Consider the following 251,481-nt stretch of genomic DNA (forward strand, 5'->3'; position numbering starts at 1 on the left):
ACTCTGACACCGGTCATACAGGGACCTGACAGCCCGTATCAAAGGGCCCGGTACCCCATACTCCCGGAGAACCCCCCACAGGGCTCCCCGAGGGACACGGTCGAACGCCTTCTCCAGGTCCACAAAACACATGTAGACTGGTTGGGCGAACTCCCATGCACCCTCCAGGACCCTGCCGAGGGTGTAGAGCTGGTCCAGCGTTCCACGACCAGGACGAAAACCACACTGCTCTTCCTGAATCCGAGGTTCGACTATCCGACGGACCCTCCTCTCCAGGACCCCTGAATAGACCTTGCCAGGGAGGCTTAAGAGTGTGACCCCTCTATAATTGGAGCACACCCTCCGGTCCCCCTTTTTGAACAGGGGGACCACCACCCCAGTCTGCCAATCCAGGGGAACTGCCCCCGATGTCCATGCGACATTGCAGAGTCGCGTCAACCAACACAACCCTACAACATCCAGAGCCTTAAGGAACTCCGGGCGGATCTCATCCACCCCCGGGGCCCTGCCACCGAGGAGCTTTTTAACCACCTCGGCGACCTCGTCCCCAGAGATTGGAGAGCCCAACCCAGAGTCCCCAGGCTCCGCTTCCTCAGTGGAAGGCATGTTGGTGGGATTGAGGAGGTCTTCGAAGTACTCTGCCCACCGGCCCACAACGTCCCGAGTAGAGGTCAGCAGCACACCATCCCCACTATAAACAGTGTTGGTGCTGCACCGCTTCCCCCCCCTGAGACGCCGGATGGTGGACCAGAATCGCCTCGAAGCCGTACGGAAGTCTTTCTCCATGGCCTCTCCAAACTCCTCCCACGCCCGGGTTTTTGCCTCAGCAACCGCCCGAGCCGCATGCCGCTTCGCCCGCCGGTACCCATCAGCTGCTTCCGGAGTCCCACAGGCCAAAAAGGCCCGATAGGACTCCTTCTTCAGCCTGACGGCATCCCTCACCGAAGGTGTCCACCAGCGGGTTCGAGGGTTGCCGCCGCGACAGGCACCGACAACCTTGCGGCCACAGCTCCGATCGGCCGCCTCGACAATGGAGGCACGGAACACGGTCCACTCAGACTCCATGTCCCCCACCTCCCCCGGGACGTGTTCGAAGTTTTGCCGGAGATGGGAGTTAAAGCTCCGTCTCACAGGGGATTCCGCCAGACGTTCCCAGCAGACCCTCACAACACGTTTGGGCCTGCCAGGTCTGACCGGCTTTCGCCCCCACCACCGGAGCCAACTCACCACCAGGTAGTGGTCAGTGGACAGCTCCGCACCTCTCTTCACCCGAGTGTCCAAGACATACGGCCGCAGATCCGATGAAACGATGACAAAGTCGATCATCGAACTGCGGCCTAGGGTGTCCTGGTGCCAAGTGCACATATGGACACCCTTATGCTTGAACATGGTGTTCGTTATGGACAATCCATGGCGAGCACAGAAGTCCAGCAACAGAACACCGCTCGAGTTCAGGTCGGGCGGGCCGTTCCTCCCAACCACGCCCCTCCAGGTCTCACTGTCATTGCCCACGTGAGCGTTGAAGTCCCCCAGCAGAACAAGGGAGTCCCCAGGAGGAGCACTCTCCAGTACCCCCTCTAAGGACTCCAAAAAGGGTGGGTAATCTGAACTGTCGTTCGGCCCGTAAGCACAAACGACAGTCAGAACCCGTCCCCCCACCCGTAGGCGGAGGGATGCTACCCTCTCGTTCACCGGGGTAAACCCCAACGTACAGGCGCCGAGATGGGGAGCAACAAGTATGCCCACTCCTGCCCGACGCCTCTCACCTTGGGCAACTCCAGAGTGGAAGTATGTCCAGCCCCTCTCAAGGAGACTGGTTCCAGAACCAGAGCCGTGCGTCGAGGTGAGACCGACTATTTCTAGCCGGAACCTCTCGACCTCACGCACTAGCTCCGGCTCCTTCCCCACCAGAGAGGTGACATTCCACGTCCCAAGAGCCAGTTTCTGCAACCGAGGATCGGACCGCCAGGGTCCCCTCCCTCTGCTGCCACCCATCCCACACTGCACCCGACCCCTTTGGCCCCTCCCACGGGTGGTGGGCCCATGGGAGGGGGGGCCCATGTTTCCTCTTCGGGCTGAGCCCGGCCGGGCTCCATGGGTAAAAGCCCGGCCACCAGACGCTCGCCATCGTGCCCCCCCTCCAGGCCTGGCTCCAGAGTGGGGCCCCGGTGACCCGCGTCCGGGCGAGGGAACACCAAGTCCAAAGTTTTCCTTCATCATTGGGGTCTTTGGGCTGCTCTTTGTCTGGTCCCTCACCTAGGACCTGTCTGCCTTGGGTGACCCTACCAGGGGCATGAAGCCCCAGACAGCATAGCTCCTAGGATCATTGGGACACTCAAACCCCTCCACCACGATAAGGTGGCAGCCCATGGAGGAGTTGCTTCTTTATTATGTGTAAAAATTATTACATTTAAGGAAATTGAACTGAACTGAATTGAGAATAAATTTTTATATTTGTTCTCTGAAATATATTATTTTAGAACATTAATCTATATGGAAACTTTCATTAATATAATTTTTAGAAAATATTCTAAGAACATAAAAGGTCAGTTTGCTGACACTCTAAAAGTCAGAACATTTTATTATTTTTCATTTATTAATTAATGCGGCTGGGTTAAAATAACGGGACAGACAGTTGGTGCAATGCGAGGATTCGACCGCTAGAGGTCAGTGTTGGATATCTGCCGCTGCCGCTATTTGTTTTCATTTGTTTGCTTCTTTCTTTTCTTTTTTCCTCTCTTTCCCTCCGTTTTTTTCATTTTTCTTTCTTATTTTATTCTTAATTTCTATTTGTTTGTTTCTTCTCTTCTCCCTTTCTTTCTTTTATTTCTTTATTTAATGATGTATAAAGAAATCGCGGTAGATGAGATCTAAAGTGATTTTTAAAATTTAGATTTTTATTTTAAGAGACAATAACACAAATTAGAAACATTTCTGTTTGATCTCATTAATAAGCACACGGTGTTTCTGGCTGTATTGTTTTGCTTTAGTCAGCGGACAGAGAGACAGACAGACAGACACAGTGTCTCTGCCATCATCATCATCCTCCTCATCATCATCGTCTTCCTCCTCCAGCAGATTGAGCCAGAACAAACTTCCAGCCTAATCTCTGAAATTGAAACATGAACACGTTGTTCTGCTCCGCTCTGTTTTTAAAATGAATCATTCTGAGATTGTTCTTCCCTCGGTTACAAACTTTAAATAAATATTCAGTTCAGTTTTTCTTCTTCATCTCCATGTTTCACCTCGGCTGGTTTCCTATCAGCTCTGGACTCGCTAAAATGTTTTTTTTGTTTCCAATCGGCTCCTGCAGCAGGAGAGCAGGCCAAAAGGAGGAGGCTGCTACTTTATCAGCAACATCTGTTTCTCTGTTGGTTCTGAATCAGTTTCCACACAATCATGACTCTTATTCAGCTGCTATAATAATTTAAAAAAAAACAGTTGTGAAGTCACACAAAGTGTTGGACCAAATAAAGGAGGGGTAAATTTCCGCCAAAACAATTCAGAAATTTTAAGATTAATCTGAAAATGTTTCTAGAAGCAACTTGGAAATTTCTGCATTTCAAAAGTTTAAATTTGTGACAAAAATCTCAGATAATCTCAAAAATTTTCTAGAAAAAATGGGAGATTTTTACAAAAGTCAAAAATTTCCAAGAAAAAAATCTGAAATTTTGGACTTGATCTCAAATACTTTATAGAAAAAACAAGAAAACAAGGAAATATATGAGTTTCAGAAATCAAAAATTTGGTTTGAAAAAACAAATTTTATATTTTGAGTTAAGTGTCAGAAATTTTATAGTAAACACAGAAAAATCTGAGCTTGAAAAGAAGAAAATTTGTGAGGAAAAAAAATGAATGAATGAATTCAATAATTAATAAATCTCAGAAATGTTCTCACAAAACTTTGAAATTTCTGAGTTTCAAAAGTTTTCTAGAATAAACTCAGAAATTTTTAGGTTAATAGATTTGCTGAGTTTCAAAGTTCAACATTTGTGAGAAAAATCTCTGGAATTTTTAGATTAATCTCAGAAATTTTCTAGAAAAAAAGGAAGTTTTTGAGCTCAAAAAGTAAAAAAAAAAACACTTTGGTTTTATTTTTTAGAGAAAAAACTCTTTTTTTAGATTAATTTCAGAAATTTATCAGAAAAATATCAAAGTCTAACCGTTTTGAGCCACAGATTCTGTCATAGGAACTGTCATAGGAAAAACTAAATACACAAACAACAAAAAATATGTGGATATTAGCAGCTTAGTTGTGTGTAACAAGTAAGTAAACATTATATTACATAAAATAATTAGGAAATTCAAGATCTAGCCTGTCTGCTTTGGCTTTGTTTGTTGTAATTATGTCAAACAAATGAACACACACACACACACCCCCACACACACACACACACACCCACACACACACCCACACACACACACACACACACACACACACACACACCCACACACACGCACACACACACACACACACACACATTTGTTGGTGGTTTGACCTTTATGATCAAAACAAATGATGATTTCATATAAATCACAACACTAAAACTCATCAAAATAAACCTTCATAAGCGAATCAATACGTTAGAGATGAAAAGGTTAAGACGACACCAACTGCATGAATATTCAGGCAGGACCGACCGACGCGCCTCCGTTTCCATGGTGACGCTCGGCCCCAGTTTCCCGGATGTACTCTTTTCCCTGTTCAACATGGCGCTGGGAAAGTAAGAGACTTCTGCTAATGTCAGACAGTTTTCCCAAACTTATCCCGCTCATGCTCCACTAGGCCCGGGAAAGTTTACAGAGTCCCCTCCGAGGCAGCGGAAAGAGTTTCTCCGTGTCTTTCTGGGTGAGTAAGCGGCTTCGGGTTTAATAAAAGTATTTAAAGGTTATTTTGCTGCTCCGCTCCGCGTTCAGGAGCTAACAGGAGCTAACGTTAGCCGCTCTCAGAGCTCTCCAGGCTGCCTCCGAGGAAAGCAGAGCAGCCTCTTCTCTCTGATTTAATGAAAACTCGCTCACAGCTTGATGGGAAGTTTACAGTTTGATATTAATGACCTACAATAAACGTCTTAAATTGCTTATGAATGTAACTCCAGCAGATATGACCGCTTATTCTGGTTTTAGGATCTGTTTCTGCATTACTGTAACGTCGCTGCGCTGCTCATCCAGAGCTACGATGGATTTGGTAAAATGTAAATTATTTTTGCCCGAATTAGATTTCTGACAGTCTCATCAGTCATTTAAAAGTTTAACGATTTGCTAAACTTTTGTTTCCTCTTACACGATGTTCACGTTGTATTTTTATGCAAGGATTACGAGATTTAAAGCGATTGCCCAAAGGCGTGTTTTTTTTGTACTAACAAAAATACAATGACGAGAAAAACAGCTGAGTACTGAAGTACTGTTTTCAACTAAAGGATTAAAAATAATACGATTTTAAAAACCCTGTTGGAAAAACACCAAACTACTTCTGCTCTGTCAGTATTTAGGTCGATGACATCACAATAGGTACAACAATTGAGCTGTGATTCCTGGATCTCAATTTGTTTTTGTTTTTGTTTTAACAAGTTTGAATTTTTCTGAATTTTAAAGTTGTTTTAAAGAAAATAATTTACAAACACCAGAGCATTATTTGTTTTTATGTTACAAGTTCATCCATTTTATAGGAAACATAACCTATATTTATAGAGAATAAATTTTATAAATTAGAGATTATAATTGTTTTTTTTTTTTTTTTACAAAACTAAAGGCATTAGAGGTGCTTCATTATGCAGAAAGAAAGGGATTTTTTTTCATACTTGCTGCTGTAATGGCAATTTTGTTGGATATTGCAGTGATGACAGCAGTTCCAATAAGTCTTTCTTTAGCATTTTAACTTGTGAAACTATTTAACTCCAGCAAAAAGTGAATTGATTGTTTTGGTTTTCTTATTTTTACAACAAGGCTGACATTTTCATTCCATTTAAGATGGTTGAGCAATGGTTGAAAATTTAATAATGTTCAATCATTGTTTACATCCAGATTTACTACATTTGGCTTCGTCTTGTTCAGAATTATGATGCATGTCTCATGTCAATGACGTGAAAGTCGGATAAAACGTAACATAACTGTTTCAGGCTGCGGACACTTTGAAAACAATCGGATACAGATTGTAATTGGACCATTCAGGTTGCTGTGAAAAAGCCAGAAATTCCTCAGATTTTGGAAAAAATGCCGGGTTTGGGTTGCATTTGTCTGCTGTGTGAACGTAGCCGTTGATTGTTGGGGAAAATCCTTAGCTATTACACGGAATTTACAACTTCAACAATATTGCATGTGTTGCTGTGAATTCAAAGTTACACTGATTTGTGTCAATGCTTCACTAGTCTGCTGCACAGCTGACTAACATTTTCTTGTGTTAATCTGAACCGGAGTAGAATGGAGAGTTGTGGGGGTTAGAACAGAGCATTCTGGGTTTAAAACAGAGAATCGTGTTCTTTCGACATACCAAATCTTGTTACTGGACTGTTGGCGTACGTGAAGCTAATATTTAAATGTAAATTGTTAGCTTATGTCGACTGAGAGGTTAACTCCTTTACTGACCTTTTAAGTTGCTCTCAAACATCATTAGCTGCATTTCAGTTGACTATATAATTGGAAAATCTTATATTTCGAAAATAAATTTGCTTAATGGAGTAATGGCAATTTTGAAAAAATTTCTTGTCAAAAAAATATTTTGGTGCGATGATGGAGTGTTGTTTTTTTTTTTTTTTGATTGAATCAAAATTGGTTTATTTTGCAAAACTGCAATGGAAACACTTTTTTCGCATCACACGAGTCACATGATCAACAACAGGATGTTACTACTGCCAGAAACCACAAAGAAGACAACAGGAAGTGGTAGGAGGCGCAGCCTGTTTTTAATAACTTATTGCTTGTTCACGATTAAAATCACGTGATTTTAATCGAGTTTCTTTTGCGCACACTTGCAATGAAAAAGAGCATTAACTTGTAGCGTTCCTCTGTTGTTTTAGTGTTTTTTTGTTCTGGATCAACTACAGAATCTTTCCTGCTCTGTGTTCATGTTGAGCCTGTGATCGTTTATGTCTGCGGTGAGTGGAGGGAGTTCAGTAAAGTTGTCCGTTTGGTGCTGGGTTCATACAGCACATTCCTTGGATACCAGAGGTGCATGCAGGGGTCACTGTTCTCTCACATTATACATCACACCTCAACAGCAGCACCGTCTTCATGCCCTGCAGAGCACCTGGTGCAGAGTTAAGCTGATAAACATTCAGTCAGCGAAAAGAACGATCATCTTACATTTAAAAAACACTTGATTGACTCTAAATTAGTGTAATTATTAGCCATAATCAGCAATAGCTAAAATATGAGTTGGTCATCTTATCTTTATTTATAACAAAACATTGGAGTTGTGATGATAAAATACAAGCTGACACTTTTAAACTAAAAGTGTACTTCACAAAGCTAACCTTTGTGTGGAAGAACAGGAAGTAGCATTAAGCCTGTCACAATAAGCAATAAATCAATTAATCACATGACAAATTAAAACAAGCTCCATTTCCATTTCCATGGTTTGTTTCTCTCTTTCTACCAAAAACTGGATGATAAAAGTCTTCAGTCTGGTGCTTTAGTCTCAACAAACCCGTATTTTGGCAGTTTTGGTTAAAAAGACTTCATAATTCATTTTATTTGTTGTTTCTGTTGTTTTATTTGTTTTGGATACTTAAAATGTCTTCCAGTTCCAGTGTTGAAGTTTATTTCTTTTTATTTGGTTGTTTGATTTCTATAGTTGTTATTCGCTCTATTATTTGGTTAATTTTTTTTGTAGATCAATACCTGTTTTGTGTTTTTTTCTCACTCTGTTTGTTGTATAAACACCTGCTGGTGAATAATAAACATGTTTATAAAAAAAAAGATTTTTATTCTGAAGTATTTTTATTTTTAGCTGTAAGGATCCAGTTGGACCAGTATGGATTCCGTTCTGACTCGGTTTAATTCTCTGTCTGCAGTCTCTGCTGCTGGTGGTGGACTGACTGTCAGTTTTTAGAAACGATAAAGTTGATAAGAGCAAAGTGACGGAGTATGTGGTGGGTGTTAATGTAAATTTGATTTCAACCATTAATTCAGCCACAAAGAGGAAACATGATCAGTATTTTCAGATGTGCAGCAGAGAAAAGTCTCTCAGTTCAGCAGCTGATAGACGGACAGGAGATGTTGGTTCTGGTTCTGGTCGTTGTGCTTCAGCTTGAAAGAACCACAGATAGGGATAATGTTGTTGTAACAGTCCTACATCATTTCCCTCATGCTCCAGTGTTACTTGGTTTTACCACAGAGATGAAAATACTCAGCAGGGTTGGAACGAAGCAGCTGTTCAGAGTTCACATCGATCTTCCAGGTTAGATGTGGACAGTAACTGCTCTCTGATCATCGAAGACATTGATCCTGATTATGCTGGATTGTAAACCTGATTCAGGAACCTCCTAAGATGGCCAGGTGTATCTGAATGTTTTGCTCATTGATCTACCTCAACAAAATGTATTTTCAACAAAGGATGATTTGACATTACTCTGCTCTCTGGTGAGATACGGTGGGTTGGTTGGATCCTTGTCCAGAGAACAGTTTCCGCTGGTTGGATGAGACAGGAACTGAACTGACTGAAGGGAATTAGAAACGAGGAAAAACAAGAGGCGGTCTGTGTTTCCTCTCTAACTGAAGCGTCAGAGCGACACCAACAGAAAATTCACCTGCCAGTTTGTTGAAGGAAACAGAATGAAGGTTGACGCTCACTACCCACATTGGTTTGACGCAGTTAACAGAAGAAAACCAGTCCATATCTACCACAGAGATGGAGATGTTGCCGTTTTACCCTGTAACTGACCTTCATCATCCGACTCATGCTCGTCTGTTAACTGGATTTATGAGAAAAATGAAAACATGAATAATCAGCAGAAAGTTCAGAGAGGAATCGTTCAGAGTTCACCTCGTGCTGCCAGGCTGGGTTTGGACAGAAACTGTTCTCTGATCATCAACAACATCATGGCTGAGGATGCTGGACGTTAACGCTGCCAGCCTCAAGATGAAAGCAGGTCTGACATAGATGTGTATCTAAATCTGCTGATCATCTCTTCATTGCCACCAGCTGTTGATCCAACAAAGAATGGAGAAATCACATTATTCTGTTCTCTGGTGAAACACAGCTGGTCGGATTCCTGTCCGGGTAAAAGTCTCCTCTGGTTGGATGAGACAGAAACTGAACCGACTGGTGAAGATGATGATATACGTCTGGAGGACAGACTGGTTGTGTTTCCTATCTGACTGTGAATCTTCAGAGCAGCAGAAGATTCACCTGCCAGTTTGTTGAAGGAAACACAGTGAAGACAGAAGCTCAGTACCAAGCTGAAGTCCCGCCCGCCTCGTCTCCTCTGAGCTTCATCATGTTGACTCTGAAGATCACAGGACTGATCCTGATGGTTGGAATCATTGTTGGTATCATCAGAACCAGAGGAAGAAAAAAGCCCCAGAAAGACATCAATGTTTGTTTTGCTGCTGATGGCGACACAGTGAATTATGAAAATGATGGAGAACGTTCTGCTGCCGTCACACTCCACTGAGATTCATTAAAAAAAGATTCATTTTCATTGTATGCCAGTCCCTAAGGATATTTTGCATTGAGTTAACTTCATATGAGTAGTAATTTTTAATTGTGTAAAATTAAGTGTGTTTAATGTGTTAGAATTATAAAAAGTTAAAAAGTTGCTTGTTTGAGAAAAGAAGCTTTAAATCTGTAAATATGTTGTTTGCTTCCTTTTTAGTGCAAATAAAAGCTTTAATGCAAAAAAAAAAAAGTTTATTGATCTTTGAGAATGTGTTCTTGCATTATTATTATGCCGTTTCAATCATAACACTAGAAAATGGCCTGAAAACAACAATATTATTGGTTATCGCAATAACTTCTGGGACAATTTATTGTCCAGCAAATGTGTGTGCATAATAATTTTTTATTTTGGGGGATACATTGATTTACAGAGCCATTCTTACAAAATGTCTAACTACTTTGATTACTTTAATTATTGTATGGGTTAGGGTTTTGTAAAATTAGATTTTTAGTTTAAGATATATTTTTTGGGCAATATATCTTCTGACTTGACAATTTTTAACTTGTGTTACGAAAAGTTTGGACACTGAGAGTCTACAGGATCGAAGTGGGCCTGTTTGCACAAGTCCTGGTTGGGAAACAGAAAGAAATTGAGAAAATGAAGAAATAATACTTTTTTTAAAAAAAATGTTGCTAAAGAACTGGACTTGGAGAACAGAGGAAAATCCTCTGAGGAATGACTGAACCGGCCAACTCCAACATGGGCCTGGAGGCGCTCAGAATCAGAAACAACAGCGACTGAACTAAAAGATATTCCTGTTACTGGAGCAGCAGATCCATTTCTGACACCGTCAATCAGCTGCATTTGTTTGGTTCAAACCCGCAATTATGGCATCTTGTAAATGTTTGCTGCAGGGCTTCATCTATGAAACAAGGCCTGAAGAATCTATTCGATTTAAAATAAAACCATGCAAAGAATGCTGGAGATTCCTGCAGCAGATTTAGACTAAATCTAATGCGTTCAGGTAAAGTCGACACAGAATTGCTGCAGGACGGGTCGCCTGTCGTCTTCTCCTGCCTGACTGACACGAGCATCAGACTGTTTGCTTTTATTATCTCTTCCGCTTCTGCAAGCACAAGCAAACTTAACGAGGAGTTTTAGAGCGAGAGAAAAACGCAACAAGGTTGTTATTGTTGGTATGGAGTGAAACTTCAGGCCTGATAAGGTGAAGGACAAGTTTCCCTTTGTTGCTGCTGCAGCAGATAAGATGTGAAGGAGCTGTTTACTCACTGCTAAATGATACAGAGCGAAGCAAATAAGAAAATTATGCAACAGTTATTTTAATAATCAATTATTCTATCAATTATTCGGCCGATTAATCAGATAGAAAATTGGCACGTTAGCAGATTTTTTATTTAACCACTTATGCCTTTTTGATGTTACATTAGAAATACATTAAAAGATGCAAATAATTCAGTTCCTTTCTTCATAAATAAAAAAAAAATACCTGAAGTGCAATAACATATCATTCCTTTTGTGAACACTTGATAATTTGTAGATTGACAAATTTTTTCATAGTTTTTTTTTATACCTTTAATGCAAAATTAACATATTTTTGTACAGTTTTGGTTTAATTACTGCTCTGAGTATGTTTTTTTTCCAACACATTGCCTTTTTTGAGTCTGTACTCCAGTTAACAATGAATTGACTTCTAAATAAGTTGACGACTACTTCAGTAATCGATTCGTCACAATTAATCGTTTCAGCCCAGAAATTATGCTTACATTTCTGCATCTTCATCGGTGTGAGATGTTGGTTCATGTTGTGACATTGCCGCCGGTATGCAAGAACAGATTTATTCTTTTCAGATATGATAAATGTTTGAATTGGATCAGACAAAATCAGATTAGTGGCGTATTTCCCTTGTAAATATGGATATCGGCAGTAGAGGAGGAAGCAAAATGTGAGCTTTATTGTAAATGAACAATAACCTGACCTACTTTCCTCCAGTAGTTTGTGTTTTATTTTAAGTCGTTTTTCTCTTTTTGAAAGGCCGATGCTTTCTTTGTCCCTATTTTGGCTTCAGTAAATGTTTGTTCTGCAGTCGTTTCCCGTTCTGGCTGTGAAATCATGCTGAGGCTTGTGTGCTCCCAGTGTTACGGAGGATTAACAGAAACAATACAGAGAGACTTCTGGATGGTGGCGGCGTGTCACCTCTGTTCCGGTCGGGTTTCAGAGGAGGAAACGAAAGCTTTTGCTAGTCTGGATGAGATGGACAGGACTCAACCCGTTCCTAGATTATTTCTCAGGATCCTGCCTTTTGTAGGACTCTTGAAAGAACCTTTTTGTTCATCTTCACATAATATTTTCAAATTGTGAGTAATCTTCACACAGCTTTACTTGATCCCTTCCACCACAGCGGCAGCTTCCCAGCAGGTTCACGGGTCACATGATGTCTGCCGCGTCTGATTAAAGAGCAGCACTTTTCAGGACTGTCTTTAAATCTGAGATCACATGACGTCTGTGTTTTCCTAGTGAGAGAAGTGATGATCGCACCCTCATTGCTTCTGTTTACGACATGACATCATTATGTAATGACAACGCCACCATGACTCACATATTTACTGGACGCCACTCGAGATTATGGCCAGTTTGGTCACAAATTCAGCCTGATTTCTCAATAGATTAGTTTCATAATTGAGTCATTTGGAGAGTAATCAAAAAATTGTCCTGTTCTGTAGTGGCTGCTTAAGATAGTAAAAGAAACGTATGAAGAAGATGCTACTAAATAATAATTCAGTTCATTTTTTAAAAGAGAAAAGATTTTATTTCTTAAAATGTTGCATGATTTAAACAAAAAAAAGAAGTTTAAGCCTGAACTGGGGATGTCGATATGGCATGAAGTTCATATCACAATATATATTGTAATGGGTGGTGGTAATAATATATACCACAATATGATTTGTGTAAAACTTACAGTAGAAATGAAAAAAATCAGACACTAATTGATTGTAATGTAAATATTTGTATGTGTTTAACACTTGTCGCTGTCTGACCGTGACATCTGCCGCGCTCCTCCTGAGCGTCGCCGGAGGTTAAACCTGAACCCGGTCCAGATAACTGATGTTTTTTGCACATACTTTTTTAACGAGTTCTTCCTTTGCTCTCTCCTCCACGCTGCTCTGTTTTGATGCCTGCCGGTTACGTCATCAACCAGCTTTACCGCAGTTATCTTATTTCTTGTATTTACAAACAATAAATCTAATCTATTTTTAAGCACGAGTTAGCAAGTATCGGGCCTTGGCAGATTCTTGTCCGTCTTGTTTCTTCCTTCCCTCTCAGAGTCGGTATTTGTTTCCTGCTGAAACAGAAATCGTTTCTGGATCTGTTATTGCTGCTAAGTGGATATTCCTGTTGTCTGGAAATTCATACGACATTTTCAGTCGCTCATGACTCACCGAAGTTTGCTTTCACTGAAGGACACGTAGTATTTTCATCTATGATCCGAAGCATTTTTCTGTTAATCTTTTGACTAATTCACATATTCTTCTGTTGACAATGAGAGGTGTGTTTCATGCAACATTTATTACTTATACATTGTACAGTATATCCTTCACTTTACGCATATTTCAAATAGTTTCTGCAGTGTAGTTTGGTCTAAATGGGTTTCAACAGGACATCACAAGACATGAAGGTGAAACTTTTATTAAATTGGTAGAATTGTTTTTGTGCTAGATTAAGGATAAAGTGTTTGGTTGCTAATAGTTGGTTCTTTTTTTCCTGTTATTTTAAAATAATTTGGAAGTGGACTGAACTGTAATTGTCAATTTCTCATGCTTGTTTTGTTGCATTTATTGTCATAGGGTTAGGGTTAGGGTTAGTTGTATATATTGTTATTATTATTATTGTGTGTTTGCTTATTTATACTGTATATATTTGACCTTTTGCACGGGAGCTGCAATGGAAATTTCGTTGAATTCTGTTCAATGACAATAAATGCTATCTATCTATCTATCTATCTATCTATCTATCTATCTATCTATCTATCTATCTATCTATCTATCTATCTATCTATCTATCTATCTATCTATCTATCTATCCATCTATCTATCTATCTATCAATCATAATGTCCTCCAATTAGGCTTCAGTTAAGTTAAGTCTCGGGGCCCAAAATTGGCCAAAACTGGGTTTTTTTGATGATCAATGTCTACATCAGATTAAAGGTTATTTCTATTTATTTATTTTTGAAAATATTGTCTATTTTTGGTCATTCTCCTTCAAAAATGTTAGGATTTATGAGCAAAACAGGCATAAAAATGTAGAAAATGCTTAATAAATACATGAAAAATGTCTGGATAGGTCTGAAGTCATGGAAAATATTTAATGCAGTAGATGTAAATTTTTAGTATCGTTTTATAAGCTGTCACTATAAAAACTTTTGCTGGACACTGAATAGTCCCAGAAATGATCAATATAAACGATAATATAATCATTTTCAGACTATTTACAACAAATATAATAAAGACATAATAATGCAAGTACATCAGTAAACTTTACTTTCCAAATAACATTTAACATGAAAACTTGAAGACATTTTAAAAATCCAAAATAAAACAGAAAATAAAACTATGAAGTCTCAACAAAACAAAATTTCCCTTCAAAACATAATAATCAGCAGTTACTCCTGTCACAGTGACAAATTTTACTGGATGATAAATTTCCCCAGAAGTTATTGCGATAAACATTTTCCGGTAATGCAATGACATAAGAACACAAGAACACATTCTCAAAGAACAATTAACTTTAAGAACATTTGACACTGGAACTGGAAGACATTTTAAATATCCAAAATAAATAAACAAAACAAGAGAAACAAATAAAATGAATTATGAAGTATCTGTTAACAAAATTATCCTTCAAAAAATGGCTAGTTGAGACTAAAACACCAGACTGAAGACTTTTATCACCCAGTTTTTGGTAGAAAGAGAAAACGATAAATCACACAAATGGAAATTATTGCACTTGTTTCAATTTATCATGCAATTAATTGATTTATTGCTTATTGTGACCGGTTTAAATGTACCATTTTGCAACCTAAAGGTAAGTTTATAACCAATTTAAAGGTGCCTCAGAGTTTATTAAAAGTATTTCTTTGTTGTTGAACATGTAGAAACCTGGAAATGGTTCCTTCAGGCGCATTCAGAAAGTCTGTGTGGAAATGTGTGGAAGTCAGCTTGTGTACTCATTTACCCTACTTTCTCTGCTTGTCTTTATCATTGACCTTTCCACATTCCACAACCTGCGCCTGAAAGTCGGCTCTCATTGGCTGCAACACTGCCAGCTTTGTTTGAACTTGGCCTCTGGATTGGCAGCTTTGTGCGTCTCTGCCGTTGATACGTCGGCTGAACCAGTTTCTGCTGTATTTTTACTCAGGAATGTCAACAGGCTTCCTCCTCGCTCAGGTATTAGATACATTCCTGATCGGCACCTCAAAATAAATTCACCAGTTTTCTTTACTAAACAACCAAACCTTTCATTCAGTTAATTTTGTTCTTTGTAAACTATTTTGTTTTTTGCTTAACTGACGGCATCCACACTCAAGCAAATCAAATAATCCTTGGAGGGGTTTGACTGGATTTCTGACGTCATGTTCTGTAGTTTGGCCTTGGCTGTGTCTGTGTTTGTGCACTGTTGGGTGATGAATGTGCTTATATTAACAGGCAGACTTGGTATTTCACAGCAGCATGCTCTGATTAGATAAACAGGCTAATTTGAGGCAGACTGTCACCGCTTGTTGTGTGAGAGGGAGTCATTATCTAATGGCAAAATACACATTTGCGGGGCTGAAAGTTGAATATATTCTTGTTTTTAAGGTTTTCTGGTACGTCTTCTTACTGAAAACATCCAGAACAGCCTCGTTGGTCTGGCATACCGAACGATTACCCCGTTTGTTTTGTACCTGAACATGTGCAGAACAAACGCAACGATAAAAAGTGAAACCAAAACAAAACAAAGAGGGTTCCCAGATATCACTAAGCATTTTTTGAGAAAGCATTTTAAGGTCCAACACCTGATCTACACTTAACTTACTCACCTGAAGCACTAGCTGCGTTTCCATTGACCTTATAATTGACATTTCAAAAATAAATTTGCTTAATGGAAATAAATTTGAAAACACGCCGAGGTGCATTTTTGGCCGTATCAAAATTGGTTTATTTCGCAAAACTGCAATGGAAATTTTTTTTTTCGCATCACGAGTCACATGATTAACAACCAGATGTTACCACCAGAGGAAACAACAAAGAAGACGACAACAGGAAGTAGTTGTAAGGTTGATTATTACAAACTTGATCCATGTAAAACTATAGGAATAGGTTGTTTTCTAATTTTCCCACTGTCAGTTTTGGTCCTTGAACACATCACAGTTTGGTTTAGTTGTGAATTACTCATGTAAGCTTAAAAGAGTACTTCATAAAATATGCTTAAGTACTGAGTTACTGAGCAGATTGTCTGATTTATATTTAAAAATGACACCAGACGTGCTAATTCTGGTAGTTTAAAGACTAAAATAAAAAAAGCAAATAAATAAAGGACAAACACTTCTCAATCTATTTTTTCAATTAAATTAATACAGTAAGTCATCCGTCTATCTAGCCTCAAAACATAATGAATTTTAGTCAAAAGTAGCAAAATGTACAGCGTAGTAAAAGTACTCAAGTAGATGTATCTCGTTACTACCCACTTCTAGTTCCACCACTGTTGACTATTAGAAACTTGATCTATGTAAAACTACATGAACAGGTTGTTTTCTCATTTTCCCACCGTCAGTTTTGGTCCTTGAACGCATCACGGTTTGTTTTGAATATGCTTTCTGTAAGAAGTTACTCAGGTGAGATTAACTGAGTATTCCATGAAAGCTAATCAAGTACTGAGTTACTGATCAGATTATCTGATTTATAGTTAATGACATCAGACAGACAAAAATAAACTTTTATATGCAAATTCTGGTAGTTTAAAGACTAAAATGAATAAATGCAAATAAAGGAGAGACACTTTGCCTCTAGTTCCACCACTGTTAACTAATTCAACCTTGATCCATGTAAAAAAAAATTTAAAAAGTACAGCAATAGGTTGTTTTCTAATTTTCCCACCGTCAGTTTTGGTCCTTGAACACATCACTGTTTGTTTGACACGTTTTGTAAATGTCCGCTGCCCACCGGTTTATTATTTACTGTGGGGAAAAAACCGAAACAAAACCAAACCTGGAAATGAACCTCCCAACAGGAAGTGTAAAAAGTCAAATGTGCGTCACGTGACCGTGCAGGTAAAACACCTGCAGGTCCGTTTGTGAGGCGAGGGACGCAGAGCAGGAAGGAGGCGTTGCTGTCTGTGATTTCTAACCCGTGTTTGGCTGCTGACAGAGCCGCGCTAATCTCCCTCCCTCCCCCCGTTGACCGGCTGTCTCACCCGGTAACGTCACGACACTGAAACCAAAGGAATGCGACACGCTTCGTGTTTCCGAGCCCACGGCCGCTCCACTCGGTTCCGCCGCTTCCACGGTTAATGTCGCGGCTTCCCAGCTGGATTCCTCCGCGGAAACGGATCCGGTGCTGGTTCGCTGGACTCGGTTCTGGTTCGGGTTCATAGTGAGTATTGCTGATCACAGCTGAGTTTCACCACGACAGAAGGAAAGTTTGATTTCTCCCAAAGTCGTCTTGAAATCTCTCGGTCGGTTTTGGGATATAAAAAGCAGAATAAGTTTTATTTTTTTGTTATTTCTCTCCCAGTGTTCCCATTCAGACCTGTTGCTGACTGTGGAGACAGCTGTTGGACTCCACCGTCACAGTCATCTGTCTTTATTTGCACAAGTGTTAGTGACACATGGAGCTGAGCAGAGAGGGGGAGGATGGCGATGTTTGCACTTTTAACCGGAGTTTTAATGAATAAAAGGGGAAAATGTAGATAAATTAAAGTTTCAGGCATTTACAGATAAGATAGAGCTGCTGCTGCCTTTTTGTTTTTGTGCTTTCAGTTGTAACCTGGAGGAATAAATTCTATTTTTAATCAGCATTAATAAAGTAATTAACGTCTGTTAAACACAGTACCACTCACTGCTTGTTACCAGCTTAAAAAATAAAAAAGTTTAATCATTTAAAATGTGGCATTTTAAATGATTAAACAGTTATCAGGTTAATTATTATTTACAGTTATTAAAGTTAGTTCATAATAGGGGTGGGAATTAATCGTATTGTTTATAATTTATTGTGATAAAATTCTTATCAAGATAATATTTTGATTTGTTGTCATAAATTCCAATTACTGTTTAAAGAAACCTCAAATTGTCAAGATTTTTACTATTTTTCTCCATTTTGTTCAATAAAGGTGCATCGGTACATTTGAAAATATGACTAAATGCACTGAATTTGTGCATTTTAGTGTCATAAATCACACCTTCTTATGTGACTGGAGGCCATACAAATATAAATGTTTTTAAAGAGCAGTATTTGTGTTTGTGAAGCTATAATTGATGTGACACACAGTCACAGCTTTACAGTTTCCTAAAAACATAGTTATAAATAGTTCTTATTGTCACCTTCATAGTTGTCACAATAGTACTACACAATAATGCAATAAAATTTTAAGTCCATATCGCTCACCTCTAGTTTTTATAACGTCAACTCACAGCAGATTTCGTCAGATTAATTGTATAAAGAGTTTTGTGAACTGTAAGTCTTTGCAGGCCTTTATAAATCTGGAAATCCTGCGTCTGCTGCAGTGAGGGAACAACCTATGAATTATCAGCAGCAGTGAGCTAATATTAGAGCATCGCAACAATAAGGGCAGCCTGAATGCAGCCTTATGGTGAATAACTGTAAAGCCAAAATGGTCCTGTCCTGTTAAAGAGCTGCTACCTCGAGCTAAAACGTGAGAAATTGTTGATTTTTGGCTGGTGGGTTTATAGATTCTGCCACTTTCTGTGGCAGGTTCCCAGTCATTCAGAGGAAGTTGATTATCTCAATTCTGTGGTCTGCTGTCATTATGGTCAGTATGTAAAAAGCTATTTTATTAAATTTCAAATGTTTGACATGCAAAACGGTATTTGCATTGGATTAAACTCATTAAAGTTGGGATTCAGGTTGTATTTACTAACTTCAGCACCATTATCTATGATAAATGGATTATTTTGCTTCAACACAGAGATTATGGCATAGATTTCGATAATTTTGTGAGTTGTGTGAGGCCTCATGGTTGCACCGTTTACCTCACTTCCTGTTCCAGCTCGTGCCTCATTTTAATTAATTTAGAACCACAATTCCTGTGGTTTTAAGAGTTTTTAACTATATGGTCAGAAGGAGAGACATTTGACTTTAAATAAGCCCTCCTGCTTGTTTGTAGCAAGGTGAGCTGACAGCCAGCTGTGCATCAGTTCAGGTATCAGTACCTTATTAGGCTGTTTTCACACATAATAATCCGGTACACTCGGTTCGTTTGGGGATCAAAGTGGCAACATTTTCAGTTTTTTTTACCAACCAAACCCGTTTGAAACTGTTCTCCTCCTCACCTGTGGGGGCGCTGCACCAAGAACCACTGAACAAAACATGACAACCTCTGAAGAAGACTTTAGCTATGTGTCCATTCACCACATAATTGCGCAGTTTGACATTTTGAAAATAAATTTGCTTTATTTTGTAAAAATCATTTTTTGATAGTTTTGTTGCTAGGATAAGTCTGGTTATTTTTAGTTGTATTAAAATTGGTATGTTTTGCAAAACAGCAACGGAAACACTTTTTTCGCATCACACGAGTCACATGATCAAACACCAGATGTTGCCACTGGAAGAAACCATGAGGAACAAAACAGGAAGTGGTAGGAGGACGATGGCGCAGAGTGTTTTTTTTTATGACTTAACGCGTGAACAAACTTACCGACGTGTGATTTTAATTACGTTTTTTATTTAATGGAAACACAGCATTTGTGAAATTGTGATTTTTCAACATATTGACAAAGTTTTGCCCACATTTGTAATGGAAACAGCTGCTGACCGCAATACAATTTTTCACAAAATGGAAACGAAAATGGAGTTGCATCAGATTTTAGGGGTTTCTCTTTTGTCTTTGACTAAAGACATCAAGCCATTTCTGCTGCTAGCTTTAGCTTAATTCATTTGTTTTGGTTGTATTTACCCAGAATGCCCTGCTCTGTAGTTCACTTCCTGTTTTGGGAACGGTATCTGGTGTGTTTGGTGTTCATATATGCATTCAAACTGCACCAAAGTTCACTTGTACCGAACCGGCACCAAGGTTTGTAGGTGGACCAGTATTCATTTATTTTGGTCTGTATCATACAAACAGACTGGAGTTTCTAGACAAACGGACCGGAGTTGGATTAAAGCGGATTAACCATGTTTGGTGGGAATAACTCCGTATTTTCCTGTGTGGGCGTTTGATAGAAGATGTGTTTTTATTTTCTGTTTCTGTCTGCGTTGGTGTGGACGCCTGGTGTTTGTGGGTCCACATGTGGTGCCACAGCAATAATCTGTCCCGGTGAAACGAGGCCTGGTGTGGAAACAGTCGTCTTATCTTGGATGTGAACAAAACAAGGGAGATGATTTTAGATTTCAAGAGAAGCAGGGTTCATCAGGTCAAACACTATTTTATTTGTTGGAGAAGAACTGGTGGTGGAAAATTGTATGAGTTACATTTAGTTTCCCTCTGCGATTAATAAAGTATTTTTGAATTAAGGCTGCAACTAATATTTATTCTGGTGATTAATTAAATAATTGGCACATTCTGCAGATTTTTCATTTAACCATGTGAGCATTTTGTCAATTCCAGAAACGCATAAAACCATACAAGTAAAGAATTCAGTTCCTTTTCTAAATAAGAAATCAAGATTTTATTGCCTTAAATGCAATAAAAGCATTTCTTTAGTGAATGCAAAGGATGTATCCACAGCTAAAAATATACTTCATGTGAAAAGCTCTGCCTTTTCTGCTGGACTTGGCATCACTGCAGTCTAGGACTGATCTGTTATTATTTTTGGATTAACCAGTTAATAATTGAATGACAAAAGGTGCTTAACAGATTTCTTTATTTTTAACAGATTTTGAATCAGGTGGAGCTAAAACTGCCACTTGAGCTGTGGGTGAAATACATTTACAGTCTTGTATGCAAAATGCATATATTTTATGTACAGTTTTGGCTTAATTACTGCTCTGATTGTGAAGTTTTTTCAGTGATTGGACTTTTTTCCCCAAATCTCTATACTCAGTTAATCGATTATTAAATTAGTTCACTATAAATTTAATCATCAATTCATTGCAGTTAATCCGATTAATCCTTTCAGCCTTATCCTGAATCGAACTGGATTGTGACCAAAATGTTTTGTTATACAAGATAAACAATGCATTGAATCAGTTATTTTTGAGTCTAGTAATTTAATGCGTTTTTGGGTGAAGGACCTTTAGTGAAGCTTGAAAATGTCAATATAAACAGATCAAATCTGAGCTGAATGACTCTACATTCAACACAGGCTTAACGCAGAGTTTGATCTGTGAAACCTTGATTTTGTTGATGAAAATACACAAACCTATTTTTCCTAAGAATTGCTCTATGGCTACAACTAACCATTATTTTAGCAATTGATTATTCCGTCAGTTTTTCTGACAATTACTCAATTGTTCAAAGACAAATCACACATCCTACATATTTTTCATTTAACCGCGTAAGCCACTTTTATACAATAATAGCAATATTTTTAAATGAATATAAACAAAATTCAATTCCTTTTTAAACATTTTATGGCTTAAAAGGCAATAACAGCATTCCTTGAACCAGGTGAAGCTAAAACTGAGGAGTTTTAGCTTAAAATATATTCACAGAGGTGTTTTATTTTAAATGCAAAATGTGTGGCTTGATAATTCCTCCAAATATGTTGTTATAGAAACTAGACGTGTTTTTTTTTACTCTGTATATTTCAGTTAATGATTAATCAATTACTAAATTAGTTGATGATTATTTCATCAATCGATTAATCATGATTAACAGTTTCAACCCTAAATTATTCTCTGTTCCTCTGAATCCAATAATATGCATCATCTCGTCTGTTTAAACTGAATATATTATTACTCTCTTGCCAACTTTATGAAGAAAAAGAAATCCGCAGCATATTTTGTCCATATGCTTACAGTCTAAATCTCTTCATATAGTCGCAGCTGGCTTCAGTTCAACTTGTATCATTATTCACTCAAACTGGCATCTTTTACAGTGCAGACCACCCACTCACAATACTAGAATCAGGCCAGAAGACAGCGGCTCTGTCCAGAACTCATCAGTCCGGTTCGGTCCACAGAGCAGACAGGCTTTCTCACTGTTCAGCCAGGCATGGACGGACAGACTGCGAGGGACCGGTTCGCTCTGGGAGGAGGGCGGGAAACCAACACAGGAATGGGAAAACTCAGAAAATGACAGAGGAATGCAACGGGTGGATATGTACAAGGTTTTATATTTTTACTATTATTGGTTTTTAGAGAAAAGTATGACGCCATATTAAGGCCATTCTAGATACAAAAACAAAAGTTTCCCAAAAATAGCACTAAAAATTTTGAGATTAATCCCAGAAAAATTCTAGGAAAAACTTGGAGTTTTAAGTCAAAAATGCAACTCAGAAAATTTACAAAAGTGAAAAACTTCTAAGATTTTATTTAATAAAATTTTTTTCTTGAAAACTTTCAACTGAAAAGAAGCCGGTATGTGAGCTTTAAACTGTACCTGCTGTCCATGCTTTACTGTGAAAGGGGCTTCAACTCTCCATTAGCTGCACGCCCTCCTTCATAATGCCACCCTGGGCAACTGCCCATATGGGACATATCAAAAACCGACTCTGAATGCTGCCTTAAATAAGTTTGAGTCACTTCAGAAAAAAATAAACACAACTTGCCTCACAATTCTCTCACTGCTAAGCTAGCTGCTACATTAGGGACACTGCCTGCTGGAAATGTCAAAATAAAAGCACTTCCTGTTCCGTTGCCTCATAAATTCAGCACTTCTTACTTGCTACGCTGTGACTAACTCATTGTGTTGTAATTTATACCTTATTCTGAACACATGATGAGAAATTTTTGATATTATATAAACCAGAATTTAGTAGCTTGTACATGTTTATGAAAATTAAAAGATAATACTTTTTTATTGTTTTTGTAATGACATAGACCCAAGATGTTTGGATTCCTAATCCAAAGCGATGCTGGGTTAAGGTGGAGCTAGATTATCAGAAAATGTTTGTTTACTTAACTTGGACTTGGAAGAAATGACTTGTGAACAAAGATGAAGTGATTTTTCAATAGTAGATCGCCACCACAGTTTTCAGTTAAAAGAAAAAATTCCTGAAACATTTTCAGGTGTATTCATTGTTAGAAAATGTTGACGAATTTCAATCTAAATATTTTATTTTCTTGTTTTGGATTCTAAATATTCATCAACAGCCTGCTTGGTTTCCATTAATCAGAATCAGCCCATAAAAAGCTGCTTCATTGAACCGCTGCGCTGTGATCTGCTTCCTGTCTGTCATTTTTCTCGCCTTGCATCACATCTTATGATTTCTTGGCTCCTCAGGGCTGCAGTAAAACCTTGTTTTTCGCCCACAGTGATTTGGAACCAGATGAAGGATAAAACTCAGAGTTTCAGAGCCAAATGTTCTTTTACTCCCAGCCTGTAAATATGAAAATGTCAGAATGATTCATGAGCGTCAGAAACTTTCCCTGATGTTATGGATGAAGCAGCGCTTTACTTTAAGAAGTATTTCATAATTATCTGGTGTTTTTATTCTAGATATTTCAGTTAATGATTAATTATTACCATTAGTTGACTATTATTTCAATCCGATTAATTGTTTGAGCCCTAAATGTCAGCAATGGAGACGCTTTTACATAGTCAACAGTAGGTAAATATATATATTGAAATGACTGGCACAATGACAATTATTGCTAGATGATAAATTGTCCCAGTAATTTTTGCGATAAACGATAATATTGTTTTCAAACCGTTTGTAAAAAACAGATAACATGACAGCCCAAACAATAAGTAAAAGAAATAAAAAAAACACTTATAATCGAAACAACAAGTATAAGGAATTAAATATCTGTAAACATGTTTTAACCAAAAGTTCACCACACACAGCTGTAGTTTCTGTTAGTTTTAGAAGTTTTTTATTGAAAGAAACTGATTTTAGAAAAATTTTTTTGCCTGATTTTATTTATTGTATGAATTATTGTCATTTTGGTTGTTAAAATACCAAAAAATCCTCTTAACTTTCTATTTTTGTCCATTCCATGATGTAATTTTTAAACATTACATGATTGATAATTTGATCACTTACTCAAAACTTGAGTTGATTTTTTTAATTTATTTTTTTACCAAATACTTTTTCACTCTTGAGTAAAGATGTGCTACTTGAGACAAATTTTTGGGTAATCTACCAACCGCTGATCGTGACAGGCCTGGCTGTAAACACATTTTTATTTCTTAAATGCCACAAAATATTAAGTTTACATTGACTAACTCTAATTTAGACTCCATACATAGACGGCTCTCTGGTAAATATTTCCAGTATCTTGTCTCGCTCTGCTGTTTGAAATGCTGGGATGTTGCTGCGGCTCCAGTGCTACATTGGTAGCGACTGAGTCGTTTTTTTTTTTCATTTCTGTTTCTGTTTCTGGGTGGGTCTCTCTTCACATCAAACATCCCTGCTGTGAAGGTCTGTCGTAACTCTGCAGACTGCCTGGGCCAGCAGCATGACTCACAGCCTCTGGCTTATGATCCACCCTAATCGCCCGAGTCGGCGCTCCCACCCAGCTCTCCCTCATTCTGTCCCACAATCCCTGCATCTTTTTTTTCTTCTTCTTGTCTGTTTTTATTATTTAAGCAGCGCTTGAAGGTTCGGCGCTGTTTATTTGTTTATAACAGAAAAATTTGCTGGATGAAAATGAAAAATCCCCCTTAGCGGTTTAGCATGCTGCTAACCAGCAGGACTCTGTTTTATTACTGGGAGTGTTTTCTCTTCAACCTGCAGGTTTTCATGTAGTCAAACCACAACAGCCTCTGGTTTTCAGGGGATGTCCGATGTCCCACACTGCAAAAACACAAAATCTTACCAAGTATTTTTGTCCAGTTAGAACAAATATCTTAGACAAAGACAAGTAACTTTTCAGCAAGAAATAGGAGTTTGTTCTAAGTCAATAATACCTTAAAACTCCTGAAAAAGTTCCTGTTCCATTTGCAGAATATTTCACTTACAACATATGACAATGTCTTGTTTTAATTAAAATAATCTGCCAGTAGAATAAATACTTTTTAAAATCAATATTAAGGCTTTATTGGCTTAAATCAAGCTCTTATAGCTTTCTAAAACGTTACTTGTAAGTTAAGATATTTGCACTAGAAACTAGACCAACACTACTTAGTAAGAGTTTGCGTTTTTGCAGTGCACTTGTCCTTGTAGATGTTTCTCAGTAGTAGGAGATTACTGCTGCTCAGCAGGCAAAAAAAAAATATTAGGTCAGCAACGATTAATCAGCTGGTGACCCAATTTCACCAGCTAGCAAACACACATTTAAAAACCTAATTATTCTTCTGGCCTTTCTATCAACAACTTGCGCTTGATTTTCATGCTAGAACTGAGTTTGAGCTTTTTTTGTTGTCTGTCATTTAATGCTGAAAAATGTGTCAAAATATAAGCTTTTGATTTCACTCTATCCATACTTATTGTATTATATTTAAGTAATCAAAATGCTGCTAAACTGTTGACATGATCTTTCCTCTTTTATCCACAATTTCCTCTTCAGTTGCGCTGATATTCTCCTTCCACTCCACCCAGATCTATTTTTATTTTTAGACAGTTATGAGGCTCGTAGGTGAAAACACGAAGCTGCTCCCACATATTCAGGTGTATGTTATGATTCTGTGTGTGGTTTCATAGAGGAACGTACTGATTTCCAACATTTATCATGTCAAATTCCTTCATTTCCCAAAATCCAAATGGATAGTAACCAATTTAATGAGCTAGCTGGTAGCCTAGCATCTGTTTCTTCTCTACCAATAACACTATTTTGTAGTATATTTAAAACAAAAACCATTCCATTCTGGATATTGACTGATATGAAATGCTCACATTGTGATCATTTTTCAGCCATATATAAAGCCTTAATTTTTTCTTTCATTATTCTGGCATTTAGCAAAATTACCGCAAGTTATTTTGGTGTTTCTAATGGACCTAAAATAAGAGAACTTTGATCTTATTTAACTGTAGATGGTGAAGAAAATGTCTATGTAAACTTCTGGTTCTGACTGTATCATTATCGCAACATTAATCAAATGATAATATTGTTGTTTTGAGACCATTTTCAAGCAATATCATGTAATAATAATAATGCAAGAACACATTCTCAAAGATAAACTGTAGATTTAAAGCAGAAACAGCAAACAAAATGAATTATAAAGTCTCTGGAAACAAAACTGTCCTTCAATGCCCTCTGGATGCTGGCTGCTTTTCCCCTCATTTTCACTCAGCTTGCAGTTCATTGTTTTCATTTTCTGTTTTGTTCTTTGTTGCTTTCATTTCTCTGTCTCTTGTATGGCTTGACTTGTGATGCTGGTACAGCTCTCAGCTGAAACGTGTTAACTTTCTCCTCTGGGTTATAAAAGCTGCTGTTAATGTTCAGGAAGTGACCTTTTAAAGATGAGTCTCCGTCTCCTCAAACTGTTCTCCCCTTCAGGAAATGCTTGGAGCTTATGTCTTGTCATCAATATTGGGTTCAAGTTTTGTTTGTGCCTGATGATGACCTTTAGCTAAAGGTCAGAGCTAGATAAATGCCACCATCCGGCCTATTAGTCCTTGGGTTGAAATGTGCAAGCATATGAGATATTAATGCAATAAAATGTGTGGATTGCAGTTTTATTGTGCTGGTGCACTAAGGTTTTTCTTTTGTATTTATTTGCTAATCACATTGCCGCCTTCTCTTCTTCCTCTCTGCAGATCTGATGCTAGCTTGCAGCCGTTGCCACCATGTTTGCCAAAAAGAAGAAGTCTCGAATCCAGATCTCTGCTCCGTCCAACTTTGAGCATCGTGTCCACACGGACTTTGACGAGCAGGAGCAGAAGTTCGTGGGGTTGCCGCGCCAATGGCAGTCCCTCATCGAAGACACGGCCAAGAGGCCAAAGCCTTTCATCGATGTGACGGTCATCACTACCGTAGAACCGCGAAAGGTGAGAGGAAACACCCGTTTTCTGTCGTGTCTCGAAGATGTTTCACTCAAAAGGCTTCTTCCCTTCCAGTGTGGAGGAATATTTTTGGTCGAAATCTTCAACGAAATGAAGAACTTGAGTAGCTTCCAACTGCTGGAAGGTTTCTTAAAGCTCCTAAAGTAGCATCAGTCAAATAAAGAACTATGTCGTCTGCATAAAGGTTAACTTTTAACTGTAATTTTACTCATTTCAGTGTTTAAATGTGAATCTTGGTGGAGTTTTGATCACTTTTGAAGACGGAGTTCATACAGGTGCTTGAAATGTTTGAAAATTCTTGAATTTCATTAGGTGATTTCAAGGTTTGAAACGTGCTTGATATTCAAACTGGACAGTTTTGTAATAAAGTGCAAACTAACATTTGAGTGAAATCCTAGATTTGAAAACGTTACTTACAATTGAAACTAGATATTTACAGATAATTAAAAGACATAAAAAAAAATTTCTGTCTGAAGTTAAATAAAACCAATGTTTGTAGATTTTATTTTAGTTGGAATAACCCAAATTATTTATATTTGCTAAATGCCAGAACGCTCAGCATGAACATTTTTAGAGAATTTTTTGTAACTTTTTCAGACCAGTCTGGTCAACATTTACTTAACTTTTGTTATATTATTGTTTACGTTGTCCCTGCTATAGAATGCAGAATACTATCACAATATATTGTGATAATATAATAAATGACATCATATAATGGGGACTTGAAACTGTCTTTTTTTTTAGTGTTATTGATTTAACTCCAAAGTGTGATGTTTTTAAAAGTTACCTTGAAAATGCTTGAAATGTGCTTGAATTTTACCATGGGAAAACTCAGTGAAGAATATATTGCCCAAGCATTTATTTAAATTTAAAGAGTGCCTAACTATGCAGGATAGCAGCGCTCTGATTTTATGGAGAGAAGACTTTGAAAATGACTGGATCCTTTCCATGCTTTAGATTTAAAAAATGCACTTTTCTGTCCTGTAAACGCCAGACGATCGTACGAGGCACGAAGGTGGGAGCAGACGGCTCTTTAACGTGGCTGCTGGACGAGTTCGACACCATGTCCGTAACTCGATCGAACTCCCTGCGGCGAGGCAGCCCCCCCACTCAGCCCCGCAGGGATTCCAGCTCCGCAGGTGGAGAGCAGGAGAACGGCGACCCCCGACACAGGCACCACCCAGACAGGTAGGAAAAGTAACTTTCTTTTCTAAAACACAAAATACAAACAGAAAATAAAAACATTTTCAAAAAGTGGCTTTTATCTCAATCAGCCTTTCTAACAACCAGGATGAGAGTTTTTGTAAGTCTGTCTATGACATTTACTCAATTAGATTTGAGTAACTTTTTTGAAAAAAGTTTACTTTTAGGAGTATTTTTACCATGCTGTACTTTGAGTAAATTTATTATGAAGTGTCTCTACTCTTAATTCAGTAAAATTTCTGGATTTTCTACCAAAACATGTTTTAACCAGAAATCCACCAGACTCAGACACACACCTGCAGTTTCTGTTCAAGTTTCATAAGTTTTTTACTGAAAGGAACTGATTTGGGAAAAATTATTTTGCCTGATTTTGTTATTTTTTTGCTATTTATATAAATTATTATCATTTTGGTTCTTAAAATGCCAAAATTCCCACTTTATATTTTGGTCCATCTGATGATGTAATTTTTAAATATTAAATGATTGATAATTTGATCAGTCACTCAGTACTTCAGTAGACTTTTTACCAAGTACTTTTTTACTCTTGCGTAATTTCTTGCTATTTTTTACTTGAGTAAAAACATGTTGAAGTAGTTTTGCTTGTGCTGCAGCACAGTTTTTGGATACTAGAGTTGACTTGAATTCAGAGTTCAAATAAATAGAAGCTGTCAAACAAAATGGCCGCCCTGAACGAGGTGCCATCACTCTGCACTATGGAAACTCACAAAGTGTGTTGGTGGGAAAACCAAAAATTAGATGAATTGATTAGAAAATAACTGATTAATTGGTGTTGCTAACTGCATGTTTGCGGCTCTCAGGGACAGACTGAGGCAGGACTACCCGGGCGGAGGGGACCCGCAGCACGGGCAGCGTGGCGTCCAGCCCAGGGACGAGGGCGGGCAGGGCCGGCCCCAGCAGCAGCCGAGGGGCCAGGAGCCCAGCAGGGCCTACAGGGAGCGGTCCGGCTCGGGACAGCAGCCTCGCAGAGACCCCCGGGACCGGGACCAGGTACCAACCAAGACCCAAATGATTCACTCACTTTTAAAGTAAAACTTACAGTACAGTTTTTGGATTCTCTGCCAACCTCTGCAGCCGGTTAAATTCTGATCAGTGCATCTCAGCTTTTGAATCTGCAGATTTTTCTTCCTTTATATACAATTAAATGTAGCTAAGAACCAGCCTGTTGTATTTTTATCAACCTCTCCGTTTTTCAGGAGCAGGTGATCCGCCGGGACCAAGCCAGCGACCACCGGCCCAAGTCCAGCTATGCGGCGCGTGACGGCAGCCCCACGTCTCCGAGGGACAAGAGGCCGCTGTCGGGACCCAACATCCGAACGCCCAACCTGCCGGTGACCGAAGGCGTGATGAAGACGGCCCAGCAGAACACGCGGCCGTTCAACACGTACCCGAGAACGGACAGCGACGGAGGACGCAGTCCGACGGGACAGGTAGGAGTCGACCGAGTTTATCGAAGCTACTGCTGGATAGTTCAGTGAAGTATTTCCTCCTCTAGATCCGGTATTTATCAGAATCCGGTATTTACCGCAGTTTTTTTGTGTGGCTGCTTGACATCCTGGAAAATGCTTGAATTTCAATTAGATGTTTTCAAGGTCTGGAAAGTTTTTGATTTCTGTATAAAGTCCTTTAAAGTTCTTCATATTCAAACTGCACAGTTTGGTATTAAAGTTCAAGCTAATGTTTGATTAAAGGCATAAATTTGGAAAACGTTATTTACAATTGAAACCAGATATTTTCATACACCTCGTAAAAAGTCAGACATTTTTTTCTGGCTGTCTAAAGTTAAATCAGACTAAACTTTTCTTGTTACATCTAGTTTTGAATCAGTTTGGTTAGAATCACCAACATTATTTCTATTTACTAAATGCAAAAAAAACTGATAATTTTTCGAGAATTTTTTTGTAACATTCTTTGTATTTTGTGTTTAATTTGAACAGAAAGATAATTTACCTCAGCATGTTTTAATTGTTTCAATGTACACAATATTTTTTATTCCTAATGGCTCAAGGACCTATTGATCTGTGTATTTTAAATAAAGTTTGGATTATAATTTATACTTTATACAATGTTATTGAAATTATGGAAGTTTTTGTTAAATTAGTGTTTTGTTTTCGCGGTAGAATTGCTCAAACAAAACATGGAGATGAAGATATTATTAATTCAGTGCAAAGGGAAAAATAACGCAGAAAAATCTTTGAGGAACAACTAAAACCAGTTTTTTTTTTTCTCGCTGTTTGTGTCATCTACACTACACACAGATTAGTTGCCATAGCAACTGACAAAAACTTTCAGGATTCAACACCAGAAAACACTCAAACATTTCCCACTACATTCAGTCTTTTACAGTTTTATGTTTTTAGGATTGATGTTTATTTTGCGATTATTAATAAGTGATTGTTGTGGTAGATTAGCTACTGCTACTATTAGCTAAGCTAACTCAGCAGTGGCTCATTAGCTAATTTAAACACCTGCCCTACCGATGATCTGTCAGAGTTGGTGTTTATGTCACCTTTTCATTTTGTAAATTTGGGATTTTCTGCTGTTTTTCGTCTCTACTGTCCAGGTGGTGCGTCACCATGAGTCTTCCCCCCAGAACGGGCCCACCAGCAGCTCCGCCCGGGATTCCTCCAAGCCCCCAGTCAGCCTCCCTCATTCCCACCACGCATCCCACCCCATCCTGACCCCGGACTCCTCCCAGCTGCCGCACACTCCCCACCCCAACGTGCCGGCCCCGCGGCCCCCCGTGCCCGCGGCGGCCCCGGGGTCGGGCGCGGCGCCGCAGGGCCGCTCCCCTCAGCGGGAGCCACAGAGGGTTTCCCATGAGCAGTTCAGAGCGGCACTGCAGCTGGTGGTGGACCCCGGCGACCCGCGGACCTACCTGGACCACTACATCAAGATCGGCGAGGGATCCACGGGAATCGTGTGCATCGCAACGGTGAAGACGACGGGGAAGCTGGTGGCCGTGAAGAAGATGGACCTGAGGAAGCAGCAGCGCAGGGAACTTCTCTTCAACGAGGTACTGCTTTAACTGCCGGCCGCTTTGACCTCTGACCCCTCCTGGACGTGGACTGTGGCTGAAACAGAGCGTTTTCAGAAAAGCTGTAAACATTCCAACAAAGTCTGCTGCAAAACCAAAACAAGTCAACAGTTTCACAGTTTAGGAAAATTAATCCACACTGCAAAACACAAAATCTGGCAAAGTATTTTTGTCTAGTTTCTAGTTTAAATATCTTAGTACACTTGAAATAAGACAAAATTAACTAAAAAGTAACTTTTTTGCAAGATATAGGAGCTTGTTTTAAGTCAATAATTTCTTAATATTGATGAAAAAGTTCTAGTTCTGCTGGGAGATTATTTCACTTATGAGATTTTTTTCCATGCTATAGTGAAACTAGTACTGTTTTAAATGTTAGTACTTTTTACACTTGGCAAAATGTAAGGTTTCAATTGTTGATGACTTTGTATTTTTTTGTTTTTATGATGCAAAGCACTTTGAACTGCCTTGTTGGTGAAATGTGTTGTACAAATAAACTTCATTGATTGAATCAATATTAAGGAATTATTAACTATTGACAAGCTTCTGCATCTTGCTGAAAAGTTACTTGTAAGTGAGTTTTGTCTTATTTCAAGTGTACTAAGGTGTTTGCACTAGAAACTAGACCAAAAATACTTGGTAAGATTTTGTGTTTTTGCAGTGTGGATTCATTTTCCTAAACTGTGAAACTGTTGACTTGTTTTGGTTTTGCAGCAGACTTTGCTGGAATGTTTACAGCTTTTCTGAAATGAAAGCATTTCTTTGCTGCTCACTCCAGATGCCAAAAATATTTAATTTAGATATAAAATAAATCATGTTTTCATCCCATTGTTGTCTAAATTTTGAGTGAAATTTTAAAATGTTGCAAACATGGAAATAAATGGAAAATGCGAATTAGGCGAGAATTTACAGGTTTAGAGCAAATCAACCAGGCAGATGTTGTCAAATGTTGCCGTCACGCATGGCTGTAATAAACAAGATCTAGAGGTTGTAAACTATCATGAACCACACATCTGAGAGAACCAAATTATCCAATCTCAGCCGAAGGTTTGAACTTTGCCTCTGGTAAGGCACAGACCCACTAATGAAGGGGGAAGTTCGCTACGTCAGAACTTATTTAGCTGCGTCAGAACCTATGTGTTTCCATTAACGTTTTAAAAAAATGTTATGGAAAAGCCAAAAACCATCCCAAACAAGCATAGAAATCTTTTTGCAAAATTGAGAAAGTTATTTTGAATTTTGCTGTTTTCATCAACTTTCTCTAATGCGATGCATCAAAATGCAGATAAAAAAATAGTTGATGGAAACTTGGTTGTTGATTAGATAAAAAAAGAAGCATGCAAAAATACAGGCAACAAGGTCGGTAAAGAATTAGAAACTATGCAGAACATCATCCATATATCTATATAAACTATAACACAAAATTCAATGTTTTAGAAAATTATAATATTGTGAAAAAGTTTAAGCTTATTCCTAGAAAGTTGAGTGGAAGGAAAAGGTGCACCAGATGCAGACAGTAGCTAGAGTGAATTGTAGTCCATGTTGAGAAAAAAATATTTACCTTTTTTTTTTAAATTACTTCTATGGACAACAGAGCAAAAAACTCTATTTTATACTACCATCAAGTAGGAATGTACTCTCATGAGTCTCAGCTATGTGATAATAATTCCTGGTCGTCGGTTTTGTTTTTCCCGGTGACGGCAGGTGGTGATCATGCGGGACTATCACCATGACAACGTGGTGGAGATGTACAACAGCTACCTGGTGGGCGACGAACTCTGGGTGGTCATGGAGTTCCTGGAGGGAGGAGCTCTCACCGACATCGTGACGCACACCAGGTGACGGCTGAACCCGTCGTCATGGCGACGCAGCTGTTTGTTTTTGGTTTTTTTTCCTTAACAGAAACTGCAGGTCTTTGCCAGATTTCTTGGATTATAAATTGGAAGTTGAGTTTAATTTTTGAGGTTTAGCCTTTGCACATTTCTGGTACACCCCTAAATCTGATGCATAAGCAACTATAAGTAATAAAAATTTTGTTGTTGAGTTCATATGTCTATTTACTCAATACTTTAGCGGCAAAAAGCAGTTATTGAATTAAAATTGATATTTATTTTCTGTTTTTTTTTTTTGCTTTCGATTATCTAATTATCCACCCTGTAATTAATTTGATTAAATATTTTAATCGAGTCCCATCAGTAATTTTATTCTGAAATTTGGTGAAATGTTACAAAATGTTGAAAAATGTGGAACTAGAAATGTGTGAAAACTCACTACAGCTTATTTATCAGAAACTTTCCACCTTCTGATGAAGACATCTCTTTGAAACAACTAAAAAATAGAATGGAATAGAAACAGTTTTTTATTTTCCAACAAAGGAGAAAATAAGTACTTAAAGTGTAAAAAAACAATGTATAAAATACTAAAAATAAATGTTTTCATTAAACTGATCTGAAATCAGCAGAAATATTTCTGTCCAGTAGGGGGCAGCATTGCACAAAGTGATGGAGAATCTGTGCTGTGATCTGGTATTTTTCCACAGTAGCAGCTTTTTAATGTCGCCAGTGTCTCTGCTGCTTTTCTTGGTGCCAAATTCAAATCAGTCGCCCATGAAATTCAGTGAAACTCTAAAATTCAGTAAAACTAAATCCTGGATGACTTTGGTTTCTGTTTGACTCTGCAGGATGAACGAGGAGCAGATCGCCACCGTGTGTCTGTCGGTGCTGAAGGCGCTGTCTGTCCTGCACACTCAAGGCGTGATCCACAGAGACATCAAGAGCGACTCCATCCTGCTGACTCATGATGGCCGGGTACGTAGCCGCCGTACGGCAAAAACACACAACGCCCTCCAAGTTCGAGAAGCTTCAAAATAAACTGAGCTGTTCAGAAATATTGGCATCTTTACCGTCTACCTCCACACAGAAAAAGGGATGTTTGTCCATTTTCTGTTTGCAGAGGCTCCACAGTTCTGGTTCTATCACTTATCTTTCTTTTCTTCATCTCCGTCTTCAGATTTTCTCTTGAATTTTGGTTATTAATTGAGTTAATTTGGTGGGGGGTTTTTTTAATCATCCCTTATGTTTACGTTTCAGGTATTTTAAAGAGCTCTGACACGTTTTACTGGGCCCACAGCATCACACATTTACCACCTTACTCAACAGTGACGTTCATTTGAAGTTTTTCATGCACAAATTTTAATCTAAGGGTGTTTTCCCACCTGGTGGAAACTAAAGTTGCAACATTGGTTGAAAGAAAGAGAACCAGCTGCTGTGGTTCTCTTTCTCTCTGCTCTGAGTCAAACCAACCAAACCCTTTGAGCAACCTGTTCCCCTCCTCACCTGTGGGGGCGCTGCACCAAGAACCACTGAAGAAAACGACACAAAAACTTCTAAAGACACTGAGCGTAACTCTAGTCTTCATGAAATGTAAACAAAAATGGAGTAGTGTCAGATTTTAGCGGTTGGAGGATTTCTCTTTAGTCTTTGATAAAGAGCCACAAGCCATTTCTCCAGCTAGCGCTAAGCTAGTGAGTTTGTTTTGGTTGTATTTACCCAGAATGCCCTGCCCTGCAGTCCACTTCCTGCTTTTAGAGCGGTCTCCGGTCTGCTTGGCGTTTATGTATTCAAACCGCACTATAGTAGCGCTGCACGGAGGGTGATTGATGGTGCAAAGACCCGCCTCCTGGCTCTGATTGGTTGTTTCTAGTTAGCGCTGGGAGAGAAGCTCAGTTTTGGTGTTTTTTTTTGTTTTTTTTACAAACCCCAAAAAACATTACATATTTTACATATTTTAGAAATATGTATTATAAAAGTTACATACTGCAGCTGTAAGGCCTTTTACACATATTTAGTTATTTATTCATATTAGAACCAATCCTCAGCTCTTTCTTTACTTTTTTTTCTTATTCTAGTTTCTATTGCAGTTAAAAGCAATAAGTTTTCCACTTCTTTAAAGAAAAGGAACTTGGATTGAGATGTAAATAAAAACAGTCTGGTGTTAAGAGTGGCCTAATTTCTAGTTTCTAGTTTTTCGGTATTGTTGCTGAGCTGCAGCAGATACCAGATCACTTCCTGCGTGGTGACAAGCAGGTTTCTGCTTTCTGCAGAAAATGAAACCAGCCTGGTTGCATAGCAACTCCGAAGTGAGAAGCGCCTCAGTTTGCTTGGTGTCACAGTCAGCAGAACAGTTTATTACACTAATGTTGGCGATGCAGTGTTAGCTCAGGTGAGTAATAAACAGAAAAAGAACATTACTGTCACTCTGTGTGTTACATTACTTGCAGATTATTATGGCCGTCTGGCTTTCATTGGGTAAAACACAAGCTTTGCCATCTGTATGCATCATAACAATTAAATTAAAGCTTATACGTAACTGTAATATACTAGTTTTTGTATTTTTTATAAAACCAAATTAACTATTTAATTGTTTCTGTCAGGTTTTTGATCATATCTCTAACATTGCATTGGTAACAGCAATGCATCAGAAACATTTCTTATTACTGATATCAGCGATTTATTTATCGCAATTTCCAGACTATATGTTGTTACTTTTTTCAAATGAGTTGAACACTGTGGCAACAATTATGTGGCTAATATAGACACATTGCAGCGTGATGTCATGCATGCAAGATCCCACCTCCCATTTATCCACTGGAGGGCAAAAAACTGCTAGCATTATTTTAGCTGTTAAGTTATCAACATAAGTCTAAGCTAAGTCTTAAATGTACCTATCATATATAAAAGAAGAAGGGATGCAATGCTTTGATGCTAATTGTCTACAACAACTAGATAAAAAGGCCAGGAAAAAGTTTTAAGAAAAAAATAGTGTCGAAGAGCTTGACTTTGACATCCTTAACGTGTAGATGTGCTGCAGAATTGTTGTTTCGGTTGAGTTTAAAAAAAAAAGCAACAAACACACCAACTGTGGCAGATCATCAGTAGAGCACTCTACCACTGCTGTGTTAGCTTAGCTAATAGCAGCAGTAGCTAATTTACCACAGTGATTACTTATTAATAATCGCAAAATAAACACGAAGCCTGAAAACATAAAACTGTAACAGTCTGAATGTTCATGCGCAAAATTTCCAGATGGAAACATTAACATGCAACGCGTCAAACGGATGTTTACCTTGAGAGTGACTGAAGAAGTACCATGTTTTCCTGACTATACATCGCATTAGTCAAAGCATTTGGAAGAGGAAAAACGTATAGAAAGTTGCACTATTGTATAAGTCACATTTATTTAGAAAGTGTTAAACCTGAGCATCAATTAATTTTTATGGAGAAATAATCACCTGATCACTGGATTGATGTTGAGTCTAGAAAGGGTTGAGCTTTTCATATCTTAAGATGTGGTGTTTGCTACAAATGATCAGGCGTTAACTAAAGTTAAAAAAAAAATCTGCAGAATTTTACCATTTTAATGCAATTAATTGTCAGAATAATCAATTAATAAAATAGGCATTAGCTGCAGTCTTAGCATGGATAAACTTGCTTTATTTATCCACAAAGCGCTGCCTCTCTCTCTTCTTTTTCAGTTGCACCAAAACAAAACAAAGTTTATTAACTTGCTAGTTTCGAGTTGAACCTGACCCTCTTTTGCTTATCACGATCAGCAATGTACAAAGTCACACATTTTGAGTTTAGATGAGCCAACATGTAAACCACAGTGGAAGCTGACTTTTGTCTGTGGTTTGGCGTCTTCGCTTGTTTCACCCAGAGTTCTGGACTCCAGCTGCTGCAGCAGGCGTCGCTTTGTCTCATTGGTTTCAAGCCAGAAGATAAAACAAACACAGTTACCCACAATCTGTTTCATCGTCTGCTGCTAATAATTCAGAGCTCATACTGATAACCCAGGGTTTGACTCTCTGCTTTAACCTCTGGAGGATAAGAGGTTTGTTTGTGTCGTAGAAAATGTTTCGCACACCCGAGACGTTGAAATGTGTGTCATCTTCTAGTAGTTAACAGACTGAGGTCAATAAAAACGTGACAACTTTCAAAAATGAAAGAGCGCTCCAGTTGTAGTGGGATGTTTTACGAGAAAATGGCTTTACAGATTTATGAAGGTAAACCAACCAGGACGTGCTTAGGCCTGAAACGATTAATCACAGTTAATCGATTATAGAAATAATTAACTAATTTAGCATCTTAACATTACAATGTCACAATAACCAATAAATCAGTTAATTGCATGATAAATTAAAACAAACTCAATAATTTCCATTTATTGGTTCTCGCTTCTCTTTCTTTTCTAACTGGATGATAAAAGTTTCAGTCTGGTGTTTTGGTCTCAACTTTCTCTTTTTTTGAAGGACAGTTTTGCTTATAGAGACTTTGCTATCACTTTTATTTATTTGTTTTGGATAATTTAAATGTCTTCCAGTTCCAGTGTTAAATGTTCATCAGAGTTTAAAGCTTATTGATCTTTGAGAATGCGTTGATTCTAGCATTCAAGTACATGAAAAGGGTCTCAAACCAACAATATTATCGTTTATCGCAATAACTTCTGGAACAATTTATCGTCCAACAAAATTGATCACGACAGGCTTAATTTCACTTTTTATTTTAAAAGTGAAATATGTCCTGTATCGTTTCTCTTGACTTGACGAACTCAGCAGCTGTGCGGCTCCAGCTCGGTTCTCTGTATTCTCACACTTTCAGCCTTTATTTTTGGACATGTGCAAAATGTTTGGATGCAAATGTCACTTTTTTTCTCTTTTTTTTTTTACCAAATAGAGATAATTTGCTTGCAGGCATTCATGGTTTTGGTTTGCAATTCTCAGAGCAGGCTGCAGAGTTTTGGTGTTTGGGTGTGAGGGACTTTGTGGTTTGACCTTGCAGGGGAAGCAGACCCAATCAACCCTGAAGCGTTTCTCGGCAGAAGGATGGGCGTGTGTTTGACCTTCCTCATGAACCTGCTTGCTGTGTTTTTTTCTTTTTATTCTCATCATTATCTGGTCCTAAATTACTGTACTGTTCAGTTGAATATAATTATATCAGGTGTTGTGTGGCATCCACTGAGGTCATGTAGCACATTTGTTGAATGAATGTGTTTGTGTAAATGAGAGTCACTTCTCTGAACCAGCCTGTTTCATTTCCCTCTCGGGGTTTGAGCGCTGCAGCCGGCCTTGTGGTCGGCGTCACAATCTGCTTCTCAACATTACTCAGCCAGGCGCAAACTTTCTGAGAAAGAGAAAGGTGGGTTCTCAGCTGTCCACAGCAGGAGGCTGCAAAGTTATGTCCCAGATATTCAAACAGCTCTAACAAAAGTACCACTTTGTTTTGGATTAAAACGCCTAATAAAGCAGAAAATTAGTTTTCTAACCTGTAGGTTGCTTTCACACCCGAAAGCCAACAGTAGGCTCAATTTGATTTGGGACCAAAGTTGCAACACACTGCAAAAAACACAAAACCTTACAAGGTATTTTAAGTCTAGTTTATAGTCTTGGCATAAGATACAACTAATTTACAGTTCTAGCTCCACTGACTGATTGTTTTACTTATGGGAAAATGTAAGTGTATTTTTTCATCATTATTAAGGAATTATTAACCTAAAACAAACTCTTGTATCTTGCTGAAATGTTAGTTCTAAGTTAGTTTTGTCTTATTTCAAGTATGCTAAGATATTTGCACTAAAAACTGGACCAAAATTATTTAGTAAGGTTTTGTTGTATTTGTTACACTTTCAGCTGCTGTGGTTTTGTCATACTGCACTGTGTCAAACATACCAAACATTTTGGAAAACCTGTTCCCCTCCTGAACTGTGGGGGCGTTGCACCAAGAACGACTGAAGAAAACAACACAAAAACCTCTAAAGAAGAGACGGTGTGACTTCCTTCTTCACCAAATGTAAACAAAAGTGGAGTAGCATCAGATTTTAGCAGTTGATGGAGTCATTTTTTTGTCTTTGGTTAAAGATGACAAGCCATTTCTCCCGCTAATGCTAAACCAGGGGTCAGGGGTCCCTGACCTCAAGTCAAGAATGATGAAGAATTTGGACAACAAAGCAGAAAACAACTGATAATCCAAACGATTTGGAAACTGTTTTTCTTTTATTTTTACGTTTTTTGTTTAATAACTTTTTGTGGCCTACCAGAAATGGAAATTTTTATCTTTTGGCCTCTGCGTTTGTTTTGGTTGTATTTACCCAGAATGCCCTGTGTTGTAGTCCACTTCCTGCTTTTAGAGCGGTCTCTGGTCCGCTTGGCGTTCACATATGGATTCAGAGCCTGGCGCAATAAGCAATTAATTAACAGGGCTGGTGTGAATGCTGCCTATATTTCTTGTCATAAACCATCTTAACATCACTGCGTTTGTATTTCCGTCTGTTTGTCTCCAGGTGAAGCTGTCAGACTTCGGTTTCTGCGCTCAGGTTTCTAAGGAAGTCCAGCGGAGGAAGTCTCTGGTTGGAACGCCGTACTGGATGGCACCAGAGCTCATATCCAGGCTGCCGTACGGACCAGAGGTGAAAATTACTGATAAATTATTATGTTTTCACAAAGTTAATGTACATGAAACATGCAGGTGAAAACAAACTAACTTCTTCTCTTTCTGTGACCTTTTATTCGTCTTTTTTGATGTTTTTCTGCTGGGCGTTTGCAGGTAGACATCTGGTCTCTGGGCATCATGGTAATAGAGATGGTGGACGGCGAGCCGCCATACTTCAACGAGCCGCCGCTCAAAGCCATGAAGATGATTCGAGACAACCAGCCGCCCAAACTGAAGAACCTGCACAAGGTGAAACTGCTGAAGCAGACCAATCAAAACCAGGATGTGAAATCTTTGTTTCTTTGTGAGGAATGTGAAACGTGGTTGTTTCCCCATGTCGTCTTCAAGGCCAAAATGTTCCTTTACAATGTTGAAAGAGTTGAGACACAAGATGGGAATAGAATTGAGTAATCTGAACTTTTATGCACTCTCACTGCTGCTTTCATAATTACAGAATAAATCAGAATGAAGCAGAAATCTTTGGAACAGAACATAAAATCTGTTTCGTTACAGCGATCAGTCCAAATGTTTCTTTAAGTTTAGCTTTGGGTCATCAGGATCAAGATGTCTATAATTGTATTTCTACTGTGAAATGTATCAGATATATTTAGTGAAAACGAAACTGACACCTTCTGTCCAGCTGACGGGTTTATCATCTACAGTATGTGGTCCAGGTTCTTATCAGCTTCGTCATTTTCCCATTTCCATTCATTTCTACTGAGCTGTGAAACGGCACGAAAACAGCTGGTTGGGAAATATAGCAGAGCAGGACATTTCAAATAGAGCTGCAGGTAGCAATTAATCTTACATTTATTCTGACAATTAAACAGTCATTCTGACGATTAATCGATTATTCAGACAATAACATGATTATTCTAACAATTGTTCTGATGATTAATCAATTTTTCTAGTTATTACACAAACGATTAATTATTCTGTTAATTGGGCTGCCGATTACTTGATTATTCTGACGATTAATCGGATAAGAAAATTGGCACGTTCTGCATATTTTTCATTAAACCATTTAAGCCTATTTATGTAATATCAAAAATCCATTAACATCTATATTTTTAAACAAAATAAACATTTTACAAACACACTCAGAATCCAGAACTGTACAAAAGAATATTCATTTTGCATTTAAGATGAAAAAAACATTTGTCTTAAAAAAAAAAAATCTCCTGTTAAGCACCTTTTCCTATCCAGTTATTAATCGATTAATCCCAAAAATAATCCCCAGATCCGCCCGACACTGTAACAGAAAGGTTTCAGCTTCTCACATGTTGATGGTAAAGTATTTTATTAGATTCCAGAAACGATCACGCATCCATCAAAGGAATAATATTTTATTTTAGGCAATAAAATGTTTATTTTCTTGTTTAAAAGTGGAATTAAATTATTTATTTGCATCTTTAATGTATTCTTAATAATGTATAAAAAAGGCTTTAGTGGTTGAATGAATTTTTTTAAATCCGATTAATCAATAAAATAATTGATTAGTGAACTAATTAATTGCAGCCCTAGTTTAAGCTCTGTCCAAGTGGAGAAGAGGATGGATCCTAATACCGAGCCTTGAGGTTCTGAAATGACACCAGTGTGATCTGTTTAGCTGGAACGATGAAATGTTCAGGATTTTCTTTTACCTTTAAGTGTCTATTTATTGCATAAAATAGACTTAGACTTATTTTATTGTGGTTAAGACGCGACAGTGAAATTGGGAATGAAATGTCATAGCTTGTAAATAATGTAAAAAATTTTAAAAACCACAGAAAAATCACAATTGTACATAAATATACAAGTAATAATGTATTGCTGAATATTGTATATAACTTAGCATTTTCAGACAGTCTGAAACTAAATACATAATTATCGTCCTAAGAAGTAAATAAATGCCGTGTATGTTTCCCTGCAGGTGTCCCCTCTCCTCAAAGGCTTCCTGGACCGGATGTTGGTGCGTGAGCCGGCTCAGAGGGCGACGGCCAGCGAGCTCCTGAAGCACCAGTTCCTGTCCAAGGCCGGCCCGCCGTCCTGCATCGTCCCCCTGATGCGGCAGAACAGGATGAGATGAAGCGCGGCGCTCGACACCTCCGGTGCTGTGAAGGCGACTCAGGTGGATCAGAATACTCCCGCACTGGGAGCCCAGGCTGTGCGGGAGTATTCTCCTTATCCGGTGTGAGTCACTGAACTGTGGGGAGCGCGCTCCCCGAATCAGAGGCAATAACGACGAATGCGTGGGTGAATGAGTGTGATATCGTGTGTTTCCGGACGCAGTAAAAGGCTCTTTTTCTTTCTTTTTTTTTTGGTGTACAGCCGGGTTCGAAGGAGTCGGGGACGGTTGGAGTAACTTTTTAAATCTCACTTACCGACAATCTGCAAACGTTTCCACTACAGACACTGATCCCGACCTCTGGACCCCTGAATTTACTACTGACAGCGGCGACCTTTGGACTCGGACTGTATTTTGTAGCCATAATTATCCTAGCTTCCTGTTGTAAACGAGCAAAAACACACTAAGTGAACATGTAAACACTGGAGTCATGGTAGCAGAGGACTTTTGTTTTTCTTCCACTTATTTCCTAATATTCCTGTGTAAAAACGGTGAACTTAGAGAAAGCGTTGATAATTTACCGTCTCTGTTTTTGTGATTGTTGTATTTTGTTTGTTACGATGCAAAAGCACAAAATCTTACCAAATATTTTTGCATAGTTTGAAGTGGAAATATTTAAATACATTTGAAATAAGACAAACTAACTCAAAAATAACTTTTCAGCAAAATAAAGGAGCTTGTCTTATGTAAATAAAATTGATTAAAAGCTGGACTAGTTAAACTGTCAGATTACTTAATTTATAACAAGACATTTTTGTAAATGAAATAATTTCCCAGTAGAATTGGTACTTTTTTTAATCAATATTAAGGAATTATTTACTTACATAAAACTCCTATGCCACTTTACAATATGACTTCCCTTACAGATGGCCAGTAATTCATAGCTATGTCATTAATTCATCTTTAAGCACTTTATAAATCACTAATAACTGTTAATTATGCATTAATTATTGTCTAGAGTTGTTGTACTGAATATTTCAGACTACCTTGTAAGAACAACAATCATTTGCAAATGTATTTTTGGCATAAAATCTCCTTCTCATTCTTAATACAACAGTTATTGATGATTTATTAAGTGCTTATAGATAAATGAATAACATATCTATGAACTATTTATTAGCCATCTATAAAGGGAGCCTTATGGTGAAGTGATGCACAAGCTCCTGTATTTTGCTGTAAAGTTGCTTATAAGTTATTTTCTCTTATTTCAAGTGTAATAACATATTTGCACTAGAAACTACCCAGAAAGACTTGGTGAGATTTTGAGTTTTTGCAGTGTACAGAGTGAAACGTATCGAGCACTGGTGATGAGATGCACAGGAGCTGCACTCGCAGTTCGTTCCTGCAACACTAAACCCTTTAGAAGAGACGCTACGGGAGCATTAACCAATCAGCACACAGTCCCATAACACCAGGTCAAATTTAACTCATTCCTTCTTTATTTTTTAATAACTGTAGCATTTTTTTTAGAACGATAGGCTTTACTTTATGTTTGATTTTTTTTAAAATATATATTTAATTTTTTCACTGTAGAACAGGAACTAAAAAACTCAAACTTTTTGATCTCTTGTGATGTATTTTTTTTTACGTCTCCTGCTACTAACTGTTTTTACAGTAAACGACGGATGAAATTGACCCGTTCTGTTTCTGAATGACACTTTTTCTCCATTAAATGCCACACTGGGGTATTCCTGAACCAGCAGCCGGGGTGTCAGGCGTCCTCAGAGGAGGTCTGCAGGTTTATCTGTTTGATTTGGCGCCTGAACTGTAAATAAAATAAACTGTTTGGTTTTCCACATCCAGAGGACCAGCTTACCACCACGTAAAATCAATCTGTTGTATTGATCAAGTGATTCCTGTGTTTGTAGTAAACACAAACAGCTGTTCTATGGATCCGTTGCAGAGTGATGCCACAAGCACAGGAGGGCAGAAAGCTGCTACATGACTAGCATTGGTTTTAACTTGTAATAGTTAAAACCAATAACACTAAGCAATATAACTCGCAGAACCTTAAATGTACGCCTGATGTATAAAAGAAAAACTGTCAAGATTAGCACAACTAAATAACAAGGTCAGGAAAAGTTTTAATTTAAAAAATGGCGAGGAAGTAGGTCAGTTATGCTAGCTTGACTTTGACAACCATAACATGTAGATGCGATGTGGAATTTGGTGTTTCTATTCAGTTAAAACAAAAAAGGCAACCTAAACTCCAACTCTGACATGTGATCAGTAGAGCAGGTGTTTAGCTAATTTAATCAGCTAACCGCTGTGTTAGCTTAGCTAATAGCAGCGGTAGCTAATCTGTCTCAACTTAATAATCGCAAAATAAACATCAAACCTAAAAACGTACAACTGTAACCAGCTGGATGTTCTCTTTTTTTGAGTGGGAAATGTTTGAGTGTTTTTTGCTGTTGAATCCTGAAACATTAAGTGGCGTTGTTGTCGGTCGCCATGGCAACGAGTCTGCGCGTAGCCAACACAGGGAGCGAGAAAAAAGTGATTTTGAGTTGTTATTTTTCCTTTGCTGTGGCGCACTGCGATAAATAAATCCCTCATCTCCAGGTCTCATTTAGTTAAAGGTTCTACCGCGGCCGTTACGGATGGCGAGTGAAAGAATCGCCTTTTTGCCCTCCAGCGAGAAATTTCCGGATGTAAACAATAACAGCGAGGGGTCCATAATCAAATATAACAGCAGTTGGTGTTTTTGGCTACTTTCACACAGCAGGCGATTGCAATCTGTATCCAACTGCCATGACGTTTACAAAGTCATGACTCATTTCTATCGCAGAGCAACCGCCTGGCGGAGGGTTTTACACCTGGGACCAAATGTTTCTGGTATTAAGACACATTTTCTCACTGCCTGATATTCAGTAAGACTGTTTCCTGTGTTTCAGGGTTAATACATTTTTTAAAAAGAATTTTTCAATCTTGCAAGTCTGTGACGGTTTCATTAGTTTTAGTTAAACTCCGTTAAATCTGGCTCATTCCTCCTGACGGAACCGGTGTAATTGGGTCAGGGTTCTAGATCGTCTTGATCACACACAACTTTTTAACTCTGTCTACAATTTTTTAATAAAACTAACAGGGTTTTGTGATGAACACTTAAAAACCTTGACTTTGTTCACACTTTAACTTCCTGGTTGTCGCTCCGATATTTCCACAGAATATTTTCTTAAACGATGCAATCGCTTTTGTGAAGTGCACCAGTTCCACCAGTTCCAGCTTAAATATGTTTCACAAAAGAATCTAAATAAATTAAAAATAATCTGGGATATATTTATTGGTCTGGAGTTTGGTGGCAATATCTGCAAAAGTTAAATAAAGAAGTGAAACTACAAAAGTTTGAAGTGGTAAAAGTGTGAAATAACCATCAGCCATCATACAAAGAGACTCAACAGTGTTTATAAACTTAACAGAAAAACGATGCAAAAATTAAAAGAAATTCAATCATTTTTTTATTTACGTTTTTTATAACAATCTATTTTTCAATAGTTGCTGTAATATAAAACTTAAGATGACATTAAAATATTTTTTGTGATGCTCATCTTTCTGATTTATGAAGCCGCCTAGCTCCTAAAACTAGCATAGCGTAGCTAACTTAGTATAGCATAGCAGCGCGAAATGGAAAAGTTTGATAAAAAAAAACCCTGGCCTACTAAAATCAGAAGGTCTGAAGCAGCATTTATGCTAAACGGATGTAATAATTATTGAATGGTGAATAAAAATGAGGAAGAAACATTCTGAAAGTCGGCGTTTCTTTGCATATTTTGTAGCATTGTCTGTGAGACTACAAACACGAGTCCCCGCTCAGAAGCTAATGCAGATTTTTGATTGATCTGCCTCATGTGAACCTGTAAAAAAGCAGAACTGGCTTTACGTTTAAAGTCTTCATTGTCTCCTCTACCAGAAACGGAACTAAATTATGCTAAATAACCACTGGAACAATAAAACGGAACCATTTTAGACACAAAACAAATGCTTACAAGGCACGAGATGCTCTTATCAGCTGGTAGCATTTGTGTTTTAAATCGTCCCTTCAAAGCGTAAATGAGGGTTTTGTCATTAAATTCAAGTTTTCTTTAGTAAATATTCACATTTCCACATGAAAGTCAGTTAATTTAGCAACAGTAAATGTGCTAAAAGACACAAAGAAAACTTCAAAATGTACAAAAATATACATATATTTTCCTTCAGGCTGGAAGTGAAGAGTCTGCAGAAGTTAAAGTTGAGATTCCTTTGAGATGATTCTTTGTTTACAACATGCAGATGGATTCCTCTCACTCGGATGTGGCCGTCGTTTCGATTCCTAATTCGGCTTCCTTGTTCCTTCAAACAAACCAAGTTTTTCTGCATTTATCTGCAGACAGAAATGCATCACAAAACGCATTTCGTAGCTTTATGTTGACTCTTAAATCTAGTAAAGTACTTTTTTTTAATAGTTGATGTTGGAAACAACCAGTCTTTGTGGTTTATTTTAAATGATTTATAAAAGCTGCAGAAACTTTGAAGAAGTCTTTTGTGTACGCTGGTGGTTTCTCTAACGTCATTAATCAGTTTTTAGGAAGCAGAGCAGCTTTGTTTAGGAAAAATCATTTTTGCTCTGGGGAGAAATTTTCTGAAAATGTGGTTTTCCACCTGTGGTTGCAGTGACGTTGCCGTCAATTAGCTGCTTCCTTTACGGCGTCTCTTCAGTCGTGCAAATGTCTCAGATGAAATCTTCAACCTAAGACGCTGCCTGTTGATCAGTTCAATTTGTTTTTCAGCAACTGACCAATCAGCGGCCACAGTTTGTTCAAAATTAAACGCCTCTCACCTGGAGGAGCCAAACCTCAGAGTGCTGAGGTTTACCGTGAAGAATTCGCTGCAAAATGTGAAAAATAATCAGAAAAAATAAATACATTCATTATGATTTCACACCAATAAAACCATTTCTGAGATAAAAGTTGAATTTCTGTCTTTCAAGTTTATTTGTGTAGCAACCAGGTGGTTTACAGTGCTTCCATCATAAAAAGCAGAAATAAAATCATCATATTTTATTGATGGAGAAACCAGTAACAATGGAGAAACCAGTTACAAACATTACGATTTGCTGAATGCCATCATCCAAATCAACACACCTCAAATATTTTGGTCAATATTCCATTTATTGTGAATCAAATTAACTTTGAAACATTTTGTTTTTAGTCTTGATTTAAAGGAACTCAGTGTTTCGGTTGTTTTGCAGTTTTCTGGAAGTTTGTTCCAGATTTGTGGTGCATAGAAGCTGAATTTTTGTCAGTTTTATTGTTGTAAAAACATAAATTCACATTAAGAGTTTTGGCAAATGCTGTGTTCTGTTCACATCAAGAAATAAATTAGGTTGTTTAAAGAAACAACCTAAACTACTGGAGGGAGTTTAGATATTTTTCCCTCTCCGTTGCAGAATGTTATCAAATTATTGAGGGTTCAGGTGTCAAAACTTTTGACCAAATCTGCCAAGTTTAAGCATTAAATTCAACCCTGAATGTTTTCGTGGAACAACCAACAGTCGGGTATTTTATCAACCTGAGTGGGTCAGGAAGTCATCTTTTCTTCAGATTTGCAAACTTTAATGAATGGATCTGTCTTTACTTCTCTTAATGTTGCTGAATGTTTGTAGTGCAACTTTGCCACAGAAGGGGAACAAAAATTAGATTTGCGCTGATTATAGGAGAAAACTTTGTGCTGCACCAACATTTTCCATTTGAAGACGATTTTGAAATATTTCTCTGGATGACAAATAGTGTCCAGAATGCTTGTGTTGGAGGCCTACACTTGAATGGAGGTCGCACAATCTCTTCTGAAGGTCACAAATGGGCCCTGGGCCGCACTTTGGACATCCCTGGTTTAGGGAATCTGGTGCCTGAAGAGGAAGTGATGACACAGAACCAGGAAGTCTGGAGGAAAACGTTCAGTTTCATTGGCATTAAATCATGAGACCAGTGGATCCAGTTCATGGCTTTAAAGACACGGCTGCTGTTGAAAACTTAGGAAATTCGTTAATTTTGGGAAATAATGTGTTAATGTTGAGTTTTAAATGTTTTATTAGAGCAGATTATGTTTGTGCTACTCTGCAACCTGCTGACTGTTTGAATTACTTCAGTCACTTTAAACAGGGGAATAAGTCACTTATTTTATGTCACATATTTTCATTTATTTGTCATTGTTTTGTAGAAATCAGTCTTCACTTTATTTAGTCAGAAAAGCAAAATTTTTATCAAACACGATTAAGGCTGAAACGATTAATCGTTTATTGAAATAATCGTCAGCTAATTTAGTGCTCAGCCATTTTATAAAACAGGTAATTTGCATAAAGAACATTCAGTTCAGTAATTAAGCCAGAACTGTAAAAAACATTTTTTTATTTTATATTGAAGAAAGAAAAACTTTTATGTCTGTAAATATGCTTTATCCAGAACTCCTGCAGCTTCACCTGGTTCACATTCTGCAAAAAATACAAAATTACAACTTTAGAAATTTTTTATTGCATTTTCAGCAATAAAATGTTTTTCTTATTTAAAACAGAATTTAGTTTTCATTTGCATCTTTTAGTGCATTTCTAGTATTGTATAAAATAAGCTTAACTGCATGGTTAAATGGAAATTTTGCAGAATGTGACAATTTTTAATCGATTAATCGTCAGAATATTTGATTACTAGAATAATCGTTAGCTGCAGCCCTGATCAGAATTGATTTGTAAAAGTAATAAAGGTAAAAGCACCAAGGGAGTGAAGACTTTTACAGGCTGTGTTTGTATTTGAGTCCTTTCCAAACGTGCAAAAGCAGAATTTTCCAAAGTTTGACCTTCAAAACTTTAATCAAAAGTTTATTTTAAAACGTTTAGCGTGTTTGAAAAGGATTTTCTGAAATGTTTTTTTTTTCTTTCATGCTAAAAGGTTCATTAAAACATTAATTAAAAGTCGGGGTTGCTTTATTGCTTTATTTCTCCTGAGGATTGGAGACGTTCTCTCCTGCTCCGGGGTCGCCGCCGTACCTGTTGGTTTCTCACCTGCTTTCTGACGCAACCTTCAGTGGAAACCCAGAAAAAATATCTGTTTCCACGCCGCCTTACGGGCAACAGGCAGAGTCAGCACAGGTTTGTATTTTTAGCACTTCCGCCTTCTGGGTGGAAGCTGCTGCTGCTGCTGCTGGTGCTGCTGCTGCTGCTGCTGCAGGCGGACAGAACGGAGCGTCCCCTTTAATGAGAAGATGTGCCGTTATTTACCGCAGAACAGCTGGGAGTTTGTGGAAACCAGAAGATCCAAATCAAACGTCAAGCTTGTTTGCTGCAGCTACAAAGCAGAATGTAAAATGTTCTGGTTCCGGTCCGTTTCTGGGTTAACCCACCTGATTGTAATGAATTTATTTTGGTTTAATGTGAGAATTTGACACAGCAAAATGTTGAAACTAAAGGATGAACCAACCTGAGCGAGAGGCCAGGCTTACGGCCAGTACACTGCAAAAACTCTAAATCAAACCAAGTAGTTTTGGACTAGTTTGTAGTGCAAATTTATGAACCTGTTCAGTCAGGAATGTGTTCAGTCAGGAACCTGTTCATCCATGAATCAGTTCAGGAACCTGTTCATCTATGAATCTGTTTGTCAGGAATCTGTTCATTCATGGATCTGTTTAGTAAATAAGTCCTTTTGTGAATCTCGTGAATCAGTTCAGTCGGGAATCTGTTCATTCATGAAACAGTTCATGAATGTGAAGGCTAATTTTTCAGCTTTAGCTCACTGAATCTCAAGATTTTGTTTTGTTTTTTGCAGTTTTGAACAAATACCCTTCAGGTTGTATGCACCAGTTCTTTGAACATCCTCTCAGTTCAGCCTCTGGGAGTTTGTTTTTAATCCTTCCGGGTAAAAGTCAGCAGCAGAAAGTTTGGCTTTTATAACTAAGCAGCCCTGAGATGACTGTACTACCTTCCGGGTAGTCTCAACTTATATATGTATTTTTAAATGCGTTATCTGGCCACAGTTCCTCTTTTCTTTCATATGTGGGTCTGCTTGTGGTGTAAAGAAGGGACGGCGCTTCCAGAATGTAACGGCGCTGCGCCGGCGGGCGGGGCTTAGCCGCCAGCAGCCAATGAGAGGCCGGGATGCCGCTGCGAAGCCCAGCTGATAAATGAGTCAAAGCGAGGGGGAGCAGCCGAAAAGGTCTCACTTGTTGCTGAGCAGGAGCAGAGATCGTCAGCTGACCGCGGAGCTCCGAACCGCCTCGTCCCCATTCAGAGCCTGGAACCGAACCGGGAGTCCGCCTGCCAGCCCCGCCGCGCTGCCGCCCCACAGGTGAGGCGTTTTCACCGTCTACTTGGCCTTTACAGGACATGTTCAGACACGAAACACCTTTTTTATTAAATGAGCGACGGAGGGATTTGTGTTTATTCTACATGTATTTCTAGAAAACCAGCGGAGCTGAACGCCTCTGCTCTCCTGTTGTAACCATTTCAGTTTATCCGATCATTTATTTACAGTAACCAAACGAGCCTTAAAAAAAAGATCCAGTTCCACTTTTCCATGTTTCCAGTTATCCTCGGTGAAACTGGTTAAAGGGTCAATTCAAAGCGAGTCTGGTCTGGTTTTACTGTGCCTGGGTGTTGATTAGGAGTCCTGTTTTATTGATTATTGAGTAAATATAGTTGGACTTGGAAGAGGAACAAAAACTAACGGATTAATGTACTGGAGCGTGAAGCCAGCTGATGAGATGATGGGTCTGTGCAGGGCCGTTCAGTAGGATGCGGTTTGGTGCCCAACCCACACGGTTTGTTTTTTTTTACCCCAGATAGGCGCCGATGTGAAACTTTGGCCTGATAACCTATATTTATACTCCTTTAAAGACTGAAAACCATTATTTTATGACATTATATACATTTTTCTACCCTTTTGACACTGAAACAACAAAAAATCACACGACTATCAAAATGATAGAAAAACCATTGGGTTGTTTTGTTCATTGGACTTATACAACGACTGAAATAGACCGATATATGTTCACTCCGATATTTTGCATGTCCATATTTTATAAATGCTAATTATAATTTATTTTTAAGCTAGGCGGACATTTGAATGGGTTAGCCCTTTAGCATGCTAAAGGATGTTTTAGAGTTTACCACCATAATATTGGCAACTTATGATGGGATTTACATTTTTTGTTGTTGTTTTGGAGAAATACATTTCTAGAAATTTTAAAGGATAAATTCAGAAAAACTGGTAAAAACTGGTTTCATGTACATGTGATGTTTCTGCTATGTGGAAATTTTAATGAATTGTTGCAAATAAGTAAACTTTAAATTAATTGAGGGTGTTTTTCAAATTTTATCATTCTCTAATGCTTCAAAATGTGCTTTAAAAACAACAACAAAAGATGATTAATTTAAAATTATTTTCCAACAAAATATAACCTTGTATGTTTTGGGCACCAAACTGGCTTCAGCCCAGGGGCCCAGATCCTCCTGAATCCGGCCCTGCTTGCATTATTTAAATAGAAAATGTGTTTGTACACCAGAAACATGCGCTATTGCAAGCTGAAAGCAAAATTCATAATGGTTAAAACGAAACTTTAGGAGCAGAAGTGAAACTCTGATGTTGCAGAAGCGTTTTTTTGGATAAAAGTGCCGAGTTTTCATGTTTTCTGGTGACTCCCTCCATGACCGAGGGGTGCATAGTTCAGGAAAAAATCGGTTTGGATTCGGCTTCCACCCAAAACAAAGCAGTTTTAAGCGTCACCTGCTTGTGTTCTGAAGTTATTTTGCTGTAATCGCTCTGATCCGATCTGTGTCAGAGAGCAGAGATGTGGTGAAAGCCCATCCCGTTATGCACTGTCAGCATTGTCTCTGTGTGCAGAAGCATGCTGAATGGCTTCTCTCACAGCTGACTGCACATGTGAGCGCAAAAACAAAGCATCCTGCATCCCAGAGAGCTGAATGTAGAGCCGTGGGGCTCCATCACGCATCGCTGTGGGGTTTTATCATCTCGGCGGGGCGAGCCGGTGTAAACACATCCAGCGTCCCGCTGCAGCTACTGATCAACCAGATTGTAGCATCTTCATTACAAATACATGCAAATCTGTGTCTATTTTCTGCAGACTTCTAAAAACCAACGACTAAGCAATTGCCGTGTTGCTATTTAATCAGAAATGAAGTTAAAATCACACGTGAATGAGCTATAAGTCGCGGTAAGTCATTAAAAATCATGACGGCAACGGATCTAAACGGTTTATTAGTTATTCAGCTGATCAATTTCAAGGTAATCTGTGAACCAACCAATCAGAGCTATGAGGCGGGTTATAGTGCTGTCAATCACAATCTAGTATGGTGCTGCTCAACCTCCAGATTCCCCTTGCTCTTTGCTACGCTGCAGCTAGCATAGCATGTCGTCAGTGCTTAGCATAGCCACTGTTGACGGCGGAATAAATCGTTTTCTTTAAAATACAAGTTGTTTCTCCACCATTAGGACATTTTTCAAAGAGTACATCAGGTTGATTGACAGCGCTAAGCCCCTCCTCCTGCCTCTGATTGGTGGTTTTTGGTACATTTCTTCAGGCAACAGCATCTCAGGGAGGGGGTGTAGGAGATCTGTCTTTTCACAGATTATCTGACTCATATAATACTGTCACAACATGGTGACAGATTTAACAAATATGCAATGAAAAAATATATATATATATTTATAGATGTTACAAACTGCAGGTTTAATTTAAACGCAGTTTGTTAGATGTGAGCCGGCTTGGCTCTGCCGTCCGTCCTGCAGCTTCTTCCTGCTCAGGGTTTTCCCCTCCTAACTCCTCTTCTTGTCTGCAGCAGCATCGCTCGCGCTGCGTCTCGTCTTCCTGTGTTTGTTCCAAACGAGTCGAATGTTGTGGCTGGAAACAAAGCGCATCACTTCCTGTGTCCCGGAAGTTGTTGTTTTTTTTTCCTAGAAAAGGCCATCAAAGCTGCAAATGATGCTCCTCATCCAGCCTGATGACGTGTGTCGCATGTTTCCTTAACCAGAGCGGCCGGAGCGAAAACCCTGCAGGAGGAAATATCAGTGTGCTGAAAACTTTTAATGCGAGAGAAATCAGTAAAACGTTATGCAGATCCTGTTTTAACCTTTGTATTTTTCACTTATTCTCTAGATAAGACCTTACAGATGAAAGAAAATTAGGGTTGAAATGATTAATTGGTTATTCAAATAATCGTCAACTAATTTAGTAATTGATTATCTGGAGTACAGACTCTAAAAAAGGGCATTTTCTTAAAGAACACAGTCAGTCAATAAAGCCAAACTTTACAAAAAATAAAAACAATTTGCATTTAAGATGAGAAAAATCTTCTTTGTCTGTTAATATGTTCTACGCAGAACTTCTCTGGTTGCAGTTTTACCTTCATCTGGTTCAAACTCAGTAAAAAAACCCAACTCATATTAATCACCTTTTACTATCCAATTATTATTATTCTTTGAAAATCAACAGATTAGTAAACATTATTATTATTTTAGTGTCAGATGCATCCTTTGCTCCAAATGATCATCGTTCACTAAACAAATGCTGCTGTTACATTTTAGGCAATAAAATGTTTTTAAAATTAGCTTATTTGGATATTTTAATATAATTTTATTTAAAAAATAAGCTTTCGTTGTTAAATGAAAAATCTGCAGAATGAACCTTTTTTCTTCCAATTAATCGATAGAATAATTAATTGATAGAATAATCGATTAATCGTCAGAGTAATTGATTACTAAGCCAGCTGAGTTGCAGCTCTACTGGAAACGTGAATCGTCGCAGCAGAGGCTGATGCAGCACAACTTGCATGAACAGCAGCAGCGTCTTGTTCGTGGCTGAGTGTCGCTGATGTCTGCAGGAAATCTGACATTTATGACTCCACGCAGATTATGTTGTTCTTTATTCTGAATTTGAGACGAAGGAAATCATTTTCTCCTACAGTCGAAACAAATTTGATGCTAATTTTCTCATTTTTAATGTTTGATCAGTGGCTTAAATTCTGCAGCCTGCCTGGTTCTGACAGCAGGAGGCCTAATATCAGCGCTGAGTAAGACGCGGCGCGCCCACGCAGGTCGCGGTCGCATCAGACGGAGGTGTTAGCGTATTCGTGCTGCGGTGGCGCCTGGCCCTCCCCGCCGCTGCTCTTGGGATGACTGGCATCCCTGTTGATATGAAAGCTCCCAACACACACACCGAAGGCGGCGAAAACACTCCCACACACCCACATTTTCACACACTGTGGCATTTGGTTTTACGCTGGCAGAGGTCTGGCGCTTCACAGGCCGTGTTTGTCTGGGAATGAAGGAGAGAGGGGCAGAAACCCATCACCTCAGAAGCCCTGCGTGTTTTCCAGATGAGTGTCGGTCAATATGGGCTCTGTCGAAACTGTAAACACTCTCAGGTGAGGGGTTTCACTTTGAGTCGGCTGAAAGGTTGCAGCGAGACTGGGTTTCACGTTGAAGTGGAGTAGATGTCAAAGTTTTACTGCAGAAGCTTAAAGTAGTTCTTCGGAATCATTTTCCATCCATTTAATTGAAATAAAAAGGGAAATTTATCAGGGTTGATTTTCTCTGTGCTGCAGAAACATTTCAGGGGCTGAAATCTGTTTGTTTCATTTTTTTATTTGTTGATTTTGAACGTAACTCGGATCCAGTGAACGGCCTGATGAGGTGCAAAGGTCAGCAGTAAATGCACAAATACAAAAAAAAAAGAGAGAAAATGTTGATCTGGAAACAGTAGTGTTGAAATAATAAATCTTTTTCCCATTGCAGATTGGATTTCCGATTTGAATAATTTTTTCTCTTGTTTCTTTTGTAGAGAAATTACAAATGACAAAATTAGGGCTGAAACAATTAATTCAAATAATCGTCAATTAATCAGTTAATTGTTAATTGGGGTATACAGACTCAAAAAGAGGCACTCTGCTTAAATAACACTAATTAAGTCAAAACTGTACAAGAAAAATACATTGTGCATTTTAAATAAAACTTCTTGCATATGTTCTACTTGGAGAAACACAAGAGAATAAACATTTTATTTTATATATATATTTATTTTTTGGTATTCTCACACTCGTGTTCCCAAATGTTATTATTTCGATATTTTTACCATGAAATGCTCTGTTTAGTGCGTTTCTGCTAAACCATGCAGCCAGGAGAGTATAAAGACGGTTAGCTTTACTTTGAAATCAATAACCTGCCGCAGGCCTCAGATAAAACACTATAAACATCACAGACCTTCAGATGTGGGACCAGCAGAACCGCCTGCCTCTCGTGGGTAAAATATGTCATGATGAGGTTTGCGGTTGGAGCTCAGTGACCGTTAAAGCTTAGACTCTCGTTTGCTTGCATGCTAGGAAGGCTTTAGCCCCTCCCCCTTTTTTATGTGACTCCCAGGATGCTTGTGGAAAAGTGTAGATGTTTTTCTAATTTCACATCTAAAATATTCGAAAGAAAAAACAGCTTGGGAAGCCAGAATAACTATGCATAATGCTAGTTGACGCATTATTGGCTAGCATTTGAAAGCGGTCAATCCTGGAGTATTTGTTTTCCTTGGCACTGATTGGCTGAACCCCCAAGAGCAAAGATTCAAATTCAGTTCAAATTAAAAACTACTTTGTTGATCCCAAAGGGAAATTAAAATTTGTTGTAACTCATTAATTCAAGTTCTTTAAAGATTTAATGTCGATGAAGACTGTAGATGTTAGCTTCTGCGGTAGCTAGCACAGTGCTTTTGCCTGTGTGTTTCTGTTAGTCTGTTCAGAGTTCTTGTGAAATAACCTCAGAACCTCCTGCTCTGGTTTTATGTGTTTTCTGCTACTCTAGTGTTTCAGCTGCCCAGAAACAAGAGTCTCTGTTGAGACACCAGAAACCAACATGTCCTCTTTGGTCTTAGATTTTTAGATTTAAAAATATCCTAAGATGCGCGTTGATTCTCTGAATAACTTGGTGTGAAAATATTAAGTATGTCGGGGATTTTTCTCTAACTCTACAGGAAGTTTCATGTCGGCGCCAGTCCAGTATTCATGGCCGATCGGACGCATCTGTCTCGTCTGTGGACTCTTCCTGGTCTCCTCCCCGCTCCTCTCTGCAGGTACTTTCTACACAGCTGGTGTGCAACCTTTGACCTTTTTATTGCTTGATTCTGACTCATTCTGAAGACTCTTTCTGATCATGACTGAATGTGAAACTTTGTCTTTTTTTCTACTCTCGCTAAACGTGTTTGTGTTTTGGAGGTTTGAAACCTGCCGTCTGGTTTATCTTATCGTAAATGTTTTTTTCCCTCTGAACCTGGTTTATTTCATAATTACCTTCATTTCTGGGGCTCAGGAGCCTGCAGACATGATGGAAACTGTTATTTTAAAAGGTTTTTCTGACTCGCCTTGGGGCCATAACGTACGTTTTTATGTAACGGCCGAAAGTCCCAACTCTTTAAAGAACTTTTCACTTACATGTGTCAGCTTTTGACCGATCGATCAGTTCTGATTCTCTTTATTTTGATTTTGATTTATCAGTTGAAACGTAGGAATTTCTTGACCAAATACTGAAGATAATCGTTAGCTATGCACAGATAAATCAATAAATTTTGGAATATATCAAACCGATCTTACTTTTTTTCCCTCTGCGAAGGTTTAAAAAAATCTTCCTCGTTTGCTTTGCCATGTTTGTTTGATGATCAATGATTTTGATTTAAAAAATGGAAAATTGAAGGTTTATAATGACTTTATAGTGACAGTGTTTGTTATAAAAATAAAGAAAATTGGTCAAAAGTGGAATCGGCAGGTCAGGCGTTTTAAAGATCGGAGATCGGCCAGAAAACTCCAGAACTCGCTCACCTGTCTGTCAACTTGTTTCTGACCTCTGCAGGCCGGCTGAACTGCTCTCACCCTCTGGTACCAGAACATGGAGGTTTCCGCTGCGACCCGTCTCCATGCCGCGGGTTTGCTTATAAAACCGTCCTCCGGATCTTCTGCGAGAACGGATACCACCTGGGCAACAAGAAGCCCAGCTCCAGGTGTCACCGGGGGAAGTGGGCGCCGCCCATCCCCTCCTGCATCCCCATGAAAGGTACGAATTTATTCAGAAATACAGAAGATAATCATGATGAATATGATGATGTCTGAATGGTTGGAAGTGTGAAAAGTTTCTGCAGCTTCCAGTGAAAACGTCCAATTCAAATGTTACGAAAGAATCTTTTGGATATTGTTTTCTTAATTCCTGTTTACGATCATTTCAGTGAATGAATAAAAGGGCTTCTTCTTAGTGACCTTTAGAAGCGGAACAAAACAGGTTTTGCTGATGAATGCTTTTACTGCAGCTCTGAATAAAATGGGGAAGAACCGTGTCAGGTTCCTCTGCGTTTTGTGCAAAACGCAGAGGAACCTTCACTCAGCTCTGACTTGATGCATATTTTACAGAAATAATTTGCAGGACTCTGTTTTGCAGCCTGAGTTCTGGTGCAGAGGTTATTGGGCAACTCTAAACATTTCCCTTAGCGCTGACCGAGTGCGGCGTTTCTCAGTTTATGATCTACTGACTCACGGGCGCTTCTGACCCAGATACTCTAAACAGCGGTTAGTCATTTTATGAGGGTTTGCTGTTTTTTCCAACATTTAAAATTTGGATTGCACAACTTTACTCCCCTTACTTGCTCACAATCTCTATTCTTCCTAAAATAAACAAAAAGACTTTAGTTTCTTTGTCTGTAAAAATCAAGAGAATAATTTCTGTATTTTAATAGTTTTGCTGTGCATCTGGTCCGGATTTAGCCCCAAAACTCATTAAACCCTCCACGGTTTGCTCCTTTTGGCAACACGCAGCAACTTTGCCACCGTTATCGTTTGACCTATTTACCAGATCTGCTCAGAGACTTTCTGACTCGCTGCAGAGGAAGTAGATGCTCCACCGTCCTCAAACTGTTCCAACTTCCTCTGTCGCCATTCAGTCGAACGCGAAGCAACAGGAAGTCAGAGCGCACAAAGAGGAAGCGGGCAAAGCCACTATAAATGAACCGAGATAGGTTTCCTTCAAGCTGTCAAAATGACAGAAAAAATGCAGAGAAAAAATAACATCTTGTAGCTGATGAATGGGTTACGTTCAATTTTTTACAGAAATATGATGAAATGCATGAACAATTAAACAGAAGCTGCAAATTCCTGTCTCTGCAGTGGATGATAATGACTGGAGGTCCCTGAATGACACATGACTGCTCTGTGTTGTAATAATCTGAGAAATTAGTGGATTATTTGAACCAAATGGGCTCCAGTTTTATTATGAGGTAACGGGATCCAAGCACTCAGCCTTGTGGAACCCCCATTTCCTTGCTTTCTGTGAAAGCAGGCATTACTGGCAACAAAACACCAAAAACAGCTGGAGTGGCACTCAACGAGAAGTACATTACTCCTTTAAAAACCCAATCTCTGTGTTTTTATATAATCTCCTTTAACTTAGAATGTTTTGCTAGTTTTTATTTTTAAAGTTTTGTTCAGAAGAGTTAAATTCAGAAATACTTTATTTATCCCAAATGTTTTTGTTACTCGTAGCTTCACTGGAAGTTGTGAACATTTAGCAGCAGAGACGATATTCCACAATAACATGTCCTTGATGACACAAATCACTTGTTAGCAAACTCTGCTATTCCTCCTCCTTTGCTTTTGCTGCTCCTCTTTCGGAAAAGATGGTTTGAACTTGCTTTCTCTCTGCATCCATGATTCGTCCTTTTCAACTCCTCGGGGGTTTGGGGTCGTAGTTCAGATATTACTTGAGCTTCTGAGATGCTAATCAGGTGCTTCTGGTTGTAAAAGCAATACCTTGTTGCCACGGTTACACATCATAACTGTCCAAAAAAAACCATCCGAACCAGAGGAAATAATTGATTTACTCCTTTTTTCTTTCTTAGCTGAACTATTCAACCATTCAGTTTGTGTTTTGCAGAGTTTCTTCCACCTGTGATTGTTGTAATTTATTTATTTTTGGTAACGTTTTTGCGTCTCTGCCCTCCTCCACAGACGGGCCCAGCATGAAGCCCGACGGCGACATGCCCAGCATGGCCACCACCGCGGTGGGCGTGTCCATCTTCCTGCTCACCACCACCGCCTGCCTGATCGTCAAGTCCCGCCTCTACCCCTGCCGATCGCACAGGTAAGGAGAAGAAAACCAATCAGTTAAATCCATTATCTGATCGACAGAAACTGTTTTAAAATCCAAACTGGGTTGAATTGAATGAGGATTGGATCAGAATCTGGCTTTGTGGTCCAGTAATTGGTTCTGTATAAATGAAATCAGTTGAGCTACGTTCACACATCAGGCAAAATGACCCAAATCCGACATTTTCATGTCGATCTGAACCGCCCACTTCCGATCATTTCACCAAAAAAAACTCATTTGTGCCACTTCCACATGGCCCAAGTCATCGAAGGAAAGTGACGATATGTGGAACTAAACCGGATCTACATGTGATTGTTTTCAAAGCTGAACAGTCATGTCCGACTTACGTCATTGACGTGAAACATGCGTCATAATTCTGCGCCAGAAGAAGCCAGATAGCGTAAATTTGGATGTAAACAACAGTTGTTTACATAATATCATGAGTACAATTTTCAATCAGTAGCTGTGTTTCCATTCTGCTAATGATGGAAAAAACGCCATTTCGCAATTGGGGTGTTTCCAGTAAATAAGAAATACTATTAAAATCACACATGAATATGTTAATATATTATAAAAAACACAAATGCCATCATCCTCCAACCACTTCCTGTCGTCTTCTTTGTCGTTTCCGCCAGTAGTAATAAACGGTTGTTGATCATGTGACTCATGTGATACGAGAAAAGTTTCCGTTGCAGTTTTGCAAAGTCCACTAATTTTGATACGGCTGAAAAATCACTTCATCCTATTACTCAATAACTTAAAAATTGACCCATAAACGGCGGCGGCCATTACTACTTCTGTAACCAGAGCGCTGCTGTGACATCAACACTGTTCTTCTGCGCATTCGGGTCACTTTGGGGTCGCAAACCGTTCAGCCAGAAGTCTGATTGCGGTCGCGTTTTATTTATTATTATAATTTTTTTTGTCATCGTCTGCAGCTTCTGTAGAGAAGTCCGTTTGGAGCCAGCATTGGCATGAATCAGTTGTTTTGGTGAACAGATCAGAACCTACTACGTTACCTTAGATTCTGATTAGAAACTAATTTCCTGAGCGTTAAGTAATGTGAGGTTCCTCTTCCTGTCTCCCGGCAGCCGTCGCTCCTCGGACCAGCTGGACCTGATGGTGGACGGCCTTTCCGTCTCTCTCCCGTCCTACGAAGAGGCGGTGTACGGCAGCTGGGGGCAGCGCATCCCTCCCTGCTCCGCCCCGGGACCGACCCAGCTCCTGCTGGCCCAGGAGGAACCCGGCTTCTGCCCGTCGCCTCCAACCGACCAGCCGGACGGCAGCCACCAGCCCCTGCTGTCCATCCAAAGCCCGGAGAATCCCCCTCCGCCCTACGAAGAGGTCCAGTCGTCCCGTTCCAGAGAGCTGCAGAACGACGGGAACATCTGCCATCTATCGGACGATAAGGACACTTGATCGCTGAGGAGCTCCTATGGAGACGTGATTGTGACAGCTGGTAATCTTCAGTGTCTCATCTGACGAAGATGAAGGAGGAGCAGCTGATTCCTCCACCACCTGCACTTTTCCTGATTGGCTGCAGCTGCGCGGCATCAGAACAGAAATGATTTTTATACAAAGCTGACAAAATCTGATCGGCGAGCCGTCGGCGCACAGAACGCCGGACTCGTGTATTTTGAGGTGCATGAGTCAATAACATGCTTGACTATACATCACTTACACATGTTCAAAAAATGCTGACTTGAAAAAAAAAATCCCCGCTGTTGTTTGGCGCCCCTAGAGCGGCGCCCAGTGCGTCGACGGAGCTGGCTGAGGACTGAAGAGTTTTTCTAAATTAAACGTTGATTGTATTGAGTGTGTGTGTTATGAATGTAAGCCTCCTGGCCGGTTTCTAAGCTGTTAAACATTAATTTATGTAAATGTTTTTTGAGGTTTTGCCGTGTTTTCAGTTCTGGAGACGTCGTTTTTTCCCTCCCCTCAGTGACGGGGCTGTGTTACAGGAACGTTTCCCGTTTCCATGGCGATCGACTCTACGCCATTCCTGTCTGAGACCTTTGCACGTCTTCAGGCGCAACCTGACGGTGGCGCACAGAGTTATTAAAGTAATTTAAGCGTTTTATTAATTGTACATAAAATAAATATATTTGATGGGATGAGAACAATCAAATTGGTTTCTGTTGTAATCAGTGGAGAGCGGAATGTAAATATCTATATTTTTAATATAACATTTAAATCTACTACCTAAGATTAATTTTCTTTAAATCAAACAGACTAATGGACGTTTTTTGTTTTGCTCTTTATTTCTTAACCTGCAAAAAAAAAAAAAAAAAAAAAAAATCTTTAAATGACCTAAAAGCTTCGGACACTTTCCTGTTTTTATTTCTGCAGGGATGCCTTCACAGACCTTGAATGTATTTAATGTTTGATTTGGTGTACTTGTTAAAAGGATTGTAATACTTGCAGATGACTATTTGTACATTGTGTTATTGCACAGAATTCTAATGTAATAAATAAATGGTTCAGGTGTTTATGTTGGTCTGATTTGTGACGTAATTAGTTTCAGCTGTGATGGACGGAAACGCAGCGAGGCTCGTTTCTCTTTAATATCTGCAAATATAAGTGACGAATTTTGCTTTCTCCTGCTGAAGGTTAGTCGAAACTCCCATTTTGCGTCGTGTCGCTGGTTTCTTATAGCAGTTGCACCATTTCAGTTCTCTTTCAAGACTTTTAAAAAGATTTATTGCAGGAAATGTGACTGTTTCAGAGGCTGACCACATCCAACAGTCAGAGGGAACCGGAGTTCAGAGAATCAGATGTTTAATGCAGGAGTCAAGCTAACAGTTACTCAAATCTGGACTTTTTTCTCTTGGAAAGAGAAAATTTTGGTTTCACATGTCCAGAAACGTAAAAGTTGGGCGGGTTTCTGCTTTATTTTTAAGTTGGTGAGATGTTGAAATTTCAAGTTACCAAACCAATTGTTTCAGCAGAACAGCACTTAGTGGGCTAATTGTTTTTGTTTTTTTTTACATTTGTTTTATTTACTTGATTTGTAAATGGTTCAGATCGATCTAATCTTAATATTTAAAGATAATCTGAGTAAATCCAAAGATAAATGTTAAAATGATTTTTAAAAGCGAAAATACATCCATAAAGCACAGGGCTGTAAAATGTAAAATTACGACAGAAGTGTAATCGGTCTCTATTTTTCGCAATACGCAGCACATGATGTCCCAATCAGAGGAGGGGCTAGTAACTAAAAATATACACGAAAGTAGCATTACTTCAATATATTTTTATTATAGTAAAACTAAAAAAGTAACTGTCCGAGTAAAAAATATTGATGAACAGGACGAGTAACTGATCATAACATGCTTTAATCATTAAAACGCCAATAAGTTATGCGCACCTCTGGGCTGGGACTTTAACAGTCGATGTCGATTAATATTTGACATTGATTTTAATGCGTTAAAAATTTTAACACCTACCGGAACCTTTGTATTTGCGCATTTCTGGAAGTCCCGTAAATCTGACGCACAAATGGCATCCGCTAAAGACAAAAAGCGACGCTGGACAAGACAATCATTGTGTTTAGGTTTTGCTAAAAGGAGTTAGCATATCAGCAAAGCTATTAATGCCTGAAATAGCATCTCATTGCTAAAAGTTGCTAATGTCAACATCCACAGCCCACATTTCTAAAGAAAGATTTGTTTAAATTTACTAAAACACTGGAAAGGTGAATGGATAGAACAGGAATTAGTTTCAATCTGATGGTTGAATAACCTAAATAACAAACCAAAAAATATAAATAGCTTTGATGAAAATGTTACACACACTGAAATTAACTTTTAAGCTAATTTAAGTCTCACCATATGGATAAAGTGCTTCCAGTGATTGTATGTATAGTTTCCATATATGTTCACCTGACCTCCAAATGGCCAACAGACTCACCAGATAGTTAACAACAGAATGACAAAGCTGGTATATAAACAAGAGGTCTCACTTCAACATAAACTGTCCATTTGTTTTTGGTTGAAACATGTTTACGCTTCATTCCCAGAAGTTACTGTGTCTGTTAATGTTACTGAAGTAAGCGTAGCAATTCTTCATAATATTACCCAAACATAAAACTACTCCTTAAAGTACTTCCCCCACAAAAAAAAAAAAAATTAAGTAAATGTAACTATTTTGTGGTTTTCCAGACAAATAAATAATGGAACCTCTAGGATTAAGATTGTTAGACATTTTTGGTCTGATTATCCTCCTATGTGTTGGAGGCTGTTTGGTTGTTTAATCCGAAGGTAAACGAAATATAACAATTCGCCGTTGGTGGCGCTCTTGCTGTGCACAAGAGAGGTGAGCTGGAACCTGTGAAGAAGAAGAAGAAGAACAGCAGTTACCCGTTGAAATTAAATGTTGCCATCTGCTACTTCCGGTTATCTGCTTGAACATCATTTTATTTGACCTGGTGTATCAAACACAACATATTTACTTTCCAACTCTTGGCCCAAATCTACAGACGAAGATGGGTCAGAGGTCATGATTCAGCAATCAGGAGATCCAGTCTCAGATTTACCAAAAACATCTTAATGATCCTGAAGATTTCAGGAAAGTGAAGTTTTTGGCAGAATAGAGCAGAAATGTCCATTATTGTGATATAAACTGAATAATAAGAGACTGGACAGCTAACGCTAACTTGGCATGTGACGGTAGTAACCGGGGTTAGAGTCCCACTTCCTGCTTCGGTTTGAATCCTCGGAGTTCCGACCACAAAAAGCGGAAGTGGATCGATGACTCGGGAAGGGAGGCGGCGGTCCGGTCCGGCTTACTGTAGGCTCGGTTCGATGAACGATCCTGACCAACACGTCCTTCTCCCACGTGGGACCGTGGGGCAATTTTTGTTTTTATGTAAGAGAGGAGTTTAAAAATTACGCCAGCGTTTGTTTTGCAACGGCTGCGGGCGCGTCTGCCCGCGATGACGTCACGTCCTGGCAGCTCAGAGAAGTGGATGAAGAAACGGAGCTGAAAAGGCGAAATCTCCCTCTTTTAGTCACAAAATGTTTCTGGATGAGCGAACAGGAGGTGAATCAGAGGCCGGAGCAGCAAAAGGGGGGAAAATACCAGAACCCCCCAGGAGCAATTCTGACGTCACCATGGTCCGTTTGGGCCCTTAGCACTGAAGTTAAACCAGAACCAAACTTATCTTATTTCAGGTCGGTTAGATTCACCAAATTTAAGACTCAATAATGTACGGCGGCGTATTAGGACCAAAACTTGAACATTTCTGTTTCAAAAGTTGAAAATTTGCAAGGAAAAAACAGAAATTTTTGACAGTTATCTCAGAAATGTCCAAGATTTTCTGGAAATTTTTTTGAGTTTCAAAAGTTGAGTATTTTGACTTTTTAAACTCAGTCCAGAGTAGAAAATTTGCCAGAAAAAAAATAAAAATAAATTAGCGTTTTGAGATCTCAGAAATTTTCTAGAAAAAAACTTGGAAGTTTGATTTCGAAAAGTCAAAAATTAGCAAGAAAAAAAAATTATACATTTTTACATTAATCTCAGAAATGTCCAGTTTTTTTCTGAACAATTCGAGTTTGAAAAGTCAAATATTTGCTAAAAAGGTCTCTAAAATTTTCAGAATTATTTTAGAAATAATGTGGAAATTTCTGAGCTTCAAAAATCAAATATTTTTTTACTTTTGAAACTACGAGTAAAGTTGACAATTTGCAAGAAGAGAAAATCTGAAATTGAGGTTAGTCCCAGAAATTTTCTAGAAAAAACTTTAGACATTTCTGTTTGAAAAGTTTAAAATTTTCCAAAGTGGAACAGTTTTGACTTTTGAAATTTTTAGATTTATTTCAAATTTGAGAAAGAACTTAGAAATTTCAGAGATTTATTATAGCACATTTTTAACTTTTCAAACACTGAAATTACCAAGTTTTTTCTAGAAAATTTGTGAGATTAGTCTCAAAATTTTGTTTTGGTGTAAATTTCCTCCTTTATTTCTATCTACAATGGCCATAATACACTGGTAATAATGAGATAATCTGTCAGATTAATTTATTAGCATCTTCAGTATCAGAAGTTTACATACAGTAAACAGTGGAGGGTAAGAGAAGCACTTCAACATATTTTTATTTATGTAAAAGTAAAAAGTATCCATCCAAGAAATTGTTCATAAGCAAAAAAGTATTTGGTAGAAAGTCAATTCAAGTACTGAGTAACTGATCAAATTATCAATCATTTCATCATGAATGTGATATCAGGAGGATTATGGGTAAAAATCCCAGAAGGTTTGACTCAAGTCATTCAGTTTAAAAGGTAATTATCTCTGATTCTGACCTAATGTATGTAAACCTCAGAATTAGAAGCCAGTTAAAAAAAAATCTTAAAGTTGCTACATTTTCTGGTTTTAGCAAATATAAACAATTTTAATATTTCTGACTGAAAATAAAACATGTGTGTATTTAAACTCCTGGTTTCAACTGAATCTCTGAATAAATATATGACTGAATAATTAAGTATTTTAATCTTTTCTCCCTTTTAAAGTCCGAAGTTCTGCCGTTTCCATGAATCCACCACAACAAAACAAGAACTCCAGAATCAGGTAAGGATTTACAATAAATCATTAACCTGCTGACTTATTGTCATGAGTTGATCAGATTAGCTGCAGCTCATGTGAGGCTGCATGTGGCTAGCAGCAGAAAACCCCACAGAAAAAAACGCTAAAATGTGATTCTGGTTAATTTATGACCAGCTAACAGAGTCTGGAGGAAGTACGACCAAACCGACAACAGGTTCAGGTTTACTGTAATCAGAATCTACAACCGCCGACGAAACCTCAGTAACGTCTCAATGACAGTGGCGTGCTGGGGTCGTTGTAAACGGAGGGAAAGAGGAGGAAATTTCCATCAACACAATAAATACGAGATTATTCTGAGAACATTTCTAGAGGAAACGTGGAAGTTTCTGAGTTTCAAAAGTTAAAAGTATTTGACTTTTCACATTCAGAAATGTACAATTTCTTTTCTGGATAATTTGAGATTAATCTCATAATTTGAGTTTCTTCTAGCAATTTTTTTAATTTTAGTTCTTTTTGTGGAATATTTCTGAAAATGTCCCTCAAAAAAGTCATATAAAATTTTTCTCTTAAAACTCAAATTTCCACATTTTTTTCTAAAACTCATAATCTATTTTTTTTCTCCAGAAAATTTCTGAAAATATTTTAAAAATTCTATAAATTTTTGAAATATGTTTTCACTTTTCAAACTCAAATTCCCTACTTTTTTCTAGAATATTTCTGAAATTAACCTTTTACATTTTAACTAAAATTGACTGATTTCTACCTACAAAGACTAATACGCTGCATTAGCTGCTCACTATAAAATTAGTTTTAGTATTTTTAGTCGACTTGAAATGAGACAAAACGTAGAAGTAACTTTTCAGCAACACATGAACTTGTTTCAAGACAATAATTCCTTAATATTGATTTTAAAAAGTACTAGTTTCACTGGCAGATTGACATTTTTTCCAAGTGAAATATTCTGGAACTGGAACTTTTTCATAAATTTTAATGAATTATTGACTTAAAACCAGACAATTCCTGACCAAACATCTCTGATAGATCAGACAAACTCACAGCAGTTTTAGTTTTAAACAGTTTTATTTACTTCAAGAGTACGTACAGGATAAACAGTAAAAGGTTCCAGAAAACAGTATTTATTTATCTATTGGCCCCTCGGCAGAGAAGCAGCTTTAGAGCAGAATCAGTGTGAAGGTAACAGTCTGGCTGAAGGTTTTACTGCGTGGTGAGAAGGCACAGAGCTCTGTGTGAGAAACAACCTGGCAGTTTTTATTCAAAGTTTGTTTGTTTGTCTCCTGAAAGCGACACGTTGAATGTTTCACATCGATTTAATTCATCAAAACTGTTTCAGTTCAGCGATTTGAGGTATAATTTGTTACAAGATTCAAACTTAAAGGAAGAAAATAAAACACTAGTGTTTAATCACAAGCATAGACATGCTAACTCTACTTTTACTCAGCTAGTAATGGCTTTATTAAAGCGGTTAGTAAAATACATGATTTCCATTTAAAAACTGGAGAAAATCTGTTCCAGTTTTCCAGCCGGGTCAGTCACTGGGAAGTCTGGGAGTCAATTCCTAAAACGTTTCTTTTGATTGATCGCTTCGCATTGGTTTACAGGGAGTGTCGGATGAACCCCGCCCGCCTGGGACGCCGGGAAGATCAGAACGAGCGCCGCCAGAGTGGTTCGGCAGGCAGGCGGCTCGTATTTAACACGGTAAATAAACTCAAACTACAGTTAATGCATCGTTAAAAACAAAAAGTAGAAAAAGTTGTAAAAATTGCCACTGAGATTCGCTTTATTTTGTTGCTGTTTTTAAAAGGTTTTTGGTGTAATTATGAAAATAAAAACGGCAGATTATTGTAGAAGTGCTTCACAAGCGAAAGATTTTCTCTCTTTTCCTTTTTTTTGCAAGCTGTTCATCTTTAAAACAACAGAAACGATTAAAAACGTGATACATCTGATTTTTAGCTGCACTAAGAAATCTGTTTTTCCGAACGCTCCAGATGGAGAAAGCCGGCACCGCCTGCCGTTTCCTTGGAAACCGGCGCCGCCTCGGTTCACAGCGGAGGAAAGCGTCCCGGTCGGTTGTGTCGCTCAGCCCTCAGCGGGCGGCGAGGCGCGTGCGAGGCGACCATCTTGTGCGTAAAGGTTTGTGGTTTTGTTTAGATGTGTGCGCTTAAGTTGCTGTGTTGCTGCTGCAGGCGGACTCGGCGCCGACCTCTCTCTCTCTCTAAGTTGCTCGCCCTGATGGCGGCGGCGGCGGCGGAGGTCGCGCCGACCCCGGAGCTGCCTCAGGTCATGGGCGAGAGCGGCGGCGACAGATCAGCCGGGCGAGGGACGAAGATGTCCCTCATCAGAGCTGCAGAGACACAGAGACGATTCTGCTTTAAATATGAGGGGCAAAAAAAAACTTTAAAATGTTTTATTGCAGAAACAAAGTGATTAAAAATCCCCAGTTTTAATTTAAATTGCTTAGAGCGTCTATGAACTTTTAATCTCTGAAGAAACAAAACAACATGGTCTTCAAACTAGGGTTCGTGGGCCAAATTTGGCCTGCCAGTACACAGCACATGCACCACCAAGACTACAAGTCCCAGAATGCTTAGCTGGTGAAATTTATTCAAAATTTTAAATGTGTCTATAATATTGAGCTTGTTTCAGAGTCAGTTTGTTTTCAAATAAAAAATTTTATTACCTGAAGAGAAGAAAAAACTTTTTCTGTTAATGTGAAGAACTACTAGGAGAAAAAAGAACTATTAAGGAAATGAATCTCAAACTACGAGAAGTAGAAGTAGTTCTTTTTCTACTATGGAGAGGAAAGCTTGAACCAGAAGAAGAACTACAACTAGAAGAACTACTATAGTAAAGAACTAATAGAACAATAACTAAAACAACAAATAACTGATAGTTTGTTTTCTCCTTTCCAATAGTTTCATGTTAATAATAAATCAGAGTCTGCGCCTGTACTGTGTGGGGTTGCTGTGGGTGCGCTTGTTTTTACCTGCAGTGTCGCACAGTTCTGACAGAACCGGGTCTCTGTCTGTGAGTAGCTGACTGCGTCCGGAGTCCAGAATCAGATCCGGCTGGTCGCCGTCTTCCAGCGAACCCTGGGAAAAAAAAACAACAACACAAAGAAAAAGATCAGAGAGGCTTTCAAGCATTAAATTAATGCACCTATGGGGCTCAGATTAGCCTTCATTAGTTACCATGCAATATGTTAGCATTAGCATTAGCTTTAAATGGCACCTAGAACTTTCTACCAACTAAACTATCAGGACATTTCATTCAAAAACAACTAGAAAGGAATCTGAAAGTTTTTAGTTTGAACCTGAAGTGGATCCGATTGAAAGCGAATGTTCAGAGTTAAATGCTAACGCCAGTTAGCATCCTGCAGGCCTCACCAGCAGCCTGTTGCTGAGCAGCAGCTCCTCCTCTATGGAGGACGGGTCCGGCTTGTGTCTCTTGTCCTGGATCATCAGCAGAGGCGGCGGCTCTTTGTCCAAGTCGTGAGTCCTGAACGAGAAACAGACGAACCGGTGAAACCAGGCAGCAAAAATCTGATTAAAACAATAAAAAAACATGTTCAAAAGCTAAAACCTCAGTTTGTTTTTTATTTATTTATCAAGACCAAATCAATTTTTAATTTAAATATTTATCAGAAGAAAAAGGTGATTCTTTTTTAGAACAAATTAACATTTAATCAAACATTGTAGTTGTAAATATGTAGTTTCTGCTGTTGTAGACATTCAAACAATAATTAAATGCTCCGTCATTTTAAATGTAATAATAATTTAAAAAAGGAAGACTACATGGAAAAGTGTTCATCCTCATTAAATGTAGTGGAGACACTGGTTTCAGTGTTTAAGCTCCCAGTTTCACTGGAAGCAGAGGAGAAAAATGTTTCCTCTGGCGCCCTCTTCAGGACAAACTATATTTTCTCTAAAACGTGCAAAAAAATAAAGTTTTTGAAAACAGAAAATCTCAAATTATGTCACTTAAAAACAGAGTTGATTGACACCAAATTTGTTAGATCTTTTAAAATTAAATTGTGGAGGATGGGGCAAGTTGACCTTTCATGACCTCAGGAAACTATTACTGACATCTTTAAAGTGATAGCACAAATGTTTGACACCAATTTGGTTCAAATTGATTAATAAACTTCTCTCAGGACTTGAACCAGGATCATCCCGACAGGAAGTGATGTCACTCACCTCTTCCTGCTGACTGTGACGGCAGGAATCCCATCGGCGCCCTGGAACAGCAGCGACGCGGGTTTGTTGGCTTCCTGCGGCAGACTGCTGAGGAAGGTGAGCTGGAAGTCGTCGTCCATGGAGATGTACGGCGCGTACATCTCCAGCTCCTTCCCCTCCACGTCCTGAAACAAGATGGACGACAGCTGGGATTAAAATCCGACTCAATCCATCAACAGGATTCTGATCCGTTACAACAACGGCTTATTACGGCCAATCGACGTAGAAAAAAAGGAGCAAATTTCTGCTGAAAAACTCAGAAATTTTCTAGAAAAACGAAGTTTAAAATATTTTACTTTTGAAACTCAGAAATCAAGAGTTTTTTTCTTGCGAATGTTTGACTTTTGGAGCTCAGAAACTTTTTTTTCTAGAAATTTCTCAGTTTCAAAAGTGAAAACTTATCAGATTTTGATTCGCAGAATTTTTTTTAACCTTTTTAAAAGAACTTTTCTAAGATTAATTTCAAAATTTCTTAAGTTCTTATAGAAACTTTTCGACTATTCAAACTCAGAAATTTCCCCATTTTTTTCTAGAAATTTCTGAATTTCAAAAGTGGAAAATTATCAACTTTTGAAACGTAAGAATCTTCCAAGGTTTTTTTTTTTAGAGAAAATTTCTGAAATTAATCTCAAAATATCCGTTTTTTTCTTGCAATTTTATATTTTTGGAGGTCAGATATTTCCAAGTTTTTTAAATAAAATTTCTAGCATCATTATCTAAATTTCTGAGTGTTTTGGCTGAAATTCTCTCCCTTTCTTCCCGTCTAAACCGGCTCCGATGCGGCGCCGTAGTTTCCTGCCTCCCACCTCAATCGCTTGTTCCTTGAGCTGCGTTTCCTCCGGGCAGATGGTGAAGAAGCGCTCCACCTCGCTGGTGTCCATCACCTCCTCCTCACAGGGGCTCTGGGACCGAACGGAGACCAGCAGTTAGACCAGAACCAGAACCAGAACCATTTGCTGGTTAAAAGAGGAGGTTTGTTTACCAGGTCCGGCTCAGAGGAGGCGGCCGGGGACGAGGACGGATTCAGGCCGTCAAAGATGGGCGACAGCAGCTGCCGCAGCTGAGGGCTGCACAGGTCCTTAGGATGGTCCGGAACCACGTCTGGACTGGGAGGACTGGCGAACGACAGCTCCACCCGACCTGACGGGAAAAACCAGGTGCTGGTTGGAAACAGGGCTGGAACGACTAATTGAATTAATTGTTATTAATTATTAACCCAATTTTTTAAAGAATCGTCAACTAGTTCAATAATCGATTAATCTCAGTACCGACTCAAAAACAGGTCATTTGGTGGGAAAACAACAAACAAGAGCAGAAATTAAACCAAAACTGTACAAGAAATAAAAATATTTAAGTATTTATTTAGTATTTGTTTAGCTGCAGGTGCTACAAATGATTAAACTATCACTAAAGGTTTTTTGTAATTGCATTTCAGGCAATAAAAGATTTATTTTCTAATTTTAAAAAACTAATTGAATTATTTGTTCATTTGCATTTTTACGTATAAAACAATCTTTAGTGGTCAAATGAAAAATCTGCAGAATGTGCCTATTTTTAAATTTTTGGTCAATTAACCGTCATAATAATCCATAACTAAACTCATCATTAGCTGCAGCCCTAAATAATTACTTTTAAATTTGCAGGATATGCCATTTTTGTACGATTAATCACCAGAATAAGTGATTAATCGTCCAAATAATTGGACTATTAATAATAATAATAATAAATTATTTCAATAATTGATTATTCAACTAATTGTTAGCTGCAGCCGTAGTTTGAAACCGATCATACTGGCTAACGGGTCAGAACGGCCGGCTCACCTGCCGTCAGCGCCGGCGCCACGCCGTCCCCGCCGTCCGGCAGCTGCAGCAGCTCCTCCGGTTTCTCCGTCAGCTTCAGGAGGAGCTTCGCCGAGCTGCCGGCGTCCTCGCCGTCCGAGTCGCAGGTGTCGGAGATGCCGCTGTCCTCGGCGGCGCGCTCCGGGGAGGAGGGCTCGGTTTTAGGCAGGAGGCTGCAGCGGGTCTGCTCGACGGAGAACACCACGTCCGGCTGCTCCACCGCGCTGCAGGAGGACACAACCAGGAGGAAGGTTAGAGCTGCTGCTGCTTCATCGCTCCTCCTCCTCCTCTTCTGGAAGGAAAGGCTCGCTCTCCGCCGGTCGGAGCACCTGAGGATGAAGTTGAGGCAGACGATGGCTTCGGGCTGCGACGTCTTGCTGTAGAGGACGGTGGCTTGAGTCTCGGCCCACACGAAGCCGCCGCAGTTGGCCAGGAAGCGGTAGGGGGAAGAGTTCACCTGGCCTTTGGAGAGAACTGTAGCCACAGGAAGAGGAACTTTGATTCACTTACACTTATTCAAACGTTCAACGCCGCCGAGCGTAATCCTGTCATATTCAGCAATAACTCAATTAATAGCACGATGTTCATGTTCATTATAATTTAAAGTTTATTGATCATTGAAAATGTGTTCTTGCTTTATTATTGCATTACTATTAATGGCCTCAAAACAACAATATTATTACAAACTTTAAATTTGTAAAGAACATTTAACTCTGGAACTGGAAAACATTTTAAATATCCAAAATGAAAACAATCACCAAAAACAACTAAATAAAAATATCGCACAACTGAAACCATAAATAAAATTATAAATTTTTTAATATTTTAATTTATTACACTTATTAATAACACTGCATTTTTTTCTATTTAAAACTTGACATTTTAAAAAAATATTTTGAGTCATTTTTTATAACTTTGTATGCATTCACAACATCCAGATTTGTATATGTTGGGTATATATTTCTACCTATTAATGGTATTACAAGTTAAGCTAAGCTCTTTTCTGGAAGTAGAAATATATTTAATATAATTAATTGTTAATATGATTAATAATGTTTGACTTGAAGGAGTGGATTAAATACGTTTGAACTTCTTTCCATCCTTCTTTCAGGTATTTGATTTCATGTTATTCTTTGCTTCTTATGTTTACATATTTTGTGTTAATATTTATATTGCTATACAATAGTAAAAAATGGATCTGAATATTGAGAATAATAATTATTAAACTCACGTGTTAGCAGGCTCTTCTTGATGCGATCCGAGTCGAGCGCGTGATAAAACTCGTAGGCCGAGCGTCCAATCAGGTCCTCCGGTTTGTAGCCCACCAGCTCCGTTACCCTGACGACAGAAACCGGCAGAGTAAAACCCGAGTCCGGTGTTTCTGTGGGCGGAGGGCGAGGCGAGCGACCCACCTGCCCTCGCAGTGGGTGAAGTGCAGGTCCATGGTGTGGCGGGTGAGGAAGGTGCAGCTGTCCAGAGGGAACTCCACGCTGGACGGGTGGGGGATCGGCTCGCACAGCAGCGTCATCACTCTGGCAGCAGGGGGCGACGCTGAGCCAAAGGGGCGGATGTGGCCCGTGCAGTGGAGAACCTGAGGGAAGGGCGAGAGGAAAACTGTCGTTACCATCCTGACAGTAGGGATGAAAATAAATAAAAGCTAAAATTTTTTCATACAAGATTAATAAAAAAGAAATTACAAATGACAGAAAAGTGAATTTTGTTTAAATCCTCCTTTATGTGAGCTGTACCAGAGCCAGGCTATGAGGAGTGTTTAAAAATAAGAATCAAGTCATAATACTAGAATAAAGACGCAATTCTACCAGAAGGACGTCTTAAAAAAAGTTTTTTTAATGAGAAAAAAGCTTGGATATTTTCTTTTGTTATTTTTTGTGTTGCTATAATCCACTAATGTTAACACTTTATTCTCGTACGATTTCGACCTTAGTATCAATTAAAAAAAGAAGAAAAAAGAACCAGCCTGGCCTTATTGTTCCATTGTAGAGTTGACCTGAATTCAAAAATAAACAGTAAAACACGGCTGTCAAACAAGATGGCCGCTCTGACATCACGCTGAACCACAGAAACCAGAGGAGTGATTGGGTAAAAAAAAAAAATTCTGATTTTCCAAAAATGTAATCTTCAGTAGAGATGCAGCGATCAAATATTAATAACTGTATCCCAACAATTAAAACAAAAGTGTTCTGGGGTTTTGCATGACATTTTGTTTTCATATAAAACAATATTAAATGTCAAAGTTCCCCTGCAGCCCGTTGGGTCTGAGCGGTACCATCTGTTGGAGCGCGTCTGGACTATAAATGACAGGTCCGGTGCTCTGCAGAACCGAGCCGGGCGCGCTCCGAGTTCCTGGGATCGCTGGCAGAGGCGTTGACGCGACCTTGGCTTGTCTCCACGGAAACACTCAGCGCCTCGTATCGCTTTCATCCTGGACTCACATGAGGGACAAATTTAACCTCAACGCCACGCAGTAACTTCACCCTCCGCTGCACGCTGGGAACGCATCACGACCGCATCAGAAGTACTGCCTTACTGTAATCCGATTACTTTTGCCACCCCCCCACCCCCAAGTATCGGGTAAAGTAACCGCAAATAAAAGTAACAATACGTTTGAGTTACTGCGTTATGAAATCGTGACTTTGTTTCTGAGTGTCTCACGACAATCCCAGATAAGCGTGCGTTGCCATGGTAACAGGCATCCTGCTACACAGATGAAAACTGATTTTTAAAAAAAAAAAATCATTATTACTCCTCCCTGCACTTTAACTTTTAAAAGATGTAAATTTTATTAATTTGTTGCACAGGAAAGATTTATTTAAATGATTTTATCATCTATTTGAACAAAGGCGTGTAAAAACCAAAATAACTTTATGGTGGAATAGTCAGAAACACCTGATTTACAGAGAACAGGTTTAAATATTCAACAAAGTCCTTTAAGTCAGAAACTGTTGGAGTTCATGACTTTAAAAGAGCAAAACAAAAGTTTTAAAAAGAGCCGTTTTTATTTGATTAAATGTTATAAGATGGAATACGCAAAAAGAATAGAATTAGGCTGAAAAGTAAATTGTTTAAAGTGTATTCAGGTTGTGAATTGTTTTTTTAATGTAACTAAGTATTAAATTAATTACTTTAGAAAAGAAGTAAACAGTAAATAACCAGATTTCTCTCTCTTTACCTTCCAGGTGGCAGATTTGATGTTGACGGTGCGCCCCCTGCTGGTCAGGGTGCTCTTCATTCGCAGGAAGAAGTTTCTCTCGCTCGGTTGCTCCGCCATCAGCTTCTTACTCAGACCTGAAGACACGGAAGCAAAAGTCACTCAAAATCTAACAAAAATAAAAACATGTCTCATGTTTTGTTGCGCTCTTTTTTTGAGTATTTGAAAAATTTCTTCTCATGGCACATATAAGATTTTACGTCTTTCTGCTCCTTTTCATTCATGAATTATTTTAGTTGTTACATAAACCATTCATATTTACTGAGTTCGTTCTGATCCATAAAAACGGCGTTCTGCAGTTCTGACCTGGACGCGGAGTCAGGAGGTCTCGCAGCTCCTCCTGATCGCAGGGATGAATGAAGTCGTAGACGCTCTGGCCGAGCAGCTCCAGCTGTGGGACAGAAAACAAGCCGGTCAGACGGAGGGGGAATCCGGCCGGGATCGGAACCGGAGGAGGAACCGGGCAGAACCTGCGTGATGCCGATGTGCTTGTTGACGTTCTCCGTCAGGAACACCATGTCCCCCTCCTCGGTCATCACCATGACGAAGCCTGCCAAGGCCTGGGGAAAGAAAGCGTCCATCGGATCTTCATCCTCCTCCTCCTCTTTCTTCACACTCTCTTCTGTTAGAATAAAAAAAAACAACATCAGAGTTTCTGCAGGTTTCAGAAAGTAAAGCTTTTTAATGCCAACCACAGCTGGGTAGATTATATACTCAGCTAAAAGTAGCGTAACTGCAACATATTAAACTCAAGTAAAAGTAAAACGTATTAAACCAAGAAATTACTCAAGAGTGAAAAAGTATTTGGTAAAAAGTTTACTCAAGTACTGGGTAACTGATCAAATTATCATTCATTTTATATTTAAAAAATAAAATTTAGGCAGACCAAAATATAAAGTTAAGTGGAAATTTTGATATTTTAAGAACCAAACTGACAATGATTCACAGAAGTAACAAACAATAACAATAAAAAACTTATAAAACTTTAACAGAAACTGCAGGTGTGTGTCTGTGTCTATTTTTGGTTAAAACATTTTTGTTTTTCATTTAGTGGGTAAAAACAAATCCAGATATTTTACTCAAGTAAAAGTAGTAATACTTTATAATAAAATTACTCAAAGTACAGTGTAGTAAAAATACTCGTAAAAGAGATTTTTTCAAAAAAGTTACTGAAATAAATGTAACTAGTTTCTACTACTAAATTAAATTACTTCTGTATTAAATTACAGAATATAAGACAGTAATTTAAAACATTATGGACACAGAAAAAAAGCTAGCTAGCTAGAAAGAGCACATTAGCTGCTGGTTAGCTTTAGCTTTGAGTCACAAGACCTAATGAAAACGTCTGAATGCAACTCAAACTTTTGCCTGACAAAAAGTCCAGCACGAAATAAGACTATATATACAATTGAACGACAAAATTTTAGACCTATAATTAGCAATTTACTTTTAAAAACTGAATTTAAGACATTTTAAGGACGTGCAGGCACCCTGAATGTTAGAGTTTTATTTTTTTTAGTGGATCCAAACACGGAGAATTAAATCTAAATTATGTGACGTTTGTGGCATTAAATGTTGTAAAGATAAACAATGATGTTAGCCAAGTTAGGGGTGTTCAAAGAGTGGCTCAGGGGCCATTTGAGGTTCTTGGATTGAGTTTTGCGGCCCCCATCTGCAACTCAAGATAGATACAAATTTTACCTGGAGATGCAGATGGAGGCGTTTAATTTTTAATCTGGATAAAATTATTACCGACATAATTAAAAAATTTAAGTATAACACAAAGTTTTTTTTTATAAACAAGCTTTTATCTACATCGAAACCAGAGGATTTCCGTCTCACCGGGTTGCAGGAGCTGCTGCATCCGCAGGAAGCTGAGCGTCACCCTCATGATGCCGGCCTTGTCCAGGTGGGTGCAGACTCGGCGCGGCAGCGGCAGGGTCCGGGCCAGTTCGTAGAACACCTCGGTCTCCTGGCTGCGCCGGCAGCGGGCCGCATCGCGAGAGCGGAGCTTCCTCTGCTCCGAGCTGCTCCTGCAGGAGGAAGAGGAGGAGCATGAAGCAGATTGTCATTTTTTACATAGCCCCGTTCTGGTTCTGCTGGAGGTTTCTTCCTGTTAAACAGGAGTTTTTACTCTCCACTGTCGCCACATGCATGCTTAATTTGAGAGATTGCGGTGAAGTCAACGACACAATGCAAGTATGGGAGCACCGATTTATCGACCAGCCTATTTATCTGGGCCAATTTCCTTAATTTTGGGAGATTGGTGATCAGCTGATACTTAAAAGTGAAGCTGATCTCATCTGCAAATATCTAAAAATCAGCCGCTGTCCTCTTCTGCCCTGCAGTTAGAGGTTTCACTGACAGACCGGACATCAGGTCATGCAGTTATCCATAAACACCCCCCTGCTGCCAACTCAGCACCTTCCTTGCTATATTTAGAAGCACCAAACAGTTGCTGAAATACAGTTTAGATTGAATTAAAACAAAAATTTGTTTGTATTTATCTATAGGTTTTAGGAAGAAAAAATCAGAAAGAGTCCAACTCAGCAGATGACCTCAAAGAAAACCAGAAATCGGCGCTGGCAGGTAAAAACCAGATTTGTGCTTCTCTAATCTGAATGGTTTCTGTTTCTCAGGTTGTAAAATCCGTCCAGATCGACCGATTCCTGTCACCTGCTGTAAAATACATCAAAAAGCTGCAGCTGTTTGGATCCTAACAGAAGTGAAAATGTTAAACTTGCTGCAGCTTGAGCTAATCAGAGTAAAATCAGAGACACAGCCAGTCCACCCAAACATGGATGTCCCACACCCACTTCACAAGGCTAGCAAAACAATCTCAAGTGGAAAAATACCAGCAGGATCTGTAACTTGTGACATGGAGCACAGCCTGGAGCCGGCCCCTTCCTCCTCCTCCTCCTCCTCCTCCTTCTGCAGGAAACCTAGTGAACTCTGCAGCTTTTGAGCCTCGGTTTGGACCGGACCGGACCAGAGAACACACACAGACACTCCCACCATGTGTGGGGAGAAAATAAAATGTTTATCCTGCTTCACGTTGCCTCTGTGGATCAAACCAGACCCAAACATGGCGCCTCAGTGCTGGAGGAAACGGCGACGTCCATCTGAGAAGGAAACAAAATGTTTCTCCTGTTTTCGTTCCTCTGAGACGTTTATCCATCCTTCCTGACTCCTGTTGGAATCTAAATCACTTCCTTTTTACTTCTTCTGGGGGATTCCAACTCTGGCTGCAACTAACAATTATTTTACTAATCAATTAATTGATTATTCTGACGATTAATAAATTAATCATATAAAAAAAATCTTGGCAAATTCAGCAGATTTTTGTTTAACGACAGTCTTTTTTAGTTTAACATAAAAATTATTATATTAAAGGATGCAAGTAAACAAATTTTTCAAGAAATGTTTTAAATGCAAAAAAACATTTTATTGCCTAAAACGCAATAACAGCATTCCTTTAGTGAACGCTTAATCATTTGTGTCCAACGTCAACATGTGATCTGATTATTTATAGATTAATAATTGCGCAGCAATTCTCTGGTTAACAATTAATCACTAACTAAATTAGTTGATTAATTGAATAATCGATTAATCACAATGAATGATTCCAGACTTGGTTTTCTGCCAGAACACCCCAGTTCCCACCAGCGGCTCCGACTTTTGATGTAAACAGAGCAGCTCCCGGCGACACCTCAGCGTCCATGCAGCCGACACGTGGCGCGCCGCCTCTGCTCACGTGAACCACGCTGTGGGTTGTTGTGAAAGTTTCTGCAGGGGGAGGAGGGAGCCGCAGAGGGCCTCTTTATCCCCTCTGGTAGGCACGCTGACCTCAGAAACCCCACAGACCCTCATGTGTACTGTGTGTTTCAACCGTGTAGATGAGATTCAGCAAGGGGTCAAATGTCAAATACCTGCAGCAGATTACGGTGAGATAAAACCTGGGAGGAGGCCGGAGGAACGCTGCAGGCAGCGATTCACCTGAAACCGGCAGGACCAGAGCGGAGAGGCGCTGAGTCCAAAATAACTGCAGCTTAAGCACAGAACAAAACACCCAAACTCGTCACACTGACTCATCGGTTTTAAATCTGTTTACTGTCATTTCTTCTTCTTCTGATGTTGAGATCAGATAGTAAACAGTTCTGTTCAGTCCGCTTTAATCCAACTCCAGTCCATTTCACTAGAAAGTCCGGTTCGTTTGGGGAGGTGTGAATGCTAATCGAACCAAAAAGTGAACTCTGGTCCTCCTACAAACCTCGGTCTGTGTTCGTTCGAAGTGAACTCTGATTCGGTTTGAATGCATATTTAAACGCTAAGCAGACCGGAGACCGCTCCAAAACCAGGACGTGGACGACAGCGCAGGGGATTCTGGGTAAATACAACCAAAACAAACGCATTAGCCAAGCGCTAGCAGGGGAAGTAGTTAGTGGTCTCTACCCAAAGACAAAATAGAAATCCTACAACCACTAAAATCTGACGCCACTCTATTTTTGTTTACATTTGGTGAAGAAGGAAGTTGTGCTCAGTGTCTTCAAAGGTTTTTGTGTCGTTTCCTTCAGTGGTTCCTGGTGCAGCGTCTCTACAGGCGAGGAGGGGAACAGGTTGCTCAAAGGGCAAAAGGTAAATGTACAACAACATCCAGGGCTTTATAGAGCAAGGGCTGCACCGATAATACAAAGATTTGAACCAATAGATATCCAATATCAATATGGACGACACCGATCACCAATATTTATTAGAATTATATGCATTTCCCCAGAGAAGTTTAACTGAAGTTTCTCTGCTTCACCCACAATCCTGCCTGGGGCTGGAAAATACGGTTAACAAATACATCACTATGGAAGAATTTCATATCAGTTGATATTAAGGCTGCAACCAGTGATTATTTTAGTTAATGATTAATCGATTACTAAGACAATTAATCAATTAATTGGACTAAAATTATATACATATTTTGCATTCAAGATGAATTTTGTAAATCTATCCTGCCCAAGACTCCAGTGGCATAGTTTTAGCTTTCTATATATATCTTTTGCTATCCAATTATTCATTTTTTAATTAAAAAAAAATAAAATCACCAGGTCAGTCCTACACTGTATTGATACCAAGTCGAGCAGAAACTGCTGAGCTTCTTGTGTTGATGTTAAAAGGGTTTTGTAGCAAAAGATGAATCCTTTGCTACAAATGATCAAAAGTTCACTAAAAGAATGCTGTTAGTGCGATTTAGGCCACAAATTGTTTATTTTCTTATTTTAAAAAGGAATTGAATGATTTGTTTATTTGCATTGTTTTATGCATTTCTAATATCTTATAAAATAAGCTTCAGTGGTCAATAAAAAAACCCGGCAGAATGTCAGTTTCTTTATCCAATTAATCGTCAAAATAAATCGATTAATCGTCAAAAATAAATCGATTAATCGTCAGAATGATAAATTCTTTCATTCTTTTCATTCAAAATAGATGTTAGCTGCAGCCCTAAAGAGTTGCTCAGGTCAAATGCAAAAAACAAAAGAGGTTACTTATTGGTATGGAGCAAAACAACGTGTCCAGAAAAATTAGATTGCATATCACCATAGTGAAGCATGGTGGTGGGAGCATAATGCTGAGGGAATGCTTTTCTTCGGCAGGGTGAGAAAAGCTTTATAGATGTAAATTCTGGAGGTGTAAATCCTGTTAAAGGCTGCAGAATTTATTACAGAAGCTCTCAATGTGACGCAGTTGGAACGATTTCAAACGGTAAATCTTCAGTTTGTTGCCAAGTAAAGCTGGTAGCAACTTGCAATGAAATGCATTTCTTCAAAACTTCAGGTTGCTTTCCCATTTAAAACTGGTAAAACTGTGCAGCTGCTGCATAACTCCAAGTTGCTGCAAGCATCGTGATGCAAACAGAGGCTGGAATTTCACTCAGGATCGACTCTGATATAAACGTCCAGCTTCCGTTCATCAGAGTTAAACTTGAGCGAGTGAAAGGAAAAAAACAAAACCTCAGACTGATGATTGCAACACGTTTTAGATCATTTGGGTTGTTCTCGTTTACTGTTCAACTAGTTTACAGCTAATAAAACACGGCGACCTTTTCCTGGCTGGCTGGTTTGTCTGAGCCAACTGTGACGTCCTCAAACTGAAGAACTCTGTGTACTAAGAACAGGAAGTACAGTCTACAGAACAAAAACACGCCGAGTAAACAGACATGACACATTTCAGTTTGATCACGCTGCATCAGCAACCAGATCCAGATTAAGGTTAAAAGCCGCCGCCGTGTGTAGGCGGCTGAGCATGCCAAGTCATGCCCACTTCCACAGCTGTCCTGAAACTTCACCGCGACTCCAGAGGAATGAGAAACTCCACACACCAGCTCTGCAGAGGACTGTAAGGGAGGAAGAACCAGGAGGAATGCGTTTCTGCTTTCAGGGGTCGCCACATGAGACAAGGGGTCAAGAATGGCAAAGAAAATATTAAAAAATATTCCACAGGACGCCTCAGGGTGTTTTAAGGCTAATTTACACAAAATAATTTGAATCAGTGGAGGCAGTAGAGTGAAGCTAACAGAATAGATGTAAAGCTGCTGTTTAGGGCTGAAACAGTTAATCATGATTAATTGATTATTCAAATAATGTTTAACCAATTCAGCAACTGTTTAATCAAAAAATAACTCTGCAACAACTGTGCAAAAACTATGTACATTTTCCAGTTAAGATAAAAAAACATTGTTTGTAAATACTTTCTATGCAGAATTACTCAAGTGGCAATTTTAGCTTCATTTGGGTCAAATTTTGTAAAAAAAAAAACAGATCAGCGTTCATACTATGTGCAGAAACTTTTCACGTTAGAAGTATTTTTAGATGCAGATGAATCCGTTGCTGCAAAAGACCAAATGCTATTATTGCATTTTAGGCAAGAAAATGTTTATCGTCTTATTTTAAAAAGAAACTAAATTATTTATTTATTTGTATCTTTAAATGTATTCTAATACTGTATAAAAAGGCTTGAGTGGTTTGATGAAAAGTCTACAAAATGTGCCAATTTTTTTATCCGATTATTTGATTAATCATCAAAATAAATCGATAGATGAATCGACTGCTAAAATAATCGTTAATTGCAGCCAAACTGCAGTTAAATCCCTGTGAAGCGAAGCTTTAAGCGGTTTACTCTCTGACAGAGGAGTTCCTGAAAGGCCTGATCTGCTGCGGGGAAGTTTCACAAGTCAGCTCAGTCTGAAACAAACATCTGTATTTCTGAGGAGTTGAGGAGTTGAGGAGTTGAGGCCTTTCAGCGATAACATTCCTCAGCAAACATTTACTGAATGTCCCGTCAACGAGGCGGAGACTGACGTAAAGAAACATGAGAAAACAACAACATGGCTGAGATAATAAAACTCTGGGAGTGGAGTTAAACTGGAGGGAGCCTTGAACCATTTTCATCATTTTGTTTGTTTATTTATTGATTATATACAAAAATACAGCAAAAAGCATGATGTCAAAACCATTGTTTTACATGTTCAAAGGAGTGGGTGGGAGAATAAATGTATCAAAATTTTCACCTCTTAACTACCTACAAAAATTTACAATTATTACATGTATAGTCCACATATATAACAACTAGCACCAAAAACAAAAATTGACTAATAATATTATATAATGTATCCATCAATAATCATATGTTTATATGATAATTTGAACGATTAATTATTGCATAAATACATTGAACCAAAGTGTTTTTATTTTTGTATAAAAGATGTTGGATTTGGTCTAGGGCTGCAACTAACGATTATCTCAGTAATCGATTAATCAATTATTCTGATGATTAATTGGCTAATAAAAATTTAGATTTTCATTTAACCCCTTAAGCTTATTTTATACAATATAATAAATATATTTAAAAATGACAAATAAAACAAATCAATTCCTTTTTTTTTAAATAAGAAAACATTTTATAGCCTGAATGGGTTCTTTCAGCAAATTGCCTTTTCTTAGAGTCTGTATACTACAGTTAATGATTCGTCGGTTACTAAATTAGTTGATGATAATCAATTAATCCAAATTAACCATTTCAGCCCTCATTTAGTCCCTTTAAAAAAGTAAAATTTCTATCCAATGAATCCATTATTCATTTTCTCTGCCTTGTCATTTTGCCACAGTTCAGTCGTTTTAACAAGATGCAGCTGAAGGGAAAACCGTAACCTTTCACTATATAGGATTGTGGCAGTGAAAGACAACAGCTCTGCTGGTTATGAAGGAACTTTCCCTCCCTCTTCACACCTACCTGCCAACTCGGCTCTCTGACTGCCTCACCTAAGCCCCCATTAAGTCATCTCTGTAATTTTAGGACAGAATCGGGGTGTAAATCATCTGATGCGGACATACGGCTTGTCCTGTCACAATAAATCAATTAATCACATGACAAATTAAAACAAACGCAATAATTTCCATTTGCATGATTTATCGTTTTTCTCTTTTTCTACTGGATGGCTAAACTCCTTTTTGTGTAGGACAGTTTTGTTTAGAGAGACTTCATATTTAATTTATCGTCCAATAAAATCTGTTATTGTGACAGACCTGCGTGACAATCAACTTTCATCCGAATCATTTCCAAGGAACTTGGTGACGTATGCCAGGATTTTCACCATTCAGGAAACAACAACTGCTCCCCTGAGGGCATCCACCATTATGGTTTTGAAACAGACAATCAAGCTGTGGAACAGCGTTCACATCGAACTCTGTTGCATGCAACACCAGGCTGATGATGTTGAGTTGATGGACCAGTTGCAATAAGGACTGCCGCTCTGTGCCGCACTGACTGTGGGGAACAAACGGAGCTAGGCGCCCAACTAGCTCATCGAACTCGCTAGAATCCATTTGGATGGTGGGAAATGACCAAATTTATCATGAGAGATCAGTAGACTTGACTATAAAATCTCAGCTGACAGTGTTTCTGGAGTCTGCACAGTGCGCCCGAGTATGTAGGACCCTCAAGCAAACATTTGTTTCATTTAAACTTAAAATTCAAAACTTCCAAACTCCCAATCAACCAAATATAAATAGGACACCCCACTAAGGTCAGAATGCTTAGAATAAAGTCTAAACCCAAAATGGACATCCTGCCTGCATGCAAAAGATTCGGTTGTCAGTGCAGTAAGCTGGAGTTTGTCATCTCTCGTTTTGTACCCAAGCGGTATTTTATGGTCCAGGTTATTCAGGAAAGTGTTTTCACTGCTAGTTGGACTCTCACCGGACAGGCAGCATTAAGCCCAAACTCCTAACATGACGTCAAGCTAACGCAAGAACAAACTATTATGTCTTGTATTTGTTTCAACCAGTGCCGTTTTTCTATCCTGAAATCAATGGACGCCAGTAACGCCACCCTAATCAAACCAAACCGTTGTACCATGGGCCCAGAACTGAAGCGGGCCCAGGAATGGTGTGGCACGAGTCGGTTGTAGCGTACCATACCAACCCGTACCACTCAGTAGAAACAAGGCAATATGGAGTCAGATTTTTGTAGTTCAAAGAAGGAAAAATCAACTTGAATTCTGATACATGAATAATCTTTTCCTTTATATCTAAAATGGCAGCTACATCACCCAAAGCTATTGATAGATGCAGAATTAAACTATTTACACTTTTGTAAACAGACTATCCACCCTCTGTTATAATTATAGGCTTGGATTACTTGGAGTAGTTAGCATAGAGACTGATCACAGCAATTAGCAGTATTCACCTGAGGCCAGGTGAGTTCAACATTCCACAATAAAACAGGCCATTGGTTCAGCAACAGGCATTAAATGAACAACTTGGCTGGCTTCTGAATTCAAAACAAACAAAACAGAAGAAACACAGCTCTGCCCCACACCTGTCAAACTGAAAGTGACTAAAAGTGTTTAAAAATGTGCAAAAAACAACAGGAAGAAAGCTAGACTTCAGGAACTAAGACCTCTGCAGTCAAGATCCGACAAAAATTCACAAGAAGAGAAAAACATTTGGCAAGAGGGCGGAGTTTAAGAGAACAAACTGTCCTAGATCAGAGGACAAACTGTGGTCATTATCTGTTTAAATGGCAGTGTGTGTTTATGTCCTCTGGAGTCCGAAACTGACTGAGAACATAATCTGGATTGTGGCCATGTGTGTGAACTATATTTACTAAGTAATGGAGGATTACAGCAGGAGCTTTATTACTGTCCTGTAGCAGGGAGAGGGACACAAATACAAACACTGGAGTTATTCATCAAATAATGGAATAAGAACAGAGATTATTTCAAATGATTTTTCTAATCCCCTTAATTCAAATTAGATTTATATAAATAACTTTGACTTTTGCATAAACAAAAATTAAACACTTTTACCCTGAATGTCACCAGAACAGAGGAACTATCTGACCTACTCCTGCAGATCATTTTTACAGAAAACACTGTAAAAACAAGCATCAAATAAACACAAACTCTCAGCAGACATTTCTGATCAATGCAACAACGTGAAATTAAAAGTAAGGCTGAATCCACGCAGAACGCCTCCATCTGTGACCGTGGCGTAAACAATGGCGCAGAAACAAGAAGCAGGGGGCCTCCAGAGCCCATCCACACGACACATTTTCACCAAAAGCGACACATTTTGCCAAGCAAAACGGGGAAATTAGCTTAACATGTAGCAGCGGATTTAGCTCATTTAATCACAACACTAGAAAGATGCGGCTGTTTGTTCTCGCAGCCGAACTCGCTTCGGGAAATTTCGAGCAAATTCTCTCACATCAGAATCATGTAAACCCAATTTTCGTTAAAAACAAAATAGTAATAAATAAATGGATCTCACCGTTTAACCGCCACGACCCCGTCTTCCTTCTCCATGTTTCATCAGAACACTAAAGCAAAGTCTCTCTGTTTCCTTACGACGTTCACTGTAGCTCAGAAAAGCGACGAATAAACAGATATCACTGCGCGGGGATAAAGATACTAACGGCTAGCACAGTCCACTTCCGCTCACCCTTTCAGAATAAAAGTCTCATACAAACTCAGCGCCGAAAAGCAATGAAGGTTAATATAAATCAGTGAAGTGAATAAATTACAACTTGCTCAGTTCTTGTTTTACTTTAAAAAATCTCCTAAGTTCTCCAGAATTTAGGGTAATATTTTTATCATGTTTCTATAATCAGTCTAAAATATTTCAACAGTAAGTATTAATTTTTAATACATACATCAACCTTTGTTTGTTGAAAATGAGAATATTATTAAGTTTCACTCAAAGGTTTTGGCACAAATAAATTAAAATATTTTTTAAATAGCTTTAAATCGATATATTGGTTTGTGCCTCCCAAAAATTTCCTGCCACCCCTATAAAACTTTTCTGAGAATAATTGTCCAAATATGAAACAATTCGACCAAAGAATTATGAACAACAGTATATAAAACAACAAATAATAATTAACAGAACAACTCCATATGCTGCCATGACGCAACTCTGGAATGAATAAAATAATAATAGATTAATTTGAAATAACGGAATAAATCCCTATATGTACTGTGTCCATATATTGCACGAGTTACACTTTTTAAATTTAAATTACTAAAATAAGTCAGCTTTTCAACATCAATGGCGAGCGTTCTATCTTGTGGTGCGTTTACTTTAGCTGGGAATTTAGACTATCAAAATGACGTCACACTCAGTGTTACTTTTCTGGGCAGCGTCCAGGCTAACAATTGTTAGCAAAACATTGTATTTATTTGCGTTTTGTTAATTAAAACCCCTAACATGTCACTGACTAGTGTTAAAAGCTGAGTGGATCGCAGTTCTAAGGAGATGCACACAGTCCACGCTACAAGGAAGCAGTCCATCGCTATAGCCTTTTTGGAAATTTAGTGTCGGGATTTTGGAAGTATTTCTCCAAATACACCTTTTCGGATCGGTGATTTGAATTTTAGGAAAGTTCAAATTGTCTTTTTTTGGCCTTGAAGTTAGAAATTCTTCCTTCCCCGGTGGGACTAGAACGCACCATGAAAGTAGGTCAACTAAGCGAAGACGGCTTTTATTTTCTATCTTTCTGGTTTCGCCGTTGCTACGTTTCCAGCTTGACTCTTTGGACGCTGCCGCGTCCCCTACACACCCACCCTACGTCACGTTACGTCCTGTTTATGTCTTTTCATAGGCTTTGAAGAGGGGCGGGTGTCTTGAGGGAAGCTATAGCTATTTCGTTTCAGTACACGAAGTATTACATAACCACATTTCCACCAGCAGAGAACTGAAAATTGAAATCATACACGGTCAAAGCTTATATGAAACGTCTTCTTTGCGGGTGGAGGAGACGGAGACGGCACTATTTTGTTCCACAAAAGCGAAATCACTGTGCATGGGGGCAGTTTTGGAGGCAAATATGGACAAAAAAAAAATGAAATTTGATACCTGGAAACGTTTCTTTTATAATAAAACAATATATTTGGCAGAAAATATGGCAATACTACAAAATAAAACAAATGATTGTACATTTTAATTTTTAATTTTAGTACCTATAGATGCAAATTCCTCGAAACGGTAAGACAATTTCCAGATGTTTATGAAGTTTATACATATAGTTATTCTGAAAACTGCATCATGTACCGTGTATTTGACGATTTCTCAGGTAAATGTTTTTAATTCTATATTTTTGTTTGACCAGTTTGTCCCCCTTTCTCGTGTTATTTATTTTTATTATTGTTCATTATGTTGTATTTTATGTGAAACAGTTTTAGAAATGGCCATGATAGCTGCAGAATGAGCTTCTTCACACGTAATTCCGCCCTCTACTGGCCAACTAAGGTCACTTTTTAAGGTAATGTGCAGTAATCAGGTGCATCCTGTTTTACTTGCTAAAGCTTCAATTTTCCAAAAGAAATACATTATATATATATATATATATATATATATATATATATATATATATATATATATAATCTAATTCACATTTTATTTTCTGTCCAAAATGATACACTAATTACAGTCTCAATCTGAGGGATTATATAATATTTATCAGACTGTGTAGCTGTTTGTAATTACAGGTAATCCTCCACTCTAATTTACTTTGGTGGTCCACAGTGTTCTGCTCTCGGTCCTTTCTTATTTCTCTCTGTTCGGTTCATCTTGAGCAGCTTAAAGGATTTTTATATTTTAAATAGTCAACACAGATTATGTCCTTTTAAGCGAGTTCCTCTCTATTAACTGCAGACATGCACCATTCAGTAAGAAACACCCAATCAGAGCCAGGAGGAAGAACTTAGCGCTGTGAATCACTCTCGTGCTCACCCCTCCCCTACATAATCTATAATGGATGCTAAGGCTAGTTAGCATAGCCACACAGACTGAGATATTTCCTGATTCTGATTGGTTGATGTTGGTGCATTTCTTCAGACAGCAATAGTAGCTCAGGCAGGAGGTGGATAATCTCAATCTTTTCACAGATTATTTGTCTCATATTATACTGACATTATGAGAGTTTTATTTTCCTTTTGGGATAAGCATTTTTTAATTGAATAAGCTATTGAGAACCAAGGAAGCGATGAAACCGCAGAGAGACGAGATAATCCAGTTTATTCTGACAGTGTTTGTGTTTTAAAAGAAAAACTGCACAGACAGCAGAAACCCACGGATGCTGTTTGCCTTCAATGATGTGAGAAGGCGTTGATTCGAAACTCACTCCAGAACCACGATCCAGTCCTAAGCCGAGCTCGGAGGACATGCTTTGACAATAAACATGAAAAACGCACAAATTAACCCAGAATCACAAATTAACCCAAGAATCCGACTGTTTTGTGGGCTGCTGTTTGTAAAGTTACACAGTAAAAAAACAAAAAACAGCAATAATTTGGTTTATTTAGGCTGTCATAGAGAAAAAAAGGGGTGTTTGTTTTTTAAAATCATATTTTCACCATTTTAGAAATTTCTTTTTTTTTTCTCAAAACTTTCTGAGCTAAATCTCAGATTTTTCTAGAAATCAAAACTTTTTCCAATTCTGAAATTTTCAAGCTTTTCCCAGAAAATTTCTGAAGTTAATCTAAAAACCCAGAAATTTCCAAGATTTTTTCCAAGCAAATTTTCACGTTTTCAAACTTAAAAACTTTCAAGTTCTTTCTCAAAATTTCAGAGTTTTTTTTCTAGAACCTTTTTGATTTTCGGAGATCAGAAAGTTCCTTGTTTTTTCTGCAAAATGTTTGCAAGAATGTACAACTTTTTTTCCATTTACTATGGCCCTAATACATCGTTGTAGAACTGGCTGTTCAGACTGCTGTGAAAAACATCTGACTTGTGTCTTTCTTGCCTGCTGTCTGAACATAAATCTCTGTAATGTCTGCTTGGTTGTTTGACATGAGCTGTAATACGATGGGACTAAACATGTTTGATAAATAACTAACATTTCACATAAACCAGCCTTAGAAGGGGACAACTTAATTTTCCAGGGTTCGTGTTTGTTCTTCTATGTACAAGCGGAAAATGTAAAACTAAAAGATTTGTTTAGTTTATTTGCAGACGGCGGCAACGTTCACTAAATCTGATCCCGGCTCAGACACAAGCAGCAGAAACTTCAAATCTGGTGCATTTAATCAGAATTTAAAATAATATTCAACTTTCAATCTGATGATTTATTTTCTTTGAACGTTTAAATAGATCTTTTACATTTTATAACTGAAAAAAAGTATGATTTATTATATTTAAAGTGACTAATTTGATAATATCTGGGCTTCTTTTAAATTCTACACAAATCTTTGACTCTGATCCATTTCCTGCTTTGTGACTTTATTTGTTACATAATGGCACCAAGGAAAGGAAGGAAGGACAAAAGGAAACAAGGAATGGAGGAAAGAAGAAAGGACATAAGGAAGGAAGAAAAAAGAGAGAAGAAATGAAATGAGGGAAGACGTAAAGGAGGGATGGATTGAGGAAAGGCGAAAGGAGGAGGGAGAGGGATTTAAAGGAATAAAAGTCTGAAAATTTAAATATATCTGCAAATTCCTGTTTTATTTTCTCAAATTTATCCAAACCTGGAAAATACCGGAATCAAATTCCAGAGTTTCCCAGAGTTCCTATGGGAACCCTGATTCAAGTGCTCCTGATTGCCCCCTGGTGGTCAAACACTGCAATAACACAAAATCTTACCAAGTATTTGTTGTAGTTTTTACAGTGAACGTCTTCCTTCAGTAGAAAAAAGACAAAGCTAACTTACAAGTAGCTTTTCAGCAAATAGGAGCTTGTTTTAAGTCAACAATCCCTTAATACTGTAAGCAATATTTTACCTATAACCTGAGGAAAAATGTATGAAAGTATTTTTGGTGCCAAAGTAATTGTGCCTTGTAACTGAGAAGTTGAAGTGGCAGAGAAAAAAAAATCAAATATAAGTTTTGTAATTGTAGATTCTTTCAGTCTTTCACAAAAACAAAGCATCTGTTATGCCTCTTCAAATACTTCAATACAAGATGCTAGTTGTATTTTTTAAGTTACACTTTTAAAAAAATATTACACTTCCTTTTACACCAAATGATCCAAAACAAATCTGTAATTGTTGTTTTGTATTTGTGATACACTAGGAAAAAATATACAATTACAAAATACCTAGAAAATTTTTCTCTGCAACTTTAACTTCATAAATACTTTTGCACCTAAAATACCTCCATACATTTTTTCCCCATGTTATAAATCTTTGTGTCCAAACTCTTGGGGCCAAAACTGTCAAATTTAAACTGCTGGCGGGTCACAAAATTCACTAAATTTAAAACACATAAATTAGTTCACTGTAATTTATTTATTTAATTTTGCCTGCTCAACAATAAACTTTAATATTTTCATCAATATTAAAGCTGCAGTGTGTAACTTTTACAAAAATTAAATATTTTTTACATATTTGCTAAAACTGTCACCATATCGTAACAGGTTATCAGACAATCTGTGAAAAGGTCTATACCTCCACCTCCTCCGAGATGCTATTGGGGTCTGAAGAAAACCACCAAAAACAACCAATCAGAGCCAGCAGGAGGGTCCTAACGCTGTCAATCAACCTCATGTACTCATTGCCAAATGTGCTAACGGCAGAGAAACAACGTATCACTACAGGAAAACTATTTATCTGGTGTCATCAGTGGCTATACTAACTAGCATTAGCATTGACAACACAATCTGCTAGCTCAGGGTAGCAGAGACGCACACAAGCATGACTGACAGCGCTAAGACCCGCCTCCTGACTCTGATTGGTTGTTTCTAGCAAGCACTGGGCGAAGGCAGAGGAGCTTGATTTTTTTCACATATTATTTATCTCATAAACCGACATGTTGAAAGTTTCAACAAAAATGTGAAAATCAAAACATTTTTAAAGTAGAAGTTACATATTGCAAGTAATAATTGACTACTATATGTTCCTGAAACGTTACTTGTAAGTTTTGTCTTATTTAAAATATTTGCACTAGAAACTACATCAAAAATAGTTGGAAATATTTTGTGTTTCTTCAGTGTGGAGCTGCTAAGCTGTGGCATATTATGCTTATGACTCTGGCCGGCTCCCTTTAAGGCTTCTAAACTGCAGAAGTGATTCGGATTTAAAAGTTTCTTTTTTTCTTCTTCAAAGCAACGTCCCCCCCCCCCCCCAACGCTCGCAGCTGTGCACTGTGGATTTATTGGATGTGCAAAATGTTGCAAGAGGCAGTTCAGGTGACAGTGATGCTACACCGTAACGTGTGTGTTGTGTGTGTGTTGTGTGTGTGTGTGTGTGCGCGCGTGCAGGATGAACCCGGACCGCTCCGACAAAAACACCAAATAAAAACACTGTGACATTTTCAGGCTCCCTAAACAGCAGACAGTTTATGTACAATAGAAGCTTCTTCATATATTAATAATCTTTGCTTTTTTTTTCTCCTCCGTCGCTGCAGTCATTCTCTCCCGTTTGATTTTATAGAGCTTTTAATATTTACAGTATAAATTACTACGCAGTCCTGTGTATAAATAAATAAACGAAACGACCGTGGCTCTGTTGCATGATGAAGCCGAGGCTTTGCTGAGGAAGAGGAGCGGGAAGAAGGCGGAGAACTCGTCCTGAACGCTGCAGCATTTAAATCCAGCTCAACCAAAACGAGAAACGCTCAATTAGAAACAAAGATGGAGGAGAAAAATATAAAAACCCAGAAAAAAAATGATCCGAAACTGTTTCTCATTGAAAGCATGAAGAAAAAAGAAAGTACACCCTCTTTTAAATCTCCAGATTTTTGTTTTGTTTGTGGAGAGGAAGGCGGAGTTCCCAGAGAGAACGCTCGGTTGCACCGGGAGAACATCCAAACTTAAGCAGAGAGCAAACTAAAATAGAAAAACTGTGTGTGGAAAAACTAAGTACACCCCTTGACCTAACTTCATCCGATCACAGTGGAGAAACTTTGAGATTTGTTTCAGCAGAACTGGAGCCCAGAGCACCACTCCTCCACCACCATGCTTCATATTCAGCATTATTCCGTTGAACTTCAGCTGAAACCAACAATTATTTTAAAAAACAATTATTTTGACGATTCATCGATTAATAAGATTTTAAAAAATTGGCACATTCTGTAGATTTTTTATGAACCACCAAAGATTATTTTATACAATATCAGAAATACATTAAAATGCAAATCAGAAAATAAAAATTTTGGTGCCTAAATTGCAATAGCAGAATCTTTAAAATGTTATTTTTAACAAAGGATGAATCTGCAGCTAAAAAAAACTCTTGAAAAAAATCTGTTCAATATTTTTTGGATGTTTTTTTAATTTTTTTATCTTAGATCCAAAATGCTTTTACTTTCTGTACAGTTTTGACTTATTTAATGCTCTGACTGTGTTGTTCTTTCAGTAAATTGCTTTTTTGTAAAAGTCGTTATTCCAGAAATCTTTTGGTTCAGTCAGATGCAGTTTGGCAAACTTAACTCATTCTGAGATTTCGTTTCAGGGACAAGAGACTCTAGAGCCATCCAGTTATGAACTTTGACCTTTAGCATGCTAACTGCAGCCCGTAGGGGTTGAGTTGGAGATTTGGGGTTTCTGTGCGTTGTGGGGTTTGAATTTGAAGTGACATTACAGCTGATTAAAATGTTTTCCTCTGCTCCATTGCTTCTCTGGACTTGATTAGCAGCACCAGGCTGAAACCCCGGTAAACGAAGGGTGTACTTACTTTTTCATCACACGGATTGTATATTTAGGATTCGCCTTTGTGTAATAAAGAATGACAGTGTTGAACCTGATGTGTTTCTCCCCTCCTGAGGTTGGATTTAAATAGTTAAAGAGGGCGTACTTTCTTTTTCTGCCGTCTGTGTTAGCAGTCAGTATCTAACCTGCAGTATGCAGCAGTCAGGGTGATCAGTGTTTGGACAATCAGGGGAAATCTCATCTGGAAGATGCTCTCTGCATACTTGGTAATAACAAACGGCTTCCTCCAGGAATAAAACTTGAAATAAAACTTTACGTCTGAAAGGTTGCAGACTTCTACAGATCAAACTTAAAGTAAAAAGTTAAAGTTTTAAGCACATTTTAAACATAAATTTAGGCCTTTTAAAGGATTTCAGTCAGAATTCCTAGATGGTTCCTGTTCTCAGAGTTTCATCTGAAATCTTTCTGACTCCCGTCTGCTGCAGGTAAGATACTAGCAGCTCAAAACTATTCTGCATAACCCCGTTTCTCTAACACCGACTCTTAAGTTTTGCATAAAACGGAAATAAATATGAGATTTTCCTCCAGAGAAAGTCCAGGAGTCAGGGTCAGAGTTTCGGGCTTAATTTCCGCCTCAGAGTTTCAGCGATCAGAGACGCTGAGGGTTTGGTTCTGGTCGTTGGCCCCAAAAGAAGGTTTAGGAAGAGGAAGGTGGCGTCGAACAGGAAACTGAAGAGGAGGGATGAGAGCAAAGCTTCTCCTCCAGCTATACCACCGTTCCACTCGGAGAGTTTCCGTTCTGTGCTGTCAGGTTCTGAACAAGAGAGAAAAACAGAATCAGCTGCAGATCTGACTTAAATAAAGTTCTAAACCTTTTATTCTTCTTCTTTAATTCCAGCAGGTTGCTGCCATTTTATACAAAGACATTTTATAGAAAACACTTTGAGATATCTTGAGTTTGAAAAGTCAAAACATTTCTAGTAAAAAATATTAATTTTCTTTAAATTAATTAAAATTGTCTACAAAAAAAAAAAACAAGAAAAAGTTTTAAAAGTCAAAAATTTGCTAGAAAAGAAGATTAATCCCAGAAACTTTTAGAAAAATTTCAATTTCTGAGTTTGGAAAGTCTAAAAAAATGCAAGTAGAAAAAAAATCTGAAATTTGTTGGTGTTATTATACATTTTCTAGAAAAAACATAGATATTTCTGAGATGGAAAAGTCGAAAATTTGCTAGAAAAAAAATAAAAAACAGATCAATCTCAGAAATATTTGAGAAAAAATAAGGAAATATCTAAGTTTGAAAAGTGAACATTTTCTTTAAAAAAAAAAACTAAAATTTTTTGATTAATCTAAAACATTTTTTGAGTTTCAAAAATTGAAAAGTTTTTACTTGTTTTTTTCTATAAAATTTCTAATTCAATCTCAAAATTTCTGATGTTTCTAGCAGTTTTATTGACTTTTGAAGCTCAGAAACATCCAAGTTTTTTCTAGAAAATTTTGGAGTATTATCTCAAGATTGCTGAGTTTTTTGATGGAAATTTACTCCAGCTTTTTTTTTGATCTACCGCAGCTCTAATGCTCTGATATAATCTCCATTCCTAAAGGGAACATTTTCAGCTGTTGACCTCTGAAGTTTAACGCCACAGCTCAGCAGAAACCTTAAACTGGAAGCACGTTTGGTTGCAGTATTTGGTTGTGAAGACTTGGTGGAAACGTACCGCCTTCCCCGGCCGCGCCCAGGTGCAGATCAGGCCCTCCTGGCAGGCCGTGATGATGCAGTCGTCCATGAACACCAGGACGGTCAGCCTCTCGTGTGCGATCTTCTTGCAGACCAGCGGCTCCAGCAGCGGTACTTCGTGCATGCGGGGGCAAAGCGTCGTGCCCAGCACCTTGGCGCCGTCCAGCCGGTTGCTGCGGGGGGCAACGTTGATCTTGTCGTTGCTCTTGCTGATGTTGCCCAAGCTGTGGTAGCGCTTGTGCTCCTTCTCCACGCTGCCGCTCCCGGACTTGTCCGACTTGCGCTCCTGCAGGGACAACGTGGCGAAGCGGCCGATGCTGAAGGGGGCGATGTTGCCCCCGCCGCCACTGCCCCCACCTCCGCCTCCGCCTCCGCCGCCCTCGGAGGCGCCCGGACCCTTGGAGGCATTTGCCACCGCCGGGTGGGGCAGGGAGTTGGAGCGGGACAGGGAGCGGGGCAGCGGCAGGGGAAGCGTTGGCGGGTTGGCGCTAGCGGTGTTGGCGCCCGGCGGGTGATGGTGCCCCTCCACGCCTCCGATCCCGCCGCCGCCGCCAGAGCTGCTGTTGACCCCGCCGCTGCCAGAGTTGGGCAGCGAAGGGCCGAAGGTGTTGGTGAAGGCGCGGGACAGGGGCAGGCGGGGGTACAGCACGTCGTCTGTCAAGTCCCACAGACAGAACTGCGTGTCCTGACCCACCGAGCCGAACCGGTACGTGACGGACGGCGAGCCGCCGCCTTTCGAGCTGTGCCGCGAGAGCCGCGACAGCGTGCTGCTCGTCCGCACCCTGCCGAAGTGCGTGGAGTTATTCTGCGCCCCCTGGTGGAGGTCTTCCTCGCTGCCGCTGAGCTCCATCGGCTCGTCGTCCTCCAGCGAAGTGGTGAAGGGGTCGAACGCCACCACGTTGACCCATGACTTGTGGCCGTGGCCGCGCGCCACCACCCGGCTCTCGGCGAACGACCAGACGGTCACCAGGTCGTCCTCGCCGCCGGTGGCCAGGTACTTCCCGTCGGGGCTCCAGGAAACGCAGAGCAGCCCGCCGAAGTAGCTCTTCATCACACCCTGCAGCTCCATCGAGTCGAAGTGGAAGACGCGCAGGCAGCCGTCCTGACCCACGCACGCCACGTGAATGCCGTCCGGCGAGAAGGCGAACTCGTTCAGGCCGCCCTCGCCCACGGCCCACCGCAGCAGGGGGTTGCGCGGCGTCTTGCTCTTGCAGGCGTAGACGGCGAAGCCCTCGCCCTGCCGCAGCAGCGAGTACTGCGGAGCTGTGGTTCCGCACGGATGGTCCACGTTGTACAGGTAGAGGTGACCGCTGGCGTGGGAGGCCAGGAACAGGTTCTCCGACTTGGGCAGCCATTTTAGGCACGTCACCTTGGATTTGTCGATCAGCCTCTGGAATTCGGGAAGGAAATACCATAAAGTTTGTATGTTATGACAATTAAAAATACACACAGAATAAAGAATGAAAAATAGGTAACTGTTATTTCACAAATGTTTTCGGTAACCCTTTATTTGAAGGGGTGTGAATATAAGATTTGACACTGTAATGAACAGGAAGTCTTCAGAAATGTTGTCATGAAGTGTCATCCAGTAAATGAAAAAGTTTTAGTTCTACTGGAATATTATTTCACTTAAGAAAATGTCATGTTATAAATGAAATAATCAGCCAATGGAACAAGTAGCTTTTAGCTTTTAATTAAGGAATTATTGACTTAAAACAAGCTCATACTTCATGCTGAAAAGTTACTTTTAAGTTAATATTTGCACTAGAAATTAGACCAAAACTACTTGGTCAGATTTTGTGTTTTTGCAGTGCAGACTCTTAAAGGGAATTTTGACCTTGATCTTTCAGTCGCTGGTCTGAAAAAAAAAAAAAAAGCTTCACACTGTAGAAGATTTCACAAACTATTACAAATCTATTAGAAGAACTAGATTTCCCCTGAAACGGGATAAATGCGACAGAAGTCGTACCTCCTCATTGAAGAGCTTACTGGTTTCCTTCTTGATGGGGTCGAGGTACTGGACCTGGCCGGCGGAGAAGCCCACGATGAGCGCCACGCTCTCCGCCGTGGCCGAGTACTGGTTGAAGTCGTGACACGTCGGCTGGGTCCCCTTGTAGATCCTCTTGTCTATGGGTTTACTGAGGTCCACGGCCTGCAGGGCAGAAAGGTCACTGAGGAGAAACTCCTGGTCCACAACAGCTGCAAAGCCAGTGACCACAGAACTGTGGAAAATAAATTAGCTTAACGGAAACAAGATAATTTTGAAAAAACTCATGTTTTTTAAAGTTTTTGCTCTAGGATGAGTAGACCTGGTATAGTAATTAATACATCAATTAATCACATGATAAATAAAAATGAGCTCAATCATTTCAATTTGCATGACTAATCGTTTTCCTCTTCCTACCAAACACTGGATGATTAAAATCTTCTGCTTTGGACTCAACTAACCTTTACTTTACTGAGACTTCATAATTCATTTTATTTGTTGTTTTCTTTATTTATTTTAGATATTTAAAATGTCTTCCAGTTCCAGTGTTAAATGTTCATTAAAAATTGTAAGCTTATTGGTCAGTAAGAATATGTTCTTCCATTATTACCATTATATTAATTGAAAATGGTCTCAAAATAACAATATTATCACTTATTGCAACAACTTCTGGGACAATTTGTCATCCAGCAGCATTTGTTATCATGACAGGCCTAAGGATGAGGGGATTTTTCTGACATATCAAAATAGATGTATCTTACAAAACTGCAGTGGAAATACTTATTTCAACAGCCGGATGTTACCACTGGCAGAAATGACAAATAAGAAGACAGGAAGTGGTAGGAAGATGATGGTTTGTTTCCTCAAAACATAGCATGCCTAGCCGCTCCCAAGTAGGCGGGGCTTGTTGCTTCCACACTTAAATAAACATCGAGGTCTCCTTTGATTGGTTGATAGATTATGAGTGCCATGGTTGAACTATAGATTTATCTCCTACCACTTCCTGTCATCTTCTTCATTGTTTTCGCCAGTAGTAACATCTGGCTGTTGATCGCATGACTCATCTGATGTGGAAAAAATAGTTTCTATTGCACTTTTGCAAAATAAGTCTATTCCAAAATGGCCTTAAAAGCATTAAAAGTTTTTAATCAAAAAACATAAGTTTTGTTTTTAAATTGCAGTGTTTCAATTTAGCAAATTAATTTTCTTCATATAAATCTGCTCAATTTTACGGTTAATGGACACGCAGTTTGTGAGAGCTCTGGCGGAACTAGCTGCACATGGTCTGAAAAAAACAAATGCAAACCATTGTCCTCCTACTACTTCCTGTCGTCTTCTTTGTCGTTTCCGCCAGTAGTAAGATCCGGATGTTGATCACATGACTTGTGTCGTGCTAAAAGTGTTTCCATTACAGTTTTCCAAAATACAAAGACAGATAGATGTAATTCAATACGGCCGAAATAACCACCTCATCCTACAGCACAAAAACCTTTAGGAGTTTTTCCAAAATTTGCGTGTTTCCATTAAGAAATTAACATTTTCTATGTTCTGTTATAGTTGTTATCACGCGGCCAGTGAGTGAGTTTGCGGGGACTATTTCAGCTGGATGCTCGCTTCTTGCTCCTCCAGCATCACCGGGGCCCTCCTGCAGGTTCCTCGGACTCTGCATCCATTTTGGCCGCCCCTCATCCAGGAGGCCCCGCGTTGAAAACCGGCTGAAACTCGGCGCCCAGCAGGTTAGCAGGCTGGGCTAAAGCGGCGCACCGGAGGCTCACCTTCTTGATGTTGGTGTAGGTGTAGAAATACAGCTCCCTGCCGATGTTGAAGCACACCCGCTCCGACTCCTCGCTCGGGTCTTCGGGCTGCAGCTTCACCATGGAGACCCGGACAGGCGGCAGGAAGCCCGCCGGGGAGGAGTTGGCCGCCGCATTGGAGGAGGACGAGGCTGCGGCGGCCCCGGGCCCCTGCAGCAGCCCGACCCCTGCGCCGGGGATCGGTCCGGGTCCTGCGCCGGGCCCCAGCGTGGCTCCGGCGGTCGGGCCCCGCGGCAGGCCGCCCCGCTGCTGCGAGTCGGAGAGGGTGAGCAGCTTGTAGAAGCCCTCTCTGGTCCGGAACTGGGATTTAATCTCATTGATATCCTTCAGAGCGCCGCCATCTCCGGCCATTTTCAGTGCAAACGACCGCACAGGAAACACTGGTTCTGACCTGGAAATAAAAACACTGCGATGGGAGTAAAAAATAAAATAAAAATAAAATAACCGAATCAGGACTGGTGGTGATGGAGGAGAGCAGCAGCCGAGCTCAGCCTGGCCCGCTCCGGCACACCCGGTCCGGTCCGGTGCATCCTACAGCCGCGCCGCCGCCGCCTGCAGCCGAACCCCGCGGAGGAAGCTTCTCTGAGCCGCTGCGAGCAGCAGCATCCTCCCGCTGGCTTCCAGTGTGCGTGGAGTGCGTGAGGCGCGGTGCGTCTGCTGCTGCTGGTCGGGCCTGGCACTGCGTCGGTGGTCCGAGGGAGGGCGGGAAGAGACAAGACATCCGGGCTGGGTCACCCAGTGGCACCGAACCGGACCAGCTGGGAAACCCGCGGTCCAATTAAAACACATGGAAAACAATAAAACAACAAAAACCACGGGGCACCAGGGATGTTGACAGAAAAAAAGAGTAAACTTCAGCCAAAAAAATCTAAAGTTTTCTAGTAAAGTGAACATTTGAAAAGTTCAAAATTTGACAGAAAAAAAATAACATTAATAATTTGAAAGAAAATAAAAACCCGGAAATTTTGAGTTTGAAAAGCAAAAAAATTGCTAGAAAAGAAAATCTGAAATTTTGAGATTTATCTCAGGAATTTTGGAGAAAAAAAACTTGGAAATTTCTGAGTTTGAAAAGTCAAACATTTGGTGAAATTTTATTGATTGTCTGAGAAGTTTTCTAGAAAGACGTGGACATTTCTGAGTTGCAAAGGTTGAAAATTTGCTGGAAAAAACTTGGAAATTTTGAAATTAATTTCCAAAAATTTCTACAAAAAACTTTGAAATTTGTGAGATTCAACAGTCTAAAAATGTGCTAGAAAAAAACTTCATTTTTCATTTCAAATTTCATTTTGTTACTCTGAAAAAAATTGAAAGTGAAGAGTTTTTAAACTGAAAAAAGATTTGAAACTAAAAACATTGAAACTGAAAAAAGTTCAAAACTACTTTTCAGATTCACGGTTTTTTAAAGTTGTTTTTTTTTTTTAAAACAAACTTTGTGTCCCCAATTTAGCTCCATACAGCTCCTCTCCCATCCCTTACAATGACACTCAGCCAGCCTCTTGTTGTGTTATTTACCTTTATTAGAGTGTAACGGGAGTAACACACACACATAATGCAACACTGACACACAAGCTCAGGTCACACAACGCAGCACAGCAGCTTGTTTGGGGAAACGTACGGAAGCCATTTTGTCAGTCCCTGCAGGCTGTGATCAATAACACTGTGCAGGAAGAAGGCTGCAGTGGGACCTTCCTTCACTCGTTTTCAGGGTTTTCTCAGTACTCTGGCGTCTCCAGAGTGGAAAAGAGCATAAATAAAGAGCAGGCTCCCTCTGACCGAGGGAGAAGAGCTGCAAACCACCTCCTTGTGTCGTCACTTCCTCCTCTGCCTCAAGATAAGATAGTAGGAGAGTCGCAGCAAATGTTCAACAAATGTTCTGCCTGCTGTTTTTTTTGTCTGTTTTTCATTTCCAGCTGATTTCTGGGAAACAGGAAGTCATCGCAGCAGAGCGTCAGGGCAGCAGGACGTAGTTCTCAGCGACTTCCAGGAGGTAAAGGTTGGAGAGTCCGAGCTGGTCCTCGACCTGACGCGTCTCCAGCACCACCATCCTGCAGGACAAAAGAAATTTCAATAATTCAACTAACTAAAACTAATTAACACGGCTCATTCCGCAAAATTCAAACACTTTCCAAGGTGCGTTTTCAAACTCTAGAGATAAAAACAACAAAATGATGTTAAAAAAAACACAGTTTCAACTCACTGATATCATTTATTATTAACAGTCTTGTGAAAGTATTCTGGGTAAACTAAAATATAACTAAATTTATATATTTTGAAATGCCAATTTCAATAATGTTGCTAAACATATGAAATGGAAGACAACCTTTATTTCAAGAGCAAAGAAACACAAAATACAAAAAGTCACAAAACAACAAAAAAAAAAAAATAGTTCTTGCAAAATTTTGTAATTCCAACCGTCCTAAAATAAGAAAAGTTTATTTTGATTCAACTTCAGACGGTGAGAAAAAAAGTCTATTCATTAGTGCATGAAAATATTTGGTTTCAACCAAGTAGTTTTATCCAAATTTAGGCTTTTAGTCAATTATTAGAGTTGCACTTTATTACAAAAGCTGAGCAGTTTGAAAATCAGGAACTTTCAAGGACTTTATACAGAAATCAAGCACTTTCCAAACCCTGAAAACACAATTTTCAAGGAATCAAGCACCAATATGAACACTGAACTTAAAATATAAAGACACCCGAGAATATCTTGTGTTTTTCTTTTTCATCAATAAATATTTAATATCGAATGAGAACAATACTGAAAAAAATAATTAAACAAACAGATGAAATGTTCTTTGTAGGGGAGATATTATGTGTTTCCAGGCACACAGAGTCATTTTATAGCACAACCGAGTAACTGTGTCACCTTCAGTTATTATAAAAATGCTCAGTGGCTACAGAAAGTATTCAGAACCCTTTAAATTGAGCTAAAATTAAAAAAGTTCAAATTATTTCCCATGAACGAACACTCAGCGTCTTGACAGAAAAACACAGAAATGTAGAACTGAATGCAAATTTATCAGAAAAGAAAACTAGACCATTATTGACATAAACAGAAACCAACATGGCTGCCGTCCCTCACCGACTATAATTTGAGAGCAGCAGCAGCAGGTGAGCGGCCTACCTGTCTGACTTCACTATCCTGTAGATCTTCCTGTGATCCGTCATTTCGTCCAGAACCTCAGTGAAACTTTTTGTTCTCCTCTGCCAGCCGTGACGCCAAACAGCCAAAAGTGTGTCTTCAAAATACACTGGAGAAAAAAAATGTACTTTTAATATGCTTACTTATTCATAATGGATGAGTTTAGAACATCTGCATGGGTCTAACAGGAAGTATTTTGGTCTTTCAAAGAGAAAAACAATAGTTAATTGTTCAGTTGTGATCAGTATTTATCAGCTGATTGATGGTTTTTCTCACCTATAGATTCAACGTCATGAGAGAAAATAGTTTCCTGATGTGAATGTCGGTTAGTCTTCAGTTCTCCTTCCAGGCTGACGACTTGAACCGACCCTGCAGAAAAAACAAGAGTTAAAACAACACAGAGGCGGGAAACGGAGGATCTACCCACCAGAGTTCAGACCAAAGAGAGAGAAGAAGAATGAAAACGAACAGAAAAAATTATAAAGTGGAAAAAAAAAATATAGAAAATAAAAAATATAAAGAAAAAAGAAGAGAAAAAAGAAAAATTATTTAAAAAAATAAGAAAAAGTAAAACAAAAAATAAATTAAAGGAAAAATTAAAATTAAAAAATAGAAAAAAGGTAAAAGAAAAATAGAAAAACAGGAAAAAACTGAATAAATACAGAAAAGAAAATAAAGTAAAAAAGGAGAAGAAAGAAAAAAATAATTTTTGTAAAACAAGAAAAAAAGAAAACAAAAAAATAGAAACATTTGAGAAAAAACTATTAAAGAAAAATATCTGACAATACAAACAAAAAATAAAAAAATAATAAAACAAAAAGGGAGAAAGAATCAAAGAAAATGAAGAAAAAAGGAACAAAGAAGAAAATGCTGAGAAAGGTTAGCTAAAATCCAAGATGGCCGACTTCATATTTGTTGTAGAGTGTAGGCACAAGAGACTTTAACTAGACCTTGGGAAGTTCTATCAAATTTAATGCCTTTACCATAAATTTAACTGTATCAGGAGAGTAAATTTAATTTCATGCACAACTTATTGCAAAATTTGCTGAGTGTTTGTTTATATTTAAACTCAAAAAAAGCCAATTTATTTAACAGAAGGACAATAATAATGATAAACAGAAAAATCATTTAGATATAATGCATCAGGTCTGGCTGCTTCAGTTAATTTTAATTACTTTTTACAGTGTGCTTGCTAGTTTTTATTAGTTAATATTAGTTAAATATTCTGTTTAGTTTCAGTTTTTTTATACTTTGGTTAAATTTTCGGTGCAGAATTGAAAAAGGTTAAAGTATTGTGATCATGTATATATAGTTTGGGTAATGAAAACTAAACAGATGACAGTATTTTCAATAAATATAATTAATTACTGTTGAAAGGCAGCTGACTCTGGAGTTTTATCCCAATGTTTGCTGCCGCCATTTTGAGGACTAAGCAGTACGGAGTGCCGTAAATTGACGTAAGCTGGTTGTGTGGGTAAAAAAAACCGCTAATAAACAGATTCATAGACACAAAAACGAAGGATATTACATCAATAATTGCATAATGTTAGTTATAGTTTTTCCCCATTAATTACCGTTTTTATTCATTCCGGTTTTTGTTATGTCGTTAGTGTTACTACTTAGTGGGACTTACTCTCCATGAGCACCAGCAGCGAGTTTCCGTCCAGCTGGTTGACCTGGACGACTTCGGGACAAGGCTTCTCTGTGGGGACAGAAACGCCGTCAGCGTCTCGACGCAATGGCTGCTGGGAAACGTCCTGAGGGGAACGGCAGCTCACCCATGCCGGAGTTGAAGAACCAGGACGTGTTGGAGTTCAGGTTGATGTATTCCACGCTGACCGGTGTGCTGGGGTTGCAGCTGCGCGACACGCCGATGCACACCATGGGGTACTCCTGCAGCGGCGGCACCACCATCTCAAACACCCGCAGGGGGCTGGGCAGCGGGAAGTCGAAATGCTGCAAGGCAGGGAGACAGCGTTCACTCAGACCTCCCCACTGGGAAACATTCAAACGATTAATCGATTATTCAAATAATCTTCAACTAGTTTACGATTGATTAATCGTCACATTGCGAAAACACAAAGTCTTACCAAGTATTTTTTTTGCCGATTTTCACTTGAAATGAGACAAAATTGACTTACAAGTAGGCCTTTCACATAATTAGCATACATGAACAGGATTTACTACTTCTAAAATTATACTGCTTATTAATAATATATACTGAATTTCTCATTTCCATTCCTCAGTTGCCTGCTGTCGCTAAAAAGCTTAAAAAATAAAACATCTGTCTGTAAGTATTTTCTACCCAGAACTTATCAAGTAGCAGTTTCAGCTTCACCTGGTTCAAATTCTGTAAAAATCTCCTACGAAGCATCAAATTATTGACCAAATTACAGATTAGCTCTATGCTGTCAGCCCGATAAAAAAGGCTGAACTTTTCACATGCTAGTATTTTTTAACTGCAGATGCATCCTTTGCTACAAATGATCAACTGATCACTGAACGGTTGTTATTTTATTGGGTTTTAGGCAATAAAATGTTTATTTTCCTATTTGAAAAAATATTTTACTACATTTCTAATATTGTATAAAAAGGTGAAGTGGTTCAATAAAAAATCTGCAGAATGTGGCAAATTTTTTACCTAATTTTAAAAAATCAATTCATTGTCAGAATAACCGATTAATCATCAGAATAATCAATTAATCATTAGAATAACCGATTAATCATCAGAATAATCAATTAATCATTAGAATTACTGATTAATCATCAGAATAATCAATTAATCATTAGAATAACCGATTAATCATCAGAATAATCAATTAATCATTAGAATAACAGATTAATCATCAGAATAATCAATTAATCATTAGAATAATAGATTAAAATAATTGTTAGTTGCCGTCTAATAATTGTTAGAAAACTTTTTTAAAAGTCAGATTTTTCCCTCCTCTGAGTTCATGAGGTTTGTCTGAACGGCGGTGTTTAAATGCGCGTACCTTGATTAGCATGAACTTGTGCATCGGCTCGTACCACTGCAGCAGAACCACGCTGGAGTCCAGAGCGCAGCAGAGGAACAGGTTTCCCCCTGGAAAAACAAAAACAGCACAGACGCTCTGGAGTTTTAATCTGAAACATATCAAAAATCCGTCTTTACAGATACTCATAAATTAAAATTAAATCCAGATCTCCATGCAGTGACGCGGGTTTTCCTGCTCACCGACTGCGCAGGTCTTGCAGCCCTTGGTATCCGGTATTTTGCTCGTCACCGCACATTTTCTAAACAAAACACAGTTTTAGCCAGGCGAATTCTTCCATCTTTTCACTGGGAAATGAAAAGGCGGATGAAATAAAGCCCTTCGTTACCTTGACAACAGCCTGTGAGTCGGTAAGGGAACCATCCGCTGGTCTTTCCTGGCCTGTTCGTATAATTCTTTTAGTGAGTGTGAGTGAAGCTGTGACGATTTACCTGGAAAAAAAAATCAGTTTTATTCAGTTTTCTCACAGTTTTAGAGACATTTTCCTTTAACAAAATCCACAAAGTTCAGCTGAAAGGAGCCAGCTGCAGCTTGAGGTTGCAGGTTTGATGGTTAACCCCTTAAAGGATGATTTTATTTATCTAAATTCTACAAACAATGTTATTATTTATGTATTTGCTGTAAATTAATTAGAGATTAGAAATGGGAACATTTCACCCACCATCAGTGTAAATGTAGTTATGATGCTAATTAGACACACCAGGCACTTAAGGAATGAAACGCTTTTAAATCCCGGTTTATTAATTATTTTATAGATGCTGCTTTTGCTCAAACAAAATGCTGAAATAGAGTCAAATTCTATAAAAATATTTATTACAGGGTTTTAAATGCAGTGTCTGCATAGTTCCATTAGGTCCTGGGCTGACTTTTGCAATATGAAATGTGCTTTGATTTAAGGCTTCATAATCAAAATATTTGATTTGATTTTGAATTGACTATTTCTACAATTATATTGATTCTTAATATTATATACTGTATTTCTTATTTCCATTCCTCAGTTGCCCAGAGTTCCTAAAAAGCTTCAAACTCAAAATTAGAATAAATTTAGAATTATTAATTTTTTCTCTCCCTCTTTTAAAGCATCTTTAAGTGTCCTAAACAGCTCTATATACATTTGATATATTATTATTATTCATATAAATAACTGGTCATTTTGGTTACATGTTGTCTATTTTAATATATCATAAATTGAGAACATGAGTAAGTCTAAATATAAATATTTTTTCCCAATTTAGCTTACTTTAGTAAATAAAATTAACCCTTTCTCGGCCGTTGTGAACTTCCATGAACCGCATGCAGTTCACACTTTGACCACCAGATGGAAGCAAAGCGCTTCCGACAGAATGAGCGATAATGTATCAACAACATATGAACGTTTGTTTAAATGGGGAGTTTTTTATTTTGTGTGTGTGTGTGTGTGTATTGGGGAGGGGGGTTCCCGCCATTTTGTTTTAACAAATTTGTCCTCTGTGTTGTGGCCAGCTGGGAAATTTAGGAATTGTAATTTTTATTTTATTTCAGGTAAAATTTTCACTTCGTTTTCCATTCAGAAGGGCTACATTTTTGTTTATTTTAGGCTTGGAAACCCTGAAATATTTGCTTTCTGTTTGTAAACATCTGTGGAAAAATGAATGATTGAGATGCTAAGTTGATTATTTTATTCATTGGCTTCACGTTTAATTTAAAATGTATTACTCTAAGGGGGGGGAAAGGTTTAATAAAAACTGCAATCAATTCTTCGAATCATAATAATGATGACAATGAATAAGTTGGTGGAAATAGAGAGATTAGTTAAATCTTTTGAGCTTTTAAATAAACAAAAAATTGAGAAATATTCATATTGATGTCTATTATGTTTATTATCTATCACTGTAAAAATGTATCTAATGTATTACAGAAAAAGAGAATACAATTTTTACTAATCAAACAAAATATATCAGTAAATATGTGTCGTCTAGCAATGGAAAAGCTTAAAAACTTATTGCTTATTTTTATAGTTCAAACACCAAATATAACTTAATGTGCTTAAATACGCACTTTAAACTCCACAAACAGAAAAAAAACAAACTAATTTGATGAATAAACTGAGTGTAATGCACTGCTTCTTAAAACTGTATTTTTCATTTCCATTCCTCAGATGCCTAGTGTCGCTAAAAAGCATCAAACTCAAAATTAGAATTATTTTATTTTTTTGTCTTGTAAAGTATCTTTGAATGTCTTAAAAATCACTAGATAAATTTGAAGTATTATTATTAGAAATAACTTTGTTACCTGTTGTAGAAAACATTAGTAATGTCGCATGATTGAATTTAAATTATATTTTTTTGTCGACACGTGTTGTGAATTCTTGCTGCATAAATAAACCAAACTGATTTACCTGACACAGACATGAGGACGTTATTAATGGTGTAAACCCAGGAGCATTTCCCAGGATACAACTGGAAGAGAGGAAACAAACACCACGTTAAAACACTTATTTCAGTTTAAGTGTTTAGAGAGTTTAAGGCGGACCGTACCAGCTCCATGGTCGCCTCGGAGCCGTTCAGGTTCAGGGTGTAGATCCCCTCCTCGGCCCCCAGGATCAGGTGCTGCTCTGCAGGACGAAGAGCAGGAAGGTAAACATGTCAACTCATTTTTATTTTGGTACATATAAAAATCACCTACGTTCTTAAAGGGCCAGAATGTTTTTCTGAAACCCATTAAACTGGTAGAATAAAATAAATAGCTGTGTCTGCATTCAGTGAGGACTTATTAAAATTAAATAACATCTGTTTACATTGGAGAGTCCATCTTTGATTCCATAACTGTTTTCAATCAAAAGAATATTGTATTAGTACTTATTTAATAACCATTCATCATTATTTATATATTATTTTCAAAATACATTCAATGAATTTTCTATTTCCACAGAAACACTGATTTTAATGCTATATACTGTATTTCTCATTTCCATTCCTCTGTTGCCGAGTCGCTTCAAAAAAAGCTTCAAACTCAAAATTAGAACAAATTTATAATTATTTAATTTTTTTCTCTTATAAAGCTTCTTATAGTGTCTAACAGCTCTATGCGATTTGATGTATTATTATTATTATTATGACATGTTGTCTATTTTAATATATGTGGAAAACTTTAGTAAGTCTAAATATATATATGTTACTTAGCATACTTAACATACTTAGCTATATGAAAAGCTAAGTATGTTAGCTTTTAACATACTTAACTTTTTATTTTTTTAAATTTAATTTTTTACTTTCATTTTTTTAATTAAAATTTAAAAAATGTTTTTTTATTTTTTTATTTAAAAAATTTAATAAAATTATTTAATTTAATAAATTAAATTAAACAAATAATTTAATTTATTTACATAAATTAAGTTATCTTAATCTTTAATTAAGATATAATTTAATCTTAATTTAATTATCTTAATTAAATGATCTTTTGTGATTTATTGTAATCAAAATCACAGATTATCTGGCGCTAATTTAAAACTATGTGCAAGAAATTTTGCTCATATTTTACTTCTGTGTGACGATAAATGTGATTCTTTGTTCCTGGCCGTATTGAACATAACCTTCACCTGGACATTAACTGAGGCTCAGGCAGCAGTGGAGCAAAAGAAATACTGCCACCTGCAGGTGGGAGTTAGCATCACTTAGACCCGGGCATTAGTGTGATTAAATAAAAGATTTATTTTATTTTTTTACTTTTATCTACTTTGGGATCAGTAAAGTTTTTCTGAATGTTGAATTGAATTTGAATTTCTGTGAGTCACATAAACTGGAGGGACTGATTGATGTAATTTGGCGTTTGGAGTCAAAGGGCCACATAAAAAGCTCTGGCAGGCCAGATTTGGCCCCCGGGCCTTAAGTTTGACGCATGCGATTTAGAGTTTAGAGAAAACGTGAAACAGCCGGCGGTTCGGGACAGGAAGGAACCTTTGGACGTCGGGTTTTCCCAGGTTGTGGAGCAGTTTATTTTCAGAGGGCAGCCGTGAAAAATCTTTTTAAAATAGACCTGAAGACAGAAAGAGAGAAGGCGATTCAGATTAATACAAATTAAAACGAGTTTATGAAACGAGGAGGAGGAACTCACAGGAGGTTTCTTCAATAAGGGGCTGGGGCATTCTGGGAGATCCTGAGGAACAAAGACGAAGAAAAAACTTTTACAAATCTGACGGGATGAACTGGGAAGCAGGAGACGATTAAATCTATGACTAATATTTCATAATCTAGATTAGGAGTCTGCAACCTGAGGTTCGTTGGACCTTCATAACATTGGCTAATAAAACAACAAATCATTTTAAAAACAGATGTAATAACAACATGCAGATTTTGTACTTGTGAAAAATGCTATTTTACTTCCCGTTGTTTTCAAGTGGATGTTCTTTTTAAAAATTAAACTTTTATTTTTTCACATCATTTTCCACAAACATTTTTTTTTGCAAACCTCTCAGACGGTACCTGAAGAAGAGGATCAGGCCCACAGAAAAAAAAAAGAAAATTAAATTAAAATCATAATTCAGAGTTTAAAGTTGGAATCTTTTCCTTGTGGCTCTAATCTTCCTCCTTCGTTCCTGCAGGTTTCAGTAAGTCAAATTTAAGACTTTTTAAGACCTCTTTTAATGCAGGCAGGAATGAAACTTAAGAGAGAAACACTATAAACACAGGCGATGCTATGATAATAAAGATCTTAAAATGACATTTTAAAATTTATAAGACGTCTTAAAATGTTTAAGATTTTATTTTAGATTAATAAATTTAAGGATGTTTAATGATGCGCAGACACCCTGCCTTATGTTTTATTAACATCTTATTGTTTTAATGAACCTAAAAATCATTAATAAGATGTTTGCCTTTTCAAAATCCCCATTGAGTTTCATCAGAAGAGAGTTTGTCTTTTTTCAGGTGGTAATTTAACTTTTATAAAGTTTTTTTTTTTTTAGCTCTTTAGACTTTAAAGGTTGCAGATCCCTGATCTAAAAACAAATTTGATTTTCCTGAAAACTTCGTCTTCTCTCCCACCTTTGGTTTCCGTCTCCGGAAATCTTTAGGAGGGAGTTCTGGAGGAATCGGGTCCTGCTGGGATGTTTTGGGTCGGTAAGGACGGAGGGTCTAGATTCACAAAAACAGAAAAGAACACAAAAACAAACATTTTTAATAAATCTGAAATGGAGATAAATTTACATATCGGCGCTAAGATCAATATCAGGACATTTTTAAACATATTGGTATCGGTCCGATAAAACCGATATTTTTTCCCTTCTTGTTCTCTCTTTCCTTTATCGCCTTCCTTCTTTCATTTTCTTTTCCTTCAACCTTTTTTCCTTCTCTTTCTTTCCCTCCTTCCTTTGACTTTCTCTCCCTCCCTTCCTTTCTTGAGTCCCTTTTTTTCTCTCTTTCCTTATTTTTACCTTCTTTCCTTCCTTCTTTTATTTCCTTCCTTCTCTCCCCTCTCAGTTTTTTCAATTTCTTTCTTTAATTTTTCCTTCCTTCTTCTTCCCATCTTTCTTTACTTCCTTCTTTTCTCTCCTTCCTTCCCTTGTTTCCTTCTTTTCTTCCTTTCTTTTTATTTTCTTCCTCTCTTTTTCTTATATCTTTCTCTTTCCTCCCTCTCCATCCCTCCATCCGCCTGTTGGATGTTTGCTCCTCTCTGATTGGCTCGGCTCACCTGAGTGTCGTGACGCCCGTGGGTGCGGTGTGGGCCGGACGTGCGTCCCGCTGGAGGTCCGTATGAGCGGGGTGGGGGGACACAGGGATCCGTGTTTCCTTGACCGGTCGTCCTCCGACGCCATGCTCTCCTCCGAGCTGGTCCGGGCTTTGGGCTAAACAAAAACAACGACTCATGAAAACGGATCGACAGAAACAACGTAAAGTCCCGTAACGGAACGAACAATCCTGAAGGCTTTAACGGAGAAAACAAAACGATAAATGCTTTGAGGTTTTTACTGGTTTCAACCTCAAATATTCAGAAACATTGAATATTTGAGGTTTCAGGATGATGTTTGGGCAATGATGACGCCCAAACATCATCATTTCACAAGCCTGATATTCTCCTTCAAGAGGGTTTCATGCTGCTTCAACTGTTTTCTGATCGTTTTGAGCTAACAGGCTAACAGGCTAACAGGCTAACGAAGGCTGGTGGAGTCAGAGGAGTTTAAGCTAGCTGTTTTTTCTTAAATTCGATCAAAAAGGGTGTATTTAGTTTCTCCATGTACATCTTTACCAGCTGAGAGAAGTTTGTCCTTCCCAACTTCTTCAAATTTAAACTCATTGGTGTCAAACGTTTGTGCTGTAAAACTGTTTTGTTTGTGCCGCTATCATTTAAAAGATAAAAAAGTTTCCAGAGGTCATGAAAGGTCATCGTCAATATCTTGAAAACAACAGCAGCACAAATGAACATTTTTTGCTTCACTTTTGTCAACAATATTGTTTGATTTCAGTAATGTGGGGCAACTGGTTGACCTTTAAACTTTCATAAACGTCTTCAAAGCAAAAGCAGCACAAACATTTTTTTGTCGAGTTGCTTGACGCCAATTGTGTCTGATTTGAAGAAGGTCGGGACGCTGGTTGACCTTTCGTGACCTCTAGAAACTTTTATTAATATCTTTAAAATGAGAGCGGCACAAACAAAATGTTTTGCAGCACAAACATTTGACACAAATTTTGTTAAATTCATGTATTTAAACAAATCTTCGGTAATGAAACTGAAAAATGTGACGTTTTTGTACGTTAGAGGTCAGAGCTAACGTAGAGATCAGGTTTATTTTTACTGACACTAAAACCCCGGGGTGTTTCTTTCTTTTTCTGCTCAGAGAAAATGTTTTCGGCGTTTGGGTCGGTTTTCACCTTTGGAGGAAGAGGAGGAGGAGTTTCATCTTCTGGCATTATGAGACTGTCGGAGAGAGAAAGCTGGGTCATTAGTTGCCTTGGAAACAAGCCGGAGGTGTTACGATTTATCGCAAATATATCGCAACATCAGCGTAAAAAATCCACAACGCAAAAAACCGCTGGAGCGCAGCAAGTGAGGGCTAATATATCAACTTTTATTTTTCATGTTAATGTAATATTCAGTCAGCTGGACGGAGTCTCACTCTGGACAGAAACGATGTTGACCAAAAGGTTAAAGGTCACAGAGTGAAGGAAGAAACAGGCAGAGGCCCAAACTCATCGTTATATGACAAGTGAAAAATATAGTAGAATTAAAGTTAAAATATTATCAGAAAAAAAGACAAAATTAGACAATAAAGTCGTAATATTACCAGAATAAGATTAAATTATAAAAAGAATAAAGTTGTAACAGCCACAGAAAAGTCATAAAATTACAAGAATAAAAACAAAAATAATAAGAGAATAAAGTTGTAATAATGAGACAAAAGTAGCTTTTTTATGAAAACTTATTTTTATATATAAATGAGGAATGTTGAGCATCTTGTTAACTTACATATAAGGAAAATCTTAACCTTTTATCACATTATCATAAAATTAAAATCAAAAGCAGGATACTGAGACTTTTCTCTATTGACTCTAGTGAAGCTTAAATGAACTTTTTTTTTTTTTTACCCCTCCAGGGGGTCTTTTGTGGGCTCTAGTGTCCCTTATATGATAGTGGGCTGACAGGAAACAGGGAAGGAGAGGGAGGAAGACATGTGGCAAATGTCGCCGGGTCCGGGAGTCGAACGCGCGACGGCCACGTCGAGGACTGAAGGCCTCCAAATATGGGTCGCGCTAACCACTACGCCACCACGGGAAGCCCAAATGCAACTTTTTAAAATTTTCCTGACTTTCCTTTGGTCGTACTGAGTCTTTATTATCATAAAAATACGACTTTATTCTCGAATGAAAGAATGAAAGAAATACTCTGTTGTTCAGGTTTTCTAACATCAGGCAGAAATAAAACAAACATAAAGAAAAGTTTGTTCATCTCACCATGAGGGCTGCATCGTTGGTCTGAAGCGACAAAGAGAAAAAGAAAATATAAATTTAATGATTTTACAGCCAAAAACATATAATTAAAGACCCAAAAATAAACGTAGTGCTAAAAAACAAGATCGCTGTTATTATTTTCTTATTTCCTCACATGTCCACATCATCGTAGTCGTCCGAGTCCGAGTCCTGATCCCTGAGAGGTGAGAGGTTAATCAGTTTATTGCAGATAAATTGCTTGGATTTGGGATTTAATCGGATTAAACCGTTACCTCGGCGGGCTGTTGATGCTGCCTGATGATCCTGATGACGGCCTTAACTGTGACAACCAAAGAAAACCCAACATGTCTCAGTTTTATATAAAACATATCAAATGTTTCTGGGCTACCTGATGAATGTAAAACTTTTCCTCCAATTATCATTAACTTAAAGTGGACATTTAATGAAAAATGACATTTTTATCCCTTAAATAGATTTTGTCGTGTATTTGGAGTCTCTTAAAGTGTGAAAAATTGTAATTTATTCTCCCCCAGTGCTGCGTTAATATCTTCTGTTTCAGTTTTTTTGATTCTCTGACATGTTTTTTGAACTTTTACATCACAGTATTTGCTTCAGAACTGCTAAACAAAGTCACAGCTGTCCAGTCAACCAACGTCTATGTTTTGATTTCTGGCAGCGATTTTGTTGTCCAACTTCAAGGACGCAGAAGATGCAAGTTGTAAAGCCAAAATGGTTGTTGGATGTATTAACACACACAAGTCATAACACCATCCTCCAGCATTAAAATGAATTAAAATTAAGTTACATTTTTGTTGGAAATGTTCCTATTTTAGTGGAGAAAGTCCTTTTTGTAACATAAAAGTCATCATTTGATGCTCTGAACCAGATTACAGTGTAAGGTAGTTTGGATCTGCAGTCCTTTGGGAAAATAAAATAAAACAAAATAAAAAATAATTTAATTTTCCTAACCCTGTTTTCCTTTCATGTCTTGAGGAACACATGATCCAAATGCATTCAGTAACATTTAATCGCCAGTGCTAGCTAACTAGCTAGCTAGCCTTGTGTTCATTCATACTGTTGTAGCATTAAGATTTTGAAAGGTATATTAAAGATTTTTTAAAAAATAAACTGAAGAGAAAGGTATCTGACACACTGCAAAAACACAAAATCTTACCAAGTATTTTTATCTAGATTATAGTGCAAACATCAAACTTATTTTAAGTCAAAATTAAAAGTAAGTTTTGACTTAAAACTTATTTTTTTTAAAGTTTTAAGCTTCTGTATCTTTCCGTTCTGAAAGATACAGAAGCTTGTTTTATGTCAATAATTGCTTAAAATACTAGTTTTATTGGAAGATTGTTTGGTAACATTTTATTTGACGGGTTGTGAATAAGACTGTCATAACACCGTCATAAACATGACATAACCTGTCATGAACATGAGTAAGTCTTCATGAATATTTATGACTATTGTCATAAAGTGTCATTCGGTAAATCATGACACTTTTAATACAAAGTTGACATTATTCAAAATGTCTTTGTTATGACAACTTGACATTAACCAAGAACTCATGATCTGACATGAATCTGTTATAAAAGTATCACTAATTAAACTTTAAAAATTATGTAGCTTTATGTTATTAAAGCTAAAGTCTTATTCACAACCCGTCAAATAAAGTGTTACCAATTATTTCAATAGTAAAATGGGAAAAAAGTGAAATAATCTGCCAATGGAACAAGTGCATTTCTATCCATATTCAGGAATTATTTACTTAAAACAAGCTTCTATATCTTGCTAAAAAGTTACTTGTAATTTAGTCTTGTCTTATTTAAATTGTCATAAGATATTTGCATTAGAAACTAAACAAAAAAACTTGCCAAGATTTTCAGACACAAATATTGCAAAATTTAAATCAGAAATTTTGTTTGCAAAAATCACAAAAGCAATCGCAAAATTCTGGAGGCACTGATCAATGTGAAAACATGATCAATATTATTTAATTATAAAGAAACACATTGCTTACAGAGACAGCTATTTACTAATACTTTACCAGTTTTGATTGATATATTCTGGCACAACCGGCCCTTTAAGAACACTCAGAACAAGACCAGATGAGGAGAAACAAAGAAACTGGAACTGAAATCGTACCGTTACGTTTGGTGATTCGGTCTTCACCGGCCTCTGGGTGTAAATCTGTTCGACTGATCAGACAAAGATCGTTTTAAATGTGTCCAGATAGGCTTCCAGTGAAACTAAAAGACAAAAACGGAGAGGGTTTCTTACAGCTGATGTCGGAGTTGGTCCTCTCGGCCCGGTTGTGTTTGTTGATAGACTGGATTCTTCTTAACGACGCAGGAGGCGCCACCTTAACTCACAAAGAAATGAAACAAAAAAGGCTGGAAACACACAGAGTTTCAGAGGAGGGAGCTAATCAGCTAATCTGAGACCGGTTTATTTAATCCCTGAGCGTCTGGTCCAGACCTCCATGTCGTCGTCCTCCGTCGACACGCAGCTCTTGTGTTTCTCAGGATTCTTGAACTTGTCCAGCAGATCCAGAGTCAGTTCCTGTTTCAGACACTGCTGGGTCAGAAATTGATGCTGCACAAAAAACAGAAAAAACAAACATCAGGGGAGCTGAGGAAACAAAAGCTGCAGGTTAGCAGTAAATTAGGGGTGTTCAAAGTGTGGCTTGGGGGCCTATTGTGACCCCTGGGGTGATTTCATGTGGCCTACAACTGCGATTCAAGAATTACACCGTGTTATAAATTATTATGCACAGCAGATTTTCTAAACATTTTATGGATTATAAAGAACTGCAAACGATCATTCTTTGAATGTGCAGCATTAAGTGGTCACATGTACTAACATCAAAAGCTACTTCAATCAAAAACATCTTAACAGACTGAGTTACATGTTAACATGGGACCTTCTTTGATATCACAGCACAATTCTTGCATCCATTGAACTTGTGAGTTTGTGGAAAGTTTCTGCTTGAATTTCTTTGCAGGATGTCAGAAAACCTTCCCAGAGCTGCTGTTTTGATATGAACTGCATTTCACCCTCAAATCTTCTGCTTGAGGAAACTCCAAAGGTTCTTAATAGGGTTGAGGTCAGAGGTCAGAGGAGGATGGTGACCACACCATGAGTTTCTCCCCTTTTATGCCCACAGCAGCCAATGACACAGTGGTATTCCTTGCAGCATTCATTGTCAAGCATGAAGATGATTTTGCTATGGAAGGTACGGCTTTTCTTTTTGAACCATGAAAGAAAGTGATAACTTTTAACTTTAAACATGAAGAAAATGTCTGGTTATAAATTAATCTGCCAGTTGATTTAGTATTTTTTCATCAGTATTACTAAATTATTCACTTAAAACAAACTCATATTTCTTGCTGAGAAGATATTTGTAAGTCGGTTTTGTCTTAATTCAAGTGTTTTGAGATATTTGCATGAGAAACTAGACTAAAAGTACTTGGTCATATTTTGTGTTTTTGCAGTGCAGGTGAATGCGATGCAGTCAGATGACTCTGATGAATGAATGAATGAATGAATGAATGAATGAATCTGAACTCACTGAGAGCATCTTGGCGGCGCTGGGTCTCTTCTTGGGATTCCTCACCAACATGGCTTTCACAAAGTTGTAGAAGTTGGACGACCTGTGGGCAGGAAGCAAGTCGTGAGATGAGGGACCAACTGATCCTTAAAAAGCACAAACAGATCAAATTTATCAGCTACGGCTGATGTTTAAAATAAAAAAGAACAACACTAAGGCTGTTTACACATCTAATAGTCCAGCGGACTCGGTTCTATTTGGAACCAAAATTGCAACATTGGTTCCATCTCCAGCTGCTGTGGTTCTTTCTCACTGCACTCAGTCAAACCAACCAAACCCTTTGAAAAACCTGTTCCCCTCCTCACCTGTGGGGGCGCTGCGACTAAAGGAAACAACAGGAAAACCTCACACAACTTCACAAAACAAACAAAAATGGAATGGCGTCAGATTCTAGTGGTTGGAGCAGCCATTTCTCCTGCTAGCGCAAGGCTAACATGTTTCTTTTGGTTAGATTTACCCAGAATGCCCTGCGCTGTAGTCTGCTTCCTGTTTTTGGAGCGGTCTCTGGTCCGCTTGAAGTTCACATATGCATTCAACCCAAACCAGAGTTCACTTCAGCCGAACCCAGACCGAGGTTTGTAGGACCAGAGTTAGCTTAGCGTTCACGCCTCACTAAACGAAGGCGAGTTGTAAATTTCAACAGGAGTTATTTACTACAAACAAACTACTGTTTGTTAAAAAGTTATTTGTAAGTGAGTTTTGTCTTATTTCAATCGAAATAAGACAGTTGCACTAGAAACTAGACAAAATACTTGATAAGATATTGTGTTTTTGCAGGGTGCCCGTTATTGTGCTGCCTTTGTTTTTTATCTGGTTAAATAAATGTTTAATTAAATAAATAATATGTTTACCATTTGGATTTGTCCTTCAGTTTCGGGGGCTGGTATCCGCTCTTGGACATGAGGAACAGAACGCTGCAGGAGGGACAAAAACAGATCCATGAGACACGAACCAGCAGAAACTTAATGCTCTTCAGCAAATTATCTACAGCTTATTTTGCTTCTGGCAGATAAAAATGGGAAAATTATGTTAATGAGCCGCAGTGGTACAGTTGGTGCACAAGACGCTACATTTTTATGGCTAATTGTTTGTGCACAAAGGAGAAACAAAGGAAGTGTTATCTTTAAATAAACTGTGAGTGTGACTCTGATGGTAGGTGGATATATTTATGCTCCTTTTTATAGTTTTCCTCTAATAATTCTGCTCCTTCGTTGACTGTAAACGTGTTTATTTTTATCATTCTTATAATGCTTTTAGCATTACCCAACAGATAAGTAGTAAATAATTCTTTAATATAGATTTTTTTTTTAAATGCTACTTCCACTGGAAGATTATTTTACTTAAAACATTTTTCACTAGTTAAAAGTGAAATAATCTGCCAATAGAAGTAGAACGTTTTCATCAATATTAAGGAATTAGATTTAAAATAAGCTCTTACGTCTTGTTGGAAAGTTACTTGTAAGTTAGTTTGTTTTATTTCAAGTGTACAAAGTATTTACACTAGAAACTAGATAAAAAAAAAATACAGGTAAGATTTTATGTTTTTGCAGTATTGTTGGTTTAACTTACAAAAAACCTTTTAGGAAGACATAGGATCCTATTTTAAATAAATAATCCATTAATATTCATGAAAAAGTTCTAGTTTGAGTCATAACACGACATTTTTCCATGTCATAAGTGAAAAAATCTGCCAGTGGAGAACTTGGTTGCTAGGTGACGGCCTGGGCTTGGCAGGGGTTGCTAGGTAACGGCGCAAAGTCCGTTGATTACCAAGTAATCTGCCAGTGGAATTTGCACTTTTCCATCAACAATAATGAATTATTTATTTAAAATAAGTTCCTGTATATTAGCTGAAAAGTTACTTGTGAGTTAATTGGTCTTAATTCAGTGCTGACATATTTTCACTAGAAACGAGAGAAAAATACATGAGAAGAAACTTAAAAACCATAGAAATGGAAGCGCATGCGTATTTGCCAGACATGCTAGTGCACGTCAAAGCCCAGCAGAGGGCGCCATCGCAGGCTCATCCAGGGGCTCCAGCCTCCTGCTGTGAATCATTCAGCTGTTTGCTCTCTGCTGCTGTGAGTGTGAGCGTTTATTCACCGCAGCGGGTGAACGTCGAACAGGGGCGGCTGCAGCTCTGCCAGCTCGATGGCGGTGATTCCCACTGACCAGACGTCACACAGCTCGTTGTAGCCGCCTTTAATCTCCACAGCTGCTACCTCTGGCGCCATCCTGAGGACAGGAGGGAGAAGACGAAAAGTTAGCCGGAACATTTTGAAAAACACAAAATCTCCATTATTTTTTTTTTGGATTCTTGTAAAAAATATCTCAATACACTTGAATTAAGACAACATTAACTCATCTTTTCAGCAAATGGCAGCTTGTTTCAAGTCAATTATTCCTTAATATTGATGGCAAAGTTCCAGTTCATTGGCAGATTATTTCACTAACAACATGTGACAATGTCTTGTTAGTGAAATAATCTGCCAATTGAACTGGTAGTTTTTCATCAAGAGGAATTATTAACTAAAAAAGCTTCTAATGGAAAGAAGCAAAAACAGAAAACTATAAAACAATTAAAGTTCATTTAAAAATGACTCTGTGGCTGTTTGGAAGCAAAGTGAACATACTCTAATAACTAAAATATCTTGTCTTAAGTCAATAATCCCTTAATATCGATATCAAAAAAGTTATAATTTCACTGGCAGATTATTCAACTTATAACAAAACATTTTTCCCATGTTGCACGTGAAATAATCTGTCAGTGGAACCAAAACTACTTTACAAAAATTAACAATAAGGAATTATTTACTTAAAACAAACTTCTATTTCCTCAAAATAGACTTGTAAGTTCATTTTGTCTTATTTAAACCAAGACACTACAAAGACATCTGCATTAGAAACTAAACTGAAAAGCTGAAAGATTTTGTGTTCTTGCAGTGTAAATTTACATTTTTTACAAAAAGTTACTCATGTAAATGTAACTAGTTACTATCGGCGTCTGATTGTAAATTAGTTTTGTCTTTTTTCAAGATTTTTGCAATATAAACTAGACAAAAAATACCATGTAAGATTTTGTTTTTTCTTTCTAATCACTGTAAAAGCCATGAAAGCCACCAGGTTGGCGTCTTCATTTGAGGTTAGATTTGCATAATCATTGTTTTGTTTAGCAATGAACTGTGGCTACAGTTAGCAACACGCTACGTTCATTCTGGTTTGAGCTGCGAGCTGCAGAGAAACGGCGGAGCGTCTCACCAGTACGGCGTCCCGATGAAGGACATCCTCCGAGCCAGAGTGGCTGTGATCTGAGCCGAGATCCCAAAGTCAGCTGCAATTAAACAGAAATAAGAAGAAGACATTTAAAATCTAAAATATGCTACTTATTTAGCATCTCTTGCTGCCGAGGTCTGGAGCGTTGGCTCAAGCGGTGTGGATTGAGTGAAAATAAGCAGTAAATGTTGTAAATGTTTGTGTTTTTGAAGTAATGCCACAGTTTTACGAGGCTGCAGAGGTGTTGTGATGAGATCTGCCACCTTGGAGGTGAGTGACTCACGCTAACCACACCGCGACACTGCAGACGCTGCAAACTTCCACCTACCCAGTTTGACCTCGCCCTGATCATTCAGGAGGATGTTGGCACCCTGCAAGGAAAAAAAACGCAACATGAGAGCAGCTGCACCACAGAAACCTTTTTATTCTTCACAGCTTCTCCCTCTATCTGCCCGGCGATCTGTCAGCAAAGCCGCACAGGATGGAGAGCGAAAATACACGGCTGACAGCTGGAAACTGATTAGCTGGAGCTCAGACACCTGACGGTTTACCAGGAATGTTATTTCTGGACATCAGAACAGAAACTGTCATCAGTCTAGTTCTGCAAAAGCAGAAAAAGTGTTTTCCTGGAAAATGTGGCTTTTGATTATTCAGTAGAAAGTTCTGCACTGCAAAAACACAAATCTGACCAAATATTTTAGTCTAAATAATTTTTAATTATTTAAGTAAATAAATAATTAGGAATTATTTAGACTAGCCGAAATATCCTATAACACTTGAAATATGAGAAAACTAATCTTTCAGCAAAATACAGGAGCTTGTTTTGAGTCAATAATTATTGAATATTGATTAAGAAACATCTAGTTCAAGTGTACTAAGATATTTGCGCTAAACTAAACCAAAGATACTTTGTTAGATTTGGTGTTTTTGCAGTGCAGGAGTCTGCATGTTTTATCTGAATGTTTTATCTTAAGAAAACAAACACAGAGTTCACAAAATCAGGTTTTGTCTCGGTTTCGACCGGCTGACCTTGATATCTCTGTGGATTTTCTTCTGTGCGTGCAGATAGTCCAGGCCCTGCTCACACAAACACAGGAGACTTTTACTTTGAAGGTCCTTAAAAATATGCAAAGAAACCTGGAAAACAGAGCGCTTACCTGCAGCATCTCCCTGCAGATGTAGGCGATCTGTGGCTCAGACAGAGAGCCAGTCACTGCAGGACAACATTCATGTTTAATCATTACAACGAAACGCAGCCATTATGGCTTTCAAAATAAAATACATGAAGAAGGTGAATCAGTGGATCAAAGATGAACATGATGCTTTTTGTTGCAATGAAGCTGGTTTATATACAATCTAAAACGGTAAAACAATCTGCAAACACGAGTGATAGAAACTCTAAAACCCACAAAACAAAATATAAAGTTTGTGGCCACTTAATTCTACACTGAAGTCATTTAAAACTTGACCATTAAAGCAAAAATGTGCTGCAGGTTTCAAACAAAAAAATTACAACTGAACTAAACTAAAAAAAAAACGGTGCATTAAAGTTTGTTGACGCGTTTATAGACTGAAAAAAATTCAAGTGTTCAGTTTTAGTGAAAAACAATAAAAATATTGGCAGACTCTTTCTGACCACCTGGATAAAGATCAATATTAATATTAGTAGAAAAAAACTGATGTTAATAATAAAAAATATGAAAAACTACAATGTGTATTAGGCAAACTGTAGATAGAAAAAAACCAGTAAATATCCACCCAGAAACTCTGATATTTTTGAGAATAATCTCAGACACTTTCAGAAAAATCTTGGAAATTTCTGAGTTTGAAAAGTCAAAGATTTTCTGGGGGAAAAAAAATCTGAAATTTTGAGATTAAGCTCAGAAATTTTCTAGAAACAAGCTTGGAAAAGTTGAAAAATTGCTAAAAAAAAACACAAAACTTTCAGAAATTCTGAGATTAATTTTCCAGAAAATAATTAGCAAATTTCTGAGTTTTAAAGCTGGAAAATTTCAACTTTTCAATTTTCAGATGTTTTTTTATAAGATTTCTGAGTTTTTAGAGGGAAATTTACTCCTTCTCCTTTTTGTCCCATCTACAATGTCCTTAGAGCAACACGGTACAAAATAAATGCTACAACAAAATGTTCTAATGCCCAGAATATGTTCATTTAAATTTGTTTAAAAATTCAATTAATTACGTTTTTGTTGCAATTTTTTAAAGTTGTAATTACCGGATCTAAAATTTTCCTCCATGTATAATATCGCCAATAACTAGTAATACTAAAATTCTTTAAAATAAAAATCTATTCTTTATTTATTTAGAAAGAAATGTGTTTGAAGACTTAATGGAGGATTTTAAATCAATATTTTTACAAAGACGGGAGTAAATAAAGAAAATGTCTGAAACAAACAGACCGTGGTAGATATCCTGGAGGGAACCTCCGCCACAGAACTCCATGCAGATCCAGAGTTTATTGGCTCTGCAGGAAGACAGAAAGCTCAGGGTTAGCGACTGCGTTCACAATAAATAAGCATCCAGAGAAACGGAGGCGGCCAACCGTATGTAGCTGCCGTAATACGCCACGATGTTGGGATGCTTGCAGCTCTTAACGATGACGATTTCCTGCTGGATGATGGAGAAATCGTCTTCTGTGGAGACAGACACAGCCGCTTTCAAAATAAAACGCATACAGACTTTTTTTTTCTCGTTTTCTCTTTGTCCGCTTGGCAACAGGTGAGTCATTCTGATGGGGTTACAACTTGTTTACGATGAATCACGTTCTGCTTAGGGCTCGGATGTTTTTCTGATGTTTAACGCGGGTGGAAGGTTTTTTTTTCCAACCACAGTTCCTCTTGTTTACTGATTACAACATCCAGGCCTGGGGGGAAAGTAAGTGCACCCTCTTTCCATTATACATTGCAAAAACACAAAATATTACCAAGAGTTTTCGTCGAGTGAAAATAACATCCTCTGTTTTGCTGAAAAGTTATTTATTAGTTTTCTCACATTTCAAGTGTAGTAAGATATTTGCACTATAAACTAAAGAAAACCTTAATATTGATTCAAAAATAAAAGTTCCACTGGCAGATGATTTCACTTATTATTATTATTATATTATATTATATTATAAAGATGTTATAAGGTATAACAAGATATTTTCCCATCTTAAAAGTGAAATAATCTGCCAATGAAATAAGTATTTGTTCATCAATATTAATAAATTATTTACTTAAAACAAGCTCTTATATCTGGCTGGAAAGTTACTTATAAGTTAGTTTTGTATTAATTCAAGTGTAGTAAGATATTTACACTATAAACTAGACAAAAATACTTGATAATATTTTGTGTTTTTTGCAGTGTAAAGTTTTTAAAGTTTGAAGATGCAACAAAAATGATTTATTTCACCAAGTTCTATAGATATTTAAATATAACTTATGGTTCCATCCTGTCATTTTCTGCTAAACAGAGAAAACAATAAAACAAAAGATGCAAAGTTTACAGATCCAACAGAGGAGTTATGACAATAAAAAGATGAAAAGATAAAACAATTTAAACTTGACCAACCTCAACCAATGCTGATATTAATGCCGGTATGTTGTGCACAGCAAGTTATCAAGTGACAAAATAAAAAGTCAGGGGGCATGAATCACTTAATTTACAGGGAATTTTATAAAAATGTTTTGTTTTTTTCCAATATTTTCTCATTTCCCAGGTTTTCTTCTCAGAATCGAAGAATTTAGTGGATTTTAGTTTCTGGAACCAGAGAAAATACGTTTCCAAAAGGGAAACCGAGATATTTAATGATTCGATGAAATGTTGATACAAGATCTCATGTAGAATTAGAAATAAACTTCTTTATAAAGTAAATTAACATTTCAGTCTCTGGAAAGTTTGAACAAAACAAAGAGTCTGAAGGTCGAAGCAGTTCTGAAGTTTTCTGCAAAGTTTAGCCTAAAATCACCTCAAATCTTTATTTATGAAGCAGATTTGGCCTTTTCATCCACATGACCAAGAACTGGAGACGGTTTTCAGTTTTTAAATACGGGTGATGCAACTTTCTGCCACCAAAAAAAAACAAAAAACAAAAAAAACTTATGTGTCGGTTGCACCTGACTGACGTTTTTATCATTTTCCACACATTTATAACATTCAACCATAATAGTAGAGTTATAATATGATGAATCTGAACTATTTGTTACAAGCTAACACAAACAAAAAGGAACCATTTGGTGATGCAAACGGTTAAAGCTAGAAAATAAAAGCAAAAACAGTTCTGACAATGATGGAGAAATTTTTAAATGAAGCAAAACAAAATTTTAACTAAACTTTGGGAGAGCAGAGGAGCCTCAAGTTTAAAGACAGATCAATGTTTGTCCTAAAGCTGCACAATAAGGCAACATACAATTGTTTTATCACTTTACTTACAGTTACTTTAGTGTTGATAGTGGTTATTCTGACGATTAATCAATTAGTCTGATGATTAATCGATTATTCTGACGATTAATCAATTAGTCTGGTGATTAATCGATTATTTTGACGATTAATCAATTAGTCTGATGATTAATCGATTCATCAGATAAAACTATTGTCAAATTCTGCTGATTTTTCAATTAACCTCTTAAGTCTTTTTATACAATATTGGAAAAAAACATTAAAAATGCAAATAAATAATTTAATTCCTTTTTTGTATAAGAAGATAAACAATTTGTTGCCTAAAATTCAACAACAAAGCATTTATTTAGTGATTATTTGTAGCAAAGAATCTATCTAAAACTAAAAAAACACTTCTAACAAGTGAAAACAGCTCTTTCTGTTGGACTTAAACACAGTGAAGGGCAGATTATTTTTGTGTTAACAGATTAGTAGTCAGACAGCAAAGGGTGATTAATAAAAGATTTTTTAATTTTTTTTTTTTTACAGAATTTGAACCAGGTGAAGCTAAAACTGCAACTTCAGGAATATAGTTTAGATATTTTGTACCATTTTGTACCATTACTGCTCTGAGTGGGTTGTGCTTTTAGATCAAGGCTTTTTAAGTCTGTATACTCCAGTTATCAATTAATTGATTACTAAATTAGTTGACAATTATTTCAGTAATTGATTAATCACAATTACATGGCAAGACACCAGTTAGATGCTTCATTTAGCAAGCTAATATCTTTCCAGTGCCATGCATTCCCTCTGAATGCTAATATTTCTGACCCGTTGGGTTCACAAGGAGATAAAAGTAATACAGAGATGTGGAAAATATTGCCAGAAAAGAAGAAGAGTAAAGGACAGCATGGGTTAAAATCAGCTCATGTTTTCACAGAATTATGCAACAACACTTTGCACAATAATTTGAAAAATGAACCTTATACCTTTGTTTCTTAAACTCAATAATCTGAATTATTGCTGTTAATATTTGACTGTGTAACTTTAAAAAACAGCAGCATTAAAAGGTTTGAAAAAATACCAATAAAATTAATTTTGATCCAGGTTTAAAGCTTTATTCTGGATATTTTTTTTTGGCAATTTACAAGAATCTCAGATGAAATGACTAACGCTGGCAGCCATGTTGAGTTTTTCCACTCAGAGGACCGTATGAGACGCACTAAGCAGAAAAGTGATGCAACTGCGGGGGCTCTGGTTCTTTTTGGCCATTTTGATGATGCACTTTGGTTTATATTTCTGTCTCACTAAGAGAATAAAAAAACTTAAACATCTTCCAAGGTTTGAAGTTGCTAAAGCGTTTCGATTGGAACTACACTGAGAATAGAAACTAAAAATTGCACTGAGTTTAAAACAAGGTTGAGGTTTTAATGCAGGTTTAGCTGCAACATAATTCAAGTTTTCTTAAAGATGCTTCCAAGTAAGCAAGTGATTTTTAATTACACTTAAAATTTGTTAAAAAGAAACAGATTTTTAGATCATATTAAAACGTAGAAGTGGTCACGTTCAGAGAAAAATTCTTACCTGGCTCCATCTTGATAACTTTAATAGCTGCCAGCTCTCCATTCTGCTTGTTGCGGGCCTGAAAAGAATCCAAACATAAATATTATTCACCGTAACGTCAGTTTTATGACAGAAGAGCTCATTGATATCACTGAGTTTCCTTGTGCATCTGCAGAGTTTAATGTGCATGTTTGCAGTCCAGATCTGTGGAGTGCAAGAAACAGCCCACAACAGCAACTCTGTGGCATTACGAACACACACACACACACACACACCCGCACACGCCCACACACGCGCGCACACACACACACTTATAGCAAGCACTCAAGCGTACATATAGTCAAACACACATGCATATTATGACCTTTAAATGTGTGACACAGGGTGTTGTTACTTCTCTTTACAGGATTGTTGCAGCGATAAAAAAGAAATATAAATTAAATCATTTCCTGTCATTTTCTTTCTGACGAAAAAAAAAGAAATCATCAGGAGTAAACATCCAAACAACTTGGATGTTTTTGATGTCAAGAAGCCAGAAATTTATGAGAAAAAAAATTACAGTTTTCCATGATTAAAAACATAAATTTAAGATATTAAAACTTTAGTTTTAATATCTTAAATTTAGACATTTCAGACATTTTCCCAGAGGTCTTTGAGGATAGACGAAATACATTTCCGACAGGCTCTGAAGCCACAAGTGGCTCATCGGGCCTTTCACCTTACAACTGAACCAACTGATGTGTTTAAATGTAGAAATAAAAACAGATGCAGGTTTCTTATTTCACTTTTTCAAAAAAATGACAGCAAAAGTGTCCTCAATATTATCTTAGATCTATTTTTCTCGTCATTAGGTTGAAAACTGGAGTCTGTGCTGGTTTTGCACAACGTTCCACAAATATCTACATCCTCTTTTATGCAAAGATTTTATGCTTTTCTTCATTTTAAAACCTAAAATAAGAAGCAAACTGGGAGTTCCTCTAGTAGTTTTAGATATTGTATTTTTTTCTGCAGGTTGTGTGACATTAGCAGCTTGAGTTTATTCAGCTGGACTGAAGCTACAAATGTTTTTTTGGAACATGAAGATTGCTGATTTAGGGTATATTTTCTGCACATTCTTTCACATTGATGTCTCTTGGCATTATATAACTAACTGATTTTATCTGACTGATAAAATAATATGTCGGCACACGACTGTTATCTTCAAGTTCTGTGGCCACAGAAATAGCTACAGTGGACCAGATTTGGCCTGAGGGCCTCGAGTTTGACACATGTACTTTATAATATCAGAGAATATCTTACATTTATATAACATATTATGGCTTTAATCATTAAAAAATATCCTTGTTGTGTTTCAAAATCACAAATTTTCAACATCAGAGAATCATAATGTTTCTTCTTGTAAATATGTGAAATAAATATAGAAATTTCCAAGTTTTACAGCAGAAACTTTCCCGTTCATGAGCCCTAATACTTCGGTGGGGATTGTTAGACCTTAAAGTAAATAACTGACTTGCGGCTTTTCTCTACAAATCAAAGCACTGGCTGAAAGAACACTGTGGACAATGAAAATGCATTTCACTTGAAATTTTCTAGTACTTCTTTATCTGTGTTATGAATTTTGAATTCAGTTTTCTTGCATCAAAAAGGGTAACGCTCTGTGTACGTTTCATCAGCTAACTGATTAAATGTTTAGTTGTACATTGTACAACTTTAAAAACAAATAAATAAAAAACTTAGAGTTTTTGTTTAAATAATGGAGCACCATCGGAATCTGCTACCATCGGAATCTGCTACCCGCTAATGCCTTTAGGTCAGAGGCCTAAAACTCCAGGCCTTGAGGGACTGCAACCTTTAGATGTGTGTCTACTTAAAACACATCTAAGTCAAATAATGAGATCATTAGAACTACTTCACTGCACTATTTGATTGAAGCGTGTTGAACCAGGGAGACATCTAAGAGTTGCAAGACACCAGTCCTCAAGGACCTGGATTGCCCACCCCTGCTTTAGGTTTTACTTCTTTTTTTAGGAAGTCAACCTAAAACCAGAACAACAGATATCACAAGAAAAAGAGTAAAATAGTTTAAATTAGCAATAAATTTCCACCTAAAGTGGGTACATAAAACAGAAATAACTACACATTTCACACATGGCAGAGAAGCCCTCCCATGACAAGCAAAGGAAACACCGATTCACATTGTAACTCCTTAAGTAGAAAACAGTCATCTGCGTATGCAGCTAGCCAGTTAGGACAGGACAGATTGCACAGAGTGAAACGGAAACTCAGAGAGGGAGTTTTCAAAACACCACTCATGGCATTTAAAGCTCACGTTTCTCCAAAGTAACAGATGCAGTAAAAGTGTTGAAAAGAGCATAAACATCGTCGTCAAAACAAGTAATTTAACCTGACTCAACTGATCAACTCCGGTCTTCACATTCATTTTGCCACTTGAACCATAAGCTTTACATCGCGGTAAAAAAAAACGTCATCAGCAGGCTGAGTTAAATTCATTTTATGATGTTATTTAAAAAGAGAACGTGGAACATTTCAGGGACTCGGCAGGAGCAGCGGCCAGCTCCGCATGATGAGCTTGATTAGTCGGAAAATCTGCGGCGTTTTGATGCAATGGAAGCTGCAGTTGTTTAGTTGTTGGTCTGCTTTAAGCGTTACTCTGACATTATCATGGAAAGTTGTTGTGGTTTGGTTGCAGTGGGGGGGGGGTTCACAATAAATTGCATCAGACAAACATTTACATAATTTAACCTTAGCTCAGCTTCAATGCTGCCTCACTGACTGAACTCCAAGTCAAAGACGCGTCTATGATTTAACTTCATGTTTACAATATGGAAATCTGATCAAACTACAAATATTTGATGTATACATCTAAATTTGATTAGCCTCTGAGGTTTATACAGGTAAATTTGATCAATTACACAAAAACATTTGGTGGAACATTTTGGTTAGTCTTTGGGTTCCTGTCGTGATAACAAATTTTGCTGGATGATAAATTGTCCCAGGAGTTATTATGATAAACGACTGTAATTTTCAGACTATTTTAAAGTAATATAATGATAATAATGCAAGAACACATTGTCAAAGATCAATAAACCTTAAATTCTAATGAATATTTAACACTGGAACTGGAAGACATTTTATTGATATGTATCTAAAATAAATAAACAACAGAAACAAAAAATAAAATGAATTATAAAGTCTCTGTAAACAAAATTGACAGGCCTGTTTACTATGATTGAGAATCGATATAAAATGTTTCAAGATCGATTTAAAAAAATAAAACAAATCCAAAGTCTGTTGGCCTCCATTTTGCAGCTATAAGGAAAGTCCTGGCGTTGCCATGGAGACGGTACTGGAACGCAGCCATGTGCAGAAAGCAACAATACAAAGGAACTACAAAAATGAAAGAGAGAGAGATTCAACCGGTTGAAGGAAAACATTTGGGCTCATTTTGGTTTTTACCAAATGAACAGAGTGGAGCTACAGCGAAGCTACAGAGAAGCTAAGCTACAGAGAAGCTAAGCTACAGAGAAGCTAAGCTACGTCGCTCCCTCTGTGCAAAGAGTTGTGTGATTGGTTTGTGGTTTTAATCAAAAATGCGCTGGGATAGCAATGTGGCTAATTTTCTTCAACTAGTCCACTTCCTCTATCTGGTTTACTCACATTTTTTACAATTCTTCATTAAACAACTACAAAGACAAATGGCTAAAAACTCCTGGAAATCATTAATGATAATAGTTTTAAATAAAAAATTGATTCGGAATAAAATTGAATCATTCCTGTCATCCGCAACATGTTTTTGTGGAATATTGTCTCTGTTTGGCTATTCAGCTGTTAGCATATCATGACAGCAACATTCTTCAGTCAGAGGCTTCCTGAGATTTGCTGCAACACTGACTGGTACTTTAGCTCCTTCCTGCTCACAGCATCATCATCCATAATAACTCTAAATAAATAATCCAAACCATTCTAGAGACTGTTTGCTTCAGCCTCACAACAATCAAATAGCTGAAGTTTTTTAACCTGATAAATAATTTTTAAATCCCAAGAATCAGCAGAAATTTGAACGGCAGATATGATCTGGTTGTGTATTTTACTGCTTGGGTATGAATAATTTTGGCCTTAGCCCTTCTATCCGAGCCTCAATGAAAACATCAAACACACAGTGATTCATTATGAAACACAGCTTCACAAGAAAATTAAAAAATCTATACATATCCAAACTCTTTGGTGTAAGAAAGAGCCACTCCATCAGGAAACACTGCAAAACCAAAAGATCTTATCAAGTATTTTTAATCTAGTTTCGAGAGCAAATACCGAAGTACACGTGAAATAAGACAAAACTAACTTACAAGTAAGATATGGGAGCTTGTTTTAAGTTAATAATTCCTTAATATTGATGAAACAGTTCTACTTCCCTTGGCAGATTATTTCACTTAAACGTGGGAAAAATGTCTTTTTATAAGTGAAATTACCTAAAAGTGAAATTAATGCATTTTTCTATCAATGTTGAAGAATCATTGACTTAAACAATGCTGCTCTTTCTTGCTGAAAAGTTACTTGTAAGTTAGTTTTGTCTTATTTCAAGTGCATTAAGACCTTTATATGAAAAACTAGACTAAAAATACGTGGTAAGATTTTGTGGTTTTGCAGTGAATATCTGCAGAATGAAACTAAGATGTTAAAAATGATCTGGATCAGCAGTTCTGATGTAACATCACTTCAGTCCATCATATCTCATATGATCAGAGTTGGGCTGAACTTGACAGAAAATGTATTTTTTTGTTGTTGTGTGAATTTGGAGAAGCTGGAAGTCACGCTGAACCTGAGCATCGATCTGATGTTGATCTGTGTTTCTGGGAAAGGTTAGTCACTTACCATTAGAGAGCAGATTGCATGTATATCTGTGCAGAGCTTTGTTGTTGAGCGTTCTTGCACAATAATTCTGAATAAATGTGAGCCGCGCAACGCGTTCAAAGAAGCCAGGTAACTTCTGGGAAGCCGAAAAGCAGTGATGTCTAAACTTTCTGCACCCTGAGCCAAAATCACAACTTATTTATTTGTTCAATTAAAATTCCAACATATTTTTATAGTATTCTATAAAAATATCTATTAAAAAATCTTTTATTTTTGCATCCTCCTTTAATTACAAAGGTCCAAAGGATAGTCTTAAAGTTGTACAATTTCCTAACTTGTTGGTCAAGATTTATTTTATTTTATTCCCAGCAACTGACTTGAAAGCCATTAACAGCATTTATCTGATTTAAATTACTGGTTGTGATTAAGTCTGTTTTGAGTAAAAGGTTGCTCAAGGTTTATGGCCCTACTGACATTAAACTGAAAGCAACACAGATAATAAAAGATAAACACTTGGTTTGCACCAAAAATTTTCTATTTCCAATTTATGAAATTTGTCATTGATAATTTCCTACAGAGAAACCATTCCTAAAATGCGACCACACAAAGCAACTCCTGGGGTCACAAATGGCCCTCGAGCCGCATTTTGGGAACCTCTGACCTTAAAGAGACCCAGGTCGGCCTGCCACAGTAACAAATTTTGCTTTATGATAAATTGTCCCAGTGGTTATTGCGGTAAACAATAACATTATTTTTAAGTAATGTAATGTAAGAACACATTATCAAAGATTAATAAACTTTAAATTCTAATCAACATTTAACACTGGAACTGGAAGACACTTAAAATATACAAAATAAACAAACAAAACAACAGAAACAACAAATAAAAGAGAACAAAAAAGAAGCTAGTTGAGACCAAAACACCAAACTGAAGACTTTTATTATCCAGGTTTTGGTAGGAAGTGAGAAACGATAAGTCATGCAAATTGAAATTATTGAGCTCGTTTTCATTCATCATGACTGACTGATTTATTGGTCATTGTGACAGGTCTGGAACCAGTTCACTGAGGCAGAACTGCTGAGGTGACACCATGAAAGCAGCAGCAGCTACAATGGAAAAAGTGTTGAAGTGAATAAGAGTTAGTGGCCGGGAGACCAAAGAGGTCAACGAGGGGAAAGACGAGCAGCAAACAAACAAAAACACACCAGGTAAATGTCACAGCTTACATTTCCACCAAACGTTTCCACCCCACAGCCTGTTTACTCTGGGGTCCTTCCATTGACCGGTGTGATGATGAAACACTGACATGCTCTGATTTTTCACTAAGGCTCGTTATATGATGCCGATTTTTACAATCCGCCGGAACAGAAATGAAGACGGAGGATGAGGAAGTGAGTCCCGGGCGCTTCCTTTTACTACCAATCACAAAGATTTGACTCTCTGCAACAGAAAGGTCACAGGGGACAAAGTGCTGCAAGCACAACCATCACATGAAATCCACAGGAAATTCAACACAACACGGTGGTGTGTGTGTGTGTGTGTCACCAATACAACAACATAAAACTTTACACATCATGTAGCGGGGTACCAGGTTCTAAATGTATTCAAATTACATCACAAGTGTAAAAAAAACAAAAACTAAGTCTATGCCATCATTTATAAGTCAAATATTTATGTGTGGACAAACTAACAGTGCATTCACAAGAAAACAAACTCCAGTCCATTTCCATAGAAAGTCCGGTCCGTTTGGTGAGGTGTGAATGCTAATCGAACTCTGGTCCAAACCTCGGTCTCGGTTTGGTTGAAATGAACTCTGGTTTGGTTCGAATGCAGATGTGAACGCTAAGCGGACCAGAGACCAAATTACACAATCATCTGCATAAAAATGTTAGGAGGCATTCGACACGTTTGCACACAGATCAGAAGTGATTGGAAGGAAAGGGTAATTTTCCTTTTCCGAAAATTTATACGTAAAGGTCGGATAAAATGGGACGTGACCGTTCAGAGACGCTTTAAAGCTATCGGATATACTTTTGATTTGTTTTATTTTGCCTAATTGGGCATTGGGGTGAAATTAGTGTCCAGGAAGAATCGCGGCTGCCTTAAACTGTTGTTCCACTTGTTGGCTTTTTTCTAAAGTCATTGTTGATGTTTTTCCACCTTGGCATTGGTTACAGTGAGAGCGCATTTAATGAACAGCATCTAACTGACACTTTCTATCAGAACAGGCGGGGTGTACTTAGTTTTTACTCCATTTTCCTTCATTTTTAAGAACAGTGTAAAATCTGAAAGCACAGAAGTAAAAGGTTTGCTTTCCTCCGCTTTCCTTTTCTGCTGCTAAAGTCTTTTCTCTGCTCAGTTCAGTGAAAGTACTGAATATTCTATCAGAAGTATCTATTGTGTCTATTGTGATTTATATTCTATATGGCGTTACATAAATACATTAAAGGGGCGGCCATATTTGCTAACTGTCTTCTGAAAAAGCTTAAAACACACATATTTCCTTTATCATTTCACATTTAACCAGGAAGTTACAAAAATTGAAGTGACAACTTTAGTTTGCAACGGGTAAATAAACGTCTGTGAATGGTCTCAGTTGGTAGAACTGTTTTTATCTCATTGTAGAACTGCAACTAATAAATTTGTTAGTAATCAATTATCCTGACAGTTAATCAGTTAAGCCTTATTTATACAATATTAGAAATACAGAAAAAAGATGAAAATAATTTCAACTCAATTCTTTTCTTAAATAAGAAAACAAACATTTTGTTGCCTGAAATGCAGTAACAGCGTTCATGTAATAAATGATTGATCATTTGTTGGAAACAATGCAATTTTGGTAGAACATACTTACATTTGAAGATTTTGTTGTTTTTTTTACCTTAAATGCAAAAAACCCCCCAAACAAACAAACAAACAACAAAAAAACAACACATTTTGTAGTTTCTGTAGTATGTTACTCTTTCAGCAAATGACCTTATTTTTAGTGTCTGTATATTTCTGTTAACGATTAATCAATTACTGAATTAGTTTATTTTTTTTATCGATTAATCACGATTAATCTGATCGTTTCAGTCCTAATCCAGACTACCAGTGTCATCCCTGTGAGGTAGGATTAGTACTCCTCAGTAGAGACATAATTTAGACCAGTGGTGTCCAAATCATTTCGCCAAAGGAGCCAACAATATCAAAATGAAACGACTCAGGTTAATTTTTAATTGAAATGGCAAAAACTATTCTATTTATTTTTATGCAAAATGTTTGAATGAAGCAAGCAAATGTTTTACTATTTGCTAAATGCCACAACAATATACTTTTAAATATATAAAAAAAACTTTCTTTGACCTGTGAAGCTTCCTTCATGAAGCTTCTCAACAGTTTGCTGAAGTTCTGGTCCATTCCTCCTGACAGAACCGGTGAAACTGGGTCAGATTTGAAGCACCTTTTCAGAACTGCATGACTTTTTTGACCTTCAGCCATTTTGTATCTCTTTGAAGGTCATGGTCCATCTGGAGCTATTTATGTCCAGTCTTGAACTTTCTGCCTGACGTCGTTAGATGTTGATTCAATACTCGATGTTCTTTCCACATGATGCAATTTATTTTGTGACTTACACAAGTTACATCCCCACATCATGATGCTGCCTCCCCCGTACTTCAGTTAGGCTTCCAAATTCACTTTCTATTTCCTCCAAATGCAGTTTGTGTCATTATGCCCAAAATGCACCAGAACACAGGACATGTCTCCATAAATTAGGGTGTTTGACCTAATTTGGGTTTCTATGTTTATTTGGAAAAGTGGCTTCTTCCTGTTGGAGTGGCGTTTCAACACATGTTGGCACAGGAAAGAGCAAGTTACATTCCCACATCATCTTCAGCCAGAATCTTCACATATATTAATGATTAATCAGATTAATTGTGATTAATCAATCATTGAAATAATCGTCAACTAACTTAGTAATCGATTAATCGCTATCTGGAGCTTTCAGACTCAAAAAAGGCCATTTGATGAAAGAACAACACATTCAAAGTAGTAATTACAAAATACATATCAATTTTATATATGTATTTTGCATTTAAGATATAAACACCTTTGAGTATACAGATAAGAGTACAGAGATTCAAAAAAATGGCTATTTGCTCGAACAACAACATACTCAGTAGTAATTAAACCAAAATTGTACATTTAAGATAAAAACACATTTGTCTGTATGTTTTATTCAAAACTACTCAGCTTTCATTTCTATATTCACCCTGTTGAAATCCACTACAGGAATGCTGTTATTGCATTTTAGGCAATGAATTTTTTTTTATATATTAGAAATTGTTTATTTGCATCTTGTAATGTATTTCTAATATTGTATAGAAATACAATATTATTGTATTTAACCACTTAAGTTCATTTAACTAAAGTGGTTAAATGAAAAAACTGTAGAATATGCCAATTTCTTTATTCGATTAATCGTTAGAATAACCGATTAATCGATTATATATTCACTACATACAGTATGTATGCAAGGTGAATGAGTAGTGCTACTGTCTGGCGGTTCTTCAGTCAAATCAGCGCCGTTTTCTACCAGAGGGCAGGAGATTAAACAGTCCAGGGGAAACCTCGTGGTGCTCTCTTTCATCAAGCATCTGTCTTTGAAAACAGAGCCTGAAAAGTGGAGTAAGACCCAGACAACTTTCTCACCAGGTCTCACCACACAGTACCGTCTTCCTGTCAGTCATGCTGCAGTTACTGTATCAAGATGTGATGCATCAGGATGCAGAGGGGGATTCTCGCTCGCTGCAGCCTCCTGAGGAAGCGCTTCCTCTGCTGAGGTTTTTTCAAACCAAACTTTGCACCTTCTTTACCACCTGCACTCCAACGCCATTAATCCAATCCAGAATACAAATCTGTATCTTTTTCAGGCTTTTCTGTCCTAATGATCGGCTCTTTCTATTCAGAATGAGTTAAAGAGTCTGTCATTATTCACATTTTAAATGAAAACTATATAAATCGGCAAAATGAGCAACATTTTCATTTTTGCTGCTAAATGTCTGAATAAATGGTCAGGTGACCTCTTGTTTGAAGAGATTATAATGCAGTTAAATGGAACTAAAAATCTCTGTTTCTAACTTTAACTTTAATTATGCTTCGTTGAACAGGCTAGGATAGGTCTATGTCCTATACAAAACATCTTCATTATATTGTTTTGCACAAATCATTCTTCAATAAAGAGATTTCATTCTGCTCTGTTCTGCCTATTTTGAGCTGTTTTAGGGCCTCTGTCGCTTTAAATCCAAATAAGCCACTGATGGTCACGCCCCTCCAACACATAAAAATGGCTGCAAACAGATGAGCAATTATACAACCGTACATCTTTGAAAAGCAGAAGTGGAGCCTCCTGCACAATTAACAAGAATGCAGCAAATGGTTTCTGGATTGTAAGTCAACAAAAAAACGCCAGCAGCCATTGTACAGCGCACACGGCAGTAAAACCAGCTGACCAATTGTGCTGGAACCCATATGTGATTGCTGGGTAACGGGCAGTGCCTGCTGAGTTGTAACGTTATATTCTGGAAGTTTTTGAAATGCTAATTTTCCAGACACCAAAAAACATTAAATTATTGCCAAAAACCAGCTGGGTGTTTTCTCATAAGCAGCTGAAACACAAATGTACAAAAGCACCCAAAATGTAAATTTTGCATAATAAAAACCTGATATTTTACTGTATGTGTGGTATTCTTCTCATGATGATCGCTTATTCATAAAAAAAAATGGAGGGGAAGGAACACACACACACACACACTCCCAACACAGATGCCAGTTATGGTTATTGGCAGTATTTGTCTGTAATTTGTTTTAAGCACTCAGCATCAAAAGTTGTCTCTCTTCCTCTTTTTGGGTTAAAGATAAATCCAAACCAAAAAAATTCAAGAAAGTCTCATTGTGAAGACACACACGCACACACACACTTACGCACCAGACCGCACTGTTTCAGCAGAAACCTGACACGGTTATTGTGTTTCTGCAGGCAGGTCTTCTTGTGTTGCTTTCTGCTCCTGTTTCTCACTTCTTCATTTTGCTTCTGAGGTCGTGCATCCACCAGGTGCAGGCTGCAGCCGCCGCGCGGCTCTGCGCCTGAAACTACAGCGCTGCAGCGCCTTGTAGAGCAGCTTAGTAGAACAAGCCACATCAGATAAGGAGAGTCGGGTCGTTTCTGTATGAGGAGGAAGATCCTGACATGGCAAGATGTGAAGCTGCGCTCTGTCAAATCTGAGTCAGTTCCCAATAGGTGGCAGGTTAAGCCGTGATTCAACGCACCGATGGTTCATACAGTGAAAATGTCTTCATCGTCTCCTTACTTTTAAAGCAATAATGGTTCACTTAGAACTTTATCGCAGTAATTTGTGGTGCTACTGAGAGAACAATACAAATTATGATAAACTATTTATTCCTGGTTTTTAGGCACAGCATTCATGTCGCCACAAAAAGTATTCTTGAAGAACATTCCTTTTTGAAATCGGCTTCTGCAGGACACAACTTACTTAAAGAAGTGATTTATATCACTAAATAAACTACATTCATCATATTTTCCAATCTACTGATATTTATTGGTGGATAAATATCAGTGGAACAAAAAGCGGAAAAAATAGTAAAAAAAAAAAAAGTAAAAGTAACTTCATCATTATTTGCAATTTATCAAGACAAAAAATACATCAAAGTTCTTATCATGATAAGAAGTTTTTCACAATAAATGATAAACTATGTGATAAAAGCCCAGCCTGGACAACCTGTGCTTTAGGATTTGGTGCAAATTAAGGGAAAATTTTCACAGCTCTTCTTCTGCTGTCATTCCTGCTGTTTAGTAGCATTACTTCCTCCACACTGACCCCTACTGTTCAGAAAACATCCTGCAGTGATGATATTACGGCTGTAGACCTCGAAGTGGTCGTCCAGTTCAAATCGGTTCATTAGATTACAGCTATTTTAGTAAACCTTTAATCGTTAACTTGAGTATAAGGGCTATAAAAAAAAGGCAATTTGATGAAAAACAACATATTCAGAGAAGCAATTAAGCCAAAACTGCACAAAAAACATACAGATTGTTCATTTAAGACAAAAACATATTTGTCTGTAAAAAGGGTTTAGCCATAACTCCTCAAGTAGCTTCACCTTTTAATGCATTTTAGGCAATAAAATGTTTATTTTCTTACTTTTTCAAAAAGTATTTGTTTATTTTGCATCTTCTAATATATTTCTGATATCGTATAAAAAGGGCTTAAGTGGATAAATGAAAAATCTGTACAATGTGGCATTTTAAAAACGATTAATTGATTAATCATCAGAATAATTGATAGATTAACTGATTTCTAAAATAATCATTAGTTACAGCCAGAGGTGGAAATTAAAAATTTTCTACCAGCCACTGTTTTTTTTCTTTCAATTACAAACCCCACCAGTACAAGCAAATTATATAAAATATATTATTTATTCTTAACTCCATGAAAACCAGTTTACTGACAATACGTTTACCATACATATGCACAGGACTAATTTAACATAACAAAGCATGGACACCTTCACAGAGGTGTAGTGCAACACTCTTGCAATCATTTTCTATGTTGAACATTTCCACATTTTGGCTACAACTGCCCCAAATAGTATTTACTGAAGATCTGTAGTAATTTTTAAACATTTTTAAATGGTGTCAATAGCTGTTTTCTAACTGTTCCTTTTGTTGTTCCTTACTTATTACGTTTTCTATTGAAATTCACATTATTCTTATTACTACAGCATCTCAAAACATGTTCATTATTAATTCCACGGGCCTCATTATTCCTGTTATCCCCATACCTGTCAACTCTCCCGTTATTTTCCGGTAAATTGCTGTATTTTACCTTCCTCTCCCATATTAGTATTTTCCAGTAAATATTCTCCCTCCCCCCTCTCACGTTAGCTTCTCTCCCTCCCCGCCTTTACGGTAGTAATACTCTCTGTGACGTTACTGTGTGGTAATTAACATATCGGTTAATTTGATATATTTTTCTGAATGGGTTTACGCGCTTTTTAGCTTTAGTTGTTGTAATTTTTCTGACCCGCCTCGTCTCCTATCCGCTCAGTTTTCTCGGACTCCGGTTAGCTAAAATGGCGCTATTTATAACCTTAGAGGGGAGGGGCGGGGCCAAGGCGGACTGAGGGATTTCATTGGATAAGCCCAATGTCCGTCAATGAAATCAACCAATGGGCTGTCGCGGTCGATAAAATTATATTTTATATATAATTTTTTGTTAAATTTCGACATCCTAGGTCCGTCTCATATACAGTATGTGCATCAGTCTGTAGTCCAGTCAGCCACTTCCTCCCCTGGACAGAAGTTCAGACTGAATGCAGTGTTTTTCCAACCCACCATAGTGGCAGGTGCTAATTTCCAGCCCTGGTTACAGCCTTACAGCCTGGCTACAGTTCAATTCAGCTTACAGATAACTGCAATATTACCAAGATTTAGGAACAACAACCCTGAAATACACAAATACTCTAAAACACTCCTGTCTGTTTTAATAGATCAAACTGGTTTAAAAGTAAAGTCTCAGATTTTTTCTCCTTGCTTTCTTTTCTTAAAAATCAGACTGAATACTACGGGACTGAGTTTAGTGTGTTAAAGTTACTTTGTCAAAACTACAGACTCTGTGATTTGTGTTCACCAGCTAATTCAAATATGAGGAAACCAATAAAGCTGACTGGCATTATGAATTTTCAATTATTGTAATAGATATATATAAAATATAGCAAAGTTTAAAGACTACACACAAGAGAGTTTCTAACATGAATTAACACATTACAACTCGGTTGCATTTAACTTAAATGAACTAATTAGGAGCTACATAGCAATAACATGTAACTGATGGTATTCCTGTGCTGTATGCTACCATGCAGGTCCAACATAAATCAAGTTTGGCTAATCCTGACACTGAAGATTGCACTAAATTGGTACCAAAATGATTTTCAGCTTGGTAAATCAATAAATTATCCAAATTAAGTCAAGTTTAATTGTATAGCACCTTCCAGCAACAAGGCAGTTCAAAGTGCTTAACCCCATTAAAACATAAAACAGTAGCCAACTATAAAAAAAAGCAAAACATTTTACATTTCATCCAATGCCATCAGCAAAATCATCAGGCAAATACGTTGATCAATCGTCCAGTTAATATGAATCAAAAGCAAATCTAAACAGGTGGATTTTTAGCCTCAATTTCAACAGTTTTCTGGAAATTTAATAAACTTTAATAATTTCAATAAACTAGTGATATATTGTGTCATTGCTCATTTTAACATAAAAATGGCTGAGAAAGTGCAACTGTCAACAATCCTGACATTTTAAAATCCTGTTTACAACAATCTACAAAAAAGCAACAATTCAGTTCAATGGGTAGAGAAATTGTAAGTCTCAAAATTATCCAGACTTTAATGCTCCATAAATTATACTATAGAAGATTTCCAAGTATTAGCTGTTTTAAAAGTTACACAAGTGAAGCTCTGGATACATTTTAAGAAGGAGGTAGCTTAAAGCGGTGGTATTATGTATTTTCTAGCCATAATGTGCCATTTTATAGCACAATCAAGTTGCTATGTTACCTTCATTTGCTATGAAAGCACTGTCTTTAAGAAACATGACTTGAAGAAATTTGACTTTGCGTCTGACGCCTTGAAATTGGGCATCTGTCTCTTTAAAAAGCTCCTAACGTTTCCGACACTCTCCCTTCAGCACATCATCACAACAATGCTTCTCCATGATGCCGTTTAAAACAGTTCTTAGGAGCTCAGCAGACGCACTTCCACCAGGTGTTTGCTAATTGCTGCTGCTAGTCTGGAGGAGCTTGTGGGGGAGGAGCTTGGCTGAGAACTTAAGCTTCAAGGCGGAGCTTTGGGTAAATGGGCGGAGCTTTGTGTGAGCAGGTGTTTAGACAACACAAAACTTAAACGTATTTTTGGTCCGGTTTTTAGTACAAATATCTTAACACATTTCAAACAAGATAAAACTAAATTACAGCAACTTTACAGCAAAACAGAGGAGCTTGGGTTAAGTAAATAATTCCTTAATATTGACAAAAAAGTACTAGTTCCACTGGCCGATTATTACATTTATTTCACGCTCAATGGCCACTGCCCCGTTACCTAGCAACCAAAATCCAGTCCAGGCCGTCTCCTAGCAACCAAATTCTAGTTCTCTGGCAGATTTGTTCACTTGTATTAAAGATATTTAACATATAGGAGCTTGTACTAAGTAAATAAATCCTTAGTATTGATGAAAAAGTTCCACTGGCAGATTATTACACTTGTAACAAGATATTTCTCCCATTTTTCAAGTGAAATAATCTGCCACTTTTTTTTAAATCAACATTAGCTTGAATTAGTTTTTTATTAATTCAAGCTAAGCTATTTCCAGTAGAAACTAGATTAAAAAAAACACTTGGTAATATTTTGTGTTTTTGCAGTCTGATAGATATCTTTGGTGAATTAATGTAACAGAAAACATAAATCTATAAAGTACAAGTTAACTCAAGTCGTCCTCCCAGTGTGGGATCAGATTACAGAAACTGCACATCAACTGTGACGCTGTACAACTAGTTTAGCAGGTTTATTACAGTGCAGAGAGACAGACACGTAGAGGAAGCTTTATGTGGTCAAAGGGTTTTCCAGCACAGAGAAATGTTGACTGGGTGCATACCATAAACTCCAGTTCCTCCAGTCAGTCAGCAGAAACCCCCACTTATCATCAAGACTAGTATTTTTAATGTCAGGTACTCTCCTTAAAAACCAAAACAAGTTTTCATAACGTTTTTTAAAAGTCAACATTTTGTATTTTATTTCAATGCCATAAGCTAAGGGGTTTCCAGAAGCTGTTGTATAAGCAGTGTTTCTTATTTTGCCATTTATGGTGGCGAGTCACTGTACTTGAATCTAAAAGTGAGAAAATAAATGAGATTTAGTGGATCTTCATGTCGCTTTTGATGCTCTCTTTCCCAGAATAGTGTGTGCACACACAGATCAATGGTGTGGAATTCACAGTGACCCGCCGCGTCATGACCTGGTGCTTTACTTCACTGTAATGTTACCGTTTTTATTATTATTCTTTCATAATAAAGAATCGTCTGACCATCTGGTAGTTAAATTTTAATACTCTCAGTGTTTGAATCCCAACCCAATGACATATAGGCACCAGCAAGGAGAAGCGGGTATAGACGATGATCTTAGAATCCATTCACACCAGTTCAGTCTGCTTGAATCCAACTCCAGTCCATTTGTCTAGTCAAAGCCTGGTTTGTTTGGGGAGGAGTGAATGCGTAATTGACCAAATAAAAAAAAAAAAGCCAACTTTTTTTGCTTTTTTTGGTTGCATATGTGAATGCCAAGACCCCTCCAAAAGCAGGACGTGGACTGCAGCCCAGGGCATTCTGGGTAAATACACCCAAAGCAGATGAGCTAGTCTAGTGCTAGCTGGAAAAATGAGTCGTGGTTTTTTGCCAAAGACAAAAGAGAAATCCTCCAATTGCTAGAATCTGATGCCACTCCATTTTTGTTTAGATTTCATGAAGAATAAAGTTGTGCTCAGTGTCTTCAGAGGTTTTTGTGTCATTCCCTTCAGTGGTTCTTGTTGCAGCGCCCCCACAGGCCAGGAGAGGAACAGGTTGCTCAAAGAGTTTGGTTGGTTTGACTCGGCATCAGTGAGACAGAGAACCACAGCAGCTGGAAATGGAACAAATATTACAAATTTGAACCCAAGTAGAAGCGAGTCTACCGGACTATCAAGTGTGAAAACAAACTAAGAGAACCCAAGTGGTCAGGTTAATCCCACTGTGACAGATGGTGTAGCTTCCAATCAACCCACAGTGAGTGAACGATCTCCACGGCAACCTGAGATTAAAATGTCATTATTGCATCATTGCTGCAGCGGGGCATGTGTACGTGGGGTTCACATGATGTGACAGAGCTGTGACACCAACGGTGGAATCTGACTAGTTGGTTGTCTGGTTCAGCTTCAGATCAAACTGTAGGAAAGCAGTGGGGGAGTGATAACTTTCTCTGACATCACACCTTCTGTCACTATACTGTACAAACAAACGAGAGTAAAGATGGATACCTTCTTAAAACGACATTACAAACCGAATCTTATGGCATCAAACTGAAACGCATCCAGCTGAATTTGACTCCAAATGACGAGGCGGATCTGACATAAACCCTGAAATGAAAACATCAAACTAGAGGCAGAAGGATCCGTCTAACTGAGCAGCAACAGAGGGACAAACTCCAATCTAGCTGCTCTAAAACAACTTCTTACCTTTTTTAAGCTTTTATATACCTCAATACCAGTAACAAGTTAATCATAGGCACAATATTTATACATGTTCACTTGAATGCAACATATGGGAAAGAAAACAAAACTAAGAAGTGAGTATTTGATAGGGCCAGGACTGTAATGTGGTCATTTCAATTAATTAATTACACACATTTCAATTTGTTACAAATTTTGGTGCGTTTTTTGCGTGTTATTTTTAATAAAGAAGGGTTCCAGGTGGAACTTTTGTATTTGTGTGTTTCTGTTACGCCCATAAATCTGACGCTAACAGCAGTGATGAAACGCGACAAAGCCTCTTCTTTTGCCCCTCTGGGGGCAAAGTTTTGCTTCAAAACGATCTGAATGGACCATGGAAAAGACTGTTATGTTTAAGTTGTGCTAACAGGAGTTAGCCTATCAGTGGAGCTATTCAAGCCTAAAATAGCATCTCAATGCTAAACATGTTGCTAATGCTAACGTCCACAGCCCACTTTTCTAAAGAAGCTCCATGAATGGTCAGGGTTTCTGAAACTCCGGAAAACTGAACTTTTCTCCAATCTGATTGTTAGAAAACCTGAAACAAACATTAAATAATTTTATTATTGAGCTCATAAGTCTATTTATTCAATAATTTAGCAACAAAAAAGGTATTTTATTGAAAATATTGCTTATTTTGTAAATACTGTTTGATTAAATTGCATATTATTAATTACAGACCTTGAAATTAATCTGATTAAAATATTTAACTGAGTTCTACCATTAGTAATATCATAATTATACATTTCTGGAATTGTTTACGTCCAGATTTACCGTCTGGCGTCTCCTGATGCAGCATCATGACGCATGTCGGATAAAATGCGACATGACCTTTCTGACTGCAGACGCTTTACAAAACTATTGGTTACGCTTTGTATTTAGTTTTCCAAATGGAAGTGGCACAAATCAGATATTTTTGTACGTAAAGATCAGAACTATTTTTAATTAGTTGCGATAAATTAATTACGAACCCTGAAATTAACTTGATCTAAAATGATGATCAAGTCCCATAATCAGTATTGAGTTCAGGTTCAGGACATGTGAACACATGAATCTGTTAGCCAAAGATTCAAACTGAATTGCAAGTTGCCTTCTATTAAAGTTATACTAAAGATAGTTCTTGTATTGTCATACAAGATAAATTTGTCATCATCTGCAGCCATACATGGTTAACATGCATATGAATAAGACACTCATGTAGTTTCTCACCAGTTCTGATGATGCAGAAGTGTTGCATTTCCAGCGTGCGCTAAGCTACGCAGTGTGACACGACGCACTCGATAGAAAACACGTGCAGTTCTAGTGTGCTTTGTCGCATGGATGAGTTTCTCTTTTTTTCTTTGTGTCAAAGTGAGGGATTTCCAAAAAGGCAAATCTCACTCTACAGAACAGAACAAGGTCACCTAATCTGTTTGAGAGGAAGTCAGTTCGCGCTACAGAGAACTAACTTTGCATCTGCTTTGTTAAAATCGGTTTATTTGCAGAACATGGAGAAAAACCTCCTGACATTTAACTAACAGATGAGACTAAAACCCTGGAGGGGACACTCACTCAACAGAACCTATACAGAAATATTCCAGGTATTTATCACCAAACGTATTGAAAAATACGAAGAAAACAAACTAAATAAATGACAGCTTCAACATTTTCTTAAATGAACTTTTATAAGAATGATTAAAGGGTATATACTACTGTGCATTATTTAATGAGACGTTTAGGGATAGTTCACACTAGTCGGATATTTGAGAAAACCAAAATTTTTATGTGTTTTGGCCTCTTCATCCACACTAAAATGAATATCAACAAAACTCCGACCAAAGTGCAGATTTGAAAAAACTTTGTATTTTGTTTGCGTGTTTACGTGGAGAATCGGAGATTTCGGGTCCTGCGCCATGTTGCATTCCTAACCGGAAGTCATGGTTGCTTTGAAGCAACAAAGATATATAAAAAGATGATTTTTAAACTACTTTTCAGTTTTGAAAATACCAGAAAGGAAAATGTTGATATTTTAATGTTGGTAAAGTTTAGATTTGTTGGTTTTCTGGCACCAAATTATAGCACTGAATTACGAGAAACAAACTTTAAGCATATTTTGTAGATCACAGAGGCAGCTAACGTCTGCATTAGTAGCTGGTTTATTTCTGCAGCTTTTAGGACATTGATCTACTGCATGACTTCTTTAACACAGATGATACATTTGGACACAAACACTCTCAAAGCAGGTGTAGATCTAAAAACAGCAGCAGACTGAAATGTAAATCCATGAAGCATCACCCTTAGTGAAGGGTTTCCTTCACACTGAAATGAGAGAAGGAAGTCTCAGAAAAACTGACTTTAAGATGAGCTCAAAATTCCTGTTTCTACAGTCCAAACTGCAAAAACACAAAATATTACCAAGTATTTTCCAGTACAAATATCTTAAAACACTTGAATTAAGACTAATCTAACTTTTCAGCAATACATAGCTTGTTATTGCTTTAAAGCAAGCAGCACATTGCTTTAAAGTTACTCATAAGATAGTTGTTTTATTTCCAGTTTACTAAGATGTTTTCACTGAAAACTAGACCAAAAATATTGGTAACATTTGCGTTTTTGCAGTGCAAATCAGTCTTCAGGAGAAAATCCTGAAGATTATAGCACCAGCGGGACCAGCGGGACCAGCGGTCCCAAAAACCACAGCTGTCTCAAGCATACCAATGTTTTACTAAGTTATATCAAACTAGGCACGGCTGTGAAGAACCAGAGAGACTTTCTGTACAGGGACGTCTGCTTTAAGTGAAAGTAATTTGATCATGCTGAACGTTTTAGCTTCAACATTTTTGTGGAAATGAAGTGAGACTGAGGAACTTTGACTAAAGGTTATCACATCAACACAATCTCATGCCCACTCCTACCCACCAGGAGCCCATAAAGTTGTAACCAGGATCTGCTGCCAGAACATTAGACGACATCGTTGCAACAAAATGAAGCTATGAAACCTGAGTTGCTGCTGATCGCTGGCAAACTAAATTCAATTCCAACCCTTCAACTGTCAGGTTGTCATCAAGTTTCACACACAAGTCGAATATTTAAACTAGTTGTTTTTCTGCTTTTACACCACAGAGCAGAAGAGAATAAAAATATCAACATGGGTGAAACAGACGGTTGAAAACAGGGAAACAGCTTTCAGGCGATTGTGATGCAGATATGCTGCTATGATACCAGAACATGCGTTAAAGGGAAATAATTATGCAAAATTCATATTTTGCACATTTTTGTGTCTCAACTGCTTCTAAAAACAGCCCAAACGTTTAAAAAAAACAACCAGCTGTTTTTTGGCAATACATAGTTCCCATAAGTCTGAACCGGAAGTGATCTACGCCATCTTAGTAGGCAAGCGCAGAGCAAAGCATATCAGAGTCATGGCTTCCAGATCAACATAAAGAAAATACGTTAACAATCTTAACCGATGTGCAAGAGAAAGATACATGAACAAAATGGTTGCGGTCAGGATCGACCCGTATGAGACGAAGAAGGAAAATTTATCAGACGATGTGGACTAGCTGCCTCCGATCTCATACTGTGACACAGTTAACTAACAGGAAGAGTCCGTACACCATGGAAGAGCCTCACCTGAAATCTAAACACGCATCCAATCAGTGTTTAAATGGATTTGTAAAGGACGAACTTGTTATTCACACTTTTTGTGTGTACAAGTGTCCAACTTAACTAGCAGCTAAAAGCTAAATTAGCTTAGATAATTTTAGCTTAACACAGTAAATATCACTGACATTTCAGTAGTACACAGAGGTGGGTAGAGAACTCAAAACCTGTTGTCAAGTAACAGTGGTAATGCACTTCTATTGTTTATAAGTTAGATAGGAAGAAGGTGAGAGCTAGTTCAAAGCTTGCTGTTTGTTAATTGTTGTCATAGCAACTGCCTATCAAAATGGCTGTCCGTTACAAAGTTCATGGAAGTGCGACGTCACTTGAGAACTATTTATAAGTTCATGTATTTTGGTGTCTGGAAAATGAGCCGTTTTCCAAACACCAAAATACTGGATCTGCAGCAGAAACCAGGAATGAACTAAAACAATGGAAATAAAAGATGACAAAAGTTAATTATGCAAACTCAATAACAAATATCTGCATTTACTTCACTTCTCAGCTCCTCTGCAACATGATTTTGGGAGCCAACAAAGTAGGGTTGAAACGATTAATACGATTAATTGTGATGAGTTGATTATTGAAATAATTGTCAACTAATTCAGCAACTGATTAATCGTTAACTGGAGCACACAGACTCAGAAATGGGCCATCAGCTGAAGGGACAACTGGAGCAATAATTAACCCAAAACTGTACAAAAAAAGTATTTTGCATTTAAAATAAAAAAAAAAACAACCATTGTCTCCTCCTAAAACTCCTCATTTAAACCAAGTAAAGAGTTTTAGCTTCACTTGGTTTAAATTTTATTTAAAAAAATCTCTTATCAGTAACATTTTCTATGTGATTATGAATCGGTCAATCAGAAATCTAATCACCGGATCAGCCCTACAGTCAGTCCAGCAGAAAGAGTTTATCTTTTCACATGTTGATGTTAGAAGAATTTCTTAGCTGCAGACAGCATTCACTAAAGAAATGCTGTTATTGCACTTTAGGGAATAAAATGTTTATTTTCTTGAATTACTTATTTATTTGCATTTTTTTAATCGCAAATAAACCGTCAGGTTATTAATTACTAAAATAATTGTTAGTTGCAGCTTGACAACAAGATAAGGATGTTTTTACCGACTGAGACCGCTTAAAGAAATGTTTCTACTCGCTGTAAACTAAAGCTCTCACTTCAAACATTCTCATGTTAACTCCATGGTTAAAAATAAAATTATAAATAAAGAAGCTGAACGTGTTACGCTTTGTAAGAGGCCAGTTTGCAAACATGGCCGCCTCTTCAAGCTGCTTGTGCCATTTCCAAGCCCGCCACGCTCTGCAGAGCGCCTAACGAAGCCTCCAGACCCGCCAACCAGAAGCGGAGATTTGGTTATTCACGCCGCTTCCACTTCACTCCAACATGGACGTTTAAAAATCTCCAGGATAAATTAGCAACTTCTGCCCCGTCCGTAGCCTGGATCTCTACATTCATCACCCCAAGAAGGCAAGAAGACAACATAATTACCAACCACACTGCAAAAACACAACATCTTAACAAGTATTTCCAGTGCAAATATCTTAGTTCACTTGAAATAAGACAAAACTAATTTACAAGTAACTTTTAATCAAGAAATAGAAGCTTGTTTTAATTCAGACATTCCTGATTTTTAAAAAGTATTAAGTTCACTGGGAGATTATTTCTCTTATAATGAGAATATCTTTACTTCTGAGATAGTTTTGTCTTAATGCAAATGTACTAAGATATTTGCACTAGAAACTAAACCAAAATTACTTGGTAAGACGTTGTGTTTTTGCAGTGTAAGGTCCAGACAGAAGACTGTTCCGGGACAAATCCAGCATATAATCCATTCCCTAATTTACTGGACCAACATCTCCACAGATTTAAGCATCAGCTAAACATCTGCAGGGCAGAAACCAACATCATGTTCATTTGGTAGATTTAGTCATTTAGTTTGATACAAAATGTTTAGCAGTAGGAGGGATTTCTGGTAAGTGCCAAATTAAACCAACAATCCACAGAGCGACAGATGACAGGATATATTTAAGAGAAAATAGAGATATTCTTTTTTTACAACTGTATACAACCTCAGACCTTATTGTTGAACAGATGCAGCTGCATTTATATGCTGAGCTCCAACTTTAACAACAGGAGAGAAACTTCAACAAAACTGAATGTTTAAAAAGTGATTCTAGGAGAAAAAATGATCCATTCTTATTACAATACACAATTAAGAACCGCATCTTTAAGTGGATTGTGTTTTTTATATATATATTTCCTCATAAATACTTTCACTTCACGTCAAACCACTTCCTCTAGCAGCTGCGCTGAATTATGATTGTGATGAAGAGGAGCAGAGGAGCTCAATATTAAAAATAAAAACTGAAACCCAACGGGTTGCTGTTCTGGATGAACGGAGAAACGCTTCAGCTGAGCCGAATGGCCAAACTTCACCCACACTGTACACTGCAAAAACATAATCTGACCCAGTACTTCTAGTGCAAATATCTTAGTACACATGAATTAAAACAAATCTAACTCGCATTTAACTTTTCAGCATGTTATAGGAGTTTGTTTTACGTCAATAATTCCTTAATATTGATGAAAAAGTTCTAGTTCCACTGGCAGATTGTCTTCTTTTATGGGAAAAAGTCCTGATATTATTGGAACTAGAACTTTTTCATCAGTATTACAGAATTTTTGATCCTATATCTTGCTAAAAAGTTAATTTCGTCTAATTTCAAGTGTACTCAGATATTTGAACTAGAAACTAGAGAAAAACACTTGCTTAAATTCTGTATGTTTGCAGTGTTGAAATTAACATTTATGATTTAAAACTTGTTGAAAATGTCTCACGAAGCCGTTGCCGTTAGGATTTTTTTTTCTGATTATTGGCAGCCATGTTGTCAAGCAGCAGCCCAGGACTCTGACCTTGTAGACTTCTCCGTAGGTTCCCCCTCCGACTCGCAGCAGGATCTCAAAGTCGTCCTGAGGGTTCTTGGTGGAGATATCCAGAGCGGCCCTCTGATGGAAATCCATTCTGAAGTGCTGAGACATTAATAATCCCCCTTAAGGCATGTCAGAGCTGCCTCTCACACACTCGCCGTCATCCACATCAGAGGAGGTGAGCTGCTGAGTCGGACTCGTTTTGGGCTCAACCGCCGCCGCGCACACGCACACCTTCCTGTTTGTTTCTCAGCCTGCAGCAGCAGCAGATCCTCTGTCACTCCCTCCCTCCGCCTTTCACACCTTCCTCTGTTCTCTACAGTATTTCTGCAGCTCATTTGCATAATCCCATGTTGCTTCCTGTGTGCGATACATACTGGCTGTCAGAGCAAAACGTTAGCAGAGCTAATCTCACTCTGGATTAGCTTGCAGCTAAATCATGAGAGTTTAGAGAAACACATGAGAACACGCGATGAACACGACCGACATGTGTGGCGTGAAAATGATTAACTGCAGTTTGGGGTTTTTTCAGTGCAAGTTTCAGTCTGAGCTTTACACCCACTGAACTGTGTGTGTGCGGGTGTGTGTGAGCTGCAGCGCTGCAGAAAGAGTCACTCATGCTTGGAGCTCCCTTTTCTGCTTCCTGTTCATATCCTGTTCAAACAAGGGGGACCCATTACATCCTGTTAACAAGTAAAAATTACTTTAACGTTATCGTGATCAAAAATTTGTTTCATTGTGCAAATATGAGTACTCTGTACTCTGATAAATGCTGCGAATGGATGACGTTTTAATCTTCAGTACATTTATTTCCATTTCTGACGGTCATTTCTCAGTTTTATGGCCACATCAGATGCAGAACTGTTACTGCTTTTGGACAGACCATGACAACGTTCACAAAGCAGCTAAATAAAAATGAACCCTCCTGCTTACATGACATATGAAACAGCAAAACCTTGTGATTAACCTTTCGACTGGTGATACTGAGAGATGTTAAAACGATTGAGTAGGAATTAAATCAGTGGGCCCATTAAAGGTTAAGAAATCAAGCAAATCAAACAGGGCCAACATCTGTGTGGCTTTCTGTAGTGAACAGATATCATGATCACCATTTGACATTTATCATCACAGGGCAAACAGCCTACAGGCTCAGTTATACTTCTCCACTCACACCCACATGTGACAGACATAAAACAGGCCAGGGAACCACAAATAACTGCCTCAACCGCAACCGAGACAGGAACGGGCAACTGAAGGAGTTCTTAAAGTTAATAAACATTGTGAATAACAAAAGGATGAGCAGCAGGTTGGATACCCGAGTTCATCTGGAAACCTGCTGCTAGCCGATCTGCAGGGAGCGTCTGGAGCGAGCAGCCAGCCAACATCTGGGCCAAAACGATTTTATCTGTTTTTATCATTTTTGTTTTCAGAACATTTAGCGATGTAAATCTGACTAGGTCAGGTCAGGCCTGCTGGAAACAGCACAAGCCTAAAAACTGCTGCTCACTACAAAGTGCTAATTAGCTTCAGCCTTTGTCGCCACCTCCAAGCTGCAGGGTAACCGATTAAATGTCCGATTAAACATCTGTAACTACAACAGTTACAGATGTTTAATGTTTAATTAAAGTCGTCCAATCCAAGCATTAGATCTGGTTTTGTAACACTTTCCACCCTGATAAGTGACGCCATCCTTCCTGAGCTCTTCTGGCCTACTTCCTGTTGTCATACAAGTTTTATTTAGACAATTTCTCGATTCAAAATGTCTGCCAGTAATCTGACCGGACTCTGACGAGATTAATTAATCTCACCCTTACAAAAAATGTAGTTATTAGGGGCGGTGTTATGTATTTTCCAGACATATAGTTCCATTTTCAAGTAAAATGAAGTAACTGTCTTCAGTTTTTATAAAAATTCAGTATATATCAAACATGATGTAAAATTTGTACTTCACTTCATAGCTGTATCTGGCATCTTGAAATTGGTCTCTGTCTCTTTAAGAACCTCCTATCCTACCCAGATGTCTGCTAATAGCTGCTGCCGCTAGTCTGGAGGAGCTGAGAGGGGAAGGAGCCTGGCTGGGGGACTGAAGCTTCAAGGAGGAGCTTTGCAGAAACAGGTGTTAAGGCACCCCAAATGGTTTCCATGGAAACTGAAGGATTTCTCAAACATGCATGAAAGAATCAAGGCAACACTCCAGGTACGATTTTAATGAGAGAACGACATTATAACTAGGAGCTGAGACTTTAACGGGTTACTTTTGATTAATTACGTAGATAATTCATAGAAAAGTAGAAAATTTAATATTTTAAATTTTTTAAAGCAATTAATTGTTTTTTTTTAACATACAAAAACTCTGAGCAGAACCTTTGTGTTTATGTGTTTCTGGTACGCCCGTAAATCTGACGCACAAGCGACATCCGCTAACGACAGCGTTGGTCGACGAAGCTGCTAGGGATAAATATCAGCTTCAAAACCCAATCTGATTGGACGCTGCAAAAGACTACTGTTGTGTTCAAGTTGTGCTAAAAGGAGTTAGCCTATTAGCAAAGCAATTCAAGCCTAAAATAGATTTGTAGCAGCAACATGTACCAGCACCATAGATGCTAACACTAATGTTAGCATCAACAGTCCATATTTCTACCAATATTCCATAAATAACAGAATAAAACTATAAATATCTTTGTTACTGAGTTCATATGTCTATTTATTCAATAATTTGTTCTAGATTATTGCTTATTTTGTCAATGTCTTGTTTTTGATTAAAATACAAATTATTAATTATATACCCTGAAATTAGCCTGATTAAAATTTTTTATCGAGTAACACTTCTAATTAAAACACAACATAAAGCTCAAAAAAGTTGACTTTGCATAATATCCCACCTTTAATCGTAGTTAATTCATGAAAGGTGATGATTTTTCTAGATTGTTTTTCTCAAATAAATAATTTTCAAACTGAGTTTTTATCTATTCAGGTAATCTTTGCTTTATATTAAAGCTACTACATTTTAGTTTAAGGATCTGAAATGTGTTGCTAGTAGGTACTCTGTCTTTTTTCTTCCAATGGCTTCTACAGTTCTGAACAAGAGTTGGACGTATTGTGCTAATTAAAAGGTTAAAGTTGTTGTCTGAAACATGGTTGCCTAACGATGCAAACAAGCGAGCTGTTCAGGTGGGCTGGACTGTAAACCCGCCTTGGGGAAACAGGCTGAGCAGTAGGTGTTAGAAAGACGAAACCAGAGAGTCTATGGAAAACCTACACACATTGACCTGTACCTACAGTTTCACTGTAAAAGGCCATTTCTGTATAAAAAAAAAACAACAAAAAGATGAAATCAGTAGGAGAACAATTAAGTTTTGACAGTTTAATAACTGGCATAAGAAATGCGTGTGGACCTACAACCTCCAAACACCCGCAAGGAAGCAGAGGTCATAAATCTCCCTCTCACTTGATGGATTATCCAGCTTTGAGCGAATGCTAACTGCTACTTGTACCTGGCATTTTTCTCACTTTCACAGGCATGTCTAACAGAAGCTATAAACAACAAAAATGAAGCAACAAGAGTCTTAAATCTAATATAACTGGTCAAAGAAGATTGAGAAACTTGAAGAAACTCTGCTTAATCTGATGGTCTTCATCAGATAAACACAACTGGAAACTTTATTTTAGCCTGTGGTTTGTTGCATTTATTATTCAGGAGCTAGAATGTATAACTAAATAAATGTTTAGCTGTAATCGGTAAGCAGTGAACGATCTAAATATGTCTTGTTCTGATGAGTATTTATTAAAAGCAGCAGGCCTCTCTGCTAGATAACATCCTCCGAGTTATCTGAGTAAAAATCTGCCTGTTTTGAGCGTGTTTTGACTGTGGCCTCGAGTCACATGGCTGAAGGTGGAAAATAAAATGTGACTGGAGTTATTTTAAAGGGTGGAAACAGCGAGATAAAGGTTGTGTTTTGAAGGTCAGCTATTTAAGTCTATGCTTGTATCTGGGCTTTAACCCTTCACATGCTGAGCTGGGTTTCTCAAAATTTACACCTCTGACCCACTGTTTGACACACACATGATAAAATAGTCCTGTCTTTGGCATTTCAGGCATACCATACACTGAAAAAAAGAACACAGACAGTCCAACTTTTAAAAAATGTAGTTAATTTGTTACAAGTATTAAATGTATTAAGTTGTCACGTTAAATAAATGTAAATAAATTAAGTTTGACAAACTACATGAAACAAATAAACTTAATTTTTTTAAACTCCATTTCCCTTTTTTCAGTGTGTAGAGAAGCTGGTTACCTACATGTGTCATGGCAGATTTACTCTGCAAAAAGGAAACGTAAAGATGGAGACCTAAATCCAGACTGCATCCAGCATCAAAGTAAACCGACTGTCAATGACTATCAACCATTCGGATAATTTGTGTGTAGGACTGGGCAATATGGCTGAGAAACGTATCACAGTATAAGCATTTCATATCCCTGGATATTGATCATTATTGATTAGTTTTGGTTTTAACTATCCAAAATACTGCCAAACTGGTGATGTGACCTTTCCTCTTTTAACCACAATTTCCTTTTGAGCTGCTGTTCTCATTTTTCACTCCACCCTAGTTTATGGTTCGGTGGTGAAACCTGAAACTGCCCACACACACTTAGACGTACCGTGTGTATTCTGTGGACCGCGCACTGTCCACAGACAGTTCAGAGTTCATATCGGCGCGAACCGATTGCCTACATTTTCAACAATCCGAATGGATGGTAACAAGATTGATGAGTTAGTTGAGTGGCTGGCCGGTTGCTTCACTCTCAGGGCTGCAACCAGGGCTGTTGTAAACAACTGTTTTAGTAATCGAGTAATCTATCAATTATTCATCAATCAATCAAATAAAAAAATGTAATTAAATATTATCTTATATAACATTGCCATAACAACAGTAATAAGACAATGCCTGTACTCCAGTTTTTCCTTTATGAATTCATCTTCAGTCAGTTTAATAGGTTAACTCTCACTTTTTTCTAGCCATTTATTACATTTGTGTCCTTTTTAGCGACGGGATCTTTGGTAACTGTCACAGTTTCATAGGTAAAAAGACTTTTCTTAGGGCGTGCAGTGGTGGCGTAGTGGTTAGCGCGACCCATATTTGGAGGCCTTGAGTCCTCGACGCGGCCGTCGCGGGTTCGACTCCCGGACCCGACGATATTTGCCGCATGTCTTCCCCCCTCTCCTTCCCCATTTCCTGTCAGCCCACTGTCATATAAGGGACACTAGAGCCCACAAAAAAAACCTCCTGGAGGGGTTAAAAAAAAAAAAAAAGACTTTTCTTTAACTTGCCATTCATAGCTGCGCTGCTGCTGTAGAACAATCCAGTTAATTAAATGAACCCTGGAGGTGTAGGTTTTATTAATTTAGTGCAAAGGGCAAAGTGATGCAAAAACAACGGTGAAGAACAACAAAAAACCACTTTTTTTTTCTCTCGTGCTCTCTGTCAACTACTATACACAGGCTAGTTGCCATAGCAACTGTGACGGCAATGAATTTCTGTTTTGTCTGTAAAGCTACGCTAACCATCAACAGCAGGCCACTGTGTTCCGTCTACTGTACGAGTCTCCGCTCCACCTGCACAAATACACCTACCGCGCACTTCTCCGCCGTTCGGTCCGAACCAGGCTGCGGCTCCGGGAGGAGAAAGGCTGTCCTGTTCCAGGCATCACGCCAGGTATTTTTAAAATGCCTATTGCCCCCTTAAGAATGACAAAAACCCGGACATTGTCATCTGTCAATGAAATCACCCCCAGATGCTTCAGACCAAACTTGGACGTCATGCTACTAGAACTTAGCATTCATAGGCGGAAATGGAAGTGTGTTCTTCTTCTGTTGCGTTTTATGGCAGTTTACACAATTTGCGCATTACCGCCATCAACTGGACGGAGATATAACTTCAGAAACTGGAAGTGTGTTCTTTTTTTCTATTGTGGCAGCTCGAAAGCAACTTTCAGGTGCATACGCCAAGATCTTCGGCTTCCTGACCAAAGAACTGAGCCTGTCATCAGTCATCAGAAATTGGAAGTGTGTTCTTTTTTCTATTGTGGCAGCTCGCAAGCAACTTTCAGGTGCATACCCTACTGTACATCAGTGTGTAGTAACAATACATCAAATAAATTGTATTTTTGAATTTTGTATTATCCATCCATTTTCTGTTCACCCTTGTCCCTAATGGGGTCGGGAGGGTTGCTGGTGCCTATCTCCAGCTACGTTCCGGGCGAGAGGCGGGGTCACCCTGGACAGGTCGCCAGTCTGTAGCAGGGCAAATTTTGTATTATGAGGACAAATAAATAATGCTTTCCTTAATCTATAAATATTCGCTATGTTTCCTTCATTTCCCAATGGGCTCTTTGCACCTGCCGCGCTGACGTCACAACCGCATGCGCAAATGTGGCTCTCTTTTTTCCGCTTTGAGTTACCATGACAGCTAGAAAAGACAAAGTCTTATTTCAGACGCAAATAAAACAATACTATGAACATTGCTGTCTTCCTAATATAATGGGCTTTTAAGTTTTCATGGATTTCCAAGCGGTCCTGAATTAACAAGACGGTGGCTTGTAAATATTCGTCGCTACCAGTTAAAGGCATCGTGTGGTGATCCTGAAGTACTTTTATGCAGTAGTAGAGCCACATGGAGGGGTTTTGCTGGACTGAATAGCCTCACTGGAAGTGAGTTTTGTTATTTGGTTGTGGGCCTTAAATTTGTTTGGAAAAAGAATTCAATTCCGATGGATGGTAGCCATGGAGATTAAATTATTTCTCAAATATGTAAAGAACCAACATGGCAGGAAGTGGACAAGCGAAGCTAGCTGCAGGCGAAACACTAAATGCAGCCGTTTCATCCACTTTAAACTTGAAGATTGGTTAAAAACTTAATGCAATAAATCACAGATGTTGATATTCTACTGATGGAAAGCCATTAATCCCTTAAAGTAAGCTCTTACCGTGGTGGAAAAGTACAAGTTCTGAAGTTGAGCAAATGCAGACGAACTTTTCCGTAAATTGGAACAAGCAAGCCTTCTGATTGGACGGAGCGAGAGACTGTAATATTTGTCCACAAATTGAAATAGCTGGCAATGGACCTTACCAGAGCGGCCGCTTTTCATTGGCTGATGCCCATTCTACGTGGTCACGTGCGTGGCCGTCTCACAAACACACTTAGCTTCCCGTTAGCTAAGTATAGCATAATGGCAGAACTGATACAACTTCTACACCTTGAAGCCTGTCTGCTACACAGTCTTACGTTAGCTAAACAGATCAATATCCAATGTATACTGTATCTGACATACACTAAAGATTTTATTTTAGCAGAAAAGGCTTTGGACTAAACTGTTACTCATGTTAGCCACGTTAGCACCAAGTACAGCTAGTTAATCAACCGTCGCTGTGTTCAGGGAAGCGCTGATTAATAATCGAGAAATAAATATCAAGCCTGGAAACTTGATATCGTAACGGACTGAATGTTATGTTTCTAACGTAATCTTTGCTCGTCTTGCGGGGCGCAGGCGGTTGCCACGGTAACAGGTGTGCTTAAACTACAAAGAGAGAGAGAAAGTAAAAAGGTAGGAGTGGTTTTGAGTTGATCACCTGTTCGGGTTATTTTACCTTTGTTTACCTTCGCTGTGGCGCATTACAGCCGCTGTAGTTTCTAAACGTTGGACTAATTACCTCGTTCGTTTGTGAGTATACGTCATTCACAACAAACATCAAATAGAACAAATATATTTCATAAAATTTTAACAAACAAATGGCTTCTACCGCGATAATTATGTGAAATTAAATTAATTATATCCCAACATCAGAAGACTTACCTTTACCTTTACAGAGCTCTTTGGTTCCTGGCCCACGCCCAGGTAACGCTACCACCCAATGCAGTCCACAGCCAGCAAACAGCGTGGGCCCAACACAGCTGGTCTAACACACGGGACATTGATACTCGGCCACCATCCTTCCAACTGCCATTTTATGGAGGCTCAGGCTGTAGAGAGTGGGACACCTAATGGTACCACCTGTTACATTTGCTTTTGTTTTAAATTGATTTTGTTTATATGTAACTTTGTTTATTCTTCTACTACACTACATTCAATAAAGTCAATAAACTACTACTACAAATAAAATATATTATTATTGTTAGTTTTTCCAATTCTTTTGGGCTCAAATTTATTCAGGTTTATTCTCAGTAGGAGTTTCTCTCAAAACACTTTAATTAAATAAAAGCTTATGAAGGTAAAGCAAAGTATGCGTTTCAGTAAAAGTCTCTGGATAGATGTGAGTCAAATTATTACAAATGATTGGTTATCAAAAGACAAATATTTTCTGCTTTTAACTGAATATTACCTTTAAAATACAAACATGATGCATATTATATATCCCCCCAAAGGTAAAACATCAAGAAATAAGTAATTAATTTTGAATACTTTAACACAATAACCTGCTGGCCTCTAGTGGTGATAACAGCTAACTGCAGGTCTGAATTTCTAGTATAAGAAATACATTTGTGTTGTTACAATATTACCAGTTTAGACATATAGCAACCTGCAACGACTAAAGCAGATATGAACAGTTATTATTTTTTATTAAATATGGTTGTTCTTCCCACATGAACGAAGGCTATTACTTTCCTACAAAAAAAAAATCCAGATCTTCCACTTAGACTGGAAAATATCCTGAAACTTATTTTCTACATTTACCCAAAAGTACTCACATTCTCTGAAGTACAAATACTTGCATGAAAAAATATTCTAGTAATAGTAAAAGTACACGTTGGACAGTTTTACTCAAGTACAGTAAAAAAAAAAAAAGTACCAGTTTTGAAATGTACTTAAGTACAAAAGTAATTTTCATCTTAAAGAATACCTAAAAAGTTCTAATCATACAGAATACTTTTTTAATTTTGCTGACAACATGCACTGTTGGTATAGAAATATTAAAAAATACTTATTCTGTCTAGTTTTCCTTAAAACAAATCTCAGTCAGGATCATTTAGATCCCACAAAGCGCAGTGCATTCGTCACTAATCGTTATTGGAGCCAAAAACAGGTAAGGGTTTTTAAAACTACGTCTACAGATGGGGAATATCTGCGTCCGAATGTGTTCTTCTGTTTGTGATGTTACTCAGGTTAATGTTGTCTTCCTCATGACCCAGTGTGTTGCTGTGCTTTGGTTGTTTATGGAGAGCCATTTGAGCCAAAATTAAATAAATAATTGGCTCCTTTATTCTTATTTATATTTATTTATACACTTATTTATTTTATCTTTTAATACATATTTATTTGTGTATTTATTTATTTATTTAATTTTGGCTCAAATGGCTCTCCACAGTTGCACATTTCTAAACATTTTTCTGTCCTGTTTCGGTAAATTGCTTCCAGGTGAATCCTGAGATGACTTAAGTGTTTTGAGCAAGACATTGGCTTTTGTAGATATTTTTTTTGCTATTTGTTTTGAGAAATGCACTTACTGTTTTGCAAATGTCGAAAATGAAAATAAGAGAAATGCGCCAAAGCGACTGTTTTATCTGTCGTACACGCTGGGCCAGCAGGGGGAGCCAAAACACAAGGATTCGTCTCTCCTGGCGCCACATTGTCTGTTGCGCAGTAAATGTGACTTTTGCTTCAGTTTGTTTTGTTCCAGATGTTGGAGAGGAAATTTTAAGAGCTACTGAAATCTTCTAATATTATATTGATATTTTTCTCACTTCTAGATTTTTTCTTTCTTTCATAAATTTACATAATTCTTTTTCTATATTCACCTCTATTGCCAGTATTTATTAATTATGCTTTTGTCTTTTTATTTGTTTTTGCTTTCAGTTTATTAAATTATTGTTGCAGGTATTTTTTGTGTTTCATTTACTATTCTATTGTTGTTAATGAAGTTAATGTTTTGATAATTATTTATCTTCTTATATTTTTATAGTTTTATTGCTTCCTTTTTCTTAAGCTGGTTTATGTGTACATTAGATTTTTATCAGTAATCTTCTTATGCATCTATTACGTATCTTATTAGTCACTATTTTTTATTTTCTTTCTTAAACTGTAAGTATTGTATATTATTTATTATATATATTTATTTTTTCAGGGCTGCACAGTGGCGCAGTTGGTAGCACTGTTTCCTTGCAGCAAGAAGGTCCTGGGTTCGATTCCCGGCCCAGGGTCATTCTGCATGGAGTTTGCATGTTCTCCCTGTACATGCGTGGGTTCTCTCCGGGTACTCCGGCTTCCTCCCACAGTCCAAAAACATGACTGTCAGGTAAATTGGTCTCTCTAAATTCTCCCTAGGTGTGAGTGTGTGTGTGCATGGTTGTTTGTCCTGTATGTCTCTGTGTTGCCCTGCGACAGACTGGCGACCTGTCCAGGGTGACCCCGCCTCTCGCCCGGAACGTAGCTGGAGATAGACACCAGCAACCCTCCCGACCCCGTTAGGGACAAAGGGTGAACAGAAATGAATGGATGGATATTTATTTTCATTAGCAATTTTTATTATGATTAGTTTTCTGGTATTTTAAACTGTAATTATTTTATCTCTTTTGTGGTTGTTCATAAAACACCTGAAATCTCTTTTGGTGTTCATAAAACAGAAAAACTATATGGTTATTGTACATAAAACTGTTTTATTGGATCAAAGTTCATCCTAACCTGCTGTGGAAACATCAGCAGCTAAATCTGGGAGTTTCTCGTTCATTCAACCTTTTAGAAACTGAAAACATTATGATGTCATGCTGTGAGTATTTCTGAGCTGACCAATCACAGAGCTGTTGATTTATGTTACTATTACAGTGTGCATATCCCCCACCAGCTATTGTGACACTAATCTGCCAAGACAGTGTGACCTACTTCTGCTGGTTGCTCCTGCAGGCAGGAGAGTCACCGTACAATCGGTGCAAGGCGCCTCCTGGCAGGAGCGATGAATGAAACTGCAGCCCAGGTCACTTTGCTTCTGGAAACCTGTGGTTTGGTTCGATATTTCTTAACAGAACACTGCATACTAAAAGTTATTTTTTTCTGTTTCATGTTATGGATTTAGTAAATAAAGTCAGAAACAACTAATCAAAATCTAAAATTTTAATTAGAAATTAAAAATCTAAAATTTAAATTAGAAATAAAAAGTTTCTTAACCAGCAAAATTTGAACAATACCAGATTTTCTGTTAAAAGTAAATATTTTCTGTGTATTTGACTGAATGCAAATCAAGATGTAACGCTAAATAAAAGTATCCCCAATAATTAGCTGAACAATTGGATGCAAATTTCACTTTACCATGATAATAAACAAGAACATGAAACATTTTCCCTGCCACTTCTACTATAATAAATAATTATTTGTGTTCTGCAAATTGGGAAATAACTAATGCTGTGAGGCTTGCTAGCCACTAGCATGCTAAGCTGGCTTCTGCTGACAGGAAGAACAGTGATATACTAAATTACACTGAGCTGTAATTTCCACATTATGTGCTTCCAATAGTAACTTACTGCACTAAGGTGCTAACAGTAGTTGCACTTATAAGCTAATGTTAGTTTCTTGTATTGCCTAGTTCTGAAAGCTAACATTAGCTTTTTGTAGCATGTAGTTGTGTTGTACTACAACACAAATGTGGTGTAGTAGCTAATAAGGCCAATTTCTTTTGCTGCTACTTGGGCTTGTGGCCCAAATCCTAGTGAAGTAGCTAATGCTAAATTTTTAAAAATTCACTACAGCTTATTTCTATAGCACCAATTCACATCACATCATCTCAAAGCATTTTACAAAAACAGTAATTTCACCTCAATCACATACATTCCAACTGATTATAGCTATCAATCATTGCATCAAGTTCAATTAATTGTTCAAATCAGTTTTAAACATTAGATAAAAACAACATTTCTATGTCCTTGCCACCTGGAGACAAAGAGGAATTATCTCTGTTCTTGCAAAGTATGCTCAGGCCTGCAAAAACCTAGAGAATACCACCAAAATAAATAGTCAAAAAGTGAGTTGAAACATTTAAAAAGCTTGTCAGCAAGGGTTTGAATGCACTTATGTTAAAAAAAAATACTTTTTTTGACTAATTATTGTAAAAAAAAAAAAAAGAAGTTTTTATTTTAGCTAGCGCTAATGCTACCTTGTATGTGAAAAGGAAACAGTTGGGATTTGATTTTTGTTGTTATTTTTCATTGGTAGAATCAATAATAATTGTTTAGCAAAAAAAAAAATCTCCAACTTTGAAAACATGACTTTCTCTCCAGCTGTGTTGTATAAAGTTTCAGAAGAGTTTAGCATCTACAGGCGACGTCCCAGGCTAATATTTATAAACGTTGCAGAATTGGCTAGTTTTACTTAAATTTAAATATTCATCAAGCTTTTGTAAAAAAAAAAATACTTTAAATTCATAAAACATGAAAGACTACAAAGTTTACAACTGAATAATTCAAACCCAGACAATTTACATCCTACAAAATAAGATGTACTTTTATTTTGAAATCTACCTACCACGTTTCAGTTTATGTGCCTCTCATGCTCCAAGTGATGATGTGACATGAATCATGCATAACTGACCTAAATTATCTTCCTTCATTACATTTCTGCATTTCTTCATTAAGTACGTATTTTTTACTATTATTTTTTATGTGTGCGTATATTTTTAGTTTGTGACCTTGTTTTTAAATTTCACGCTTTATTGGGTGAGCAACTCACGTTGAAACAGTAGATTTATATTCATGAGCTGGACCGTCCATATTAGATACAGGAGAAAACGGGTCTGTCAAGCTAACAGATAAAACCAACAGAAAATATGTGAAGGTTCCTTCAAAATAAAAGCTTTGGACTTGGACGACTTTCCAAAAAATGTAACACAAACTTTCTAAAGTAAGATTGTTAGTACACAGTAGTGGCGTGCGGTGAGGTTCATAGCTGGTGAGGCACTGACTTAATCATAATCATATTTACAAATATAGACCCCCTGCATGTTATTATTTACATAAGGAAATTTCGCGCATGCGGACAAAGCTGGAGGGCAAAAAGACGATTCTTCTACATGTCATCCATAGCCGCGCTGCCGCCGTAGAATAATTCCGTTAACTCAATCAAACTTGGACATGTAGATATTATGAATTTCGTGCTGTGTAACGTGTTTCGTGTGCTGAGCGATCAGAAACGGCAGAGAACAGATTCGAGGTGAGGCAGGCAGTTCTCTTGCCTCCTGGCAGGCGGCGCTCATGATCCCAGACATTGTGACTCCATAAATGCAGAGTAAGAGACAGTAACAGCGAGCTAGCCATGGAGCTAGCCATACAGTCAAGTGCAGCGATATATTTATAGTTCTCTCCTCTTACCACATCTATCACTTATTAATAATCGCAAAATAAACATTAAGCCTAAAACCATACCATTGCAACAGACTGAATGTTCTGCTCTTTGTGTGGTAAATATTTGTGTGGTTTTTTGTGGCGTTGTTGTCAGTTGCTATGGCAACGAGTCTACGCGTAGCTGCGCTGATATAGAGAGCGAGAAAGACGTGGTTTTGAGTTGTACTTGAACGGTTTTCCCTTTGCTGTGAAGCACATTAAAGGTTTTTTAGCCATTTTATTGGCGACCTACAGACAGGAGGAGCATGCTCTCATCGAGTGGCAGCCAGTGCATTTAGCCAGAGGTTGATCAATCCCAGGTGAGGCTCAGCTCGCTGCTGCCTCACCGGCTGCGCTTCCGAGCATTTGAATGGGAAAATGGGAAAGTTCTGCGATTTTGAAGAAAAAATAATCAGAATTTGTTAAGCTACATGAAAAATAGGTACTTTATAGTGCAAACCACAAGGTGAAGCAATATAAATTACTTAATCATTATACAATATTTTTCCATTCCTCCCCTGTCCGCACGTCACTGGTACACAGTGAGATATGTTAATGAAGTGTTTTGATAATTGGTATTTAAAACCAATGTATTGATCTTATCATTTTAGTGTTGATAAAATATTGCTGACTTTCTATTGATATTATCAGTCTTTTGGATCAATCCGTCCAGATCTAGCATTCTTTTCTACAAATAATCAACTGCACACTATTACATCAGACAAAAAAAAGGTTATTAAAAAAAGAATTTCTTAATTTGCATATTTAAATACAATATTTTTCTAATATTGTATTACAAATGATACAATTATCAATTTAATTTTGGAAAATATTAAAAATTTGTGTAAAATCATTATCATCATCAATACATTTACTAAAGGCACAAGAAGGCCTAAATAAGAAAATGTATCTAAATACGAATAAGTAATATAAGAACAAAATACAAAAATCACAAATATAAGTCACAGATTTAAAAAAAAAAAAAGCCAATTATTCCATATTCTGGACTTAAACCTGTCTGGGCTTTGTGAAATATCCGTTAGTATCAGGATAACGTATTAGTCAAGCTGCTTTGTAATTCACTTTGAATACAATTTCCCTACAAGAAGTGCCCATCTCCATCAACCACATATGCTTCCATTGAGGTCAGGGGCCACATAAAATCCTTCAGAGAGCCACAGATGGCCCCCGAGCCGCAGTCTGAACAGTGTTGCTCTAAACCAGTTCTTTTTCTTTTTCCAAACGACTCTTCTTTGGTGATTTCGGTGGCGGCTGGTTGAGCTTTACTTTGAAGGGCCTAACCGGAAGTACTCCAACCGTAATGGCGGAGTAAGTTGAGGCAGAAGGAGCGGCCGGTTCCTCCGCCTCCTCCCAGCAGCCACACCGTTTCACTGAGAGCTTTTCTTCTCAGCAGCAGCAGCGGGATCTTCTGACTGCACACACCGGAGACTGATTACGTTGAAGAGCCTCTCACGGCTGGACGAACACGGACCGTTTCCTCGGTTATCCCTCCCCACCCTCACCTCTTTGATTTGGGCTTTTTCTCTCCCCCCCATTCGCCGGGTTTTTGTTTTTTATTTTTCGAACCTGTGACAGTTTCTCCGCGGCGCACTGAGGTTTCCTGTGCTGACATGGTAGATTATCACGCCGCCAACAACCAGTCTGCCGGCGGGGCGCAGACCTACATGGAGCAGGAGAACGACTGGGACCGGGACCTGCTGCTGGACCCGGCCTGGGAGAAGCAGCAGCGGAAGGTAAGGCCCAGCTGAAAGAAAATGGACGTGTGGGGGTCAGAGACCGAACACGGGCCTCAGTGAAAGCCTTGTTCTGTGAGATTTAAACCAGCTTTCACTCTTTTAGAAAACCCAATTTCCATCTTCGTTGCTCTTCTTTTTGCGTCTCTCTGAGCGGAAACTGACCCGGATTGTTGGTAGAAACCGAAGCCGAGATTGTGCGGAGCTGTTCGGCCTGATGATGGCACATCAGGCGGGGTTTGTGTGGAGGGCGGCCGGTTCCGCTGGCTCCAGCCTGGATCTGCTGTTCGTCGAGTTTCTGGAGGATCCGACCGATACCAGTTGGTGGAATCAAGCCGAACCCGCCAAATGGACCATTTCACCAGTTCTCATTCTGAATTACTTTAATCTGGTAAAACCAATCTGGACCATTTTAGACCCAAATATGTAAGTTTTATCCTCTTCATGAAACGTAAATCTCAGTTTTTAAACGTTTAATTGGTTTCATACCACTGCTTCAACTCATGGTAGATTTTTTTAATCATAGTTTTGATCCGTAAAACTTTTTATTGCTGAAACTTCAAAAAGTGCTATGCTAGACCCATTTAGATTGTGTACAACAAACATTTTTTTTAAATCTGAGAGACATTCCTTCTAAAGAATGATTCAAACGATTGAGTTAATTATAGACTGGCTACACAGACTCTAAAAAGGCCTTCTACTGAAAGACTGCAGAAAGTAAGCAACAAAAACTGCAAAACAATTATACACTTTTCAAATAAGATTAAAAAAAGAAACATTTGTCTGTCAACCCATAACTCCTTTAGTTTTCACTTGGTCCAAATTATGTAAAAAAAAGTCTCCTTTTGCTGTTCAATTATTATTTATAGTATATTTTTAGCTGCAGATGCATTCTTTGATACAAATAATCAAGTGTTCACTAAAGAAATGCTATGGTTTTGCCAATAAAATGCTTATTTTATTAAAAAGAAATTAAATTATTGGTTTATTTGGATCTTTTAATGCATTTCTAATATTGTGCCAATTCTTTTAGTCAATTATCAAAAATAATCAGTAGAATAATCTGTTGCTAGTAAAATTATTAGATGCAGCCATATTTGAATGTTTGTTGGTAATCTAGACCATTTTGGATCAGTTCCAGTACCAAACCCACAAAACTTAAAGCATTGACTGGACGATTCCAGTAGATTGAATCAGAACAGAATGAAAAGTTTCACAGCTCACAAACTGAGTTTAATGACTTCTTAACGAGCAAATTGTCCTGCAGCCAGCGGGTTGAGCGGTTGTCTGATTTCGAACTGAGGTGGATTTAATCGGCCCACATTCTTCAATAAGGTGTGAAACAGCCCTCCATTGAGGCGCAGACTACCTGTAAAGCTGCTGGGATTTGGTCGCTTCGGTTTGGGGACTTTGGGATCTAAAACTGGGCTGAAATGTTTTTCTTCTGAAGCAGAGCTGCTGTGGCTGCTGGGCGTAAAGTCGTGTTTTCTGACATGGCGACTTCTGGTTTAACTGCTCATTTCATTCCAACGACAGAAGAATGAAGGAACATTGAACCATATCTGAGCTGGTTTCCCCTCCGTGTTCTCATACCATTAAAACTTTTTTTTTTTACTCTACTGTTCAGAAGGGAGTGTTCCCAATGCATTGTTTAAATAGGCTGCATGCCTTTTTGGTGGTGTGACGGCATGCCAAGCATCTTCACGTGCGTTTTTTTTAACTTTAGCTGCCACGCATTCCCGTCCTGTGCTGGACTGGGTGGGCGTTGTTTGTGCACGGACTCATTTAGTCCTCAGAAAGAAAAAACTCACCTTAGAAATGATTAACAGAGCGAGGCTTGCGGTTCAAACCGAGAGAGCAAATTCCTCGCAGGGTTTAACGCTCGGGGAAAAGGAGGGAAAGTCTCAGGGTTCATACAGGTGCTTGAATTTCCATCAGGTGTTTTCAAGGTTTGGAAAGTGCTCGGTGTTCAGACTGCACAGCTTTGTAGTAAAGTGCAATCTAATGTTTTAATAAAGGCTTAAATTTGTAAAATATTTACAGTTGAAACCAGATATTTTCATACGTCAAATATAAAGACACAGATGGGGTTTTTTTTCTTTCTGTCTGAAGTCAAATCAGATTAAACTTTTCTTTTAGGTCGGTTAGAATCACCAAAATTATTTCTATTTGCTAAAAGCCAGAAAACATGAACATGTTAGTTTTTGTCTATTTTTTTTTTTTTTTTAGTTTTTTGTATTTTGCAACTTTCTTTGCATATTGAATTTTAGGATTTAATTTGAGCAGGAAGGTCATTTACCTTAACATAATTTGTTTGGACTGTTTGAATGTGAATAATATTTACTATTCCTAATGGCTCAGTGACTTATTGATGGTCTTCTTGGAAAAGTTTGAAACCTTCTGTCGTGGAAAAAATATTTTTCCATCATACCTCCCCTTGAAAATACTCAAAGTTCTTGAATTTGACTGTGGGAAGGGTGTGTGAATACTGAGAAACAAGGTGAACATGATTGTGGTTTTTCTGTTTCCTGCACAAAAAGGTCAAACTCAAGTTGTCAACTTTCAGGTTTCCCTGAGCAATGTTTCCCAGCAGCCTGGAGCTGCAGAACCGAGCCCAGCCGGGTCCACTTAGCTGCACTTTATTACAGGCGAAGCTCCCCCTCCTGACAAACATGTCATTAAGCCGTTTTTGTTTTTTTTTGTTCCTCTCCCCTGCCATCGCTGCTCGAAGAGCCGCCACAAGCTGAAACATGTCGTATTACGGTGTGATGCCACCGCCGGATTTTCCGCACGCCGGTCCTGATTCTGACGGTTGGGCTCCTAGTGATTCCCATGAAAGAGGCTCGAATTACAGCTCCAGTTGTTTAAAAATGTCCTAATAATTCAGGGCCGCAACTAACCATTATTTTAGTAATCAATTAATCGTTTATTCTGATGATTAATCGGATAGAAAAAGTGGCACATTCTGCAGATTTTTCATTTAAAACATTTTTTTAGAAACTAGAAATGCATAAAAAAGCAAATTAACAAAATAAAAATAATTTTTAAATAAGACAAAAAATTTTGCCTAAAATGCCAACGCAGTATTCCTTAAGTAAACATTTTATTGTTTCTAGCAAACGATGCATCTGCAGTTAAAAAATCCTTCTGACATCAACATGTGAAAAGCTCAGCCTTTTCTGCTGGACCTCACATCAATTAAGTGTTCATCTTTTTGATTAATCGATTTAATAATTGGAAAGCAGAAGATGCTTAGTAGGAGATTAATTTTTAGAACATTTACAAACTTGATTACAGCTCTGTGTTTCATCAGCAAATTGTCTTTTTGTGAGTCTGTGTACTCCAGTTAATGATTAATCGATTACTAAATCAGCTGGTGGTTATTTCAATAATCGATTAATCATGATTGAAACGATTAATCGTTTCTGCCTTACTGTAATTTGATAAACTTTCACTGTGAAGTGGGAGAAAATCATCAGTCTGGAGAATTTTCTCCCTTGTTTCAGTGTTTTCCTTCGTCTGGCCAATCCTGAGTGTTTTAGGCGACTAAATCACGACCAGTCAGTGCAAAATGTCTCAGTAAAGTGTGAACTGTCTGTGTCTCATAGTCTGCTCCATCAGGAGAGAGACACAGAAACCCAGCTGAATGAGGCGCCGATTTCCCAAAGACGATCTTGAATAAAACATTATTTGCATATAGAGCAAGAAAAAAAAAAAGGAATTTGCAGGAAAGTTTCTGAAAATCTGCAGAAAATAATCCAACGGTTACTACGTTATCTCAGAGAATGTCTTTAAATCTGACTCCACCGTCTGTGAATGAATTAAAAAGTGACAGATTATGATCCGCAGTGAGAGAAGAGATAAGCTAACAATGTTCTGACCTCTGTTTGCGCTTTGTAAACATTTGTTACCAACGCTGGGAGATAGAAATGTTTCTAAATGTTGGCTTGTACTTTCGGATGACCTTGAGTCGTTTCTGGTCCAGTGCTACCGGGTCCATCATCTACACTTCCTGCTGCAAAACACTCTGGATTCTATTAAAAATGAGGCTCTTTGTGCATGCAAACCTGAACACACTGCAAAAATACAAAATATCACAAAATATTTTTGGTCTAATTACTTGTGCAAATATCTTAGTTTTGTCTCATTTCAAATTTACTCACTTGCAAGTAACTTTTCAGCAACATATTGGAGTTTGTTTTGGTAAATAATTCCTTAATATTAATGAAGCGTTGGTTCCAACACCAGTGCTTCATATTTCATGGAGCTCCAGAGTTTTGGAGCTCCAGAATCCCAAACTTCAGGTTCTCCAGCCGTAACTGGGAGCTCTGGGAAGGCGAGCGGCTCCATCCTGTTAGCTGAAGCAGCTTCCTGCCTCCCCCTCCTCTCCTCTGCGCCGCGCTCCACGCTCTCATTTTTGATGCATTGTTTACGAGGTGGGCAGCAAGACACAATGTTTGTTTGTTCTTTTTGCCGCCCACTGTGGCAAGCTTTCCCCGTTTGGCTCGGGACGAGCGGCGCTTCCAAACGGACCCGGCCGTTCCTCACAGCGCCGCCCGCTGCAGCAGGCGCATGCGGCCCGGTGAGGTCGCCTCCATGCGAATTAATAGTGAGCGATGATGCAACAGATTGGGCGTGGCAGAAAGAGGAGACAGCTTTTAAAGTGTGAGCTGCACACCTTTGCTGTGTAATCCTGAAGGCGAAGCAGCGATGCATGGATCATCTTTAACTGCATGGATCAACGGAAGCGACTGCATGTTCGCACACCTCCAGATCTACTTCCTGTGCATTAAGCAACAGGCTGTGAACATAAGGTCCAACTTCTTCTCTGCTCAAATGTTAGAGGAAGTAAAACTGTTAAATTCACGTTTCAACTTTTTTCCTGCTTTATTTCAGTCAACATATTTAAATTGCAAAGACTGTTACTGCAAAAGCACCAAATTTTACCAAGTATTTTGGTTGAGTTTCTGCTGCAAATACAGTTTTATACCTAAAATAAGGTAAAACTAAAAAAAACCTTTTCATCAAGATGTCGCAGCTTGATTTAAGTCCGTTACTCTTAAATAGTTTTAAAGTGCTGGTTTCACTGGCAGATTAACTCACTAATAAGACATTTTTTCCATGAGTAAAATAGTCTGCCAGTATAGCAAGAACTTTTTCATCAACATTAAGGAATTATTGACTGAAACAAGCTCCTCTGTCTTGCTGGAAAGTTATTATAAGTTAATTTTCATATTTTAAGTGTATTAAAATATTTTCACAGGAAACTGGACAAAACCACTTGGTGAGATTTTGTTTTTGTAATGTAACCAAGTTATTTTCTCTACACCTGTTTATCTTTTGCAGCTTAGTTGCTAAATCTTTTAGAAAATGATAAAAATGGAGTCGGCAGAATTGGAGGTGATTTTCTGAATATTCAGCAACAGTATGACGGTTATGCTCAGCTGTAGAAGAGAAATTTGGTTAAGTTTTTTAGTTTGTGCTCAAACAAAATGTCAGATGAGTTTCTGAGTGTTTGTTACTGGGATGAAAAATTCCAGTAAGTTTCTCCTGCTTCTCGTTTACAAGCAGCTTTTCAGTAAAACATTGTTTTCCTTGTTCCTGTGGGGTGTTTGCGAAGGCTCCCTGCAGAAACATCTGCCCTGCTGGAGGCGCCGGCGGCCCCAGCTGATTCCAGGTCAGCTGTGGGAAAGCCCTCCGGACCGATCCGGGTTCTGCTGGCCTGAACAACGCCCCGGTCCGGGCCGACGGAGGCAGGAATGTCGCTCTGCTCCCCCTGCTTTTGTGTCTCTGTTCTGCCCCTGGCTTCGCTCAGAGGAAACATTCCTTTGGTGGGCTGCAGGGCCGGAGGCGGCGGGGGGGTCCGGGCTGAAACTGGGGGTGGGGTGGCCTGGTTCTGTACGGCAGCAGGAGCGCAGCTAGCAGAGCTCAGATTGGGTCTGGGTCCCATAAAAGCTGCAATACTCAGAGCTCTGTTTGCAGAGCATCAGCTGCCGATCTGATCGTACACTCAGGATTAGCGAGCGGCATTTCCTACAGACCAAGAATTTCCTGCTGGTCGGCAGCCAGCGGCCTGCTGATGGCGTTAGCTTCCACTCCGGTTTTATTTCTTTGCTTTGTTTATTCAACGCACAGTCAGTTTCTGGGTGCGTAAACTATGTCGAACTCGTTCTGGTCGACGCGTCCTGCTTGAATCCTGGGGAAGAGTTTGGGCTTTTTTGGAAAGCAGCGACACAAACGGATGTTTGGTTGGGCGTGTCAGCAGAGGAGGCGGCTTGATTGGGTTTAAAGTGAAACCAGGTGTGCAGCTTTTTTATTTTAATGCAGAGAAATAAACTGAGGTGCTTGTACCAAGGGCTGAAACAATTAATCATGATGAAACGATTAATCAACCGATTTAGTGACTGATGAATCATTAACTGGAATATAGACTCACAAAAGAAAATTTGCTAAAAGAACAACATATTCAGAGCAGTAATAAAACCAAAACTTTACAAAAATATAAACATTTTGCCTTTAAGATGCAATAAAATCTTGTAGATATGTTTTACTTAGAACTCCTCAAGTTGCAGCTTTAGCTTCATCTGGTTCAATTTCTGTAAATAAAATAAAACCTGCTATGAAATACTGTTTTCTATCGATTATTTATCAGTTAATCCAAAACAGTCAACAGATCAGACCTACAATGCAGTGATATCGTCAAGAACAGAATCAAATTCCATAGAAACAGAGTTGTTTGCATTTTTATTTTTGTGCTAATATTGTACAGAAAGGCTTAAGAGTCCAAGTGAAACATCTGCAGAATCCACCAATTTAAAAAATTTGATTGACTAATCGACAGAGTAGTTGATACACTTATTTATTAATCGTCAGTCGATGGATTAATCATTTGCCAAAATAGACAATAGATGTTTTGATTGTCAGAATATTTGATGGATTAATTGCCATGATAGTCTGTACTTATTGATTAATCGCCAGAATAGTAGTTTAATCAGTTACTCAACTAATCATTGGTTGTATCTAATGAAATGCTTCTGATCCACATCCTGTTTTTGTGCTGCAGTCTGTGGTAAATAAATCCTTTTTTACTAGATTACCAACAGATGTTTCACACTAACGGCTGTTCCTGCTGCAGCAGCACTGTGATTTCTAGCCTCAGTATTTTACAGCGTAGTGATGCATCTCGTCTGTGGAGATGGCTCAGCATCTCTCGTCCGTCTCCATGGCTGCAGAAAGCGCTCGGCGTTTCTATCTGCAGCCTCTATTCTGAGCCTCTCAGCTCTGCAGGGCTCTTTATTTTTGGAATCGGCTGTTCGTAGCTCCGCTGTCGTCCTGCAGCTGACTGAGAGCAGCAGAGCTCAGCACCAAACCTCTGCTTGGTGTCTCACCTCAGAGCTTATACATAGACCTTCCCACACTCCTAACACGTTGCTCAGCACCCTGTGAGGGCGGTTTGTAAGGTGCCGCTTCGACATGAGAGGATGTATTTATGCACCGTTTGTGTAATTTGGGTTTTGGCGCAGAATTGCAGAACTAAATGTCCAAAAAAACCTCATTGTTGAAATCAGCAGGCGAGAAGTTGAGGGGGAAGCGTCGCTGCAAAACAAACTCCAGCATTGTGTTTAACTTCTTCCTCAGTTTTAACAACATCTATTTATATTTAAGTCACCAAAATGCTTTGTAAACTTCACTTTTCCAGAAACGAGAAGCAGTTTGTTGTCTGCAAGCGCTCAGTGAAATATTTTGAATGCAGCTTTTGTTTTCATGCATATCTGCTCGTTTAAACGAGAAGTTAAAAACAGACGCAGCGGTGTGAAAAACTGATCCACGACTACATGCATTAGTATTTTCATGACATTTTAAGCTGCAAACATCGACTGAAAGTGTGAGACGGATTCGGTTTTAGCATGAGGTCGGTCTGTTCAGCGCGATCACGCTGCATGTTTTTAAAAAAGCCTTTTATTGACACTTGACGCTGGCAGGTGCAGCTTTATGGAGCAGAAACGAAGCGAGCGGATCGTTCAGTCGGGTCTGAGCTGCAGAGTTCAGTCCAGAGAGACAAAGCAAATGAAGATCAGGGCGCTGATTATATGAGGCTTTAATGAATTTATGTTGCTGCAACGACTTCACTTTCCACTTCTGCAGTTAATCTTTTTATTCTCAGCTAACGGGCGACTTCAAGGTGGAGAATTACATGATTGCACATTTAGCAGTTTCACTGTAGGAATTCACTGCAAAAACACAAAATCTTACCAAGTATTTTAATCTAGATTTTAGTGCAAATTTATTACACTTGAAAGAATACAAAAACTAACCTGGAAGTAACTTTTCAGCAACATGCAACAGCATGTTTTAAGTAAATAATTCCCTAATATAGATTTTAAAAAAGTATGAGTTCTTCTCTAACATGTTTTGTTATAAGTGAAATAATCTGCTGGTGGAACTAGAACTTTTCCATTAATATACTATAATATCCTCCAGCCCCGTTTGATCCGCTTTAATCCGACTCCAGTCCGTTTGCCTAGTCAAAGTCCAGTTCATTTGAGGAGCGAATGCTAAGCTAACTCCTTTCACCTACAAACCTCGGTCTGGTTTCAGTGGTTTCAGTGAACTCTGGTTTGGTTTGAATGTGAACGCCAAGCGGACTGGAGACCGCTCCAAAAGCAGGAAGTGCACTACATTGCAGGGCATTCTGGGTAAATACAACCAAAACAAACGCGTTAGCTTAGCGCTAACGGGAGAAATGGTGACTTGACTAAAGCCAAAGACTAAAGAGAAATCCTTCAATTACTAAAATCTGATACCTCCATTTTGTTTCCATTTTGTGAAGAAGGAAGTTGGTCTCAGTGTCTTCAGAGGTTTTTGTGTCGTTTCCTTCAGTGGTTCTTGGTGCAGTGCCCCCACAGGCCAGGAGGGGAACAGGTTGCTCAAAGGGTTTGGTTTGTTTGATTCAGAGCAGAGAGAAAGAGAACCACAGCAGCTGGAGATGGAGCAAGTATTTCAAATTTTGTCCCAAATCAGACCAAACCTACTATCAGGAGGAAAAACGACGCAAGACGAGAGTCTTTTTGTCTCAGTCGTGTTACGGTTGGTGAAATGTTTGATCATGAAGAAAAACCAGCTGATTGTTGATGTTCAGTCCAGCCAGTCTGACTCCATTATGCGAGTTGTAGTGGTGATGTTTAGTTGTAATGATCTGTGTCATTACTCCGTCTTAAGCAGTAATTATCCCGACAGTAACGAGATGAAGCGCCTGAACAGCACCAAACCGGACTGGCCTGTTCTCTGTCCGTCTTCTTCTCTTCCTCCTGTCGCCTCTCTTCCAGCGGTTACCTTCGTCACTCAGCGCTCGCCAAACATCGCGCCGCTGGAATGCCAGCGGCGCGAAGCAAAATGAGTTCATCTGAGGTGTGATGTTTAACGACCAACCCAGAATAACCTGCTTGAAACGGAGATAATTTCTCCTTATTTCTGTGTTTTTACTCAAAGTACAGCAGAAATGATTTGAGGTAGTTTGATACTGTGTTTCTGGAGTAACGTTCCTGTTCTGCAGCTCAGACTGAGTCGGATGGTTTCCTGCTCGTACTGCCACACCTAGACGGGTTCTTCAGGGCGTGTTGGTGAAACGGCCTTTAAAGCCTCTAATGCTGTGGAGCTGCGGTTCAGCTGACCAAACCTTTGAGCTGTAATGTTACACCAGAATCAAACCGACAACTTGTTATTGTCAGGGTTTCTGTCTTCTCTCTGCTGAGAAACAGGAGGTTTCCAGCACTTTTTGGTCAGGTTTAGTCTAAATTCAGCAACTTTTCTGACATGGATTTCAAAATGTTTATCATTTGGAGTCTAAAAAAGTGATACAGATTATGATCTACGACAAATATAAATACATTTAGTCGTCATCAAGAGGCCATTTGACTCTGTATTATTATTTAAACCAGATATTTTTTCATTCATTCATCATCTGTACCATTTTTATCCTTGCAGACAGGTGCCCCGACTTTGGGTGAAAATTTATCATTTAGCCAGCGCTCAAATGATTAATTGTGAATAATCGATTATTGAGATAATCGTCAACTAATTTAGTAACTGATTAATCATTAACTTGACTTGAATACCGACTCAAAAATAGGACCATTGCTGAAAGAACAACATAGACAGAGTTGTAATTAAGCCAAACTGTACAAAAAAACAGCTTCACCAGTTTAAATTCTGTAAAAAAAAAGAAAAAGTATTGCGCAACTTTTTCATCCGATTATTAATCGGTTAATCACTTTCTATCACTAGATCAGCACTGTGTTAAGTCAAACAAAGAGCTGAGCTTTGTTGTCGATGGAAGCATTTTTAACTGCAGATGCATCCTTAGTTGCAAATAAGGTGTTGACTAATGAATTACTGCATTTTATTCAATAAATGTATTTTTGTTGCTTAATAAAAGGAATTTGTTTCTTTACGTTTTTAATGTATTTCTTACACAAAAAGACTGAAAAGATCTGCAGAATGTGACATTTCATTTATCCAGTTAATCGTTAAGTGATCGATTTAATTGATTACTTGTTGTGTGTTTTGAGCTGAACCCATCTGGGGAATCACCTGACCAGCTGATTGGAGCGCCGGTTCTGGAGCAAATGGACCTGATTCAGGCTCCGTCTCTGATTTCTCCTCCTGAATCATTTAGCAGGTTGGAAACAGGGCGAAGATGCACAAACGTCTATCGTTTACATTTATCGTTTTATGAAGCGTGGATGAACGCTGCTGCCGTCTTCATCTGCGCCGACACCAGAGCTGGATCGTCCTGCAGGATTTGAGTCCTGACCGAGGCCCGTTCTCTTCTGAACCGCCCCGCTGGGCGTCGGTGGAGCTCGTGTTGGTTTCAGGCCACAGAGGAGCGGCGTTAAATATTTAGCGGCCGTTCCCAGCCGTCAGGTTCCTCAGAGCTCATCAGATTGTCCCTCGATTCGCTCTGTTAAAGAAACGGGAAGCGGGCTCTCTGGTTCTGCCTTCGGTTGTTTTCAGGAATCATCTGGTGGGACGGGTCGGTTTCTGTCTGCTCTGCTTCCTCTGGGGGAACACTCAGACGTTCAGCTCTTCGTTTCTGTTTCACAGAGGAATAAAACCCTCAGGCTCCTGCAGAAATCCATAAACATGCAGTGAAACCCCTTAAACGAAGCAGCAGCTCAACATTTCCAAACATTCATGAACATTATTGTTCTGGATAAACAAAGGGAGACAGTGTTATCATGATGCAGCCTTTAAATGTCGGTTTGTTTACATTATGCATGCAGGCAGACAAAGCTTTACCCCCATGCATGATAATATCTCCCTGCAGGTTAGGATGAGGGTTATTATGGAGAAGTGAGTAGATTAAACATTAATTTCACATCTTTGCAAGAAAACTATAATTTTTCATGATTATAAAGGCATAAATGAGCAAATTTAAGATTAAATTTGTAAGAGAAGAAAATCTTAGAAGTTTGCTGAGATTATAGAGACAGATGTTTGTGATTAAAAATAAAAAAATGCCAGAAGTCCTCCAAGATTAGGAGAGTCACATCTGGATCAGGTTCTGGTTCTTTTCTGGATCAAAACAACTCGGGTCCAGACTAGAGAAATATCTTGGTTTTGATATTGATTAAAGTCTTTTAACCGTAGTTTAAAAAAAACAACAAAACAATTAATTGCCAATTTACAACTTTTGAGAATCGGGGTGAATAAAGGGCTACCAGCGGGTGGCTCGGTCGTGTCTGCGTCCTGGGAGCCGTGGCAGAAAGGGGAAGGAAGGCTCTGAAGTTTCTGAGGTTTTTCAGCTCCTCTCCTGCCTTTAAATAAAGCCGCCGCAGCAGCAGCAAACGGTGGGGCGAGTCCTCCAAGGCGGGCCTGAAACGCCGACGGATCACTTTGTGTGTCACTCCGGGTGTTACTGGACCAGATGGGGAAACCTCACTGGCTGCTGAATCAAAGAGCAGAGAGTTCCTGCTGCTTTATTAATACAAACACAGATGTTTTTTTATGTTTTAGTATCTGTAGAAGAGCCAAAAACAGAGCTTAGTAATCAATTGTTCTGACGATTAATCAAATACAAAATGGCACATTCGGCAGATTTTTCTTTAGACAACTTAAACCTTCTATTATACAATATTAAAATATGCAAATAAACAACTCTATTCTTTTTTTAAATCAGGAAATTAACATGTTTAATGCTTGAAATGCAATTACATATTGTTTATTGGAAATAATCATTTTATATAAAAAATCTTTATACTTAACGAATAATCAAATTCAAAGATACTTTGATTTCAAAGGGAAATTAAATGTTGTAACTCATATTAATTCAGTCATCAAACAGTTATTTTGGGTAGTGATGGCTGTTGGCAGGAAACTGCTCTTGTAGCAGTCTGTATGCATTGAATCTGAAGAAGCCTCTGACTGAAGACACTGTTTTCCCCATAGTCTCATGAAGAGGATGGTCAGGGTTGTCCATAATTTTATAGATTTTATGAAGGATCCTCCCTTGCACCGTCATCCCCAGAGGTCCCACAGTCGTCCCCAGAACAGAACATTAGTTAACGATTATTCGAACAATCAATTAATCATGATTAATCGATTCAGTCCTAGCTAAAAGCTGCTATTGTTGAGCAGTTTTGGAGATTTTCAATGGTGGTTAAAGGTGCTTAAAGCCGAATGTATATGCAGAACTTTAATGCCCGGTTGGTTTTGTATTTTAAATGTCAACATGGGAACAAAAGGCATGAAGCGGAAAAGTGCAGCTATTGTTTGCTGGATAAACTGTCACAAAGCTGCAGCTTTTCCTGCAGCTGCACTGATCTCCATGTGGGTCAGGGTAGTCCTGTGCCCTCACGATCCCGTCTGATCCAATCAAAGCGAGCCTGCAGGGATTACCCGGCTGCTGTTAGCAGAGAAGGCTCCTCTGACTCACCGCGCTGTAGTAAACGCACGGCGACACTCACGACCCTGCGCTGGCTTCACTTTATCAACGCCTTCAAAAATTATTTTGTTTTTCTTCGCTGCTTTCACAAACCACACTGAGCAGAATGAAAACTCAGCTCAACAGTCCGATTTGTTCAACCTACAGATGCATTTTAAGCCTCCTAAAAATAAGACGCCGTGGTCTTGCGTTGCTTAGCAACAACCCCCGAAGCCGCACTGCCGTTCAACTGTGGCGACTGTGTGGCCGAAGTCTGAGTGAGGATTTCCTCAGTGAAACTCCCGGATGATGAGAAACAGTCACAGGAGTCGGAGAGTCGCAGAGCCGAAGCAGCCGGTGTCGCGTTATCCCACTGTCACGGCCCGGTTCGGTTCTGAGAAACGGTACTGGAGAGCAGGAAGCAGCCGAGGTGTGAGGCTGCAAGAGGAAGTTGCACTCTGTTTTTATTCATCACAAGCAGCAACTTGGCTCCAAAAGCTGCAAAATGAATCAAATTAGTTCAAAGGTCAAACCACATCCCACTGCAAAAACGCAGATTACCAAGAATGTTGGTCTAGTTTCTAATGCAAACATCTCAGCACACAGGAGATAAGAAAAAAACTTATAGTAACTTTGTAGGAGCTTGTTTTAAGTCGGTAATTTAATATTGATTAAAAGAGGATTGTTTCTTGTAACAAGTCATTTTTTTAATATTATATTGGAAATAATTGCTGAAAAGTTACTTGTAAGTTAGTTTTGTCTTATTTCAAATATACAAAGACATTTATACCAGAAACTAGACCAAAACTACTTGGTAAGATTTTGTGTAACTTTTAGAAAATGTAATTTCTAAGGATACAGTTTTAAGTGTTAGCCGTTTTCTGAAGGCATCTTTATGTAAAGTTGCTGCTTTGTCGACCATTCTCAGTCTGGTTCAGCATATTACCAACATGTATCATTTAAAGAAAAACTAACAGAAGAACTCTGGTTCCTCCGTTGAGTTTTGTGCCTTTTTTTTTAAAGCTGATTGATTGAAAGTCAGAGCTTTTTCTTTTGTTTTGTTTTTAGGGCTGGATCCATCAAATAACACATAAATCCAGATTGCAGTGGTGGTTTTATTGATATCAGGCTTATTTTAAAGAGATAATATGGACTCTCCCACAGCTGCAGCCATTGGGGCTTCTGAGGGGAAATGTGGGTTTTTACCAGTTCAGTCTGTGATTATCTGGAATACGAGGTTCCCTGAGTTACATTAACGTTTTTGGCTCGTGGTTGGACGGATCTGCTCCCAAACTGCCCAGGAATAAAACACGATCTGATTGGTCACACGTATAGTAAACATGATCAATGACAGTTCATAGGAAGGCTACAGATGTGATGTTGGTCATGCAAAGGATGAGTTTAGTAATTGATTAATCAATTACTCTGACGATTAATTGGGTATTCCGATGATTTATTGGATAAAAAAACTTGCACATCCTGCAGATTCCAGTAGAACTTTTACAGATTTTAATCTTAGATGCAAAATGTATGTATTTTGTACAGTTTTGGGTTAATTACACCTCTGACTGTGTTCTTTCAGCAAAAAGTATTCTTTAAGTCTGCATACTTCAAATTAGCGATTAATCAATTACTAAATTAGTTGACCGTTATTCCAGTAATCGATTAATCACGATTAATCTGACTAATCGATATAGAATTTGAAACAGGTGAAGCTAAAACTGTCACTTGAGGAGTTCTGGGTTGAATATATTTACAGGAAAAGTTTTTTTGTTTTTTTACTTTAAATTCAAAATGTAGAAATCTGTACAGTTTTGGCTTGATTTCTGCCCTGAGCTTGGCACGCTTTGATTATGTATACTCCAGTTAACGATTAATCAACTTACATTAGCTGACGATTATTTCAACAACAATTAATCGTTTTGGCCCCACATGCAGTAATGTAAAAAAAATGAACCTAGAGTCATGCAGCTGTTTTAATTTAAACTGCGCCGGCTTCACTCCGTTAGCCGTCCTGCCTGCTGTTGAGTGATGGCTGCTTTGCATGCTGATTTGCCTTTGAATCCGTTTCACTCACTCTGCTGGCTGAAGTCTGTGAATCATAAAACCATAAAGGCCCGGCTGTGCTGTGGAATGTGTGACCAAGCTGAACTTTGGTAGCGGGGGGGTGGATGTTACTGCATGGGTCATCAACAAGCGGAAACTCAGAGGAGCAAACATGCTGTTCCTCGTTCTGGAGGCCTCGCAGAAGCCCGACTATAACCTTATTTCTGCAACTTGGAATGCAATCGCAGCTTTATCCATCTGTGAACATCTTCAATTTGCATAAATATTCAGTTTTTACTGTTTTAATTACAGTTAAAGTGAAGGAGAGATTTTATACGCAGCTACTGCCAAAAAGTCAACATTCATCGTCTGACTTTTAGCGCTGCTGAAGGAGAAGAAGCAGCAGCTGATGCAACAACCACAGAGTCACAAAAATGTTGAGGTTGCCATGTTCATTCCTGCTTTCCTTTCTGGGGAGCAGGAAGGAGGGGGAGCTAAAAGCGTCACTCTGTGTTGTTTTTTCATCAGACAGAAATGAAGAAAGCCTGAATTCAAGCTAACAGCCGGTGTTGGGGTTAGAGATGCTTCAGCTTCAAATCCTGAAATATATTTGAACTAAACTCCATGTTTTTTTTTTTTGGTGTTTGTGCTCCATGATTTGAGATTTTACAGAAAACAGAGTGAAAGTTAGTCAAGTTTATTACATTAAGCATTTCAGCAGGAAAGGTGCTTCACATGAGGGAAATGTAAAAACAACAAACATAAACCTAAAAAATATTGGAAAGCAATTAATAACAGGACATTTTTTTATTTTAGTCTAATATCGGCTCTAAACCAGTGGATTTTTAGCCTTTTGTAAGGAACTGTGTTTCAGCAGTTTTGCAGTTTCTGGATGTTTATTCCAGATTAGAGGAGCATGTAATCTGAACCTGTGGTTTCCTGGTTTTAGTGAAAACGCAAGCAGCAGCGTTCTGCGTCTGATTAATATTTTAATTGGTGTGACTAAAGATGAACACATGGATGAGTTTCTTTAGATCTTTCTGGGACATTAGTCCTCTAACCCTGGAAATGTTGATCAGCTGATAGAAGGCCGACTTTGTAACCGTCTTTATGTGGCTCTGAAGATTCAGGTCAGAGTTCAACCTGATCTCTAGTTTCCAGCTGTAATACCTGAAGCTGTTTGGTAACTTCTAATCTGAGCTAGTGGTAATATATATATGTATATATATATTAAATGGGAGGAGTCCCAGGATTGAGCCTTGGGGTACCCCACATCATATTAATCAGCTCTGATAAAAAGTTACTGTCTGATATTTGGACTTTGTTTGAGATCCTCGCTTACATTTTTCCATTGCTTAACACCAGAAATATACAGAAACTTTAATATTTTAAATTTATATTCCCCTCTTACATTGTGTCCTTCCTCGCGGTTCTTAAATAATAAATATTTTCTGGTAATTGTCTCTTATACATAACAATCGCTGTCTGGTAAGAAACAATATAATTTTGACTGTTTTAAAACGTGGATCAGCGTGTATAATCATTCTTTTTTGCAGAATAAGTGACTGTGTTGAAAGTTTTATGATTATCTCTGAACAGTAATCTAAATATGGCAGAAGAAGTGAACAATAATTCTTCAGATACCAGAGAATAATGAGGAGTTTTTCCTCCTAACTTGTGGTGGATGTGGGTCAGGTGGGCAGTGGGTCATTTCCCTGGACGCTCCTCCTGCGTGTCAGCGGGGGGCGCACCTTGCCGGCCTCTTACATCACTGTTGTCGCGGCGACAGCCACTTAAATCTGCTGCCTTATAAGGTAAAAGCGCGGCAGGCGGGTGGAACGGGGGAGGGGCAGGAAGAGGCTGTTAATGTGACAATGCTTCTGCTGCCGGGCAACCGGGCCGGCCTGCAACTCCCGTCCAACTGCATTTTCTCCAACACACACAAAGATCCGACTGTTTCCTTTTACTTTCCCTCCTCTTTGATTAAACCAGATGAATAATCAGATGTTTGGGATTTTTCTTTCCTTCTTGTCTTTGGAAATACTTTGGCCCTTTGTTTGCTACCTTTGTTTCTCTTTGAGGTGTGTGCACATGCTTGTTGTCACCACAGTCTGGGAATAAGCAACCCTGCCCAGTGTGAATATTTCAGTTCGAATGCTTCTCATACCGAACATGCAGAAATAACCAAGCAGGTTTTAGTTTTTTAGTTTTATGCTTTACTTTCTTTTTCCTTTTTTCCTCTCTGTACGCTGGAACGTTTTGACATGGTCCTGGCCTTACTGGTTTATATTGTTTGACCAACTGGACAAAAATAGATGCATTTCTACCTAAGGGTTCATTCACACCGGCTCTGTTTGGTTCACATTAAACCAACACCAGTTTGTTTGAGTTTAAATCCAGTTCAGTTGGTGAGGTATGAAGGTGAAATTGAACTCCTCTGCCTGAAAACCTGGGTCTGGACTGGACCAGTGAATTCTTTCAGTTTGAATGCATATGTGTAAGCGAAGCGGACCAGAGACCACTCCAAAAGCAGAAAGTGGACTACAACACAGGGCATTCTGGGAAAAAACAACTAAAACTATTGCGCTAGTCTAGCGCTAGCAGAAGAAATGACTCCTGGTTTTTTACCAAAGACAAAAAAGAAATCCTACATCCACTAAAATCTAACTCAACTCCATGTTGAGTCAGAACTCAACTCAACATGGAGTTGAGTCAGAACAACTAACAACTGTTGGTTGCTAGAGTAGCATTAGCTTGCTAATGTTGGCTAATTTACTGAAAATTTTCTTTATCTCTTCAAAGTACTTTTTCTTCCTTTGTCTTGAAAATTTGTATGACTCTAGATGTTTCTGACATTAAAAGTCAGCATTGGGTTGCTAATGTTATCTTTAGCTTTGTTGGCTAGTTCAGGGAGTAGCGCATCATTTTCTATTTTTACAGGAAAATGGAAAATAAGTTAGTTGAAGTTTTGAACGCCATTGCAAATGTGAGCTATGTGCTTAATGAGTCAGCCATTTCTACACTGGAAACAAGTTTAAGGCTACAAAACTCTAGTTCAGCAAACACAACTCATGAGTCATCAGTTTGAAGGAAAACTTGTATCCTTTACATATCTGCGGCGTTTTCTCTGAGATTAAATTGTGCAAGTTTACAAACGGAGGTTAATTTATTTCTCAGTTCTGCTCTCAGCACAATTACTTCAGCTCTTTTACCAACAACTTCCTCTTTCTGGTTTCAGATGATTGTTAACAGTCACTCATGAAAGAAAACCGACGTTTTAAACTTTTTAAAAACGGAAGCAGCGCAGTTTGGCTGAACCAGTATTGCAATATGCCCATTTTTAGAGTTTGAGCCTCTAACTGTTGTGTGTGTTTGTCAGTAAATGAGTGTTTTCATTGTATCATTATGAGTTGCTGATTTCAGTTCTGAGTAAAAGCACATCAGCTCCCTTTAATCTCTGCCTTTCAGACGCCGCCCAGATTAACGTTATTCAATCAATCAACTTTATTTGAACAGCACATTTCAGCAGTAAGGCATTTCAAAGTGTTTTACCTCACAAAAACACAAAAGTACAAAGTCATAGAAGACGCAGTTAATAAATGAAGCATTTATTCATTTGTGTTATTGTCATTCTTGTACAGCACTTTGGTGCAGTTTTATGCCTGTTTTTAAAGTGCTATATAAATAAATTTGACATTGACATTACATTTTGCCAAGTGCCATTGATGCACATCAAAACATTAATTGTTTTAGTTATTATGGTTCAAAAGCAACTCTAATCAGCTGCGTTTAGATTTAAATTCACTCCGTGTTTCAGTTGTTTTGCTGTTTTCTGGAAGTTTATTATGGATTTATGGTGCATAGAAGTTGAATGCTGCTTCTTCATGTTTGGTTCCAGAACCAGAAGACCTGAGAGGCCTGGAAGGTTGATCCATCAGCAGATCTTTAAGCCATTCAGTGACTTATAAACTACCAGCAGTAGTTTAAAGTCTCTTCTCTCAGTGGAAGGACTTTAGAACTGGGCTGTTGTGCTTTGTCTACCTGGTTTTAGTCAGAACACCAGCGGCAGCGTTCTGGACCAGATTGATTCTTTTAGACAGAGCTGTAAAGACACTGCTGCAGTAATCAATGCGACTAAAGATAAACGCATGGAGGAGTTTCTCTACATCTTGCTGAGACATTATAAATGTTCTTCAGGTGATAGAAGGCCGACTTTGTAACCGTCTTTAGGTTCAGCCTATATTCTTTAGATTCCAGCTGTAATAATTGAAGCTGTTCTGACTCTGGATCATTCCTCTGAAGGTCCAGAACCGACGTCGCAATAAACGGCTCGTCGTCACTCTCGGTCCGAGGCGGTTTGGATTAAACAGGTGGTTTTAATGCTGTGGACGATCAGCGCGGAGCGACGTAAACAGGCCAAATGACTTTCGCATGTCAGTAAATCAGGTTTCCAGAATTTCTCAGCTCTTTGGCAGCGGCAGACATCTGGCAGTCAGAACATCGCCTGATGAAAAACATGTGCTGTCACCAAATACATTTTCGTCATCATTCAGATTCTTTTTCTTCTGTCACTGACCCAGTGGCAGTTCTTACATGAGTCACTTCCAGCTTCAAACCTTTTTTTGTCGTCTTTCACAATAAAAACTTCAAGTGATCTGTATAAGTCTGTTGCTCTGTGATCCTGTGCTCCGCTAACGTGGTAAATTACCTACTTTTGTTGCACCAGTCCATCTTAATCAGCAAGATAATTGTAGTTTAAGTCACTGCCGCGCTCCTGTGCAACCTGATCTTTATGTGTTTGGCATCTAGATAATAGTCTGCTTTCTAGCAAAGAGAGGCTGGTGGCTGGTTCTGTTTTCTGCTGCCTAATCTGATGAACAGAACCAGAGAACCGACTCGTAGCTCTGGAAAGATTCAGCCAGCGGTTTTTCTAACAGCTGACTCCTGCTGCTGCCAACTGCTATTAGCTCCTGCCAAACTCCTGATTTGGATGATGCAGAGGCATGCTCACATGGAGGAACGTGTGTGTGCTGTAATAACGGTGACCTCAGCTCATTCAGTGATTAAACCGTTCTCGTTTCGTAATGGGAGGTCAAGCCGGCGAAGGAAAGGGAACACCGCTTTGGCTACTGGAGACGGCCAGAAAACAGCTGGAAACGAACAGAGTTAGTAACTGGAAGGGTCGGCTTGTACGTCAGGGAAAGGCAAAGGTCAACTCAGGAGAGACATTCAGTAAACAGTCACTGTGTACCAAACTATCTCCTTTTAACTGAACGTCAACCTGAACTAAGTGGAGATATCTGCTATAAGCGCACGTACTGAAAAAACACAAAATATTACCAAGTATTTTTGGTCTAGTTTCTAATACTTTTGAAATAAAACAAAACTAACTTACAAGCAAGACATAGGAGCTTGTTTTAAGTCAAAAACTCCTTAATATTGACGAATAAATACTAGTTCCATTGGCAGATTATTTCACTTGTAACATGGGAAAATATCATTATTAGCTAATTTATCTGCCAATGGAACAAGAACTTTTTCATCACTATTAAGGAATTACTGACTTAAGAAAAGCTATGTTTTCCTGAAAAGTTACTTGTTAGTTTTCTCAATTCAAGTGAATTTAAAAAATTGCATTAGAAACTAGACCAAAAATACTTGGAAAGCTATTTTTCAGTGCATATGAGGTGTGAAAACAGTGGAAGGAAATTTACATGAACTTAACCTCAGCCCTGAGCCTTCTGTTTCTTTAAAAAGTCTTTCTCTGGGTGCAGTCTAATGGCAGAAACCAGGTGTTAGTCACTCCCTTTCTTGGTCTCTAGGCGATGTTCTGGGATTATCATTGTAACAAAATGTTCATCACACTCCCGGCTGTACTACAAGTTTATGATGACTAAGTGGAACTTGGTGATGTTACCGTTTCAACTTTGCTAAAGATGCTTTGAATTCCTGTTGGCGACTTTGACTGATTCTGACTTTTCCTTTTAGAAATATAAGAATATGTGAAAACATTCAGAATATTTTTCTAGCCTTTCAGTGATAGACAATCATTTAGGAATAGAAACATCCGTCCATGTGAGAGCAATCGCTTTAAAACTGGGCTATAAAAACAAAGACAAAATAGTTTTTAAGTCTTTAGCATCTTCCTCAGTCTTCATTTTAAACACCTCACTGAACATGACTTACTTACAGCAGCTAAGATTGATGTTGAAATCATCCAGTTCTGGTGTTATCATTATGATGCTATCATTAGCATAATAACAGCTAGCTTAATGTGTGAGTAAGTGCTGAGATTTGGTGTAAAAAACAACAAAACAGTTTGTTTCCAGAAGTGTTGCTTAGCAAATGTTTGCTAACAGAAGGAATAAAGCTTTCAAAAGATTGTAACTACTGACTTAAAAAAATTGCTTTTTAAAAAGTGTTTTTAATGGTAAAGATGCAAAATAAAAAATGGTTACCTTGGTAACAAAACTGGTGGCAGCTAGCTAGCTAAACTGGTAGCAGATTAGCAAGCATTTGTTGGTGAAAATATTTTAGCTAGCAATTGAAATTAATACTGTGAATTAAGAAATGCCATTTTAAAAAACATAACCTATGTAATCATTATATTATCTGAATTTGGTTGGATAAATTGTTGGGAATCCTGCGAATTAGTGTTTTATCATTTATAACTGAGTCTGGATAAGGCTACAAAGTGAAACTGTGTGCTAATAGTCTAAAGTAGTTTAAAAACTACTATAAAATACCACAGCTCACAATTGAAATAGTTACCAGGTAGTTTTAATGCATGACAGTAAAAACTAATAGTATGAATGGAATTGAAACAAATTTAGTTTTAGAGAAACAAAAATACGGTTAAATACGGTTGTTAGCATTGGTGACATTTCCAGCTAGCAGTGTGGATTGATTGGTGCTTATAATGGTAACTATCGGAATAGTTACAAATATGGACTTACTGTGAAAACATGTGAAGGAAAACTGAGCCAGCTGCGTCTACAGATGGCTAAATTGGAATGTAGTTCATGGTTTATATGATTACTCGCTGCTTTCTTAACTTTGTGCTAAACTGATTTAAGTATTGAATTGAACACATTAAAACATAATTATTAGCCTGACAGGCATTTAGTGTGTGTCGAGTTAAACTTTTGATTTAGTAGCTTTTTAAAGAGATGGCTCTGTAATCTGTAATTACATCATTATGTTGAAGTAATCCGTAACAATGTTCAGTCACTGTTTTTAGTTTTAAGCAAGTCTGGCCCTATTTTTAGTTCCTTTTCCTGAGCGACTTCTACATACATATACACGGCTCAGAAATGCAGAAATGTTTTCCTTTCTCCCCTCGCCTGTAAGGCCGCCGGCTCCCTCCTGAATGCAGCCTGTTCACCTCTCATCTGGAGTTTGCATTTCTTCCTGACCTCACTTGGCTCTCTGCACGAGTCAGATTGCTCCTTTGACTTGCAGCAGCGCAGCACCCTTTCATGAACTTCCCCTGCCCTTTCGTTATTGGGCTCAGTCAGATGTGTCATGATTGGACAGGCTGTAAACGTTCAGTTTTACCAGCTTTCCCTGCGTTAATGTTTGACGTCTTGTACAGTGGGATTCATCCGCCACATTCCTGGGGAATTAACATGGACATCCTCCACCCCCACTGCTTCCTGTGCCTCTGAAACACAGGAAGTGGAATACTTAGCAGTCGATTGGCTGAGGAGGGAAAAAGTGATGGCTTGATACGAAACGCCAACATTGAGCTCAATATGTTGACTGAGAGTTTGAACAGCTTTTTAAAACGGATTACATCTGCTGCACCAGACCTTTAACTAGACCTGCTGAGGAGATGAGCAGGAAACTGAATTGATCATTTTACAACCTACTGCTTGGACAAAGATTTTTAAACTTTGTCTTCCAAATAGGACTGGAGAATATGGTTGAAAAACTTATCACAATATACACTTTCCATATCAGTCTATTGATAATTATTAAGTTTTTTAGTTTAAATACCTAATATAATTACCAACTTGGTGGCGTGACCTGTCCCCTTTTACCCAGTTTTCACTCCATTCTTTAGTTTTTTATTTGTAAGCAGTTATGAGGCAAACTGGGGAAACGTGAAACTGCTTCTGCACAAGTTACTAAGCAGGCTGTTGCTAGGTAACCGAAGTCTGGGGAGAACTTGGAACTGCCTGCTGCCCAGCAGGTTGTTGCTAGGCAACCGAATAGTGAGTGAGATGGTTGATTCCACCAGCCTAGCTTATCTCTGTGAGAGAGCGGCTAAAGTCTTTCCTCTGCCTACGTCTCCCAGAATGCTGTGCGGCTCAGTGAATATCAGATGCATTATCTATTGATACTGATCATGTGTCTATCACGATATACATTGTTATTCGTATGCTTATGTGAACACCAAGCGCACTGGAGAAAGCTCCAAAAGGAGGAAGTGGACTACAGTGCAAGGCATTCTGGGTAAATGCAACCAAAACAAACATGCGAGTCTAGCGTTAGTAGGAGAAATGGCTTTACAAATGACGAGACAAAATAGTGAGTCTTTGCTTCATTGTAGAAACCAAAGTTTGCACCTTTTATTTTTGATTAGAGTAGACCAATTTGTTTTTGTATTATCAATAAGATATTGATTTTGGTAACTTATTCTTTTTAAAACGCTTGCTATACTCGGCCGAAGTTTAAAAAATTTAATCAAAAGCAGATTTAGGTGCACAAACGTCGTCTTTTGATTAAAACCCACTGGATAGATGTGGTCACATTTCCCATGAAATTAAACAGAACAAAGTGGTTATTAAAAGACAAATGTTTGCGGTTGTACATAACATTATGCATTTTAGAACGATTTTAACTTTGCATCAGTGAAAAATAAAAACTCTCCAACATCTTTAACCACCTGGTCATGTTTAAATCATTCCAGGGGCTTCAAATGGCCTACAGTTACAGGGGTATGCTTTCATTTTACACTGTTTGTACTTTAGCACAACCGTGTCAATAGTTTACACACTACAGATGGTTCATCTTAAGCTGACTGACTGCTTGTGAAAGGAGACAAAGATCGGAGAGGAAGCAGAAGATGATGATGATGATGGTGAAATGAGGAAGGAAGTGAGGTCTGAGTCGTAGAGAAGGATGCATCGAAGGGGGCTGGAGGAAGAGCATAGTACGCATTCCTGGCGTTGTCGCGCTGAGCAGAGCTGACGTAAATGCAGTGTGAAAAAGCCAGCCGTTTGATTTGTTCAGAGACGGGTAGAGTCTTCCGCACAAGACGGACGACAAAACGTGTTTCTGCCGACTAATCGACCGGAGGAGGGAAAGTGACATCTGGAAACGATTAATAGTAAAAGTATTCAGAAAATGTCTGCACTTAGCTTGTTTTATGTCCACAAATATCAGAGCCTGGTAGCAACTACTTACATTTACTTTAGTAACTTTTTTGAGTAAAATTTCGGGATTCTCTACGTACTGAATAAAAAACAAACATGTTTTAACCAAAAATTCAGACACACACTTGCAGTTTTTTTTAAATTTCATAAGTTTTTTTTTTTTACTGAAAGAAATTGATTTAGAAGAATTTTCTTTTGCTTGATTTTATTTTTTGTTACTAATATGAATAATTGTCATTTTCGTCCTTAAAATACCAATAATGTAATTTTTAAATATTAAATAATTTTATCAGTTACTTAATACATATAGTTTTTACCAAATACCTTTTTACTCTTGAGTACAGTTTTTGAGTACTCTACCTGTTGTAACCAGTAAATGTTCAGTCACGTAGAGTTTTAAAGTATCTCTTTTTTTATTTGATTCCAGGAAGACTTCCTGTGTTTCCTGTTGCTTCAATCAGCCACAGAAAAATTCAGCTGATGACAGAAAACTGTTTTATTTAAACACACGCAGATGAACAACACAAATGAACTTTCTCTTTTGTTTTACTTGTTCAAAGCAGTTCAGATTTACTCTTAAATGAAGATTTTTGATTTTCTATGGAGAGCCAGGAGTGCCAAATTACAGTAAATGATTTTTTTAAATAATTAAATGTCATTAACTTATTAAACTTGAAAAAAATACAGAAATGTAATGAGTTTAGTTTGAAATATGAATTATAGTATAGATGTTCCTGTGCTGAAGCACAAAATGAATAAATTTAAACAATATAAACTCAGTGGGCAGGATTAGGGGAGATCCTGACGTCTTATTGGCTGTTTCAAACAGCAAGTCAAAACAACTTCTTACAAGTTTGTACGACTGTCAATATTTTCACTGGAAGTGAGGAAAGAACTTCAATAAATCATTTATTTAGTACAAACTCTGTCTGTAGCTTGGTCTGAAATAGTTCTATTAATTTCACCAGGCTTAGCTGATAGCCTCGACCACTAGCTGACACCAGCTAATGCTTTCTCGTGAATTATTGTTATTTTAGATCAAGGCTGGAGTTTCTCACCAAGACTTTATTTGTAAATATATTGCAACAACTTAAACATTGTTGAAGCCGTTTCTGCGTTTTCCAGTAAAGATTTTGACCTCGGGCTGGGAGGAAGTTGTCTTTACTTACGGTTTGAAGCAGCCAATCAAACATCAGGTGTCTCTGTAAAAGCAGCTCTGACCCTGCCCACTGAGATTGATGGATAAAGTTGACAGTTTTAATTCATTTATGATGTGCTTCAGCACATGAATGTTGTTGTTATTTTTTAATTAAATCATTGCATTTAAATGAGACGCATATTTTAATTCCATGTATCTATTTTCAGCTTTATTAAATTAGTGGCACTCTTCACCTTCCGTAGTTTTTCCATGTACTGTTCTCGCTCTGGGTGGTATTTACCCTCACTGACTCTTCAGCTTATTGCCACCCTGCTGCACTCATTACCTTCTTAAGGAAGTTAAAAAGGTGGTAACTTTAACTTCAGTTTTTACTTCCTCCTTAAAAGCTCCAGAGCCTTTGTGATTCTGCATTCTTTGAAGGATTAATATTTCTAATCTCTTGGTTTCCTGGTGAAAACAGTAAAAAGTAGTTGCTTTATTGAGCCTATTATCACAAAGTGGATTCAGTTCACCGGTGAAAAATCTTCTGCCAGATATTTAAATTCTCTGGTCAAACGTCGTAACAACCAAACGGTCCGAGCGAAGAAATGAACGCGAGGTTTTTGCGGTGGACAGTGTCAACACAGTTATGCAACATCGGACTGAGAGATATGGAGTAAAGCTGCGTTGCCCAAGTCTCAGCCGGTTTCTGTTGACACACAGCAGCGAGATGCGGCCAAATGTTCTGGTGAAATATTCATTCTTGGTGGGGAAGAGGCCACAAATATGGCCGACGTGAGCTGGAGTCCATCTAAGATACGGGAGAGGGATGTTTATGCTGCGAACGCAGGAGGGCAGAGAACCCAAAAACTGTACGAGCAGAACTACTTCGACATGTTTACTCAAGTTGAATGTAGCAAGAAATTACTTAAGTAAAAATTATTGAGTAAAAAGTCTACTCAAGTAGTGAGTAACTGATCAAATTCAATTGTTTATCTTAAATTTAATATAATCAGACGGACCAAATTATACAGTAAGTCAGAATTTTGGTATTTTATGGATGACAATGACAGTAATGCATATAAATAACTAAAATAACAAAATAAAATGTTTCCAAATCAGTTTCTTTTAAGAAAAGACTTATGAAAATGTTCAACTTTTGATATTTATGAGTTAAAATTCCCACTTAACTTCATATTTTGGTTTAATTATTGATAATTTGATCAGTTACTCAGTATTTGAGTAGACTTTTTACCAAATACATTTTTACTTGTGTAAAAATATGTTGAAGTAGTTGAGAACGAAATAACAAAATCAGACAAGTTTTACAAATCAGTTTCTTTCAATAGAAAACTGATGAAACTTTTAAAAAAACTGCAGGAGTGTCTGTCTGGTGAATTTCTGGTTAAAACATGTTTGTTTTTCATTCAGTGGGTAGAAAATCGAGAAATTTTACTCAAGAATATAAATACTTCATAATAAAATTACTCAAAGTATGGAGGAGTAAAAATACTCCTAAAAGTAATGTAAAAAAAAAAAGGTTTCTCGTGTAACTGTAATTGAGTAAATGTAACGGGTTACTGCCGGACTCTGGTTCTTGGTGAGTGTTGTAAATTGCATCATTCAGGTTTTAAGCCATTTTCTCCTCCACCTCGCTGATGCTGATGTAGACTAAACGCTCGCTGTGGTAATCGCAGCGTTTTGACCTGGCAGGACTCTGCGACCAACAAAGGCAGGAAGAGACATAAATGAATGGAGAAATGACCGCTTCAATTGACATTTAGCCTTTCCTCTAGTTTTTCCTCCCACCCTCATTTCCTTTCTCTCTTTATCGTTTAAACCTTTGAGCTGTGGAGAATAAAATGCTAATTTGTAAAATCTGGAATGCATCATGTAAGCAGTAATGTGAGATTAGATATTTCATTCAGCCAGATAGATTCAAAGAGAAGCGGAAAAAGCGAATCATGTGGATTAGCTGGGTTTGCTAACAACTCATGGCCTCATCTGGGATACTGTATTTATTCCAACAATTTCCATTTATTATGAATAAAGTATTTTTGATTTGAATATACCAGGCATCAACCCTTGTGCAAGTTGGATTATAGATGCTAATTATTAGCATCCTAATGCTATCATTGAACGGAAATCTCTTAAGTAGACATGTAGGGTGCCATGTAAGGCTGTGATACAGTGGTAATAAGCCTAGAAATGCTAGTAGTTGAATAATGCATGCTAATCTTTTGCTAATGGCTGAATGCTTGTAACCATCTGTCATTTGCATTGGTATTTTCTTTGTTCTTGTTGAATTATTTTTCCCAATAGTTCACAGTAGGATATTTGCCTAAACATGCTAGGTGCTCCCTTAATTGCTACATGCGTGCAAATCTTTACTGTCTTGCTGTTTCTTTTAAAGTAATTCATTTTGTGATTAGCCTTAGCGTTCAATATGGTGTAATCCAATATGTCATTAGCTTAGACATGCTAAGGGTTAGCTTCTCAATGCTACTGGTTGCATTAAAAAGGTTAATCTTTAGCATCCTGATGCTAATAATCTGGTTTGTTGTTTCACTTGACATGAAAGGTGATAGCTTAATGCTAACATACAGTCCAGGTTAAATTAGTTGCTGGCTTGTGATTGGTCACTGCCAGTTGCTTTATCAGAACAGCATGATGATTGGTCTGTTAAGAAAATATAAAGCTATTAGCTTCTTTAAATTGGACAATAATTTAAATGTTTTTAACTTTTCTGTTTGGTGTCAGCAAATGATCTGCAAATATAAAATTAAATCTGAAGAACTTCTAACATTTATATTTTTATTTTGCTGATGAAGGATGAATGTTCAGTTCAAACAGATGGTTGTAAACCGTCACTGTTTACAACCAAAGCTCCAATCAAGAAGCAGCTTGTTGTAGAAACGACCAGAATAACAGTTCAGACTTATTCCTGTTTGAAACAACTTGTATCTGGTTCAATTTTTTTTTCTGCACAGTAAAATGTTTGACAAGAGGAAACTATTTGTCAGATTAATCTGATGGGAACACCCAACCCTGACGAATAATGCAACCTTTACAGAAAATCCTTCCCAAAAATCTGCTTTTAATCCGAGCTAATTCAGACGAATTAAATGTCACATTATGACAACGTTCACTAGATCTTAAAGTCGAATAGTTAAAATCCTGTTTGTGCACCTCATAAACACTAAGTCTTACCAAGTGTCTTTGGTCTGACTTCATCAGTTGTTTTCTGTTTTCTTTGCCAAATTTTCACCACTTGTAGCAAGGGCCGAACAAACCACTTGAAGTTCCAAGTTGCACTTGAAGATACAAAAATGTGACAGACATATAAAAAAAAAGTCATGTTGCCTTTTCTGGCTGCCGTGTTTTTATAAGGTTTATCTCCATATTTTCTCAGGCATTTCCCCTCCTGTTCTTCATCCTGCCTTCCCTTTTGTTTTTGTTTGCGGCTATATTAAGGCTCCTCAGTGAGCGAGGAAGCTTGTTGAAAACAGTCTGTGTTAAGTTGTTGACTCACATAATGGTATATCTGAGGGGCATTAGGCCGGCCAAGAAGTACACAGCAATTACGCCTGTGTGTGTGGGTGTGTGTTTGTGTTTGCTCCAGACTACCTGTCAGCACACGAAGCAGGAGCAGAGGCCCCTCTGTTTCTGTGTTTGTGCACACATGTTAATGATCACCTGTCCAGACTTGAGGAAATAATGAGACCGGAGCAACCCCTGCTCTGCTGTGGGGCGTCAATCTCCCCGCTCTGAGTCGCCGCCGCTCCTCGTTTCGGCCTGAGTGTTTCTGTTTTGGAGGCTTTTTATTGTTTTTCTCTTCTCCTTCCTAGCTGTCTGAGTTGTGCAGATGTGAAATTGCGCCTGCCTGCCCGGTTGGGCCGCGGCTTGCGGGAGACGGTGTCCCGTTCCTGCACTGCTGCTGTACAGTAGCGAGCTGCAGATCCGGTTACGCCGCCGTCTGAATGGACCTGCAGGAACCCGGCTGTGAAATCCACACCGCGCTGAGAAAACACAAAATCTAACCAAGTATTTTGTTTAGTTTCTACTACCAATGTCTTGGTACACTTGAAGTAAAACAAAACTAACTGATAGATGATCTTTTAGCAAGATATAGAAACTTGTTTTAAGTCAATAATTCCTCAGTAGTGATAAGTTCTAGTTCACTTGGCAGATTATTTCACTTATCAATCCCTCGCATGTTATTTTAGATCTGGAGATTTTGCCCATGCATGCGCACAACACTGGAGGACAAAAACACGATTCTTTTACTCGCCATCCGTAGCGGCGCTGCAACGGTAGAACTGGTAAATAAAACTTGGAGATGTATGAATTATTAATTTAATCAGAAAAACCGTTGAACAACTCAAAACCACTTTTCCCGCTCTGTCGACTCAAACATTTGAACATAAATGTTTAACATAAAGAACAGAACATTCAGTCAGTTACAGATTTATGTTTTTTAGGCTTGACGTTTGTTTTGCGATTATTAAGAAGTGATGGCTGTGGTAGATTAGCTATTGCTGCTATTAGCTAAGCTAACACAGTGGTAGATTAGCTAATATAGAATAGAATATACTTTATTGATCCCCAAGGGGAAATTGCTTATTTGTTGAAAGCTACTCCATCTTACATGCAAAGTTTGTTAAATATATATATACCTAAGAAACACCTGCTCTACTGATGATCTGTCAGAGTTGGAGTTTAGGTCACTTTTTTATATTTAAACTGAACCAAAATACTGAATTCCACATCACAAATACATGTTAGCATTGTCATAGTCAAGCTAGCATAACTGAACTACTTCGCTCTCCTCTGCTATTTTTTTCGTAAAACTTTTTCCTGACCTTGTTATCTAGTTGTCGTAATGTTGACAATTGGTAGCAAAGCACTGCAATCACGTTGAACCGGGTTGATAACATGGGGAAAAATTTTATCAGTGAAATAATCTGCCAATGGAGGAACTTTTTCATTAATATTAAGTTAGTATTGACTTCAAACAAGCTTCTATTTCTTGCTGAAAACTTATTTGTGAGTTAGTTTTGTCTTATTTTACTAGGATATCTGCATTAGAAAATAAACCAAAACATTTAATAAGATTTTGTGTTTTTGCACACAGACCATTTAGATTTAACAATAACCAGATAATTACAGTAAATTTCTGTTAAAAAAATTGTAATTTGTGGTGAAATAAGATGAAACATTATTAGTAATTTGTTGTGTGTTTCACAGCACAGCCCTTTATTTAATCTAAAAAAAGGAGCTCTGCAGCCGGACCGGACCAGACTCCTTGTCTGAAGCTGGACTCATTGGTTTTGGCCCGGCCCGGTCTGGTGCAGCGGCAGATCCAGTCCAACTTCCTTGAGGTTGTTCCTCCTGCCAAAACGTCCACATATAAAACTTTTACTGTCGCTGCCGTTCTTGTTTTTACAGTTTTCAAATTCCTCGATTTTGGTTTCAGTGTTTTCTCAGAGCTGAGCTGCTGCACCATAAAAACGGTGCAGAAGTTTGATTTTAAATCACTTTTAGGTCACAGTTAGTGGTCAGTCTCATCTGCTTTTTCTCTTATTCTGGAGAGTGTGTGTTTAAAATAACACAAAGACAGGCAGCAGACTAAAGAAGTTGGGATCCAACATGGAACTTACTCTAAATGTTGCCTTATGAAGTTTATCTGTTGAATCAAAGAATATTTTATGCCTCAGTGATTCACAGTGCTGAGGTTAAAGGCTTGGAAATTCTTTTACAAATTATCTGGTTATAAAATTTGACTCTTAAAAAGCAAACAAACAAAAAAAGATATTCATCTCCACTTGCTAAGTAGTAAGTAGGGCTTGAATTGATTTATAGAGGAATATCTGACTAATAATTAGGGCTGAAATGATTAATCAGATTAATCATCATTAATCAATCATTGAAATTAGTTGTCATGTAATTTAGTAATTGATTAATCGTTAACTGGAGTATACAGACTCAAAAAAAGACAATTTGCTAAAACAACAACAAACTCATGTAATTTAGTAATTGATTAAGCTGAAACTATAGAAATATGCATAACTTTTACATTTAAGATGGAGAAAAAAAATCTTTCTCTGTATCTGTTGAACCCAGAATTCCTAAAGTGAAAGTTTTAAGTTCATCCGGTTTAAATTCTTCACAAAAACATCTGTTAAGCACCTTTTGTTATCCAATTATCAATTGATTAATCAAAAATAATCAACAGTCAAGCTCTGCACTATTAATGCGGAGTGGAGCAGAAGTGTTGTTGGGAATATTTTTTATCTGCAGATTCATCCTTTGCTACACATGAAAACGTTCTCTACAGGAATGCTGTTGCTGCATTTTAGGAAACAATGTCTTTTTTTATTTCAGAAATTTGTTTTGTATCTTTTAATGTGTTTCAAATACAAAAAAGCTTAAGTGGTCAATAAGAAATCAGCAGATTTTGCCAATTTTATTTGATTAAAATACTTCTGTTAGCTTATAAATCGCTGAGCGGCTTAAAGATCTGCTGCTGCTGTTGTATCAAACTTGGAGTAAACTTCCAGAAAACTGCAAAACACTGACATCCTAAAATCCCATCTGTGTAATGTTGCTTTTGAACCATAATAACTGGAACATTGACCAACATATTTGACGTGTATTGATGATTTTAATGACGGTACTTGACAAAATGTTTTACTGGTTTTACTGTTGGTGACTGTAAGATGTTTTTATGTTTTCATGATGTAAAGGTGCTGGACTGTGCTACAAAAATGAACTTGATTTATTTTGAAATTGTTTTTGAATTGAATCATGATCATAAAAATCAGAATCAAATTGCTGGACTATGGAAAATGTCGTCCATTAAAGAGGAACATTCCCCAAAAACATGGAGTTCCCACGCGGTTCCTGACTAGACGAGGTGCTGCTGATGATTTTTAGTTTTTCATGATGCAACGCTGAAATTTGCAACACGAACTAACTTGAGTGATTGATCGACGGGCTCCAGAGACGTCGGTTGCTGTTTCTCACACCTCCGCTGGCAGCTGGTGGCTGGTTAAACTGGTTCCCAGTGGGGCAGGCGGGTGCAGACCTGCATCCAGGTGAGCTCAGAGGAGGAGGGGAGTCAGTTGGTGGCAGATTCCCTCAGAGGACTAACCTGAGCGCTGCAGGGCCTCAGAGCACCATCCAGCGCAGAGGATGCGCTCCAACAGGTAGCCGCTGCAAGTCGCATTCCTCAATGCGACTTGCAGCAGGTGATGTCACAGCGCCGGGCCTGGTGCCGGGCGGGCTGGTGCCATCCAGTTTCCTGTGAGCCATTCTGAGGGTTTTATTTTAGCCGTTTGCACAGAGAAATTAAAGCAAAGTGAAGTTTAAAATAAAGTGGAGAGTTAAAAACAGAATTATTTAAGTGATTAATTATTCTGATGATTAATCGATTAAAATCTGAGCTCCAGGGACCCAGTAGAAGCTAAACACATGGATGAGTTTGTCTAGATGTGGCTGGGACGTTAGTGACTTAGTGCTGGAAATGTTTTCTAGGTGACAGAAGGCCGTCTTTGTAACTGTCTTTATGTGGCTGTGAATGTTCAGGTCAGAGTCCATCACTACGCCCAGATTTCAGGCCTGATCGCTACTTTCTGGTTTCCTTCTGGGCTGAGTCGGACCTGCGTTTGAAGGAGTTCTTGTGGCGAAACGTGTCGCAGTTTGAGGTCAGTGCAGGCGGCTAACTGCTGATGAGCTCATCGGTGTTTAACAGGGAGGAAAAACGGGCGTGTGATCCACAGAAAGCACACACCCTCTCTGCTGCCGTCATGAGAAGATCTCCAAGCAGTTGTGCAACAGCAGCTTTCAACCTGGCTCATTCTTTCCAATCTTAGAAGGACACACCCTTATTTCTGTGGGTGTGTGTGTGTGTGTGTGTTGGGGGGGGGTATGGGTCACTAACACACATACGATATGTGTGCAGCTTGAACATGGCGGATGGGTTCAGAAATTGGGTGTGGGACTAATTAGTGAGTTTCAAGCATGTGGCTGGTGTGAGTAGGTGGTTGGATTTTTGTGACTAGAGTACATTCCTGCTCAAGGAGTGTGTGAAGTGTGTGTGACGGACTTTCAGGGGTGTGTTCGTGTGTTTTTCTGCCTGGTTTTGTCTCTTTAATCTGATATCAGTCTTATCTGTAACCTTTGACCCCATCAGATCAGAGAGGAAGTGGATTAGGGGTCAGATGATTTGTTTTAGACTAAACGCACGATCCCAGAAGGTCTTATGGTCGTTTTTAGAAAAATTAGGAGATCCCAACTTTTCTTAAAAAGAAAAAAAAAAACCTTTCACAAAAAATTTGTTCTCTACAGAAGCTGCGTTTCCGTTGGCGGCTGACTTTCCACTTTGGGGTCGCTAAAACAGTCATGTTGATCTGTAAATGATGAATCAAGCAACAATCTTAGTTTTTTCTGTTTTAGCATCATGACTAGAGCTGCCACAAAAATTTTTTTTTGAGTAATCGATGATTCTGGCGAGTAATCGGTTAAAAAAAGCACATTTCGCTCATTTTTCTTTTAACCACTGAAGTTTTTTATGTAAACTCAAAAATAGATTTAAAGATGCATTTAAGCAATTCTACGGATTAGGGCCACCGGAAAAAAAAAAAAAAAAAAATTCCGACTTTAAAGTCAGAATTCTGAGATTAAAGTCAGAATTCTGAGATTAAAGTCAGAATTATTTTTTTTATTTTTTCGGTGGCCTTAATCCTCTTCCGTAGAATTGCTTAAATGCATCTTTTAATCTATTTTTGAGAATCTCAGAATCTCAAAATTCTGACTTTAATCTCAGAATTCTTTTTTTTTTTTCGGTGGCCCTAATCCTCTTCCGTACAATTCAGTTCCTTTTCAAAATAAGAAAATAAACATTTAATTTAAGATCAGGCCTTTCTGCTTGAGTTGACATCAGTACAGAGAAGCAAACGGTGCTTAACAGATTTATTTCAATATAAAAAATACTGAAACAAACCATATTAAGCCAAAACTGCTATTTGAGAAGTTCAACAATGGATGGAAGATTGAACTTTACGAAAATGTGTTTAATTACTGCTCTGTTTCAGCAAATGGCCTTTTTTAAGTTTGTATACTTCAGTTAACAATAATTACTAAATTAGTTGATTATTTCAATAATTGATTGTGATTAATCAGATTAATTGTTTCATGATTCTGTGGAATCTGTGCTTTTAGCATCTGGTGAGGATAAAATCTGTGTCCCAACGTATAAAACTGAAGCTATGGAGAAGCAGGAAAAATAAAAACACCACTTTGCTACCTTTTTATTTTAGAAACGCCCTCGCAGAGGTTTGACCCAGTTTCATCAGAACCTTAAATGCCATGTGAAAGATTTTTTTCTCTTCTTCCTCTCTACAAATTTAGCCTCTGCAGCTGTTAAACCCAGCAGATGAAGTCCTGTGACCTGCAGTTCATTGGTCCACAGCGAAGCAGCTTAATCCTGCTGGAGGAACTTCAGGTGTCTAGTTAAAGTTCACTGATGTGGAAAACAGCCAGAAGTAAATGATTTTGTGAGGCGGTTACAGCCTAACGGAAGCAACGGTTACGTAAGAGCTTCACACTCTAAACCGTCTTAACCCTCGGATCCAGATTTTCTGTCCTTCATCTCGTTATCCTTAGCTGAGGTCAGAGGTCACGACGCCGACACTCGGTCAGGTTAAACAGGATTCACCGGTTAACTCTCCTAATTCAGCCTGCAGCCGATTAAATCTAACAGGAAGTGAACACGAGCAGAGCCGGGCGTTTTCAGCGGGATTGGCCGTCATAAAGCAGATGGATCACATGACAAGCTGCGTATGAGGGATGAGGGCATGGTAGGGTTAAAGGTCGCAGTCACATGCTGCACCTGATGCTCAGCTCTCCTCCTTCTGCTGACCCAAACGGGCCAAAGCAGAACGAAACACGGCAGAAAATCAGAGTTTTTCCTTCATGTTTCACTTGCAGCCACAGATCCAGAACGGGACGGATGATAAGATTCAGGATCTGATGAAAACATGTCCGCTGTTTGGGATCGCCCTGCAACATGTTGCTCCGACACGCAGCAGGTCTCCACCTGTCTGGAGTTCTGCCAGAAAACAAAAAATTACAACGGCAGCTTCAGCAGATGCACTTGGGGACACAATCACATGTTTTTGGTGAATGTAGCTCTTTAATGGACGACAGAAATGCAAGTCTGCCAGTGTCTAGAGATTTGATTCAGAAACCATTTTTAAATCAAGTTTGTGTCACACATTTCAACAACTTTACATCATCATTAAAAGGGTTTGGTTAACGGTCTGGGTTTTTCTTAAATATAAAATATCTGAATTATTGAGAATACATGCAGAGGGGGAGTTGATGCATGATGTACAATATACTTGCAGAGATGTATGACTAAAAATGGATTTTTGAGTCGATTCAGAATTTCCAAGATTAAGAGTTTTGATTCTCTATAGAATATTGATTGAAGTGAACTCTAAAGGTCCTAAATGTTTTTTGTTTTTTTTAAAAAAGGACAAAGTTTTGATGCGTCTCAGCTTTATCTGAGAAACGCTGTAGGCATGCATATCATCAATTCCTGACACCTTGGGGTTCAGCGCTCTAAACAGTACAAACGATCAATCAGCTTCCAATTGATCGGCAAAAAAAGTAGCTTAGAAAATCCACAACCTTTTGAAAAAGCTGCCAGAAATCAGTAATTTTTTTGAGCAGCAGTCAGAGAAACACGGTGACATGGTGGAGGGACTGTTGATCCAGTGTGGGAGCAGCTCTGCATGTTCAGGCTTGTTGGGCTTTAACGGAAATCACTGCAGCGCCTCAGAAATGTTGCTCTTACAGTAAGGCGCTGTTGCGTCTGCACAGGAGGCTTCATAATGGCTGGGTGTGTTGAGCGGCTGCAGGGAGGCTGAGCTCTGCTGGGTTTGGTACGAACGCTGATGTTGGACGAAGTGAAGGACAAAGGATCTGCTCAACGTGGCCTTCAGCTGCAGGAAAACGAGCCTTAACACATCCCAAATGTTCTTATGCATACATGTAGGAGTTCACAGGTAGATCTGGCTACAAATGCAACACTTTAACTAAAGGCTGAAACGATTAATCGTGATTAATCGATTATTGAAATGGTCGTCAACAAATTTAGTCATCAAAAAGATGAAAAGCTGACTTTACTGCACCCAAATCAGCTTTTATTTCATTTATTAAACTTGGCTGAATACATTTTAGCACAGAAAGGAATAATCGGATAAATTGTGATTAATTGATTATTTGAATAGTTGTCAAAATAATTGTCATTGATCAAGTGTTCACTAAAGAAATATGTTGCGTTTTATGCAATAAATAGTTCATCTTATTTATAAAAGAGGAATCTATTTACATATTTCTATGAAAGCTTAAGTTGTTAAATATAATTTCTGCAGAATGTGGCAAGCTTTTATCTGATTAATCGAATATTTTAATGATTAATCGATTTACTAAAATTGTTAGTTGCCTCCCTACTTCAGCCATGAGTGGAATATGTTGAACTACTTCATCTTGATGTGTGAATGTTGCAGGAAACTGTTTCTGCTCATCAAAGGTCAGATCAAAATGAAGTAAAGAGTAAATATTCTGCATAAAAACAGGGATTTATGAAAATCTCAATGTTGGTGAGATCCAAGAAATGAACCAGAAAGCATTTTTCTTGATGATAAATAGGATGTTTTTAACAACTCCAGCACGGTGATTAATGCATCTTCACCTATTGTCTTCAACTTCCTGTCACTGCAGTGCCACTTCCTGTTGCATTGTTGCCGTTTCTGCACGCCTGAGGCGGGCGGACCATTGTCCTGCCACCGCTGCCCACCGAAAATCCCTCCACCCTCCTCTTTCTCCGGCCGCTCGCAGACGGAGGGGAGAGAGGCTGGACTGTCAGCCCGTCTGGGGGAGGGGTCTCACACACACACACACACACACACACACACACACACACACACTTTGGGCTGAAGGGTGCTATTATCCAGCGGGCTCAATGGGCGCTTTGTGCCGCCGGCCCAGGGGGACGGTGGGCAGAGAGGCGGGTCGGCCAGCAGCACCCTGTCATAATGTTTTTCAACAGGAGAAATTACAAACATGGCAGGGGCGAAGGTGTTTTTATTCTGGGAAACCAAACCCAAACAATAAATGAGCTTTTTAATACGGAGTGTTAGCAGAACGGTTCTGTTTGAGTCAATCAGCTGTTGGTTATTATAAAATAATGTCTGCATGTCTAGAGTCGTGATCTAACAGCTTCCTGGTTGGTTTTGTTGGTTTGTTACTTCATTGTGGAGAATCTGCTGCTGGTTGAGGTTCTTGTTCTGTTTCTGACCCGGTTTGGGTCACATGGGGTCCCGTCAACATTTTTTATTACATTTCTTTGAGCAACCTGTTCCCCTCCTGGCCTGTGGGGGCGCTGCACCAAGAACCACTGAAGGAAAGGATACAAAAACCTCTGAAGACACTGAGAGCAACTTCCTCCTTCATGAAACATAAACAAAAATGGAGTGGGGTCAGATTTTAGTGGTTGAAGGATTTCTCTTTTGTCTTTGGTAAAAAAAAATTTAAAAAACACGAACAATTTCTTCCTCCAAGTACGCTAGGCTAATACTGCTAGCTTAGCGTTTTTGGTTGTATTATCTAACATTTGTAGCTCTAGAGATGTTTTATTTATCTGGACTAAGGACAAAAATTGTTCTTTATTTAGACTACTGGCTGAATATTTGGTTTACACTTTTAAATTTAAACTAAAATTTATTTTATTTTAAGCTGGAATAAAAGCTTTTGTCTCTTCTGTATTTTAGATCTCCCTGTGTTTCTGCTGTAGTGTTACTTTTACAAGCTTTTCTATTGAAGCTTTAAATGTTTTAAATGGAGAGGAAACTGGCGTTTATCGTGTGTTTTGGCGGATGGATTTATTTTTGAATCGTGGCGTGACGAGGCTCCGGCCGTTCCACGAGCTGCCTGAAAATAAAATGAGTTAAAACACATTTTTTCAGGAACCATACAGATGTTTTTGTTTACTAGATTACCAATGAAACCTTCTGGATGCGTTTACTTCTCTGCAGTGGCGTTTCTGTTGGTTTATTCTTTCTGTTCATCTTTATCGTTTCTGTTCGTTTCTGTTCCCTTCACTGGTGTATTGGGGTCATTATAAACAGGAAAGAAATAGAGTAAATGTAAAACTACTCGAAAAAATTTACAGAAAAAACACAAACATTTCTGAGATTAATCCAAAAATGTTTGTATTTTATAGCCAATTTTCAACTTTGCCAGAGATTTGCTCCTTTTTATTCTTACTTGTTTCCTGAAGTTGGTTAAATGTTTTTCTCAGAAGTCAGATTGTTGTCGTAAAATGTGTGAAATCAGGAGGATAATTTTATTCTTTTTTTTTTTTTTTTTTTTTAGACGTTCACGGCGTGGTGCAACTCCCACCTGAGGAAAGCCGGGACGCAGATCGAAAACATCGAGGAAGACTTCAGGGATGGACTCAAACTGATGCTGCTGCTGGAGGTCATCTCAGGTCAGTTCTGCCGGACTGGGGACCGGTCGGTGGACGGACCGGTCGGTGGACGGTCTTTTCAGTCAGAGTTCCTGCTCCGTCCAGAAAACCTGGAAGTTGCTTTAGGAGCTTCCAGGTTTGGAAGGAAAAATAGTTAGAAAGAAATTCAGTTCCATCAACAAATGTCCAGTCTGTCCAACTGTTTCTTGCTGTTTGTCTGTCTGTCCATCTGTCCGTTTGTCTTTCTTAGTCCATCTGTCTATCAACCATTCATCTATCCAACCATTTATTTGTTTGTTCATCCAAAAGTCCATTGGTTTTTCCATTTGTCCACTCATCCATACATCGTTTTTTTTCTGTTTGTCCATCCATCCATCCATCCGTCTATCCGTCCAACCATTTGTCTCCATTTGTCCAGCCGTGCGTCCATCCATCATGTGTCTGTTTTTCCAGTTCATTTGTGGGTCTGACCTCCATCTATCCATCCTTTCAGTCTTCAGTTTCTCCGTGTTTAAACCAGGATGGATGGATGGATGGATGGATGGATGAACAGTATTCCCAGATGATTTGTGTTGGACTCCTAAACTTCCTGAGGCAGTCTTTGGAAACCAAATTGTCTTCAGTCAGAGGCTTCTTCAGATTTGCTGTAACACAGACTGCTACAGGAGATCTTTCCTGCCAGGAGCCGTCTACAAAAACTCTTTAAAGAATCTGAGTTAATGAGCTAAAATAACATTTATTTTTCCTCTGGGATCAATAAAGTATTTTTAATCTGAGAAATGTTCAGATTTCTGCCAGTTCTTCCTTCGACAGCCTGGAGAAGTTCAGAAACCGTAGCAAACCTGCGGCTTCCTCTCCCACATTCACTTCATTTTTGAGTGATGCCGACGTTGCCGCGGTAACCTTAGCCTCCCTGACGGAGCGGCTGTTCTGCTGAGTGTGCGGAAACGCGTCCTCACCCCCCCTCCTCTGTGTCTGCAGGCGAGCGGTTACCGAAGCCGGAGCGAGGCAAGATGAGGGTCCACAAGATCAACAACGTGAACAAAGCGCTGGACTTCATCGCCAGCAAGGGAGTCAAGCTGGTGTCCATCGGAGCCGAGGGTAAGAAAACAAGATGGAGGTCAGGGGGCGTTTAGGAACCGCTGGAACCAGTCAAATTCACTGGGATGATTCTTTGTTTACATCCAGAACCAGCTGATAAATGATCCTGGGCCGATGATAAAACGGTTTGATAATCAGTCAGAGATAAAAGACAGAGAGACATGGTAGTTTTAATACAGCCGACGTCCAAATGCTGCGTTCAGAGTCGGCTCAGAAAAGTCACATTTTCACTGCAGTCTGACTGGAAACATGTTGGTCCATTTCTGTATCTGACTTAAGGCAGATTTAACCATACGGAGGACCAATAATGCCCACAATAAGACACAAATATATAAATTGTAGTGATGAGTTGATCACATTTTAATCAACAAAATAAGCAACATTTTCAATTCAAAGAAACTTTTTTGCTGCTTAATTATTGCATAAACAGAGAAATGAGCCCATCAACAAAGATATTTATTTTTAATCCATTATTCAACCAACAGATTGAAGAAAAGTTTATCTTTCCAGAGTTTCAGAAGCCCTGATCATTCAGAGAGCTTCTTTTGTAATGTTGACCATAGACGCAGACATTAGCGTTAGCTGCTACATGTTTAGCATTCAGATGCTATTTTAGGCTTCGCTAACAGGCTAACTCCTTTTAGCACAACTTGAACACAACAGTCTTATCCAGCGTCCAATCAGATCGTTTTGAAGCAGAAATTAACCCACAATGGGACGAGAGAAACGGCTACGTTGTCCATCGCTGCTGTTAGTGGATGTAGGTTGTGCGTCAGTTTTACAGCCGTACCAGAAACATGCAAATACAAAGGTTCCACTCTGAACTTTTCTTTACTTAAAAAAAAAAATTAATTGAAATTAATGCAATAAAATGTTTTAAATTTAACTTTTAAAATAATTACAGTGCAAGGAAATGCACATAAATGTGTTTTTAGTTTTATCTAAAACTAAAAAAATAGCTATTTATCAGTCAATAAAAGTAGATTTTGCACTTCATAATATTTTTATAGCATTATTTTCTCTTTATTTTTCTTTACTGAGAAATATTAGTTACTAAAATAAATGAATCAGCTTTACGTTAATTTCTATCGTCCTGCAGGTAAAATGAGGGTGATATTTTTCACAATTTTAATCATATTCACTTTAGTTTTTCCATATTTCCTATTTTCTATATACATTTTTCTACTATTTATTTTTATTTTCCATTACGACTACTTCTTCTGCTGCATCTTGGATCAACTTCTTGACAAATAAATGTGCAAGAGTTTTAGTCTGTGAAGATAAATATGAATAATTAAAGGGATGTTATTCAAATTAATTTGATCATGTCTTTTTCTCTATTACTACATTTACCTTAATACAGAAACCCAATAATTTCTGTGTCCAGCCTTTTATCCTGACATGTTGGTTAAATGTCTCGGCTGCGTGATGCCACAGATTCAGAACCGGGCCGCCTCGTCACACTGAGGTCATTGTGTGTTTAGCTAGTGGACGGCGACCTTTCTCCCACTCTGCCAGGACAACCATGACATTCCTGCAGCATGATGCAGCTGATACTGAAACAAAAAATATTAAAAAAAAAAAACAAAACATGGCTGCCCATCCTAAACTTTGAGTCTGGCCTTCTGTGAAAGCAGCCGGCTAAAGGTCATCAGCTGGAAAACGGGCTGAGAAAAAATGCCAAGATGACAGCTGGAAGCTGGAGGAAGGTCCACATCTGCGTTTGAGCCGCTGCAGTTTCAGTCCAGTTGCTGAAACTGAAGGAATGCGGCTTGGAGAGGAATTTAAAGCATGAAAATTGACAGCAAACCTGAGGAATGTAGACGCAATGAGGAGTATTTGGGTCGAGTTCACAGGTGACGGGTGATGGTGAGAGCGCGCCCAATAAGCTGCGATGAAACGGGTGAAAGCACGAAAGGATTGTTTGAACTATGACTGGAATCCGAGCCAAACTACCAAACTACACGCCTGCTTTCTAACAGCCGCTGCAGGGAAACCCAGGATAACACGCTGCAAATCAGCCACCTGGTTCACGAGTTCCCCCTGCAGACGAAACATTTTTATCTGTTAGAATCTGTTTCATCTCCTCTGGGGCTGCAGCAGACAATTATTTTACTAATTGATTATTCTAACGATTAATCAATGGGATTAAAGCCTTAAAATGTTTTTTTTTTGTCTTTTTGTTCAACCTCTTAAGGTTTTATATACAATAGAATACTTTAAAACAATAAGAATAAATATTTTGATTGCTTTTAAATAAGAAAGAAATACAACAGCTAGGTCTGTCACGATAAATTTTGCTGTGTGATGAATTATTGCGATAAACATTATTGTTTTGATACCATTTTTAAGTAACATAATGATAATGCAAGACATATTCTCAAAGATCAATAAACTTTAAATTCTAATGCACATTTAACACTTGAAAAGGAAGAAATTTTAAATATCCAAAATAAGTGAGCAAAACAGAATCAACAAATAAAATTATTTGTGAAGCCTAAAAGTCTCCTTTTTAGAAAAAAAGGTTAGTTGAAACCAAAATATCAAACATTTTAGAAATGTTTGGTATTTTGTGCAAAATTGAGACTTTTGTCATCCAGGTTTTGGTAGAAAGAGAAACTATAAATAATGAAAATAGAATTTGAGCTCATTTTAATTTATAATGTGATTAATTGATTTATTGCTTATTGCGACAGGACTATAGTTTAGTCCAGTGTTTCCCAACCCTGGTCCTCAAGGCACACTGTCCTACATGTTTTAGAGGTTTCCCTGCTTTAATGTGCCTGATTCAACTGATTGCAGTTCAGCAAATGCCTGTTAATCAGTCATCATTTGAAATCAGCTGGACTGAAGCAAGGAATTACCTAAAACATGCAGGGCAGTGGGCCTTGAGGACCAGGGTTGGGAAACACTGGTTTAGTCAAGACTTGATTATTCATATCAAAAGTTAAAAGCTCAACCCTTTCTGCTGGAAAACATTCTGCTAAAACGATTAAAACTTAAATGATTAGTCATGATTAATCGGTTATTTAAATGGTCAACAACTTTAGTAATCGATTAATCATTGGAGGATAGACTCAAAAAATAAGCTGTTTGCAGAAACATTGAGTTGCTCTTAAGCAAAAACTGTACAAAAAGTACAAACATTTTGCATTTAAGATTAAACACATCATCTTTGTCTGTAAATATTTTCAACCCAGAACTCAAGTGGCTAAAGTTTTTTAAAAAAAGAATGTCTTTTTAGGTTTGGGCTTAATTACAGCTCTGCCTGTGGGCAGTTTTTCATCCGTATAATCCAGTTAACAATCAATCGATTACTAAACTGGTCTCCGATTATCTTAATCAATTAATCACGATTAATCTGATTAATCGCTTCAAGAACAGTTAGCAGTTCTTGCTAACTGTGAAGTGTCCAACGTCTTTGTGCAGAAATCGTTGATGGGAACGCCAAGATGACGCTGGGAATGATCTGGACCATCATCCTCCGCTTCGCCATCCAGGACATCTCTGTTGAAGGTACGGCAGCCTGGAGGGTTCAATCCGGGTGAACGACAAAACCAAAAAGGAATTAAAGCTCATCAGAAGCTGCATCAGTCATATATTTGAAAATATTCTGTTCTTTTCTTTTTGCTTCCTTCTCTCCTCCTGTTGACATTTGGTCAGGTTTTGCTTAAACTCTTTCCCTAAATTAGTAAAATCTAAATAACGTAGAAATAAATCAAGCAATCACGAGCAGGAGAAACACTCTCCAACTCCTCTGCTGCTCGTGAGGGTTTAATTTATTCATTTTTTAACCTGAGCAGTAGATTTCACACATAAATGCAGATTTCAGAGCTTATTGTGCAAAGCAGAACGAAAAACAAGCTGTTCCCACTCGCACCGCGAGGTGAGAATCGGTGGAGAAAAGCAGATCTGACCTGCATGGCGAAGCAGAATACTATCTGCTGATGTTTCTCTCATTAATGCACTCAGAGGGGAACATGGTGCCTATTTCACACACAGCTCAGGGTATTTTATGATCATGTTAGCAGACGGATCCCACCGATTATCCAGTCTGTGGCGCTCATCGCTTGGTGCCCCGGTACAGGAAGTATCATGATGTGGGATCAGCTTTGGGAAGACGTTGCTAACTGGTGAAAATGTGAATGTTTCACTCCATGAGAGCCGATGTGAAAGCATGAGTAGATTTTACTGGATAAAAATGAAGTCGATCATTTTAATCCATTTCAGCAGCAGGTCTTTACCAAAACTCTTGAAGTTGAGACAAAAGTCAAATTTTTGAATGTTTTTTTAAACTCCACCCACTTCTCGCTTATCTGCTTCTAGGCCACGCCCTCTTCTACCTCTGCTGTTTTTCTTGTCTTCAAGCTTTGCTTTAGTTTTCATCCAGCTCTGCTCCATTTGCACTCTGCTGTTTTTAATTACATAAGCCCTGCCCCTTTCTTTCTTTGTGTTTTAGCCCCGCTGTATTTTATTCCTTACAAATCTTTGTACGTCCCGCCTCTTCCTGTTGTGTATGAACTCTTTAAATCCCGCCTTTTTCTATGCCAAGTCTTTGGGTTATAAGTTTCACCTATTTTATTATTTTTACTTTTTTTTTGCTTTTGTAATTTAGTTCAAGTTTTAATTAACTTTCTGCTCTTTTGGCTCCACCTATAAACCCTGCTCTTTCCTTTCTTTAAGCCCCGCCCCATTTCCCCTCTGTTGATATCTTCTATAAGCCCCGCCTCTTTTGTGTTTATATTATGTAAGCTCCGCCCTCTTCTCAGCTCGTTAGCATTTTCATTTAGTCTCGTCCCATTTTCCTTCTGAGCTGTTTTAGCTCAGTTTACAAGCCTAACTATTAACTTTTTCTTTTTTTCCTCTGATTGATTAATTTCTCCTTGGATGTGATTAATGCTTCCTTTAGTGATGTGAATAATAAGAAAATAAGGAATGTTTTTTCGGTAGAATAGCTACTACCATTTTTCCGTCTATATTACATTGAGTGATTTTTTTTCATGTTCGGTGTATAAATGTTAACCTTTACCTGAAGTTGTAATGAATGGAGTGTCCACATATGGACGCTGCTGATGAAGACTGTTCCTCTTCCTCCCGGCAGAGACCTCTGCTAAGGAGGGTCTCCTCCTGTGGTGCCAGAGGAAGACGGCTCCTTACAAGAACGTCAACGTGCAAAACTTCCACATCAGGTAGCGAACGCCTCAAAACTGCAGACAGTTTTCTAAAATAATTCAGATAACGTGCAGGAATAAAGCTTTATTTCCTGAGCTTCTAGCTTAGTAATCTTTGTAATTAGTTTGCCAGTTTTTTAAATTAAATTAAACGATAAACTTAATCAAGGCGCACATTTTGCAGTAATCTAATTAGATTCTCCCCCGACATTTTCCTGTAATTCTGTTCAAAGAGCGCCAGCTGCTGGAGAAACCTAGAAATGTTTGCATACAGTAAATACATAAATTGTTAAATTTTCCTGTCAGCTGGAAGGACGGCCTCGCCTTCAACGCTCTGATCCACAGACACAGACCCGACCTCATCGACTACGATAGCCTCAGAAAGGTTCTTCACTCAAACGGAAACATTTCCCAGAGTTCATCTACCCTCCATATAAACTGAAATACTGACTTCACTGTGTTCTCTCTCTGTCAGGACGACCCCGTCACTAACCTGAACAATGCCTTCGAGGTGGCTGAGAAGCACCTGGACATCCCCAAAATGTTGGACGCTGAAGGTACGAGGTTCAAAACTGGATGGGAAAACGTTTGACGATTAATTCTGAGAAAGTTTCTTTAATCATTAATTGTTTGAGTTTGCAGGAAGTGACTTTTACTGCTGCTCTGCATGTGACTGCAGTCCTTGACCAGTAAATCCAGTTTCTACTGGAGCTATTTTAGGTCAATGCTGCAAAAATATGATTTTTTTTTTTTTTACAGGATGGTGGTGAAAAGAGCCGGAAGAGCCCGTATCGAGTTTTAGTTTACGTCAATAAGCAGGGATCCGGGTCAGGCCGTTTTCTTTCTGGGTGGATACATCCAATAGACAAGACTTAGAGCTGTGACTGTTGTGCAAATCTTAGCAGAATATAGAGATTAAAAAATGCTAAACCATGCATTCCTGCACAAACGTTCACTTTATGCATGACAGCCAGTATTCTCAGCGAATCCCAGATCGAGGGATGCAAGTTTGTTTCTCTTTTAGCTCATCAGGACTTAGTGGCACAAACTTTATTTATTTCTGTTAAATTTTCAAAGTTCTTTTTTTATTCAACCGTCTGATTCTTAAACGAACACGACTTTAAAGCGTCGCCCATTTGTCTCATGTTAAGCAGCAAAGGTGGAGGAAATGTAAGATTTGTTTTTTCCTTCCACCTACTTTTCATTCAGGATTTGTTTACATCAAACTAAGAGAAAATAAAACTACGAGGAGAAAGTCGTAACTGCACAACTTTAATTGTGAGAAAGTCGGAAGAATAAGCGAGGAAAGTTGTAACAAGTCTAAAGTAGCAACAATATCCAAATAGTTATAAAACTACAACTTTTTTTCTTGCAATATTTCGACTTTATTCTTGTAATTCTGACTCGTAATTATTTAATTCTCATAATTTGATCTTATTTTCTTAGCTTGACCCGAATACTCTGTCGTTCATTTTAAACTGTAAATGAATAAAATAAATTAGTAAGTAAATTTTTATTCCTGCCAGTAAAAATGTGTCGTATTAAAAGTTCAAACCTTTCAGTTTTTGAGTGTTTTGCCTGATAAAAACATTTTTTTCGGTACAATCGGCCCCTCCTGCTCTGCTCCTTCCCATCATCCTTCAGTGTAAATGTTGAACCTGAGCAGCAGCGGTGAGACGGGACCTGCAGCCTGATGCATGTGACTCTGATGCCTGATCTGTTTACTTTTTCCAGATAAGACGTCTCCAGGACTAATCTGTGTTTTATCTGTGTTGTTTGTGGTTGATTACATGTTTTATGATCCGCTCTGAGCCGTGTGCCAGCCGTGTCTCTGTTCATAACCTCGTCTCCCCCCGTAGACATTGTGAACACCGCTCGTCCCGATGAGAAAGCCATAATGACCTATGTGTCCAGTTTCTACCATGCCTTCTCTGGAGCACAGAAGGTACCACTGACCTGACCTCTGACCTCCTACTAACCGCTTCCTGTCCAGCATGGCCTCACCCGCTCAGCACAGACGCTGCACATGTTGGGACACAAACGCGAACGAGTCGGTTCTGAAATGAGTCTGCAGAAAAAACCTGCTGCTTAAATCTTAAACTTGATGATTGAAAGTCGGATTTTCTCCTTTTTTAAAAAAGTTTTTCAGCTTCAGCTCAGAAAACGTTATGACCTGAATTATAACGGTTCAAAGTGCCAAGTAAACAAAACGATAACCAGCCCGCCCAATCCGCTCTGCACTGACAGGAAGCAACAGGAAGGTTAAAGGGTCACTTTGAAGCAGACGCTGACATCTAGTGGTCAAACTGGAAATATCAGCTGCCTCTTTTCTGAACATCTTAACTTTATTGAGCAGTCCATCCAGAATTTTGAGTTGTTTTTTTTTCACAATCAAAACAGCTGATTTTGTGAAATATTTGCAAGGAATTTTGTAATAAATTTTCCTAATTAAACCTGTGTGTATAGAGAGTTTATAAAGATATTTAAGTTCTTTAATTTCGGTGTTTATGGTTTGTAAAATGCTCGATTTTCAAACTGCACAGTTTTGTAATAAAGCGCAATCTAGCATTTTATTAAAATCCTAAATTTGGAAAACATTGTTTACAGTTGAAACCAGATATTTACATACTCCTCATAAAAAAGCTGTTTTTTTCCTCACTGTCCAAACTCAGATACAATTACCAAAATTATTTCTATTTGCTAAATGCCAGGATATCTTTAGAGTTCTTCTGCTGTATTTAATTTGAGCATGAAGGTTTTTTTTTTAATTTAACACAATTTGTGTGGATTGTTTCTGTAAATCTGTTCTACCCAAAACTCAAGTGGCAGTTTTAGTTTCACCTGGTTCACAATCTGTAAAATACTCCTGTTAAGCAAATTACGCAATTAAATTATTAATCGGTTTATTGAAAAAATAACAATCAGATCAGGCCTACACAGCAGAAAGAGTTAATTTAATTATTCTGGCTTTTTTTAGTTTCAGATTCATTCTGTTACAAATGATCAAACATTTTCCAATTAAAAAGGAAACAAATTAGCATTTTTAACACTGTATAAAGTAAGTATAAGTGATTAAATAAAAATTCCCACAATGTGCCATTTTTTTAGATCTAATTAGAGAAATACCACTAAAATAGTCGTTGGCTGCAGCTCTAAATCTTCCTTGCAGGGTTTTTTTTTTTCTTTCTGTTTTTGTTTTTTTTTTTACCCTCATTTGTTGTGAGGTATCAGTCGATGAGCTTCACTGTGACCCTTTCTCCTTTTGTTTGAGAAGAAAAACTGAAGTTTTCTCTCGACCTTTAGCGCACCAGTTTTGAGCCAAGCTGCTGTTGTAACATAGTTTTAGAATCAGCAGCTCGCTTCTCGGATTTGCTGCAGCGTTTCTGGGTTTCCAAACAGTAAACTTAGACAGTGAATTCTGGGATTATGACAGTTTGGCAGCAGTCTGCAGATAGCGGATCTGTTTCTAATCTGCAGACTCGTTCAGGTTCGTTCCCCTGTTCGTGTCCCAGCCTCTCAAACCTCTCTGGTGCCTCTTCCCTCAAGGTGATCTGAGTTTTAGGAGGAAGCTGAAGCTGTGGGCCCCCTGCTGGGGTCCAGGAAGCGTTGAGCTCTGGGTGTTTTCAGCTTTGGCTTCACTCTTTCTGTTTTACCTCTGTTTCTGTTCTGCTGGGGATGCCTTTAGACATCGTGGGTACTCTGAGGCCGGATGAGAAGGCCATTATGACCTATGTCTCCTGCTTCTATCACGCCTTCTCTGGCGCACAGAAGGTGAGCTCCTCACGCTTTGAAATCACACTAACACCTCGACCGAGAAAATCCTGCAAACGCCGCAGAATTCCCCATCAGTCGACATGTTTAATATAGACAGGACCGGCTTTTATACATCAGAACATGACTTTGGGGGCTTATGGGGCTGAAATGATTAATCGTGATTAATACATTTTTTAAATAATCGTCAACTAATTTCATGTTAAATTACCCCGATGGGGGCCGAGGGTCAAACTATTTTATCTGCATGCTAACCCGTAGGCAGCGTTTGTTAACGTCCTTCATTAGCAGCAACTTGAAATAAATTGGCTGAATCCCAAAAGGTTGAAAAGTTGACTTTGCAGATTTTATTTAATTTATTAAACTTAGCTAAATACAGCAACCATTTCAGAGCTGGAACGATTAATCGTGATTATTCATATAATTGTTTTACAAACTTGGTCATCAGAAAGCTGATATCGCTGCACCCAAACCTGCTTTTATTTTATTTAAACTTGGCCAAGCATCAAGGGCTTTAGGGCTGAAATGATTAGTTGTGATAGATTTTTTTTTTAAACCAACTAAATTTAGTAATCGATTAATCATTAACTAGAATTTATAGACTCTTAAAGTCCATTTGCTGAGAGCATTAATTAATAATTGATATTTTCATCCCTAGTTTTAAATATTTAAGGTCGATTTGTAAATTAATTTATAAACATGGTGGGGACTCTGTAAACTACAACCTGTCCGGTTCTTCTGTTTCTGCTTTTTGACGCCGGCTGGGTTTTTCGGACTGGTCTGTTTCTAAACGGAACGGTCTGTTTCTGGAAAACCCAGTTGACGACTCTGGTTTCTACCCTGCTGTTCACACTTTCCAAACAAAGATGAATATTAATTGTAAAGTAGAATATTTTAAACTTATTTTAGCCTTTGGATGATGAAGTGGAGGTTTTGATTATTTTGAATATGTTGTCTTTTATTCCAGTGGTAGTGTTATATCCTAGCAGACGCTCTGATGTGGACTTCAGCGTTCCATAAATCTGTAACTAGATGGATGGATTTGATTCCCACGTTTGGATGGGAGACGCATGGAGTTTCAACACTGATTTTTGCTTTTTTGTGGCACTTTGAACTAATCATCAGAAGCGATTGCATGCCATCAGTAGCTTCTAATTTTAGACAGTTTCATTTGTCACTTTTTAAAACATTAACTGCCTGCGTGTGGAATATTTTTTCACAAAAATGGAAGGAGACAGTGTAGTTATTAAAACCGTGAGGCACTAATTCAAACAGTTGAGCTTAGTGATTGTAATGTCTGCTGGAAATGATTGGAGCAAAGTTTAAATGGGAGTTTAGTCACTCTTTGTTTCCCGATAGGCCGAGACTGCCGCTAATCGCATCTGCAAAGTGCTGGCTGTCAACCAGGAGAATGAACAAATGATGGAGGATTACGAGAAGCTCGCCAGCGACGTGAGTTCGACGCACGATTCATTAAACGTTACATATATTTATGCATGTTTTTTTTTACATTTTCTGGGCTTTTCTTCCTGCTTCAATCCAGCTGCTAGAGTGGATTCGTCGGACGATCCCTTGGCTGGAGAACCGAACCCAGGAGAAAACCGTGAAAGACCTGCAGGCCAAACAGGAGGACTTCAGAGATTACCGCACAGTTCACAAACCACCCAAGGTCCAGCAGCAAGCAGCGTTTTTACCCGGAGCTCGTTAAAAGTCTGACCCACCTGACGTTGTCTTTACTGAACGATCTGGTCCCTTTTCAGGTCCAGGAAAAGTGTCAGCTGGAGATCAGCTTCAACACTCTGCAGACCAAACTGAGACTGAGCAACAGACCTGCCTTCATGCCGTCAGAAGGACGCATGGTGTCCGTACGTAAACCCTTCATGTTAAATTACCCCGATGGGGGCCGAAGGTCAAACTATTTTATCTGTATGCTAACCCGTAGGCAGCGTTTGTTAACGTCCTTCATTATCAGCAACTTGAAGTAAATTGACTGAATCCCAATCTAAGAAGGGCTGAAAGTCAACATAAACAAGAATTTTATTATTTTTGAAGATTCTGTGGTACTAGTTGGTTTTTACTCAGTAAGAACACAGGAAAATCAGAGGGAGAGTTGAAAAATTAAATGCTAGTTTTCAAATGCTAGTCTTGGTTAAAATGCTAATGCTAGCTTAAAGGGATATTTGCCTACTGAAGTAAATATTTTGTTAAAATCTTCAATTATGCAAAAAAACCCAAAAACATTAATTAAGTTTAAAGTTTCTGTTAAGCTGCCAGTCAAATGGTTCACATGTTAGCCTACGACCAAATATGCTAACAATGCAAGAGATTTTTAAAACCGTGGGAGGAGTTTCCTCTGATTTCCAAAATCATTCTGGAATAATCCTTATTCCAAATTAATGCAGAACCTCTAGTTTATGACATGAAAAAACAAAAGCTGTGGAGCGGATATAGTTGTTAACCTGTTGGTAACTGTGCTGTTTTGTTCCAGGACATAAACACGGCGTGGCACACCCTGGAGGGAGCGGAGAAGGGATACGAGGAGTGGATCCTGAGCGAGATCAGGCGTCTGGAGAGACTCGAGCATCTGGCTGAGAAGTTCCACCAGAAAGCCGCCATCCATGAATCCTGGACTGACGGTACGACGCCGAGTTTAATGGAGTCTTTAGATTTATGCTTCATTTAAGTGTGTGGCTTAGAAATGCAACTATCGATTATTTTAATAACTGATTATTCTTTTTAATTACAATTAGCTACTTAGAATTTTGAACTACTATTTTGATAATTAATTGGGGGAAAAAGATTTTTCATTTAACCACTTAAATCTTTTTATACAATCTTATAAATACATTAAGAAGCCAAACAATGAATCTGCAGCTAGAAAATTCTTCTAACATCATGTGAAAATCTCTTTTGTCTTAACATTAATGCAGTGTACAGCTGATATGTTTTATTTTTTAATTAACCGATCAATAATTTGATAACAAAAAGGTACTAAATAGATTTTTACTGAATTTGAACCAGGTTAAGCTAAAGAACCTAAAATGTTCAGAGCAGAACATATTTACAAAGATTTTTCTCTTTTATGCAAAATATATAAATGTTCTCTAAAGAAATGCTGTTATTGCATTTTAGGCAATATGTTCATTTTCTTATAAAGGAATTGAAATGTTTAGTTTGCATGTTTTAATGTATTTCTAATGTATAAAATAATTTTAAGTGGTTTTTCACTTTAAATACATAATGTATTTTTGTTCAGTTTATACTAAACTGGTTTTCAGTTTAAAAGCAGGAACAGCTAGTGGCAAAACTAGCAGCAGTGAGATATACAGAGTGTGGCTTTGTTTCAGTAAATGTGCTTTTTTAATTAACTCCAGTTAATGTTTAATCCCTTACTATTTTAATAAACGATTAATCACCATTAATTCGATTAATCATGATTACTCGAATTAATGGTGATTAATCGTTTCAGCCCTAGTGTTGATATCAAAGCAAGATCGTCAGGTTTGAATCTGCCGTTAGGTGAATGAATGACTCTTAAATCCGTCTGCAGGTAAGGAGGCCATGTTGACCCAGAAAGACTACGAGACCTCCACTCTGTCAGAGGTGAAAGCGTTGCTACGGAAACACGAGGCCTTCGAGAGCGACCTGGCGGCCCACCAGGACCGAGTGGAGCAGATCGCCGCCATCGCTCAGGAGCTCAAGTAAGGAAAAGTGGAGAGCTTCAGCTCACACATGGCCATGCTAACCCCTGGGGGGCGCTGTAACTTACTGCCTCAATGCGTCCAACAGTGAACTGGACTATTACGACGCTGCCAGCGTCAACACTCGCTGCCAGAAGATCTGTGAACAGTGGGACATCCTGGGATCGCTCACCCACAGGCGCAAAGAGTCACTGGAGGTAAAACACTCAAACCGGGCTGCAGCTGTGAGGTTTGCAGCATTGCATGATGGGAAAAGTGCTGCCTGTCTGCAAACAGCTCTGGTCAGAAGCCGTTAGCTTTGAGCTACAAGTAGCAATTATTTTGATGATTAATCAATTAATTGGATTTTATTCATTGGCTCATTCTGCCAATTTTTAATTTGACCGCTTATTTTTTTAATGTAATATTAGAAATTATTAAAAATTTGCAAATGAACAAATTTATTCATTTTTAAAAGAGAAAAAGCAATAACTAAATAACAGCACTCCTTCGGTGAATGCTTGATCAGATTTAGCAACGGCTAAAACAATCCTAGCATGTGAAATGCTCAAACCGTTCCCCTGGACTTAACATCTACAGTTTAGGGCTGATCGGGTGATTTTTTTTTTTTGGATTAACTGATTAATAATTGTAGATTAGAAGATGCTTAATATGGGATTTTTACAACTTTGAACCAGGTGAAGCTAATACAGCGGCCTGATGGATTCTGGGTAGAACATATTCACAGAAAAAGAAGGATTTTCTATCTTAAATGTAAATATTTTTGTACAGTTTTAACTTTATAATTTCTCTAAATAAGCTTGTTTAAGAAAATGGCTTTTTCCAAACTATTTCAGTTAACGATTAATCAATTTAATGTATGATTAATCTGATTAATAACGGCTAATCTGATTAATCATTTTAGCCCTAAAGATTTTTTGTTGTTTTCTGATTCATGCATTTTAATCTTAAAGTTTTTATCCATTATTAATGAACATGACCACAGCAAAGCTTTTCAACCCAACATTGCACCAATCACGGTAGAGGTAGCATCATGCTGTGGGACTGTGATAAACTACCTTCATGTTTTTATCTTTACCTTAAAGCAGTAGCTTTGAAGATGTTTCCATACTGATTCCTAATAAATAGTCCAAGAAGCCTTAAGTTTTGTTGTCATTGATCCATTTTGACCTCCATCTTGTTTTTTGGCCTCCAGAGAACGGAGAAGCAACTGGAGTCGATAGATGAGCTCTACCTGGAGTACGCCAAGAGGGCGGCGCCGTTCAACAACTGGATGGAGGGCGCCATGGAGGACCTGCAGGACATGTTCATCGTTCACAACATCGAGGAGATCCAGGTAGCTGCTAGCTCCGCTCAACTCAACAGCACTGTTTATCCGCTAACAGGCTAACGGCTAAAGCTAACCCAGAGTTCCCATTTAGTTTTCTATATCAGAATATCGACAAACTTTTACACACATTTGTATTTGAGACACAGCTACAGATCCAGTGGAAACAGAAACATCAAATGCTAAATTAGACATAAATATAATTTACATCCAGACATGAATTGAACGACAAGGAGCTAAATGTCGGCTTCCAGCAGGGGTGTTGATGTTCTGGTTTGTCCTGTCAGGGTCTGATCTCGGCCCATGAGCAGTTCAAGTCCACGCTGCCGGAGGCCAACAAGGAGCGCGAGGCCATCCAGGCCATCCAGGCCGAGGTGCAGAGGATCGCCCAGAGCAACGGCATCAAGCTGAGCAGCGCCAACCCCTACACCACCATCACGCCCCAGAGCATCGACAGCAAGTGGGAGAAGGTGGGCTGGCCTCACACTTACTGTTTGTTGCTGCTTTTATGACAGATTTGATTCTTCCTCAGGTTTTATCACGTTGTTTAGTTTCTCTTAAAACTTGGCTGGATTCTTATCTTTTGAGATCATTCTCCGGATGTTGTTTTGGGGTTTACTTCCAGTTCAATTCATTAACTCATGTTTTAAAACTAATTACCAGTGAGGAGAAGTTTCCTTACAGGGAAAATAAAGATGGTGTTGAATTTTCTTTTTGCTATGTAGATGTGTTTAGCAGAAGATTACTGGATATCGCCTGTTAGCCGCTACAGCTAGCGATGCTGCAGGCGCCATTACTCTGCACTGACTCGCATCCTTAGGTTGTTTTCAGGTTGTGCTGCACTGACTTCTGCAGCACATCTACGTGTTAAGGTTTTCATTATCAAGCTAGCATAACTGACCACCTTCCAACTTAATATATATTTTTTAAATTTAAACCTTTTCCTGACCTGTGAGATGTGAAACCCTTGGACTTGGTCCTAGTCCGTTTTTCAGATTCTTTGTGTAATCGTATAGTTTTTCCAGTGTGGTAACATCAGCGTTTCACGCCTCCGGTTGTGTGTTCTGCAGGCCATGGCCATGGTGCCGCAGCGCGACAACGCCCTGCAGCACGAGCTGAACAAACAGAACTCCAACGACTCGCTGAGAGCCACGTTCGCCGCCCAGGCCAACTCAGTCGGCGCCTACATCCAGGCCAAGATGGAGGTAATGGATCACTGAGCTGGCGAATGTTCCCGGCGACCGGTTCGGTTCGTAACCGCTCCGTTTGTGTCGACAGGAAATCGGCAGGATATCCATCGAGATGAACGGCACCCTGGAGGACCAGCTGACCAACTTGAAGGAGTACCAGAAGACCATCCTGTCCTACATGCCGGAGATCAACAAGCTGGAGGCACACCACCAGCACATCCAGGAGGCGCTGATCTTTGACAACCAGTACACGTCCTATACCATGGAGGTATGCCGGGCCCCCCAAAAATCACTGGGCTGATAACGGGCTTTTTAAAAACTTCAGTTGGCATCACATTAACTGCAACAAGGTTTATCCCACACAGGGTTTCCAAATGTTTTATCAAAATCGAGTCAAAAGTACTAAAAGATAAAATAAAACCAATCAAATAGTCAGTTTTGTGTAGGAAATGGATGACATTCATCGTCGATCCTGTGGCTACAGTACTGAAGCTTTGATGAGGCGTCGCTGAACACTGACCCCTGCTGGACATTTAAAATCCCTGCAGTTGACACAGATTTGATCACCTAGTATTAGGGCTGTTGTATACAAATATTTCAGTAATCGAGTAATCTATTGATTATTCTTGCGATTAATCGTAAGAAAATCAGGGGGAAAAAATCAGATTTTTTTTTAATCGGATAAAAAAAAGATAAAATAAAACATTGGTAAATCTAACATCTAACAGTGTTACTACCGGATATCAACATCAGTCCAATTTTTCACATGTGAGCTTCCCAAATAATAACTTTTCTGTAGTTTGGAAACCTAACCTGTAGCAATAATAGCTCACTTTCTAAGTTAACCTGAAGAAAAGTTATACAAAAATCTGAAATTATATTCAATTTAATAATAAAGATTCAGGCTCACAAATACACTTATAAAAAATGTCTATGCTCCAGCTTTCAGTTTATGTGTTCATCTTCAGTCAGTTTAATAGATGAACTCTCACCTTGCCCAGACGTTTATAGCTTCTGTGTTCATGTTAGCGACGGGATTTGACATCTTTGTTCGTCACACACAGAAACTCGTCTACCAGCTGCATTCCGTCACGATGAGCTCCGCCACACATTTGTTGAGACCGGAATGATATGAAATAAATTTTCCGGTTCATCCGTAAAGCTACACTTACGTTAGTCATCTAATGTGCAGCCGCCTGCAGTGTTCAGTCTATCTGCTCACCTGTATAAATACACCTGCAGCGCTCTTACCCGCCTTCGCTCTGAACCGCCACCAGGCAGCTGCTCCAGGAGGAGAAAGGCTGCCGTACTCCAGGCATTGCGCCAGTCATTTTAAGGATGCTAATTGGTCCCCCAAAAAACAATGAAAGCCTGTACATTATCATGAATCAATAAAATCCTCTGAGGCTTGAAAACTGGACATTATGCTGCCAACACTTAGGTTTCGTCAACAACTCGGAGGCGGAAGTCAGAGCTCCGCGCAACGCAAATAATGTTCCGGCAGGAACACAGTGCGCTAAATAATAAAATATAATTTAACGAAGCTTCGAGGCAGATAACTTTTCCTCGAGGAATTTTAATTATTGAGGTACTGGAATCATTCAAGGAATCGTTTCAGCCCTACGTACTATCTATCTACAATATTATAATTTAAGTCATTGTATTTTATACAAATATCTTTTAAATAGATATTTCAAATCTTTATTTAAATTCAAAATATTTTTGATATTTTTACATTTAGTCAATAAATAATGTGAACATGTATGTGAAAACTGAAGAGACGCTGCACTGACCCCCATTGAAAACCTGTATGACGCGTTCAGAACGCCGCCAGCGGATCAGAGACGTGACGCGGCGTTCAGAACGCCGCCAGCGGATCAGAGACGTGACGCGGCGTTCAGAACGCCGCCAGCGGATCAGAGATGTGACGCATCGTTCAGCGTTCAGTCGCTAACGGTTTGTTTTTCTGCTGCAGCACCTCCGTGTGGGCTGGGAGCAGCTGCTCACCACCATCGCCAGAACCATCAACGAGGTGGAGAACCAGATCCTGACACGCGACGCCAAAGGCATCAGCCAGGAGCAGCTGTACGAGTACCGCGCCTCCTTCAACCACTTTGACAAGGTCAGGGGTCACTCGCTACTCCACCTTTCTCCTCTTGATCTACATCCAGAACAGTTTGTTAAAGGAAGCTTTAGATTTTACAGATTTAAATATTTACTGGTGTTTTTCTCTGAGATTTGCTGCTGATGTTGATCAGACAGCGGCTAGCAGCCAGTTTGTTTTTAGTTGCTTTAAACTTGTAGCGGCCATATTGGATTTCTGTGATAAACTGAATTATTATTAACTCTCCTGCTGGAAGCAGGAAACCAAGGATGAATATTTTAGAATTCAAATTTAAAAAATACTTTATTGATCCCAATAAATGTTGTTGTAACTCGCATTAAATCAAATTCAAGTCCCTCAGACCTACTGTTGAAGCACGGTGGTGGCTCTGTGAGGCTGTGGGCCTGCTTCTCTTTAATTAACAGCAGGAGTGTTAATAAGAAAAGGACTATTAATGCGAAACAAAATTCCTTTAGATTTTTCTAGAATTACTCGTATTTTTCTCCATTTTCCAGTCGGATTTTGACAGCAGACTGTTTTCAGTTGCTTTAACTAGGCCAGTCGTGTCATGGTGTCCCTCTCTGTGGTTTTGTTAAACTGGAAGCATCATAAGGATGAGAAGGTCACACCATTCATCACTCCGCCGTGTTTCAGTCACTCTGTCATCAGATTCATTGTGTCTGCTGTGTTTTTGTTTTTGACGTCGTCTAACATCCTTCAATGTCCGTCTGTCTGTCCATCCATCGTCCGTCCATCATCCCTTCATCCCATCATCCCTCCATCATCCGTCCATCACATCATCCCTCCATCATCCCTTCATCCCATCATCCCTCCATCATCCATCCATTGTCCATCTCATCATCCCTCCATCCATTCCTCGTTCTCCGTTCATCCTCATGATGCGTCGCTCTGACGGCTGTCTGGCCGACCGCAGGATCACAGTGGGGGCCTGAAGGCGGAGGAGTTCAAGGCCTGTCTGATCAGTCTGGGCTACGATGTGGAGAACGACAAGCAGGTAGGGGCGCCGGTCCGGAGAAGCGCCGGGTCCGGAGCAGCCGGGTCCATCTGGACGCCGAGCGGGAGGCTGGCGGCCATCGCTGACTAACACCTCCAACCCTGAAATCAGCTGGCAGGGCTGAGCTTTACTTTGCTGTTTCTCTAAAAACTGTAATAAATAAAGACGGATTTTAATCCCTTTAGTGCAGAAACGTTTAACTGCTGGAGCTTGGAAATAAATTCAGGCGCCGAACCTCTTCATGACGAGAAAGTTGTTTAAAGGAGAGTTTCTTAAAACACAAGTGTCTTGTCAAAATTAGTTTGACGATGTTAAAATGTTGTAAGACGAGTTTTATAGTCAGAAACTTAAAATAACGCTCCTCTGACACCGTTTGCTCTAGACTTCTAAAAATCTTAAGAGGTTTTATTTTTACAACTTTTCTTATTTAAGAGAAGATATTTTGGTTTTATTGAGAGAGAAATCAGTGTTTTTCTTTTTAAATCTTGTTGAAACTGGAAAGTTTCTCGTAACGACATGTTGCTGCTGAATTTATTTCCAATCTCTGGCAGTAAAAGGCTTCCATATTCCACAGACCATAAGAGGAGAAATTATTTATTTCGACACATTTTCCTCAGTTATTTATTTTAAACTGTCAGTTTGTAGATTTAAGTTGGAGGTGAAGTTGGGTCAGCGATCAGCCGGCCCTCCTGCTCCGTCGGTCCCGGCCGGTCCGGGTGTCTTTGGGTCGTCGGTGTGGCAATCAGGCAGCTGTGATGTTCCTGTCTGTCCACCAGGGGTCTCTGTAGCTCTGGGCCGCCTGTCTCTCTCTCTCTCTTTGTCTGTCTGTTTTACGCTGCAGCTGTTAACTGTCTGTGGTTTTTATCTTCACATCTTCCACCTCTCTAAATCTCTGTCCGTCCTTTCCTCGTCTCCGACTCCGTGACCTTCGACCTTTGCTGTGCTGCGGCGGCTGCAGAAGCGATCGGGTCAGATGGTGTCGGATGATTTCCGGGCTCTGCTCATTTCTACAGGAAACAGTCTGGTACTGCTGCTGCTGCCTGGTGTTCCTCAGGGCGTCTGCAGGGCGAAAACTCGCCTGGACGATGCAGTGAAGGATCGTCTTTAAAACAATTAATCATCAACTAATTTAGCCATCGATTAATCGTTAACTGGAGTACACGATAAAAAAAGGGTATTTGTTGAAAGAACAAGATGCTCAGGGCAGTAATTGGGCCCAAACTGTATGAAAAATATGCATTTTGCATTTAAGATTAAAAAGAAACATTTTTGTCTAATTGTTTCTCAGAACTCCCAGAAAGTGGCAGGTTTGGCTCCAAATTTTGTAATATAAAAAAAGAAAAGGATGCTGTTAATCACCTTTTGCTATCAATTATTGATCAGTTCATCCAAAACTAATCACCAGATCAGCTCTAAGCTGTAAGAAGTCCAGCAGAAAGAACTGAGCTTTTCACGCTGTTGGGTTTTTAGTGTTTCCTAAAGGAATGTTATGCTATTGCATTTTTGGCAATGAAAAGTTTTCCTTATTTAAAAGGAATTAATTGTTTTATTTGCATCTTTTAGTTCATTTCTTGTATTGTATTAAAGTGAAAAATCTGCAGAATGTGCCAACTTTATAATTGATTAATCGTCAGAGTAACCAATTAATCAGAGTAACCGATTAATCTGTTAAATGATCGTTATTCGCAGCCGTAGCGTGTTTTTGATAAAACTCCGGATCAGGACTGATTGAATCCATCAGGACTGAGTTCAGAGTTTCCTCCTCTTCACCTGCAGACGCCTGAACTTCTGTAAACGTCACGTCTTCGTTTTCCCTCCTCGTCCATTTGTCCAGTCGTCTCAGCATGAATCACCCCAGCAGTTTGTCTTCTGTCTCAGTCGTACGTTAACCTTCGATCGGACCGCGCCGTCCTCATGCATGCTGGGAAATGAAACATCCAGTTCTCTGGATGTTTTCCTCCCGTCAGTAACCTGCGTCTGACCCAAGCCGCCGCAGCCGCTGCTGCCGCCGCCTCGCCCCGGTTAACCTGTGCTGCTGTCTTGGTTGCCAGGGCGACGGGGAGTTCAACCGCATCATGGGCATCGTAGATCCCAACAGCACCGGCGTCGTGACCTTCCAGGCCTTCATCGACTTCATGTCCAGGGAAACGACCGACACGGACACGGCCGACCAGGTCATCGCCTCCTTCAAGATCCTGGCTGGAGACAAGGTGAGTGGAGGACGGGTCCGGACGGCTGGCGCCAAACGAACCGCCCCTGGACGCCTGGCTCTTCCTCACATTCGTCGTTGCTGCAGGTTTTTTTCTCTGTTTCTCTTTGTTCGTCTTGAGTCGCTTCAGTCTCTCTGGTCTCGTCTTTCTCCCATCAGAACTTCATCACGGCAGACGAGCTGCGGAGGGAGCTGCCGCCGGACCAGGCCGAGTACTGCATCGCCCGCATGGCGCCGTACGCGGGGCCCGACGGCGTCCCCGGCGCCCTGGACTACATGTCGTTCTCCACGGCCCTGTATGGAGAGAGCGACCTGTAGAGGTGGAGGCGGCGCGGCCCGGGGGGTCCAGGGTTTCTGTGAGCTGCCCCTGGATGTGCCCGTTTGATTCCCAGAATATTTGTCCGACCCGCGGCTTGTTGATTCAACCTGAAGGTTTAGAACAGGCACATCCAGGGGCAGCACTTCCTGAATTCACCCTGTTTGGTTTTTGTTTTGTTTTGTGGGTCAAACTGGGGTGGGGGGGGGCAGCATTCTGGACTGGTGGGGAATCACACAAGCTAATCTGATACTTATGCTAATTTTGTTTATTTTATTATAATTTGTTTCTTCTTGCCAGGTGGGAGGGGTCGGGGGGTCAAAGGTCAGGGTCTCTTACAGCAGCTGGCAAGGTCTGTGTATTAGATCCTAGAGAGATATATGCTGGGGGGGGGGGGCTCTTTCTCTCCTCCCAGAGCCGGTTGTTTATTTCCAGGCGGCGGGGTCGGGGGGGTTCCCCCAGTGGCTCTGCGACTCTGGCGGCTTCCTGCTCGCCCATCCGAACAAATACTCAAATTTATCTCTGAAATTCCCTGTATTTCGAGAAGACGTCCTCCGTCCCGCTCCTCCCTTCCCAGAGGAGGGGTGTACTTATTTAAACGCTCCCATCATGTCAAACCACAACCAAATTAAGAAAAAAACAGAAACTATGCAATCATGTTCTGACCGACCTCGAGTTCTCGCTCGGGTAATTAGAGTAACATCCGCCACTAACGAGGGAGGAGGGGGAGGCGGACGAAACGGCCCCTTTTCTTTCCCCCGTTAGGTTGAAGAGAAATAAACTCTGAAATGGTGATTATTTTTTTTCCTTTTTTTGTACTCTTTAATATCAAACCTTATCTGCTGTACTGGAAACTGCAACGCCTTCTGTCTAATGATACATGACTTTCACAAAGCACACATAAAAAGTTTCCTTACAAAACGCCTCGGCTCGTCTTTTCTTTTAATCTGGGATTAAATGTTTTAACTCTGGAATTATTTTCCTCTGGATGGAAAAATAAAATCAAAATCTCACATCTGGATTTTATAGGTTTGTTTAAAACATTTTAGTAAAATTTTCTGATAAAAATCACCTTTTAATTAACACTTTTAATCCTTTAAAAACTAAATAATTAGTTTAGAAACTAAAAATTTATTATATATATATATATATATATATATATATATATATATATATACACATAAAATTAAATAGTTAGTTCCAAGTAAACATGCCATTCCCAAAAAACATTTATAAACTAAACATTAGCTTAATGTTTAGCTTGGTAACAAAATAGTTATGTTCAAGCTAATTTTTAGCTAATATGTAAATTAACTTGCTGATAAGCGGAAGTGGATTATCAAAATAAAAGCGGGATTTTGCAGACTGCTATTTAAACTCTGCTGTTGACTAATTTCCATATTAGCTAATTATAGATTTTTGAGTGAAATGTTTTTTGGAAATTATATGTTTAGTTTAAATATTTGGAACTAAACATACATATTTGTATGAAATATCTAGGTATTTAGCTAAGAAACTAAATATTTAATCTGGAGCTAAACATTTAGTTTGCAAGTTATTTTTTTAATGGAGGTCGTCTCATTGAGATCCAAGATCTCCTCAACAAGAAAAACAAAATGACAAACACTGCAAATATTTAGCTTTTATTTTAGTTTTATTTATACTTAGCCTCCCAACTCAATATTTATCTAGGAAGTTTGTGAATTAAATGTTTAGTTTGAAACTATGACATTTATAAATGTATGAATAACCAGGTGAAAATATAACTTATAATAGGACAAACAAACCAAAATATTGCTGCTCATTTTTTACAGTGTAACACTACAAATGCAGTTTATCCACCCAGAATGTCTAAGAGTTTTTAAATAAAAGGTCATTTAAAAATGGGGACGGATAAATATTCGACAGTCCCAAAGCCAATCGGGTCAAAAACGTCCAGAACCAATAAGGTTTGTTCTGTAAATAGGATTCACCTTTGACCTTTCAACTGTCAAGTAAAAATGTTTAGTCTCTGCTAAGCAGCTGCTACTTGATAACCAGTGGGGGGAAAATAATGAATAAGGTTTTATGTCCCACTTCCTGTGTGGTTAAAATGTTAAGTAAAGCTAAATATAAAACTAAAAGTCTGGTTTGGGCCTCGGTGAGTCCCGCCTCCACCAGCTGTCAGGTTTCACGGTGAGCAGAGAGGATCTGCGGTCCTCTGGCGATTTCCTGCATCACGCTTCGTCTCACCTCATGTAAACTTCTCTCAGCTTAATAAACAAACAAACCCGACGCCTCAGCCGCTCGACACTTTCTGCTTCTGAACTCTGATTTACACACTTTTTGAGTTTGTTTTTGTCACAAACTCTTGATTTGTAGCTGCAATATGAATAATTCAGTTCAGCTTGTTTTATCCTGTGTTGCTTCTTGACTAAATGGAAAAAGCTTCATTTATTAGTCCTGGACATGATTCGGATTGAAATTCTTGCCATCCTGAGGTAATTTAATCATCTGAACAGATTAAAAGTCACATTAAGCAATAATACAGCCAACGCTCAAATGCTAACTGAATCATTTACCTAAAAGATGAAAGCAAAAAGTTTTACAAAATTGCATTTTTACCTTTTTGATAGAAAAATCCAATAATGTGCTCAGAGAAATAAGAGAAAAGGAAAATAGTTCTGTCTAAATTTAGATTAGGTCCAATTTATTATATTGGTAACTTGGGATATTGGTACATCCCAAGTTAGAATAATAAAGTTTTATTAATATATCCCCTTTTTGCTGCTTTATGCTTCCTAAATATTCATGTTGGTTTGATAATAATCAGTCATATTTCATTAGTCAACTGATCCCAATGGAACCAAAGTTAATATAAAATAATAATAATAATACACTCAAATCATACCTACTTTAGGGACTTTTTAAAACAGTTTACCTCTATAAATCATGAGAAATACTTAACTATAAAAACAAAGTGAGATCTAATGGTTTGTTTATAGACACAAAATGGAGAACAGATGAAATGGTCGCAGATCAACTCTTAAAATACTAAAAGCTGACAGAAACATTTTGTTTCCACGTAATAAAATCAAAAGGATTCATTTAAGCAACATAAATGAGAATGTGTTGGGTGTGTGTGTGTGTGTGTGTGTGTGTGTGTGTGTGTGTGTGTGTGTGTGTGTGTGTGTGTGTGTGTGAATGATGAGAGGTGAAGAGAGTGGCTGAGTGCCGTTCAGTGTCGGGCATGAAACAAAGAGCTGCGCGTGACGAGCCGCGAGGAAGCGAGGGATGACGGATGGAGGAGTGGAGGAGAAAACAAGTGAGAGCCTGAGAGGAATGAAAGAAAACGGGAAACACGCAGCGCTCTCAGAGGCCTCCCCACACAACGGCGGGTCGCCACAACACGACTGGAAGAAAATACTGGAAAGAAAAAAAAATGGTGGCGTTTTATGGAAACTACCGTTTTCATTTAAATGTAAATAACGCCGATCAAATCTCAAAATATCTCTCATTTTGTACAACAAACATAAAATACAAATCTGATGTCATTCATGGCGGTCTGAACTACCCAATACCTAGTTATCATGTGACGTCACACGTCCGTGACCTGCGTAACTAACAGTCGCTATGGCAACAACAAACAAGTCACACTAGAACTAACTCTCGCCTCGTTCCTAGCTTATAAACAATATAAGTACATTACAAATATTACTCGATCACAGTTTTTGAGTACTCTACACAACACACCTCTGTGTAATGCCAACATAAATATCTGATATTTACTGCAGTACTTACCGTCGAACTAGCAAAATTAGCATAGCTAATGTAGCTTTTAGCTGCTAGCCAAGGCGGTGTACGTGTTTGTTACTACATGTACTCACTCTGCCAGCCACCAGAACCTTGTAATTTACACGCAGAGTTTGTACGTCCTTTGCAAAGCCGTTTAAACATTGATTGTATGCATCCGTTGATTTCAGCTGAAGCTCCTCCATGTTGTTCAGACTCTTCGTGCTCATTAAGCAGTGAAATATATCACAGTATGAGATGGCAGGAGGCTTGTCCACATCCTCTGACATGTTTTCCCTCTCGTCTCATTCGGCTCGATCCGACAGCAGCCATGGTCAAGGTTTTTCTTTGGTCTGAAGCCATGGGTCCGCTATGAATTGCACATGCTCTTGCCTACTAAGATGGTGTGGATCACTTCCGATTCAGACTTGTGGGAACCATGCATTCAGATTTTTTCCAACTCCCCCGCCCCCCGAAAAACTGTTCTGAACCATTTCCATCAGAGGAACTAAATTTGATCATTTTCAATTTTCTGCAGTCTGAACGTCCATGTCGCATTTTATCAGATTTTTACATTATTGACGTGAGACATGCTGAATAAATCTGCAGTTTTGCTATTTAATTTAGGAAAAATGCACAAAACTTTGTTTTGCTTTCTGTAAATAATGTAAATATATCATTAAAGGGTTAATAATAATTCCATAATTCAAAGTAAAAACATCTACAGACCAGAAGTTTGATGAAATACCAAACTTAAATCATAAAATGTATCAGTATTGGTGATTGTACTTACTTGGTTTTGGATTGATACTGTGTCGAGTTCCTGTACTTTTCTCCCAGTGCTAACTAGTAACAACCAATCAGAGATAGGAGGCGGGTCTTAGCGCTGTCAATCAAACTGCGCCACAGGATGTGTCTTTTGCCATGGTTGTTTAAGAAATGAGGAGTTACTCATTGCATCAGCTGGGGTTAAATAACTTGTTGCCAGCTGAAAGATAATTGCCTATGCAGTACTTATCCAATAGGAGGCTTGTACCTATTTGCTTAGTTAAATCCAGGTGGCGACTTTTTTTTTGGCCAGGCAGTGTATCAGGACAGAACTACTGGTTCAGTTAGCTTTTGGCTGGACTGGTTTAAGAGTTTTGCACAGGACTGTACATCGCTGTTGTTTGGCTCTGAGGATTGTTGAATTACTGCAAAGTAAATGTCCCTTTTCAAAATGTTCCAGTTTGCACATATTTTATGATGCAACATAAATTAGTAGGAGGTGAAAACAGGAAACGCTGATATGAAGAGTAAAATTTAATAAAGTCGAATCACTGAGGCAATAATAAGTTCCTGCAAGGCCATAAAAATCTGCAAAACTGCACTGAGTCTTATCATTTTAATTCCAGCTGAACAACTCAATCTTAACTACCTGGAATTAAAAAATCAGCAGTTTTTCTATCGTTTTAAACAGTTTACTGAACACTTGGAGCGAGTGTCACACTGTGAGAACGATCAAAGCCTCAGTGCAGCACAGAGAGAAAACAGCAGGAACCCGGATACAGGAGCCAATTGTTTCTTTTCCATTCCTCGTGTTTGCTTCAGATTACGCAGAGAGGCTGCAGGAAGCGCCGGTCATCCAGAAACAGCTCGTCCTTCCACTCCAACCAGACACAGAAACTTGGTCAAACCCACCATTTTCAGTCCCAGATGAAGACTCCCTTCAGTCCCAGCACTAACAGGAGAGTAAACTGGTTCCCAAAGCTCCAGTTTGGGTCAGAAGAAACATGCATTGCTTTAACGGTGACCTAGACACTTCCTAGAGCAGGTTAGGATAGCCTATGGCCTATACAAAACATGTTCATTACATTTTTCCACAGAATATTCTTGGATAATCAAAATTTATTCTCCCTATTTTGAACCGTTTTAGAGCCTCTGTCGCATTAAGTCTAAATCAGCTGCTGCTGGCCCCCAACTCACTTTACACTCGCACATGAAAATAGCTGCAAACAGATGCGCAATTACACAACTGTACATCTTTGAAAAGCAGAAGTGGAGCTTCCTGCAAAACACAAGAATGCAGCAAGCGGTTTCTGGATGGTGAGTCAACCACAAAACACTTGTCTTTTCCAGCAGCCATTGTACAACACGTCTGAAACCAGCTGACCAAACGTGCTCGAGTTTCACTGAGGTTGCTAGGTAACGGACTGGTCTTTAAATATGCACTGTTTACTGGAAACCAGCCAACAACGGAACTCTGAACTGATCCGACAGACAGCGAAGGTGGAAACATGGCATGTATTTCCCTTATATTATTTTCCCATTTTATTAGTGAAATAATCTACCAGTGAAACTAGTACATTTCCATCAAAATGAAGGATTAACTGACTTAAAACAAGCTGCTATATCTTTCTGAAAAGTTTATTGTAAGATAGTTTTATCTTATTTCAAGTGTACTAAAATATTTGCACTAGAAACTAGATGAAATTTTATGTTTTTGCAGAGAAAAACACAAAATCTTTAGGTTTGCTGCAAAAATGTCTCAGCAGACACAGAAGGACATCAAGCTCAAAGTGCGTATAAACATTTGCATTGCCAGAAGGGTAATAGGACAATAAATCCATTCATCCATGGGTTTTTTTAAAGGCGCAGTATTAAGTATTTAGCACCATTTGATAGCATAATCAAGGGTCCATTTGTCTTCATTTGTTATGAAAATGTTGTATCAAATTTGAGATAAAAGAAATTTGACTTAGTACTTCAGCGGCTTGTAATTGGGCCCCTGTCTCTTTAAGAACACTCATTCAGGAAGTCATCTCAACGTTTCTCCGTTAAGCCTTTACAAACATTTTTAATAGCATTGGATTGAGAACTTTTACATGATGCCGCCCCTTTAAGAAATGGGTGGCAGTGAGATTAGAGGTCATTGCTTTACTTTCAGACTTCCTTGTCTAAACTAACACATTCCAGTTCATCCTGGAGATGAGTCTAGATCCCCAGATCCTGCTTCTCCCCATAGATGACTGGCCGGTGACACATCCACAGATTTTACTCACAGCTCTGACTTCCTCCCTCTGATTCCAGCCACCCTTTTCAGGCCCACCCTGGCCGCGGTGTCAAATGCACACCGAGTAGAACATCAGGATGAATCACGGCAGAGGCAGAAACCAATCTGCTCCTCCATCTTTATTCCATCAGTCCTGAACAAGAACCTGATCCCCAATCTGACTCAGAAACAGAAGTTCAACTCAAAGCTAGCACTCCCTCATTTTCACCTGAAGCCGGGTTCTAGCGGTTCAGTCGGATCCAGGAAGAGATGCGTTTCCTGGCAAAATGATTTTCCAAGTCTCCGATTAGGTGGATATAATGGAAGTGAAATATTTTCAATATCTTTGAAAATTTACATCAAAAACATCTGTTATCTGATTGGATGGTTTGATTTGTGATCGTCCAATCAGATAGGAAATCAAAAAACAAAAATTTTTTAGTTTTAATTGTTTTTTGCTGCTGAATTGTTGAATAAATATATACAAAGATAGAGAGACGATATGGGCACCCTTCTGTCAAATTTTAATCGGAGTTTGATGGATGAGTGATTAATGACCCTAATTAAATGATTTTGATTTCCGGTCACATGATGCCCCTCCCCCACCTTTCCCACCCATCCCACACACAGATCCGTTATTCCCACGCCTTCAGACCTGTATGAGTTGTAAGAATAATACAATTAAAGTATGAAAAACAATAAGTGTTAGATAATTGAGAATAATATCCAATATAGTATATTTAAATAGGATGTTGTAGTTACCTCTGGTTTTAAACAGAATATTTTTCCCGAGACACTGCGGGAAACGGGGAAGGACTGCGAGGCAGGTTAAAAAAAATCCTAGTTGGGTGATTCTCATGACCTTTGGGGTCAAAACACATGTTGTGCAAGGAAACTCTATGTCACCGACATCCTCTGGCAAAGAATCGATAACAATGATGGTCAATCTCTGGTTTTAAAACGGAATATCTTCCTGATCGGGTCTGCTATCAGCTCTTGGAATCTGCATATGTCCCCACCCAGACCCCCCCTGCCATGGGTGCTTGTCTGTCTGTGTGTGTGTGTGTGTGTGTGTGTGTGTGTGTGTGTGTGCGTGGGGGTGTGCGTGTGTGTGTGCGCACCCGTAAGACTGAACACATACCTCTACAGAAAGCCTAGAGTTTTAACTGTTTTACTGCTTTATTTTATGGTAGCACGATTAGTCAGTGCTGACTATGAGTTTGTGATTTCCTTCATCACTTAAATTTTAAACTCTTATAGATTTTTTTTCTGTAACACTTGCTAGTGTAATACATTTCAGTAAATGTTCCTCATTTGTACACGTACTTCTGAAGAACATGTGACAGACAGTAAACAGGCCTACGTGAGGCTGCTCAAATTTAACTTTAATCTTTCCGCAGTTAAAGAATTTGTCCAGACTTTTCCAGAATTTGGCCCGGCATCATTGTGAATGATTTTGTTCAGTTTTTTTTCTTGCTGTTGAATCAACACTGATCTTCCCACTACTTCATGTTTTCTCCAAAATAGTAAATCTTGGTTTAAATACATTTGAAACTCATAGATTTTGTTCCTGTAACACTTGCTAGTGTAATACATTTCAGGAAATGTTCCTCATTTGTACACGTACTTCTGAACAATATCTGACAGGGACTAAACAGGCCACGGTGAGGTTGCTCATATGTATCTTTCAGCTTTCACTCCACCCATTATCTTACACACTTTAGTGTGTTCACTAACAAAATATAATACACCTCTATTTTTTTTAATTTTTCATTATTAAAACTTTTAAATGATCAATGTGAACCATCAATCTGTATTAAAATAGCTAATATAATTCATATTATTTATTTAGATTTGATGTTTTAATGTGTGCCCTTGGATTTATATTGATTTATTGAATGTGTAAATATTTATCAAACTGAAGTAAAACCCAAAACTACAAAGAACAGAATTGGTAGACCCTGTAGGTTGAAAGAAGTTGCTAAAAAAGTCTAGTTTGAATCTAGTAATGCTCTTTGAAACTTCCTCTGAGGATCATTGTTTGTATTTTCTCATTATTTCCCATCTAGCTGGTTCTCTGTCAACTTGAGACTCAGAGCAACTTCACCTTCGTGAACTCATCATCACCTCAACCCCACAGAGACCAAGAGGAGCATCTCCAGAAAATCTGGGGCCTTCAGTCCAGGACTGTTGTCCAGAACTCCAAAGTCCTCAACAATCCCTCGGTTCCTCTATCGAAGCAGAGGCTTTGGGAAATCCCCAAGTCCAAGTCCAACCCATCGGTAAAAATTAAGCTTCAGCCCATCACGAACGTTCAAGGACTCTCCAAACCGTCGAGGTTGTTCAGCTGGGGCGACTTTTACTCCAACATCAAAACCGTCAAGCTGAATTTGCTGATAATGGGGAAGATCGTGGATCACGGCAACGGCTCTCTCGGCGTCTACTTCCGTCACAACTCCACGGGTGTTGGCAACGTGTCGGCCAGCCTGGTCCCGCCCATGAAGGAGGTGGCGTTCGACCTGGAGCGCCAGAGCGTGGTCCACCCCAAGGAGTCGAAGACGTTCAACTGCAGGGTGGACTACGAGAAAACCGAACGCAGCAAGAAGGTGATGCTGTGCAACTACGACCCGTCGAAGACGTGCGACCAAGAACAAACCCAGAGCCACATCACCTGGATGTGCTCCAAGCCTTTCCAGGTCATCTGCGTCTACATGTCGTTCTACAGCACGGATTACAGGCTGGTCCAGAAAGTCTGTCCGGACTACAGCTCCCAGGTCCCACCCTACCTGCCCACAGGGTAAACATGGGGCCAGGTGACGAGGATGAAGGGAGGATGCAGTTTGAGCCGTTCAAAACTTTTTTTTTTTTTTTGAACAAAGACTTTATTTTATCAGATCAATATTCAAAATCAATGATTAATACAATAAGTCAGAAACAACAATTTCCAATACAACCAGACAAACAGTTGAACAACAACAACCAAACAAGTCGGCGAGCTGAAGATCAAGGATTTTTTACATGGGGGATGAAATAAAAGAAAAATCTTTCTCGAGTGACTTTTGTCTTTATTATAACGGAGATATGTGTTAAATCTACATATAAAATATGTGCCTGTGTGTTTACATTTATCTTACTTACTACAATATTAATTGGAAATATGTCTTCAAAGGGTTCCATCTTTTCTTAAATAAGTCAGTGGACAAGTTTAATTTTGCTGTTATTTTCTCCATCGTATAAACGTTCACTAGTTTCTCTTTCCATTGATTTACAGTAGGGGGTAAAAGTTTATACCAACATACTGTTATCATTTTTTGGCTACGAGAACAAGGATTCCAAACAAGTACTGTTCTTCTTTACTTAAATTATTTGGGGGAATTCCCAGAACAAAGATCCGGGGGTTCCAATCAATATAAGTGTGCAAAATATTTGAAATTTCCTCTCTAATTCCCTCCCAAAATTTCTTAATCTTTGGGCAATCCCAAAAGACATGAGTGTGATCTCCAACTAGTCCGCACTGTCTCCAGCACAAATTTGATTTAGCTTGATCAAATTTGGAAATAATATATGGAGTTTTGAAATATCTAACGATTATTTTCCAATAAAATTCTTTCCATGTTGGACTGTTAGTCAGTTTATGTCCAGTTGCACACACTTGCTCCCACTCTTCATCTTCAATCACAACATTCATTTCTAGTTCCCATCTTTCTTTTATCCCAGGAGATCCCGTCGACAGACATGATTGTAAGCATTTGTATAAATTCGACACAGTATTATTAGATTTTTTTTCTTTGGTGATCTTTATAAAGAATAATTCTAAATCAGTAGGTCGTGACTTAAGAAGGGACCATTCGGTGTGGGACATCAGGTAACTTCGCAACTGTAAATATCTATAAAAATCAGATGTGCTCAATCCATACTTCTCCTTAATCTGGCTAAAAGATTTCAGAATCTCCCCTTCAAACAAGTCATCAATAAAAATTAAGTTCTTGCTTTGCCAGGTTCGAAATCCTGGATCTTGTCGCCCTGGTTTAAAGTCTATTATATCCAAAATTTTTGTAGCTCTGGATATAGATTGAGGAGCTTTCATATTTTTTCTAATCATGTTTAAAGTCCTTTGAGTGCTTTTCATCCATAAATTTGTAATTTTGTACTTGTGCCAGATTTCAGTCGAGCAGAATACAAGGGCCTGTAAAGAAAGTTTAGGGCTTGCGCTCTGTTCCAATGTCAGCCACGTTGTTTCTTTATTCTGTGTTAGCCAGCCTACACTTGCATGTAGTTGTGCTGCCCAGTAATATAATTTTAAGTTTGGTACATTAAGACCTCCATAAGGTTTACCACTGGTCAATTGAGTAAGTTTTATTCTGGCCTTTCTCTTCTGCCAAATAAATGTAGAAATCATTTTTTGCATTTTATTTAATTTTGTCGTTGGAATCCAAATAGGAAGGGCCATAAACAAATACAACAATCTAGGGAGAATATTCATTCTGATTGATTCAATCCTTCCAAAAAAGGAAAGCGGTAAAATATCCCATCTATCTAAGTCTTTTTGAATTTGGTCCAATAGCTTCCCAAAATTTGCCTTATATAATTTGGAAACATCCGTGGTAATATTGATTCCCAAATATCGAAATCCGTCAGGTGACCAGTTGAAATTCACTGATTTGGATAGTTCTGCGGGCCAGGAGCCTCTTAGCATCATGGCCTCTGACTTTGATTCATTAACTTTATATCCTGAGACCACACCAAAGTCCTTCAAACATTTTAAAATATTTGGTATAGAAGTTATTGGGTCTCTTATATACAGAATGACGTCATCAGCATACAGTGATAGTTTGTGAGTCCTGATTTTATCTGGTATGCCTAGAACTGATGAGTCTGTTCTTATTAATTCTGCTAGTGGTTCTATACTGATAGCAAACAGGATCGGTGAAAGGCAGCAACCCTGACGAGTTCCTCTTTTTAAGGGGAAACTTTCTGACATATAACCATTAGCGCGTACTCTAGAGGTTGGACTGGAGTACAGCACCCCAAACCAACTGATAAAGTTTTCATTAAAGCCCATCTTCAATAGAACCTGCTTCAGGAACAACCAATCCACCCGATCGAATGCCTTCTCGGCGTCTAGGCCGAGAAGCATGGATGTGTGAGGGCTTTGTTGACCAATTGAAATTATATTTAGGGTACGTCTGATATTATTTATTCCGAGTCTATTGGGAATAAAGCCTGTCTGATCAGGATTGATAAGTTTATTAATAATCTTTTGTAGTCTTTTGGCCAAGATGGCACTTAAAATCTTAACGTCATTACACAGCAGACTTATTGGTCTGTACGAGGCGCATTGTGTGGGGTCTTTACCTTCTTTGTATATGACCGAGATAATTGCTTCTGCCCATGTTTTAGGTGGATCTTTGGAACCTAGAGCATAATTAAACACTCTGTATAAGAGTGGGATAAGCTCAGCCTGAAAGCATTTATAGAATTCTCCTGGAAATCCGTCCGCTCCAGGTGATTTATTATTTTTAAGCTTTCCTATAACAGATTTTATCTCTTCTTCGGTAATTGTCCCCACTAATGATTTAGCCTCCTCCTCGTCAAGTTTATTAAGATTAATTCGTTGCAAAAATTGCCTAATTTTATTTAATTTGTTAGGATTAGTCTCCGAATTATATAGTTGTCTATAGTATTTTGAAAATGCATTTGCGATTTCTTTGGGATGAGATACTAGTTTTTTGGATACTGGGCACGTAATTTTTTGAACGGTTCGACTTGCCTGCGATTTTCTTAGTTGAAATGCTAATAGTCTACTTGCTTTATTTCCCTGCTCATAGTATTTTTGGTTTGTGAAACGTAAAGCGCCCTCTGCTTTATAAGTTAGTAACTCATTCAAATCTTGTCTACATTTTCTAAGTTCCTGTAATACATTATCTTCATTTGTTCTTTTATGTTTAATCTCAAGTTTCTTAATCTGTTCTTGTAAGTTTTCTTGTTTTTTCTCACGTTCCTTTTTAACTTTTGAAGAGAATGAAATAATTTTACCCCTCAAGTATGCTTTGGCTGTGTCCCATAGAGTAGATGGTGAAATCTCGTCCTTATCATTAATATCTAAAAAAAACTTTAATTCGTCTTTTATATATCGGATTGTCTCCGGATTATTTAAAAGTGATACATTCAATCTCCATAACTTAAAAGGTTTCTCCAGGTCGACATTTAAAGACATTATCACAGGTCCATGATCTGAGATAGTTTGAGGTTCAATATGACAGTCCACCACTCTGTGAGTTGCTTGTTTGGGAACGCAAAAGAAGTCTATTCTGGAATGGCTTCTATGAACTTTTGAGAAGTGAGTATAATCTCTGATCTTTGGATGTTTTGCACGCCATATATCAACCAGCCCCAACTCCTCCAATAGGCTCTTCAACGCTTTTGTTTTTGATAATTGATATTTTTGTTCTAATGGAAATTTGTCCATGTAATGATTCAAGACACAATTAAAGTCTCCACCTAAAATAATCGTTCCTTTTGAATGACCCGCTAAAATTTGGGCTAGCTCTTTAAAAAAACCTGGATTATCCTCATTTGGGGCGTAAATATTCATAATTGTAAGAGTGGTTCCTCCAACTGAACCAACAACCATTATCCAGCGGCCTTCTTTATCTTTGAGTACGTTTTCTGCTACAAAGCATAAAGAATTATGAAACAGTATTGCTACTCCTCTTTTTTTGTAGTTTCCATAGGATGCGCTAAATATCTGTCCCACCCAGTCTCTCTTTAATTTAGCATGTTCTATCTCATTTAAATGAGTTTCTTGTAAAAGCCCAATTGTACAATTCAACCTTTTTAATTGCGTTAGAATTTTTTTCCTTTTTATAACGTGATTTACTCCATTAATATTGTAAGTAACAATTTTCAAAGTCGTCATATTTATATGAAAACAAAAAAAAGTTACATCCCTCCAGTAATATATTGATCCCTATGCAAATATCTCTAACATTCAAAATCAGCTCGCCGAAAAACAATGAACAGAATGAACAAGTAGTCAGATCTTCATCTTCACAGAACTTCCAAGTATTCCATGTGCTGCCCTTTTGGAAAACACAGGCAGCACACTCCTGATGTAAAATGGACAGGGATAATGGCCTCCCTGGGCGGAGTACACCTTGTGTGTAAGCAGTAGACCACATAGTCTCCTATTCTACTGCACTAATGCCCCCCCAAAAAAGGGAAAAAAGTAAAACACTCACTGCGAATACGCCAACCGATAGTCCATAAGTATTAATGTAATATTTTACCTGCATGTCCTTATTTATACTTTTAACAAGATCCACCTTTAAATAAAATGTCGGCTAAATCAGGATAGAATCAGGTAAAACAGTACCGTCTCAACCCTGCTTGTGCTGATCCACCGAGTTTAGTATGGCCCTGATGTCCATGTTATCCAGACCTGGATCGGCCCTTCCACGTCTCCCCTGGGTCTGCCAATTGTTGTTTAGCAAATCTCTCTCCAGGACGTCCCGCTCATCCACCTCCACCGGGATCCCGAGTTCCTTCAGAGTGGATTGGGCCTCCAAAAGAGAGGAGAAGGTCTTGACACCCTTATCCAAAAACAGTCTAAGTTGAGCCGGGTATGGTGACTGTGCCTTTATGTTGCGTTCCTTCAGCTTTTTAATGACTTCACGCACTTGTTTTCTTTTTCTCTGTACCTCGGTGGAGTAATCTTGGTCAAAGAAAATTTTGTTTCCCCGAAACTCCACGTCCCGCTGCTTCCAGGCACACTGTAGTACCAGCTGCTTAACATTGGAATCCAGGAAGCGAACTATTATGGATCTCGGTGGAGATGTCGACTTCGGCTTCGGAACTGTAGCTCTGTGGGCTCTTTCAATGCAAATGTCCGTGCCTTCAGGCAGCTTCAGCGCAGATTTTAAAAAATCTTTAATAAACGGGATCATCTCTTTTCCTTCTGAATCTTTCTTTATCCCATACACTCTTATATTGTTCCGGCGCATCCTATTCTCTATATCATCCAATTTTGCAGCTACTTTGGCGTCTTTTTTCAAGTACACCTCGCTGCAGCAAACAGAATGGGGCGGGGTCGGACAACTGTCAGTCTCATACCTTATATGGAAATGGTGGGGACGGACCACTGTCCGTCTCATACCTTATATGGAAATGGTGGGGACGGACCACTGTCCGTCTCATACCTTATATGGAAATGGGACTATTTCATTCCGGAAATGAAGGGGGCGCTAGTAACACTATTTCCTGTACCGACCGTGTTATAATAATTATACTAATAATAACGTATTTTATTTGACAACGCCTTTTAAAACACCCAAGAACACTTTCAACATTAAAAATACAAATTAAATAGTAAAGAAATGGCTACAAAACGTGATATGTCACGTGGTATGTCTGTCACGTGGTAAGTCACTTTTTTTATTTTCAAATCTTTATTAAACCTTTATTTAAAATTATATTAGTAACAAACAATCTAGAATAAGCAACAATAAGGAAACATTATGGAGATGTATTTATCTATCCTTACACCCAATCTATCTCAAACAAAAGTAATAAAACATGAATCAAATCAATATTTTGGAGACAAATGTACATTACATTAAGAGCACATTTATCCATCCATTAATTATCATGAATTATCCCTATAGTTGGGATGCTGCTGACCCTGGACAGATCGCCAGTCCATCGCAGATTAAGAAAACAGATATAAACAAATGAAGTTCAAATAATATATTTTGATGTTGTGAATGGTACTCTTAAAATAAATAAGTTACAATCTAAAATGTAATAGCCTCTGGCTTATTAAATAAGAACTAGATGGAAAAGAGGTTTGGTCTGTAAAACATTTAGTCAACAATTTTGGCCAACTTAGTACGTCCATTCACAGCGCACTTTTGTTGTTTATTTGCCAAATATTTTTCTTATTATTCACATTGTGAATATAATTTACAAACAAACCAAAGGACGTCTGAACTTCTAACAAGTGCCATTCAGAAAACTAGAATATTTTTGGTTGCAGGTGACCTGGCTCAGCTATTATCATTGTTTACCATAATGTCTCATTGGAAACTTTTGCTATAAGGACTCCAGTTCAACCAGTAAACTGATTGGTGTCCCACTATTCCATTTTTATAAATTCCATATCAATTCTATCAATTGCAATCGATTCATAAAATAAAGACCTTAAATATCCAATTGTTGCAAAACCCAAAGGGATTCATTTAAAACTTTAAATGTAGCTTCAACCTGGAAAGACTCACACAGAAAGAAAGTAGGTTTTAGAAAGTTTATTTGACAAGAAATAATCTTTGGCGCTCGGACCCCGGCAGTAGACGCTGCGCTGGTAACCACCAGAGAGAATAATCTTTTTTCTATATGAAAACCTTTTTGAATAAAGTCACTGGTTACATAAATTAAACCAATGTGTAATTTCTAACTATAACTGTCTTCATCTCAGCTGCTCAGCCAATCACCTGATCATGTGTCTCCATCCCAGCCTAACGGTGCCGGGCTCATCTCTCTTCATAAAGTCAGGATACCTTTAATCTTATGTTTGTATTATGACTTTGTAACTGAACAATATATTTCTGTATGTGCTTACTTTATTACAAAAAACCCAACAGTTGATTCTGTTAAAACATAAACTTGGCTGTATGTCAGGTTTGTAAAAAAAATTTGTATTGATTCCAGTCATTGTTCAAAAAGTATAGGAAACATTGTATTTACACATATAAAATATTGCAAGTTATTAGCTTTGCTTGCATTTAAAATTTTTAAAACAAGGTTATCCTATTGTTAAATAACGCTGTTACAATATATTTACAACTACTTTATTGGTTCTACTCTCTCCAACAAATTACAGCCACAAAGTAACTTTGTGTGGAAACGGCACCATTTCTATGAAAACTAAATAATGCAAATCAACTGAGCTACAACAAAAGGAACATTCAAAAATGTAAATAATATTGAAAGAACACATTATTAAAAAGGATGACTGCACAAGTCAAAAGGCAAATATTATTTAGCAGAAATGATTTAAAATGGCATGTCACAAAAAAAACGAACAATGTGTGACAACTGAAATGTGTGAAAGATTGTGGAAAGCAACTAATATTCTCCTTGCATTCAGTATTGACAGTCAGTGCAGTGTCCAGGTCGGCCATCACAGTAGTAACCAGGGTACTCTCCTCGTCTTCCATCGCCGGTGAAGCCCACAGTCTTTATATCACCGGTTGCAGGAAGAACATGTTACAACCGCAAAAGGAATCCGGTTTTCTGCCTTGAATGTTTTTGAAAATTTGCCCCAGTTGATCTCACCTGTTAATGAAAAATCGATTTCATGTAGTTGAAATCTAATTTCACATGTTTTAGGTGAAAAAAGTCAAAGTGAGTCTTCTTCCTGAAAACTGGGTCAGACACAACGGCTTCAAAGCACTTGCAGGTCAATGCCAAGGTGAGGTAAGCTGAGTCTCCCTGTGCTGGTATCACCTCCTGGAGAACAGCTTCAAGAACATTCAGAGGCATCTGAAAATAACAAACAAAATAAAAAATCACATTGCACATTATGATCAGTAAAACAGTAGTTAATAATAGCCATTTCACCAAATACTTTGTTACTCTTACTTGTGTAGTTTATTGCAGTTACTTACTAAAACTATATTGAAGTTGTGCTACTCTTCATTAGAGTATCACATCTGGGTACTACACCCAACTATAATGGCTGCTGTTAGTTTATAAAATATATTAGACTTTCCAGAAATTTAACATTGGTGTACAAAACATATTTAAAAAAGATTAACCTTTAAAAATAAAAGAAAAACACTAGAAAACTGGTAAGTATGTAAAAAATATTTTATATTTTTCCAAGTGTAGTTACACATACCGATGTGTTGAACCATAGCAGTTTGTGCTAAATGGTTCTGTAGCTTGTATTAGCAAAGGGAACAGCAATATTTATCGTTCATGTTGCAAATAGATACGTGGATCTGTATAATGAAAATAAAAAACAAAGTTTGAGCATAAAATACATTTCTCAATTATACATGTTATCTACATTTCTATTTTTATCTAATGGTGCCCTGCGGGATAATAATTAGCTATGCTACATGCTAAAATTAGCCTTCCCCTGTATGAATTACGAATTTCACTAGTTTACAGCTGTTAATTATATTTTCAACCTAATCTAGAAAAGCGTATTGATTTACTATGTGAAAAAATTTTAAGAAGGTAAAAATACCTTTTGTTGACTTTGTGAGTTTTGCATTGTTGATCGTGCGCCGAACACCAGTGGAAGAACCTCTCAAACTTATTTCTTTCTTCTTCCGTTCCTCTTAACTCCGCGTCTTAAGGTATTTATACTAGTGATTATGAAAATAGCGCCCCCTTCATTTCCGGAATGCAATAGTCCCATTTCCAAATAAGGTATGGGACTGACGGAAAGGTCCGTCCCCGCCCCTTTCTGTTTGCTGCAGCGAGGTCCTTCTCTCTTTTTTGAGTAAGTAAGCTAGCACCCTTTCCTGCTGTAGGCCACGATCTTCTGCGTTACTCACTCTCTCTTCCGCTGTGTTCAGTCTCTCTTCCAGTGAATCGATTCTCTTTTTTATTTCTGCAATCGATGCCTCCATCCGGGATTGGGATTCTAAAATGTCTCGTTGCGCCGTTCCAGATTCTTCTCGAAATTTGCGGAGCTCTGTTAGCATTAGCAAGTCGGTCCCTGTTTCATTCTGAGTTAAGCTAGCATCAAGTGTTAGCTGTTTCTGTGTCGTCTTCGCATCATCATTTTTCCCCATCTTTTGTTCTCTTCTTGTAGACTTTTGTGACGAGGTCATTGTAGTAGCGTCTTCTGGAAATGTAGGTGGAATTAAATTTTAATAACAGGTAAATTAAAAGATATTTCGGTCAGTGCGTCGTCTGCAAGCGTCTCTACTCAGGCATGCCGGAAGCGGAAGTCTCAAGACCGCCGTTCAAAACTTTATCCTAAAATATATGGAATGCTGTTTGTACAGTAAGTGAGTCAAATATTAACAGCAATAATTTGGATTATTTAGCCTGTTATAAGCGGGGAAAATAGGTTTTCTTTCCATATTCTCACCATATTATTCATTCACTTATAAATGTCCCAGTTTCAAAGTAAATATTCATTTAGCAAGTTACATATTTAGTTTACTAACTAGATATTTAGACCCAAACAAAAGATTTAGCTTGCTAACATTTTAATATTTAGTTTGGAACAAAATCTTTAGCTTGCTAACTTCTTAATATTTGTTTGGAACTAAATATTTAGTTCGGAGCTTACAAGCTAAATAGCTTTATAGCTTGTAAGAAACAACCTACCTAAATATTAGCATGTTAGCTCACTAATGTGCTAATATTTTGCTAATATTTAGCTTGGAGCTAAACATAAATTAAATATATAGCTTGGTCATTAAATATTTAGCTAAATAGTTTGTAAACAACATATTTAGCATGCCAACTTGCTAAAACTTTAGCTTAGAGCGAAATATTTAGCTTGCTAACTTGTTAATATGAGCTAACTATAAGTTTGGGAGCTTAATATTTAGCTAGCTAACTTACTAATATTTAGTTAAACTAAACAGTTTGTAAAAAAACATATTTAGCTTGTTAACTTGCTAATATTTAGCTCAGAACAAATATTTCACTGATAAGCTCAATACTTAGCTTACTAGCTTAATAGTAAGCTAATTAGCTGGTAAATATTAGTTAGCTAAACGTTAGCTTACTAATATTGAGAGATCTAAATATTAGTGAATATTTAGCTTACTAATTAAATTGAGCTAATTATTTAGGTTAGTGGTAAATATTTAGCTTGCTAGCTGAGCTTAGTTTTGTACTGTAATCTTAATATATGAACGAATAACGTGGTGAAAATGTGACTTTGAGAAAATGTGTATTTTTCCCTCTTATGACAAGCTAAATATAAACTTTTTGCTTTTAATTTTGATTCTGTAACTTTACAAACGGCACCTTTTGAGAACATGCTTGATTAAACATAGTAAAATATATGTTTAGGTGATGTCTCCTGTTGAAAAATAAATGATTGTAGCTGATATTATTTTTCAATATCTATCAAAAATGGTCAAACTAAAAGGAACCAGAATGATCTGGAGTTGAATATGTAAAAATATAACCTTCATAATATCGCCTTTTTTTTAAACTTTTGCAGTTTAAGTTGTCTGGTGACAGATATTTTCAAAATAATTTGTCTTTTTTGTGATTTTAAAATACATTTCTACCATCTGCTTATGGTGTACAACAAGAAAATGTTGTATAATTCTCTGGAGTCATATTTGCAATCAGTTATTTTGGTTTTAATTAAGAGTTCATAATGTCTGATCCAAACAGAAACCATAAATCAACACACATTCAGCGCATTTAAACCTTAAATATCTAAGATAACCAGAGAAAAAAGCTGTTTTTTAACATTGATTACATTTACTAAAAGGGGGGGAAAAAACTTTCAAACTAAGTAAACTTAAAACTTATGTAAAAAAGTTATTTGTTATTTAATTTCCCTTTGGGAGTCAATAAAATATTTTTTATTTTAACTTGAAATTTATTATCGATTTATTATAAATTTTCTTTCCCACTCTCTTTTTCCACAATACAAAAGAAAATAAATGTTTGACTAAACAAGCAAAATTAACTTCAAAATGTATAGATATTGAAAAAAGTTCTATAGATTATCATATATGGCACGTGTGTCAAACTCAAGGCCCGAGGGCCAAATCTGGCCCGCCATAGCTTTTTATGTGGCCCTCTAGACTCCAAATCATAGCAATGGGCCCCTCCAGTTTTTACAAATAACCGCAAAATTCACACAAAAATCAACAGATCCCCTCATGTTTTCTGAGTTTATCAACATGTTTTCTGAGTTTATCAACATTTTTTCTGAGTTTATCAACATTTTTCTGAGTTTATCAACATGTTTTCTGAGTTTATCAACATGTTTTCTGAGTTTATCAACATTTTTCTGAGTTTATCAACATGTTTTCTGAGTTTATCAACATGTTTTCTGAGTTTATCAACATTTTTCTGAGTTTATCAACATGTTTTCTGAGTTTATCAACATGTTTTCTGAGTTTATCAACATGTTTTCTGAGTTTATCAACATTTTTCTGAGTTTATCAACATGTTTTCTGAGTTTATCAACATGTTTTCTGAGTTTATCAACATGTTTTCTCAAAATTGACCATAAACATTTTGGATTAAGTGCCTGCTGTCTCAGCCTGACCTGATGTCAAGTTATAGTCCATGACTGATAGAGCGATTAATAAAAGATCACATTTAACATCATATGTTAGCGCAAATATTGTAAAAAATTCCTTACAGATATTTCTAACTTAGCGCCACAAAATCTGTGATGTTGATTGCAGAAAAGCACAAAAACAATCCTGGATGAACTGATTAGTGTGAAAAGATGTTCAATATTATGTTATTTTAAGAAACACGTATTGATGCTGAAACACCTATTTATTGATATTTTAACAATTTAATTGGTTTTCATCAATATGTTCTGGCACAACAGGCCCTTTATGAACATTCAGGTTTTTGATCTGGCCCAAAACAGAAATGAGTTTGGATAAAAACGAGTGAATCATGGACTATTTTGAATGTAAACAAGAATGAATAGTGAGATATTTGGTGGTGGAATGATGTCACACCGCCAGCAAAGGCAGATACTGTGATGTCACTGGCGATGCAGTCTGTGATGTCATCAACTCAGAATTGTATGTGACACAATTCTGCATATTTTTCATTGCTTGCAATATCACTGACCAGTTCAGACGTGCGCAAAGCTCTTTAAGGTAGTTTACCAATCGACAACTTTAGTGATTGTATTGAGGAGAAATGTTTCACTTATTTCAGCAATACTGCAACAAAATGATGGGACCCCAGGCGAGAACGGGAGTCCAGCAAGACCCCCAAGGCAGCTTCGCTCCTGCACATCTGGATATATTAGATGAGGAAACCCAAAGACTGGACTCCAGTCTGGAAATGGAGAGCGCCAGGATAGAAGACAACCAAAACCCGGCCGAGCTGGAGGCCGAGCTGGAAGAGATGGAACTCCGGCTAAAACAGCAGGAAGCCCTCAGAGAAAGATTTATTAATGAGGTCAAAGAGGCAAAGAGAGAACTTGAGAGACTAGAAAGAGAAGAGAGGGAAGAGATGTCCAGTGATCCAGGAGACCTTAACTCTGATGTCACTGCTTCCAAGGTTCACAACGATGTGAAAGACATGAAGGAGAAGCCTTTGCAACAAGACTTTGAGGATTTGAAGTCTTGTTGCAAGGGGAGGTTAGAAGACGACCAAAACCCGGCCGAGCTGGAGGCCAAACTGGAAGAGATGGAACTGAGACTAAAAAGGCAGGAAGCTCTCAGAGAAACTCTTATCTACGAGGCCGAAGAGGCAATGAGGGAACTGGAGAGACTAGAGAGAGAAGAGAGGGAAGAGATGTCCAGCGATCCAGCAGAACTTTACGCTGCAGACATTGATTCCAAATTTTATAACGGTGTGAAAAACATGAAGGAGAAGACCTTGCAGCAGGAGTTTGAGGATTTAAAGGTGGCCCACCTCCTCAGCCAGGAAGCATTTGTAGCTGGAATACAGGCTGAGAGAAAGAAAACTGAGGCTGTCCAAGAAGAACTGGACCAACTCCAGACTTCATACAAGGAGCTGCTATGTAAATATGATGCAGACATTTCTCTGGTAAGGCAGGAGGTGAAACATGAGAAAGACGCAAACACAGAAAGAGAGAAAGAGAGTCTGAAGCTAGTCGACAAGCTGAGAGATGAGAAGGAGGAGCTCTTTCGAAAAATGGCTAGAGAAATCTTTATTCTGAGAAAGAGAGAGAAGCAGATGCTGAACGAACTGGATCAGGTTCACATTTCGCACGAGGAGCTGAAACGTAGGTTTGAAAGAGACAATATGGATTTACAGCAGGAGGTTGAGACATACAAGCAGCAGGTAGAGCAGGAGAGAAAAGCTCACCTGGAGCAAACAGAGGAGGACAAGAAGCTTATAGAGAAGCTGAGAGCTGAATATGCCATCCTCCAAGAAATCACAACATCAGAGAAGAAAATCCTGCAAGACCAGGAAAGGAGTGCCAAGGCTGAGCTGGAGAATGTTAACAGTTTGTACATGGAGCTAAACAGTCGGTTTGAAACCGAAGTAACTGCATTTAAACATCAAGCAGAAAAACACCAGGAGGAGCTCATTTGTGTGACAAATGATTTACAAAGAGCGAGAGACGATCTACTGCTGGCCGACACTCTGAGAGCCGAGGAAGAAGGTTTTCAACAACAACCCATCACAGTTTCCCAAGAGAAGGAAGAAAACTCAAAGAACCAAGTTAAAGTCTTAAATCAAGAGGTTTCTTCAGAGGAGGATCTCTCAGGAGAACCTTTACCAGGTTCTTCCACGGATCCAGAATCCTCAGAAGAGACCGAGGTCGCTGGAGAAACCATCCTGGAGGATTTGGACAATCCAGATGGTAAAAAGAAAAAGTCTAAAATGTCATTTTGGAAGAAGGTACGAAACACTCTGCGATTGAAGAAGCCAAAAAAGAAACAAACAAGTGAAGACAATCAAGAACGTGTGTAAAGTTCTTGATTTTGATATTTAGAGAAGGAGAAAGACGTGCAGGAGACGAACCGAGGACTGGAATCAAACGCATGGAGGTTGTAGCCTCTGTGAACGGGGCGCCATGCCACGCTCCGTCAAGACCAAATTTAAAAAGTTTTTCCCCCCATTGACAAACTAGAAAATAGATCCCTTCCCAACCCAATTGGAAAAAATGTGGGCAGCACGGTGGTGCAGCGGTTAGCGCTGCGTCTTCACAGACACCATCTGTGTGGAGTTTGCATGTTCTCCCCGTGTTTGCGTGGGTTTTCTCCGGGTGCTCCGGTTTCCCCCACATCTCCTAAAACATGTAGGTCAGGTCAGTTGGTCACTGCAAATTGCCCCCAAAGATTTGAAGAAACCCCAAACACATGTGCAGCAGAGAGACTATATGGGCCACCTTCTGTCAAATTTTAATCGGAGTTTGATGGATGAGTGATTAATGACCCTAATTAAATAATTTTGATTTCCGGTCACATGATGCATTTGTAGCCATTTAGGTTAGCGTGTCTTTAATATCTTTTCTTTTTTCAAACTATTTACCCAACGATTTATTGTTCAGTGTTACCTCAGTTTAAATTCTACAGGCATAACCAAAATCATGAAACTATTTTATAAGTCTTAAGTGAAAACACGGTCTTGCCACTTCTTTTTGCAAACATGGTTGTTAATTTTTTTTTCAGCTCATGACATGACAGCAGATTTTTCTGACATCAGCAACATTCTGACCGAGCAGAACAGCAGCAGCGAGTTTCCCTCCATGATCGCTAACTTCACTGAAACGGCTCCACGAGCTGAAGACACTTTAAGGTTGGTCAAAACTTTAAAAAAATTTGGATCTCGTTAAAAATTGAATTCTACTCTGAAATGAATCAAACTCATGTGTAATGTTTTGTCTTAGTGTAATGTTTCACCTCTCTGCAAAACTTTGAGTCACTAAGCTTTATTCTGTTATTTAAACCCTTGCTATTTGATCAGTTTGATTTTAGAAGGGGAACAATGACTTTTTAATATAACAGAAACATAAAATCTAGTCTTTTTACATCTTTAAGATGACTAGAACAAGACTCACTGTGAACACTGAGGGCGATGAGTTCAGCCAAAAGACATTGCCCAGAAGTTCAGACTGGGAAGCTAACTGGCACATTGCTAGCTAAGTATGTGGAGCAGGAAAATAGGTCGTATTTACTTTAATTTATGCAACCAATTGCCTCAAAAAGATTCAATTACTGCAACATATAAAAGACAAGTGTAGTTACACCGTGTGATTTTGGCAAACAATATTCTTAAACTCATCCGAAATATTATTCTCCACAAAACTTCTTTTATTTTCTGCTTACAGCAGCAGCAGCAATATATTTGCTACATAGATTAAAGATTCATGGTCTCATTATTTGACATGGTTGTTCTGTTCAAAACCTTTTGGTTTGCTTGAGCAGAAATGGTGTAGTGTCTGGGCATGATAAAATGTTCAACTTTTACCACCTAAAATCCTCACTACTTTCAAATAGTTCACTTTTTATTTTATTTTACTTGTTGCATGGACTCAACTTAAATAGATTAACTTATAAAGCTTTTTTTTTTATATACATCCAAATGTTCCTGCCACTTGTTTAAGATGAGTACAAACAACAAGTCGATGATAATTAAGTGATGTTTGCTTGAACTTTTTTTTAAGTCTAATGTTTTATTTTACAGTGAGGAAGGCCGGAGTCTAGCTTTAGCAGATGGCTGAAGGCATCTGATCCGCTTCAAACTCAGTACCTGTTTGCTCCAAGGCAAAACTTTGGTAAGGTTAAATTTAGTGGCTAAAGAAAGTCAGACGGTTTATTCTCCAATGTGAGAAAATCCCTTGAGGTTGTCAAGTTTCTTGTTTGATCAGATCTTGTTAGTCAGTATGATTACTAATTAACGGTTGATTCTTTTGTGTCTAGATGCAATGTAATCATTCAATTCACAATTTAAGTTTTATTATGGGGATGCAGCAGATAAAATATTTCATAGTATATTTCAATGATTCCTTTCATACAGTGTAAACTCCCTGAAAAAAAAAAGACCTTTCAGAGAAATATAATTTTGATTGCTTTGAGTTTAATGATATTTTACTTAATCTGACTGATATGATCTTCTTTAGCGCATACTGATGCTTCGCATTGATCATTTATAAGCTTATCAATTACAAGAGGTGTTGTACTGTCTGTTAGTGAACATTAGTGAACATCATCATTAGGACCAAGGAACAAAAGCTGCAGATCATTTTTAAGGTAACAAAACAATTCACCATTTTGTGAGCAACTCTTGGAGCATAGTTGTGTAATGAGTATGTTTAATTTTTATTTTTAGGTAAAGTGTACCAATAGCAAACTTAGTCAATGTTATTATAAGTTATTATAAGCTAGTTGTCAGAAGATGTAAGTAAGTCTCCGTGAGAGGGAGTATTTAAGAAAAAACACAAATTCACTGATTGAATTTTTGGCTGATAGCCAGCATATATTTAAATTTGTGCAACAAACACCAAAAGAAAAAAATACTATATAAAAAACGGAATGGCTATTCAGTTTGATAAATATTTACACATTGAATAAATCAATATAAATCCAAGGGCACACATTAAAACATCAAATCTAAATAAATAATATGAATTATATTAGCTATTTTAATACAGACTGATGGTTCACATTGATCATTTAAAAGTTTTAATAATGAAAATTTAAAAAAAATAGAGGTGTAATATATTTTGTTAGTGAACACACTAAAGTGTGTAAGATAATGGGTGGAGGGAAAGCTGAAAGATACATATGAGCAACCTCACCGTGGCCTGTTTAGTCCCTGTCAGATATTGTTCAGAAG

The 251,481-nt window shown here is 38.4% G+C and overlaps 7 protein-coding genes across 11 annotated transcripts; 4 read left to right on the forward strand and 3 right to left on the reverse strand.

Annotated features, from left to right (window-relative positions):
- The first annotated feature begins 4,695 nt into the window (after nucleotides 1-4,695).
- On the forward strand, nucleotides 4,696-45,355 carry LOC116737678 (serine/threonine-protein kinase PAK 4-like). Of its 2 annotated transcripts, none has more exons than XM_032591026.1 (11): nucleotides 4,696-4,849; nucleotides 26,630-26,860; nucleotides 27,870-28,063; nucleotides 28,897-29,086; nucleotides 29,293-29,526; nucleotides 30,660-31,112; nucleotides 32,835-32,968; nucleotides 33,811-33,937; nucleotides 39,465-39,590; nucleotides 39,728-39,862; nucleotides 41,526-45,355. In XM_032591026.1, exons 2-11 carry the CDS (start codon nucleotides 26,660-26,662, stop codon nucleotides 41,679-41,681), a joined length of 1,950 nt encoding a protein of 649 aa, XP_032446917.1. In that variant the 5' UTR covers nucleotides 4,696-4,849; nucleotides 26,630-26,659; the 3' UTR covers nucleotides 41,682-45,355. The 2 variants fall into 2 exon arrangements, with proteins under 2 accessions (XP_032446917.1, XP_032446918.1); XM_032591027.1 differs by lacking the exon at nucleotides 4,696-4,849 and adding an exon at nucleotides 16,958-17,243.
- A 4,039-nt stretch (nucleotides 45,356-49,394) lies between these two features.
- Nucleotides 49,395-61,355, forward strand: LOC116707566 (sushi domain-containing protein 6). The gene is made up of 5 exons (XM_032544967.1): nucleotides 49,395-50,026; nucleotides 55,713-55,811; nucleotides 56,585-56,785; nucleotides 58,726-58,858; nucleotides 59,956-61,355. Exons 2-5 carry the CDS (start codon nucleotides 55,721-55,723, stop codon nucleotides 60,281-60,283), a joined length of 753 nt encoding a protein of 250 aa, XP_032400858.1. The 5' UTR covers nucleotides 49,395-50,026; nucleotides 55,713-55,720; the 3' UTR covers nucleotides 60,284-61,355.
- Nucleotides 61,356-66,466: 5,111 nt separating this feature from the next.
- hif1al (hypoxia inducible factor 1 subunit alpha, like) lies at nucleotides 66,467-85,673 on the reverse strand. The gene is made up of 15 exons (XM_032591025.1): nucleotides 85,543-85,673; nucleotides 76,568-76,758; nucleotides 75,196-75,347; nucleotides 75,032-75,116; nucleotides 74,687-74,802; nucleotides 72,909-73,087; nucleotides 72,728-72,834; nucleotides 71,826-71,970; nucleotides 71,479-71,720; nucleotides 70,641-70,798; nucleotides 70,465-70,560; nucleotides 69,620-69,783; nucleotides 68,810-68,921; nucleotides 68,410-68,515; nucleotides 66,467-67,767 (listed from the first exon to the last, which is right to left on the reverse strand). The coding sequence occupies exons 1-15, from the start codon at nucleotides 85,575-85,577 to the stop codon at nucleotides 67,700-67,702; spliced, it is 1,956 nt and encodes a 651-aa protein (XP_032446916.1). The 5' UTR covers nucleotides 85,578-85,673; the 3' UTR covers nucleotides 66,467-67,699.
- Nucleotides 85,674-88,270: 2,597 nt separating this feature from the next.
- LOC116737669 (WD repeat-containing protein 20) lies at nucleotides 88,271-98,767 on the reverse strand. Its single transcript, XM_032591000.1, has 4 exons — nucleotides 98,351-98,767; nucleotides 96,558-96,740; nucleotides 94,569-95,978; nucleotides 88,271-93,664 (listed from the first exon to the last, which is right to left on the reverse strand). The coding sequence occupies exons 1-4, from the start codon at nucleotides 98,738-98,740 to the stop codon at nucleotides 93,617-93,619; spliced, it is 2,031 nt and encodes a 676-aa protein (XP_032446891.1). The 5' UTR covers nucleotides 98,741-98,767; the 3' UTR covers nucleotides 88,271-93,616.
- A 1,115-nt stretch (nucleotides 98,768-99,882) lies between these two features.
- Nucleotides 99,883-149,573, reverse strand: map4k1 (mitogen-activated protein kinase kinase kinase kinase 1). The gene is given in 33 exon segments (XM_032590965.1): nucleotides 99,883-100,434; nucleotides 101,514-101,640; nucleotides 101,808-101,900; nucleotides 103,165-103,233; nucleotides 103,310-103,487; nucleotides 104,528-104,616; nucleotides 104,749-104,807; nucleotides 104,895-104,997; nucleotides 106,944-107,004; nucleotides 107,083-107,159; nucleotides 108,502-108,580; nucleotides 108,659-108,700; nucleotides 109,588-109,641; nucleotides 109,643-109,677; nucleotides 110,234-110,387; nucleotides 111,412-111,457; nucleotides 112,492-112,512; nucleotides 112,643-112,684; nucleotides 112,761-112,807; nucleotides 114,637-114,689; nucleotides 114,772-114,853; nucleotides 114,970-115,086; nucleotides 116,063-116,144; nucleotides 116,953-117,015; nucleotides 118,205-118,336; nucleotides 119,360-119,432; nucleotides 119,703-119,745; nucleotides 120,404-120,451; nucleotides 120,532-120,587; nucleotides 121,792-121,856; nucleotides 121,935-122,025; nucleotides 125,333-125,390; nucleotides 149,121-149,573. Coding segments are annotated over 33 exon segments (2,562 nt in total). The 5' UTR covers nucleotides 149,247-149,573; the 3' UTR covers nucleotides 99,883-100,337.
- Nucleotides 149,574-163,869: 14,296 nt separating this feature from the next.
- Nucleotides 163,870-226,097, forward strand: actn4 (actinin, alpha 4). 4 transcript variants are annotated; one of them, XM_032590951.1, is made up of 23 exons: nucleotides 163,871-164,248; nucleotides 203,178-203,292; nucleotides 204,253-204,372; nucleotides 207,802-207,888; nucleotides 209,474-209,561; nucleotides 209,850-209,928; nucleotides 210,019-210,100; nucleotides 211,403-211,488; nucleotides 214,674-214,766; nucleotides 214,858-214,983; nucleotides 215,075-215,179; nucleotides 215,803-215,950; nucleotides 216,865-217,015; nucleotides 217,104-217,212; nucleotides 218,211-218,351; nucleotides 218,630-218,812; nucleotides 219,413-219,547; nucleotides 219,621-219,800; nucleotides 221,508-221,654; nucleotides 222,571-222,651; nucleotides 223,610-223,675; nucleotides 224,703-224,861; nucleotides 225,020-226,097. In XM_032590951.1, exons 1-23 carry the CDS (start codon nucleotides 164,126-164,128, stop codon nucleotides 225,176-225,178), a joined length of 2,763 nt encoding a protein of 920 aa, XP_032446842.1. In that variant the 5' UTR covers nucleotides 163,871-164,125; the 3' UTR covers nucleotides 225,179-226,097. The 4 variants fall into 4 exon arrangements, with proteins under 4 accessions (XP_032446843.1, XP_032446842.1, XP_032446841.1 ...); XM_032590952.1 differs by lacking the exons at nucleotides 211,403-211,488; nucleotides 222,571-222,651 and adding an exon at nucleotides 213,229-213,314 and having other exon boundaries at nucleotides 163,870-164,248; XM_032590950.1 differs by lacking the exons at nucleotides 211,403-211,488; nucleotides 223,610-223,675 and adding an exon at nucleotides 213,229-213,314 and having other exon boundaries at nucleotides 163,872-164,248.
- A 5,372-nt stretch (nucleotides 226,098-231,469) lies between these two features.
- Nucleotides 231,470-234,824, forward strand: LOC116707939 (neurexophilin-1-like). The gene is made up of 2 exons (XM_032545646.1): nucleotides 231,470-231,505; nucleotides 234,048-234,824. The coding sequence occupies exons 1-2, from the start codon at nucleotides 231,470-231,472 to the stop codon at nucleotides 234,777-234,779; spliced, it is 768 nt and encodes a 255-aa protein (XP_032401537.1). The 3' UTR covers nucleotides 234,780-234,824.
- Nucleotides 234,825-251,481: the final 16,657 nt, after the last annotated feature.

Source organism: Xiphophorus hellerii, chromosome 18, assembly GCF_003331165.1.
Source record: "Xiphophorus hellerii strain 12219 chromosome 18, Xiphophorus_hellerii-4.1, whole genome shotgun sequence".
NCBI lineage: Eukaryota > Metazoa > Chordata > Actinopteri > Cyprinodontiformes > Poeciliidae > Xiphophorus > Xiphophorus hellerii.

What these genes read in the sequence shown, in the direction of transcription:
- hif1al (XM_032591025.1), bottom strand. Translation starts at nt 85,577, where the DNA reads ATGGAGAAGGAAGACGGGGTCGTGGCGGTTAAACG. An exon ending in GCAGCAGCTCCTGCAACCCG is followed by an intron (nt 75,348 to 76,567) that starts GTGAGACGGAAA and finishes TTATTCTAACAG; the next exon opens with AAGAGAGTGTGAAGAAAGAG. An exon ending in CCTCCTCTGAGCCGGACCTG is followed by an intron (nt 70,561 to 70,640) that starts GTAAACAAACCT and finishes GTTCGGTCCCAG; the next exon opens with AGCCCCTGTGAGGAGGAGGT.
- LOC116737669 (XM_032591000.1), bottom strand. Translation starts at nt 98,740, where the DNA reads ATGGCCGGAGATGGCGGCGCTCTGAAGGATATCAATGAGATTAAATCC. An exon ending in GTAAGCTCTTCAATGAGGAG is followed by an intron (nt 95,979 to 96,557) that starts GTACGACTTCTG and finishes CCCGAATTCCAG; the next exon opens with AGGCTGATCGACAAATCCAA. An exon ending in GGGCGCGGCCGGGGAAGGCG is followed by an intron (nt 93,665 to 94,568) that starts GTACGTTTCCAC and finishes TCTCTTGTTCAG; the next exon opens with AACCTGACAGCACAGAACGG.
- LOC116737678 (XM_032591026.1), top strand. Translation starts at nt 26,660, where the DNA reads ATGTTTGCCAAAAAGAAGAAGTCTCGAATCCAGATCTCTGCTCCGTCC. An exon ending in GGCTGCCGTACGGACCAGAG is followed by an intron (nt 39,591 to 39,727) that starts GTGAAAATTACT and finishes GGGCGTTTGCAG; the next exon opens with GTAGACATCTGGTCTCTGGG. An exon ending in AACTGAAGAACCTGCACAAG is followed by an intron (nt 39,863 to 41,525) that starts GTGAAACTGCTG and finishes GTTTCCCTGCAG; the next exon opens with GTGTCCCCTCTCCTCAAAGG.
- LOC116707939 (XM_032545646.1), top strand. Translation starts at nt 231,470, where the DNA reads ATGTCTCAGCAGACACAGAAGGACATCAAGCTCAAA. An exon ending in AGAAGGACATCAAGCTCAAA is followed by an intron (nt 231,506 to 234,047) that starts GTGCGTATAAAC and finishes TTTCCCATCTAG; the next exon opens with CTGGTTCTCTGTCAACTTGA.
- actn4 (XM_032590951.1), top strand. Translation starts at nt 164,126, where the DNA reads ATGGTAGATTATCACGCCGCCAACAACCAGTCTGCCGGCGGGGCGCAG. An exon ending in CCATGAATCCTGGACTGACG is followed by an intron (nt 215,951 to 216,864) that starts GTACGACGCCGA and finishes ATCCGTCTGCAG; the next exon opens with GTAAGGAGGCCATGTTGACC. An exon ending in ACATCCAGGCCAAGATGGAG is followed by an intron (nt 219,548 to 219,620) that starts GTAATGGATCAC and finishes TTGTGTCGACAG; the next exon opens with GAAATCGGCAGGATATCCAT.
- LOC116707566 (XM_032544967.1), top strand. Translation starts at nt 55,721, where the DNA reads ATGTCGGCGCCAGTCCAGTATTCATGGCCGATCGGACGCATCTGTCTC. An exon ending in CTCCCCGCTCCTCTCTGCAG is followed by an intron (nt 55,812 to 56,584) that starts GTACTTTCTACA and finishes TGACCTCTGCAG; the next exon opens with GCCGGCTGAACTGCTCTCAC. An exon ending in TACCCCTGCCGATCGCACAG is followed by an intron (nt 58,859 to 59,955) that starts GTAAGGAGAAGA and finishes GTCTCCCGGCAG; the next exon opens with CCGTCGCTCCTCGGACCAGC.